This window comes from Lynx rufus, unplaced genomic scaffold, assembly GCF_022079265.1.
Source record: "Lynx rufus isolate CCGP_SWC_20201006 ecotype Redwood Valley unplaced genomic scaffold, mLynRuf1.p SCAF_11, whole genome shotgun sequence".
NCBI classification, from domain to species: domain Eukaryota; kingdom Metazoa; phylum Chordata; class Mammalia; order Carnivora; family Felidae; genus Lynx; species Lynx rufus.
Window position 1 is genome coordinate 49289112 of NW_025814825.1, and position 232727 is coordinate 49521838.

Consider the following 232727-nt stretch of genomic DNA (forward strand, 5'->3'; position numbering starts at 1 on the left):
ATAGACTTGAAGATGTAGGTAAAATCCATAATTTTCCAGAAAACACAATTTATCAAAATTGTCCATAGTAAAAATAGAAAAGTTAAACAAAGGAAGTCTCATAAAATACTCTCTTTTAAAATACATTCTCGGGGCGCCTGGTTGGCTCAGTCGGTTGGGTGTCCGACTCTTGATTTCAGCTCAGGTCATGATCCCGGGGTCATGGGCTTGAACCTCCCCTTCCCCCCTCCCCCCATTGACCCCTTGAGCCCTGAGTCAGGCTCTGTGCTGAGCATGGAACCTGCTTGGGATTCTTTCTCTCTCTCCCCCTCTATGCCTCCCTTGTTTGTGTGTACATGCACTCTCTCTTTCTCTCCCAAATAAATAAGTAAGTAAAATAAAGCATATTCTCTTGGGGCACCTGGCTGGCTGGCTGGCTAACTCTTGATCTAGGGGTCATGAGTTAGAGCCCCATGATGGGTGTAGAGATTATTACATAATACATACATACGTACATAAACTTAAAAAAATAAAATACATTCTTTTATTTTTCTACTTGGTTTTGTTGTTAATCATAGTAAGAGATGAAAACTATTCTTTGCTTTTTTTGTTTTTTTTGTTTTTTATATTTATTTATTTATTTATTTATTTAGCATTTATTCATCTTTGAGAGAGACAGAGCATGAGCAGAGGAGGGGCAGAGAGAGAGGGAGACACAGAATCCAAAGCAGGCTCCAGGCTCTAGGCTCTGAGCTGTCAGCACAGAGCCTGACGTGGGCCTCAAACCCATAAACCGTGAGACCATGACCTGAGCTGAAGTCAGATGCTTAACTGACTGAGTCACCCAGCTGCCCCTGAAAACCATTCTTTGAATTACTTTTTTCATCTGATGTAATAAGGAAAGCCAAAGTGTTCATGTTTCTTAAAATAGCCCTAAATGTGCACTTGAACTTCTTACCGAAACAATGTTAAAGCCCCACATTGGGTATAGAGATTGCTTAAATCAACTTAAAAAATAAATAAATAATGGAAAAAACTATAAAAAATCCAAACAATTCCCCTCCCCCAAAACATACCATAATCAAGTGGGATTTATTCCAGTAATACAAGAATGGTTTGATATTGTTCATTAATATAATTTACCATAATAATAAATTTATGAGAAAATTATATACTATAGATATTACAAACCTTTTGACTAAATATTTATGATCAAAACATTAAATAAAAACAAGAATTAATGAATTAATTTTCATATAATAAATGTATATATTCAGAATGTATACTTCATTCCTAAAGATGGCATCTTATTTAATGAATAAGCACGTGAGGTCAGGAACAAGGCAAGATAGCCAATATGTCCACTGCTATTTAACATAATATCAGAGATATTAGCCAATGCTACTCGACAAGAGAAAACTCCTAGAAGCATAAGAGTCAACATTAAAAAATAAAACTATCTCTATCGGGGCGCCTGGGTGGCGCAGTCGGTTAAGCGTCCGACTTCAGCCAGGTCACGATCTCGCGGTCTGTGAGTTCGAGCCCCGCGTCAGGCTCTGGGCTGATGGCTCAGAGCCTGGAGCCTGTTTCCGATTCTGTGTCTCCTTCTCTCTCTGCCCCTCCCCCGTTCATGCTCTGTCTCTCTCTGTCCCAAAAATAAATAAACGTTGAAAAAAAAAAAAATTTAAAATAAAAAAAAAACTATCTCTATCGGTAGGTGACATGATAGTACAGTTGGAAAACTCAAAAGTTTTAATGATAAAACACAAGGCAAATAATTCTGTAGGATATATATATATACATATATGTACATATATATGTGTACATATATATATCCATGCACATTTTTATAGAGATGAATAAAATATAAGTACAATTGTACACATATGTTTATATTTATATGAACGATAGCCAGTTAGAGGAAATCATGAAAGAGAGACCTCTATTTATTACAGAAACAAAACAGTAGAAAATATTTAGGAATAAACTAATAAATATTTGAATGATGTGGACATTCTAACATAGACTGAGGGAGTTATTTACCTGGTATTGTGGTCCTAGGCATCTAGAACATGAGTTATACGGCCGCAGATGAGAAAACAGCATATAATAGGTAGGCTTGGGTCTGAAAGTAGCCACCTACGTAAGTCATTTGGAATCCCTAGGGCATTACAAGCTCAGGTACCAGGAGGGTGGTGACTAGTCCCAGGAGAGGTGTCCTGGGTGCTACCTTCTGTCCTGGCTGATTTTCCATCTGGCTCCGGGTCTCCTGTCCCTCTGGGCTGGGAAGCTGGCAGCTGGTGTCAATGTGGTGATTTGCCTGGCTCCGTTCTCTCTTCTAGTATCAGTTTTTCCGTAATAAAACTTTTGCTTTGATCTGCTGGAGTGTCAAATGTTTTATTTACTACTGCTAAAATTGTCAAAACCTCTCTGTGGAAAACTTTAAAACACTCCCAAAGGACATAACAGGAGACTTGAACAAAACAAAAGGCATCCCTTGTTCTTTGACGGGACAATTGAACATCATACAGATGTAATTCTCATTAAGTTAATCTATAATTTTAACACGATCCTAATAAAAAGACCACATTCCCTCCCTCAGGAGAGTTGACTTCAGAACTCATATAGAAAAATAAACACACAACCATAGCTATAAAAAACCCCAAAAAAGAAGAGCTGTGAGAAACCAGGCTTGTCAAGCAATAAATGATATTATAAAGAATCTATAATTAAAACTGGTAAATGAATAGACAGACTTAGGATAAAAGAGAAAGTTCAGGAATAGACCTAACTGCACATGGAAATTCAGCATACGATAAAGATAAGATCTTAAACCACACAGGAAGAGCTGGTTCTTTTAATAAGTGGTGTTGGGGGCAACTGGTTGGCCATTTGGAGAAAGATAAAATTGGATCCATGGCTCACCCTGGACACCAGAATAAACTCCAAATGGATCAGAGGTCTCAGTGTAAGAGAGAAAGGCATGCAAGTATTGGAAGAAAACAGGAGAATTTAAAAAATAATCTCAGTGTGGGGGGACTTTTTAAACCCTAACTCTGACTCAAAATCCAAATGTAACAGAAGAAAAGATTGATGAATTTCTCTGCAAAAAGATAAAGTGGAATCAGCATGGCAAAAAAAATATAATAAGCAAAATCAGAACAGAGATACTGAACTAGGTGGAAATATTCGTCACCTATATCAGAGATAAAGATCTAATTTCTCTAATACATGAAGAGGACTTCAAATTGAAGGGGAAGGAAACTCTCCAAATATAAAATATAAATGGAGGCAATATAAAAATGGACAAAACAGACAATTTTTTAAAAAAGGTATATGACAGTCCTTAAATACCTTTTGTGAAAGGGAAAGCAAGCCTATGTGGATATGACATACACGTGAAAGAGAAAGGAGGGGGGCAGGGAGGGAGACACAGAGAGACAGAGAGAAGAGAGAAGAAAGAGAAGACAGGGGAACACAGGTTATGTTCTTTCTTTACAAAAGAAATCATCTAATAAATGTAGATGGATTGATTCAATTAGAAAACCCTCATATATAGCTGGTTCTAGCAAGGATCATGAGTGGATGCTAAAACCGCAGGCGAATGACGATTGGGGAATAGGACACTTACATAGTCTCCAAGTGTCATGTCAAAGATGGTTTCTAACTACAAAGGGAAAGAGATGGGATTTTGAGATCTGCTTCAATCAAGGGAGACAACTTCACATCACCAAGTAATGGAGCAAACTGGCCTGATGGGCCACCTTGTGTGAAGAATGGAAGATAAACAATACCACCTACGTAGTCTTCTTGTTGAAGTATTTTAAGCTAAACTTAGTAATGAGAAAATGGTAAGACAAATCCAGAATATAGAATATTAATTCTGCAGGGTGCCTGGGTGGCTCAGTTGGTTGAGCAGCTGACTCTTGGTTTCAGCTCAGGCTATGATCTCACGGTTTGTGGGGTCGAGCCCCATGTCAGGCTCTGTGCTGACAGCATGAAGCCTGCTTGCGATTCTCTCTCTCCCTCTTTCTGCCCCTCCCTAGCTTGTTCGCGCTTTCTCAAAGTAAATAAATAAACTTAAAAAAAAAAAAAGAATATAAATTCTGCAAATCCTAGACTCTTTAAAATTGTCAATGCTATAAACGACAAAAAAAAAGTGTGAAAACAATTATAGGATAAAGCAGACTAAGGAGAATAAAAAATACAATACGTAAAATGTGTATCATAGATTTAAACAAAAAAAGCAAATATAAAAGATGTTATCTAGACAACTGGGAAAATTCGTAGATGTAGAGAAAATAATACTATATTATTATATCAGTGTTAAATTTCTTGCGTGTCTTGATATTGTGGTTACAGAGAAAAATATCCTCGTTCTTTGGGAATACTTGGTATTTAGGGATGAACTGTTATGGTACCTACCACTTATTTTCAACTAGCTTAGCAAAAATGAAACAAGAACAAAGTGTTTATCTGAATCCTTGAAGCTTAGTTTGAAACACACATTGGAAAAACTGGCGTTCAGGCACCTGGGTGGCTCTGTTGGTTGAGCCTCTGACTTCGGCTTAGGTCATGATCTCATGGTTCACCGGTTCAAGCCCCACGTCGGGCTCTGTGTGGACAGCTCAGAGCCTAGAGCCTGCTTCTGTCTCCCTCACTCTCTGCGCTCCCCCACTTGTGCTCTGTCTCTCTCTCTCTCTCTCTCTCTCTCTCTCCAAAATAAAAATAAACATTAAAAAAAATTTTTAATAGCAAAAAAAGAAAAAACTGGCGTTGAAATGACCTTCATGACACGCCCTTAAAAACCTAAATCTGAATTGTTGATGGTAAGGGGTTGTAGGAACACTCAATTATCATAAAAATCATCCTTGATGAAATTGTTCTTAATGAACAGCCAGCAACGGAGAGGCTGTTACTCGTCCAAGATTACGGACAGAAACAGAAGACTAGAACATGAGGAAAGAATGCCATATTATTTATTTTATGTATTTTATTATTTTTAAGAATGCTATCTTACTATCTGTGCCACAGACTATGTGACATTTCTTTTTTCTCTTTTGTTTTCTTAACCTTTTGAAGAAATTTTATTAAGGTATAACAGATGCAGAAAGAGACACAAATCATAGACGTGTAACTTGTTGAATTTCTGTGACACATCCACGAAACCACCATCCAGATAAGAAACAGAACAATCCAACAGCTCAGAAGCCTCTGTAGGGCTAAGATTGAAAACAGCTTGAGGATCACCCAGTGGATGCTTTCTTTCCCCCTGTTTAGTTAGTAATATTTATTTAATTTTTTCAGCAAACATGTTTTGAATACCTTCCTCTGTGTCAAACACCCTGAAATGCATGTTGCATTCTATATCACAGTATTCATTCTTGGTAGGCACCTACCATAACAGAAGTTGTTTATATAACATCCTTTCCAGTTAAAGAATAGATAGATGTTTGTCAGGCTTTCACTGTCCAGCATTCACTCATTCTTGGCACCCTTAGATTTTTCCACTAAGGAATCACAGACTCTCCAATTTCCTTTCTTTCTTCCGTCCTCCCTCCCTCCCTTCCTTCCTTCCTTCATTCCCTCCTTCCTTCCTCTCTCTCTTTCTTCCTTTATTTTCTTTTCTTTCTTCCTTTCTCTCTTCATCTTTCTTTCTTTCTTTCTTTCTTTCTTTCTTTCTTTCTTTCTTTCTTTCTTTCTTTCTTTCTTTCTTTCTTTCTTTCCTCTTTCATCTCTACACCCAACATGGGGCTTGAACTCATGACACCGAGATCGAGTGGCATGCTTTCTGACTGAGCCAACCAGGCATCCCCAGACTCTCCAATTTCCAACATGCAGGCTTCAGGTGGCATTCATGGACTTCTGACACCAGGGATGAGCATGTGACTCTGGCTTGGCCAATGAGAGTATCACATTTTCTGACCATAGATGGGTTCATGAATAGGAACATGTCCCAGTCAGAGCCAATGAAACGTAATAAGGATTTGGTTAGGATCACTGGGTCAGGCACATTCACTTTTCTGTTAGACATGATCAGACCGTGGGAGGGGATGTTGATGTAGAAATGCTCAGAGCCATTTTGCCACTTCTGAAGGGCCACCCCAGCTTCAGAATTTCCATGGCATTGGCTGAGGTCTTCATGGAGGTTTTATCACAGCCCACTTCTCTTTCTGCCCAACCCTGCTTCCTTCTCTTTGCTTCCCTGAGTATTGATCTCTGGAACAGAAGCACATCTCTGTTTCAGAGTCTGTTTCCCAGGGAGCCTAACTTTGGCAGACATGGTGTTAAACACTCACCTAAATTATTCATTCCACAGATGAATTCTGAAGACTTACAGTGTGTCACACATACAGCATTGTGACTCTCACAGCAACCTACGGACCTTGTGGTGAGGGAACTGAAGCACACAGTAGCTGGGTAACCCATCCAGGGTCACACTGCTAGTAAGCAATAGAGTCAGGATTGAAAGCCAATGTCCCTAACGATCCTGCTACAGACAAACCAATGGCAGAACTAAACACCACCCCAGACTTCCAGATCTTCAGAGCCAACATCCTTGTGCAGAATCTTCTCCTGCCTCCTATTATCACTTCATCCAAACATCTTGCCTGCCTTCATGGCCCTGGAATTGGAACTGAGCTCAGCCCTCCGAGGCTCCTCTGGCTGTGAATTCCTTGATCTGGTTTCCTGGGTTCTCAGATCAAGGGAACACAATCCCTCAGCTCCTCCCTCTCCCCCAGTCCCTGGCTTCCCCGTATTAGTTTCCTAGGGTTGTTATAACAAAGCGCCACCAACTAGATGGCTTAAAACAACAGAAATTTATCCCCACAGTTCTGGAGGCCAGGGGCCGGAAATCCAGGTGTGGACAGGGCCATCTGAGACATGAGGGGTGGAGGGGGAGAACCCTTGTTAGCTTGTGGGGCTGCCTGCCAGCGCTCAGTGCTCTTGGACTTGCAGCCAGGCCACGTGGTCACGCGGCCTCCTCCCTGTGCAATCTATGTCTAAGTTGGCTTCTTCTTGTAAGACACCAGTCATATTGGATGAGGGCCCACCTAATGACCTAACTGGACTGTATGTGCAAAAGCCCTATTTCCAAAGAAAGTCACATTCACAGGTGCCAGGGGTTAGGGCTTCAACAGATCTTTTTAGGGGACACGATTCAACCCATAACACTCCCTTAGATATTTTAGACATGTGTATTTGCTCTTCTCTGGGGAGAGGGGAGCAGACTGAAGCAGACATGTGATAGGGGAAACCCTATCCCTCCCCAATCCTAACAGGCCTTCTTTGGGATTCTTTAAATCATCAGAAGTCAAGTTCCTCAGTGAAACGTTCTGAGGAGCAGGCAACCCCCCCAGCAAGCCCCCATCCTCAATAAATCCTCCACCTCCAAAGACTGAACCAAACCACACCCCTCACCCCTTGCACTCTCTTGGGGGCCCTCCTCTTACGGATTCGAATTTTCTGAGCTGCCTGGTGTTTTGTGACCAAGCAGGTCATCATCACAGCCACTTGTACTGAGAGATGACTCTGGGCCAGCCTTGTGCTCAGCCTCGCAACAAAAGAAGGAACAATTTGTGATCCCCATCTTATGGCCGAGGAAAAGGGAGAGTGGAGAGTTCACAAAGCAAGGCCCAAGGTCCCTGGCTAGAAAGGAGGAGAGCCAGGACCCAAGGCCAGGGCTGCAGTTCTCCTCCCCACTGTGTTCTGACAATACTCCCTTTTCCCTGCTTCCCTTCCAGATGGTTCCTGCAAGTCTATCCTTTCACCCTGGCGCTTTTACATGCAGAAGGTGACTGCCATCCCGATTCAGATCACCCTCCCCCTTTCAAGAGAAGACTGTGTATTATGATCACTGATTCCCCGATGGAAAGTTCAGTCATCATTATGTGAAAACCAGTCAACAGCAGATTGCTAAGCCCCATTCACATGCCAGATGACACTGGCCTATGTGCTTTACATTAAAAAAAAAAATTCCAGCTTTATTGATGTATAATTGACAATAAATTGTAAGACAGGTTAAGACATGGTATGATCTGATGTATGTATACATTGTGAAAGAGCTCCACCGTCTGGTTATAATGATCATATCCATCACTTCACAGATTTATCTTTGTGTTATCAACTCTTGTCACCATGTTTTACATTAGATCCCCAGACCTGTTCATTGTTTTTTTTTTTTTTTTTTTTTTTTTTTTTTTTTTTTTTTTTTTAAGTAAACTCGACATCCATCATGGGCTGGAGCTCATGACCCCAGGATCAAGAGTTGCACACTCTACCCACTGAGCCATCCAGGTGCTCCAAGACCTATTCATCCTAGAGCTGAAAGTGTAAGTCCTTTTACCACTCTCCTAAGTGCTTTATATTTAATCCTCACAGTAATCTTACTGCGCGGGCATTATTACTCTCATTCTTCAGAGGGAAGCACTGAAGCTCAGAAAGGTAAAGTTACTTGCCTTAAGTCATGCAGCTAACAGATCCTGGGTCTGGGTTTCTAATCCAGCTATTCTGACTGGAGAGTCTATGCCAGAAGGGGCTCGGCAGGGTCTCCTGCAGGGGGTAGCCCTGGGATGACCAAAGGTGCCACATCAGGGAGTGGCACTCGTCCATCAGCTCCAGGCCAGCTGCAAGGGTGCCCGCTCAGTGAGGTCAGCACATCACAGGCTCTCACTGTTCCTGGCGTCACACTGGCATGCAAAGGCCTCTGGTATTGCCTTCCATAATGGTCACCTGATCCCCGAACTGGTGGGCAAACAGCCTGAGATGTTTATTCCCTGATGACCAACTGGTCTGACAGACAGACAGCCCCAGTGATAAGAGAAGACGGGAGGAGGTGATTGGGGGGAGGGGCTCGATAAAGGAATCCCCTGACTCTGAGAAGTGCTGTTTTGCTTGGCTGGGGCCCTAGTCACACTACCAGCCTCTGAATGACAGTGACATTCCCCAGGGATTAAGCTTGCAGTGTAGAAGCTGGGTCTCCACAGGGGGTGCGGAGCCCCATGGAACTTAAATCACGCAATTAGCCACCAGCTAACATTTCTCCCACATTCATTTCATAGCACCATCGTCTCCCATCCCCCCCCCCCCACCAAATTCAGCTGCGACTTCTTTTATAACACCCCTTCTTATATCCTGCTGCTTTCTCTTGGAAATAGCAAAGGAGATAAAGCCATTTTCTGGATCCTTCAAAACACAGCTCAAAATTCTTTTCCAGGAAGCCATGCCCACATAACCCTGCCCTCGCCTGCTTTGAGTCCCCCCGGGACTCTGAATTCAAACCACAGTTACTGGTTTGTCGCCAGGTACTGAACAAGTGGTAGGACAGAGCTCAAGCCACCTGGGTTTGGGGCAGTGATGCGTTCAGGGAAGACAAAGGTGCTGATGTCACTCTTGGTTTGGGATGACTGCTTTTCTGTTTAGGAATAATCAATACACCTCATGGTCCAGAACCTGGATTTTCTGACGCCAAGCCACCTGCTATACTGATTATAACACAACACCTGTGTAGCTCATTAGAGGACAAGGGGGCCTAGATGACAAATCCACCATCAGAGAGATGGAGGCTGAGCCCTTCCTCACAGCCAATGAGGGACCTTCTCTGTGAGTTGTTAGGCAGAAAAGAACCTCATGGGTCATGTCCTCACTTTTCCTCAGCTAAAGTTCCCTGACTGTCTCCTTCAAATTCAATGTGCATCCAGTTCCATGAGTAACCATATTATTTTTAAACAGCATCCTTCAGCCACTGCCTCTCCTGGGTTTTCAGAGAGGTAATCCTTAGTGAAGCCAGCACAGGAATTTATTTTATGATTGTTTGGAAACATATCCAGGGATTCCAAGGAGTTCAAGTAAAAGATCATGCTATAGCTCTGAGAAAAGGGTCAGCATATGGAGAAAGCTCACCTCAGGGGGATGGAAAAGAGAATCCAGGTCATGTGGAGAGATGGGAGATGAAAGAGAGAGAGATTGGAGACAGATATCAGAGATATCCAGCCAGGATTTAGCAGAGAAACTTCTGGTCTCAAAAGCCCATAATACCAAGATGCACCATGCCACCACACAGAGTGGTTAAAAGTCCGATCCCAGGGGTGATGAAGACTGGGGTTCGATCTACAGCACCACCACTTAATAGCTGGTCAGGTGGCTGAACTTCTTTGAGCCTCAGTTTTTTAATCTGTAAAATGGGCACAAAAACAACCACCTGGTGATTGTAAGGAATTAAATGAGAAACAGTATGTACTTAAGACAGCTTGGCATAGAGTAATATTCAAAAAAAGCGGTAACTGTTATCATTAAGCCCCAGATAACAGTTACTATGTTGTGACTCACGTTGATAGGTTGATTAATGTTTATCCATCATTGTCAAACTAGTAAACTGTCTAACTGTAGCAACATGACTGCTGACAACTTAATAAGTTAATTATTCAACTATCTCTACTGGGTTGTTAGGATGTCAAAAGGCTACTCTGGACAATACTTTGTCCAATGTGTTTCTTCATTCTTCCAGATGGATTTTTGCTTTAAAAATAAATATTCTATTAATGTGCTAAGTATTAAGAATTACTAGTTGAAGAAATAATTAAGTTTTGTAGTTAGCTAATTAAAAAAGCACATGTTCATAGTAAAAAAGTTTCAAACAATACATATACTTCAATAAAATCGTATTTCAAATATTCAAACAATATAAAAAATCACAAAAGGATAAAGTTCTGGCCCCATCCCAATTTCTAGAGGTTGTTACTATTTTTTTTTAATTTTAGAATGTTTATTCATTTTTGAGAGACAGAGCATGAGAGGGGGAGGAGCAGAGAGAGAGGGAGACACAGAATCTGAAGCAGGCTTCAGGCTCTGAGCTGTCAGCACAGAGGCCGATTTGGGGCTCAAACCTACAAACAATGAGATCATGACCTGAGCCAAAGTCGGATGCCTAACCGACTGAGCCACCCAGGTGCCCCAAGAGGTTATTACTGTTAATAATAAATTTCTTGTAGAATTTTCTAGAAATGTTTTATGATCTTTGACTTTACATATATTGAATCATACTGTTGAGGAACTTATAGTTTCTACTCAGTAACACATCTTGGAAATTTCTCCCTAGCAGTCTGTATAGATTTGCCCCCTGCTTTTTAAGGTCTACGTTGTATTCCCTTGTATGTAGGGACCACTCTTGATGTACCCAGTCCCTCACTGCTTGGCACTATGGTTGTTTCTAGCTTTTGCTATTATGAACAATGCCACGATGAACTCCCTTGTACATGGGGCTTTGGTTGTTGCTACATGTAAACGCACAGTATAAATTCCTGGAAAAGCAACTACTAAGTCAGTTTGCTTTGTGCAGTTTTAATAGACACTGTCAACTCACTTCCAAAGAGGTTGTAGCAACTGACATTTTAACCCACTAGTGTGTGAGAATGTCTGCGTTCTGCATTCACCAGCATTGGGTGAAAATTATCAAACATTACAATCTAGTAAATCTATTAAAAATAACAGTAATAATATACATATGTGGAATAGCAGTACCTAATAAGAGATGAATGTTTACAATCATCGCTGAGAATGGGCTGGTTCCCCTTTGGGAAGTTGCAGGGAGCTAGACCAGGGTCTGAAGCTTAGCTCCACTGGTTATCATCCTAGTGACCTTGGACACAGGTTCATCATGCTTCTCTGTCTACAAAATGGTGATACTAAATGAAATGAAACATGAAAAAGCTCCTAGAACTAGCGTCTGGAACCCATCAAATATTTATTAATAGTAGGAAGCACGGCAGAGTCTGTGGCAAGTTTGAGAACGACCCTAGTAAGTAACAGAGACCTGGGTTCTAGTTCCCCCGCCGCCTTCCCACTACTTTGCCCAGTTGCTTAATTTCTCTGAATTTTCTTGCTTGTAAGATGTCAATTTGGATCCCTCCTATTATTTTACTGATTTGGATAAATATGAGGGGCAGAGTTGAGCCACAGTGCAGGTGACATTTTACATTCATTGGAAGACACAGGCAACATCACAGCAAAAGAAGACAGGTGGAATCTCATCTCCACGTCTGTCACTGAGGCAGTGGAGAGAGGTTAGGGACCAGGTCACCTAACTGCAGTCCTGTTTTGGCCTCTTAAAAGCCAGGTGACCTGGCGCAAGTTCTTGCAGCCATCTGAGCCTCAGTTTTCTCAATTCGAAAACACAGATGACAGTAACTAGCTCATGGGCCATTGTGAGTATGAAGTAAGAATCTATGAAAGCACTCAGCAGCTGACTCCTGTTAAATGTTCAGTATATTCATAGACAGCAGAAGTCTCACTGTCTGATCCTAGTTTACTGGTAGATCAGGACAGACGGGATGCTTCCGGGAGTGGAACAAAGAGAAATGTTAGCAGCCCTCACCTCCCAGTCATGCTCCCCATTTGTCAAGGTGACTCACGCAGCCTTTTTTCTCACTTTGGTAACGGTGAAGCGCTCCCTGGCGGGGTGGGGCTGGGGAGGGCACAAAAGCAAGAGTGCTACAGTTTCTTAAATGGCTGCAACCCCAGCTGGGGATCTCTGTCATTCTTCCTGGAAAGAAGTGGGAAAACACAAGTTAAAAAACATTCTTCACTGGTACTGCTTAGTCTGCTTGTTTGCTATTATCCTGTACAACATTTTGCGGGGATTTGAGGCAGAACACGAACAAGCTTTGGGTTTCTGCTGCCGTGTTTCCCTCTCAATTTGTATCCGCTTCCATCTAAATTTCAGTTATTACATAAACATAAATTGCAAATATTAAGCTATAAATGGGATTTCTGAAAAGCAACCTGTGAATTATTAATAATTTTTCTATTTTGAAAATTTCAAATTTACGGGAAAAAATGCAAAGAAAAGCCCAATGAATACTTAGATTTTACCCACTGTTATTATTTCGTTGCATATGCTAATGCATTAGTTTTGAGGTGTAGAGAACTGCATTCATATAATACGGTCTCTCTCTCTCTTTTCTGCCAGTAGAAGTGTTATAGGGATGGATGTAGGTGTATCAATACTGTGACTCCTAGACACTCAGCTTCCTGAAGTTTGAGATCTGTTGTTCTATTTGGCTATAAGGTTGGGATATAAGGAATCATGTTTGTAATAACTGCTGGATTGATACCTCCTGCACCAAATTTGCACGATACATGATCCCTAAGCCTAACAGGACCGTGTAAGCCAGGTGTTTCATTCCCAATCCACATATTTGGTAACTGACACTCAGATGTTGAATCACTCCATTGGTAAACACAGGTTTGTCTTTTTGACTATAAAGCCCTTTTCACAAAGGTTTTTGGGGATTCTCAGACGGAAATTTTAATGCAAGCATATGGGAAGTTTCAACTTTAGTTTCTGGAAGAGTTGCAATGTTAATTTCAGGTAATTCCTCAACCAGGGCTCCCCTGGGTGGGGGCAGGGGGAGGCAGTGGAAGGTGGAGGAGTTTTATGGAAACCATAGTCAAGAACTCTATTGATAGAAACCAGAGATGATGAGCTAACCACTCAGCCTCAGAAGACTCATTTTGGGATGGCCACTTACTAGTCATGTATGGTTGGACAAATCTCCCTGACGCCCTTTCATTTGTGAAATGGGGGCAACAACCAATACCTGGGTTTTTAGTGAGACTCATTTTCTGAGTTGTGACGATCTTTATTAACACAAGGAATTGACATATCATTTTATTTGTAGGAGGAAGGAGGGAGGGAGAGGGAGGGAGGGAGGAAGGAAGGAAGGAAGGAAGGAAGGAAGGAAGGAAGGAAGGAAGGGAGGGAGGGAGTGGATGGTCCATTTTTATCTGTAGGAGAGAGGGAGGGGTAAAGATCTAGGTTGGATGACAAAAATCAAGGGAGGCTTAGTTTCCTGAGCCTGCGGGGGGTGGGGGTGGGGGTGGGGAACTGACAGAAACTCACAGTCTGGGGAGAGAAGAAACCATTTTTCAGGGAATTCCGTTAGTTGCCACGTTGCAGAGAACGCATCCCCAGAATGTTCCTTCACGTGGCTGTGGGAGGAGGACGCGTGGGCTTTGAGACCCCCAGCAAACTTCTTTCCAGGCCACGGGACACTCTGGCCTCCGCTCTGGCTTCCAAGGCACCCAAGGGATGCTTTTTCTTTGCTTCCTCCGGGCGGCCAATGTCAGGATTTGGAAAGCTAGTGCGCCCAACGCACGGTAAGGATCTTCTGGATAACCACTCTCCACGAGCTCTGCCCAGCTCCTAGATGTTTCTGTGGCACCGGGTGCCTCCCCAGACCTCCAACTCGCGGGCCAGGACATTAAGCTGCACCTTGAGCGTGGCTCCTCAGCGCAGATGCCCGCGGCCTCAGCTGTGAGCTGGCGTGTGCAGGTGAACTGGCGCACACGGGCGCCGGGACAGCGAACGGAACTACACAGGCAGTGATGGTGGCGGCGCGATGTCAGCGAACTCTCTCCTTTTCATCCTTTACATTTCTACTGAGATCTCGCCAATACATAACAAGAATACAACATATACATGGTTTTGTCTTTGCGCTCCCGGGATCGTAGCGGGAAAAATGAAGAGAAACCACGGCGGTCCCACTGGCTGCTTCCGGAGTCCCCTGAAATCAGCAGCCGGAACTGCCAGTGTGGAGAGCCCTCGGGCCTGGTCATGTAAGACCGGAGGTTAGACGTCCCACCGAAGTGGGGGAGGTTCCGGACTTTTCCCCCGCCGGGTCGGGCCCTTCGGACGAGAGTGGCGCTGGCCGGGCTCCAGACGCCGGAAGGTGCCAAGCCCCACTCACTTCGCCCTGGCGATGCGCGCGGACGCCCCGGGGCGCGCTCCGTCCGGCCCGCTTGGCAGGAGCGCGCGAGGTCGCGCGCGCGGTCCCCGGGGACAACCCCGAGGCGGCAGAGCTCCAGGCAGAGGCGCGAGCGCGGCGGCCGGCGGCGGGCTGGAGTGCGTCTCGCCGTCTCACGCGGTTGCGCTGCGCTGCGGAGAGCCGGGCCGGGGACCGTGAGGGCGCAAGGTGGCGGTTGGCGCGCGCCGCGCTCCCTCTCCCCTGGCCGCGCTCAGGGTCCAAGGGCAGAGCTCCGCGGCACACACCGGCGCTGAGCAGCCCCCCGCGGGCCGAGCGGCTCCCGCCGGCCGGGGAGACGCCCCCTGGTCCCCGCCCCCGCGTGGCCCGGCTGGGCTAGCGGGAGCGGCGGGAGGAGGAGGAGGCGGAGGAGGCGGCGCCGCCGGGACTGCCTCCTCCCCGCCCCTCGCGTCTCCTCCCCGCGCCACCGGGAAGGACAAGGGGACTGGGCACGGGGACCCCGGCCAGTGAGCGCCCGTGCCCCGGGGCCGCCCTTTGCGCGCGCTCTCTCGCCTCGAGCCCGGGGCCGGCCTCGCCTCACATGGTGCTGGCCGCAGCCATGAGCCAGGACGCGGATCCCAGCGGCCCGGAGCAACCCGACAGAGATGCCCGCAACGTGCCGGGTGCACCGGCGCCCCCCGCGGCCCCCGCGCCCCCAGGCCCGCGAGGGATGCCGCCGCCGCCGCCGCCGCCGCCGCCGCCGCCGCCCCCAGCCGGCCTACCGCAGATCATCCAAAAGTAAGAGGAGGGAAAGGGGAGCGGGGACTCGGGGTGCGCTGTGGCTACACCTCTCCCGTCGCGGCTGAACTCTGCGCGGCCGCCTTGCGTGTGAAGTTTTCGCGTCCTCTCTCTGCGCAGGGTCGGTGTCATTCTGGCTGTGCGTGAGGTTGGGGATAGGAAAGCCGAGTTATTTGGGGGAAATAGGTTTGTTTTTCCTTATCCCCTTTATCTTCAGGAAGGTTACTGGATATTTTGAACGAGAATAGCTCACATTGGGGGAAAATGGCCCAGAGACTCTGTTTCATCCCTCTGGTCCCAAGAGGCCGCTGGAATGTGCGGGGAGCCGTGCGTGAGTGTGTGTGCGCCCGTGAGGGTGTGTAAGGAAAATGCCGCCACCAAGCAGCCGCCCTTCATGGTGTCCCTGGCGTAGTCCGCGGGTGGCACTGGGGGGAAAGGATGGTGAGGGTTTGTAAACAACACGTTTGCTTTGCCCTGAAAGAAGTGTTCACGCTTTTCAAGAAGGCCCTCGCCAAGAGCTCTTAGCCACGCCACGGCCACCGTTTTGCATGAATGTTACCATCTTGCGAATCTTAGGAGCCGGCCCTCCCAACCGGGGAGTAGGTTGGGGTGGCCCCCGAGCTCAGAGAAGGTCTTTTTCCGCCCAGTTTTTGGGGGCGTAACAGTAAAACGCGGATCTTTTATTAGTTCTTTCGAGATCTTTTTGATAGTTTAAGGCCTAGAATATTGGTTTGTTTGAAGGATCTTTATTCTCCTGAAGGCTTCCCTCAGCTTGTCCTGAAGTCAAAACCAGTTTCAAGACTGTAGAGGAGTCTGAATGATGAGCGGGTGGGTGAAACTGACGATTCGGGAGAAAGGCTCCCAGTACAGCAAAGTGCACCGTGGGGAACAGAGCAGGGTGTTTGCAGGGCTGCTGTATTGATGCTTTGAGTTACACAAACATACGAAAATGCAGTAAGAGAAATAGCCAGCGATGGGGCGTAAATGGAAGTAAATGGCGTTTTAAACGTTGTTCGAAAGATTGACTTTAGAAAGAATAGTGAAAATTCAAGTTTGACATCAAAAAACACTGGTATCATATTTCAGAACAAAATGGTTCCCCTCTTCTGACTGGTGGAATACTAAAGTTCCATTCGTGACAACTTTTTGCTTTAATTCGATTTTACCTGACTTTCAACGACTAACAAGATGCTAACAATTTGAACATGAAAATGATTTACACTGTTTTTGTTCCTATTCTGCAAAATTATTTCAGCTAAGATTTAACTAAATATGATGGACAGTTTAAGTACGCCATTATTTAAAATTTATCTTTAGTTCTTAATATAAATATAAACCAACAGAGAAAAAGATGTTTAAAACTAAAGCTTCTTTACTAAAAACAAACAAACAAACAAACTAATTGGCCAGTTATTAATTGGAAAACATCTGATGTGCGTCTTACCAGAAATGTCTTGTGGCTTGAGATTAGGCTACACATTAAATTTATTGAGTTTGCTGTGGTATTGTAAATTGGTAAATGCGTTTTCCTATCATTTAAATAGGAAAAAACGAGGAATTTTATGTTCACAGAAATATCTTTGTAGATCGGTGTCTCATTTACCCTGTTCTCCCCATTTTGAAAGTTCTGCCTCTGAAATATGTTACTTTAGGAGATAAGAACTTTTCAAAGGTGACCCCTTCTGCTAACAGTCCAGGATGGGAACTTCAAGAAGAGCCTAATGGCCCTGCCTTGTTTTGCATCGGTGACAGATCAGTGTTCAGGGGGCCACGTTCAAGGTGGTGATTATGCCCCTGGGAATGGATGTTTGTGCGCTTATGTTTCCAAAACTTTCTCAATAAGGATGATCTGAGGTTTGCTCCCCTCAGAACCCACTGAAATTGCGCTGGAACCAGGCATAACATGGCAAATGCTTTACGGGTCCATCTTTAATGCGCTGAAACTTGAGCAGGTTATTTTGAAACTACGTTTGCATAATTTAATCTGAGCATCCATTTTTATGTAGTTATGAGGTGCCGGTTGCCTCAGCCATCTTTGAGAAAACGCAGTGGGGAGATTGCCCTCGGCCGCAGAATCGATTGCCCACATCTTGACTGAAAATTTTGTGAGCTAGAGCTCACAGGATAAGATTCTTCTCTGGTGGATGGCCTATTAAATACATCTTATTTGAGAACCTTTGTTTATTCTAGGTATTTTAGTGGGGTCATTATGTAATTCGAAAGAGGAGAAGCTTTGAACTCTTTCATAATGATGCAGATGATCAATGTTATTCATGTGCATAGCGTGTGAGGATTACAAGAATTTTTTTCACTTCTTAACGTCTGTGTTTAGTGATTTTCATTTATATCAGCTCGCATTTTGGATAAAGTCAAGGACTTTGATGAAATAATAGCCATGATCATAATAAAAGCCTGTCCCTCTTCATGTGTGTCATATTTGGTCTTAAGAGAACTGCTTTATTCTGTAAGTAGCTAAACGCATGAGGTGTGATGTTGAATAATGAGGCTGATTTTGATACTTGTTTTATGATAGCCGGTCTCGGTACTCAGGAAGATTGCAACGAAAGTTCATTTCTGTAGAGTGCTTTTGTTCCAGTCAGGTGTATTTAGTTTTCTTATTACTGCATTCTTAGCTTCGGTCAAGAATCGCCCCCGACCTTTCTGCTCAGATTGACCCCTGACTCCTGGCCCATATTAGCATCACCTGTAAAGATCATCAGCCATGTTTAGACATACAACTAGTATCTTGTAAAATCTTTGTTTTAAACTTGCCTTCTCTAAGCTGGCCAATGTGGAGATATTGTTGTGTAAAATGTAAAGAAGCATTAGGTAAACCATTTGGGCAATAAAAAATATAAATTACAACTTAAGATTTGGAATGAGTTCAGAAAGTCAGAATAATTTGATGACCTAAAATATGTGTATTCTTCATATTAGGAGAAGACAACATTGCTGTGCGCTGGTGAGTGTTTTACAAGGACTTATCTCCTTAAGCATTCACAGCATTTTATTTCCAAAAGTATTTTATGTTTTAATTTTGTGCTTTCAAATCAAACCTAATTCTTGATTTACAACTAGTTATTTACTAACCTGGATGAACAACAGAAGCTAAATTTCCGGTTGTAAGTTTTAAAACTTTCTTCCCAATGGAAACAGAGTCAGTAAATTCTGTGTGAAATATTGAAGTCCGTTGTCAGATGCAACTATACAGTGTCACTAATCATGGCGAAAATTAACCAAATTAACCAAAGAAGCACACGCTCTTCTGTGAGGCGAACACGTACGTGATTTTCCTAAATAATCTGACTGGCGGCAAAATATTACTTACTGTTTAATGCATGACATTAGTTTGTACATCTGAGTACAGATGAGTTATTTTATTTCCTTTCCAGATTATTTTGATAAGCAGTGACTAAAAGTCAATTATAAAAATAGAAAAGGTTTTGATTTAGCATTTGATAGCTAGTGTTCCCTACATGTATAAATCCAGCTTCGATTTCTAAAGTTTGTGTCATCTTCTGCATAGCATTAGGACACTGGCCGACTGGTTTCAGAGGAAAGGCTCCCCAGATTCAGTACAGAAAATGTTATAAGTAGTTATTCTGTTTGCAGGTCATTTTACAGACATTCTGCATTTGGAAGGATCTCCAGGTTACTCTTAGGGAGCAGTGTGCAGGAAAGTTGTGTGTGATGTCCAGTCACTTGGATGGGCATGTTGACAGTTCCATCCAGGATCGGGGAGGAAATAAGAATTTGCCAAAAACGGACATTACCTCACACTCACACTTGGTCCTTTTCTGGAAGGAGGATGGAATTTCTAACATCTGCGCCAGTTTCTAACATCAGTTTGAGTCCATTTTTAGGGAAAACAAGGATACACTTGTACAAAGAATTTTGAAAATTTTGAACACAGTCTTATGCTGCACGTCGTTCAGCAGAAAATATCCGAGAGGATTAAGTGTTTACCCAAAACAGGGAAGGAGAGAGGGTGGGTTCTTAGCATTCTGAAAAGTTTCTTCGCGTCTCTAGAAAGGTTTTTTTTTCCCTAAATTTTTTTTTTCTTTAGGGTTTATTGTGATCTGTAGTTTTAGATAGTAAGTGTAGCCATCCAGTTATGAGTTGTTGTTTTTTTCAAATTGCCAAAGAGATCAGTATTATGAAATGTAGTACATTATTCCCATTAGTCATGGTAAGTGACTATGCATATGGTGTACATAGAGCTGTTCTAATGTCAGTGCTGTAAGGGGGGGGCGGGAGAAAAAAATGATCCCCCATTTTATTCTTCTATCCACTTGTTCTCTTGCTACCTTCTTAGCAGTTGATCAAATTAATAATTTAAAAAACCCAAATCTGTTGGTTGGAATGTGTTAAGATCTGATCGGTTAAGATCTCTTTGCCTGTCCTTATAGTCACCGGGGGGAAAAAACCCCACCAGGACTGACTCACAGTGAAATGATCCCCCATTTTCCAGTTTCTCTGTCTTTCTCTGATTTATTTGTCTTGTGGCTGCAGGTTCCTTGACTCCAGTTAAACTAATATTTCTTCCCTGCCCCTAACAGCTAATCCTTAAGTAAACAAACTGATACGGCTCAATTCACAGTACTGATAAACAAGAATCTAAAAAATGCTAGGAACTGGGGTCTAACCAAGGGATAGGAATAAAATGGACTGAACCAAACACGGGAAGCGAGAATGGAAGAAGGTTGAGATAGTGGAGTTAAAACTCCAGAGAGAAATTGGGACGCAGGGCACCCCCCTCCCTTCCTCCACTGTGGTCCCCCTGCCAGACAAAAGCTTGAAAGGGTCTCCTATGTCAGAAAATCCCACTTAATCTGATTTTTATTTTCTGCCACAGTAATTATCTTGTTTAGGATGGTCTGACTGATATGATCTTGTATATTTGAACAGGGAAAGTTGCTGTGGGTCCACAGCTGGTGCGAGTGACTGGTAGCTGTGTTTAGAATAGTGCACTGAAAAGTTTTGCAGGAAGTAAAGTGATCCGTAATCCAGAATCAGGGCGAAGATGGTAATTAGTGGTTTGTAGAAAGGAGCACATGGCAGTTCCCTTTCTGGTTAATGGACCTGGCCGAATCTTGCTGATATGTGTGATATACTGGAGGCCTAATATTGCTTGTTCCCACCAGTGAGAAGACTGGGAAATCCTGACTTTAATTAAAAAGGCACATTTTTGAATTAGGAATGTGAATTTGGTTCCCAACACCACCAACAGGGTGTTGGTGGTAGGCTGATAATTTGCCTGGCTCAGTGGCTGTTCACTTTAAATTGCACCCAACTAAGGTTTCAGTCTTCCAACATTTATAGACAGCAAGTTTCGTTAGGTACAAGTCCTCACTGGCAGCTGTTTGAGGAGGAGGTGGAAGGGAAGTCATCCCCCCACCCCCAGTATTTTGTTTATGTATTTGCATATGACACATATATCCACCTAACAGGATAAAGTCTTTGCAGTAGCAGAAGTTACAGTGAAATTAAATGATCTTCCTCTTTCCTACAGTTCCTGCTGGATTTTATAAATAAGTCCCCTGATGGTTTACAAGGCAACTTTTCCAACTCGACGACAGCACATTTGTCAGGGAGATGGTACATATTGATGTGAATGTACTTTATGAGCAAAAGGCGCGGTTAAACAGCTTGCATGAGGATGTGCTAATAACTTGCAGTTTAGTTTGAATAAATCTTTCCATGTGTTCAGAGACAAAAGGCTGGGGGTCATGCATGTGTTCAGGGGTGGTTGTCATCCCATGAAGATAGTTTTCACGCCACTTTTCCCTTCTTTAATGTGGGTATTTGCTTTAAGGATGCACCAGGGCCATTTGCTGCTGCCCTTTCTATGCACCTGCTTTCTCTCGATCACAGTAATGACCCATCAGTTTTCAGTGGCCACTTCCCGCTCTGGCCCAAGCCTGGAAACCGCCACTCACGGCTGTCTGGACATCTTAAATACGTCTCAGATTTTGCAACTTGTCTATAGATTGTCTCCCAAATATGTTTTTGGCTCTTATTACACCCACCTTTAAACCTGACCTCTTGCATCATGATGCTAAAGGAGTAGACAAGGTCATCTATACAGTATTTTAAATATGTTTTAATTTCATTAAGTTACTTCTTGTAGATTACTTTGAATTCATTGATGTAATCATTTAGATTACTTTGAATTCATTGATGACTAAAATGATCTAGGATCTGCCTGGTGTTGGAGAATGTAAAATGCACATCTTTGATCTAAATTAATTATTGGGTTTCTGACCAAGAGGGTCCAAGAGGAAAAGAAAACCCTGGACTGGGAATGAGTGACCTGGACAAGCCAATTAACCTTCTTAATCCAGCCTCTCCGGAGGCTGGAAAAAAATTTTTCCTTTCAAGAAAAAGTTATGTGAATCTCCAGGAATATGGTTGAGTAATCATCAGTATAGAATGCCTCCCCTCTCCTATACATCTGATACAGAATATATCCCATATCAGTTACATTTTAGCCATGGGCATAGGTACATGTTTGTGAGATTGCTCACACATGGAAACAGCAATAATTACAAAAAGAAATCAAATGTTTCCTCCAACATTTGCAAAGCGTATTTAGATCGGTGTTATAATTTTAAGTCAGAAAAGTAGATAGAAATGTCAGTGACAAGGCATACGTTTTATACTGTTTTCTGATCACCAGAAATTTTTCAAAATAAAAATTATTTTGGAATGTTAATTACTTGGGAGTGTTGAAGTGAATACTTGAATGTGCAAAAAGAGTGCTGTTTTCAATGCAGGAGGCAATACTTTTCATTTGTCTAAGCTGGATTGTATTCAGCCCGGGCAGGTGGGAGTGTGTTTGGTGACCGTGTTGTTTTCAGAGGCACAAAACGTCAACAGGACCTGCGCCCGCGTCTCTCGGAGCGGGGCTGGGCTGGGCTGGACGTGGAGTCCGGAACCGTGCGGCGCAGTCAGTCGGCCCCGTGGGCCCCAGGAGCCGCCCAGACCTCAGCCTGAAAAACACTTCGCGAAGAGATCCTGAGTGTTCAAAAGCAGAGCCTCAGGCTTCCGGGTGGCCTCCATGAAGAGACGAAATGTTTCCAGAGCCTCCCAAGGACTGGGTCTCCTTGGGGCCCTGCGACCTCAGGACTAGCAGCGTCATCGTAGACTCCAGTTACGGAGAGGATTTGTTTGACACTTGAAAAGATACTTTTTAACCTTCTGCATAAAAGGGCAATGAGTTGTGTGGTTAAATCTTGCTTTATATATAGACTTTACATTATATGCATAATGAGGATGAGCACGGGAGAGTTACTACAGCATTGTCTAGAAGAACAAAAAATTGGAAACCTGCTAAATGTTTCCCAGTTGAGAAAATAAACCACTGCTTGCTCCTCATGTACCATTCGGCAATTACAATAATAATGTTCTCTTATGTTTATTACTATGGAATATAAAATCATATGGAATGTAATAGGGAATATAGTATTGTTAACTACAACAAAAAGTACAAACAGCATGTTACAAGGGATGTCACGTTTTAAAAAAAGGTATGTGAGTGTGTGTGCAGGTACCTCAAAGTCTGGAGAAACATTAAACAAATACAAAGATGCTAACAATAGTTCTAACTCTAGGTGATTCAATATTAGTGTGTGTGGTTTTTTTTTTTTTAACACTTTCTACTTTTTTTTTCAGTGAGTATGTATCAATTTTATAATCAGAAAAAATAAAACTCTGTTTTCTTTTTTTTTAATGTTTTTGTTTATTTTTGAGACAGAGAGAGACAGAGCATGAGCAGGGGAGGGGCAGAGAGAGAGGGAGACATAGAATCTGATGCGGACTCCCGGCTCTGAGCTGTCAGCAGAGAGCCTGATAATGGGGCTCGAACTCACAGACTGTGAGATCATGACCTGAGCCGAAGTCAGACGCCCAACTGACTGAGCCACCCAGGCGCCCCAAAACTTTCTGTTTTTTAAAAACAAAACTAGGAATAGACATTTCATATTGGTATTGCACTATCTTTAAGACTGAACTGCCCGTTTGTGTCTTAGACTTCAGACCTGGAAGGCCTCTGAGAGCTGCTTTAGCCCAGCCGTCCTGTTTTTCTAGGTAAGGCAAGTGAGCATCAGAGAAGGCAAGTGAATTATTCAAGGTCACGCTGCAAGGGCAGTGGTCGGGTTGGCGCAGGAACCCTCATCGCCCTGTGTATTGTATTTTCTGCTAGGCTACCCTGTTGTGTGCCTGGAGATGGAGAAGAGAGAAATGGAGAACATTCATAAAACAGCCATTTATCTACTGGCACTAGTCTGCTCAATCCCCCAAGGGGACTTGAAAAGCATCCTTAGGTATGTTACCTTCTCTCTGCTCCCTATCCACCCCCCCCCCACACCCCACCCCCGTGGGTTTTCTGCAAATGGCGGTAGACTGGCCTCTCCAGAGCATCTCATGCTCTATTTCATTCTGCCAGACAAGCCAGGCATCACATTTTGGGGTTTTTTGTCCTTGAAGTATGTAAGTTGCATAACTGTAGTTCTGTTACCATAACAAAGGAAATTAGTCTTAAATAATTTTCCCTAATGAACACTAGGTTTTTAGCTTTTCCCATTTTCAGAAAAATGTCTCCTATAGCTCTTTTTAAAATCCCCTGGCTGAGATTCACAAGTGCATTTGTTTATGATGTCTCTTTTATTTCTTTTATTTTATTATTATTATTTTTTAACGTTTATTTTTGAGAGAGAGAGAGAGAGAGCGAGCACAATGGGGGAAGGGCAGAGAGAGAGGGAGACACAGAATCTGAAGCAGGCTCCAGGCTCTGAGCTGTCAGCACAGAGCCCAACACAGGGCTTGAACTCGAGAACCGTGAGATCACTACCTGAGCTGAAGTCGAAGTTGGATGCTTTACCTACTGAGCCACCCAGGCGCCCCTGTGAGGTCTCTTTTAACTTAACAACTGTACCCACCTTTTTCTGTTCTTCATGACCGAAGATACCAGGCTATGTTGTCTTGTAGAATGAGCCATAATCTGGATATGTTATTATTTCCTCATGGCCAAATTCAGGTTAAGCATTTTGGCAAGGATCTGCAGTGGATGCTGTGTATTCCACTAAGTTTGATCTGTTGGTTAACGTCATCACTGACAGATCTCTCCATCGTAACAGGACATTTTTTCTCTTTGTGATCTCACGGCTTGTGAGTTCGAGCCCCGTGTCGGGCTCTGTGTTGACAGCTCAGAGCCTGGGGTCTGCTTCCTATTCTGGGTCTCCCTCTTCTCTCTGCCCTTTCCCGCTCATGCTGTCTCTCTCTGTCTCTCAAAAATAAATGAATATTAAAAAAAAATTTTTAGGGGCGCCTGGGTGGCGCAGTCGGTTAAGTGTCCGACTTCAGCCAGGTCACGATCTCGCGGTCCATGAGTTCGAGCCCCGCGTCAGGCTCTGGGCTGATGGCTCAGAGCCTGGAGCCTGTTTCCGATTCTGTGTCTCCCTCTCTCTCTGCCCCTCCCCCGTTCATGCTCTGTCTCTCTCTGTCCCAAAAATAAATAAACGTTGAAAAAAAAATTTAAAAAAAATTTTTTTAAGTATATTTTATTTTTTTAAGTAAGCTCTGTGTCCAACGTGGGGCTTGAACTCATGACCCCAAGATCAAGAGTCGCGTGCTCTCCTGACTGAGCCAGCCAGGTGCTCCTGTGGTTTTATCTTTTAATTTCACCATGTTTTAAAAGCCCCTTCAATGAAATGTGGGACTGAAATGATAAATAAATTCACGTTAGAATGGATTAGTTTGGGTAAATGGTTTAAATCAGTAGGCCTTGCGAATATGTGTGTGTTGTACAGGCCCTTAGATACTATCGGGAGACTGGATTTTTCTCATCCTGACTTGACCGATGGGGCCATTCACTTCCCACTTAACCTCCACGGCAGGCATTTTGTCACGGGCTGCAGTATTTTCTAATGTTCTTACAGAGAGAATATAAATCCCCCTTCATGCTCATGGCATGAATCGAGAATATAATCTAATGTTCTTACAGAGAGAATATAAATCCCCCTTCATGCTCATGGCATGAATCTAATGTAAGTTTTGCTAGCTCACACGACGTTTTTAGGCATCCTCTTGAAGCTAAGTCAGCCCTTTACAGAAACCTTTTATTTTCCTTTTCAAAACCACTATATGAAGCTGACTTTAAAAGTGACTCATGACTTGCCCTGGAGCCTAAACTGGGTGAGTCCCGGAGCTGGTCTGTGCCTACCAGTTTGTTCATGCTTTTTAGATTTAAATTACATAGCTATTTTTGCCTCTTCCAGATTGGTGCTCTTATTTTCATGCACAAAATATGTATGGGTGGGGAACATGGTGTGGAGTGGCGAAAAGAATCAAGAGCAAGCCTGCTCTGTGTTCTAGATTCAGCTTTGCCACCACTCTCCCTGAGCCTCAGTGGTCTCATCTATAAAAGGGAACGATAATAAGTGAGTAACAACTAACATTCATTGGATGCTTCCTGTGTGCCACCAACTACTCTAAGCACCTTGTGTATGCTACATGCATTTAATCATTAAATCCAACAATAATCCTGTGAGGTAAGTGCTGTTATTCTCCTCATTTTACAAATGAGGAAATCAGGGGCGCCTGGGTGGCTCAGTTGGTTGAGCGTCCGACTTCAGCTTAGGTCATGATCTTGCGATTCATGAGTTCGAGCCCCACATCGGGCTCTGTGCTGACAGCTCGGAGCCTGGAGCCTGCTTCAGATCCTGTGTCTCCCTCTCTCTCTCTCTGTCCCTCCCCCACTCATGCTCTATCTCTCTCTCTTAAAAATAAATAAACATTTTAAAAAATGAAGAAATCATGTCACAAACTTACAAGGACTCAGCAAAGCTAAAAAATAATAATATTTATGAAAAAACGAGTAATGTGAGGCTGGGATGAGAGAATGTTTTATAAATTAATGTGATCATATCATCTCTATGTAAATATCTTTGTCCTCAAAATAATTGATAAAAAACTCATCACTTGGCAAGGAAAATATTCTAGAAAACATTGCTGAAATACATCTGAAAGTAGGTTGATTGAATTTGAGGATAACTAAACATTCCAATTAAAAACATTATTTCCTGTTTCTTTTTTAGCTTTGAGTGTGCCTTTTGGTTTAAAGTGAAATCCATATCCCAATTTAAATTCCATGAGCCAATCTGACTCTGGCATTTGATTTGCTGCCTTACTCTGCTTGTTACGCATGTTAGGCAAGACCTGAATTTGATGCTCACAGAGAGTATATAAACACTTATAATCCTCTCAGCATGTGCTAAAATCATAACAGATACGATCGTTTGATTTGCAAAGAGAGCGTCTGCCAAGTTCGACCACAGCATTTTTAAACCAATTCAGAAAACCAGGATTCCGCAATGATTAAAGTATCCTAGGCTCCTATTAATAGCAAGAATTCCTGACTTGAAACGTGGCAACACCAAGCTCCCTTAGTCTGCTCCAGACACACTTCATGAATGGTCTTAGCAGACTTTGTTACAGGTGTCCTTTCGCTTTAAGACACTGTTGTATGTAAAAACCAGACTTTAATGGAGTCAGTAAATCAGGACAGGATTGTTTGCTTTTGACCTGTGAAAGGGTTTACAGTAAAGATCCTTTAAACAATGAGTTCCTCAGGGTGTTTCAAATAAAAATTTAGTAAGTCTGTTTTGTAAGTGATGATTTTTAAAACCTTTTGGGTTGTTTTTCAGTTTTACAGAGGTATAATTGAAGTACGCTAAGCTGTACATGTTTAAAGCATCCATCACATAATCAAGGCAGTAAACATTTTTATTACCCCTGTGAGTTTCTTCATGCCTTAAAAAAAATTTTTTTTTTACATTTATTTATTTTGGAGAGACAGAGCACAAGTGGGGGAGGGGCAGAGAGAGGGAGACACAGAATCTGAAGCAGGCTCCAGGCTTTGAGCTGTCAGGACAGAGCCTGACGTGGGGCTCGAACCCACACATCGTGAGATCATGACCTGAGCTGAAGTCGGACACTTAACTGACTGAACCACCCAGGCGCCCCCGTGCCTTTTATAATTTATCTTCTGCTCTTTCTCTTAACCCTCTCCCCTCTCAGGCACCTACCCATCTGATTTTCCATCATGGTACCTGAGTTTTTGCTTTTTCTAGAATTTTATACAAATGGGATCATAGTTTTTGTTGTTGTTGGCCTGGTTTCTTTCACTCAACATAATGATTTTTGGGGAAAATTTTTTTAAAATTGTGACACAATACACATAGCATTTACTGTTTTAGCTATTTTATTTTTAAAATTTATTTATATGTTTTTAGTTTATTTATTTATTTTGGTAGACAGCAAATGGGGTAGGGGTGGAGAGAGAGAATCCCAGGCAGACTCCGCACTGTCAGCGCAGAGCCTGATGTGGGGCTTGAACTCGCGAACTGTGAGATCATGACCTGAGCCAAAATGGAGAGTCAGACGCTTAACCGACTGAGCCACGCAGGCACCCTCATTTTTATTATTTATTTATTTATTTTTGAAAGTTTATTTATTTATTGAGAGAGGGAGGGAGGGAGAGAGGGGGGAGGGGCAGAGACAGAGACAGAGGCAGAGACAGAGAATCCCAAGCAGGCTCCACACTGCCGATATAGAGCCTGACACGGGGTTTGAACCCACGAACCTGTGAGATCGTGACCTGAGCCGAAACCAAGAGCCTGCTGCCTAACTGACTGATCCACCCAGGCACCCCAATTTATTTATTTATTTTTTATTTTTTTAATTTTTTAAATTTAAAAATTTTTTTAATTTTTAAAATTTAAAAAAAATGTTTAATTTTCTAAAATTAATCTCTGTGCTCAGCGTGGGGCTAAGACTCACAACCCTGAGATCAAGAGGCATATGCTCTACCAACTGATCCAGCCGGGCATCCCCATTTTCGCTATTTTAAAGTGTAATTAACTAGTGTTTGGTACGTTCACGAGGTTGTGCAACCATTACCACTGTCTAGCTCCAGACCATTTGCATCATCCCAAAAGGAAACCCTGTGTGCAGTGAGCAGTTATTCGCCATTCCTTCCTCCCCCAGGCCTGACAACCACTAATCTGTTTTCTGTCTCTATGGATTTGCCTTTTCTGGATGTTTTATATAAATGGAAACATGCTATATATGGCCTTTTGAATCAGGCTTTCTTTCACTTAACATAATGTTTTTTAAGGTTAACCCATGTTGTAGCCTGTGTTAGTACTTTATTCCTTTTTATTGTTGAATAATATTCCATTATATGGAGAGACAACTTTTTATCCATACATCGGTTGGTGGCTTCTGGTTTTTTCTACCTTTTGACTATTGTGAATAGTGCTGCTGTGAACATTTATGTACCGGTTTTTGCTTGGACATCGTTTTTTAATTCTTTTGGGTATATATCTGGGATTAGAATTGCTGAGTCATACGGTGATTCTGTGTTTAATTTGTTGAGGAACCTCTAAACTGTTTCCCTAAGTGGCTGCACCGTTTTATAGTCTCACCAGCAATGAATGAGTATTCTTATTTCTCCACAACCTTGCCAACACTTGTTATTTTCCTTTTTTTTTTTTTTTAATTAATTTATTTATTTATTTTTTCAATGTTTATTTATTTTTGGGACAGAGAGAGACAGAGCATGAACGGGGGAGGGGCAGAGAGAGAGGGAGACACAGAATCGGAAACAGGCTCCAGGCTCTGAGCCATCAGCCCAGAGCCCGACGCGGGGCTTGAACTCACAGACTGCAAGATCGTGACCTGGCTGAAGTCGGACGCTTAACCGACTGCGCCACCCAGGCGCCCCTGTTTTTTTGTTTTTAAATTATGGCCATTCTAGTGGGTATAAAGTGGTATCTCATTGTGATTTGGGTTTGTATTTCCCTAATGAGTAATGATGTTGAGTATCTTCTCTTGTGCAACAAAACCATTTGTATATCTCCTTTAGAGAAATGTCTATTAAGTCCTTTGTCCATTTAAAAATTTCATTGTTTATCTTTTTTGTGTGAAATTGTGAGGGCCCTTCATAAATTCTGGTTACTAGACCTTTGTCAGATACGTGATTTGCAAATATTTTTTTCCATTCTGTGGGTTTGTTTTTCAGCATACGATTTTAAAGTTCATTCCCCCCCCCCTTTTTTTTTCACATACCAAAAGTTTGGAACTTTTTATTGGCAAGTGGTATTCCAGTTTATGGATATATCATAAATTGTTTATCCGTTCACCTGTTGATGTATATTTAGGTTGTTTCCAGGTTTTGGCTTTTACAAATAAAGCTGGTATGAATATCCCTTTACAAGTATTTATGTGGACACATCTTTTAGTTTTCTTGGGTAAATATTTGGTCAATGATAATTTAGCCTATTAGGAGATGACAAGATAAAATCAAATAAGATAAGATAAAAATGATAAGAATCACTTTTGGTTGAAAACACCTTTGAATTTTTATTATTGGGTCTTTGAACAGAGCGTGTTAAATATGACCCTTCAAGATGTTTATGTATTTATTTATTTAAATTTCTTTATTTATTTTGAGAGAGAGGGAGAGCATGAGCAAAGGAGGGGCAGAGAGAGAAAGGAAGAATCCCAAGCAGGCTCAGCACAGGGCCTGATGCGGGGCTTGAACTCACGAACCTGAGCCACCCAGGTGCTCCAACCCTTCAAGGCATTTAAAGAACACACATGTTTGGGGCGCCTGGGTGGTGCAGTCGGTTAAACGTCCGACTTCAGCCAGGTCACGATCTCGCGGTCCGTGAGTTTGAGCCCCGCGTCGGGCTCTGGGCTGATGGCTCAGAGCCTGGAGCCTGTTTCCGATTCTGTGTCTCCCTCTTTCTCTGCCCCTCCCCCGTTCATGCTCTGTCTCTCTCTGTCCCAAAAATAAATAAAAAAAAAAACGTTGAAAAAAAAAATTAAAAAAAAAAAAAAAAGAACACACATGTTAGGGGCACCTGGGTGGCTTAGTCAGTTAAGTGTCCGACTTCAGCTCAGGTTATGATCTCACACTTTGTGAGTTTGAGCCCTGCATTGGGCTCTCTGCTGTCAGTGTGGAGCCTGCTTTGGATTCTTGGATCCTCTGTCACCTCTTTCTGCCTCTCCCCGACGTGTACTCTCTCAAAAATAAGTAAATATTAGGGGCACCTAAGTGGCTCAGTCAGTTAAGTGTCCATCATCAGCGTAGGTCATGATCTCACGGTTCGTGGGTTTGGGTCCCGCGTCAGGCTCTGTGCTGACAGCTCGGAGCCTGGAGCCTGCTTCGGAATCTGTGTCTCCCTCCCTCTCTGTTCCTCCCCAGCTTGCACTCTGTCTCTCTGTCTGTCTCTCTCTCTCAAAAATAAATAAAGATTAAGAAAAATAAGAAAAAAAAGCAAACAAACCAAAAAAAGGACGCACACTTTTTCATCTTAGTTTTCAGGGTCAGTCACTCATCAGCTTAGTTTCTCTTTTTCTTCTACTGATGAATCTTCGTCCAGTAATTTTTCATTGGAGAAATAATTATTACCGTGGAAACCGGGACACAAGATGGATAAGATGACAAAACTGCAGAACTTCAAGCTGGAAGGGACCCAGAGATCATCTACTTCAATTCTCTAGTGAGCAGAGGAAACTTACGTGCCTGTGAGTAATTTTAAGTCTCCTAGTGATGAGGTGTCTACAGATGTAACAGTGCGGGGGTTGAGTGAATGGCACCGTATTCCTGCTGTGCTATAGGGCTCACAGGACACCTTTTCCCCCCTCGCTTGTCCCATTTAATCCCAGCAAGCTCATGAAACAGGTAGGCAGTTACCAGTAGTTGAGGGGTCCCTAACCAACGATCGGAGGCCGCCGGCTCAGAGCCAGGCCTTCTGTCCTGTTCCAACTTGTACGTCCTTCTCCCTTTCTGGTGAATCTTTCCCCGCCTCTAAGCTGACTGCCACTGCCTTCATTCAGGCCTCCCAGCTTCTGCCCCTGCCTCCAGCTGGGCCTGTCCTCAGATCTTTCTCTTCTCCACACCAGTTCAGCCTTAATCTTGTCTGTTTGCTCAAAGCCCTGCTGTAGCATCTTGTTGCCTGTAGGTTGAGATTCAGACTGCTTAGAAGCTCTTTCTGGAACAGCCCCCACTTAACTGTCCACGCCTGGCCCTAACTGCCTCCTGCTCTCTCTCCCTGCACTACCTTTTCTCCTCAACTCAAACATTCCCTTCCTGTTTATGGATTCTGCTTAGACCTCATGTCTTATAGGGAACTGTCCCCGACACCACACAAGAACATGGGCTGGGTGCTCCTATCCTGTGAGGCCTTGTGGCCCCCCAAAGTAGTGTTCACTCCATGCTTGCCTCTTGTTGGTCCACCCCTGAAGACTCCACGAAGTCCTTCAGGTTGGGGCCAGTGTCTTTCATCTTGGTGTCCCTAGCATCTGACAGGGTCCCTGGCACATAGTTTGTTGAATATGACAGAAGGAGCAAGTTGACAGCCACCTAAGTATAGATCTAATGGACTTTGTGGGGCGCCTGGGTGGCGCAGTCGGTTAAGCGTCCGACTTCAGCCAGGTCACGATCTCACGGTCCGTGAGTTCGAGCCCCGCGTCGGGCTCTGGGCTGATGGCTCAGAGCCTGGAGCCTGTTCCGATTCTGTGTCTCCCTCTCTCTCTGCCCCTCCCCCGTTCATGCTCTGTCTCTCTCTGTCCCAAAAATAAATAAACATTGAAAAAAAAAATTAAAAAAAAAAAAAAGAAAATGTGCTTGTTATGGAAATAAATTCAAAGAACAGAATTGGAAGAAAGAAAGGAATACCCCTTTAAGTTGTTTTTGAAAGGATGCAAGACAGTGAATTGTTCACAACATGAATCCCATTTGGTCCAAACAGCATAGCTCTTACAAGGCCAGAGATGCCCACATTCCTGGTCTCTTGTTAGGTAGGCAGAGATCTAAATTCTGAGGCCCACTGGACTCCAGAGAAAAGTGGTTGAGATGTGTTGAGGAATGGAATAAGTCAGAGCTTGGTTGGGGAGAAAAAAAATGGAGCATAACCGCTCTCTTGGAGAGATGCTCCCTCATAAGCAAAGGTGTGACCCTATCCCCTCATGCAGAGACATTAAGTCATAAACACCTGGATGGTGCACTGAACAGGGGCAGAGCATTTAGTCAGTCTTTTGTATCAGGCACTGTAAACACATCATTTAGTTTTCATAAGAGTCCTACTTTATGTTGTAATCTCCATTCTATAGAGGAGGAAACAGGTTCGGAAGCTCAGGTAGTCCACTGCAGATGATGCAACTAGCAAGTGAAACAGACAGGGTTCAAATTTGGGGTCTGCTAGGGGCTCCTGGTGGCTTAGTCAGTTAAGCCTCCAACTTCAGCTCAGGTCAGGATGGCGCAGTCTTTGGATTCGAGCCCCGCGTTGGGCTCTGTGCTGACAGCTCAGAGCCTGGAGCTTGCTTCAGATTCTGTCTCCCTCTCTCTCTGCCCCTCCCCCGTTCATGCTCTGTCTCCCTCTGTCCCAAAAATAAAAATAAACGTTGAAAAAAAAAATTTAAATTTAATGGACTTTGTGATGAAAAAACCCACTCAGAAGGGTCTCATGGGTGCGAATTGATGTGGGAGCGAAGTTTGGTTTTCTCCAACGTATGCGTTATTCTGCCTGCCTGTCTGAAAAGGCTGGAGGAACACAAACAGCCTGCCTTTATGTTTGGAGAGGTGGTGTAAGGGGTGGGGGGGTGGGGAACAGACCCAGGAGGTATAAGAAACCCAAGCTGTGGTCTGGCTGTACCTTCACGTCACTGTGTTAGCAGAGATAGGGCGCTGAGTCTCTTAGGTCCCACCTTTGTTAAAGGGGGTCAGGGTGTGGGCTTGTTACAGGATGTGGGGTTTGTTATAACCATCAGTGAGATGACACGGGAACACACTTTGAGGAGAATAAAGTGCTGAATACACGTGCATCATAATGGAACCAGGCTTCCTCTCCAGCCAGGGACCCGATTGTGCCTTTCAAGGTACAGGCAGTTTCCAGGCTGGATTTCTTCATCTTCGATCCAAATAGAGAGGGTGGAAATGACCACTCAGAATACCCCTTGAATCCTGTTGCATCAAAGCTTTCAACAACAGAAAATTTCTGGACAACAAAAATGTTTTGTTTTTTTTTTTTTTAGTCTTTTTTAAGTCCTAAGCAAACGCTATGTTTATTTCAAGCAATTGCTAAAACAACATAACTGAAGACAGCTGTGACACCAAGATACTTTATTATTACCTTGACATTTGTGATAATGACAGTTTAATGGTGGCAATGATAATTGGGCAGTTGACCAGTGGCAGCTGCAAAAAGGAGTTGCCCATTTGGCCTTTGAACTCACAAACGCTTTCTTTTTCCTCTTCCTGGGATGGTGTCAAGAGGCTTCCAGAAGGGTCCTGTGTTTGACGCACTGTCGTAAGCTGTCCTACAATACAGCCTCAGACAAAACGAGGCCGCCCTGAGCCCCTGGTAATGGTATTGTTTACCTTTCCAAGGAGGTTGGGACAGCATCAATCCGCATGTGGTGCGTGCCCAGGCCAAGGAGTTCGTGCCGTGAGGCCTAAGGTTCTTATGAAATGAAAAAAACACGTCAGTAGGGCCGTGGTGGTTCCATGTGCGCTAAGTGTGTCCGTGACAGGATCAAGCGTGCTTTCCTTATTGAGGAGCAGAAAATCATTGTGAAAGTGTTGAAGGCACAATCACAGAGTCCGAAAGCTAAATAAACAAATGAAGTTTTTTTTTGACTAATTAAAAAAAAAAAAAAGGAAAAGGAAAAAGAAAGGAATTGCCCAGAACATAACTTAACGCCCATGATTTCTGCTCCGCCGCCCTATTAAAATTGCATTTTGCATCTCCCCGTCCAATCTCCCTTACTTTGCTTTGTTTTCAACCGTAGCACGTTTTCTCTTAATAGCTGATATAACTTACTTCACTTACTGTGTTTTTACTGTCTGTGTGTCTCCTCCCACCCAGCCCTGTGTCACGTGTCACATAAGCTCTCCAGGAGCAGAAGCGTTTCATTCAGTGATTTACAGCCCCCCCCCCCCCCGCAACATAAGGGCAAGGCCTGGCACCCAGAAGCAGCTCCCTGAATATTTGTTTGAAGGACTGCATGAACTGTTAGTAAAAGTGTCAAACTTAGACACTTACACAGTGGCATTTGTTTCTTCTCTGAGCCCATCTAAGCTGTGAGCTGTATGTGTTTGGTGGTGCAGGAGGCTGTAATGAAAGTGCAAGATATGGGAATATCATAGCCTCTGGTCCTGTGTCATTCTTGGAAGTAAAAGAAGGTGCGGAACTGGGCCGCTCCTCTTGGCCCCAGGCATCAGTGACTCAGTACTTGTATGACAGGCTGGCTCTGACAGTGGCTGGTCTCATTGGACTCTCTTTGGCAGAGACCCAAGCTGTGCATTTGGTGGGATCTTGATGCTGGACGAAGAACAGGAAGGGCTAGGTCTCCCTCAGTCCCTTGCAGTAGGGGCCCAAAAGACTAGGACGAACACATATCCAGCAATAGGGAATTAGTGAGTACATTTGGCTGTGTCCTCCCATACAATGAGGACTATCTCTGTGTGCCGTTAGAAGAAATCTCAGAGGGATGCCTGGGTGGCTGAGTCGGTTGAGCATCCGACCCTTGATTTCGGCTCAGGTCATGATCACGTGGTTTGTGAATTCGAGCCCCATGTCGAGCTCTGTGCTGACCACGCAGAGCCTGCTTTGGATTCTCTGTCTCCCTCTCTCTCTGCCCCCCACTTACTCTCTCGCAAAAATAAATAAATATTAAAAAAAATAAAGAAATCTCAGGGATATGTCAAGGGGAAAAAAAACAGGGTATAGAAAATGTAAATAGTTGCTCCCATTTGTGTAAGAAAAGGGAGAATAGGAAAAAGATATATTAAAAAAATACGCACACACCTACACAGAAAATTAATTTCACATAACTTTAAAACACAGTAATTTGATTATACATCTGTAGTGGAATGTACCTTTTTTTTAATGTTTGTTTTTGAGAGAGAGACACACACAGCATGAGCAGAGGAGGGGCCGAGAGAGAGGGAGACACAGAATCTAAAGCAGGCTCCAGGCTCTGAGCTGTCAGCACAGAGCCTGAGGTGGGGCTCAAACCCACAAACCATGAGATCATGACCTGAACTGAAGTTGGACACTTAACTGACTGAGCCACCCAGGCGCCCCTCTGGTGGAATGTATCTTAAGTTCAAAATAAACTCCAAGTAAATCTTAAACCATTTTCAGTAATATTGTTAGTAATGATATTGGTATTACTATTATGAAACAATTATATATAAAATATTTTATACGTATATAGTAAGTAATTGTGTTAAAACCAACAGAAACCAGTGTTTCCAGTATATAAAAAAAGAACAGTTTCATATTTAAAGATGTTAAGTAAAAATCCTGTAATCCTAAATTTGAATTGGAAATGTCAGTGTGAATTCCTGATATATTTTCTCTTTAACAAATAAAAAAGTATTTCCTAACTTTGTCCACTGAAATGCCTAGAAATAATGGCCAATTTAGTAGCAATAAGCACCCATGACATCCAGATTGTGGCCTCTAAGTACAACTTCCCACTAAAGAGAACTTTGATCCTCAGAAAAAATGGCTGATTCCAGGTCTGGGACAGTAAATGTACAAGTTGTGTTGGAATATCTTGTATCAGCAAGCAAAGAAACTTCAAAGACCACTTGTGTCCTGTCTGAAGGACTCAAGAGCCAAGTTAGATGGCTTCCCAGTGCCCAAATATGGAACAGTTTGAGCATTAAGGAGTGTAAGTATAGTGGATGGATATACATTACATATATTACAATGTGTCACATTCCTAGTTAAAAATTCAATGGTCCTCACTAGGTTGGGGAACCAACTCATTCTGAAAACTGGTCAAGAAAGGGAAAGAATCAGACCTTTCTTATTGATTACCTTAGGGTATCCAAACTGTTGATGAGGAAAATTTCTTTTTTATAGGAGAATACTATCTAATAAACACAGAAGGAATTATAGAATTGGACCATCATCATTTTGCATCCTCTAGTGAATTATGCGTTTAGACAACATGGTTAGTAAGTTCCTGCTAAAACATCAGGCGAAGCTGGTGGGAAACTTTATATGGGATGGATTGGGTTGATGCATTCAAACCCACTGATCATTTTTAATGTGACAAAAGAGAAAGACTTCAGGTATCATGTACCCACCGAGGTAATGCAGCAGGAGGTAAACAGCACTGTCAAAGGTAAAACCTGAATTCATCTGTGCCAGGCTCAAGGTCTAACTACTAGTTTTCTGTAGTATTCTGTAGAATACAGAATACTACTTTTCTGTAGAAAATACAGGGGACAGAGGAACATGTCAAAACAGTACTGTGGAGATAAAAATCAACCAGTTGTGAGTGTGGGACATCCTTCAGGCCTGAAGACCTTTTTTTTTTTTTTTTCCAACAAGTAAATTGCAAGGATATATCAGCAGGAGGGGTTCTCTATAGATTAAAACAGATTAAAAATACTTATCCAGTCTATAATCCAGTCTGTAATTTTTAATCTATAATCTTTATTTGGATCCTAGCTCAAAAAAACAAGAAAATGATTAGATTACTTAGGACACTTGAACATACGAAATATTGAGACTAAAGAATGATTTATTTATTTATTTATTTATTTATCTGTTTATTTATTTATTTGTTTATTTGTTTATTTATTTATGGCTCTGGTAATGATACTGTGATTATGTTAAGAATAAAAAGTTATTGTAGTTCAGAGCTATATACTCAAGTATTTATAGATGAAATAATGACTCTGGGATTGGCTTTGAAACAATAGTGTAGAGGGTGAGAATGGGTAGGGTAGAGAGTAAACAAGATTGACCAACAGTTAAAATTGTTGAAGCTGGGTGATAGGTAAAGGAGGTTTCATTATCCTGTTCCTCTACCTTTGTATAGTTAGAACATGTCCATAATAAAAGGAAAAAAAAAAAAAGCCCACCAGCTCAGTCAGTTGGCCAGTCCTGATTCCAGCTGTTCCTGAGTTTAACTTTGGACTGTGGAGTATGCTCTTGAAATCACACAGCTAGCGATTGGAAGGGCTAGGATGGTAATTCACATATGTCTGGCCCCAAAGCTGAAGGTCTTAACATCTGACTCTGTAGAATTTCTGTCCCTCTGTGGCTTAGACTATTGTGGGATTGTTGAGATTGAGAGTGTATAGGGTTTTACAAGCAGCCATAATAGAAACATGGGGAAATGGGGGCAACAACAAAATAAGAACCAAGTCAAAACCAAAACATCAGAGTTAGTCTTCCTTGGAAGGAGGGAACTTCCCTGGGTGAAAGAAGAGAGGGTAGAAAGATTGCACACGTCCCACCTAAACCTTGTTGGGCTTTTCCTGTCCATCCCCCCCACCCCGGGTTTTGTATTTAGAGAGACCTGGGTTTAAGTAGCTTGGCCTGTCACTAACTGTGAGTTTACTGTTCTGTGCCTCGGTTTCTTTACCTCATCTAGTCTGGGGGAGGATCACATAAGCTCTTAAATGTTAATTTAGAAGCATAGAAATTAGAAAGCAGAAGCATAATTAGTTCGCCAGGATCCTGAGAATCCCGAAGCTGCGTTGGGGGTTGTGTATTTGGAATGTCTTATGGTCTGGATACCCCTGTCTTGCTTTTCCAGCCCTAGCACATTCTCCAGCATTTTCTCCAGGACCTAGGGCAGCCTTACTTACATTTGGGATTACCATTTAGTCAGTGAGGACGATCAGGGCTCTAAGGGTGGTAATTTTCCCAGCTGGCCATGTTTGAGTTTGTTATGTGGCTTGATAGCCAAAGGTAGCTGGAGAAGATCCTTCTTAGGTCAGTCCATAGAAAAGTCCAGCCAGACAGCTGGAGGCCAACTTCAACTTTGCCGTCTTTGAGATTGGAAGGAAAAGGTGACATTGCTTGTCCTTTCTGAAGGAAGCACCACATTTTCTTTCCCTTCTACCCCATTTACCCCTTAACCCTAACCTGCTCCCCTTTCCTCACTAAATCTAAGTCTTGTGACACACAGGGCTCAGTCCTGGCAAATGTGGTTCTTTTCGCAAACCTTTGAAGAGTTCCTGGCAAATGCACTTGGTTGAACTGCTTGGTCACCTGGGAAGTATTTAGGAGTCACACCTTGTGGTCTTTGATCCCTGGTGTCCAGCTCACTTTCCCCCACTGCGTGTGACCTGTCCACTTGCTGGGGGCTTGGGTGTGAGTGAGCTGCTGGCCCAGGGAAGCTCAGCCAGAGGGAGCCCTGATTTACGAACTGTCTGGATTTAACTGAGGCTACAGCACTTTTATTAATAGAACATGCTGCATTTCCTTTTTATAAAAATATGAAGATCATTGCACTCAGGAAAATGCCTGGTGACTTTCTGTCTTTAGGGCATGTTCATCACCGGGCTAAAATTAAAAGTGAAGTCAGGCCCTTCTTGAGTCTATTTTTAACTGAGTTTAGCATATGAATGTGAACGTGAAGTCTTTCTTTAGATCTCCCTTAACTCAATTACTTACTTATGCTAAGCATCCCGCCTGGAATTTGGGTCTACCTACAGTGGGAGGCCCAGAGGGGGATAACTCTGCTATCTTAGTTTGTGTGTCTTCACCCATCCCAGCTTCACTTATATCTGGACGGTTAAGGAGGCGTTAGTCATTATACTGAAATAATCATCATCATCATAATACGAGAAAAAAAGAAAACCAACCAACCCACCAACCTAATGGCCATTCTGTGATGTGTAGATATCAAGTAACCCCTAATTGGTACGTATTTTTCCAGGGGCTCCAATTTAGGAGCAGCCACTTGGGTGGAAGAGGAGACACGGGATTGCAGAGAAGACTGTGTCATTCAGGCAGAAAGTGCGAATGGCCCTGGCTTACCAGGGAGACTTGGGACAACAGGTGGAGGGAGGGAGAGGGGAAAAAACTTAGCAAGTGTCATTCCTGTCCAGAGAGTTCCCGATGAGTGATGGGAGTGCTAGGGAAAACTTTCAGAAACCCTCTTAAATTCCCGCTTTGAAATCGTTTTAATGTCTGCTCTTTGAGGACTGTGAAGGGAGGGGGGCAGAGGGGCAGAGTTGATCCTAACTCTTAAGATTCTTTGGCCTAAAGTTTCACTTGAAGGCAGGGACTGACAAAGGCTCTTTTTTGAACTTCTTCCTAGGGCCTTTCCCTGTGGACGCTTTTTGAGTAAAACACTTTTTTAAAAAAGCCTGTTTATCATGATCACTCTTGGCCCTTGTTTTGTTTTGTTTGTTTGTTTGTTTTTAGGACGGTCATTTTGGGTGAAAAAATATTGACAGTTTGTTTCTGCTGATGTCATTTTTCTTTGCACTTTTACATGAATGTATATTCAGCTCGTGGTGTCCTGAACCCTTTTAAGGTGTCATTTTTAAGCAGAGGAAGAACTTCCTTCTGTTTTTTTGGTATGACAGCAAAGCCATTGTTGAGGATAAGCAGAAGATTAATTTAAAATGCCAATTACTTTTGCTAATCCGCTGATGGTGAGGTTGTTTATGGCTGGAGAACTATGAAAATGTTTCCAGATAAAGTGTGAGAGGGGAGAACAGGAAAGGGGTGTGTGCGTGAAGGGGCAGAGGGGTAGTTAGGGGGGCTGGGAATGGTAATTAAGCAATAGGCACCTTCCATATATCGCATTTTCTGTTAAGAGCAGTCGAAATGAAGTATGATGTGTTTATAGGCCACCACCATCTGTCTGAAAAGTCTCCTATGGGTTTTTGTCTGCAGTTCAACAAACCATTTACTTGCTATAATGATCTTTTCAATAAAACTTTGGGTTAAATGACAATACTTTTGGGCTTAGGAGGTTTTCAATTCTGAAGACTTTGTACTTTCACTTAGTTACAGTAAATTTTAAGGGATTGGCTCTCCTAGCCAGATTGATAGTTTTGGGTTATGTCCAGTTAGTAAAACCTGGTAAGGGTAGGGGTGGGGAAAGCTATGCATTGCCACGGTCCTTAAGCATAGTGACTGAAGGACGTTCTCCTGGCTTCTGGAGGAGGCACCTGTGTGGGACCTGGAGAATGGACAGACCCCTGATAGAGTTGTTGAATTCAAAATAATAGGCCATCCCTCTGAAACCATTCAATTTCACCCTTATTAGTTATTCAGGTACTTTTGTCTTGGTTTTTATCTCCATTCAACTCTGTTCCTTAGTGAATCTAACGATTCATCTCTTTGAAACCTTTTCATTTCACCTTGGTTGGTTGTTTCCGTTAAAGAGAACATTTTTGTCTTGTTTTTTCCTTGCTTCAACTTGACCCCTTAGGGGGTCCAAAGGTGTTTCACGCCTTGGAGTTTCGGGGTGGATCCAAGAAATGGTCAGGATCACGCTTGTCTCTTTCTCAGGCACTGCTGGGTGGTACCGGCACAGGTAGATGAGGGAGTGAAGAATGTGTGGCACACTCTTAAGTTGTCCTCTGAGAGGAGATCTGAACCTCAATTTCTCACGACCAGACTCTGTTTCTTCAGATCGGTGCTTGTGTGTGAAAAGCCTCTGGCTTTGCTTCTTTCACTGTTACCATGATTTGTGGGATTGAGGTTAGGCCTGGAATCCTCACAGAGTTCCTCTCAGCTGGAGTTCGCTAACACAGCGGCTGAGAGCGGTGCTAATTCCAGCTGCCAGCAGGAGCCCGCTCCTTCCCTGGCAGGTGGGAGCCCCCTCCGTGAGTATTTAGATAGAATCGAACCATCCCTGTTGCACATTTTCTTCTGAATGCTCATGGTTTGTGAAAACGTAGCTTACTCTCATAAATACTTTGACATGCTTCCCTTTCTCCAGGTCTGATTTATAACAGCACTACCGTAACAAGCTAATGGGTAACTTTATTTTATTTTTTATTTTAAATTGAAGTGTAGTTGACTAAAGGGAAATTTTGAAAGAAAGAATAATCATCAGTAATCTCTTCGTTAGACTCCATAATTTGCCTAGTTTGTCTTCGTTCTTTTTTTTTGTTGGGTCATGTGCACATAATTTGAAACATGCAACTTTATATTCTTTTTTTTTTTAACATTACCTTGTAAATACATATATATATATATATTTGCAGCTGCATCATTTCATAATTTAATTGTCCATGACTGCTTGATATTCCACTGAGCTGATCTACCAGAATATATCTAATTATTCACCAACCGATGGACAATCATGATTTCCAATACTACAGTAATGGATATATCTGCATGCACGCAGCTTTGGAATATTTCCCAGGAATGGGATTAGTAGGTCAAAGGGCATGAATATTTTTATTACTCTTGATATATTTACCATATTGCTTTACAATAAAGTTGTACCCATTTACAAAGTTAGCAGTAAATTACGAGGGTATGAGTTTCACTGTGAAACTTAACAATAGTTTCACGAGAGGATATGAGAAACCCTTTGCCACGGTTTGAATCCCAGCTTTGTCACTCGCCGCTTACCAGCTGTGTAAACCTTGGGCAAGTTCTAAAGAACTTCCTGTGCCTCAGTTACCTTCTCTGTGAAATGGGGATAACCATAGTACCTACTTCATAGAAATGATTTAGTTAATATTTGTATAGTGCCTACAACAGTGTGTGTGTAGTATCATGCTGTGTATTTTTAATTTTTATTGATGTTTTATTGTGAGAGAGAGAGAAAGAGAGTTTTAGCAGAGCACAGGGGAGGGGCAGAGGGAGAAAAAGAATCTTAAGCAGGTGCCACTCTCATCAGGGAGCCGACCTGGGGCTCCATCTCACAGCCCTGGGATCATGACCTGAGCTGAAACTAAGAGTCCAACATTCAACCAGCTGAGCCACCCAGGCACTCCTGCTGTGTGTGTGTTTAACAAACACATCCCTCTAGGATTTGAAACAATTAATTTAGGGGAGCATGGGCGGCTCAGTCCGTGAAGCATTGGACCCCTGATTTTGGCTCAGGTCAGGATCTCAGGGTTGGGTGGGTTCTAGCCCCGTGTGGGGGATCTGCGCTGACAGCGCTAAACCTGCTTGGAATTCTCTCTCTCCTCTCTCTCTGACCCTTCCCACGGGTATGCTCTCTCTCTCTCTCAAATAAATATTAAAAAAATAAAATTTAATAGCAGCAGTGACTTCATTTGTTAAAAATATTTAAACACGTTTCATTAACAGTACTTCTAAGTAACACTCCTTTTTAAGTCTCTGTTTTGGAAAAGGTAAATCTTACAATGTTAATTTACAGCACAGATCCAATCTGGTGGGTTTATTCATATTACAAACGAAGTTCTTCCTTAAGTTTTTAAAACGGAGAGCCCTGTATCCCTTTAGGGTGGGGTCTGAAGGTCGGGAAGGGTTAGCTGGCCCCGAGGCGCTGAGGCTGGCAGCCCCAGGAATTCCGCAGGCTTAAAATCAGGTCTCCCCGCCACAAGTTCTGGGGGGCAAACGTGGGTATTTGAGGGCCTGAATAAGAGGCTCTTCTTCCTCCAGCGTTAGAGGACTGATATTGTAGAATCCCGATTTTAAGGCGGACATGGTTTCTACCTGGGGGACTTTGGGGACCCCTCCTCCCTGCGCCCCATAGCGATGCCCGGGACCCTGCGGTAGGGGCAGCACTGAGGCTGAATTCATCCCGACACCCCGCGGCCAGGGGCGGAGGGCGGCAGAGGTAACAGAACTTGGATCCTTATGGATCGATCAGCTTTCCTCTCCTTAATCCTGGTTGTTTCTGCTGAACCCTCCGAATAATTTAATCCTTGTGTGTGTTTACAAACAAGAAGCCTGAGAGGGGCGCCTGGTTGGCTCAGTCCGTAGAGCAAGCGGCTCTTGATCTCAGGATCCTGAGTTCAAACCTCACCTCGGGTGTGGAGCCTACTTTGAAAACCACCACCACCAAGAAAACCAAACTAGAAGCCTGAAAAATCTCAGCGAGCCGGTCCAAGGGGAGTCTCCCCGTGCTTCGCGTGTCACCTGCGACCGGACCCTGCGTCCCCTCCACGGAGACCACCGCGGCCGGCTGCCTGCCGCCTTCTCTCAGACCCGCCGAGCTTTCGGGGTCGTGGGCAGAAAGCGCCCCCGGCCAGGGCGCAGCGCGCGTGCGATCTTCCTGCGAACGCGCCCGGGGAGGTGTGCGCGCCGCCAGCTGGCTCGCGCCGAGTCCTCGGAGCCGCGCCATCCGCAGCTTCTGTCCCCTGCGTGGAGACTGCTCCCGATCCGGGGGGGGGGGGGAGGGTTGCCCGGGGTGGGGGGTGCCCCAGCGACCCCAGGAGAGATGGTCGTCTCTCCTGGAGTGGGAAAGCGGCTTCTTTTGGAGCGCTAGTGCTCCCAGCGTACCGGGATGTACCATGAACCTGGACCGGTTCGTTTGTCAAACGCGTAAGACGTGCGTCTTCTAGGACTGTGGAGCAAAGTAGCAGAAACCCCGTGTGGTTCCACTCTGCGAAGTCGACTGCTTTTTTCTACACATACACTAGTTTTCTCTTTCTTCCTAGTTTTAGTTGTACTAAAATGTTCAATTTTGAAGTCTGTCTTTTTTACTTAACATTATTTTACAAACATATATACTGGCTGCATAATATTTTCTTAAGTGTATATAGACATTCCCCTGTTGGATATTTGGGTGGTTGGGTTTTTCTGTGGTAAACATCTTTTCGCCTATAACGTTTTCCATGTTATGTTACAGGCTCATGTTGTAATTATTTGGGGCAAAGTGTAGGGATATTTTTAAGTCTATGTATCTATCTATCTATCTATCTATCTTTCAAACAGCTTTCCAAAAAAATTTCACTCCTGCTAGCTGTGGTTCAATATATATTCTATGCCAGCCTCACCAGCACTGCTGAGAATGAGAATCCTGGTGGGATAGTGAGGCCAAGGCCACAGATGAGGGGAGATGGGCACTGACTGTGAAAACCTGCTTTCTGTAACCCACTATTCCCACTTCCTGCATTTGGAGGACAGTGGTTTATATTGAAATTGGGGGAATGAGATTTAGTTCTGATTTGGGGCCTGAGGTGGTTCTTGAGGTTACCTTGGATTGGGGTGTTTAAAGGAGAGCACTGTCTGAAATTATCATGGCTTTGTAACCCATGAATTTGGGTTACATGTAGAGGGAATACCATTTTCTATGTATGGGATACGTTTTTGGGGTTGGCTTCCATTCTGAGGAGAATGAGTCCATAATGGAGAGGTTTTCCCTGGGCAGTTTGAGGATGTATCTTCCTGGCATGGACCTGAGGTGGTTTTTAGCATCCCCCTACTTTTGTTTTTTATTTATTAAAAAAAAATTTTTTTTAAAGAGAGAGAGAGTGCACACTCAAGTGGGGGACAGGGGCAGTGGAAGAGAGAGAATTTCAAGCATGCCCTACACTCGGCATGGAACCCAACCCATAAAATCAAGAGTTTGATACTCAACCCACTGAGCCACCCAGGCGCCCCTCCCCGTACTTTTATACTGCGATTGTTAAGGTTGCTGCCTAGAGAGAAAAGGTCTCCCTCTTCAAGAGTGCATTTCATGTGTCAGGTGGATGGGAAGGAATGCAGAAGTCACAGCTTTAGTCTGCAAATGTATTGGAAGGGCTGGGTTTTAATAATAAGTGAGCTGTGTAGGATGGTGTTCATGTTTGGGTCGTTCATGGTCAGTTCTTATGTCCTGTACAATCCATGAGAAAACCTGTAACTGTATCACCAGTTCATTCTGTGCCTGAGCCTCATGTTCCTGGGGCTTCGCCTACAACAGTGAGCTCTTAAATCCTAGGCTGCTGTATTTGCCATGCCGCTAATCTCGAGTTAGAGCGAGATTCCAATGTCCTTCAGCTTAAACAAGTTCTGAGTGTCTCCTTAAAATTATTCTCAATTTCCAGCCCATTTCCAGATGGCGGGCAGACTTGAATTATACAACCTGTAGCTGGACATTTGTGTCGTGACTACATAAGCTGAATGATGTCTCCTAAGTCTTTGTGGATCCCTTAGAAGCTCACTGGATTAATAGTGTTGAAGGTTTTTAATCTGAATAATTTTAATTGCATTTGGAAGCCTGCATATTAACAAGCTGGTAGTAAGGCAGCTTGGCATTAAGAGTGATAGTGCTCTAATCTTTGAGATAACATACATGGTCTGGTGTTTTTGAGGATGTCGATGGACTGTATTTTTTAGACTTTTTTTTTAGTTCATTTTCGCTGTTGGAGATAACTTAATTATCTCAAATAATTATTTTTTAACGTTTATTTATTTTTGGGACAGAGAGAGACAGAGCATGAACGGGGGAGGGGCAGAGAGAGAGGGAGACACAGAATCGGAAACAGGCTCCAGGCTCTGAGCCATCAGCCCAGAGCCTGACGCGGGGCTCGAACTCACGGACCGCAAGATCGTGACCTGGCTGAAGTCGGACGCTTAACCGACTGCGCCACCCAGGCGCCCCAAATAATTATTTTTTAAATGCCTTAAAATAATATAAGCCAATAACCTAAAGTTGTGTCTGTGTGTATGCGTGTGTATACTAACTCTGTGTCCTGGGCTGCAGAGAATATAGAAGTATCTCCCATATAATCTTTTTTTTTTAATTTTTCAATGTTTATTTATTTTGAGAGAGAGAAAGAGAGAGAGAGAGAGCGTGCATGAGTGGGGTAGAGGCAGAGAGAGAGAGGTAGACACAGAATCCAAAGCAGGCTCCAGGCTGTCAGCACAGAGCCCGATGCGGGGCTCGAACCCACAGACCATGAGATCATGACCTGAGCCAAAGTCAGCCGCTTATCTGACTGAGCCACCCGGACTCCCCTCTCCTGTATAATCTTTAAGGAGCTTGCAACCAAGTTGCGGGGATAAGGAGAACAAAGCTGAAATATTTAATGAATGTTTCAAGATGGGATATAATTCAATATTCACAGTGTGTTGCTGACTGATGGTGATGTTCTAAGTGCCAGCATTATGTCGTGCAAACGATCTGGAAGGAGACCAGCAGGACCTCGGTGTTTGGCGAAGACATCCTGGAGGGGTGGGATCTGGAAGGGCCTTGAAGGAATGGACAGGTTTTGGGTGGGTGGAAGTGAAATTACGGAAGTTATACCCCGAGAAGACTCTGGTGGAATAAAGGAGAAGAGAGCCTGGTTAGGAGAATAAGATTTTTATTGACCTGTGAAGGGTGAAAGGTTAGCTAGGACGGTGGGTCTAGGTTTGGGAGGAACCCACAGTCAAGAAGAGAGGCTGATTCTTAAAACCACCACCACTGCTGTCATCATCATCGACAGCACGTTATTAGCAGCTAACCTTTGTTGTGTGCTCACTACATGATTCTAAGGGCTTTCCATATATCTTATTTAATCCTCAGACAACCTTATGAAACAGATAACAATTATTATTCACTCTTTATGGCAGAGGGACCGAAACATAAAGAAGTTAAGTAACTTCCAGCTAGTAGGAGGCACAGTTGGGGTTCAGACAGACTGAACCAGGCAGCCTGTTTTCTGTCGGAGCCCGTGTTCCTCACCACGATGTAGTACTACCTCTTAGTCATAGTTGAGAACTCCTAATGAGATTAATGTGGCTTCATCATGTGCAGGAGCCTTTCGAGTCAGAGAGACCTGGACTCACATTCCCGCTCTACCACTTATTAGCTATGATCTTGGAAGTTATTTCTGTGAACCTTGATTTCATCACTTATTTATTTTTTATATTTATTTATTTATTTATTTATTAAAAAATTTTTAAGGCTTTTTATTTATTTTTGAGAGAGAGAGAGAGAGGGAAACACAGAATCCGAAGCAGGTTCCAGGCTCTGAGCCGTCAGCACAGAGCCCAACGTGGGGCTCAAACTCACGAACTACAAGACCATGACCTGAGCTAAAGTCTGACACTCAACTGACTGAGCCACCCAGGCTCGATTTCATCATTTATGAAGGAGGGATAATAATACTTCAGGATTGTTGGGAGGATTAAATGAGATAGCATACATAAATCACCTAGTGGAACGCCTAGCAGGGAGTTAGCTGGCAGGAAAGGATAGTTGCCATGGACTCCTATTTCTCAAATAAAAATTGGGCTGAAATTGGTCGCTGAGTAGAAAAAGGAATGAGGGTAAGAGATGATTCAGGTAGAATTTATTTGGTGTCACTTGCAATAATAATTAGCCAACACAGATACCAGATGTGGAATTCCTTCTGGATCATTCCAGGAATGGACTATAAATTCCAGATGTGGTTCTACACGGCTCCAAGAACTGACTGCATTTTTCTTTGTCCTCCGAAACTTGGAGGGTAAAACCAGGACATTGCCATTGTACTGAAATTAAGCATAGGATCAGGTGCCAATTGCGCATTCCAGGGGCTAGAATCAGGATCTGCTGAAATCAGTGTCCTCCCTCTTCCTAATGGTGCCGACCACAGATAATTGCCGTGCCTCTCAGAGAGAAAAATAGATATTTGAAAGTAGAGTACTTAATAATCGTGTATAAAGTAAGACAAGGCATGGAATAATTATAACTGAGACAGAGACATTTAAACAACACATTTTAGAGGAAAAAGAGAAGAACAAAACAGCGGAATAAAAACTGTTCCCTAAGATGAAATGCTAATTAGAAATATCACTGTCAGAGTTTATGGAGAAAAAGCACTTAGTGCTTCTCACGTTGGAGTCCTTGCACATTCCAGACGGTCCACCTGGTAGTTTTTCCTCTGTGTGGCATTCTGTGGTTGTAGTTTCTCTTAACATTGCTTCCTCCCAGAATTTCAAAAGTCATGGTACAAATGTCTACAAAGAAGAGCAATTTCCTTTTCCGATGTTCAGTTTCCTTGTTTGTGATAAACCTATTTGTTCTTGTGTCTGTGTCCTCAGTGTAATTCGGGTTGTCTTCCTTGGAACCACTGAATGTTCTTTGTTGCTCTCAATCCAATATTGGTTTTGACATTTGGAAATGCAAGAAGCTATAAGGAAAAATAGAAGTTGAAAAAGTATGTAGTGTGTCTGAAAATGTGAAAAATTTTATCAAAATCCCAGAGTTGCTGTAGAATTTTTAAGTTTTCAAATAAGGCTGGAATCAGATTGCTGCTTGCAGACCTATTTGGTGCTAAGTGGTATTTTGGAAAAGCTGGAGTGTTGCCTATTATTTAATTTTATAAATTTTCATTCTCCTTTCTCCCTCCTTCCCTTCCTTCCCTTCTTTCTTGTTTGTTTGTTTGTTTGTCTGTTTGTTTGTTTTTTTTTTTTTTAAGTAATTTCTAGTCCCAGCGTGGGCTGGAACTCACAATCCTGAGGTCAAGCGTCACATGCTCTTCCTACTGAGCCAACCAGGTGCCCCTTATAAATTTTCTAATAGGTGATTTTTACAACAGAGGATTGGTGATTTTAATGGACCTGTGTTTTATGTTTCTGATCTTCATGTAATGGATGTCTATCCAAAGGTAATGAGGTCGACCTGGCTGGTAAAATAATGGCTTCCCAAATTGTTTTTATTGAAGTTAAGGGTTTTCACATCCTCCAGAGCTCACTGCCTCCCAGTCTAACCCATGGGACACTTCATTCCTAGTTCATTCAGCTAGGAGAAGTATTTATTGAACACCTACCATATTCTAGGAGCTGTCATAGGTGCTGAGAGATGAACAGAAATGGATGCGGTCATCATGGGTAGAGCTTATAGGCTAGTGAAGAAATCACACATAAATCAAAAACATACAGAGAGCTATGAAAGCATAAATTGACGTAAATAATATGAAGGAATGAAAGGATTTCTCTAAACCAAGGTGGGGGAATAGAACTCTGGGAATCATGAAAAGTTTATTCATACAAAACATTCCTGGGGTGCCTGGATGGCTCAGTCGGTTAATTGCCCGACTCTAGATTTCAGCTCAGGTAATGATCTCACAGTTCTTGAGTTCAAGCCCCACGTGGAGCTCTGTGCTGACAGCTCAGGGCCTGGAGCCTGCTTCAGATTCTGTCTTCAGATTCTCTCTCTCTGCCCTTCCCCTGCTCGTGCTTTGTCTCTCTCTCAAAAATAAATAAACATCAAAAAACATTTTTTTAAATGATCATGCAAAAAATGTGCAGGTGTCAATGCATTTAAATACATCATGTTGCCATTAATTGGCCATGAGGGTGTCCCTAAATGGGATTCTGTTTCAAGACACATTTGAGCCCATGGCCACGCAGAGACCATGAACAGCGAATCTTCTCGTAATTTGCTCTGTTTTAGTTGAAGCAGCCTCATCCCCACCGCAGTGTCACTGAGGAATGGACCCCCTGGGTCAGGGCCGTCATGGAAAACATCTGATTGAGTGACTTGTCCCTTGTTGTTCATTTCTGACCAGATGCAGTTTGGTTCTGGGAAGTATCCTTGGGTGTGCAAGGCCAGAGTGATCTGAGTTCTGCTGCCAGCTCCTCTGGTCATTGAGCTTGGCTTCCCTGAGGCCAGGAGAGGTGGCATATGAAGATGTTGAGCTTGATGACCTCAAGGAGTCTTTCTAGGATCAAGTTTTATTTTGGAAGAAGCGGGCAGTAGAAGAATGTCCGGGTAGAATCACTTTATACTCAATCAAGACATGACATCTACATGACATTTTTATGGTTCGATGCAGTGGGGGCACTAGGTTTAGAGTCTGAAAGTTCCAGGCTCCGCAAGAACATAGTGGACTCCTGGAATGATGTGCTTTATACTCATTCAGGCCCAGAGTGTGGGTGAGTTCATGCTCCATTGCAACCCTTGTTCAGAGACAGGGAGGCTCCAGAGTAGGTAAGCATGCAGATTCTGGGTTTAAGTCAAGAACATTCCACTAAGCAGCCATGTACACTTGGGCAGGAAACTTGGCCTTCTTGAGCCTCAGTTTTTGCATCTATAAAATGGAGCCTCACTTTTTCTCATCTATACTCTTCTCTTTCTCCTAGAGTTGGAGCAAGGATGAATGAAGAAGGGTGTATAAAGTGGTTAGCATGGTGCCTGGTACATAGTAAGTGCCCAATAAATGTTCATGGTCACTTCATTTTTCTTTTTTTTTTCTTTTAAAGTTTTTTTTTTTTTTTTTTTAGTTTGAGAGAGATAGAGAGCATGGAAGGGGTGGAGAGAGAGAGAGAATCCCAAACAGGCTCAGCATTGTCAGCACAGAGCCCATTGTGGGACTTGAATCCATGAACCCATGAGATCATGACCTGAGCCAAAATCAAGAGTCAGCCACTTAACTGACTGAGCCACCCATGCGCCCTGATCTTACGGTATTTCCCTTGAGATATTCTTTTTTTAAATGTTTGCTTATTTTTGAAAGATAGCAAGCACGAGTGGGGCAGGGCGGGGCGGGGGGCAGAGGATCTCAAGCAGGCTCCACGCTGACAGCAGAGAGCCCTATGCGGGGCTTGAACTCACGAACCATGAGATCATGACCTGAGGCAAAGTCAGACGCTCAACTGACTGAGTCACCCAGGCACCCTGTCACTTCATTTTTCTTATTCATCATTATTATGGCTTCTGCTGTCGTGGTCCTTCAGTTGGGCATGGCATGTAAGCCCTGTGTCTTGGGATCCTACCTGTGGTGTCTGCTTCACAGGGTCATTTTGAAAGTGAAATGTAACTAGGGTGAGGGTGAGGCGGTGGAAGGCTGGAGGTCTGTCCGTCTGCAGCTTGGCTCTTCTCTGAGGGGGGGGTTTGGCTGAGCCTGGAAGGCAGGCCTGTCTTCCTCCAGCCCTGACAGACCGAGGCCCATGCAGACGCACTTCCCATCCAGGCGGACAGGCCCGGCCCGCAGTTGGTTCATTTGGTGACTGTCATTCACAGCTCATGGCATCTCATGCCAGAGGCAGTCGGAGGGCACCTCCATCTCAATTTCGTCTCCAGACTGACCCTGCCCCTCTTCAGCTTCCTTGTTTGAAATTGCCAGAGAAGGGCACAGTAGGACAGCACTGGTCCTAAAAACAATTATATAAGCTGATTAAAAACAATAAAATCCAGAAACTGTGAGTGGTGGTGCTCGAGCTGGGCACCTGTTGTCACGCAGGCTGCCCTGGGGGAGAGCGATTAGTTTGTTTGGCAAAACCGCTGGAATGTTCTTGGTGGGGGCGGAAGCTGGGGAGTGGGTGGTAGGTTTGCTCCTTGGGTGTGTTGCCTCCTTCCGAGCAGATGCGCCTGAAAGAATTTCTAGGAGGGGGGGGGATGGCACAGCCCCGGGGAAGGCCCGAAGGGCTGCTTTGCTGTCCAAATGGCCCATTCATAAAATGCCTCCTCTTCCTTCTCCACAGGGCACCAGCCACTGTCCAGTTTTTCCCACCTCAGGGGTTCATTTCCCTCAAAGGGGGGAGGAGGAGCCCTGTCAGCTGAAAGGGTGGTAGGAGCCTCCGTTCTCCAAGCTTCATCCGTTTTACTACTCACCCAGCCGGGTATGATAGATGGCCTTGGCCTCATCGGGTCGTGTGTTCAGCTGTGAGCCAGCATCTGCCAAGGGTGTTTGGCCAGCGGCAGGACTGACACACACGGTTAACCAGCCTGGGCTCCGGTGCTGTGTCGCACGGTGGCTGTCACAGTGACAGCTCACCTGGGGGCCGGAGCTGTGGGCGCTTGGGGGAGGCCCATCTGACCTTCTTCCATGGCTCGACTTGGTGGTGGTGGGGGGATCCTTCCTGTTCGCCCCAGCCTGGTCCACTTAGACTGGGGCCCATCAGTAAGGCCGGGGGGAGACAGGTGGCTCTTGAGGGTCACTTTGCCCAGCTGCCGCACCCACACCATTTCCCCCCCGCTCCTCCTATGTACTCCCCACTTGCTTCTGTTCCCCTTTGCTTCTCTTTTCTTTCGACTTCTCTCTTGCAGCCTGTGTCTCTGGTTCTCTCTCTGAATTCTGGCATAATTGTAGATGTGATTTGTTAAAATTCGCGATCAATCCTGACCGTGTGTCTCATGTTTCTGTCTGAGGGCAGTTACTTGATGGGAGAGAAGTAGGGTGCCCCCTGTCACATTCCTCACTGACCATGTATGGGGAGCCCTGGAGTGGATGAAGAAAGGATGCCTCTGCTGAAGGCATTCCACTCCCTCATCAGGACCGCTCGAGGAGCTGGTGATAGAACTGACCCTGCACCCCAGGGACACACGACCTCCCTTTGCTGTCAGCCCAGCCTCCTCTGCGAGGGTCTGCGCCAACCCACCCCCGGCTGAGACGGGCAAGAAAATCTTCCGTCCGCCTATTTCTTAGGGTCGGGTTAGGCTTCGGAGGCCACATGGAGAGATTTCGATGTCTGCGTTCATCCTTTTATTTAGTGCTTTATATTGAAGGACCGGGATCCCCAGGCTATACTATATTTTTAAAGACAGCGCTGGTTAAAACAAGGAATGCTCTCAGTTAATCCTGTCTGCCTTCAGATCACCTGCACGAAGTGTCAGTGACACTGAAATTATTTTCACAGTTGCCTTTAAGCCGGATAAAGACAAACCTCCTGGAGAGGGCCGCTGCTGCTCTCTCAGCCTCAGAGCAGGCTCAGGAGTTCATCACGATGCTTTTTTTTAACTTTTTATTATGAAATAAATTGATTTACAAAAAATCTGCAAAAACAGTAGAGTTCCTGTATGCTTTTCGCCCAGCTTGCTCTTGTGTTCACATCTTACATAACCACGGTACATTAATCAAAACCAAGAAAGGAATATTGGTATAATACTAGTAACCAAATTATAGACTCCGCCCCGCTCCCTGAATTTAGCAATTTTTCCACTAGTATTCTTTTTTTTTTTTTTAAAGTTTATTTATTTTGAGAGAGAGAGCACAAGTGGGGAAGGGGCAGAGAGGGAGAGGGAGAAAGAGAATTCCAAGTAGGCTTTGCACTGTCAGCACAGAGCCTGAGGTGGGGCTTGATCTCCCAAACTGTGAGATCACGGCCTGGGCCGAAATCAAGACTCGGACACTTAACCGACTGAGCCACTCAGGTGTCCCTCCACTAGTGGTTTTTTCTCTTCCATGATGCAATCCAGGATCCCACCTGGCATTTGGTTTTCATGTCTCCATCCTCTCCTCCAATATGTGATAATTTCTCAGTCTCTCTTGTCTTTCATGACCTCAACACTTTGAAGAGTCCTGGCCGGTTATTTTTGAAAACAAGGATCAGCCAACATTTTCTGTCCAGGGCCAGATAGTAAGTGTTTTCAGCTTTGCAGGCCACATGGTCTCTGTTGGAGCCCCTCAGCTTTGCTACTGTAGCACAAAAGCAGCCTTAGACAGTACGTCAGTGAACGAGCATGGCTGTGTTCCAGTATAATTTCATTTATGAAAATAAGCAGAGGTCCAGATTTGGCTGTCAGACTGCAGTTGGCCATCCCTCCTGTGAAAAAGACCCTCGATTTTGAGTTTGTCTGATGTGTTCTCTCGATCAGGTTGAGGTTTTGCATTTTTAACTAAGAATCCCACAGAGGGGGGATGGGCATCACTTAATCACTTGGTTGAAGTGGTGTTAACTGTAAAGTTAGAAGGTGCTTTTTTCCTTCCTGTGTAATTAAGAATATCTCAAGGGAGATACTGTAAGATTATGCAAATACCCTATTTCTCCTCAAACTCTCACTTGCTAGTTTTAGCATCCATCCGCAGAGCTTGCTTCAACAGTTATTACTGTAATCTTCTTTAAAAAATTTTTTTTACTGGTTATTTATTTTTGGGAGACAGAGTGGGGGAGGGACAGAGAGAGAGAGAGAGGGACACACAGAATCTGAAGCAGGCTCCAGGCTCTGATCCGTCAGCACAGAGCCCGACGTGGGGCTCGAACCCACGAACTGTGGGATCGTGACCTGGGCCGAAGTCGGACGCTCAACTGACTGAGCCACCCAGGCGCCCCTATTACTGTAATCTTCTAAGGGTGAATTTCTGTTTCATTCATTCCTTCTGCATTTATTAATTGGAATTCTTCTATAAGGAAGACCTGTTTCTTCTCCCCCATGAATTTCTTCATCAGTTATTTATTTCAGGACGGACTCATGGATATTTCTTTTCTTGTCTTTTTTTTTTATTATTATGCCGAGCACAGTTTTTGAAGTGGCTGCCAAAAATCACCTCTTTTGGATTTCTTTGGTCTCATCCAATTCTTGACCACCCTCTTGATTTCATAGTTGGCTTTATTCTGATTACAACTCTGCAGGCATCCAGTGGCCTCAGACCCAATAGGTCTGCATTTCATTAACTTGTTAATGGCACAAGGCAGTTTTATTTTTCAGCCAAAGCACTGGCCAAGTTTACACTCTCAGTCTACCACACAGCTGGTGAGTTGAGTGGGAGGTCAGCCTTAGGGCGACAGGAGCCAGTTGGGAGCTGGTAATTGGTTTCCATTAATCTTTCTGGGTGGAGGAGGAGTTTGTAGTATTTTCTGGTACATTCTAGGTTAGCTTTGAATTAGGAGTGTGGTCCAAGTTGTGAGTTCTCCCGTCCTTCTTATTCTTTAAAAGCTTTCTTTTTCTTCTGTTTGTTGGGAAACTTTATTAGAAGTGAAAACCTTGTTTAGGCACAGAGTTTGAAGTACGTAGAATTTCATTGCTTTTGTACTCATTTGTCTAGATTAAAGTAAACTGTTAGTTTAAGTGGCTCAATTAGAAAACCAAACAGGGGGTGCCTGGGTGGCTCAGGCAGTTAAGCATCCAGCTCTCCATTTCAGCTCAGGCTGTGATTTCATGATTCTTGAGTTTGAGCCCTGCATTGGGCTCTGCGCTGACAGTGCTGAGCCTGCTTGGGATTCTTTCTCTCTCCCTCTCTCTGTCCTTCCCCTGCTTCCGTGCTCTCTCTCTCTCTCTCTCTCTCTCTCAAAATAAAGAAGTAAACATAAAAAAAAAAAGAAAATTGGGGCGCCTGGGTGGCTCAGTCGGTTGGGCGTCCGACTTCAGTTCAGGTCATGCTCTCACACTCCATGAGTTCGAGCCCCACGTCAGGCTCTGTGCTGACAGCTTGGAGCCTGGAGCCTGCTTCGGATTCTGTGTCTCCCTCTCTGTCTCTGTCTCTGTCTCTGTCTCTGTGCCTGCCCTGCTTGCTCTCTCTCTCTCTCTCTCTCTCTCTCTCTCTCAAAATTGAATAAGCATTAAAAAATTTAAAAAATAATAAAAAATAAAAAGAAAACCAAACAAATTTCCAAAATATAAGCCATCTGATCTGCTCTGAAACACACAATGAATATGTTGAGTTAGCTTTCTAAAATAGAAGAAACTTCTATTATTCCCCATAATTAAAATTTTTTGTTTAGTAACCACACGGGAGATGAGGTGAACAGCCGGTGAGTATGGCCCTTCCGTTTTTGTTAGCCCTTTTGAAGCTTTTAGAAAATGTCCTTTTCTTAGGGCTCTTTGGTCAATGATGATAGAAGAAAGAGAGGAAGATCAAGGCACATTCTGTGACCAACAACAGGGTTGTATTCCATACTCTGAAAGATTTTTTAATAATTAATTTTTGGAGAAAGTGAGTAGACTCAGTCAGCTTTTAAAGAAATTCATAGAAAGATTTCTCTTACAGTGTCAATAAAGGGAAAAACAGAAAGAAAAGAATTGTCATTTGCCTAAGACATTATTAGAATCCAAAAGGGAAAAAAAAAAAGAAATTGGGAACTTCTGATCTTGTCCTGGTACAGAATTCACTGAAACAGAACCTCATAAACTGCAGCTTAATTTCTGCCTTCTTTAGGGTAGAAATGTGAGTGTTAGAGTCCTGTGGAAGTTCGTGCAGGTTCCTACCAGCAGCTGAGAAGATGCATCCAAACTTTAGCATTCTATTTCTGCATAGTTTGTTCATCTTGCCCAGCTGTAGAATTGCATGGAAAGCCGAAATACTAATACTTTTTGTGTAATTTACAAAAGGGGATCACAGCCTTTGTCACTAAGTGTTTATTTCACTGGCTGTGAAGCAGCTTAATAAAGTCACATGTTTGAGTCAGATGGGGATCTCTTGGAGCTTAGGGCCTTCAAAACAATCACTCCCAGCAAGTAATGTGAAGGAGACAAGTAAAGAGAGCTGCTGGTGGTAGATGGATGATTGTGGTGGATCCCGGCATCTCAAGAAGGGACTGGATTGACAGAAGCTCTGGTACAGGTTCCTGGATCTGCGTCTCAGAGCCTGAAAGGAAGTGGTGACTTCTTTTGTAAAATGTATGGCCATTTATGAAAGGAGGTGACTGGGTCAGCTGTTGGCTTGGGAAAAGACGTCGTGTGGGCCCTTGCTGGCCTTTCTGGGGCTGGTGATCACAGGGGGAGCTCAGCACTTTTCACACAGGACCTTACGGATCCATTGTCATCTCATCCTTGGTGGGCCTGTCAAAAAGAAGTTATTTCGAAAGCCTATTGCTGATTGCACATTTCATTCCATCAAGTGTTCCGTGCATTTCATACAACTGCTGGAAGCTTCTGAGATAAGAGTGGAAAAGTGCCCTGTGCCCTTCGGAGAGGTGGGTGATCTATTTTCGACTTGGAGACTGGTGACAAACCTGTCTTCTGTCAGGTCAGACTTGCAGGGACTTTCTTGTTTTCTGTTCTTCTGTTGACAGCTGCCTCTGTGTTCAGAACGGTCACAGGGTAGCTGGAAGATAGCTCTGGCATTTAAACACCTAGATAGGAAGAGGTGATGGAATGTATTTTTTTCTTGGCTATTTTAGTTAGCAAGTCCCTAGTAGTCCCTAGTGAGAGGTGAAAAGGAGACAGTCTGGGAGGGTGGGTGGGAAGAGACACCAATTTCAGGTTTGGCAGGCAGAGAGGGCGAGCCATCTCTACCATTGGTGAGTTTAGTGCCTGGAAAGGAATGGCCGGAAGGAAAATGGAAAATAAAAGTAGCATTTGAGGTAGCCTTGGGTGGGGGGAGGTATGGAGGTGGGATGGACTTAACGAGAAGGGCAGGACTGCTTATTTTTTTTGCACACGGCGTAAAACATAGATTAAAACTCTGGCGCCCAAAATTGCATTTCTGTGTATAATACATAATGTGAGAGGTTGTTTTAAAAACACAGGGGTGCCGGCTGATGTGATGGCAGAGGTCTCCAGTGCTCAGCTGTACGTAACGTGTAAACGTGCACGCGTTGTCCAACTTCTTTACTTTCTTCATCTGCAGAATGGAGTCAGGTCTACCTGCCTGCCTCACAGGACTGTTCTGAGGGTCCACGCTACAGTGCTATACTATGTTGTTGGGGCTCTTTAGATGTTTTGTAAAACCTGTACTAGAAACTGGGGGTCTCACATACAGACCTCACATCCTCATATTCCTCTATTTATAATAGCTAGTAATTCTTTCCCTCACCCCTCCTTTATTGAAGGTCATGGCTTCCTTTGAGATTCCAATGAAAGTATGGGTCTCCTGCACACACACACACACACACACACACACACACACACACACACACTCTTAGCATAGAGTGTTGGGAGTTCATAATCTGAAGCCCAGCTGAGAGTCTGTGATTTGACTGTGGTTTTCTTTTATGAAAATTACAATTTGGTCCGAGAGAACTAGGTTTTTACAGATGCCTGACATTTGGAATTTTCTGCTTGTGTGCATTTTTCTAGATCATTTATTTTTCCAGTGGAAGAAAGCATTACATTGTATCCTGAGTATAAACTCCTTGCTTTTTCTAGTACTGACCCAGTTCAGCTGCCTACAGCAAGATTGTAAACTATCAAAAGAAAGACTGTGAATTTAACAAAAGGTAAAGCTGAGTGAGTCATATGGACCGAAACTAGTAAGATACTAAAAATACATAAATTAAAGGCATCCAAATAATATTTCCTTTTCCACACTTAAAATGTCATAAGTAACCAGAAGGTTAACACTTTTTTTTTTTTTTTTTTTTTTTTATTTTTTTTTTTCAACGTTTATTTATTTTTGGGACAGAGAGAGACAGAGCATGAACGGGGGAGGGGCAGAGAGAGAGGGAGACACAGAATCGGAAACAGGCTCCAGGCTCCGAGCCATCAGCCCAGAGCCCGACGCGGGGCTCGAACTCACGGACCGCGAGATCGTGACCTGGCTGAAGTCGGACGCTTAACCGACTGCGCCACCCAGGCGCCCCGGTTAACACTTTTTTAATGATGAGCCCAATCAATGTGATTTAAATCATCCATGATATATTTATAGTTGAATGATTAAGTTGGATGATATGACAAAACACTTAAATAGTATTTATGGTCATTGATGGTTTTACGCATTATTAGAGAGGAGCATAGTTACACCAAATTAAAGGGAGACATCTGATCCAGACATCAGTTCAGTAATTTCATGGGAAAAAATAAATCTAAATGAGCAAAAAAATGTTGTGGTATTAACTCCGATGTGATGGCATTACAAGTTTTCCCAGTTAATTAGTAACACATATTGCAGAACAAATGTTTGAAACAGAAATCTGATGTTTTTGCATAACAGAAAGATCCCTGCACTAGGAGTTGAGCTGAGAGTCATCTCTGCCCCCACATTGCTGTGTGACCTTGGGCAGATCACTTCACCACTCTGGAGATGTACAGGGCAAGGAATGAGACTGTATCTCTCCAGGGAGGAGAGAGATTTTTTTGCAGTGCTAACATTGCATGACTTAAATCTAATTGTGTGATGGCTGCTTTTGAAAAAAAAAATGTTCCATCAACAATTAACATACATACAGAAAAGTGGCCAAATTGTATGTGCAGGGCTCATTGAATTTTTACCCTTCTGACCAGCCCTGAATTAGGAAATAAAATGTTTTCAATATTCTAGAAGGACCCCTCCGTGTTGTCTCTGGTTCTTGAGTGCTACTCCTAAATAGAGACAGAGAGAGAGGGAGACAGGGGGAGAGAGAGAGAGAGAGAAGTGGTGAGGAATGGAGGTGCTAGTTTTTAGAAATCTGGAAGTCTAACAGTAAAAATCAAAAGCTTTATTCATTGGGGATCCTTTTAATCCAGTGCACAGTCAGCAAGCCGCTATGTTAAAATCCAAATATCTCAGAAAATTGAAAGTTTTTTGCAAAGCTTTGGTAACAAAATTTTACCTAGAAGGGTGGGTGGCTGTTTGTAGTGTTTACTTATCCTACATCGTGTGACAGTCAGGCATCTTGTTGAGACGTGTTCATGTGTGTGATAATAAGGCACAGCCTGGACCCCACAGGGGTTTTAAAGTATAACACATGTATCGTGTTTCTTCTTTGAAATAGAATAGATTCTAAAGTCCAAAGCAAATCTGGCCCCAAGGATTTTGGATGAAGGACTGTGGATTCAAGCCACAGCATAATCGTTTATGAGTGGATACTCTTTTTTGTTGCTTAGATTTACATGATTTTTATCTGAGAAGTGAAGCAAATGGAGTTCTAGTTAACTACCTAATACATTATTAGACATTTCTCTTCCAACCCTACATTTCTTAAAAATAAACTCTTACCTTCGGATAATTTTAGGTTTAATAAAAAGTCACAAAGAAACTATAGAGAGTTCTCATTAAGTCTATATCTAGCTTCCCCTAATGTTAACAGGTTATGTCCAAACATTTGTCAAAACTAAGACATTAACATTGGTATAATACTACTGGCTAAATTGTAGACATTTTTCAGATTTCCCCAGTTTTCCCACTAATGTCCTTTCTCTGTTCTGGGATCCCATGTGGCACTTAATTGTCCTGTTTCCTTAGTCTCATCCATTCTGTGACAGTTTCTCAGTCTTTTCTTATTTTTCATAACCATGTCAGCTTTGAAGAATACGGGACAGGTATTTTGTAGAATATCTTTTAGGCATTTGTTTGCTTGCTTGCTTAAATTTTGTAAGTTTTTTAAAATTAAACTTTTTACTGAAATCATTGTCGATTCACATGTAGTAAGTAGAAGGAAGTAATAGAGGTCCTATGTACCTTCACCCATTTCCTCCCTATAGTGACATCTTGAAAACTGTAGTCCAGTGTCACATCCAGGACATTGACCTTGATAACAGTCAAGGGACAGAACATCCCCATCACCAGGAGGATCTGTCATCCAGCCCAACTCTTGCACTCTCTTGGTTCAGTGCATGTGGACTGAGGTCTCCCATGCGACAGGCTCCGCTCCGGGCCGGGAGGGGCAGGGGTGAGCAAGAGAAGCAAAGCTGTCCTCAGGGAGCTTAGCTTCCCCGAGACAGATGGGGCAAAAAACCGTGTGCACAGATAAAACAATGTCAGCTAAGAAGTGGTTGAAGAAAAATAAAGCAGACGAAGGACTCAGGAAGAGGAAGAAATCCAGAAGATTAGCTTCTTTTGGAAATCTTGAGCCCTGGTCTTATTGGACGAGCCTTCCCTCTCAGCACGGTAGGCGGGGGCTTCAGAGCAACTACTTGGTTTGGGTGGGCTAATTGCTTAATCTGTGTTTTGCATTGAAGTCATGTGCAACTGTTTTACATCCTGTTTGTTGGAGATCCATGGTGTGCTGTGTTGTGAGTGGGTCTTCAAAAATCTGAGGAGTTTGCAGTAAAATTCCACTGAGAGCCTGGCTTCTGTTACTTCCAGGTCTTCACTGTGGGGTCTGGCCGGATAGTAATGGCATTTTGTGAATTTGTTGTTGTTCTTTAAGTAAAGTCTACACCCAGTGTGGGGCTCAAACTCACGACCCTGAGATCAAGAGTCGCGCGCTCTACTGACTGAGCCAACCATGAGCCTTAGGATGTGAATTTGTGACAACAGACATAGTGTATAAACCCATTACAAGTATAAAGTGGCAGCGTTTTTATTTCTTGGTATTCTTGGTATCAAGAAGCTGTGACATAATCAAAGGGAGGGGGGTGTTTGAGATTGCAAATATTTAAAATTTTTTAATGTTTATTTTGAGAGAGTGTGTGCATGCACGAGCAGGGGAGAGGCAGAGAGAGAAGGGGAGAGAAGATCCCAAGCAGGCTCCATGCTGCCAGGGCAGAGCCAGACGTGGGACTCAGACTCACGAACCGTGAGATCATGACCCGAGCTGAAATCAAGAGTCAGAAGCTTAACTGACTGAGCCACCCAGGTGCCCCAAGGTTGCAAATATTTAATTTATTTATTTTAATTTTTATTTATTTTAATGATTTTAATTAATTATTTATTTTTAAATTTACATCCAAGTTAGTTAGCATGTGGTGCAACAATGATTTCAGTAGATTCCTTAATGCCCCTTGCCCGTTTAGCTCATCCCCCCCTCCCACAACCCCTGGAGTAACCCTCTGTTTTCTATACTTAAGAGTCTCTTACATTTTGTCCCCCTCTCTGTTTTTGTATTATTTTTGTTTCCCTCAAGTTCATCTATTTTGTATCTTAAAGTCCTCATATGAGTGAAGTCATATGATATTGGTCTTTCTCTGACTAATTTTGCTTAGCATAATACCCTCTAGTTCCAACCACACGGTTGCAAATGGCAAGATTTCATTCTTTTTGATTGCCGAGTAATATTCCATTGTATATATATATATACCACATCTTCTTTATCCATTCATCCATCGATGGACAATTGGGCTCTTTCCGTACTTTGGCTATTGTCGATAGTGCTGCTATAAACATTGGGGTGCATGTGCCCCTTCAAAACAGCACCCCTGTATCTTTTGGATCAATACCTAGTAGCGCAATTGCTGGGTCGTAGGGTAGTTCGATTTTTAATTGTTTGAGGACCCTCCATACTGTTTTCCTCAGTGGCTGCACCAGTTTGCATTCCCACCAGCAGTAGGTTGCAAATATTTAGAATGGATTTTTCATCTGACTATCAAATCATTGTTACTCATAAAAGAGATTTTGTCATTTTAAGTGCTTCCAAATGATGGGTATTAAAAAATACTTAAGTAGGACCTTCAGATGAGTAAATTGAATGGCATCAGTTACTTTAAATCCCTGAAAATGAGTGATTTCAAATGAACAGCTATGGCCGTTTTTTTTGTGGCAAAATCCATATAATATAACCATTTTTAAGCATATGTTTCAGTAGCGTGAAACACATTGACAGTGTTGTGTAGGTATCCACACTGTTTCCTGAACTTTTTCATCCTCACCAGTAGAAACTCTTACCCACTGAATAGTAACTTCCAATTCCTCCTTTCCCCAGGAGACCCTGGTAGCCTCTAGTCTACTTGCTGTCTGTATGAATTTACTTATTTTAGGTATCTCATATAAGTGTAATCATAAAATATTTGAACTTTTGTTGTCTGGCTTATTTCACTTAGCATAATGTGTTCAAGAGTCATGCATATGGTAGTATGTTTCAGAGTTTATTCCATTTTATGGGTGAGTAATATTGCATTGCACAGATTTTGTTTATCCAGTCATCCATTGGTGGATACATGGATTGTTTCTTCCTATTGGCTATTGTGAATATGCTGCCATGACCATTGGTACAAAAGTATCTGTTTGGGTTCCTGCTTTCAGTTCTTTTAAAGTTTGGGTTTTTTTTTAAGTTATTTATTTATTTATTTTGAGAGAGGGACAGGGAGCATGAGTGGGGGAGGGGCAGAGGGAGAGAGAGAGAGAGAGAGAGAGAGAGAGAGAGAGAGAGAGAGAGAATCCCAAGCAGGCTCTGCACTGTCAGCGCAGAGCCCAATATAGGGCTTAACGCACGAGCTGTGAGATCATGACCTGAGCCGAAACCAAGAGTTGGACACTTAACCGACTGGGCCACCCAGGAGCCCCTTAAAGATTTTATTTTTAATTAATCTCTACACCCAACATGGGGCTTGAACTTATAGCTCTGAGATCAAGAGTCATATGCTGTACCGACTGAGTCAGCCAGGCACCCCAGAAATACTTGTTATTTTGTTTGTTTTATTTATGGCCATCCTAGTGAGTGGTGTTACATCATTATGGTTTTGATTCACATTACTTCTAATAACTAATGATGTTGAACATCTTTTAATATGCTTATTGGCCACTTGTATATCTTCTCTGGAGCAGTGTCTGTTCAAGTCTTTTGTCTCTTGCCCATTTTTTAATTGGGTTGTTTGTTTTTTTGTTATTGAATTATAGGGGTTCTTTATATATTCTGTATATTAATCCCTTGTCAGATATATGATTTGTATATATTTTCGCCCATTCTATGGACTGTCTCCTCACTCTCTTGATCAGGTCCTTCAGTGTACAAAAGTTTTTAACTTTAATGAAGTCCAATTTATCTGTTTGTCTTTCATTGCTTGTGCTTTTGGTGGCATATCCAAGAAGTCCATGCCAAATCCAAAGTCATGAAGTTTTCCTCTATGTTTTCTCCTAAGAGGTTTGTAGTTTAGCTCTTTGATCCATTTTGAGTTAACTTTTATATATTGTCTAAGGTAAGGGTCCAACTTCATTCTTCTGCAATGGCAATACAGTTTTCCCAGCACTGTTAGTTGAAAAGATGGCCTTTTCCCCATGTGAGTTTTTTTTCCTGGGCTATGTATTTCAATTCATTGATCTATATGTCTGTCCTTATACTAGTAACCACACTGGTATTTTTGTATTTTTAAGTTTATTTTTAAGCACTTAAAATATTTTTAAGTTTATTTATTTATTTTCAGAGAGAGTGAGAGTGAGAGAGAGAAAACACAGGTAGGGGAGGGGCAGAGAGAGGAGAGAGAGAGAGAGAGAGAGAGAGAGAGAGGAGAAAGAGAGAAAGAATCCCAAGCAGGCTCCACACCATCAGAACAGATCCCCATACAGGGCTCAAACTCTCAAACCATGAGATCATGACCTGAGCTAAAGTCAGACACTCAATCTACTGAGCTACCCAGGCACCCCAGTACCATATTGTTTTGATTACTATAACTTTGTGGTGAGTTTTAAGTCAGAAAGTGTAAGTCTTCCAACTTTATTCTTCTTTTTAAAGATGACTCAGGGTCTGTTAGGATTCCATATAAATTTTAGAATAGATTTTTCTATTTCTGCCAAAAATTTCATTGAGATTTTGATAGAGATGGCATTGAATCTGTAGATTACTTTGGGTAGTGTTGACATCTTAACAATATTATCAGGTCTCCCAATCCATGTACATGGAATGTTTTTCCATTTATTCATGTGTTCTTTATTTATTTATTTTTTTGGGACAGTGTTTTGTAGTTTTCAGTGTACAAGTCTTTCACCTGCTCTTTTTGATGCTATTGTAAATGGAATTATTTTCTTGGTTTCCTTTATGGTTTTCTTATTGCATAGTATATAGAAATGCAACTGATTTTGTATGTTAACTTTGTACCTTGCAACTTTATTGATTTGTTGATTGCCTCTAATAGGTTTTTATGGGATGTGGAATTTTTAGGGGTTTCAACATATTAGACCATTTCATCTGCACACAGAAATAACTCACTTCTTCCTTTCCAATTCAAGTACCATTTGTTTCTTTTTCTTGCCTAATTGTTCAGACTAGAATTTCCAGTAGAGATGATAAAAACACGCATCTGTCTTGATGCTCGTCTTAGGGGAAAAGCTTTCAGTCTTTCATGATTGAATATGATGTTAGCTATGAGTTTTTTACAAATGCCTTTACCTTAATAGAAGTTCCCTTCTATTCCTAGTTTATTGAGTGTTTTTATCATGTTGAATTTTTTTTATGATTTTTCTGCGTCAATTGAGAAGATCATGTGTTTTTTCCCCTTTAATATGTTAATATATTACATTGATGTTTGTATGGTGAGCCATCTTTACGTTCTGGGAATAAATCCCATTTGGTCATGGTGTATAATTCTTTTAATATGCAGCTGAATTCACTGTGCTAGTATTTTATTGAGAGTTTTATATCAATATTAATAAGGAATATTTGTTTTTAGTTTTCTTTACTTGTAGTGTCTTTAACTGTCTTTGGTATCAGGGTTATGCTAGCCTCATAGAATGAGTTAGGAAGTATTCCCCCTCATCAATTTTTTGGGAGAAGTTTGAGAAAGGTTGATGTTACTTTTTCAAATGTTTGGTAGAATTTATCAGTGAAGCCATTTGATCCTGGGATTTTCCTTGTTGGGAGGTATTTTGTTTGTTTCATTTTGTTTTGAGAGGGCATGAGAGTGAGCAGGGAAAGGGCAGAGGGAGAGAGAGAGAGAGAGAGAGAGAGAGAGAGAAAGAATCTTAAGCAGGCTCCATGCCCAGTGTCCTGAGCCTGACCTGGGGCTTGATCTCACGATTGTGAGATTGTGACCTGAGCTGACATTGAGTTGACAAGAGTTGGACATTCAATCAACTGAAACACCCAGGTGCCCCGGGAGGTTTTTGATTAATGATTCAACCTCCTTAGGTCTTCTCAGATTTTCAGTTTCTTCATGGGTCAGTTTTGGCAAATTGTTTGTTTCTAGGCACTTGTCCATTATGACTGTTTTTAAACTGAAATATTGGTAAATTAGTTACTTCTTTCTGTATTATTGAATTTTCTTGCCTTAGAGTGAAACTCTCATTGTAAATGGTGTGTTACTTCTTTACAAAATAAAGTACCAAAGAATATGAAGGTTTTGCTTGTTTATATTAATGTTGATGTGTGTCCTATTTTTGTCAAATACATAATAAGATATTTTATTGTGTGTCTTGTAACCCATTAAAAGTGGGAAATTATACATAAGGCTATCAAGACTATATAAAAACCTACTAGTGACTTACAGTTTAATTACATGGTTTCTGTGGCATTTTGGGGAAAGCATCGGTATCAACTGACAATTATCCCTACTCTTGGTAAACTGCCCTTGGTTTATTTTTGTGTGTTATTTTTTAAAGTTTACTTATTTTTATTTTGAGAGAGAGACAGAGGTAAAGAGAGAACGTGAGCAGGTCAGGGGCAGAGAGAGAGAGAGAGAGCAAGAATTCCAAGTAGGAATTCTGTGCTGTCAGCAGGCAGAGCCCAACACGGGGCTCGAACTCACAAACAGTGAGATCATGATCTCAGCCGAAATCAAAGGTCAAATGCTTAAGTAGCTGAGCCACCCAGGTGCCCCTGTTTGTGTTTTGTTTTTTGTTTCTTGATTTCTAAAAGTTATTTATTTTTAATTAATTAATTTGAGAGAGAGAGAGAGAGAGCGAGCACCAGGTAGTGGCAGAGAGATTGGAGAAGGAGAGAGAATCCCAAGCAGTCTCCATGCTGTCAGAACAGAGCCTGACATGGGGCTTGATCTCACAAACCATGAGATCATGACTTGAGCCAAAATCAAGAGTCGGATACTTAACCAACTGAGCGACCCAGGCACCCCTTGTTTTTGTTTTTTAACGATTTTATTTTTTAAAATAATCTCCACACCCAATGAGAGGCTTGAACTCATAACAAGATCAAGAGTCACACTCAACCACTGGCTGAGCCAGCTAGGTGCTCCCAAGTGACCTGGTTTTTACATAGTTTTTAGCCCATTTAATTGGTACAAAGGGATGGACCAATGATGTATTTGGGCTCAGTTTGAATGTCTCAAGTTTCTTTCCAGCAACTGAGTCAGATAGAACTAAGAAGAGCAGTGCCCATCTGTGTGGCATGAGAGCTTGGTGACTTTCCTCTATGCTTCCACCTGGTCCTCCTGGTGGGTGTTTACTGGTAGAGAGTCATTCGTTCAGTGATTATTTACTGAGCACCTGCCATGTGCCAGACACTGTTGTAGACAGAGATATCCCAGTGATACCTAACACAGAAGCACACAAAACAGGCAGCTTCCTATATGGTGGAAGAACCAAGGGATGAAACCAAAACCGAATGGCAACATTGGTCCTCAAAACGAAAATGAGCCTGCCGTTCACACTGTTCTGTTCCTGTGAATGGAGTGACTGTATTTGCAGGCACGGTCATCTTGGCTGGGACTGGGTTCGCCCCCATTTTGGAAGCTTGAGTGGCTACGTTGAAGGGGAAGAGGACCCTGACGAAGCAGTAGGTAAATTTGTTCAGGGCCTTGGAAGCCCTCCAGAATTATGTGTGAGCCACCTCACCATGGAGGAAAATATATGGTGGAATGGGATGTAACCATTTCACTGCATTCAGTCTACTAAGGCAGAGAGGGACAGATGGAGAGAAGAGTTGAGGTTTGGATTGTGAGGAGCTCTGCTTGAAGTGAGGGGCTAATGATGCTTTGGGCTAAAATAGTCATTTCCAAACCATAGGCCTTTCAACAACAGCACACTGGATCTTACCATAAAAAGGAACGAGTTCTGTTAGACTGTACCTTAGTATTGCATTTTAATTGGATACCACGAGAAGCTGACTGGTGCCTAACTTGAGAGTTTCTACAATTTTGAAATATGTTCTACTCAAGGAATAGGAATAAATCTCACCAATAGTCTCCTACAGTGAGTCAGACATGTGTCAGGAAAGATATACTAGCAGAGTATCATGTACATGGTTCAAAGATTGTGCCTTTACCTCTTGAATTACATTTTCATTGAGAGGACAGAATTGAATTTTTCAGGTGTTGTTGCTTCAAAGGGTTTTTAAGACTTTTATACGTGATTGAATTTCTTTAGGACACATTCTTAGAGTGAGATGATCTCCCAGGGCGGAGAAATCACTAAGTTTTCCGGCTCCTGCTGAGTGTTGACCCAGAGTCCCCTGCAGTTTAACTGAGGTGCTTTATTCATCTGCCGACTGGAAGCCCAGGATTGGAAATTTAACACGGACTAAATAATTAAATCTCGGCTTCCACAGGTACAGAGGGTGCAAATAATCCAACTGCATGCTGCCCGGACATTCCGTGTCTTGGGCCATTTAGATCTAATGCCCAGGCACTCACTTGTAACCGAATATGTCAGAACGCGGCTCCTGCTGGGGACAAGGCAGGGATGCTGTTTCAGAGCACTGTGCTTGCCTGTCTGCTGGAAGGCTGCCTCCCCCTTCTGACTCCTCTGGAGACCCTTTGCTGCCATGGTCTCCAGGGAAATTCATCTGCTTCCTGCCCAGGCCTGAATACTAAAAACTGTAACCAGGGGCACCTGGATGGCTCAGTTGGTTAAGCGTCCGACTCTTGATTTTGGCTCAGGTCATAATCTCGCGATCCATGAGATCGAGCCCTGAGTCAGGCTGTGCAGTGACAGCTCAGAGCCTGCTTGGGATTCTCTCCCCCCTCTCTGCCCCTCCCATGCTAGTGCACTTGCTCTCTCTCCAAATAAATAAAATAAACAAACAAAAATAAAAACTATAATCAACTCCTCTTCTGGTTAAATGAGGGAGGTGATATGTTGGAGGAAGGCCCAGGAAAATCACTCACTTAATTGGAGACGTTGGGGGAAACAGATGGGTTTCCTGTTGGGGGGGGGGGAACCTTGAAAACTTTATTCTCAGAGTTAAGAGTTTGAACTTGTGACCATCTGAGCACTGGGGAGTGGCTGAAAGTTGGTGTCATTTTCTGCTTCAATAGCATATCTGACAAAGGGCACTGAGGAGGAGCAGTCCATTTTCTGGTGACCAAGGTGAGAACACACAGTTGGTTCTAATTATGTCTGTATCATTTATATGGTTTCGCACATGGCAGAAAATTCAACAGAAGTGTGTTAAATGAGCAAGAGAAATAACACTGATGTGGTGATGATTTGCACTTACCAGCTGTGGTCTTGTCTGGTCCAGTGCCACTCACGGGGACGTCCCCAGACCAGCAGCATCAGCATCAACTGGAGACTAGTTAGGAATGAAAATCCTCAGGCCCTGTTCCAGAACCGCAGACACACATCTCTGAGGAGGACCCAGGACTCTGTTTTAAGAAATCCTCCGGTGATTCTGACGCCCTTTAGAATCTGAACGTCACTGGTCTAGAGTTGCATCAGTAGGGCAAGGGACTTAAGAATCTGACATAGACTCCCTTCCTCTCTCAGTAGGAAGTCACCACAGCTGGTTGCAAGGGAACAGTATTTTAAATCTCACATGTACATATTTCTTCACCCCCTGCCCCCGCAGCTTTTCATTCAGGACACAGTTAGTCTCCTGGCTCTTTTCTTCAGATCTCATGTTTCCAGATTCTGTACTCCGCCTTTTCCAGGGCAGTAGGGATGGGGTGGGTGGGAGGCATCCTTCCATTTTGCCCATTGCCAGAAGGAGGGTGAGTTATCGTGTCAGACACTCATCGGATGCCCACCTTGTGCTAGGCTTGGGCCACAGTGAATAGTACGCAGTTCCTGTCTCCAGGACCTCTGGAGCCCCAAAGGAGGTGATGGGTGCTGGGCCACTCACTGGGCTGTGTCTGGGAGCACCCTGTTCAGCCATGCTCACACGTGGGCCAGGGTGGGGTAGGAGAGGCTTCCTGGAGGAAGTGCTGCTTGGGCCACCTCTTTTAGGACAAGTAGGGTGGCAGCAGGGTGCAAGGAGGTAGGGACAGAAGGGAATTTTGGTGGAAGGGGCAGCACTGCAAGCAAACTCCAGAGAGGGCTTTATTCAGCTTTTGGGGACTCTATATTTATCAGTTTCACGTTTTATTTTATTTTGAAGTTAAGTTAATTATTTCCTTAAAGTTTTTATTTATTTATTTATTTATTTATTTATTTATTTTTAACATTTATTTATTTTTGAGACAGAGACAAAGCATGAACGGGGGAGGGGCAGAGAGAGAGGGAGACACAGAATCGGAAGCAGGCTCCAGGCTCTGAGCCATCAGCCCAGAGCCCGATGCGGGGCTCGAACTCACGGACCGCGAGATCGTGACCTGAGCTGAAGTCAGACGCTCAACCAACTGAGCCACCCAGGTGCCCCAAGTTTTTATTTATTTATTTTGAGAAAGAAGGAAAGAGAGAGAGAGAGAGAGAGAGAGAGAGACTGTGGTGTGTGTATGTGTGTGAGCAAGTGGGGGAGGCACAGAGAGAGACAGAGAGAGGGAATCCCAAGCAGGCTCCGTGGTGTCAGCATGGAGCTGATTTGGGGTTCGATCCCACAAACAGGTCAGGATCTGAGCTGAAATCAAGAGTCAGATGCTTCACCAACTGAGTCACCCAGGTGCCTCCAGTTTTACTTTTTAAATTGAGTTATAACCTACATGGAGTAGAATGTTTAACTCTTAAGTTTGCAGCTCGATGGATTTAAAAAAATTTTTTCTTAATCTTTATTTATTTTTGAGAGAGAGAGAGAGAGAGAGAGAGAGAGAGAGAGAGAATCCAAAGCAGGTTCCGGGCTCTGAGCTGTCTGCACAGAGCCTGACATGGGACTTGAACCCATGAACCATGAGATCATGACCTGAGCTGATGTCAGACACTTAACCTACTGAACCACTCAGGCACCCCACAGCTGGATGGATTTTTAAACGTGTCCTCACTCTTGTTAACACCAGCCGGGTCAAAATATGGAACGTTTCCAGCCTCCCAAAAGGCCCCCTATCGGCCATAGCCCCTCCCCTAAAGGGAACCTCATAGTCACTTCTGTCACCATAGATTCGTTTGCATTGGGGACTTTTTTAGACTCTAAATAAACTTCAACAAAAAAAATTTGTCCCAGATAGCCAAAGATTCCTAACACCAAATATGGCTCTAAATGAAGTGTTTTTGCTTGGCACATACTTTTTTTTTTTAATTCATCGCTAATGCTTAAAAATTGGGGGATTTCACATAACAATGAAACGATCTGGCAGTACAGGGCTCATGCACCTTGGTGGCAGTAGGGACAGTCGCCCCTGAAGATCGGATATCCACTCTTTGGTAGTACCCTATTGCTTACTTCTAGCTATACTAGTCACCTGCTGGCCCTGTGGGCATTTGAGTTTGCAATCCCTGCCTTTAAGTATTATTTTGTTTCTTGATTTTGTTTCTTGATTTGCCTCAGCATGGCTGAGGGTGATTAACAGTTTTTATTCATTCACACAACTGCGTTTTTCAAGCACAGACTGACTGTGAACCAGGCACATGGCAGGTATTGGGAATACAGAGGTGTTCACTGCAGAAAGATGACGCATTATTTGTTGGCTTGCAATGCAGGCGAGAGATGTATGGCACAGTCCTGTCTTTGTGAGTTTACTACTCGTTACACCCCTTGGATGTCACCCATGCTGGCTGTGTCCCGGTCCCTGAGCCCACCTCATTCTTTATAACCACCCTGACACTTTTTTTTAAGTTTATGTATTTATTTTGAGAGAGACAGAGAGAGAGCGCAAATGGGGGAAGGCCAGAGAGAGGCAGGGACAGAGGATCTGAAGCCTCCTCCACACGGATGGCACAGAGCCCGACGTGGGGCCTGAACTCACGAACTGTGGGATCATGACCTGAGCCGAAGTCAGATGCCCAATGGACTGAGCCACCCAGGCACCCCTGCCACCATCACACTTTTGCCATCCCCATTGCCCTCTCTCCTTCCTCTCTGGCCCCTACCCCTCCTTCAAGCACTTCCTCAAGTCCTACATCTTCTAAGAAACTTCTCTGACTGTTCCTTTGTCCTGTGACACCGGACTCCTCTGAACTCCCCTCAGTGCATCTCCCATATCACCGCACAATTGATTCTCTTGTTGATTCCCTCACGTTGAGAAAAGGGGGGCTTGTTTCATTTTTTAAAAAATGTTTATTTATTTTGAGAGAGTGAGAGAGCACGTGTGCGAGGGAGAGGCAGAGAGAGAGAGAGAGAGAGAGAGAGAATCCCAGCACAGAGCTCGATCTCATGAACCATGAGATCATGACCTGAGCCGAAATCAGACCTTGTTTCTTTTTTTTTTTTTTTTTAATTTTTTTTTTCAACGTTTATTTATTTTTGGGACACAGAGAGACAGAGCATGAACGGGGGAGGGGCAGAGAGAGAGGGAGACACAGAATCGGAAGCAGGCTCCAGGCTCCGAGCCATCAGCCCAGAGCCCGACGCGGGGCTCGAACTCACGGACTGCGAGATCGTGACCTGGCTGAAGTCGGACGCTTAACCGACTGTGCCACCCAGGCGCCCCCAGACCTTGTTTCTTAAACTAGATATCGCATGCCCTTTGGGCAGAGTCTTTGTCTTCTGTTTCCTGGCATTGTCCCATAATGCCCCGTAGGGTCCTGGGCACCGGGCAGGCACCTCGTCAATGCAGGAGATGGGCTGGGGAGCAAAGCCGAGCCCCAGAAGAGGCCGCAGACGGCAGTGCCTGGGGGGACGCTGGAGAGGGAAGCCCTTTCAAGACGCCCCAGCCTCGTCACCAGGAGCTGCCCTTGCTGGCAGCTGTTAGGAGTCCTGCCCGTCTGTGAGGACCGAGCGTCCTTGTGAGAGCGTTGACACCCCACAAGGAGGGTACAGACACTCCGGTCGCTGGGCCGCAGGCATTCCGGGCAGTGTCATGTGAGGTGGCATTTGAGGTTATCCCCTTACAGCCTGACACAGTGTCCCTGGGGGTGGCAGGACAAGGTTCGCTGAAGACAGCTTGTGGCTGGAAAAGGAAGGTGTCATTTTGATGGCCATTCCCTCAGCCTCCGGCCCAAGGGCCTGGGGCGCCACTTTCGGTCCCTGGCTCGTTGTGGAGATCGCCAAAAGCAACCCATTGCAGTGGCCCCCCACCTTGGAGCATTCCCTCCGGAAAACGTACCTTAGTTGCTGGCAAAGAATGGTGACCTTTCTTTAGTAGACGTCTGCTCGCGGCCCAGCAGGCCAGACCACTGCTGTGGAGGTGGGAGGGGTAAGAAGAGCCTTTAATTTAAGGGCCAAGAGCCATCTCGTTTGCTCGGGTTCTGTTATATGTCACTGGGTGTGCAGGGTTCCAAGAACTACTTGGCCTCCTGACAGGGAACATGATAGAATGTCAGGACCTAAGCTAATGTAAAATATGTTTTGCCCCTCCAAGTCACGCACGGGCAAAGCAAGAAGCCCATCGGTCATTCACACGTCTACACCATGTGGCCGAGGGGCTCCGCGGATGGGATTTTAGCCTTTCCAGAGCGATGGGATGATGGAGGTCAGGCACACAGTGGCTTCTTACTCAGAGCAGGCTGATTTTGACAAGCACGAGGCATCCCTTTAAAAAAATGTACATTCTTAAAAGGCATTTGTTTCCTGTCTCTCTTTTTTCCCTTATACTTTCCCCTTCGTGTGTGTGTGTGTGTGTGTGTGTGTGTGTGTGTGTTAACCTCTCTCCACCTTCCTTTCCCTCCCCTCTTTCCGAATCTTTGTATTTATCTGTTGTGCCTGTGGCATCAACCCCAGATTTCCCAGATGACAAGGCTGGCCAGGTTCATAGGGGCTACGTTCTCGTACTTGGGGACTTCAGATTTAGATACCAGGTCAATGAGACCTATAGGTTTGTTTTCAGGGTTCAGCCATCAGCCAGTTAGGGAAGGTGACACTGGCCATCATAATACGCTTGTTGAGCAAAATCATTATGGGGAAGTTGTACCAAGAAAGAAATGTTTGACTGCCAACAGAAAACCCAGCAGATAGTGCCTTAAATCAGAGGGACCTTTATCCTCTACTTAATAAGAAAAGTCTAGAGGCCAGTGGCCCAGGATTGGTTTAGTGGCTAAACGGGGACTTCAGAGACCCAAGGTCTTTCCATACCTCCACCTCACCGTGTCCTTATTTATTTATATTTAAACATTTTTAAATGTTTATTTATTTTGAGAAAGAGAGAGAGAGATTATAAGTGGGGAAGGGGCAGAGAGAGAGGAAGACACAGAATCTGAAGCAGGCTCCAGGCTCTGAGCCATCAGCACAGAGCCCACTGCAGGGCTCGAACTCACACTCTGTGAGATCATGACCTGAGCTGAAGTCGACCGCTCAACTGACTGAGCCACCCAGTCACCCCTCGCCATGTCCTTATTGTGCACACATGCGCTTATTCTCGTGTGTGGTGTCCTCTTGACAGGCTCCGGGAGACCTATATTTTCATGCAAGCAACCAGAAGCATGTGGGGAATGGGCAGCAGGCAACAGGGGTCTCTGTTTACCCCTCTCTTATCTGGGAGTGGATATTTTGGATCCTTGTTGCAAAGGAAATGCTGTTTAAATATAAAAGCTGACACATGGAGCTGAGTCATTTCGGGCTGGCGGTGGCAGTGTGAGTGGAGACGCCATTTTCCTGGAGACCGTTCCCAACTCCGTGTTAACAGTTGTTGTTTCTCAACATCACAGATTGTGAAGAACTTCATTTCTGTGCGGTTTCTTCACAGTTGGGCTTAATTCTCATTGACGGCCCAAGGCTAAACTGAGAATTTTTATGAGCTTCAGGCTTGGAGACCAATAAAGTCTGGCCTCTACCCCCATTAGTGATTCCCTTTTTTATCTGGGTGGTTCATCATATCAGCCTGGACCACGGGTAACATACTGTTCACATCATTAACCTCGTGGATTAGTGTTAAGTTACAGTGCCCTCTGGTTGGAAGTTTATCTTTTGGAAAATTTGGGTCTAGTGTTCATTTTGCCCTTTCTAGCATTGAATCCTGGGAAATTATTTCTCTGCTAAAATAATTTTGGTTTTTGACATGCGTGTCCACACCCATGCATCTGCACATACCCCAGCTCTCCACCAATCCAGTGGGAAAGGGCGACTGTGGTTTCATGGTAGCTGTCTTTTTGATGAATGTCCCCGTGTCCACCCAGAGGCCGTGACATTCCTGTCTTCCCCACTTGATAATCTGAAAATCTTCCGAACCAGATTGCCCTGCTACAGGCCTGCAACTCTGGAATGCCACCTGGGTTCTGGGTTTCAGTCCCCAGGGCCCACCCAAGAGCCTGTGGGCTTGAAGCTGCTAAGACAGAGAACTAATGGAGGCCATTCCGAGGGGGCCGGAAAAGACACCGTGCTCTGGGGACGGGACAGCAGGACTGCGGGCTGGAGCGAGGGCCTGGGAGGCATGATGCAGTCACATGGTCTTGTTTTAGCCCCCGCTTTTCATCTCCTCCCAGATGCGTCTTGCTTTTTCTGTCCCCTCATTCTTTCCCACCAAAATGTGCTCCCAAGCATTCCCAAGTGTCCTCTTGGTTTTCCAGCCCACAGACGAGGAGTGGATGTCACCCTGTGACACGCTGCTCCTGCCACAGGTACTCATCCTCCCCTGTCGGAAGATTGTACATTAAAAACCGGTAATTCTGGCTTTCTTCCTTTATAAAGTTGCCAGCCTGTGAAGTTTATAATTGGCTTTGTGATCAGAAGGATTTGTCATACTTTCGGCTGGATTTTGGGCATCTTCCAGAAGAGGCACTGTCGGGATTCCGAGTCTAGTCCGCCTGGCGCCCCCCCCCCCCCCAGCCTTTAAGAGTGAAATGAAGAGATCTCTGAGGGGAGAGTTCTGGTTCTAGATAGCCTGCCTAGGAATCAGATCCCAACAGTTAACCTACTTGCTGTGTGTCCTTCGGGTATGTTATTTAAGCTCCCTGTACAGCAGTCTTTTCATCTGCAGAATGGGAACAATCCTTGTAGTACGTGCCACACATGGTTGGTAGGAGTCCATGAGTCAATTTGTAGGTACTTAAAATACAACCTGGCAATTAGTAAGCGGCATGTAAGTGTTGTTAAATAAATCTTACTAGCTTGAGATATTTTTGTTGGCTTACTACTTTTCTAACTGAAGTTTTTGTTGAGATGATTGTAGACTCAGATACAGTTGCAATCCAGAGTTCCCAGGTACATGTTCCATTTATCTAGTTTCCCCCTGCTGGTAACATTTTGCAAAACTACGGCACAATACGGCAGCCGGGATAGCAACACTGATACAATCCTCCTATCTTCCTTTTTTTTTTTTTTTTTTTTTTTAAGTAGGCGTCACAGCCAGTGCAGAGCCCAGGGTGGGGCTTTGAACTCATGACCCTGAGATCAGGAGTCAGACCTTTAACCAACTGAGCTACCAACTGCCCCTACAATGCACCTATCTTATTCACATCTCCCCAGTGTTATGTGTACTCATTTGTATGTGTATGTGCATTTAGCTGCATATAGTTTTATCCCTCCTGTTGCCCTTTTGTAACCACACTTCCCTCCCTCCCTTCCCCAGCGAGCCCTGGCAATGACTAATCTGATCACCATTCCTAAAAGTTTGTCCTTTCTTTTCTTTTTTTTAAAAAATACATTCTCTTTGCTATTTATTTTTTAATTTTGTTAATGTTTATGTATTTTTGAGAGAGAGAGAGAGAGAGAGAGACAAAGTGCGAGTGGGGGAGGTGCAGAGAGAGAGGGAGACACAGAATCCAAAGCAGGCTCCAGGCTCCCGAGCTGTCAGCACAGAGCCTGACACGGGGCTGGAACTCACGGACTGTGAGATCATGACCTAAGCCAAAATCAGACGATCAACTGACTAAGCCACCCAGATGCCCGTAAAGTTAGTCCTTTCAAAAAAATGTTACATGAGTGGAATCGTATCATTTGCTACCTTTGGGGATTAGCTTTATTCTCTCAGCATTATTTCCTGGAGACTTACCCACCTTGTTGTGTCTATCAGTTCTTTCCTTTTTCTTGCTGGCTGGTATTCCCTGGTGTAAACAAAACACAGGGTGTTCAACCACTCACCTACTGAAGGATATCTGGGTTTTCCCCAGCCCTTGGCTGTGACAAATAAAGCTGCTCTGAACACTTGTGTATAGGTTTTTGTGTGAGCATATGTTCTCATCGCTCTGAGATAAATGCCCAGGAGTGCCATTGTTGGGTCTTACGGTAATTGCATGTTTAGGTTTACTAGTGGAATACGTAGAACACTTTGTTATTTAAATTTGTGCCTCCCAGCAATAAATTTATGCTCAATTCTTTGACTTACAGTAAACGTTGTGTAAGTACTTGTTAAATAAATTAAAATGAGCCACTGACTTTTACAACATGTCCAAGACTGTGGAAGGGAAAGATGAGGGAAGGAGATTCGAATGGTATGGTGATCATTCTGGCCTTCAACAGATGTTTCACCTTGGGTCTGGGAATTGAGTAGTCACAAACAATAGCCAACGTAGCTTGTGTGCTGCCAGATTATCGAAGGCTTGAAAAAACCCAATGGACAGCTTGGTGGGGAGAGAGTGAAGGTCTGGGAAAGGCTTGTCAGTATTGGTTCCACCATGCCTGCGATTGGGAATACGATGGTCTTTTTGTATTTGAGAAAAATTTGGCAACATTTGGATTTGAACAAAAGCATCAATTTTGCATGGAGAGTGTGTTTGGGTCAAAGGTAAGGACGTTGTAGAATCATAAATTTGTAAGAGCACTCTTACAAGGAGAGAACGGAAGTTGCTGGGACATCAACTGGATCTAAAGGTTCACCGCTGTGGACTAAGAGCTGGCCCCTTGGCCAAATCACACCGGCTTCTCCAGGTTCCAGCAGGATGCGGTGTGGAGTGGGGTCAGTCTGATGGCTCGCAGTGAAAGTTCGGCCAGCATGCTTGACACCTGGAGCAGATAACTTTTCACGTTCCTATTCTCTGTGTGATGAAACGATTTTCCATAAAAACCGCGCAATCAGCAGTCATTGTTTTCTTGATTTTCTCCCTTTAGTTTGTAAACAATGAGGAATTAAAAAAATATGTTTAAGTTTTAAAGATACTGAGCGAATTTAATCCAATATTTCACGGCTGAATTAAAATGTGCGCTTGCCAAGCAAAATGATTACATCTTGCAGTTTGCTGTTTTAAATTTTAAATAACACAGTCGAAAGCTCCAAGTGGCCGCAGAGTAATGGAATTGTTAGTTTGCTTTCTTTGCTCTTTTAAACTGAGTTGTCACTGTTTATTGTAAGTCTGTTTAAACATAGGAATATATAGCACTGCCGGGATTGCAGACAAGAACTGTGTCTAAGTGGAATCAGAAGATTCTGACCTATTAATACATTTATTTTTGAAATCAGTTGGCGTCTGGGTTTGCGTGTGTTGGGACCAACTGCAAAGCTAGGAGTTCTCCAAATTACCTTTCCTATAAATACAATGTTTATCAAAGGATAAATATTACAAATGTGCTAATTTGAAGTTTACATATATGATATTCGAAACGAACAGTAACTGTAGGAGTTGCTTAGAACTTCAGCTAACAAAGATTTGTTTTTCAGGAGGAATAGCTTCTCACTGCCATCGTTTAGAATTGGTGATGCTTGGTGGTAAGAAAAAAGCAAATTACTCCCAGCAGTTTTACAATTGTTTTAAATTCTCTCGAGACAAAGCCCTACCTTAATTGCCTGCACCGGGGAAGCCCCACACTGGGTCTCAACACTGATGACAAAAGCAGGAGATTTGGGAAATCAGTTGACCAGCATTTGAAGCCCAGCCTTGCCTGTTTGTAGCCCTGTGGCCTTGAGCAAGTTACCTCACTAGCTGTAGTCACCTTCCTTATCTGCAAAATGGTAAGATTTTGTGGGGGTTAATAATATAATGTGCACAGAGACCCTGGGCTAAGCTCCACAGTAGGATCTCAAGAAATGGGAGCTGTCTTCCCTTCTCCTTCTAAAATGGGCAACATCTGTGTGTCTCTGAGACTAGCCCTGGACCCTGAGAAGAGAGTGCAGACTGACCCATCTTCTTCTGACACCCCCACCCCCCACTGAGTCCCCCAGGCAGCATTCATTGGGTGACAGTGTTGAACCCCAGGGAAAGCTTGAAAAACTCTCTTGGCTTCTGAGATGCGTCCATCAGAATGGGTATGGAGAGCTGTTCTGGTCCCTCCTGAGCTGAAGGGAGGGGAATTTCAGGACAATATCTTCAGTTGGTCTGTCAGAGGGTAAACCTCAGGGTCCAAAGTGATTCTCTTTTGCTTGAGAGAGGAGAGGTTCCACACCTGTTCCTCCTAATGGAAGAGGCTTGGTTGTGGTGCTGAGTGCCTCTTACAGATGACTTTTCTCCTCTTTGTCTGCCTCCTCCTCCCACTGATAATTGCCAAGGAATGTGGTTCAGGCCTTTTGTTGGCTTTTGTGAGCCTTTTATAGCAGTTTAGAAAGAATTCTTGGTATTCCTATCGTGTATTAAAGATCAAGCTATTCTTATGCATGACCCAGCTCAAGTTAAACATGGAAATACGTTCAAATGATCCAAGGAGGCGCTAGGATGACTACTTTGTGTAGCAAATTTTTGTCATAAAACGAACCTTTTCCACTTTAAAGGAGCCAAAGAGAATTCTTAATTTTATACAGTTTAATCCGCCAAGTGATAAGGTTTTATTTTCCTTTACTTTTGCGGGAAGTCCATTTAGAGACGGCTTATTAGAGTATAGGGAAGGAAGCACGTATTTTGTTATTGAAAAAATTGAAAGCGTATTCCAGAATTTCTCTGAGAAAAACTGTCTCATGTTGTAAATAATCTCAGATGTAGATTTTTGGATGTGAAATGGAGCTTAAGATTTTATTTTGGCTAACCTGATATTCCAGAATGTTTTATATTTCTATGATATTAGCTGCATAGCCAATTCATTTCAACTGGAAAATGCATCAGAAAACATATAATTTAATCAAGGTCAAGCTAAAAATAAACTGTTGTGTTTTGGGGTTTTTTTTTGACGTTTTTCCTGGCCTTAGTCTCATCTTGCCGATTTATTCCTTAGAGAAAGCCGAACATTTTTAGAAAATGTAATGAATGATCTGAAAGCCAAACAGAGATCTGAAGCCTTAAAAATGCAGAGTAAAGTACACACGTGGTCATGTGGTTAAATTAATGTGCACTGACAGGCCTGGCTTTGCTGGCATGTGCTTGTTTTAATGCTCTGTTTTGCATTAAACTTTGAAATTCTTAATATTTTTTGGAAAAAGGGCTCCAAGTTTTCATTTTATAGTGGCCTCCACAAATTATGTAGCAGGTTCTATGTATTAGCTACCTGGTAATTGAGTTCAAACTAATTTGAGGGGGCTTTTAAATGTCCAGCTTAATCCTAAGTAGACATTCACCAGCTTTTTACAAATATTCTTTTCTATGACATGAATTTGTGAGAACCAGCCTCATGACCTTTTGTTTAGATATGTGTTTTGCCGACAATTTTCACAGTTGTAATTGCTGGATAAAGGGGTGTTTTTGAACATTTTAATTTTGTTGCATATGATATAAAGCTAAAATCTCATTTCTTTACTAGTATCTATTCAAATATGTAGGTTCTATGATATTTTCTGGATCATAAGTGAAATAAAACTCCTATTTCTCAAATTATTATTATTATTATTTTTAATGTTTATTTAGTTTTTTTGAGAGAGAAAGACAGGCATGAGTGGGGGAGGGGCAGAGAGAGGGAGACACAAAATCGGAAGCAGGCTCCAGGCTCTGAGCTGTCAGCACAGAGCCTGATGGGGGCTCGAACCCACGAACCACAGGATCACGACCTGAGCCGAAGGCGGACACTTAACCAACTGAACCATCTGGGCGCCCCTATTTCTCAAATTATTAATGGGGCAGGCACTATGCTGGCTTAGTCCATGGAACATGCAACTCTTGATCTTGGGGTTGTGAGTTTGAGCCCCATGTCTGGCACAGAGATTACTTAAGTAAATAACTGTTGAAGAAAGAAATAAAATACCTGTTCAAATGATTTAATAGTAACTGTCATGAGGGGCTGGGATTTCAGAAGATTTTCATTTTTTCAAGTGCATAGCTCTGAATTCAAGTGTCTGTAACAAGCAGAAATTATTTTTGTAATTCGAGGGTGGGGGGGGAGGAACAACAAAGATGAAAAGAGCGAGCCCCTTAACTTGTAGCTTTAAGAAGAGGCGTTGCTTGTTTTGCTCAGGCAGGCGGCCCGTGGAGTTGGGGCTCTGGGGTTCCCATTCCTGTAGGGCAGTCACAGAAATGTGAAGTACAGTTCAAGATAATAGCTTGGGAGCGAGCGTGGCCCAGAGTGGGTGGCACTATTTGTGACAGAAATGCTCAGTGGGTGTTTGTAAACTTGAGGATAAGCTGGGCTTGGCATCCAGTTTTACACGAGGCACCAATGGAATCTTATTTCATTTTAGTCCTCGGCTATCAATTGTTGTGTTTCTTTGTTTTTCTTGTCTTAAAGGCTCATCTCAACTCTTCCATAGCGGGTCAGAAACGCGGCCCTTTCGGCCAAAGCTGCAGCTCGCCTTTGAACTAGGACGGGGCCGTCCTTCTTGTGATGAGGGGTCAGGTTCAGTGTGAGATAAACAGCTTCAGCCTGTAAACCCTTGTTGACATCTCTCTCCCCTCCCGTCCACTGTGGCTCCACTGAAGCCCTCGGGCTGCTTGCGAGGCAGCCAGGATTTAAATGCTGGGGTCAAGAGTAAAAGAACCAACGGGTGACCCTGGCATTTTCTTGCTGGACGACTGCCTCCGAGAGCAGCCCTGCGGGTGTGCTGGGAGCACTGGAACAGACACCCGGCCAGCGGGGGACAAGCCCCGCTCCAGCCAGCTCTGCCCTGATGGCTGGGGCTCATCTCTTATGTTTCTGTCTGTGCTGTTGATGGGCAGAAACACTTTGAGTAAGGGCCCTGACAAGTCTTAAACATAATTCTATTATTGTTACTATTTTATTTTAAACATGTTTTAATTAATTAATTAATTTTCGAGAGAGAGGGAGAGAGCAGAAGCCAGGAAGAGGAGCGGAGCGAGAGAGGGAGGGAGAGAATCTCAAGCAGGCTCCATACTCAATGCACGCAGCCAGACTTGGGGCTCCATCCCATGACCCTGGGATTGTGACCTGCGCCGAAATTAAGAGTTGGATGCTCAACCAACTGAGCCACCCAGGTGCCCTGTTGTTATTATTTTATTGTTATTTTTATTTTTAATATGTATTTATTTTTGAGACAGAGACAGAGTGCAAGTGGGGGAGGGGCAGAGAGAGAGGGAGACACAGAATCCGAAGCAGGTTCTAGGCTCCACGCTGTCAGCACAGAGCCCGACGCGGGGCTCGAACTCACAAACTGCGAGATCATGACCTGAGCCGAAGTTAGACACCTAACCAGCTGAGCCACACAGGCGCCCCTATTGTTATTATTATTTTAAAGAAGATTTTTTTTAAGTTTATTTATTTATTTTGAGAGACAGAGAGAGAGAGAGAGAGAGAGAGAGAGATCATGAGCTGAGCCAAAACTAAGAGTGGGACATTTAACTGACTGAGCCAGCCAGGCACCCCTTATTATTATTATTTTAAAATTTTATTTATTTTTATTTTAAAGAGATGTGGAGGGGCAGGGAGAGGGGCTGAGGGAGAGAGAGAGAGAGAGAGAGAGAGAGAGAGAGAGAGAGAGAGAAAGAGCAAGTGGGGGAGGGACAGAGAGAGAAAATCCCAAGCAAGTTCTGTGCTGACAGCACAGAGCCTGATGTGGGGCTTGAACTCACGAACAGTGAGATCATGACCTGAGCTGAAGTTGGATACTTAACTGACTGACCCACCCAGGTGCCCCTATTTTTTGTTTTTAGAGGAGAGAGAGAGAGAGGGAAGGAGAGAGAGCACGTGAGCAGGAGAGGGGGGGAGAGAGAGAGAGAAAGAGAGAGGGAGGGAGAGAGAATCTCAAGCAGGCTCTGTGCTCAGTGTAGAGCCCAACACGGGGCTCCATCCCACGACCCTGGGACCATGACCTGAGCCAAAATCAAGAGCAGGACGCTCAACCAACTGAGCCACCCAGCCGCACCTATTTATTTATTTCTAAAGTTCTATTTATTTAATCTCTACACCCAACATGGAGCTCAAACTCACAACCCTGAGATCAAAAGTCACATGCTCCACTGACTTAGCCAGCCAGGCGTCCCTCAGAATTTTTTAATTCGTGTCCCTCAGAGGCCCAGGGGCTGCCGCAAAGAGGGCAGGATAGGGTGAGGGTCCCCACCCCACATCTTCTGGATCTGCTTCAGTCAGCATTATATTTTAGTCTTCCGCCTAGTGTTTCATACGAAGAGAGAGTTCACTGCTAAGAAGCAGGAAATGTGAAAACCACACAGTTTGATCAGTCTCTTGCCCTGCTGCTACATCCTCTGCATCGAAGGTCTCTTAGCTGTAACATTTGTGCTGATGAGTGAAAACAGTTACCAGTAGTTGGGCTACGACCATAGTGAACATTTTGCTTTGTATGTGAGGTAATTTTTAGCAGAGGAGGTCGGTGGTTGGCTGAGCAGGGTATGCCCAGATAATCTGGAAATGCGGCCAGGAGGACTCTAACTGGTGATGACAATGCACACACTTCTGTGGCATATACTGGGTGCTCAGGATATACCGGGTGCAGGCCCTTCCTGCATGTTCGCTCAGTTAATCTTCACAATAACCCCACGGATCAGCATCACTTATCCCCATCGGACCTCCAGTTCTGAGTTTAGAGAGCATCTGAATTTGGGGTCTGCTGCATGGGGTCTCCTGAAAGAGCCGCTTTCCACCTTCAGTTCGCAGCTTCCCAGCCAAAGCCCGGACCCCACCCCAGGTCTGCCCAATGGGGGAGAGGCTGAGGAGGGAGAGAGAAGCTCACCTTTTCTTGAAGAGAGGCTGGTCCCTCTCTCACTCTCCTGTTTTGGGGGAGAAGGGGTGGGGCTTCCTTTCCCAAAGTCTCTTGGGAATACTGGGCACCCCGGTGACTAGTTTCCCAGTTGGACCTCTGCTTGGTTAGGACCTGCTCTGGGCTCCCCACACAGGAGGAGAACTGGAGGGAGGGCCATCCCCTGGAGGACAGGTCCCGCATGAGCCCCAGGCCCTAGAATGTGGGGGAGAGCTGGCGACATGTGGGCCACAGTCTTCTGGGACTACTCTCGCTTGGGGGACAAGGAGGCTCCCGCACAGAGAGGGCTTACATGAGATGCCATTCCCGGAAGGTGGCATCCAGAGCTCCCCAGGTTCCTCAAGAGGAGGGTCTTGGGACGGATGCTCTTCTCAGTCTCCCTGAGCCCAAAGACCACAGGTGACGATGTGTGTGTGGCGGCAGCAGCAGGAGTAGTTGCCACTCTGGTCGCCATTGTAGTAGATTATCATGAACAGAGATAAGTAGTCTTAAACTAAAGGCTACTGCAATAGTCTAAGCATGGCATGAAAAGACTCTTTAGGATTTTTCAGTCTCTATTGATTAAGCCTAATGAAAACTGTCCTAGAGACTCCAGTAATTACGCTTCTGTTTTGTCATAGGTGTATACTTTATCACCTGGACCGACTATACGTTTCTGTTTGGCTGAAACCGTATTTTTTTTTTTTCTGTTAATTCCCCAGCACATCTATTATGCTCTCTGTAGAGTAGCTTAAAATGATCATCAGTCATTTTAGGTCATCCTCACGTTGGCTTCTGGTTTTTGAGTGTCTCTTACTTCCTCCCTGGTGGGGAAGTTCCCCTCAGTTCCCCCAGGCTACCTCCTGGAATGTTCTTTTGCTTTGCCCGCTGTTTCAGTTCTTGCTCGTCTTATAAGGGGACTCAGTGTGAGGATCTCAAAAGAGAAGTAGTTGACCTAAAAGCCTGATGACCAGGGCGGGTGCAGAGAAGTAGATTTAAGAGGTTGTTTTTTTTTTTTTTTTTTTAAGTGTATTTATTTTTGAGAGAGAGTGCAAGTGGGGGAGAGGTAAAGAGAGAGGGGGATAGAGGATCCGAAGCAGGCTCTGTGCTGACAGCAGAGAGCCTGACATGGGGCTCGAACTCACAAACTGCGAGATCATGACCTGAGCCGAAGTCAGACACTTAACCAACTGAGCCAGCCAGGTGCACCAAGAAGTAGATTTTTATATACTCATGGAAATAGTCCTGGCTACGGAGTTTGGACACTCGGGTCCCAGGCCTGGGCTACAGTCCCTCTGAGGGTCATAAGGAGGAACCATGCAGTAAGTGCTAGCTAATGTTATAGCTGTGGTTGGGTATTAGTTATTAGTTATTTGTTAGCCTCAGTTTCCCTCCGTGTCAAGTGAGGGACATGGCTTGGATGATATTCTGAGTCGTCTCTACTCTCTTTAAATGTAGCAAGATTAAATTGGATTATAACCCTTACTGGGTTTAAATCACTAGGGAGAAAAGACCAGGCCTTAAACCTTCCTGTGTCCCTCATGAGACTTTGCACACTCAAGGGACAGGGTAGTTATTTAGTAATTTGGTACTGCAATCTGAGCATTTATGGCATTGATAAGGAACTTCTTATTAATTAAATATATGCAGTTCTTGCAAATTAAGGAATAAATGCACTAATGCTACTCAGCATTAGTATAGTGCTTTAAACTGTTTTTTTTTAAGTGTTTATTTTGAGAGAGAGAGAAAGCAGGGAGAAGCAGAGAGGTGGGGGGGACGAGGATCTGAAGCAGGCTCCACACTGTCAGCACAGAGCGCAACGTGGGGCTCGAACTCAGGAACCGTGAGATCACGACCTGAGTCGAAATCAAGAGTCAGATGCTTAACCGACTGAGCCACCCAGGCACCCTAGTGTCGTGTTTTAAAAGAGCTTTCACCTCCATTACGTTAATGTCGGTCCCACAACCATTCCCTGAGGTAGGTAGAACAGATCTGACTCCAGTTTACAGGTGAAGAAACTGAGGCTTAGGGAGGTGGTCATTTTTCCAGTGTCTCTGCTACTGAGGGGCAAGTCTGGAAGCAGAATCTGGGGCTCCTTATTCCTGTGCCAGCGTATTTTCTAGTCCACTAAGGACTGCCTTGTGGGGCTGTTAGGGAGCAGCATGAAATATGTCTTTGCGAAGACTGACGATGTTTACATATATTAATCCTTAGAAGATGCATGTGCTACAGGATCATAACCCAGGAATATTATTAGGATGAAGCCTACCCATCTCCTGGGGGCAGGTCAGAGCCTGGGGTCAGGGTCACAGATGTGGTCCTGCAGATGGGATGCAAAACGGGAGCTGGGACTGCTGGCTGATGCACTGGGTAGACACTTGAGCCTCGGCACACTTAAGGATTGAGGCAGAGTAGGAGAACCTCTTAAGGGAGATAGGGTGTTCCTTGGTTCAAGAGGCTCATGAGGTCTTGGCCATGCTGGGCAGCTCTAAGTGTAACCATATCTGCAGTCCTTGGAGGGCAGTTGAAAGGTTTTATAAAGGAGGAGCTCTTTGGCATATGTCCCCAGTACCACTGCTGCCACAGAGAAGCTTGGCCTAGCGCTGTCCCCTCTGAATGGTGCTTTGCAGTGGCTGTACACATGCTGGGCTAGCCATCTGGCCATCCAGGCTGGAGGGACAGGGTACTGAGGACCCCAAGAGCTGCCAACCTGTGGCATTGGAAGATCACATCCCTTGAGAGCAGCAACTTTTGCTACTGGGATTGTTCAGTGAACTACTAATGAGAGAGCATCTGCTGGCTGCTGTCACAGGAAGCTGCTGCCCCCAGAGAGCAGCTATTCGGAGCTGTGGGTTGCCAGTGGCCCATGGAAGCCACCAGTGGGAGCAGCAGAGAGAGTGCCAGGCTGGGGAAGCCCTTCCAGGAGTCCCAGCTCTGTGGAATTCTTGAGGAGGGGCGACATGGTCCCTCTTCCAACATACTTGTCAGTGAGGAGGGAGAAGAAATGTTTTCCATTATGTGACCTGGTTGGAGACCCACCAGCTCAGGGAGGGGGCTCCAGCTGGCTTGAAGCCTCACTTGGTCTTCAGCTTCCTGGGAGGAAAGGCTCTTAGAAAAAGGATTCCCCTTGTAGGGACCTTCTCAAATGAACTTGAAAAATGTCAGTAATCCAACAGATTTTTTTTTCAATATTTATGTTGTTAATATTTACGTTTCCTCTGCTCCATCACCCTTTCCTGATTAACTCCCAAATGGAAGTGAATGTTTCCTACTCTGAGACTCTCATCTGTCTACACCATGCTTAGGTCATCCATTTATTCACTCCTTCACCATATATTGGGTGAGTACCTTTGGCAGGCTAGGCCAGTGTCAGCCTTCCTTTGTTGTATTTTACTTATTTGTACACATATCTTAACCTTCTGCTAGATGAAAAACTTTTTTTACAAGTCACGATAGACTTATGCTATAACCAAATCCCAGAGGCTTAGTACAATAAAATGTATTTCTCACTCATTCCTATGTGCAAACATTGTGGGGGCTGCTCTATACAGTCCCTCAAGATGTCAGAGGCTCCACCATCTCACAGCCTCACTACCTGGAACATGTGACCCTCTTGGTCACTGAGATAGGACAAGAGATGCTCACCCAGCAATCAAGAGCTTCAGCCTGGAGGTGGCATCACGGTTCTCACAGCCTGTTGGCAAGAGTGACCTCCATGGGCCCACCTGACCAAGAGGGCTGGGAAGTGCAGTCCTCCCATGTGCTAGAAGAAAAGAACCGGGCAAGGGCAAGCACTAGAAGCGTCTACACAAGCTCCTAATTATGTTCCTGGTTCTCTCATTGGCTTGAAACAAAGTTGTCTTGGGAAGTCTCACATTCATTTGTAAAAAGGGACGTAAGTTGTGAAGGGTGAAGTGCATATAGCTAATTGTCCAGCTTGGAAAAGACTAGTAATACGTGGTTTCGGCATCTTCCGTGTGAAGGTGCCTGTCTTCTCCCTTTCCTGGTAATGGAGAGGTGAGCAGTTAGGGATGGAGACAGCTCTCTGAGCAGGCCCAGACCCCTCAATCCAAGGCAGGGTTGGACCTCATTTCCTACCGTGGGACCAGAGCTAGGACCTGCTGCTGCCACCCCACGCCTGAACACCCGAGTGCCTGGCTTCTCTTTGTCTGTGGGCTTGGGTGAAGACAGTCTTAATTATGCCGCAGCCAACGTTAACTAAGAAATGCATTGTCTGCTTTGATACATTTCACCATCATTGAAAGAATGTGGTTTGGGATTGCGGTAATCTGGTTGATTGAAATAGTAGAAAATGTAGATTATGTCCTAATTTAGAACGAGAGCACAGGAGTGGGCAGGATTTCAGAAGGCAGTGGGTATTTGAGTAAACATTGGTTGAATACATAGGTGGAGTATGGGGTAAAGGGATTAAACAATAGAGAAAATTTGAATTTATAACCGTGCCTATTATCCTTCCTGCAATTGTATTTTTATCACCTGTTGACTGAGCTTTCTTCCTTATGTGTTTGGATTCTGCATAAAGAAAAAGTAATTGGCCGTATCAGTGTCACATTTATCTTGTCTGTGTATCCCGTGACAGTCACCTGTACCAGCGTGTCCATCTTTAACTGCAGTCCTCTGAGGACACAGCTGCGGGATGTATGTCTGCTGCTCTCTTTTTACACAGCCCCTTCCACAATGCAAAACAAGGTGCCCATAAGGGATGACGTTGGTGGAGGTTAGTCTGCGGGAAGAATCCCTATCCTCATTCTCTGCATCTTTGTCCTTTCCTGTCCTTTCCAAGTCCTGTTGGAACCTATTTCCTCTTGTCCTTCATATCTCAAATACCCATCTGTCTTCTCTTGCCCTTCATCTCCCTCCATCCAGCAAATTCTGTCTGTCCAAATTTCATTTTGTTCTAAGGATGATAATCTGGAGGGAACTTGAAGGACTATGATGGGCTTACTGGAGTTCTTGGATGACAGGCCCGCAGCACGCCCTTCTCAGGCACAGGGCTTACTGAGATTGGTGTCCCCTGGCTGCCAAGAGTGGCACTGAGGTGACGCGGAGGGAACAATGACTTTGCAGTTTCTCACACCTGATTTGAATTCCACCTCTGCCATTGACCAGCTGTTTGACACTGGGCGGCGACTTCAGACCTTGTTCATTTCTAGTCTGTTGTGGATTGTGTGGTCCATTTGCTTGCCCTGCCGGTCACGCTTTCCCACTCCCCTTCCTCCAGTTCGGGTTTGGTTCCTTCCTCGGGGGCACTCCTCTCCCAATCCATGTGGCCCTATTGGGACTGTCAGTCGTAGACTCGGGAAGGGGGTTTCACTCACTGGAGTGGGCAGGTGGCCCGCCAGACTCCACTGTGCTGGTCCCACTCACTGTGGGAGGGAGACATACCCCTGGCCGTGTAACCCGGGGATGAACAAATGGAGGGAAATGGTTCCTTTTGCAGTAGGGCTGCTCCACAGAGAAGATGTGTGTCTTGTCATCTTTATATGATGGTTTCTTCGTCAGTTTGGGTGTCTCCCATGTGCAATGAAAAGCTTGAATACGGGGGCACCTGGGTGGCTCAGTCGGTTGAGCATCCGACTCTTAATTTCAGCTCAGGTCATGATCTCATGGCTTGTGAGATGCACTGACAGCACAGAGCCTGCTTGGGATTCCCTGCCTCTCCCTCTCTCTGCCTCTCCCCTTCTCACACTTGCTCTCAAAAATAAGCAAACGCTTAAAAAAAAAAAAAGTTGGAATACAAGTATCATTATCATCCTTTAGTTTTTAAAACACTGTCACTTCATAAGCGATATATGAGTTGATGATTATAAACATTTTAACACGTTAGTGTTTCCTTAGGAGTTCTGAGTGCTAAGTGGAGGCCTCCATTCTTTCCCATTCTGCTCATTTGAATCCTCTTTTCGAAGTCCAATGGCTGAGGGCAGTTTGGGGTATATACTTCTAGCCCTTTCTCTATGCATTTACATCCATATATATGTAGACACATGCATATAATTTGTGCTTTATTTTTTAACAGATAGAGTAACATGTTACATGTATTCTATAACTTTTCACTGTTGGGTTTTTTTTTTTGTTTGTTTGTTTTTTTGAGATCTTTGATGCTGGTACATATACTTCTACTCCATTCTTATTAAAGATGCCATAGCATTTGATCGCATGGAAAATGTGCTTAAGTAATCTGTCGGCGGACAGTTAGTTGTTATTGTCATGAGTATTTTTTTCTCTGTTACAACCATGCTGCAGTGAATAAGCTTGAGTACGTTTTCTTGCGTACATATGGAAGTATATCTGTAGGTGGAGTCTTCTAGTAGAATGTCTGAGTCATAGGACATACACATGAAACATTTTGATAGATTCTGCCAAATCTTGTTCCAAAAAGACCTACTGGCTTACACTCCCACCTGCTAAGTAGAATGTTTGTTTCTCACACCCTCCCCAACACCGAATGTAAATGCTTTTCTTGAAAATGTGAGGTCCTCATTTGTGAGCCTTCCTGGGAGCTGGCGAGATAAGCGAGATAAGCAACCTTTCACAGGGGTCTTGAATTTCTCCTTTGTGTTAGTTGGTATGCATAGTTTTTGCCTTTTTAAAAATGTGGTTGTTTGTATTTTTATTGATTTGGGTAAATTCTTTGTGCATTGTAGATCTCAACTCATGTTATTTATGTTGTAAATATTTTCTCTTAGGTATTGCTTTTTGTTTTGTTTATGAATGGGTTGGATTTTGTTTCTGTTTTTGTCTGTTTCTGGGGTGTATGTGTGTGCCATTTCAGCTTTCGTCTTTGTTCGTCTTTGATTAGGCAGACATTTTACATTTTTATGAATTCAAAATTTTTTTAATTTTATCTATTTTGTATTTTTTAATGGAAAAAATTTTTTTAATGTTTATTTTTGAGAGACAGAGGGACAGAGTGCAAGCCCGGGAGGGGCAGAGAGAGAGAGAGAGACACAGAATCCGAAGCAGTCTCCAGGTCTGAGCTGTCCGCATGGAGTCCAATGCGGGACTTGAACCCACAAACTGTGAGATCATGACCTGAGCCAAAATTAAGTGTCAGATGCATAACCGACTGAGTCACCCAGGTGCCCCAGATTTCAAATTTTTCATGCTTTTTCTTTATGGTTTCTGAGTGTTGCATCTTGCTTGGGAAGACCTTTCCCATCCCAGATTAGAGTTTCTGCATGTACATTTTTTAAAAAGGCCGATATTTCATCCAGCATAGTCATCTTTATATGACGGTTTCTTCATCAGTAAATGAAGATGATCTGTATCTCCTGAGGATTTAATGAGATCCTGTGTAGAAAGGGTTCTGGCTCCCTCTCTGCCTCTCCCACCTTGCCAGTCGTGGCATTGACAAGCCTTCAGGGCTGTTGCTTTGATGCTGAGGAATTCGGGCACAATGTTTGGGAACCCTGTGTTCACCTACCCCTGGGGGGTGCTCAGGATCTCACCGAAGCACTGCTTTCCTGGAAAAGCAGAATGCTCCTCAGATCCGTGATCTTGGTCTACAGTTGGGGGCACAGCCCTGGGTCTCCAAGGTGTTCTCAGACCTGAAGCCTTAGAGGCATCCTGGCCTCTCCTCTCCCTCTCTCTCCACCTCCACCCATCAGCAGAGCCTGTTGGCTTTACCGTAAAACATACGCGAAATCCACATACCACACTCACGCCCTCCTCTGCTGCCACCTGTGTTAGGTGGGCTCTCACCCAGACATTGCGGTGTCTTGGGCCCCTCCAGTCTGCTCTCCCCCAGCAGCCGAGTGATCTTTGAAAATGCAAGTCTACTTGTTTCCCTCCTGTGCTCAGAGCCTTCCAGACCCTCCCCACCTTACTGAGAATAGAATCCAGAGGTGTCACCTGTGTGGCCTCCCTGGCCCTGACCATCGTGTCCTCTTCCTTCCTGTCCTCTCTGTGACACTCTCCCCTCTGGCTATCTTGCTCCCCCTCAGCTGTCCCCAGGGCCCTTGCTCCTGCTGCCTGGGGGCCTGTCCTTCCAGAGGCCAGCAGCATCCACGGCCTTGCTTCCCTACCCTGCCTGCAGGCCAAGCGGCAGTCCCATCTCTCTCTGCCCCCTGTTCCTTTTTCGCTTGCTCTCTTGTCCTCATCATTGCCTGGCACATGATAACATTTGTCTGGTTTTCAGTCTTCCTGTACCGGAATGCAATTTCTGCCAGAAGAGAGACCTTGTTTTGTTTCCTGCTGACTGAATCTCTGGCATCTAGATCGATGGCCGGTGTAGCCAAGTCCCTCACCTCTTCATGGGAATGTCTCACCTGGACTGTTTTCTGCAGAGGGCCTAGTCTGCTGGGAGAACCCCGGCCACTCTCTCCTCGCCAGCTCAGGGTGGACAGCGTGGCCGCCATTTCCCCAGGTCTCCTGCAGTCTCTGCCAGGCAGGAGAGGTCGCTTTGCCCATGGCTGCCCTGCCGTGTTTGGGGCCCTCCAGGCGATGTCGACCCAGCAGTGAGTCCCTGGGCACAGACCCCACCTTTCAGGTGGTCAGAGGGCAAATGAACGGGCACTTCAGCAGCTCCCCTAATTGGCGTCCTCTTCAAAAACAACCTGTGGCTTCCGACTCTGGTTTTGCTTGTGAAAGCGTCTCCCTGCTTCTCAGGAAACATCTTAATGTGGCCATGTATTTGGATCTCCTGCACCTTCTCACTTCGCCAGGCTGTAAAATGAAGGCCTAAAAATAGGTGTGATAAGCAGATTAAGGCAATTTATTGCAGAGCCGTCCTCCCACTTCGCTTACAGCTAGAGCGTGAACACGGCGCACAGAGCAGGTGGGGGGTGCATCCCTGAGACCGCAGATGTCAGAATGAGGCCAATGGGGGCCCTCTCCCCACTGGGCACCTGCCCAGCCCCCAGCTCTTACTGCTGCATTTTCTCTACCATTGGTTAATTTTTGGTGGGGGGATGGGGGGTGGTGCGGAAGTGGCTGTACTTCGTAATTTGGAGCAGTGAAGTTAATTGTATTAGAAATTACCGTTTCTCTTGATAACAGAATTTCCTCTGTAGGACTTCCTGGCTTTTAGTTGCTGTCAGTGTTTAAATATGGTTATTAGGCCAGATGATTTGAAATGATTAATAGAGAGATGTATTTCAAGCATAATAGCAGGCATTTTATTTTTTATTTCTTTTTTTTTAAGTTTATTTATTTTGAGAGAGAGAGGGAGAATAAGTGCAGGTGAGCAGGAGCAGAGACAGAGGGAGAGAGGAAATCCCAAACAGGGCTCTGTGGTGTTAGCACAGAGCCCGATACAGGGCTTGAACTCAAGAACATGAGATTGTCACCTGAGCTGAAATCAAGACTCAGACGCTTCACTGACAGAGCAACCCAGGCACCCCAATAGCAGACTTTTAAAAAATTAAATATATTTTTTGATGTAAGCTCTGTGCCCGGTGTGGGGCTTGAACTCGTAACCCTGAGATTAAGAATCACACCTTCCACCAACTGAGTCAGTCAGCCAGGTGCCCTTAAAAGTTCAATTTTAACTACACAAGTATCATATGAATACATTCTCCTTTAAAATATTAAAACATTGGCGCCCCTGGGTGGCTCAGTCAGTTAAGTGTCCGACTCTGGATTTCAGCTCAGGTCACGATCTCACAGGTCCTGAGTTCCAGCCCCGAGTCGGGCTCTGCGCTGACGGCATGAAGCCTGCTTGGGATTCTCTGTCTCCCTCTCTCTCTGCCCCTCCCCCTCCCCAATGAATAAGTAAACTTGAAAACAAATATTAAAACATTACCTATAAAACGAAAGGGTCTTTTCCCCACCACCTGAAATCTCAGATCCTGCCCCAGAATCAGTCACTGTTGTCCATTTGTATCCTGCCCTTTGCTTCCTGAGGAACCATGGAGCACAGAGCAGTGATGCTAATCCCACCTCGAGTACTGTTGACAGAGGAGCCCTCGGGGTGGGGTGAGGGGGCTGCACACTGCAGGCTGGCACAATCCCCCCAGCAAGCTTTCAAGCTAGGAGGAGGGTACCCTGTGGTTGAGAGCAGCTCTGTTGAGATATTTAAGTCACACACCATAAAACTCACCCTTTTAATGCATGCCATTCAGCAATTTGGGGGTATATTCACGGAATGGAACACCCATCCACTGTCTCCTTCCACAACATTTTCATACCCCAGAGGGTAGCGACACATCCACCAGCAGTCCCTCCCCATTCCTGCAGGGGAGCTGTACAAGCCCTGAAGTGGCCTTACAGCTGATCTCCACTTTTTTGTGGAAGGGAGGGGTCTCGAAGGTGCCTCCCGAGGCCTCGGACTTTTTACTGGCAGCTCTCCAGGAGAGCGTCATCAGGATTTCCTCAGTTCGGTTTCAGGGGCAGAGGAAAGGTCACTGCGTGATTGGATCGTTGGCTCGTGTAGAGCTGCGGAGAGAAAGGTCGGTTTTTCAGACTGCCCAGCGTTCTTCCCAATACCTGGTCCCTGCAGCCACCGGTATTCTGGGTCGTATTGTTGCCCTGCTGGTGGTCTGGCACTTCGAGACCGAGAGAGGGAACATTCTTTCTTTGTGGCCAAAGCAGATATTTTTGCTGCGTGTGAATCATCTGAGGAGTGACAATAATCCTCCCAGCAGGCAAGGAAGACAGGATCATCATTATCACCAAAAAGCATTTACCAAGCACCTATCGTGGGTGTGCCTGGTTTACTGTGGCCGTGTCCAGCATTCCTTCCAGGAACTTGACCTCTCGGACCCTGATCCCGCACCTAGCAGGTGCTGGGTGCTCGGGGAAGGAAGTCTAGTCTGTGTTCTCAAGAAGTTTTCAGTCTTGGGGGTGGAGGAACTACCATATTACTGCAGGGTGGACCGTGATATACATTCACTACCGCGCTGCTAATGAAGTGACAGGCACACCCTGTGAACTTGGGCCGTCAGTGCCCTTTCCCTTGTGTGGGGAACGGTGATCCTTCTTCCCCTGTTTAATTCACAGGGATGCCTTGGGAGCACGGGAAATCGAGAATGTGCTAGGAGCTCTAACATTTTGGGGTCAGAGATTCCTTTAAGGAGCTGATGAGAGCTTTGGACTTTCACCTTGGAAAAATTACTCTTGAGCACCTGATTTTGCGAACCGTTTCAATGTCATGGTTTCTCATGGGCCTTCTGAAACCCATCCATGGACCCCTGCAGGGCTGTAGGATAATAGCACTGTTTCGGAGCTTATTCCTGGAAGGCTGTTTTAAAAATCCCAGATGGTAATTCACATTACTATTATTAAGAATACTAAGTTTCTCAGTTATTTCTGTGTCAAAAAACGTTCTCCTTTCTCTTTTGCTAAATGTCCCTTATGAGGTATTATTTAGATTCTTGAACCCCAAGGGTAAAGCAAAAACAAGATAATCTGACCAGATTTCTCTTCTGTCCTTGTATACATGTATAAAATAAAATAGAAAACCATAGCATTGGGGCAGGCTTTTTTTTTTGTTTTTAATATACAAACAAAGCACAGAAATCTCGATTTTATGTACGACCCTTCGCTTGGCTATGTATTTTGGGGGCTGCAGAGCTGACAGAACTGTGTGTAGGGGGCAGTGTTAAATCCACCACTCTTGTAAAACTAATTTTATGGCACATAGCTGGGATGGCGTGGGTGTAGGAGGCTGAGGGCATTGGCCACGCCAGGTTTCCTGAGACGCGGAGGCAGGATTGACAGGCACAGCTTGGTCCCCGGGATGGGGGGGAGGGGGAATCTGCTGTGTGTGCAGCCTCCTTCCTGCCCCTCCCCACGCTGGCAGACAGAGGTGTCGTGGCAGACAGACACATGCCATCCCGCCTGGGTGCAGATGTGCCATTGGCTGCCCCTCTGCCCCTCCTGCCTGAGTCCTCTCTCTGCACACCCCTAATGTGGCCCCTCGACTGGCCGGCCTCTCGGTGGAATGTCCTGTCCTGGGAGGCATTGCATCACTGCCGTCCGGGCTCCTGCTCCTGAGGGCTGGTATGTCTCTGACCATGAAAGGGCTGAGGTTTGGGTTTCACGGCTGCTGTGGTATCTCTGGCCTAGGTGGCCTGGCTCTGAGTTGCAACGGTAAGGTCACAGTACCACTTAGCATCTATACAGCGTGGTACTTTTCTTTTTTCGTACTCTGGCACTTTCTAAGATCTCCCTTTATCCTCTGACACCGTGAGCTGCTGTTCAGCGTCTGTCTGCAACTCCCCGGGGTAGCCTGAGATGTGGCCTGGCAGCTGGTGGCAGAACCGCTGTGTGCTCAGGTGACAGTCTAGCCAACACGGCAGCTTGCTGATTAATGCCAGGTTCCCCACCCGCTGCGATGGGATCACGGCCAAGTGATGGCCTCTTTAAGTGCTCAGTGTCCTTGTCTGTGAGATGGGAATGGACCAGCTCCTTCCCTGGGTTTATGTGGGGATTCAGTGACAGTGGAGAGGGACAGTGAAGTCCCCATGACCGTCCTCACTTCTGACACCGGCTGTGAGTTCGGGTGTTTCCAAGACCACACTCAGGTGTGATAATTCACTAGAAAGACTTGGAGAATGTGCTGGAAGCTTTCATAATCACGGTTGTGGTGAAAGGATTCCAAGTCAAATAAACCGAGGGAAGAAAGTACGCAGCGCAGAGAGAGTCCAGAAGGTTCCACATGTGGAGTTTCTGATGGTCTTCTCCCAGTGGAATTAGGCAAAGCATGCCCCTTTTCCTCCAACAGTGTGTGACAGCACACGTGGGGTGTCACCCACAGGGGAAGCTCCCGTAAGCCTTGCGTCCGGACTTTTTACTGGGGCTCGGTCACGTAGACACACTTGACTGCCTGTGTGGCTGACCTGTGTCTCTAGCCTTCTGGAGGAAAGGCTGCTGCCGTGTGGCCTGAGCCCCCACCATAAACCACATCAATAGGCCACCTGGTATGACCTAAGGCCTCCAGGTAAACAGACACCCACCAGCAGGACAATCTGAGGGTTTAAACATCACCTCCGCGCATCGAGGGAAAGGAAAAAGCCAGACCTTTCCTGGGGGAAGTCGATTCTTTCCTACATTGGGCAGTGCCTGGTAATGTGGTAGACTTCAGGAAATTGCTCTTAGCTCTCATTTTTATGTCCCAGGGTCAAGGTGAGGCGAAGTGTTTTCTTCTGTGCATTTTCTTTCTTTCTCCCTGGTCTTTAATGATGTCTGTGGTCTTGAAAGGGTGTCACTCACCTTGCTTATTTGAAGTCAGTATTGGGGTGTACTTTTGCCAAATGATCATGCTTCTTATTCATGGAGGGCCTATCAGTCTCACATGTGCTTGCTTGAACCTCACAACCCCGGATGGGGTGGGTAGACAGGTGTCACCATCCCAATTTTCCAGGGGAGGCGGTGACCTCATAGGAGGCTCGCTCAGTCACCAGGACTCAGGACCGACCACAGCGATAAAGACGGCAGTCCTGAGTATCTTTTCACCTCCTGCTCACCCCAAGCCGTGCCGTTCTGGTTTACGTACCCAGCCTTAAACCAGGTGGACCTGGTGTTGGTTGCAGGGACCCAGGCTGCGTGATCTTGGGAAGATTCTGCCATCGCTCTCCTATCCAATAGGATTGTTGTCAGAATTCCATGAGATCAAGCATGTGAAGGGGAAGCTCATAATACTGGTCGCCAATGTGGGGCATTAGTACAGATCCCAGTTCACTGTTACACTTACTGCTGCAACAAGAGCAAAGACTCATCAAGCATTTTGCCAGGTGCAGAAGAAACTCGGAATAAATTTCTTGAATACAGAGAGGACAGCTTGGGGCGGTCGTGAATGCTTCTTAGATAATTGCCGGATAGTTGCCTACCTTCCATTCCTGGCCCCTGGGCCTCTCCTCTGTGCGCATCCTGCCCCCCTCTCCCCAAGGACACTGCACATCTCCTTCAAGGCCCAGCTCTTCCCTGACCCCAGCGGAGGCTCACACCGCCCATCTTACTCTTTCCTTGGAAGCATTTATCAAGTCGCACTTTCACATTTCTCTGACCGTTTGATTAATATCTCTCTTCTGCTAGGCCTTGAGCCCCACGGAAGCAGAAGCTGGGATCTTATCTCCTGGACCCAGCATGACGCTGCCAGTCTATACGGTCATAAAAGCCACGTGGGATCTCTCCGAGGCTCCAAGCGTTGATTCCCAGACGGCTCCCTTACTTTGGAGAGCACTGGCCTTGTGCTCTGGCAGCCTATAGCCACTGGTGCCCACAGCCCAGACTGTGTGCACCTGCACCCCGTACAGGGTATTGGAGTCCCGGAGAGGCACCCTGCTGACCTCCTGTCTCTCGGCAGCATTAATGTCCTATCTTTCCTTTTCAAGACTAGTCCCAAGTGCCAGATGTTTGTCTGTGCCGGCTCTTAGCTCTGCACGCTGCCTGGGAGGAACAGCTCCCTGGATGGAAGACAGCGGCAAGGTGGTTGCTTATAACACATTTAACATGGTTTCCTAGGACCTGCCTTCTCCTCATTGTGCATTAATGTAGCAGTGCTCGGGCAGAGCTTCTGTGGCATAGATTTCAGAGCAACCACATCGAGGTCCCTAATTTTTTTTTTAATTTTTTTTTAACATTTTTATTTATTTTTGAGACAGAGAGAGACAAAGCATGAATGGGGGAGGGGCAGAGAGAGAAGGAGACACAGAATCGGAAGCAGGTTCCAGGCTCTGAGCCATCAGCCCAGAGCCCGACGCGGGGCTCGAACTCACGGACCGCGAGATCGTGACCTGAGCTGAAGTCGGACGCTCAACCGACTGAGCCACCCAGGCGCCCCTCGAGGTCCCTGATTTTAACCTCATCAATCCTGGCTGGGAGTCCTCCCCACCTCCACCCCTTCACTGGGTATCTAACTCCAGACCCCTGCACCCCCTGCCCCGTCCTCCCCAGCCCTTCTGCAGGTCCTCTGGCAGCAGTGAACACAGCTCCGGTCCTGAGCACTCCTTCTCAAGCCTGGAAGAGGGAGACAGCATCGCACAGACTTTGGATTCAGACAGGTTTCGGTCTCCTTCTGGCTATGCTGTTATCTCCGTGGCCTTGAATAATAACTTAAGATGCTAGGAGCTTCATCTGTAAAATGGGCAGAGTGCCTGTCAGCATCACCTCTTCTCGGAAGCTCTTCAGGGTAGGAGGAGTGCTCCCCCTCCAGTCCTTCTCAGAATCCTGAGCGGGAACCACGTACTCAGTCTCTGCTTCCTCTTCCCAGTGAAACAACAATGCCAGGGCAAAGTTGTGTGTGAGATGCCAGCATGCAGGGAAACAGGAGGAAAGAAGGGAGGCATCCTTTTGGATTTCTTCCTCCCTCTCCACACCCTGCTTGAGGGGCCAAACTCCCTCCCCTATTTTGCTTAGAACATGCATGTGGGGCCAGTCCCCCCAGATGTCCCAGTTAGAAACCAGTTTGCTAGACCTCTTCTCTAGTGGTGTAACTTACATGCTTTGTGTTGAGCTGTTTCTGGTAAGCCTTCCAGTGTTTCATTCAATGACTACGGTACATTGTATGTGTGAAACTGTTCTGTTTTACTCTTCCTTGGTGTGAAAGGTCATCTGGCCTTAGTTACTCTGAGGCCAGTTCTGCAATTCAGGAGCTGGTTGTTATCCTTGGGAAACAAATCAGGTCCCTTCCTCCTCCTCCCTTCCCTCTTGCCTTCCAACTCAAACAGAAAACAAGCAGGCAAGCAAAGAAGTTGCTCCTTTCTCTGCTCTTGTCCTTTCCTTGAGACGATGAAAGAGGTAACTTATTTGATTCCTTGGTTATCAATAAAAGCATGCAGTGGGTGAGGGAGAGGGAGAAATGTTTGGAATTTCACTTAGAGCAGTGATAGTCCCTCCGTATTGTCTTACGCTTGTGCCATAGGTCAAGATTTCCTCTTCCATGTCCCACGTCTTTCTGAAAAATCCAGGAATCCATGTTGTTCACTGAATCCATGAATCTGCTTCAGTTACAGCTCTATAGCTTTCTACATGGGCCTCCACCTTTCTCAATTCTTCAATTTTCAGCAGCTCTTTATCTCATACCTTTGGAAAACAATTTCCTCCTTGTTTTGTTACTGAGGGTACTTCACCTGAGACTTTCCTGTGAAGGTGCTAATGAAAGTAGAAGTCCTGATGACAGAGTGGCTTCCAAAGGCAAAGGTGACCTTTCTTGGTCCTACTCAAATTGCCGTCCAATAGAGTTTGGACTTCTGCAGGGATTGATTCTCCTTAGTTTTACGCTCAGTGGAATGCTCTCTTTGGCGGAATTTGCAAAACGGGGGTCTGTGGTTTTTTCCTTAGTTTACAGTTGTGGTAAGATTCAAGGTGTAAATCTTGTCTTCCAGAATTCTCTCCCCTTACACTTGGCATTAGATGCCTCTTAATCACATGAAGATGGTTCCAACCTCAACCCTACGTGTGCATCATCTAGAGTCTTATCTTGTCTCCTTAATCTTCTCACCTGCTTTTTTCTTAGAAGGATCATGTATCTCAAATGGCTGCCATTTTTTATCTGAGTTAACAATCATGCTTCACTTCTGATTCTCACATTCTTTTCCCCCACTTTTTCTCCTTTTTCTTCAGGGTATTTCCTTTACTTCAGCAGCCTTCTGGGGCACCCAGCTGGCTCAGTTGGTGGAGTGACTCTTGATCTTGGGGTCGTGAGTTTGAGCCCTACGTTGGGAGTAGAGATTACTTAAAGAAATATTTCTGTATTGCAGTTTTGTTTGCTTGTCTACTTAATGGATGTTGCCTTCACATTTCCCCATTCTTCCCTCTGCTCTCTCCTGACCTTTTGTTTCCGAACTTATGTTGAACTTTCTTTCCCCGACCTTTCTTTTCCTGCTAGCTACCTTTCTCTCCAGATCCCTCTGTGTCTCTTCTACGAGAATTCTTTTTTATTTTTAAAAGATTTTATTTATTTATTTATTTATAAATGTTTATTTATTTTGAGAGAGAGAGAGAGAGAGAGAGAGAGAGAGAGAGAGAGAGAGAGAGAATGCAGAGTTGGATGAACTGTGAGATCCTGACCTGAGCCGAAATTAAGAGTTGGAGGTTTGACTGGTTGAGCCACCCAGGTGTCCCCCCTACCCCCCACCTTATGGAATCAATTCTTACAGGTGCCTAGATCCCTGCTGGACATCCTGCTTCCACCACGATTCTTTGCTCCTTCCCTTCTTGTCTGTGTCATCACCACTTAAAAATACAGTAAGAGGGAGGTTGGTGAGGCTCTGAAATGATGTCTACACCATTGACAATACTTTTGGGGAAATGGAGTTCTGTACTACCAGCTTGAAGTCTTTCTTTCTTTCTTTCTTTCTTTCTTTCTTTCTTTCTTTAATTTTATTTAAGGAATCTCTGCAGTCAACATGGGGCTTGAACTCATGATCCTGAGATCAAGGGTTGCATGCTTCTCTGACTGAGCCAGCCAGGCACCCTAGCTTGACGTCATTCTTGAGACCCTTCCATGCTTCTAGCTTCAGAGCTGGTTGGTACATGGCATCTCAGTTCTGTCCATCCCTGTTCCACCCTGACATTTGTTTCAGGCAGATCAGTGACCCTTCCCCTACCCTTTGTCCTTTGCTGGGGATGCTTCTTGTGTAGGGATAAGCAGAACTATGAGGCACAACCACAAGGCTCAGAGCCAGGTGTATGGCTAAGAGGGTTGTTGATGTGGGTTCCAAATACCTACCGTGGTGGGGGTCTTTTAGAGAAGGCTGCCTCTGGATAAATAATCTCCTGATACATAGAGGAGGCCAACACCATGATTTGTGATTATTATGGATAGAGTTGCCCATGCAGGGCTAGCTCCTTGGTGTGTGTGCTTTGGTTATGGTTATGGCAAATCAGGGATGCAGACCCTTCCATGATCCCTGAGGATCTTGTCTGTGGTTTCTGTTTAACCTGAGAAATACTGGCTTCACTCTAGCCACACATTTCCCACTTTTGTGACTCAGCACCTTCTGGCTGCCTTTGACATCCTGATGCCCGTGACTTCACAGAGTGCCCAAGAACTGCTTGCTCAGCTACTTTCACTCACACTTTAAAGATGATCACCTCTTAAGTGAGGTGCTGGACATATTTTATCCCCAGCAATTTGGTTTGGTCTTCTGAAGTGCTCTCTCAAGAGAAGCATCTCTCATATGACTTCAACTAACCAGCTTGTGCAGGTGTGATGTGTAACCTGCCTGTCTTTTCCTTGTCTTTTCAGTGTACCGGGGAACATCTGTTAAACTATATTCACTAGATTCATTCCATCCCATTTTTCATAAAAATGAAATCAACCCTTTCCTTTCATTGGATGAGGAGGTAATTGTCATCATGCACTGAGGGTCTGCATTGTCTTGAATTACTGATCTTTGGGCAAAAAAACTTGAAATAAGCATATGAATTCAAAAATATCTTCTTGATTGATTTGTTTTTTGTAGTGTCATAGAGTATGAGAAGGGGGCCTCATGTGTGTCCTTGGAGAGATTGATTTGTGCTTCCTTTGATGCTGATACACTTGAGATGTCGCGCAAAAGGATGGTGAGGTTGTGGGAGAAGAAGGAGGAATGGAGAAGAGATAAGAGCAAGGAAAAATCAGGTTGAGAAATACTGCCTTCTCGGTGTGGAAGTGAAGTCAAGTTGGCTCCAGGAGCAAAATATCCATTTGTAACTTGTAACTTACTTTCAGGTATAGTTTCGAGGCTTCTTTGAACTATAAATGTCATTGGACATGATTCCCTCTGTTCAGTCTCTTCCTCCTTTAAAACTGTATTTACCTCTACATCAAATTTCATGTGCCAGCCTACCTTGTTAAATCCTGTGGAGGAACTCATATTATCCTGTAAAAGCCAAGGTGTTACTACCATTTTGGCATGGATCTATTATGAAGATTCCCTCATATTCCCATTTTGAGAGGATCCTGAGACCTAGACCCCAATCAACCAAGATGAGTGATCTGAATCTTTTTTTTTTTTAATATGTATTTATTTCTGAGAGAGAGAGAGAGACAGAGTGTGAGCAGGGGCAGAGGAGGAGCAGAGAGAGGGAGACACAGAACCCGAAGCAGGCTCCAGGCTCCGCGCTGTCAGCACAGAGCCCGACACGGGGCTCGAACTCACGGACTATGAGATCATGACCTGAGCTGAAGTCGGACGCTTAACCTACTGAGCCACCCAGGTGCCCCATGATCTGAATCTTAATGGTGGATATTTTCTCATCTGTGAAATAGGGTTGCTGCAAGCATGAGATGAGGTTGTGTGTGGTCCCGGCACACCACTCAGGTAGCTGAATCGATAGCATCCTCGCCATAGTGGCCCCCACTCAGCCCAGCTTAGCCATGACAGTGAGGGAAGCCCAGGCCTGCTGTCTGCCGTCTGGGCTCAGGTGGCTCTTGAGGCGCATCTGTGGCTGCGCATCGTCCGGCCTGTCTCTCAAGCTGAGTGTCAGGACTGGCTCCTTGGTGAGACATGGAGGCCAGTGGTACCGTCCACTCTTCTCCAGCCCCCACAATAACACTTGGACCCTACTTGCCTACCCTACTGGAAAACTGAATGGAAAAGTGTTGGAGGCCGGTCACACCTCCACGTTCCCCATCGCTGTCCTCAGGAGCAGCTGGTTCAGGGAAGCAAAGGGGACAAACGTGATGACAACCACTCCCTACCATTCACCGAACTCTAACTTTATCCCAGTTTTCAGGGCACTGGGCTAGGCATGTTTACTTACAGGAGCTCATTTGACCTTCACAGTGGGCCCTGTGAGGAAATGTTATCGACAGAGGGCCATCTACCTAATGATACACAGTGAGCAAATGGCAGAGCCTGGATTTTTTTACCAGAGCACATCTGGCTTTAAAGGTGTGTCCTTAACTAGTCCCTGGAGAAATGTAAATTTAATGAATATAATAACGACATCAAGGGGCGCCTGGGTGGCGCAGTCGGTTAAGCGTCCGACTTCAGCCAGGTCACGATCTCGCGGTCCGGGAGTTCGAGCCCCGCGTCAGGCTCTGGGCTGATGGCTCAGAGCCTGGAGCCTGTTTCCGATTCTGTGTCTCCTTCTCTCTCTGCCCCTCCCCCGTTCATGCTCTGTCTCTCTCTGTCCCAAAAATAAATAAACATTGAAAAAAAAATATTTAAAAAAAATAAAAAAAAAATAACGACATCAAGATACCTGAGGCCAGGAGGAAAAGTGGGTTGGGCTCTTTCACAGGTGACCAAAGATACAAAACATTTCATGGATTTATTATTGTTTTTTTTTTGTGTGTGTGAGGGGAGGAGAGGATGGTCTAATTGTGTCATAGCCTGCAGCCCTGCTCAGAGCCGACCAGCTCTTGGAGGCATCCCAGATGATCCAAATAATTGGATTGGATCAAGCTTTTGTTTTTATATTTCCTCACAATCTATGCTGTTATTTGGCACATAGCTATCTGGGGACAACTTAAGTTTCTGTGTTCTAGATGTGTATTTTTCCAGTGAATAGAACAAAGTGAAATTTATTATTTGAAGAAAATGCATGCGTGTGATTGAAGCACAAATGTTGCAGAGGTGTCTATGATAACCCAGAAGCCTCCCTCCCTCCTCAGACTCACCGTACTTCTCTTATTTCCCCCTCTTCAGTCTCTTGGGTCACTTTCTAGAGACATTCTCCGCTTGCGTAAACATGTATCTGCATGTATGTCTTTCTCATGCAAGAAGGAACGTATGTACAGTTGTTAGCCACCACATTTAACTTTCTTGTAACACTGTTGTCTCTGAAGACATTGTTGCCTATGAGCACGTACAACCCCCACTCCTGCCTTTGTCTTGATCCAATAGTATTTGATTATGGTATAAATTATCGTAAGTTATGTGTGCTGTCCCATGTAATCTGGGTTGTTTCTTCCTTGTCACTATTAACTGACAGTCCTGCAGCGGCACCCTTACACATGCATCTTTGCGTGTGTTAGAAAGAAAACCACAGGCCCAGATGATATCCGTATGTATGAGGCCATTGGAAGGATCCAGTTTCTCTAAGTAGGACTGCTGGGTTGAAGGTGTCTGAATCTTTATTTTGGTAAAAATAACCACCCAGGGTAAGAGAGTGCGTGTCTGCCCGTCAGTCGGCCCTCGTCTCTAGAGTCTATGCCTTCTAGTTAAACTGCTGTCACCCGTAGAACCCAGGACCCTGCCCCACGTACAAAAGGTATGTGAGCAGAGTTGCCAGTTAATATGCATCTTGGCTGGAGTTTGGGAACTTTGCCCAGGATTGCCAGTTTCATGGCGTGAACATTCAGTCCAAGGAGTGAAAGGCTTAGGAATTTAATAACAAGCTTAGACTATTCAAGGTTCTGCACAATGTGTGTGTGGTTTTCTAGCACCCGATGAATGTCCTGTAATTCAACTCAATCCTGACACATCTACCTGGAGACAGTGTCAGATCCCACAGACAGGGGATCCCAGTGTCAGATAGTGTCAGATCCCACAGACTGAACCACAAGACTGCTCCCCCTTGTCCCCACTTCAAATGCCAGTTGCAAACCCAGGTTGTTACCTGTACTTCTGACCAATCCACTATAGATCGGAGGTTCTAGTGGCCTGCTCCCTGGGTTCAGTTAATTTGCTAGAGTGGCTCACAGAACTCTGGAAAACACTTTACTCTTATTACTGGTTTATTTGTTTGTTTGTTTGTTGTTTGTTTTGAGAGAGAGTGCATGTGTGCACGCACACATAAGCGGAAAGGGGCAGAAGGAGAGGGAGAGACAGTCTTAAGCAGCCTCCACACACAGTAGAGAGCCGGATAGGGGACTTGATCCCAAGACCATGAGATCATGACCTGGGCTGAAATCAAGAGTCAGATGCTTAACTGACTGAGCCATCCAGGCACCCCAGATTACTGATTTATTACAAAAGGATATAACTCAGGAACAACCAGATGGAAGAGACACTAGAACAAGGTATAGGGAAGGGGTGAGGACCTCCCATACCCTCTTCGAGTGCACCACTGTACCTGAATCTCCACGTGTTCACCAACCTAGAAGCCTCTAAACCGCCTTGTTGGATTTTTCTGAAGGCTTCATTACATAGGCACAATTGATTACATCGTTGGCCATTGGGTCCCGAGCCTCTAATCACATCATCGGACCTCCTAGCTACCAGCCACCACCCTTAGGTGTCCACCAAAAGCCAACTTATTAATATAGCAAAAGACACTTTAATTACTCTCATTACAGGAAATTCCAAGGGTTTTAGGAAAGCTCTGCACTAGAAACTTCATTAAGACCAAGCATACATATGTATTATAAATCATAATATCACAGCCATATAGAAACACTACTCCCCACCCTTTGTCCTGACAGCTGATTAGCTGGGCAGTGGGCAAACGGTTGAACCTTCTCTGTGCCAGCTGGTCTGTCTCGGAGAGCAGAAATGCATTTGCACAAAATGTTCACACTTTCAGCCCCAGAGAGGGTGAAACTCAATCTTCAGATACTAAATAACATGCATTTAGAATTACAAAGTCACAACTTCTTTGCAGACCGGAGGGCTTGGGAAGAAGTTGCTTAAACCAAGAAACTCATAAGGCAGTTTTTACAACAATTGAAGAGAGCGAGTCCACCTTCCCAAATTACATTCTCAGTCATGTGCTTACTTCTCTGCAATGCCGTTTGCCTGAAATATACTCGGTTTGCACTGAATTCCATTACTCGTTCTCTTCCCGGACACACGCACTATGTGTTTGTCAACACTTTTACAGCTGTATGGAACAAAGGGTTTTGTTCTACTTTTTGCATTACATTTCATACATTTTTGGATTAGCTCATTCAGCAATAATCCTGTTTCTATTTTGTGTTTCTTGGGAGAGGAAGAAACAGAGAGGGACATAGTGGTTGCAAGTGCTTGTGTGTTCTGGGCAGACAAAAATGCACCAGCCTCATTGGGGGCTGTGCTCCTAAACCCCTAAAACACCCTTTTGGCCTGTTGAGATCCAGCGCGTTCTTTTTTTCTTTTTTCTTTTTTTTTTTAATGTTTAAGTATTTATTTTGAGAGAGAAAACACACACACACACACACACACACACACACACACACACACACACACAAATGGGGGATGGGCTGAGAGAGAGAGAGAGAGAAAGAATCCCAAGCAGATTTCATGCTGCCAGCCCAACACGGGGCTCAATCCCATAAGCCATGAGATCATGACCTGAGCTGAAATCGAGAGTCGGACACTCAACTGACTGAGCCACCCAGGCGCCCTGAGATCCTGCACCTTCTAATGGAGGAATTATCTTTCCTTTTTGCAGTAAGCTTTTTGCTGCAGTATAACTTACCTACAGAACTAGTAAGTGAACATTTGATGAATTTTCATACAGTGAACATATCCCTAAAACTCTGCACCAAGGTCAAGAAACAGAACATTACCAACACCCTAGGGGCCTCTTTGTCCCTTTCCAGTCATTACTCCCCCTCCAAAAGTCATGATAGCTTTGACCATTCTGACCGTGGTTTACTTTGCCTGGTTTTGAATGTGGCATAACTGGAATCACATTTTATATTCTCTCTTGTGTCTAACTTTCCTTTGCTCCAGTTCATCCACATTGTTGCAAGTAATGGCCCTTTGTCAGTTTTCACTGCTGTAAAGTATTCCACGAAATGGACCTACCAGCATCTACTTCTCCGTTTTGCTGTTCATGGATATTTAGGTTGTTCTTGTTTTTGATTATTACAAGTAAGGCTGTCGTGAACATTTTTGTACATGTCTCTTGGAGAACATGTGTGCACATTTCTGCCAGGGAATACACACCTGGGAATAGAATTGCTGGGTCTTTGGGTTGTCTTACCAGGGGCTCTAGGACCACATCTTGCTAATCACTCTCTGTGGTCATTCATTAGTTCATTCACTCATCCATGTGCCAGGCACTGTGCAAAACACTGGGACATGGTAATGAGCAGAGGCAGATGTGGCTTTTTCTCCAGTGCAGACACAGCAAACACCAAGACGAGGTGCTGTAATTGCAAAAGAGATAAGTGTTAAAGAGGAAAAAAGCAGGGTTCCAAGAGAGCATGTGATACAGGAAATGGATCTGAACTCAGAAAAGGAGTGGTATGTAAGGGAAGACTTCCCTGAAAAAGTGATTCAAGCTGGGATTTGAAAGGGATGGGAGAAGCTTTCCAGGCAGTTGGAAGAGCATGCAGGGAAAATTCCTGGAGTGGAAGGAATGCTAGGGTGGCCAGAGTACAGAGCCGGGATGGGGGGATGGAGAGGGTGGTGAGGCTGACACAGGGGTGGGGCTTGCAGGCCTTCGTGGTTTTCCTGGAGCAAGGGGAGGCCATTGAGGTGTTCTAGAATGGTGTCATGTGATCTGTAAGGACCATGAGGACCTCCCTCTTTATTCTTCTGTCTGGTCCATCCTCCTTTGAAACAAGTAGAGGCTGGCCTGGCAGGACTGAATTGAAGAATGAAAGCTTCCAGAAGTGACCATCAGCCAACTGGACGATCCATCTTGGGTCAGTCTCCTTATCTGGCCTGGGCATTGGCTGATGGTCCCTTTAGGTCTGTGTGGGTTTTGTGTGTGACCCTGTGGACAAAATCGTTAACACCTGCCTCTCACCTGTCCCCTTGGTGTTTGTTTGTTTGGTTTATCACCTTTCCCAGAAAAAAGGCCCTCAATTCCCATCCCCAAACCTTCACTGCATCTGTGACATGCAAAGCTCTTTATAGATCTTGGGGCGCCTGGGTGGCTCAGTCGGTTAAGCGTCCGACTTCAGCTCAGGTCACGGTCTCGCAGTTTGTGAGTTTGAGCCCCACGTCAGGCTCTCTGCTGTCAGCACAGAGCTTGCTTCGGATCCTCTGTCCCCCCTTCTCTCTCTGCCCCTCCCCAACTCGTGTGTGTGTGTGTGTGTGTGTGTGTGTGTGTGTGTGTGTGTGCTGTCTCTCTCTCTCTCTCAAAAATAAACATTAAAAAAAAAAAAAGAAAGAAAAGCTCTTCATAGATCTCACGTTGATAAATCCCTTCCACTTCATCTGGCCCTACAAACAACACTGCAGTATTCCTGCCAAAGCAAGGCTCCTTCCTGGCCCCAGCATTCCAGAGTCTTTCTGTTTTCCTTCGCAAAGTTCCCCTTGTATCAGTGATATTCCCGTTGTTTATCCGCTTAACCTGTTCTTCCTGTCCTCGGTGAGCTCATCTCCACAGGAAGCCTTCCTTGATTACTCCCACTCACACTTACTTGCCCCTTTCCAGTTTCTAACAACTACTATTGTTCTTGGGGAAGGAAGCAGTGTTGGAACATTTCTCTGGATGGGTGGGTAACTGAATTTCCTAAGGGAGGTTTTGAAAGAACCTAGTTAATATTTTAACATAATTTGATTATTGATTAATGAAGTCAACTTTTATAATAGAGCCTATAGGAATTAAAACCAAGCAGATGTTCCTGTCTAGTGATTCTCAGTGTCGACATCTATGTGTGGGGGATACAAGGATATGGAGGTGGAGAGTGTAGGATAGGAAAGGTGCATAATATTATTACTCGTTAGGAAATGCAAATTACAACTATATATGAGATACTACCACACACCCACCAGAATGAGTAAAGGTTTTTTTTTTTAATGTTTATTTTATTTTTGAGACAGAGACAGAGTGCGAGCAGGGGAGGGGCAGAGAGAGAGGGAGACCCAGAATCTGAAACAGGCTCCAGGCTCTGAGCTGTCAGCACAGAGCCCGATGCGGGGCTCGAACCCACAAACTGTGAGATCGTGACGTGAGCCGAAGTTGGACGCTTAATCAACCGAGCCACCCCGGTGCCCCAAATGAGTAAAATTTAAAAAGACTGGCAATACCGAGTGTTGGCAAGGATGTGGAGCCATCCTTCACTGCCGTCATTGACTGCAGGCAAGATTGTAAAATGGCACAGCCACTTTGGAAAACAGTCTGGCAATGCCTCAAAAGGTTACTCATAGAATTGCCATATGGCCTAGCGGTTCCACTCCTAGGTATATCCCAAGATGAATGAAAACGTACGTCCTCACAGATACTTGTACGTGAATGTTCATAGCAGCATTATTCATAGTAACCAAATACGGAAACAACTCAAATGCACGTCAGCTGATGAACTGATAAACACTGTTGTCTGTCGGTACCCTGGAGTATTATTTGGCTATAAAAAGGAATGAAATGCTTACCCATGCAACTGGACTCTGGTAGAAAGGTAAAATGGTCCAACCACTTTGGGACACAAGCCATTCCTATTAAAGTTAAATATATGTCTACCCTGTGACCATGCCAGTCTACTGCTAGTTTTGTGTCACAAGCACTGAGTATATGTAGCCACAAAAAGCCTGGTAAGAATGTTCATAGCAGCCTTATTCACGATAGTTCCAAACTGATATTGTGAGTTGGTTGTTTCCATCAGTTGGCAAATGGATAAAGAAACTGTAGCACATTTATACAATAGAATACCACTCAGAAATATAAAAGAACAAGCACACACTCAATATGAATGAGTCTCAGAGATCTGTTGAGCGAAAGAAGCCAGACACAAAATAGAACGGTACAATACCGTTCCAATGATAGGTTCAAAATCAGGCAGAACTAATACTTGATATTAGAAGTTAGGAAAGTGGTGGGGGTGCCTGGGAGTGTCCAACTCTTGATTTTGGCTCAGCTCATGATCCCAGTGTCTTGAGATCAAGCCCTGTGTCAGGCTCTGTGCTGAGTATGGAGCCTGCTTAAGATTCTTTCTCTCTCCCACTGCCCCTCTCTCCTGCTCGAGCTCTCTCTTTAAAATAATAATAATAATGATAATAATAATAATAATAACAACAACAATAATAAAAGTTAGGAAAGTAGCTACCTTGTTGGGAGGTACATATAGATCAGGGCGGGAGGTACATGAAAGAGCCTTCTAAGGTACTGGAAATATTCTGTGTATCTTGATCTGTGTATCTATGGTTAGATGGGTATATATGTATGTTAGTAAGATTAGTGCCCCTTACAGACTTTATTGTACTTTTTAAAAAAATTTTTTTGCACTTATTTATTTTTGATAGAGAGAGTCAGAACACAAGTGGGAGAGGGGCAGAGAGAGAAGAAGACACAAAATCCAAAGCAGGCTCCAGGCTCAGAGCTGTAAGCACAGAGCCCGACATGGGGCTCGAACTCACAAACCGTGAGATCATGACCTGAGCTGAAGTTGGACACTTAACTGACTGAGCCACCCAGGCACTCCTGTTGTACATTTTTAATTTCACAATAAAAATAATTTAAATTATTGTATTAAAATTCTTAATTATTTAAAATTATTTTAAAATGTATTTTTTAAGTAATTACATTTAAAACACTTTAAAGCCAATTTTAAAATTGTGTTGGTTTTCAGGGGCGCCTGGGTGGCTCAGTTGATTAAGCATCTGACTTCGGCTCAGGTCATGATCTCTCGGTTCATGGGTTTGAGCCCCTCATCAGGCTCTGTGCTGACAGCTTGGAGTCTGGAGCCTGGTTCGGATTCTGTGTCTCCTTCTCTCTCTGCCTCTCTCCTGCTCATGCTCTGTCTCTCTCTCAAAAATAAATAAATATGTAAAAAAAATTTTAATAAAATAAAAATAAAACTGTGTTGGTTTTCAAACTAGTTGTAAGCTCCTTGAGCCCAGGACCGTGTCTCATTCCTGTCTGGGGGCTACCCCCCACCCCCCACCCCCATGCTGATGGAAGGCCTGGCTTCTTAGCTGTGCTTTTCCTTCAGGTCAGCAGAAATAATGTGGGGCCCGGGGAGCTTGCTCCGTTTCAACAGGTCCACTGCAATTAGTCTGTTCTCCTTCTAAAGAAAATACATGGTATTGCAGGATCTTCCGGCACAGTGTCTCATAAAGGGAGTCTGGCTGAGGAGCTTTGCGGGAGCCTGTCATTCCTCAGTGGGACACAGGAGACTGTGATGGGGACAGCAGCACTGACATGGAAGGGCCCATTCTGCTGCAGAGCTTGCGGGAAGTGTTTGAGATGCTCCATAATTGCTCACAGCCCGGGGAGCTGATACCTGACTGAAAGAGGGTGTGGGGAGTTGTCAGTGTCCTTCCAGGAGGTAACTGCTGGACAGGGTAAGTCAGACAGACGTCCTTCCACTCACCGAGGGGAGCCTGGTCTCCTGAGGACTGAGGTTGCACCTGCACCTGTCTGAGTTATGCCGTGTCTTTAGTCCAGCTCAGGGCTCTTGGAACCTTGCCCTTGTTCTCTAGGAAGGGGTTTGAGTAGGAAACCATGACAACTTTGGGGAGAATCTGCGGTCTGGAAGGGCGTTTGTTCCACAGACATTTACTGGATGCCTGACCTGTGTCAGCACGTGCCAGGCGCCGTCCCAGACACTGGGCATCCAGCAGTGAGCAGAACAGACAGAATCTCGGTCTTCGTGATGTTACCCTCATCCATCGTCTTCTCTCAGAATAATACGAGTGTTTGGTTGAGCTGCCTGATCTCTTGACACCTCAGAAAATTTAACGTGACAAACAAGTGCTGGTGTGTAGGCGTAAGGAAGAAAGAAAGTAGGAAGAAATGTCAAGAACTTTCCAGATAGAACTTTATTTAAGGACTGACCGGGAGAGGAGCAGAGTAGATAGAGCCTGAAAGAGCATCAGCATCAGTTGGAATCCAAGCTGGGTGACTTCCTGGGCATGTGGCTTTGGGCCCCTTTGATCTGCAAAACTTTGATCTGTAAGACGTAAAATAATCCCCACCAGCGGGATTGTTGTGACGGCGAATGAAGAATCACTGAACTGACATCATGTAGGTCAAGCCTCTTGGCTACTGGGGCGTGAGGATTCCCAGATACTCCCCACACAGCGGTGAAAAAAACCTCACCCAGTGCCCTCTGGTTCTGGGTGTTCTCAGCCCCAGCCGTGCGGCCTCCCTCTCGTTCCTGCCCCAGTGCCCAGACCTGTTCTGGCCTCCTCTGATCCTCAGCAATGCAGACTTGTCTGGGAACTTGGGTGCTAAGGCAGCTTGGCATTTCCGGCCAACTGCTGAGTTGAGACAGGTTCATGGTCAAAGCTGGGCCAAGGAAGGAAGTCTGGTCGGAGGCCCCAGGGCCACAAACCCCAGAGTTTTGGAAAGAAGGCAGTTTAGAATTTTGTAAGTCTGTTGTTTTGGTATGTGTTTCATGGCCTTGGCTGTGGTTTGGGGTGGAGGAATGTTGACCTTGGAAAGTTAGGATGCTTTTGTTTCTGATGGGATCACACAAGGTAGGTTGCCAGGCTGGGGTGTTAGAAAACTAAATTTTTTTTTTTTTTTCTGAGGTTGGGTGTTTTCAAGTGAGCCAAACCTGAATGGGCTGGGGAGACCTGGGCCCCTGAGTTAGTACCAGGTGAATGTGAGTGTTTCATGGGATCTGGGAAGAGAAAGTTGGCCAAGATCCAGCTGGAGAGGGAGGCCGCGGGAGAGGTTGTGGGAGCCCAGTGTGGGGAGCTGCCTTTCTGCAGAGAAGGATCTGCCAGAGATGTGGAGCCCACATTCCCTCCTGTGTACTCCTACAGGTTCCTCACCCGTGACGGTTGGTGGGAGGTGCGTGTGTGTGTGTGTGTGTGTGTGTGAGGGGGCAATCTGTGGCCACCTTGATCTCCATTGGTAATAGACTGGCGACCCTTTCCTGGGCTAAGGTGACCTGGCTTTTTCTTACCTTCATTTATCTCCTTACTCAGGAGGACATCAGCAAATATTACATCATTATTTGTGTGAAAACATGGAAACGTATTTGCTCCAAGGGCAGGGCTCAACAGATGCATAGCCCATCCATGTTAGCTCCTGTGAATTCAGAGATCCAGCGTGGGAGAAATATCCTTAGCAATTCCCGGTGCTATGGATACTTCTGTCCAGGGTGACATGGCTCTCATTATCCGGGGTTCAGATCCTTCTCTACATTACAGACTGCATTTGCCTTTTCCTTTGATTCTGTGGCATTCAGCTGGGCCCTCCTTAACTTCCTGACCTTCCAAGATGGCAGCCCTCATCTCTGGTTCAGCTATGCATCCTTCAGCGTTTCCCCAGCACTTCTTTCAGTTTATCTTGCTTCTCCAGTGTCTCCTGTCCCCACCAGCACATTCTTTATCCTTGTCTTCTGCACCACCGTGTCCCTGGTGGGGGTCCAGGGAGAGGAAAAGCCTTTACCTTTCATTAGCTTCCTGAGCCATTCCGTCCTTAGCTTTCAGCCTGGATGTCCTTCCTCAAGTCCCTCCTGTGCAAATCTCCTCATGTCCAAAGACAAGAAGACAGAGGACTTGGGCAGTGTTACTGTTTGAGCCTCTGAAATCTCTGGAACCTTAGGTACATGGACTCCTGCACCTTGGTCTGGAGGCTGGGGCTTGGGCAAGTTCCTTTGCAGTGTGTTCATCGGGACTCTTTCTGGGGCTGTTTTTAAAGGAAAGAAGATCAGCTAAACATTTTTTTTTTTTTAATTCACCCACAACATTTTTTTCCATTTTTTTTTCTTTACCCACAAACTTGCTTGTACAGAAGTTCTATTTTCTCATAAGATGATTTCTTTCTTTTATGATAGACATATTAAAAGAAAAAAGAACCCAAACTTTACATACCAGTTCAAGTAATCCTGCTTAACTCTTCATGTACAGCTGGCCCGGTACCTGTATTTTAATAACTCTTAGCATTTTCTATCTTAAAAACATCTGGATAGCAGCTGAGAGTATCTGTTAATGTTTTTAAACCTCCAAAGCAGAAAGCAGAGACGCTTCTGGTTCCTTAGTACAGGGCTGATGCCAGAAACACGAAAAGTTCATTTCCATCTTCTTCGGCCACGTTCCTTACTTCAGCTCCCCCTGTGGTGGAAGGTCTGCTTTTCGGTGAGCTTGGATCCTGGAAAGACGAGTTAGCTGGGCACAGGCCTTGGGCTGTCACACCGGTGCTGGACGTTTCCTTGCTATGATGCAAGCCATCACTCTCCGAGCAGCTCAGGCCTGAGAGGGTTCCGAGAACCTCCCGGTTTAATCGCTACCTTGTTTGTGGAGCTAGACAAACTGTTTTCAAAAAGTATTTCTGAATGGTTTGTGCTAAAATGGTGAATTTTATGTTGCATGAATTTTAGCAGAAACTTTTTTTTAGAAGCCTTATGAGATAAATAGAAACTTTCCTATACATGATCTCAATTCTCTCAACTCCAGTGGGGAAAAAGAAGATGGATTTTACAGATTATTAAACCAAGGCTCGGAGAAGTTAAATGGCTTGTGTTCATGAACTGACTGGGTCAGCTTTACTCCAGAACGCATCTTCCCACCTTTCCACAGCCTGCTGAGCTGTAGTTTACACACAGACTCACTCACTCACTCACTCACATTCAACGCCTGCATTGCCCCTTTGTTTTACCTTTATTAGGTTTTCCTTCTTGGAAGGAATCAGTTTCTCTTCACCAGAGAGATTTGTCAGTGTGATCCCTGGCAGGAGCTCCAGAGCCCTTTTCATTAGGAGGAAATAGAGCAGAATGATTAAGGACACAGAAGTAGGATTTCCTGGGTTTGAAATCCAGCTACTCCACTTGCTAGCTGTGTGACTTTGGGCAAGTTACTTCACCTCTCGGAGCCTCAGAAACCTCACCCATGAAGAGGAAATGCAAGTCGAAGTCGACGGGCGATAAATGAAGTGGTACCTGTCAGTCCTTTAGGACAGTGCCTGGCACACAGTAGGCTTGCAGGTTGCCCATGGTCCTAATGCGCCTCACTTGGGGCCTCAGGATGGCATCTGAGACCCTCAGAATTTGGAGGGGGATGTGCTGGGAGGCTGTAGTTTCACCAGCACTTAGCTGATGCTTATTATTGGGTTGGTGGGGATGGCTACCAGGGTGGCGAGAAGATAAGGGTGACTGGATCTATAAAGTAAAAGGACTTGGAGGAAAGTTATTACCTTAGGACGAGTGTGGTCCTAGACCAGCAGCAGCGTCACCTGGGAACTCGAGAGAATGCAAATTCTTGACCTTACTCCTCCAGACTTATTGAATCGGAAACCTTGGGGGGGGGGGGCTAGATGCTAGGCGTTTTGTGTTTAACTCACCCTCCTGGTGATCTGCATACTGAAGTTTGAGAATCAAGCCTTAGAATTAAAGAGCCAGTGCCTAGGGGCGCCTGGGTGGCTCAGTCGGTTAAGTGTCTGACTTCAGCTCAGGTCATGATCTCCTGGTTTTGGAGTTCGAGCCCTGCATCAGGCTCTGTGCTGACAGCTCAGAGCTTGGAGCCTGCTTCGGATTCTGTGTCACCATCTCCCTCCGCCCCTGCCTTGCTTGTGCTCTCTCTCTCTCTCAAAAATAAATAAACTTAAAAACAAATGTTGGGGCGCCTGGGTGGTGCAGTCGGTTAAGCGTCCGACTTCAGCCAGGTCACGATCTCGCGGTCCGGGAGTTCGAGCCCCGCGTCGGGCTCTGGGCTGATGGCTCAGAGCCTGGAGCCTGTTTCCGATTCTGTGTCTCCCTCTCTCTCTGCCCCTCCCCTGTTCATGCTCTGTCTCTCTCTGTCCCAAAAAAAATAAAATAAAAACGTTGAAAAAAAAATTTTAAAAACAAATGTTAAAAAAAAAAAAGAGCCAGTGCTTTATTTCCTATCAGATAAGTTTAGAGGTACATGTAGCAATTGGAGAAGAAATCTAAAGACCCATTCCCTGTGCCAAGAAGGGAAAAGAAAGGAATCCGTGGATATGGGGGCTCAGTTATATTTCTAGCAAAGGCAATGAGTCCATCCTGGTCCTTTGCTTGTCCTGTGGTGAGCCAGCATGTGGACCAGAGGAGCGGATGGCCAGGGCGCTCTGCACGGTGGTCTCCACCCCACCTTTCCCTAGCGCCAGCAGGAGCCCAGGGTGAGATGTTCTTTCTGCTCCTTGAGAGCTCCCATGCCCCCTCCCGACTGGACCAGCATCCTTCTCCCTCACCCTCTCTCTCATCCTTGTTTTTTGGGTCAGTGTTGTGAGCACACACTTGAAAGCCTCCTTGTCCTTGCTTCTCTGGACAAGCCCAACTAGTGACTGCAGAACATCTCAAAATAGAGTCACATTTTTCTGACAGGGTCCCGCACCCAGTTTGGCATCCAGTGGCAATAACCCCATCTAGTGGCAGTGGAGCCACCAGACTGCCCACGAGTGTAGCTTCTAGTGGGTGGGATCAGCTGCTGTTTCTGTTACGGAACAAACATCACAGTGCTTCCTATGGAAGATTAAGACCCTTCTAACACAGGACCAGCAGGAAAGGGGCAATAAAGGAAAGGAACGTTATTTACTTTAGCTCCGTATAAATTATTTCAGCTTCTTCCTGCTTCCCTGAAGCTATCACATCACCTTTTTTTTTTTTTTTTTACTTTTGTGGGGTATCATGGTATCTTACCTATTGTTTTCTTCTTCTTCCAATGTTCGTACCCACCCCCGCCCCCAAATTTCTGGACAGAGATTTTTTTTCCTGTGATTTTCACTTCTACTTTTTTTAAGGCTGAATATTTATTTCTTCCTTTTTTTTTGTACCTTCTCCCTCTCTCAGAAAGCCTCTCTGTCCTTTGCCCCCTTACCCCATTTGAGATATTCTCAGACTCCTTTGGAATGTGAGAGAACATCTTATCTTGAGCAGGTAGGGGTTTACCTGCAGCCTGGGAAGGGGTTAGCTCTGAGGTTATCTGGGCGGCAGGGCCAGTATCAGCCGTCTGTGGGCTGGCTGGGTGAACCCCAAACCACTGACACTTGGTGTTGGAACTCAAAGCCTTGGGTGTCCTCAGATTCTGGTTCATCCCAAATGAGCAGTTGGTGATAGGTGAAAACGTTCCTTTTTCAAACTCATTCCTTAAGGCTGTAAAAATAGCAATAGAGTTCCTGTTTATGGAGGGTCCGTTAGGTTCTAGCTAGATGATTGGTTCTCAGACTTTTATCAGGCATCAGAGCCCCTAGAGGGGCTTGTTCAGACACAGATTTCTGGGTTTGCCTTAGAGTTTCTGACTCACTAAGTATGGGGTGAAGCCCCAGAAGTTTCTATCCTACCAGGTTTTCAGGGGCTGCTGATGCTCCTGGTCCGGGAACCCCACTCTGAGAGGCCCTGTCATAGATCATCCAGCAGGTGCTCAAGGGGTTAACTTCATTCTCACAACAACCCTGCAAATTAGGGATGATTACCCCGTTTTACTGACAAGGAGACAAAGGCTATGAGAGAGAACAACTTCGTGCAAGTCTTGCATAGCAAGAACAGAACTGGGATTTGACTCTAAGCCCTGTAGCCACTGCCCATCATCAGCCGCGGTGTCCTCCAGATCTCCTATGTTACATGGGCTGAAGAGGTGCTCCAGGCACTTTTCCAGGCTTGTCTAAATGTGAGACTGGAGGAGCCATTGCTCCCTTAGCCCAGCCCCCTACTGTTTAGGGTGGGGGGCCGGGCGGTGGTTCCTCTGGCTGAGATCTAGACTCACAAGCAAGTGCTGTGTCTACTGCCCCACATAACCTAATCCTCCTATTCAAATGTTTGAGATTCTCCTTTGAGAAGGACCTTGATACTGCTCTGGGGTGGGGGAGGGGGAAGGAGGCCGTGGCAGAGAACTGTATGGATGGCATAAAACAGCCCACAACACCCCATGGCAGTCCTAACTAATCCTGTTTGCTGTCGTCCTTCCCTCACTGTGTTCCCAGAGTGCTATGCTAATGCTTGCAGGCTGCATCACCTAGGCTCCTTCTGGGTTTGACCAATGCAAAGCACTGTGGGAGATTGGAGGGGGAGAAAAGGAAACGCCAGGGTATTTCTGCCCCTCATTCTCCTTGGCTGGTGGTGTCTTTGGCGGTAGCTGACCTTCTTCCAGGGTTCTGCCCACCCCCTCTTCCCCCCCACCATGTTTTGTTTGCCTTCTCACCTATATAGCAAACTCCCTGGATTAAATTCTTTTTGTTCTGAATACTTGGATTGTTTTCTCTTTTCTTAATTGGGTCTTGACTAATAGTGCCCCCCTTCCCCCCACACGCGGGTAGTCACTACTCTGTTCTAACGTAACATACGCCACTCTTTGTTATGATCTATTTGCACATGTGTCTTCAGTAGCTGGGACCTCTCAAGAGTAGGTGTCATAATCCCATTCAGTCCCAAGTCCCGAGAGCCTCCCCAGTAGCTATCACTTGTGACATGCTTAGTTAGTGTTTGATGAATGAATGAAGGAGGAGATGTGGCAGGGTCTGAACACGCATGAGAAAATCAGAGTGTGCCACATTCAAAATTTGTGCAACAGTCAAGATTCACCACGTGGAAATGGTGATGTATGCTGTCCCTCCCTCCAATTTAAAAGAGTAATAATAAGCCTCGTGTTTATAGGCCAGAAGACAGATTTTTTTTAAAATTTTTTAAAGATTGTATTTTTAAATAATCTCTACACCCAGTGTGGGGCTCAAACTTAACAAGCCCGAGATCAAGAGTCACATGCTCTACCGACTGAGCCAACCGGGCGCCCCTGGAGTACAGATTTTTAAAACTTAAATTTGAGGCTGTGCATCGGTTATTTACTGCTGTGTTTGCCGCTGTGTCACAGGCCTCCCAGAATTTAGTGGCTTACAAGAACTCATGGTTCTATGGGCTAGTATTCGGGTTGGCTTTAGCAGGTCTAACCGGGCTCACTCATTGCTGCATTTGACAGTGGTTCCACTGTGACTGCCTGGTCCTGGATGGCCTCACTCACTTGTCTAGGGCCTCAGAAGAAGTGGCTGACACAGCAGGTCCTTTTTTCCGCTCTTCACGTGGAGTCCCATCCTCAAGGAGGCCTGCCTGGGCTTGTTTGAAAGGCAGCAGTGTTCTGAGAGGGAGAGGAGAGAAACTCAGGCCTCTTGACGTGAAGGCTTGGAAATTATGCAGCATCACTTCCTGTGCCTTCTGTTCCAAAGCGAGTCACTGACTCAGCCCAGATTCAAGAGATAGGGAAATAACTCCACCTCTTAATGGGAGGGGCTTGAGAGAATTTGTGGCCATGTTTAATCTACCACACAGTAGTCTTAGTAGAAAACATCCTTTATGAGAATATTCAGTACAAATGTACCTTAAGTAGCCTCCTGGAGTAGATTTAAAAGGTGACCCAACAACTCAAGCCCACTAACAGAACTACGCATGATCACTGATTTTCTTAGTTCTTTGTGTGACCACCAGATGGCGGCATTGCTCAGTGGACCTGGAGCATTTCGAGGCCGGCACCAAATTCTGCCTGGAGATGCTCTTAAGGCGGAGCAAATTCAGTGATTTTTGCCTCCGTGGATTTTTGCCTCCGTGGATCAGGGCTGGGCAGCGCTGACTGTAGGGGAGGACTGAGATGAGGCCTGCGATGGGTGTTGGCTGCCCCTCTGGAAAAGAGAACAACAGTCCTTTCTCTGTTATTCTTATAAAAGGAGGATCAGTGAAGCCCCTTCACCTCCTGGAATAGGAATTGGAGTCAGATGCTATAAATGTCATCCCATCACAATGGACACAATCACAAAGAGACATTGTAATAAAGCAACCTTTGCAGGCTCATGAACTGCCTGTCAAAATCAGGGTGTATTGATTTTATTACATTGTTGCAAATAATTTTTTAATGTTTATTTTTATTTATTTTGAGAGAGAGTGGGAGAGAGCAGGGGAACGGGCAGAGAGAGAACCCCAAGGTTCGACACCGCCAGCACAGAGCCCAATGCAGGGCTTGAACTCACAAACTGTGAGATTATGACCTGCACCAAATCAAGAGTCAGATGCTTAATCAACTGGCCCACCCACACTCCCCTGCAAATAATTCTCTACCTTCTGCTCCATTGGAGTTGTTTGTAAATTTACTTATTCATTCTTTTAAAATGTTTATTCATTTTTGAGAGACAGAAGGTGAGTGGGGGAGGGGCAGAGAGAGAGGGAGACAGAGAGTCAGAAGCAGAGTCAGAAGTCGAATGAGCCACCCAGGCTCCCTGAGTTGTTTGTAAACTTAAAAATGAGAGCATATGCAAACACTGATGACGTCTGATTGAGCTCTGTAGTCTAGCTCATCATGTTGTGCTGTCAGGTCCCAGTTTTGACAAGGTAATACAGTTACATAAGTTGGCTGAGTCTGCACATATACAATATGTAGATGCAGATCACCTGCTAGACCAGCTGATTAGCTGTGCAGAGGACAGTGCATTCACGTCCCTCCTTCTCCTCTGGACTCAGAGACCTATTGCCCCAGATGCCTGACATTCCAGACTCTGTCTTCACCGAGCTCTTCCCATTTGGTATCTCAGTGGTGTCTCCCATCCCTTCTCTCTAGCTCATGGGAAGGCACTTTTTATTCCCATTTTGTGGATAAGAGAACTGCCTCTGAGGAGTCAAGGGATTTGGCCAAGGTCATAAGTAAGTGGTGGACCCAATGCTAGCCTTGACTTTCAGCCTTGGTCTCCCTTGCTGGTTCCTAAATATACCAAAAATTAAAAAAAAAAATTTTTTTTTTTCAAGTGAAGTAATAAAACGTGTTTTTTAGTTGCCACGTGTGAACTCTAAGCCATTATGTCACATGTTTTCGTTTATTGGCTTGCTCTATTAAATTGCAGCCTATAATATTCATGCAGCATTCGAGGGAAAGAAATGAAACTTTCTCTCATGAGTGAGTGGATAAAGTGGTGTTAACTTTCTCCCCATCAATGAGAAAACAGTAGGTACCGGTTGGCTTTGTAGTTCTGTGACAGAAAGGCATTTCCTGAGATTGAATCCATGCCAAAAGGAGACGTTTTGCTGAGCCAAACAATGTGGGAACTTTTCAGCCAAGATGCAAGTTAAAACTGTGAAAAATATAACCAGGATTCAGCACGCCTTTCAGTTTCCACCACACCAGTGGAGGCAGTAAGCCCCAGGGGAAGGAGCCCCAGGGGAAGGAGCTCCAAGGGAAGAAGGCTGGACGACAGGACCTGCCAACCTCAGAGAGCTCGCAGTCCAGCTGCCAAGGCAAAGACCAGAATGCAGGAGGCCACCAGAGAACAACACAGGACACGCATGATTTTATGCCGGGCTGTGCGCCATGGACGTTCCTGGAACCAAGGGCTACCAAGGCCTGGATCACTCAGTGGAGGCATCAGGGAGAATGCACGGGACTTGGGCTGGTTGTAGAGATGGAGAGGGATAGCTCTCCATTTTTTAAAATGTGAATTTATTTTGAGAGGGGTGTGGGGGGGAGAGAGAGAGAGAGAATGAGTGGTGGCAGGGAGAGAGAATCCCAAGCAGTCTCCACACCATCAGTGCAGAGACCGATGTGGGGCTTGATCCCACGAACCATGAGATCATGCGCTGGGCCAAAATCAAGAGTTAGACGCTCAACCGACTGAGCCACCCAAGCGCCCCAACTCTGTGTTGACTCTTAACATTGCAGTGAAACACTGGGCTCTTACAATCAACTCTTATAATCACTTACTAGCGGTGTGGTCTGGAATAATTATTTGTATCTTCTCAGCCTCAGTTTGTGTATGTGGTGTGGTAAAATACCCAGAGCATAACACTTACCATTTTATTTATTTTTATTTATTATTTGAAAAAAATTTTTTAATGTTTGTTTATTTTTGAGAGAGAGAGACACAGTGCAAGTGGGGGAGGGGCAGAGAGAGAGGGAGACACAGAATCCGAATGAAGCAGGCTCCAGGCTCTGAGCTGTCGGCACAGAGCCCTGTGTGGGGCTCACGAACCGTGAGATCATGACCTGAGCCGAAGTCAGATGCTCAACCAACAGAGCCACCCAGGCGCCCCACCACTTACCATTTTAAAGTACACAGTTCAGTGTCATCAGGTACATTACGAAGGTCATGCCCCGTCACCACTCTCTAGTTCCAGAACACTTTTGTTGCCCACACAGAAGACCCCGTGCCCACTGAGCACTTGCTCCTTCCTCCCCCAGTCCCTGATCTGCTTTCTGTCCTGATAAGTTTGTCCATTATGGATATTTCATCCGCCTGGAATCATCAGTATGTGGCTTTCTGTGTCTGGCTTCTTTTTCTCCACACAGAGTTTGTTTTCAAGGGTCATACCTGTTGCTTAGCCTCAGTGTTGCTTCCTGGAAACTTCCTATGTTAAAGGCACTGTGGGCCGTGGCTAGAAGAATAAAACATTGTTCATGCCGGATACAGAAAAGAGCACCCAAGCCCAGGGGCGAAAGGCGCGTGGTGTTCTTGGGGAAATGCAGGTGGTCCGTGGCTGACGGGTGAGGCCTGTAGGGAGACAGGCTGGGAGATGAACCCAGCTCGGGCAGATGCCTTTCTGAGAAGTCTGGATGCAGTGACAGGTCATTGAAGGTTTTGAGCAGAGGACGGAAGTGCCCCACCTGCTGTTCAGGAAGCCGCTCTGTGGAATTCTGGAGCTTTATTTGGGGTGGGGAGTGATGCAAGGGGTAGAAGAATAATTGAGGCAAAAGTGCTGACTGGGGCATTGGCAGTGGGAATAGCAGAGTGGATGAATTTGCCCTTGCCCTTCAAAGTGGAGACAGACTCAAAAGACTGAGGTCCTGTATGGATGGGGGCTGTGGTGGTGGGGGGGGGGGTTGCTGCAGGAGAGGCGGAGGGGAAGATGGGCCCAGAGGGATCCAGTCCAGCCGTCCTGTTCAGCCTGTCTCCTCTCTGCTTTGTTCTGCATTGGGCTGGTTGTATCTTGAGCGGCTGCTAAGCAGTAAAGCCAATCTAATGACACTGTAAGGGACAGCTTTGTGGGTCTCCCTGTCAGAGCCCAGCTAACAGCTTATTCCCAGTCTTCTCAGCTTGCCCTGATCCTTCACGCCATCCATTCAGGGATGTTTCTGTCTCCAGCCTTTGTGCAGACTTCCTTCAGGAGCTTTGGACATTTCAGAGACTAAGCAGACTGTCCCTTATCCCTGGTCCACGCTGCAACAGGACTTGAGACCATCGTGCCTGTTTACATTTTGCAAATGAGCTACTTAGAGCCCGAAAGGTTGCCTGTGATGATATTGCAAGTAAATGGTGGGGCTGAGACTTGAACGCAGGTCCTCTGCTTCAAGAGAAGCAGCATCTTCTCTCACTGACTGTGCGTGTTCCCGCCTTTGCGCTTCCTGCTGCTGAGGAGTGGGTCACTGCCTGCAGTCATCCCCGATGCACACTACCCAGTTTTACTCCTTTCTGACAGTTTGCTCAGACAAGGCTGAGGAGGGTTGGGGGGGGGGCGACCATCATCCTCAGAGGGTCGCATTCCTCGGTGTACCTCAGGCAAGTGAGCTAAGAGGTGGGGAAAGGACTCAGGAGTGCGGCTAATGGCCCCTCCAGTGGCCAAGGGAGAAGTAGCTTGAGCCTAAGAAGGAATCGTGGGCCGCAGTTCTGTTTGTCTCTTCCTCAACACCAGCGTTTTCTTGTCAGGACTGAACGGAGCTCCTGGTGGTTTTGTGTGTGCAGCTATGGGGGGCTGTGCTGGCCACATTCCCAGGAATTGCATTCTTGCTGAGAAGCCAGAATGTGTGTGGCATCACTCCAACTGAGCTGTGTGAGCAGCCCCCTCCCCCCCGGAGTTGCTGCTCTGCACAAAGGAATAGGTCCTTTTGTTTCTGGAAAAGTCAGTGGGCCATTAAGGGGCCAGTTAATCTCCAAAAAAATCCTCGTTCACACGGGGTGAACAAGGAGGGAGAAGACAAATAGTTTTCAGAGGGTAGTCAAGTCCCAAATCCCTGACAGAACTCACTTGAATAAAAAATGGGTTTTTAAATTTATTTTTGAGAGGGTGGGGAGGGGCAGAGAGAGACAATCCTAAGCGGGCTCTGCACTGTCAGCCCAGAACCTCATGCAGGGCTTGAACTCATGAACCGTGAGATCATGACCTGAGCCGAAACCAAGAGTTGAATGCTTAACCAACTGAGCCATCCAGGTGCCCCCAGAATTCACTTTTTAATCACCAGACTCCTTTGATTTCTTCATGAACTCTCAGAACATTACTACATGAGCCATCATATCTGTAAAGTCAAGTACGTACACATATGCACATGCACATGCATTGCCAATTAGATCAGAAATAAGAAAAAGGATACTAGATATCACCACTGCTGTTCAACATTGTGCTGGTGGACCAAGCCAATGCAACAAGATAAGAAAAACAAATGAAAGGTGAGGATGGAAAATAAGAGACAAAGCTCTTGTTATATGAAGATTATATTATGGTATACCTTCAAAACTCAAGAATTTTCTGAAGTATTATATATAACAAAAGAGGTAAACATAGTTGCAGGGTACAGCATCAACATACAAAAAACAATAGCATTTCTGTGTAACAACAGTAACCTATAGAAAAAAAGATATTGTTCATAATAGCAACTAAACTGTATGGTACTTAGGAATAAATGAAATAAAACATAGATAAGGCTTGGATGGAGAAATTCATAAAATGTTATTAGAGTATGTAATAAATGGGCAATGATGTGTTCACAGATGGGAGAGCTTATTAGCATAAAAGCATCTCACTGAATACAATTCTAATCAAAATTCCAATAGGATTTCTCTTGAAACTACCCCAACCATTTCTGAAATTCATTTGGAACAGTAGGGCACATAAATATATCTGATACTTTTGGCAAAATAATTTTAAGAAGAACAAGGAGATCAATAAAACAAATTAGAGAGCAGAAAAACAGACCTAAGACACCCCGTGAACTTTTGGCATGGGTAGTGGTGTTTTATACACCACTGCAAAAGGCTGAGTCCTCAGTGACTCATGCCAAGACAGTTGGCTTTCCGTAGAAAAATATTAGATCCTTATCTCGTAGCCTAAATAAAGATAAATTTCAGCTAGCCCTAAATGTGAAAATCAAAACTTTGACACTATTAGAAGATAATTCAGGAGAATATCTTTTGACCCTTGGGGTTAAAAAGAATTCTTTAGAAAAGATACTTCCCCCCCAAAACCCCAATAACTCAGAAGGTTGACAAATTTGAAAAGGCTGGCCAATCTATGTTAAAGTACTACGATTTATGGATCTGTAGTGTGAGAATATGGCTTAGAAGTACACACGTAGATGTTGCTTCTGGACGGAATGGGAGGGTGGAGGATGAGACATTGATCTTCAGTGTTAAAATGGAGGAAATGTTAACATTGGTTAATTCTAGATGGTGGGAATATGACAGATTGCTACATTTATGCATATTTTTGTATTTAAATTTTTTTTCTCCAAGAAAACACAAAGAATGCTCGCTTCAGCAGCACGTGTATACTACGAAAAGAAAGCACAGAGCAACTACCAACCCAGATCAGCATGCAGGGTGGAAGCTACAGTTGTATCCAGGAAATTGCCTGGCCTCAAAAGTCTGATTCTGGTCCTGGCAGTGGCATCACCAAGCTGTGTCCATGGGTGAGAACCTTCCCTCTTGGGGGCTTTTCACTCTGGAAAACAAGAGGATTGAACGGATTGTCAGCTGAGGTCTTCTCTCTTGGTAGCTCTCACATTTTCTTCTCTCTCCGTGGGAGAGGTTACCGTGGCTGGAGGAGCAAAGAAAGAATGCATGGGGAAGAGCCCTCACATAAGCATAAATTCCATACGAGTGCATGGAAGTGATTATTATTACATTCAGTTTGTGCTTGCCCGACCTCTTGGCTCCTAGACCCTGCCTGATGTCTGTAAAGCCCTAGACTTTTCTGTTTTCCTTGGCAGAGGATGGATCTGGGTGCCCTGATAAGTGTGCTCCCTGCCAAGTGGCAGAGATCTTAATTAGCTGGGACTGAGTAGGAGCGGCATCCTGCTGATGTTCATGTACTTGCTTAATTGGTCTCCATTATTCTCCATTATTGCTCCGAAGTCATAGCCTGAAAAGGAGCCAAGAAATATACCCTGTATGGTATGGTGGGGGGTGGGGAGGGGGGAGGAAGTGTGTCCGGGATGTTTAGGGAGATACCAGTGTCTTGGTCAAGATGGTTGTCTGTGGGCTGGTAGTTTAGAAACAGGAGCCTTGGAATCCTGCCTCACCTATGGATAATGCAGGCCTGTCCTGCCTGAGTTTCCTCATCTGTGAAATGGGTCGACCTGATGAGACCAGAGTGATGTAGAGGATCATTTCCTTTTTGTCTGCAGAGAGAGGGCTTTGAAACAAAAAGAAGGGAGGTGGTGCTGCAGTTTTTCACCATTTGTAATTACAGTTATCGCTGCTCTCAATCCAAGCAGGGAGTGCAACCAAGACCTCAGTCAGTCTTAAATAATGTGTGCGTGTGTACAGATGCTTCAGACTTTACATGATATCCCTGTAAAACAGGTCTGGGTGCTAAAGGACAAGAAAATCAGAGTTGAAAGGCAGGAAACCCTTTCATGGCCCCTCTTTGCCATAGGGATGAATTTTAAGACTCGACTGAGGGGCGCCTGGGTGGCGCAGTCGGTTAAGCGTCTGACTTCAACCAGGTCACGATCTCGCGGTCCGTGAGTTCGAGCCCCGCGTCGGGCTCTGGGCTGATGGCTCAGAGCCTGGAGCCTGTTTCCGATTCTGTGTCTCCCTCTCTCTCTGCCCCTCCCCCGTTCATGCTCTGTCTCTCTCTGTCCCAAAAATAAATAAATGTTAAAAAAAAAAAAAAAAAAAAGACTCGACTGAGTATTTAAGTTGAGAGGCAGTTGCAACACACACACTCCCTCTGTTCTTCATGGACACACACACACTCCCTCTGTTCCTCGTGGACGCACACACACTCCCTCTGTTCCTCTTGGCCTTCCCACCGCATGTACTAAAGACATTTTCTTTCTACTGCAGCCTAACTCTTATCTTTTCCTCTCTCTTCTCTGTTTCTCCCCCTCTTCCTTACATCTGAGCATGTCCTCTTTGCATCTTCTGGGTTCTTTCCCGGCAAGGTGGTTTGAGAAATAAGGGGCCTTCAGAGGCTCCATTCTGTGGTCACCATAGTGGTTTTTAGGTTATGCCCGAAGACGAATCCACGAAGGCTCTCTGTGACCTGAACCATTCCCGTGAAAGCAGCCAAGCTTTTTGAAGTGCACGGTTCCCAAAGTTACTGGCTGGGATTTGACTGTGCAACTTTTAAACGCTATCACGAGCTTGCTGGCATCCAGGAAGAGAGTGTTCTCATGTAAGAGCGTTCGCTGAAGTGACGGTGTTTGCATAGCAAAGTTGAGAGTGAGAGGGATCGGGGAAGAGCAGACAGTGCCCGGAGGCAAATGTGACGTTCCTATGTTTTCAGTGACTAGTGTTGAAAATCTTATGCTTTATGGCAGTTGTTTTTATCTGCTAGATGATTGTATAAAGGATTAGCAGTAAATGAAATTGCTCTCTCAATATTTATTTGTATTGAGATGAAATTGGTTTCTTTAAAACTGTGCAGGGGCGCAGAGTTAAGCATCTAGTTTCAGCTCAAGTCATGATCTCATGGTTTGTGGGTTCGAGCCCCATGTCAGACTCTGTGCTGACAGCGTGGAGCCTGCGTGGGATTCTCCCTCTCCCTCTCTCTCTCTCTGTCCCTTCCCTGCTTGTGCTCTCTCTCTCTCTCTCTCTCTCTCTCTCTCTTTCTCTCTCTCTCAAAATAAGTAAATAAACTTTTTTTAAAAATACCAAAAACTCTGTGCAGGTTTATTTCTTAAGCTGCTGCTGCTGTCTGTGCTTCTCCATCTTTACTGTCTCTGCCCATCCCCCCCAGGTTGGGTGATGCTTCCTCCCGATTTCCTTGGTCTGGGGCCGTGGCTGCTCCCCCCGTGTGTTGCCGTTTCCCAAAGCGTGATGCATGATTTGTGGTTTAGCGGCATTGTTTTTGGCGAGCATCTCATCGGGAAGCCACCCTCAAGTCCAGGCTTGATTATGTGTCCTGTTTTTCTAATCCCTGCTCTTGCGCCATCTGAACTGTATCATGGCATCAATATTAAGGGAGAGACTTGAAAAAGCCCTGTTAATTACAGGCACCCACACTTTTCTGGCCACCAGCGTGTCCTTCTGAAATAGGCAGAATAGTTAGGTCCAGGGCATGCAGACTGAGTTCTGGGGCTATCTCCGTGCAACAGACAACACTGGGAAATCTTCCAGATGAATTTGTGACATATGGAGGGAGTGTATGGGGAGAAGTGAGTTATAAATAGAATTTGCTAATTTTTTTTTTTGAAAAGTCAAAGTAAAAATAATTTGCTGGATGAAATCACTATGGCCTTGGATAAATCAATCAACTTCATTAGACTTTAGCTGCTTCATCCATAAACTGGGTATAGTAAGAATTTACTTGTCTGTAAACAGAAGGCTGCATGAGATGGTCTCTGGAGAACTCATTCATGGGTTTTTGATTTGCTGAACATTGAGCTGAGGTAGAAAGGTCTGGACATGAAGTGTCAGTGAACAGGAGAAGTATGTGATTGTTGTTATTTTTTCAATCATTTCCCATTGTAAAATATTGCACACACACACCCCCACACAAGTGTTAAAACATGTATACAGAGTTTAGCAAATAAGGCAAACACTTGTGTAACTATCATGGGTCAATAAATGGGATCCCCCTGGCTCCCAGAAGCCTCTGAATGTCCCTGATGCAGCCCAGCCTCCTTCCTCACACTATGATGATGACTTCCTTGCTTTTGTCTGTAGCTTTACCACCTCTGTTTCCCTCTATTAGGAAAGTCACACACTCTTCCTACTCTAAGAATTACAGTATTTGTACTTAAAGTTTGTCCAAACTTTCATTTCCCACGGGGTAATACCAGGTCTTTGGAACACTCTAAGAACACTTACCCCTCCGACCTTGTTTTCTCTCATTACTGTGTGTCTTAATTCTGTGTATCTTAAGGAACATCAAATAGTTTGTCCTACCCAGTCAACATTTGTTGATTGAGTTCATGCATTCCTCACTGTCCTTACTCTTCGTTCCTTTTCGTGTTGCGAGTTTTCCGTCTGGGATCACTTTCCGCCTGCCTGACAGACAACCTGTAGAATTTCTTTTGCTGGTCGGGAGCCCTCTCAGGTTCCGTATGCTCAGGAGGTCCTGAAAACGCCATCATTGTGGAAGGATGGTTTTGGCAGTTGTATTTGTTTCCTGTGGCTGCTGCAACGAACTTGGTGACTTAAAATAACACACATTTATTCTCACACAGTCCTGGAGGCCAGAAGCTCGAAATTCGCTTCCCTGGGCTAACATCCAAGTGTCAGCAGAGCTTTGAACCCCCACCCCCACTCGAGTCTCTAGGGGAGTGTCATTTCCTTGCCTTTCCAGCCTCCAGAGCCACATTTCTCGCCTACCTTGGTTCACGGCTCCTTCCTCCATCTTCAAAGCCAGCACTGTAATATCTTCACATTCTGTCTTCTTCTCTCACATCACCTTCTCCTCTGTGTCACGTCTTCCTCTGCCTCTCTCTTGTGATGACGCTTGTGGCTGCCCTTCAGGCCCACCCACGTAATGCAGGATAATCTGCCCAACTGAAGATCCTTAACTTAATCATGCTACAAAGGCTTTTTTGCCATATAAGGTAACATTACAGGTTCTGGGAATGATGTCCCGGCTATCTTTGGGGGCCATTATTTATCTCTGCATGAGAATACATGACATTATAGGTTGGTCATTATTTTGTTTCAGCATATTAAATATATGATCCAACTGTCTTTTGGCTTCCATTTTTGATGCTGAGACATCATTTCTCAGCCTTACCATCGTTTGTTTTAAGGTAATCTATATTATTTCTTTAAGATTATACTCTTGCCTCTCTCTCAAAATAAGTAAGTACACTTAAAAAAAAAAAGATTTTACTCTTACTTTTGATCACTGTGATGTGTCTAGGTGTGCATTCCTTTATACTTATTCTTTTTAGTCTTTTCCGGGTCTTTCGAATTCGTGGTGTTTTTCAGTAGCTCTGGAAAAATCCTCAGTTTATCTCCTCAGTATTATCTCAGTCCTGTCCTAACTCTCCTCCTCTTCAGAGACCCCCTTCAGCCCCCCACCCCGTGAAATGTGTGTTGGACCTTTTTACTGTGTCTTCCACATCGTAAATCCACTCTCCTGCGCTGTCCACATCTTTGCTTTTCTGTGCTGTATTCAGGAAAGATTCCTCTGATCTAACCTCTGGTTTCTGATTCTCTCTTCTATTGTTTTTAACCTGCTGCCAGGCACTTCTATGGAGGTTTTAATTTGTTACTGAGTTTTTCCTCTCTAGAAGTTCCATTTGATTCTCTTCCAGATCTCCTGGGTCATTTTTTACTGTTTTTTTTTTCTTTTTTCTATTTTTTTTTTCATTTTTTTAAACATTTATTCATTTATGAGAGACAGAGAGCACAAGCAGGGTAGAGGCAGAGCGAGAGGGAGACACAGAATCCGAAGCAGGCTCCAGGCTCGGTGAGCTGTGAGATCATGACCTGAGCCGAAGTCAGACGCTTAACCGACTGATCCACCCAGGCGCCCCAATTTTTTACATTTTTTTCCCCTTCCCTGCTGATATTTACAAACTTGTCATTTCCTTTTTGCATGTGGTAAGCGTATATAAACTTAATAAGTCTGTACCTGAAGCCTGTCCAGGTATGTTTCTGTGCTCAGTTATTTATACTGGTTCCTCCGCATGCTGCTTATTCCCTATGCATCTGGTTATCTTTAACTGTTTGGCTGGTTATTGCCCTTAAAAAAAGTATTTGTGGAGATTCCTTGAGGCTTGGAAGATAAATGTACTTTCCGCCTTCTGGCTGCCTTTTAGGGGCACAAGTTGGGGACCACTTTAAACCAGACTCATTTCTGCTGTATGTTCCTGGGGTGAACTGTGCGTGAGGGTGGGTCTGTGGTCACATCTTCTCAAGAGTATTTTGTCTCCCTTACTTTTCCTTCTGCTCTGCCGAGGTACAGAGCAGCCTTCTTCCTGGGCCCGTGGGGTTGGAGAGGAACAGGAGGTGTGACGGATTAGTTCTGGTCCGTCTGGTTCCCCTGAGACTGCAGCCCTTCAGAGCCCAGCTTACTGCGGGCAAAGGTTTCCTGTAAGTCTTTACATTGAATGTGCTCCGCACCTCGTCTTCGATCACCTGTACCCCTCCAGCGTCTTCAAGGCAAAAACAACCGTGGCGCCCAAATAATCGTCTGGCCTCTTTGGGTTCAAACTCCTTTCCAGAATTGACCTGGCAGGACTGCGCTGTCCTTTCAACTCCTCATCGCTCTTCAGGTGATTTATCCAGAGTTGTTTTCAGCCAGAGGATTTATCCGAATAACCCACTACCTAACCTGCCTCGTGAGAAACAGTTCTTACACTTTTACTCTATAGAACTACGCATTCGTGTTTCACGGCTACGATATTTGCCTGTAGGAACTTTACAGTGCAAAAAAAAAAAATCAAGGGAATATAGGCCCACAAGTTTTTATTTGTTCTAATAGATTAGTAGTAACCATTTGGAAGACTGATCTGGTGTAGACTTTGGGGGTAAAAAGGTGTGAGACTTTTTTTTTTTAATATTTACTTATTTTGAGAAAGCACATGTGAGCATGCCAGCGGTGGGAAGGGCAGAGAGAGGGAGAGAGAGAATCCCAAGCAGGCTCTGTACTAGCAGTGGGGAACCCTGTGCGGGGCTTGAACCCATGACCTGTGAAATCATGACCTGAACCAAACTCCGACGCTTAACGACTAAGCCACCCAGGTGCCCCCAGAGTGTGAGACTTGCGATGGATGAAACTCAAGAGCCCATCTTGCTTGATGCGCCACCGTCCCTTCCTCAAAAGGGGTAATAACTTCAGTTGGTTGGTTAATGACTTGCATCCTTGCCTTGAAAAAATAACCACCAAAGGAAAACCACTCTTAGCTGGTTTCCCAACCACCTTAGCCGGGTCCTGGGCTGCCCTGTGGTGGCCAAGGTCCAGCCGCTTCAAGTTAGGGCCAGCTGTGAGGGCAGCTGGCTTTGATTCAGACGGTAAGACAGCATTAGTCAGCAGCCTCTTCTCTCATGGCCTGAGGCTATAGCACGCCAATGTGTGTCTGTGACAATGAAGGCAGATTCCTGACTCTGGCCATGGATAAGTGGGTGCACTTGGGCCAGGTTTGTGAGTCCAGTCTTTGGCCCACCCTCACCATCACGATTTGACTAGTTGGCCTTGGATCCAGTTTTTAAAACTTTAGATCCTGAATATCAAGAATGAGGTTTTGATCCCTTGGTTCTTCTCTCCCAAATATGGATAGAAACCTCTGAAATTATAACCAGCATGAGGAAAACCGTGTAAGTCATTTGTTGATTCAGAAAACATTTAATGGACTTCTACTCTGTGGAATGCACTGTGCTGGTTATTGTAGAGTCCTTGCCATCAGAATGATTATAATCTTGTCCTGTGCAGGCAGAGCTCAAGGACCTAAGAGAGAAACTGAGACTTAGAGGGGCCCCGGGGCTGTGAACTGTGATGTTTGTCATTCCATTGATTTGGCTGATCTGCCTGGTGTTCTTTTCCCTCCATATACCTCAGTGAGTGTCCCTCCCAGATCTGGGCTTACATCAGTGAGAGCGACCTTCCCACCTCGGGGAGGACCACCTTTTGGTCAGGATACAAAGGTGGCTGTGCTTCTCTGGTTAAGACTCGGCAAAAGACAAGGAGGAGAAAGCCTGAAGTTGGGAACCAGGCCTGCTGCTTATCACGAGGCTTCATGCAGTCATGGCCAAAGAAACAAAACTTAATTCATGATTTATACATCAGAGTAGATATAATTTCCTATAAATCATTTCAGAATGGACATTGGAGTTTCGTCAATAAAACGTGGCTGTTCTCCTTGCCAGTTCTCTCAAAACTCATTGTCCTGTAATGTTCCTACATAAGCGAGGTTGGTGCATTTATTTTATTTTATTTTTTTAATGATTATGTATTTTTGAGAGAGAGACAGAGACAGAGCGCGAGTGGGGGAGGGGCAGAGAGCGAGGGAGACACAGAATCCAAAGCAGGCTTGAACCCATGAACCATGAGATCATGACCTGAGCCAAAGTCAGACGCTTAACTGACCGAGCCACCCAGGCGCCCCAAGGTTGGTACGTTTATTAACTAATGGCACTAAGAGAGCAGTTCGAGTTTTAGCAAACAATTGCCACGTGTGCCTTGAAGAGGAAACCAGCTTAAAATCGCGTTTGTTTCCTTAGCAGGAATTGGAGGCTACACTGCTGAAGTTTCTCCAAGCTGCCCTCTCTTCTTTGGCAAGCTTCCAACCGCCTTGACTCTGGGAAGTCTTTCTTAGTTTGATTCTGAGCAGATTCTACCTGCTCCTATTTTTGCTTTCTATTTGCTTATTATTTTCTTGTCATTGTGAATGCTCTTTTTCCATGCTCAGCTCCTCTGATAGGGCGACTTTTGTACTCAGCTTGTAATGACAGTTCAATAACGTGTGACAGGTGGTATGTTTTCCAATTTTTATACCTTTATGCTCTTCTGGTGTTCAGCCATGGGGATCATGTTTTGCTGAACGTAATACTCTTGTCATTCACATTGTAATTGAAGTTAATAGCAAAACAAAGTTGTGGCAGACTGGTTCCTCCCCCTCCTCCTCCCATTCCAGGGATGGCATCAGAAAGCACTCACAGAGTATGCAGAGTATTAAAATACCAACAACTGTTTAAACTTAAGATCCCATCCTATCATTTACTTTTGTATATGCATGTGGAGGAAAAATGATCATGTGTTGGAGAGGGTCTAATGTTATGTGTGAGGGTATTTTGATCTTTTGCAAAAGCAGAGGACAAGGACAGTGTAAGAGCTGGGCCCAGCCCTGTTGACAGACTGATGGAGGTGATGAAAGGCAACTGGTGTTCTGGGAAGAGAATCAGGACCAAGTTGGGTTTCCACTGCCCTGCTTCTACCTACGTGCTTCCACAACACCCAGAATCCCAAATGCCCTAAATGGGACACAGGCTTACATATCGTCTTGGTCCGTGGGAAGATACATTGCAGCTATCTTGAGTAGCTGGTGTCCTCTGATCCCAAAGTGATGGAGTAGACTCTACCATAAGTCGTTTATTGAACAATATTGACTTGAGCTTCTGTTTGTACCAGATACTGTTTTAGGTGTTGGATGTACAACAATAAAAGAGGCAGACAAGCTCTTTGCTCTCATGGAGCTTATATTCCAGGGGTGGGGCAGGCAATAAAGCATGAGACAAACAAGGTAATTTCAGGTAGTGATAAAGGTAGGATCAGGGGACAGGGAGTCACCATATGTTCTTTAGGTTCCTATGGGTCTATGGTGACCTTGTTGGGAGGGTGACAGTAGCACAGAGACCTGAGGTTGAGAAGGTGTCAGTCACTGAAAATCTGAAGCAATGCTATTTGGTAGAACTTTCTGAATGCTGGAGATACTGAGTACTGTGCTATCCAGTAGGGTAGCCGTTGGTCCCATATAATTATTAAATACTTGAAATGTGGCTAGTATGACTAAGGAATTAGTTTTTGAATTGCATTTAATATTAATAACTTAAATTGAAAAGGTACGGATGGCTAATAGCTACCCTGTTGCACAGTGCAAGTCTGGAGGAAGGACTTTCAGGCAGAGGGAACAGATTGTGCAGAGGTCCTGAGGATACAGTCACCCTGAGAACCCAGCATGGAATTTATGTCTGGAAGATATGTTCAGTCTCTAAAGAGCAAATCTGGGAAACTTAAAAATACTTCCTGCTTCTGTTTTGGTGGCCCCTGGAGGACCTACCAAGGAACAACAGTTACCCAGAAGGGAATTAAAACCCCTGCTCAACAAAGAACCAGCTTCCTTTTCTAGGAAGGGCTCATTCCCACATTGTGTGACTCACAACTCTTGACTGGTTTCCTCTGCTAACGGGTTGTGGCTGGCCTTTGTCTATGCAGGATATAGCCATTACTAGGCCAAGCTTGTTCTTTCTGGGAACGAATCCTGTCTTTGTTCTCTCCTTGCATCTTACTGTGACAAGAGACTGAAACCTCTACTGTTGCTCTATCAAGGGGTCACTCGCTGCCTTCCATCCCTCTGAGAGGCCTGAAACCCCCTTTATTTCTGGCTTAACTTTTCTTTGCACCCCCCCCCCCCCCGCCATTGCTAAAGATGGCATAGACAGCCCTGGTTATAAGGGGAAAGTGGTGGTTGAAAGATAGTTTCAGCCCATCCGGTGTGGGCAGAGATTGGCTCCCGCAAGATTCGCAGCTGAGAAACACAGACGAGGTGGCCACTGTTGGCTCAGTGTCCTGAAGGTCAGAGGAGGCCCAGCTACACAGCCTGTAATCCTGGGCCAACCCGGACTGTTCATTGGTTAGCACTCGTCTTGAATTTGCATATCCAAAAGACAACACAATTACTTAGCACTGCTCTGAAAAGTATATAAAACTGAGCCACGGAGATGGAAATGTTAGAGACCAAAGCCCACTTCTGGGGTTGTTCAGTGACCCTGCCTTTTCCCCTCTGTCCACCTGACGACAGGTAACTCAGCTCCTCCTCCCCGCCCCCAGACCGGCAGCGGTTTGGGGGGCAGGCAAGGGAAGTGTAGAGGCTGTTGACTTTGAACTGTGATGTGCACCAAAAAACTGGCTTGATGTTAATGACTTTGATCTCTCTGGTGAGAAGTCTGAGGTCATAGCTTTGTTTATCCCTGAACAACATGCTGGCGTCTTCTGCCTGCTTTGTACATGGTGCCTTCCTGGAATACAGGTGTGAAAACCCATCTGAGTCATGTGCTTTGGCTTTCACAAGAGGATGAACATGGCCCTGCCTTGCGTAGATGCCTCATTTCCCATATATCTTGCCTTTACTTTTGGCATATGGCTCTCCAGGAGAGACGTGCCCGCTGTGGCAAAGGGGCTGTGTTAACAGCAACAAAAGGGGCCTCGTTTGAAGGTCCTTATAAGCTAGATGGGGCATCATCAGCCCAACTGAATTCATTTTTCCCTAAAAAAATTACTTCTAAACAATAAACATGTTTGTTAAAGAAATACTAGAACATTTACAAAAGGAGAAACAAGTTACCCAGGTTTTGCTATCTAAACACGACTGTCCCTGTTAACATTAAAAATAAATTTTTTTTTTAATGTTTATTTAGCTTTGAGAGAGACACAGTCGAGCAAGGGGGGAGCAGAGAGAGGGAGTCACAGAATCTGAAGCAGGCTCCAGGCTCCCAGCTGTCAGCACAGAGCCTGATGCGGGGCTTGAACTCACAAACTGTGAGATCATGATCTGGGCTGAAGTCAGACGCTCAACCAACTGAGCCACCCAGGTGCCCCATTTTGATGTGCTCTGTAATCGTGGTTTGTTTTGTGTTTTTCTACCTAAGGGTTATTTTGCCTTTTACATGTTTGTAACCATAATATAGAAACAATTTTGTGTGCTGGTTTTTAATTTAACATTAGAGAGTAAGTGAATAGTAAGCATCACATTTAATGGCCACCTGGCATACCCTTAAGTTCCTGCGTACTTGGCCCTGGAGTGTTTTGAACCACCAGGACTTGGTGACTGGCTGGAGGTGACACAGGGAACTGGTGAGGAAGCCAGGCGCAGACCCCACGCTTCTAGTTCCAGCTGAGTGTTCCTTATACTCACTGGTTCTCCACCTTTCTCTGCCCTCATTCCTCACACATCAGCTGGCTATGTATCCCTGCCTCTTGGGTCTCTTGCTATGTTATTGTGTATGACTTCCTCCCCACCTTCCACTGAGGATCACTCTGCCACCTGCTTTGGGGCATCTCCCCAGGGCTGGAGGCCAAATGATCCCTTTCCATCATGTCACTTCAAGAAACAGTATCATAAGGAATAGTTTTATTTATTTGGGCCAGATTTGCCTCCTGCTTCTTCCAGCCCAAGTTCCACCCTGGCCCCTTCCCATGACCTTGCATTGATACTAGCTCTGTAGCAGGAGAAAGAATGGCCAAAGGAAACAGGGACAGGTTTGGGTGTCCAGCAGATGGTCCTGGGCTGTGGTGCTCTGCTGCTGTCACTGCGGACGGGTGACGTGGCTCCCACCCCCTGCCCCCTACTTCTCAGAGTTCTTCCTTCCCTTTCAGGACTGGCTACACAGGCACGTGTTCACATGAGGGCCCTTTTATTAGAAGGGTTCTACACTTAATTTAATGCTCTGCTGTTGCCATCTTGAAATTCTTAATAATTTTTGAACGGTGACACTGCATTTTCATTTCGCACTAGGCCCCACGTATTTGTAGCCAGTCCTGCTCTTATTAGACGTGAACACACACTTACCTGCAGCACTCATCTTATTTCACTCTGTTGTGTACACTGACTCACTTCATACCCTGGGGGATGTTTCAGTGGAAGGACCAGCCTTTGGAATCCAGTAGATTGTTTCAGATGACCACATATTGACTTTGGGACATTGGGTTAGTGACCCATTTGGAGCCTCATTGTTCTCGTCTGTAAAGTTGGCATAGCGATCTTAAGCTTTTAAGACTTCTGATGATCCAGGGGCGCCTGGGGGGCTCAGTCGGTTGGGCGTCCGACTTCAGCTCAGGTCATGATCTCACAGTCTGTGAGTTCGAGCCCCGTATCGGGCTCTGTGCTGACAGCTCGGAGCCTGGAGCCTGCTTCGGATTCTGTGTCTCCCTCTCTCTCTCTGCCCCTCCCCTGCTCATGCTCTGTCTCTGTCTCAAAAATAAATAAAAACATTGAAAAAAATTAAAAAGAAAAAGACTGCTGATGATCCAGAGAGTATGTGGGATGGGTAGCACGGTACCTTGTGCATCCACAGTCAGTATCAACTTATGTTCCTCCCTCCCTCCTCGTCTGGCAGTGTTGGTATACAGTAAGTGCTCACCATGCACCTATTACATTGCAGTTTGTGATGGTCATTTTGTGCCTCTTCATTTCCAAATGGGGCCAGGCTTTGTGTCCTAATCTCTGGGTAATCACACAATTAGAAGGGCTCATTCTAAGTACTGACTTTTCTCCTCCTTAGGTTTGGGGAGATGTGCATAGTGGAGTGCTTTTCAGTAAACTCTTTTGTTTTGTTTTTTTTAACGTTTATTTGTTTTGAGAGAGAGCATGAGCAGGGAAGGTGCAGAGAGAGAGGGAGAGAGAATCCCAAGCAGGCTCCATGCTGTCAGTGCAGAGCCTGACGTGGGGCTTGAACTCACAAACTGTGAGATCGTGACCTGAGCCTAAATCAAGAGTTGGACCCTTAACCGACTGAGTTCCTATCCTAAGAAAGTCCTGAGCATAGTGAGGTAAGACAGAGACGGAGGAAGGGGCAAAAATGTGCAGTTGCTGATTGGAGTTGAGCCTGTGCCTTGCAGAAACCTGGTGTATCATGGGAGGGACCCACAGCCGGAGCAGAAATGCAGCTGCGGCCAGGCTGGCTGGTTCCTGTAGGCCAGGATCTGGGACTGGCGCCTTTGGGTGTCTGTGACTGAGTCAGCGGCAGAGAGCCAGGCAAGCTTAGGGCAGCCTGTGGGCTTTGGCTATATTAGGAAGAAAGAACCCTTGGGCTCTCCCCGGAGCTCGCTGGGCAGGTGGGCAGTGGACAGGCCTCTGGTGGGCAGCTGGAAATGGGCTGTGTGGACAGACATGACCGGCTTTCACTTCGACTTTTGAGCGGGCTGCAGGAAGGTCACGCACTGAAGTCCTAGCAGAGAGAAGCTTTCCTGATGCCAGTGACCCCTCCCCCCCGCCCCCACCCCTATGAGTCAAAGTAAAATAGGAGACCCCAGTGAGCTTTAGTCCTTCATTCTTCTGTAAGCTCTTTGGGGGAGGTTTTACCTTGTAAAAAGCGCGCTCTCCTGAATAGTTTTAAGAGGAGATTAGGTTGGATACTGGGTGTCACAGATGAACAGCAGACCATCCAGACAGGACAAACTGGGACGATGGCTGCTTTACATACCATGGCAGCGAGGTCTTCATGGACAGCTGGTCTTGATTCAGAAACTCACCAAAGGTTTAGTTTTCCTTTGATTGTTTAGTATTACAGCATGAGATTTGGAAACAGAAGAGGAAACAATGTGGCAGGAGAATGGTGGCTTCTGAGGAGAAAAGGGAACAAGCTCCTGAGCCCCGCATCGGGCTCTGTGCTGACGGCTCGGAGCCTGGAGCCTGCTTCAGGTTCTGTGTCTCCCTCTGTCTCTGCCCCTCCCCTGCTCACACTCTGTCTACCTCTCTCAAAAATAAATAAACATTTTTTTTTAAGTCCATTTTTCTACTGAAAAGCATTATTGCAGTTACCACTGGGCGAGTGATACGATGGGTCACCTCTCTCCATCTCCTGCTCCATAAAAATAAAAGCAAGAAGGGCAAGCTGTTCAGGAGGTTGGCTGGCCAGGAGTCAGTGTGCAGTGCTGTCTGATGTGGCTGCATTGCTAAATGTCCTTTTGGGCACCTTGAGGACCAGACCATTGCCTGTGAAAACCCAGAGTAAAAAAAGAAGCAAACAAACAAACCAACCACCATCACTCCCACCACCACCAGGGAACCATAGGAAAGGAAACCGGGACAGGAGGGAGGCTTTGGAATTTTATTTAAAATGGCTGCACAATTTGCACAAGACCCCCTCCTTCCGAGGCGCTCTCAGGAGGCCTATCTGTGCAGAGCTGGCTTGGGTGTTATGTGAAGAGGCTGAGAACATGTGGCATAAACATCGACTGATATTGTTTGCCATTTAGCTCGGCATGTGTAATGCAGCAGGAATGGCTCCTGGCGGCATGTGACTCCCCTGCCAGCCGGGTGTGCACTGGGGCCACTCTCTCTCTGTCGCTTGCTCCCTCGCCTGCATTCCCCCTCCTCTGCCCCTTCCCAGACCCGTGAGAGTTTAAGTGGACGCTTGTCATGATTGGCAAGCAGAAAGCCGGTAGAATGTCACTGGAATTTTCTAGGGAGGCACATGCGCGACGCCCAAAATGACTCCCAGCTTCCGTGGCCTCAGGTGAGAGTTCGATGCCAGGCGCCTGGGTCTTTTTCAGAAAGGTAAGGTTGCATGACATCATCCTACCTTTCCCCCCAGCACAAGAAGGAAATCGAGGGTTTTCTTTTTACTCTCTAGTCCGGGCGGCACTTCTGACCATGTTCTTGGCGCTAAGCATCTGTGCATGAGTATGCGATTTGTCTGTATCCCCACCCCCTCCTGTTAAAAAAAAAAAAAAAAAAAAAAAAGAATTGTAATAAATGATTCACAACGGCAGGGTAACATGTGACCTAAAACAGCTCCCCATGACCCCAGCGAAATCAGCGATCCCAACGTCAGCAAGTCTAGATGCTCTTTTTACTCTGGTTACTAAACTCTTATAAAGAAAAGTTGAGTGGCCACCGGGGAAACAGATCGCGTTATCATCAGACCTGAGGGAGCGGGCATTTTCGGAATCCCGAAACCTTACGAATGATGGGGTGTGTGTGTGGGGGGGGGTCTCGTAAGGCGGAGGTGTTTGGTGTTGATTGCTGGAATTTGTCAGCGATGGAAAATGAACGTTCAAAATGTCTTGTGTCTGCCGAGTGCCGTCAGGCTCATGACCCGGGAGGGGAGCACGGTCTTAGGATTCAGAAGCACGGGACATTTTGCCAAGAAAGAATGCTTGAAAGTTGCTTCTAAGCACCTCTGAAGGACCCGCAATATGTGTTTCAGCAACTATTAGGTATCGTTAAGTAAAGTTAAATTTCAAAACAAAACTATTTTCATAGTCCCCAAGCAAGCAAGCAAGTGTATAAACATCTGTCGTGAGGTTCAGGGAGCACATTTGGACATGACTGTGCTGATCTGTGAGTAGGCTCATGCACAACCAAACATGACTCACCTCGTTTCTCTGTCTGATGCAATTAAAAGTCTCCTCGACACGTTTGGGACAGGAGCACTGGTTTTCTTCTGGCAAGTGTGGAAAAGCAAACCCATACTCGTAAAATGGCGTGTAAAATAGTGTGTGTGATGGATCCTACCTCATGGGAATTTTTTAACCTTCAAAAAAATGCATCATGTAGCTTTCATTGGTTTCTGCCTTATATGTGTTGGAATCTTTTTTCTTCTTCTATGTTGCACGTTCTTTGCAAAGATGTCAGAAAACTGAAGGGTAGATATTTTCACACACTTGTCCCTCCCCCACATGCATCCACTAACAGCTGCCACGTATGATTTTGTGGAATTTGATATTTTGAACGAAATGACTTCCTTCTTTTCCATAGTAATATAATAATCAATTTTACCATAGAGGACTGTGTACATGTCCAGCGTTGACTGCTCCTAATTAGCAATGCATGGGGTAGCAGAGGAAAGTGCCGGAGAGCAGTTTGGAGTGAAAGAAGAGTCAGCCATCGAATTTTAACCGTTCTTTCTTGCCTCAGCCAAGGCAGTCCTCAGTCTCCGTGGATCTTAGCCGCAGGTTTAGTTTGTGGTGAACTGAGAAAATACTAGAACGGCACGTGCAGACGTAACCAAGATGGCTGCATCTAACGGCTGCTGCTTTTTATCTTCTATCTTTTCCCTTCGGTAGCTTTCCTATGGCCACAGCTGTGTTAAATAGAGACAAAAGCCAGAAGTAACCTACAGATAATATTCTCTGCCTTGGGTGGCACCTGTGATTTGTTGTCTGTAGTCAGAAAGGTATGTGTCTTAAGGCACCAGAAACTTCATCAACATTGGGAAATGGAAGCTTTCTCAAATAAATAGTTCCATGGTGTATTTATAACGTTCCAACCTTAATATTCTCATTTGCTCTAAGGAATTTAACAGAATTAAATAGTGCATGATCCCAACACACATAGTAAATGTATGCCTCATACTTCACAATGAAACGCTGAGCATACACGTCCAAGACCTCCGTTCCCATATGCTTAGAGGCGGTCATAAATTCAAGTGAGTTGAATAAGTATTTGTTTAGTGCCTCTAATTTGCCCGGCACGGAGCCGGGCAGACACTCAGGAATTTGAAAGATTTTAGGACGTGGATGAGGTCTTCAAGGTGTTTAAAATTTAGAAAGCTAGGGTCACCCGTGGCAATCATCATCTGGCTGTCTACAGCAGAAACTATATGTGTACTGTGGAGAAAGTCTTGCCACAAAAAATATTTATCAAACCATGTGAGAGATGCTTCAGTGTATAGCTAAGAAAAATCGGTTGATTGCCCACTGTGTTTGTGGGCTTATAAAAAGTTCAGTGTTTATTCTTAAGTATAATTGAAAACAAATGGTCATGCTGCTTGTGGTGACAAAAATGGCTTGTGTGGCTCAAAGTAATGAAGAACAGATTGATTCTATTCCTTTATAGACTGGCAAGCCTCAGACTTTGCTTCACAATAGTTCTCCTGGGGAGCTATTAAAAATCCCAGTGTCAGGGCACCTGGGTGACTCAGTTGGTTCATTGTCCGACTTTGGTTCAGGTCATGATCTCGGGGTTTGTGGGTTTGAGCCCCACGTTTGGGCTCTGTGCTGTCAGCCTGTCAGTGTAGACCCTGCTTCAGATCCTCTGTCCCCCTCTCTTTGCCCCCACCTCTGCTTGTGCTCTCTCAAAAGTAAACATTAAAAAAAATCCCAATGTCTAGGGTGAATCAGAATCTATGGAGATATGATCCAAGCATTAGTGTTTTAAAAACACCCCAAGTGATTTCAGTGCCACCACATTTGAAGTTTAACAATAAAGATGATTTGTCAAACACTTTTTGTTAGCATAGGGTGAGTTTGGAAGGTGGACTTTCTCCTGATATTTCTCATAATGTTCCTTGACTGAAGAATTTTTGACATTCTGGAGTCTGATCCTTCTATTTTCTGCATTGGTGAACTCAGAGTGAATGGAGCTTGCTTTTTTCCTATTCAGCAACCGATAACGTGACGCTAAGCCAGTCAACGAACTAATTAGATTGCCGGAGGTTTTATGAACCCAGAGTGTTTTGATTCCAGGAGGCCAAATATTGTTGAACATGTCGACTGACTCTCTTAAAGGAAGGTAGGTAGAGTAGTGGCAAGTGCCCTGGATGTTACTCTTGCAGTGTCTGAAACCCCTGTGAAAAAGGGGGCCCCTTGTTGGTGTATTGGGTGCCTAGGAGATAGAAGAGGCTTGTTTTTTTTTAATTTTTTTTCTTAATGTTTGATTTATTTTTGACAGCAAGAGAGACAGAGCACGAGCGGGGGAGGGGCAGAGAGGGAGACACAGAATCCCAAACAGGCTCCAAGCTCTGAGCTGTCAGCACAGAGCCTGATGCAGGGCTCAAACCCACAGACCGCGAGATCATGACCTGAGCCAAAGTCAGACGCTTAACCGACCGAGCCACCCAGGCGCCCCAGGTGTGGCTTGTTAAAAATACAGTTGTTACCGAATGCTTTGTAACTCACCATTGATTCTTGGAGTTGTAAGGTGGATTCAAGATAGTCTAGTCCAGTGGTTCTCAAAGTACAGCATCAGTATCGCTTGAACTTGTTAGAAATGTAGGGGCGCCTGGGTGGCTCAGTCGGTTGAGCGTCCGACTTCAGCTCAGGTCACGATCTCGCGGTCTGTGAGTTCGAGCCCCGCGTCGGGCTCTGTGCTGATGGCTGAGAGCCTGGAGCCTGTTTCCGATTCTGTGTCTCCCTCTCTCTCTGTCCCTCCCCCATTCATGCTCTGTCTCTCTCTGTCCCAAAAATAAATAAACGTTGAAAAAAAAAATTCAAAAAAAAAAGAAGAAGCTCTCCCAGTGCCCACCTAACTCTTGAAAACTACTGCCCTCATTTCACCTTGTCATTTTACAGACAGGTTTGTTTAGTGCAGATTAAATGCCTCTCTCTGAAGTCACCCAGAGCTGGGGGAGGGGGAAAGGCTAGAAACTCTGATCTCCCAGGACAGAAATCTATCACTGTACCATGACCAGATGAATTTGACTTTTCCTTGTGCTATCAATGACAGCTTTAAGAAAACACCCACCATCCTAAAATCATAAGGTATAAAGGGACCTTAAAAATGTTTCATCTGACCCTCCCATTTCACAGATGAGAAAACTAAGGTCTACAGGGTGAAATGACCACAATCAGATGTACAGTTATTGGGGGCAAAGCCTGTTTAAGCAGTAGGTCTACTTACGAGCCAAACAGTGCTACCCCACCCAAACTACTCCACGTTGCCTCTTCAGCTTCGTATAGACTTCTAGTATTTGGTTTAAGTCACATTGGTTAAAATGTCCAGGCTAATAGTCAGACAACTCTGGGAAGAGAACAGCTGTATTGATTGAGAATTTTAATTTTTAAAAATTATTCTGAAATTTTACCTTGATTTAAAATTGCCTTGGGTGGGTGGCGCCTGGGCGGCTCAGTCACGTTACGCCTCTGACTCTGTCTCAGCTCAGGTCTTGATCTCAGGGTTGTGAATTCAAGTTCCGGGTTGAGCTCCATGCCGGGCATGAAACCTATTTAAAAAAATTATAACAATAAAATAAATACAATAAAATTGGCTTGCATTTTATAATCATCCTTGTACATTTACCAGAAAAATCTCAGTGATATAAATTACTGAAAATAAAGTTAGGAGAACATAGGGGCCATTCCCAGAGCATGTGTTTTATCTCAGAATCATGTAGATTAGACACTTACATCTTCTCAGATCACACACTAAAATCGCATTTTCTTCAGGTTCAGTTAAAAGGAAACACTGTCTATTTGTTGAATATTTTAGAATTTTGTACTCTGTGTGGTTGTGGCATTTACATAATTCTGATGGTGGTCAGAGACTGAATCTAATCCATATTGTCCACAGAGCTTCATCTTTAAAGCCTCGTAGCAACGCATATATGAAACATTTAGCCAGGAAGCCAAATTGAGAATATGATACACAACTACTAAGTCCACACACATACGCATGGAACAGTTGTGTACTTGTACAGAAGTGTTTAATGGTTCCACACACCAACCATGTACCAGGTACTGTGACATGAAATAGAACACATAATTCCTGCCTTCAAAATAATCACGGGGCAGTGAGGACATCAGATGAGCCATTGAATGGACGATTATGAGAGAGGGTGGTAGGAGCTAGAAGAGAGTATAGTTGAGGCTACCGGAGCAGCTAGGCATTCTGGGGAATCACAGAAGGGACATCAGCACACACTGGATGGGGGCAGGAGTCAGAGAAGGCTGCCTGGAGGAGGCGCCATCTGAGCAGCATGTTGAAGGACCCTGAGGGGGAATAGGCAGAGGTTTTCCAGGGAGAGAGAACAATATATGCAAAGGCATTCATGTTTGTTTGCATGTTGTCCTTCAGGAGGGCAATTTTGGCCTATAAACCCCTAAATACTTCATTTGCATGTATAAACGTTAACATTTGGTGCCTTGGGGAACTTGTATAGCAGTTTTTAAATATACATTTCAAACAGCTTTTTCCATCTCAAAAGACTGTTTTTCCATCTCAAAAGACTGAGGTTCTCCAGAAAAGTTTGTTGGTTGAGAGGTTACCCTATTTTATGTTACTGAGAAAACAAAGATCTCTCTTAACCCCAGAAGTCAATCCAACTCCCTTAATTTTAGCCTGCACAAAACCAGTGAAATTCTGCCCAACATGAATTTTCTGAAAAATTGTGTCTCAGGCAAACCCAACTCCAGCCCTGAAAGAGATTTGAGCTGAATTTCACTGTAAAAGGCTCCTTTGGTCTGTGGAATGCCTTTGTAGAGAACATCTTATAATGAGGCACTTTTGGTATTTGGATCACTGAATCTTCATGGACAGAGTCAAGAGAGCCTCTTCTTGTGCTAAACTGCCCAGGAGAACAGGGATGGAAGAAATTAAGTTATTTCATGCTGATTGGCCTGCAACACATATTATCTGAGCCATGTATATGACAATAGTTTCTTAAAAGGTATTTCTGGTAGCTTATAATCGCTTAATTTGTGAGACGTAACAATAATAAATTATAAATTGTAGTATTTTGCATTTATTGTATATCAATTACATACTATATGATGTTACTAACATCATATAGTATATACAAATAACGATCTATTATTAAATAGTGTTTATAATATTTATGATATTATGATTTAATATTATTTGATTCTGTCATCAGCATCAGCTTGCTTTACAGAGTGCTTGCATATCATGTTTGTTCTTTATAGCAACTTAGCAGGGCAGAATTATTATCTTGACAGATGAGGAAATTAAACCTGAGAGTTCTCAGATTTCAAAGGTGGAGGAGATCTTGGAGGTTCTTTCATCCAGCTTTTCTCATTCTACATAAAAAGGGAAACTGACTGGCCTCCAGTCCCACAGGGAGCAAGCAGCCGCTGTGGTACCTGGGTCTTCCAATTTCCAGTTCAGCAATTTCTTTTTTCTTTTTTTTTTTTTTTTACTTCACCATACACCGCCTGCAGGCCCTACTGTGTTAAAAGAAACTTGAGAGAATGTGCATTTCTTTCTTTAGGAGAAATACTGCTGAACCCCGTCCTACATGCTGGTTTATGAGCACACACAGGTATAGATAAGTCTCTTATTTTTATACTTTATTCTATGTTTAGAGAGAGACAGATCAATAAATAGACACACCACACGTGGATGTCACTAGGGAGGTAGAGGTGGAATTAGACTGGGCAGAGTCTCAAAGGGGACTTCCACTTTATCTGTATAGTTTTGGGTTTTTTTTAAATAAAAAGTATCTGAGGGGGAAAAAAAATTACCATCATCATAGCATTTGTTAATTTGAGGTGATGGGCAGGCAGTGAACTTGTAAAGATGATAAAGATTTGTTATATTCTTCATATTTTTAAGGTTTTAAAGTTGAAAACAAAGCCAAATGTGACTATTAAAAATAAGTTACGACCTACAGGACTATCATTTTATAAAGGGTATTTTAGGGGCGCCTGGGTGGCTCAGTCGGTTAAGCCTCCGAGTTCAGCTCAGGTCACGATCTCACGGTCCGTGAGTTCGAGCCCTGCGTCGGGCTCTGGGCTGATGGCTCAGAGCCTGGAGCCTGCTTCTGATTCTGTGTCTCCCTCTCTCTCTCTCTGCCCCTCCCCCGTTCATGCTCTGTCTCTGTCTCAAAAATAAATAAACGTTAAAAAAAAAAATTTTAAAAAAAGGGTATTTTATTTTACTTATTTATTTTAAGGTTTTTGTTTGTTTGTTTTTGAGAGAGAGTGAGAGCAGGGAGGGGCAGAGAGAGAGGAAGACAGGATCCAAAGCGGCCTCTGTGCTGACAGCAGTGAGCCCGATGTGGGGCTCGAACTCACGAACCGTGAGATCGTGACCTGAGCCGAAGTGGGATGCTCAACCGACTGAGCCACCCAGGTGCCCCAAGGATATTTTAAAGAAAGAAAACTGGCACAGAAGAAGGAACAGAAAAAGAAACGAATACATGGTTCTTGGTGGATAAGTTGACATTAATTCTGTCTCTGCTCTAAGTCTTTCCTGTTATGACATTAGCAGAATATTTCTTCTTTGCTCTGCATTTGCTACATCATCGGTTCCCTTGTGCACATTTTGAGCACTTCTAGTAACTCCAGCAGGAAAGTCAGGCCTCTCTTGTGAGTTATGGAACCGCTAGCGGCCCCTTGGTGACTGCACATCCCTGGTTCTGAGAATCTTCTGATGAAAGTGGAACAGAGTACAATGGTACAGAAAACTGTTCATTTAATAACACCAAATGTGTTATTTAAAATAAAATCGTAAATCATTAACCAAACTTACTGTGGCAGTCATTTTGCATATCTGCATTTGTCGTACCATTATTTGTACACCTTAAACTTACACAATGTTAATATCAATAAAGCTGGTGGGGCACCTGACTGGCTCAGTCAAAAGGGCATGGGACTCTTTATCTCAAGGTTTCGAGTTTGAGCTCCACACCGGGTGCAGAGATTACTTGACTAAAAAACTTAAAATTATATATCGATAAAGCCGGAAAAAATAAAATAAAATACTGTGACACATTGGGAGAAAAACCACAGAATAGAGGAAAATTCTTTATATTTTAGTACCTTTAAACAAACAAACCAAAACCCCTGTAAAACAAATCACATCCAAAGAAATAGAGCCAGGAATGTGGTTTTAGAAGCGCCCTTTAATGAATGTGTAGGCAGAGGGTAGAATCCTGGCCTGAAGTAATACCCTGCTCCGCATCCCTTATTTGCTGGATGCCTTCGGGCATTCCGGAAGACCTTTTTTGGTCTCAGTCTTTGTAATGTAAACCAGAAATGGTCATATCTGACTTTCCTTACCATTTGGTCATCCTGGAAATCAGATAGCTAATGAGGTGAAAGAAAACACTGATTAACAACCTAACTAAAAAAACATGGAACAGGAGAGAGATGGTAGGATTATTGTCGCAGTTACGAATGCCTCCGAGAGGCGCCACGCTGTTACAGATCGCTCTATGGTACTGTCATGGCTAAAGCCCACACGTGGGATAATGCCAGCATTGACCCAGTAATCTTGATATTACTCACAGAGGCCTCGCTAAGTGATAATCCAGTAGTTCTGTCGTTACCAGGAAGAGCACTATCAAAAAATGTATGACCTCCTTCTTCTCACAAAGGAGAAGACTAGAAGCCACATTAGCCCTGAGGAATGAGGAGACACGGGGTCCAGTCCCGCTCTTCTCTAGCCAGCTCTGGGACTTGGGGTGATCACATATCACACCAACTTCACTGGGTTTCACTTCTTTCCTCTGTAGGATGAGTGCATTAAACAGAAACGGTCTCTAAGGCCTTTCTTGCTCTTAACATTTGTGACAGTCAGCTAGAGTTTGAACCTTAGCTCCAATATTACCTGGTATCATCATTTTTGTCTTTGTAACCTGGCCTTTAGGGACTGTTCCCGGTGGTTCACATCCTGACCTAGCTTGTAAGTGTTACAATAGAGTCAAGAATTTAGGATTTGAAGTTCGGCTCCCAGGAGACAATGGAAGGGCAGGACTCAGCAGTGCCCCGGCCCTAAGCATTGCCCTTTATTTGATTTGGCCACACAGTGAAGGTGTGACCAAACCTGGAAAACATTCTCTCACCTGGTCATGAGCTCTCTTGCCTGGATTCTATTTTATATCTTAGCACATGAGAAGAAATGACACATTCATTGCTTGGCCTGGAAAGGGAACTGTGTTGAAGTGGAAATGAATTTGAATCCCTGCTGGGTTATCTTGGAAGATACTGTGCTTAACTGAAAATGTGTCCATTCAGGTTGGCTTAGGCACTGCTGTGCTCTGGGCTGTGTGGTTCCTGGCTTCTGCTTCCGGGTGGCTGAACATTACCGGGGCAAAGCTCGCTGTGAGTCCACACACATCTGTACGGCTGAACTTCAGTTGCGTCCGTCTTTGTTTTTAATCCACAGCCCTTTACGTCCGTTGCTGACTACTTACCAGTTCACCCAGCAGCTGTTGTTAGCTCTCTCTGTTCTCCCCAAGTCCCAATCCACACTCCTGCTTCTTCTCTCAGCAGGTGTCCACCCTTGTTTTTACTTCCCTCCTCTCCATATTTACATCTCTCTGTGTTTTCCTCTTCCATCTCTATCTGTCTGCCCTGGCAGAGCTCACCTGCCATGTGCACTGATGATGCCGGTGTTGGCAACGGTGATGGAGATAGTATTAGTGATGTAATGGCAATCATAATGGTGATGGTAATGGCGATACCAATAGAGACGATAATGCTGATGGAGTGACATGGGTGATGATAATAGAGTGACAATAGTAATGGTGGTGGTAAAGGTGATGGTAACGGTGATGGTAATGGTGATGGTAATATTGATAATGGTGATGGTAATGGTGACGACAGTAGGGGGTCGTAATGGTGACAGCAATGGCAGCAGTGACAGTGATGGTAATAGTGATGCTCAGGGCTATGACGATGGTAGAAGGACTAGTAGCAGTAACGGTCACTGATACGTTGTTTCGTGAATGCTTACTGTATGCTAGGAACTACGAAGAACAATTTAGGCACAACTCTCGGGACAAGCCCATTGCTCAGGCGTAGCCATCCCAGCTTTAACGATGAGGACCTTGAGGGTGAGAGAGGATTAAGTATTTGCCCCCAGCCCCCAGCTTACAAGTCGCAAACTGGAATTCAAACCCATTTTGACACAAACTCTGAAACCTGTGCCCTCAGCCTCTGGGCAGTGCTCCTTCCCATCCCTGCCTCCGTCCAGAATGCAGAGCACAATCATATGGGTATGGCTGCCACTCCATAAATATGGCTGAACTGATTTTAGCTCAGCCCACCCCGAATCCTAGCGGCAATGAGATGATCTGCAAGGACTTGAGTGACAATATTACTTCCTCTGTAGAGGAATGTTTTCAGAAAGGGAACACAGAGAATGTTCTCTTTCCAATAATGTTCTGGACATCTGTACAGCACCTAACAGTTTGCAGAGGGGTCTGGCAACTCTTTACTTAATCCCATGTCAATCCTCGTAACGTAAACAAGAAAAGATTGTGACTTCTCTTTTTAGAGTTGAGGAAACCGAGGCTGGAGTCTGTTGTCCACTGTGACCCAGCTGACAAGCCTCACGTTATGTCTAGAACTCACGATGCCTGGTTCCTACCCCCGTGTCCTACAAGGCAGTCCACAGCCCAGTTGGCACTCACTCTATACCCTCCTTTGCTCCACATGAATGAAGACTAAGAACCATTGTATTTTTAATAATGATTCTTTTCTCCTAACAGGATAATTAATGCCTTTTATAAAGCCAGCTCTTAGTGTAGCAGAAATGGCCCATTAGGTACTGGGAAACAAAATGGTGTTTCAGTCAGCTAGAAACTGTCCCCTGGTGAGGGTCACGGCATTATATCCCCTGCTCACAGGAGCACCTGTGTGGCCAGAGCTGGATCTGTGTACCTGTAAAAGGTTGTTGTGTATCCCGTGCCCTTGTGGGGACCTTACTCGTGCACCCCATTCACACCCTGGCCTACTGACCATGGTACAGACTCCTATTCCACCAAGAAGGGAGGAGCATTCTGTGTCTCAAACTTCCAAGAAGCAGGTGTCTCTGGTCGGCAGATAATCCCACCAAAGTGGCTGCCCAAGTTTCCCCTGCAGTGACCCTGGAGCTCCAGCTGCTGGGGCCTTATGGTCAGTCCACTGTGTAGAGGAACCTGGAGAGTGACAGGGAACTCTTGAGTCAACGCGGTGCCATGGAGGGGAACCATCTGGATTAAACACAGACGTTCAGGTAGGTTGGCTTTCTTATTACATTATTTTTATTGAGCAAATAAAGGAAATGCATTGATTCTTGTACAGAAATGGCCAAGCAGATGCAGGGGATACTGGCTCCAAGTATCCCTATGAGGTCATTCAGGAGCTGCCCGTGCCGCTGTTCCCGGGCCAGTGTCTTTGGGTCGCCTTTATTCTCAGGCAGGTTTTCCTTAAGTGGTGCCTTAAATTTAACCAGTATAGCAACTCAGTCATGGCAGGACCAAAGAGTGCCTGTCTTCCAGAAGTTCCAACAAAATGTCAGGGAGTGTCCATCCTTGAGCCAGTCATTATGGCCAGGGGCTCTGATTGTCCAGGTTTGTGTCACATTGGGTGGAGATTACCGTCCCGTTTTGTAGATGAGAAAATTCCGAGTGTCAGAAAAATTGAGCGGTGTTCCCCCATCATACAACCCATACAACCAGTAAGAGGCAGCTGGAAGCCTGAGTCTCCGACCACAGTTCACCCTACAGCTACCTTTCACCAACAGTCGATGCATCTTTGCATCTGTAGCTAGATCAGTTAGTCCAGAATGTTTGTCTTTGTTCAGAGTTCGGGGACAGCCCTTGAGACAGCCTTTTCTTTCACTTTACTACATTTTCCTAAGACGTCTGAGGCTTGAACCACTTCCTCTTGTGCCTTACTGTTTTTGTGCTTAGGCGGTTGCAGAATACTCAACACCCTCTGTGTTGCTCTGTCTCCCCTGCGATCTCAGGAACGTCGTCTTTGTTCATCTCTGGATCTCCACCACCTAGCTTCGTTGCCTGGCACATAACAGACACTCCATCCATGTGGGCTGTATGAACAAACACATAAATGCCCCATTGGCCCCTTTGAAGGACTCTTTCTGAGCAGAGGCCCAACAGCCCCTTGCCCGCGTCTTGGTTGCTCTCCCTTACTTTCAGAACCGGATGGATTATGTCACAAAAATCTTGCTGAATTTTCAGGACCGTCCCTGACTTGAACCGAGGAACGGCCCTGCCTCACTCCTTGTGCACAAATACTAACCCATCATTGCATCCTGCTTGGGACTCAGAATAACATATGAAAGAGCTTTGGGACAAATAATGAGCATTTTCAAACCGAGACAGCTGTTTCGCTCTCCCAGTGAACACAATATGTTGCCCATCCTTTCAACACTACGGAATTAAACCATTAGAAACAGTTTTCATCTGGTTCTCCTAAATATCCTGGCATTTAAAGGCAACTAGTTTTCCTTTATGTTGTATTTTATTTTTACAACTCTTGAGAGAAATGCTGCTTTAATTTAAAAAAGCTGTCTAAGTGAGCCTGGAGCCCAAGTTTTTGATGTAATTATGCACCGAGAATTCTCCCTAACAGTGAATGGCTCAGAAAGGCAACCTCGTCCCTGGGGGCAGTTAGCCTTGCAGAGGCCTGGGTGAGTCACAGTGGCTGTGCTGAGTGATAGGCGGTTCCAGCTCTGTGCCAGATGCCCAGGCTACATAACTCCCCGTGCGGCACTCCCTGCTCCCTGGTCCGTGGTTCAACTCCTTGGCTGCAAACTGTATCACTGTACAGGTTTAGGGGAAGAAATGTGGCAGATGCAGAGAACCTTGCCCCCACCCCCTCACCTGCTATCCCCTGTGCAGGGCTTGTGGGGGTTCTAGAAGGGGCCTGTAGCTTTATGTTTCCCTGGTGCTCAGGGAGTGCCTTGCATATCAAAGATAGTCAGTATCGGGGCGCCTGGGTGGCGCAGTCGGTTGAGCGTCCGACTTCAGCCAGGTCACGATCTCGCGGTCCGTGAGTTCGAGCCCCGCGTCGGGCTCTGGGCTGATGGCTCAGAGCCTGGAGCCTGTTTCCGATTCTGTGTCTCCCTCTCTCTCTGCCCCTCGCCCGTTCATGCTCTGTCTCTCTCTGTCCCAAAAATAAATAAACGTTGAAAAAAAAAAAATTAAAAAAGATAGTCAGTATCTCTCTGAACAGGGCAGGGAGATAAACATGGGTGGAGATGATAATTTGGTGAAATAGATAGTTCTGGGACTTATTTAGGGCTTTCAGAGGTAAGGCTTTTCTGTCAAGCACTAGAAGCTGGTTTGGATGATCTGGGTTCTCACTAAGGTCTTACTGCTACCCAGCTAGTTGGCTTTGGGCAGATCACTTTCTGTCTTTGTTCTGGGGGTGAGAGGATGATTTGATCCTTAAGAGTCTGCAATTCAAAGCTTAACGCAACTGGGTAAAGAAAGCTGACTTTGAAAAGGAAGAGATCTCTGGGCTTTTCTGGCTCCCGGCAAGAATTGCCACAGGGTCTTGGGATGGACACCTAGTCAGATGATCTGTGCTTCCTAGGACCCCGGGGGAGGTGGTCATGAGTTTGTTCATTACCAGTAAGATCCAGCCAATACCCCCCACCCCCAACACTGCCTCTCTGAGTGGAAGCTTCTCTTACATCTAATTTTCCTGCTGGATTATATTAGTTTCCTGTTGCTTCTATAACATATTACCACACATTTATAGTGGCTTACAGCAACACAACTTTCATATCTTACAGTCCTGGAGGTCAGAAATCCAAAGTCGGTCTCACTGGGCCAAAGTTAAGGTATCAGTAAGGCTGGTTCCTTCTGGAGGCTTTAGGGGAAATTCATTTCCTTGCCTTATGGCCCCTTCCTCCATCTTCAGAGCCAGCAGTGTGGCATCTTCTTTGGTCTCTCACCTCTGCTTCTGTCCTCGTATCTTCTCTCCCAGACTCTGATCCCCCTGCCTCCATTTTATAAGGACTCTTGTGATTACATTGGGCCCAGGATAATCTCTCCGTCTCATCACCCTTAACTTAATCACGTCTGCAAAGTCCACTTTACCATGTAAGGTGCTGGCCGTGGGGCTTGATCCTATGACCTTGGGATCGTGACCTGAGTGAATTCGGAAGTCTGAGGCTCAACTGACTGAGCCACGCAAACACCCCCATAAGCAATTATTTTTAACACGAAGCCGGGTGTGCTAAGTGATGTAACAGTGATAGACTCAGATAGCAGGAATATAAGAAAGTGACATTAGTTCCAGCCATCACATGGCCCAATTTTCGGCTTAGAAATATGATTGTTATATGTACCTGAATTTTAGGTTATTAACTTTTGTAGGCTAAGGATTTTAGGGCTTTATTTTCTGCTTTCTTTTAATTTTTTTTAATGTTTATTTATTTTTGACAGACAGAGACAAGAGCACAAGCAGGATGGAGGCAGAGAGAGAGGGACAGACAGACTCTGAAGCAAACTCCAGGCTCTGAGCTGTCAGCACAGAGCCAGACGTGGGTCTCGAACTCACTAACTGTGAGATCATGACCTGAGCCGAAGTCAGAAGCTTAACCGACTGAGCCACCCAGGCGCCCCTCTTTCTTTCTTTTAAATAGGATGGTGTGTCTTTTCCTTTTTAAGCCTCTTTAGTTCAAAAGAGGTATCTGGCTCTGATGATTCATGTGAAATCGCTTTTGCTTAAGGCTGGTTAAGGTTGGAGACAATCTGAATTTGCTAGACACAGCAGATGTTGGGAAGAAAATCAAGTGAGACTTCTCATTTCATGCTGCATCTGAATGGGTAACTCTGTAACCTGGGCCGTACTACAGAAGAGCACTTGTTTCTTGTGGCTGACCTACAAATACCCAGCAAGGTTGGCTTTCCTGGTTGGAAAGACCATTCTTCCTCGTGTGTTCTTTCCGAGGCAAAGGGGCATCTCCTGTGAGAACTCCCTGCGGCCCAGAACACAGTTTTAGAAAATACAGCTGACTTCTCTGGGAAAAACAAAACCAACCTTGTCTTACCCTGGTCATGGAAACTAAGTTGGCACCTCATTATCGCCTTGTTAGCAGGGACTGGCTATGTTGTGGACAAACCTGGTAGGAACGGTTGGCCCTGTGTGGGCAGGGTTTTGAGTTAAGCTTAATTGCTCTTCTAAAGCTCAGCTACTTAATACGACACAAGTAGAAATCTATCATCAGACTCTTGACCACCCTCCTTTCCCTTCAGAGTCTCACCTACGCAGACAATTAGCACCTCCCCACCTCTGCGGCTGCCATGATTTGTGCCTGGGCCACACTGGGGCCATCAAGGCTTGGCTGCACCCAGCACAACTACCCAGAGGAGGAAAGGTCTGTAATCACCTTTAACCGTGACTCCCCCAGGCCTCCAATATCTTCAAATGCAGTCAACCTGTTCTGTCCTGGGAGCACAGTAGGGCTGCCAGCTGGGTGAAGATGACGTCTCCTTAATGACTTATAGAGGTTCTCGATTTCTCACAGAATGGGAAAGAGTAATCCAGAATCATTTTTATCTGGCTCTGACATGTATTTTGCACTTGTATTTGAATGTTGGTGTGCCTGATGTTCTGAGAACTCACTTCAGACAGAACCATGGAGCAGCCCATGAGGAGAGGGTGTCCTCAGGGATAGCTGAAGAACTGCATCCCTAACCACGTCTGCCCCTTCTCTTCTTTTCAAAGCCTGGCTGGGGTTTGAATCCCACGCCTGTATTCACCAACAGTTGAGTGTTCACAGGAAGGTCACCTAATCTCTCTTGGCTTTAGATTGTTGCTTTGCAAATTTGGGGTGAACATTTTCTACCCCAGAGGACTGATGGAGATATCAAATGGGATGACAGGCTGAGCATTGATCACACAGGAGTATTGCGTGCAGTAAATGTTAGGCTCTCTCCTGCTTCCTTTCCTCCCTACCGCCTCCACACCTCCTCTCTGCGCCCCACCTTTCTCTCAGAGCAGTGCAAAGTGCTGGCCTTAGCAGAAGCTCTCTTTCCTCACAATGTCTCCAAAGTGGGAGGGTTGTGACATGACACACACTTTTCACATCTCCCCTTTTTTCCTCACCGTTCCCACTCCCAGACTCTTTTCTTTGTTCCATCAGACTTCTGTACAGAACCTATGACAGTGCGGACCTTGTCTGAAGTGTCCCTGCCTTGCAGTTTCTTCCCCATACTGAATGTATGACTGGGTTCTCCATGGTAATCCCAGTTTCAAATGCACAGTCCTGTTCTTCCCATTTTAACAAGTCCTGGGAATTCTAGTTCATCCACATCCCAAACACATTTCCCTGATTACCCACTACCCAGAAGGGGAGCTGAAGACGCAGAAAATGTGGTTTTACAAAAGGGCCCTGACAATGGTAACCACACATCCAATCTTATATTGGTCAAGAAAACACCATAACCAACCAACAGAGTTCCCATAACCAACCAATAGAGTTCCCATGAGAGGCACATGTCAGACAGAGCACCCCCACAATAAGCTTCTGTGAGAGCCTGCCACTGCTGACGACTTCAAATTCAGATTCTTCACTTGCAATTTTTGTGTTATTCCTCATGCCAGTTGGGTTTGAGAGTGGGTTGAAGGGACCTTGATTCTTGTTTTTGGATGTGAAATGAGGATCAGGATGAAAATGTGTTTGGCACAAAAATGCACATGATATACTCTGGATGCAAGTTTGTAGCCTGCTTTTTCTTTCACTTCACATATAGACTATATGGATTTACTCCTGTCGCTAATTTTTTGTTGTTGTTGTAAACAGTGACTTGACCAAGTTCACAACCGTGTCTACCGTTGGCAAGATGGTGTGGGGCTTGAACGGAGAGAACAGATACCAAGGGGGATTTAGTGGGCTGGAATGTTTTCTATTTTAACCTCGGTGTTGGGTGTACTTTTTTGAATGGTCTTAAATATTACAGAGTAAAGTAGAAATTTACGATAGTAAATGGTTCCTTAACATCTTGTTATATAGGTATATCATAATGTACTTTGTTTAAACCCTCCCATCACCCCCATTATCAGATATTTGTAATTTCCAACTTTGGACTCTTGAATAATGTAGTATTATTAAACATCTTTGGGCATCAAGTTATGTCTGCATTTTAGCTCATTTTCTTAGGATAGTTTTACAGAATTGAATTATTGGGTCAAAGAGTATGTTGTAATGAGTAGATATTACCAGACTATCTTTTAACAAAGTCACACAAATCTAGATTATCAATACCATTGTGTCCACTCCGCCTTATCTTACCAGTCCTGAATGCTGTTACTAAAAAAAAAAAATGCTATTTTTCTAGGCAAAAATTTTTTTTCTGATGGTGATAGCTTGTATCTCTGATTAACAGTGAGGTTGACCATTCTGTCATAAAATAATTTTTCCCTCCGAGTTTTTAAAACGTTGACATGTATGCATGAGTACAGGCTTTTTGCAGACTCATATATAGGTGGGCCCTGGGTTTTATATGAGATGGGGGGACCACAGATGAGCAAAGAAAGAGCCCCTTGCTCCCTGGGTGAAAACTAGTTGTGCATCTAGACTTTTTGTGTTTCTGCAGTGCCGCCAAGCTCCTGGACAAGAACCCGTTCTCGGTCAGTAACCCGAACCCTCTGCTTCCTTCGCCTGCCAGTCTCCAGCTGGCCCAGCTACAAGCCCAGCTCACCCTCCACCGGCTGAAGCTGGCACAGACAGCTGTCACCAACAATACCGCAGCCGCCACGGTCCTGAACCAAGTCCTCTCCAAAGTGGCCATGTCCCAGCCTCTCTTCAACCAGCTCAGGCATCCGTCTGTGATCAGCGCCCCCCAGAGCCATACGGGGGTGCCTCAACATGCTGCGGCCATGCCCAGCGCCCGGTTTCCCTCGAATGCCATTGCCTTCTCACCCCCCGGCCAGACGCGAGGCCCGGTACCCTCTGTGAGCCAACCCCCCAATGCCGTGGTGATGCATCCTTTCACTGGAGTCCTGCCTCAGACCCCTGCCCAGCCAGCAGTCATCCTGGGCATTGGCAAGACTGGGCCTGCCCCTGCTGCGGCGGGATTCTATGAGTATGGCAAAGCCAACTCCAGCCAGGCATATGGCTCGGAAACAGACAGTCAGCCCAGCTTCCTGCCAGCCACGGCCTCTACCACGGGCAATGTGACCTATGAAGGACACTACAGCCACTCAGGGCAAGATGGCCAAGCTGCCTTTCCCAAGGACTTCTACGGACCCAACTCCCAAGGGTCGCATGTGGCAGGTGGATTTGCGGCCGAGCAGGCCGGGGGCATGAAAGGCGAGGTAGGTCCGCTGCTGCAGGGTCCAAACAGCCAATGGGAGACCCCCCACGGATTCTCTGGCCAAAGCAAGCCCGATCTCACAGCAGGCCCTAGCCTGTGGCCTCCACCCCCCAGCCAGCCCTATGAGCTCTATGACCCCGAGGAGCCCACCCCAGACAGGACCCCTCCTTCTTTTGGGGGTCGGCTAAACAACAGCAAACAGGGTTTCAGCGGTGCCCGGAGGCGGGCCAAGGAGGAGCAGGCGATGCTGTCCGTGCGGCCCCTGCAGGCTCATGAGCTGAATGACTTTCACGGTGTGGCTCCCCTTCACCTCCCACACATCTGTAGCATCTGCGACAAGAAGGTGTTTGATTTGAAGGTGAGTCCTGCGAGATAGCCTGGGAGCCACCGCTGGAGCCTGGGGGTGCTCCCCGCCACAACCCTGCTCTTTGCTACTCAAGAGCGAGGAACTGTCACCTTCGGGGACTAGGTAGCAGCATTTTGCCATCAGTTCCCTTGATTAAAATTATAGGGGTTAGAACCAAAGTTCATTTCAGAAATGTATCAGGGCCAGTCCCTTGCTTTAAGGCAAGGAAGAGATTCTTTCCCATGTTTATGGATGAGAAAGCTGTGGCTGAGTCGGGGATCAGGTGACCCCACCTGGGTGACAGAGAAGGGACTCAAGGCCTGGTCTCCTGCCTCCTTGAGGAGGACTCTTCCTGCGAGGTATGCCCAGAGTACATTGTACTGAGTATGGAAGGGGAGGAAAACGCTAGAAGAATTTTGGATGAGGGCAAGAGAGCACCTCTCAGGTGAGATCTGGACACATTTTGTAGAGTGCCTCAGCTTCTCATTTGCAAGACGGAGGTGGGGCCTCATCATACCTTCCAGTGGTTGTAATACGCTTTGGGCCCCTTAAGCAAAGGTTCATTATAGTATAAATCCACGCTCCCACCCCCCGCCAAAACGTGTTAGTGATGCAGTGGAATACTCCAGAGCAATAATGATTCAGAGAGCTAACATGTATTAAATCCTTTCCATATGTCAACAGTAATCCTGGGAGGTAGATACTATTATTATTCTCATGTTGCAGATGAGAAAACCGAGGCCCAGAGAGAGGAAAGGACTTGCCCAGGGCCCCATAGCTAGAGAGTGGCAGAGTGGAGATTCCAACGCGGGTCTGGCTCTCCCAGAATCGGTGCCACTTGAGCACTGAGCTGTGCTGCCTCTCTTCTCTCATCCCATCTGCAGAGCATAGTGATCCCCATGTAATGGAAGTCACACCACAGTGTGTCCTTCACTTCTGCTTGGGTAACGTTGTGCAGGTGCATCCCTATCACCCACGGGGAGGGGGCTGGCTGACACTGGGAGGCGATGGCAGATTTCATCTCATAAGCCTTTCTTAAGGCTTTGCAGCCCAGATTTTCCCAACCAGACGTAGAAATGGGTGGGGTCTCTCTGGGGGAGGAGGGAGGGAGTGGGAGGTGGGAGGTGCCATGGGACTAAGGGTGCCCGGAGAGAGGAGGAGAGAACCCGACTTGGGATTCCGGGCTTCTGTCCACAATGAGCGAGGGATATGCGGGTCTGGCCGATGGAGTGAGGGCTAGATGGGAAGGCAGGTGTGGAGAGGAGCCAGGAGGGAGAGGAGGAGCGGAGGGAGACGTGTTTGCAGGGTTGGTCCAGTTTCTGGGCTCTGAGCCTCCTTCCTGATGGGGAAGCCTGCACTCATCCCTTACCTTCTCATGGACTCAGTTCTGCTTCAGTCATTTTTCCTTTCCTTCCGGTCTAGGACTGGGAGCTGCATGTGAAAGGGAAACTACACGCTCAGAAATGCCTGGTCTTCTCTGAAAAGTAAGTGCTGGCTGAGAGAACAGGTCCGTGCGTGTGTTCAGCAGGTAATCATTGAGCACCTACTGTGTGTCACATTCTGTTTTAGGTGCTGGGGAAACAGAGAACAAAACAGGAAAATGACCCTGTCCTCAAGGAGCCTATACTTAACGGTGGGGGTTGGGGGACGGGAAGCAGATGATAAAGAAAATAAGCAAGTGAATTATATAGCATCCCTGGTGGTAAATCCTAAGCAGAAAACAGCGTCAGGGCAGGGGCAGGAAGCATGTGTGTATACACGTGTGCACTTGCAGGGGCTGGTCCTTGCATTTTATTTTATTGCTTTTTTTAAAAGTTTATTTATTTTGAGAGAGAGAGGAGGGCCGGGGCAGAGAGAGAGGGAGAAAATCCCAAGCAGGCTCCCCGCTGTCAGTGCGGGGCTTGATCCCACGAACCATGAGATCATGACCTGAGCTGAGATCAAGAGTCGGACGCTTAACCAGCTGAGCCACCCAGGAGCCCCTGGTCTTTAAATAGGGTGGCCGAGGAAAGGCCTCAGTGAGGACACCTCAGGAGGTGGGGAATGACCCCCTGGCTGTCTGGTGGACATGTACCCCCAGCAGAGGGAACAGCAAGTTGGAAACTTGATGTGGCTTTGGGATGCTCAGGCAGCAGCAGTGTGACCAGAGCAGAGTACTGGAGTGAGGAGCCAGAGACGTGCCAGGGCCTGGTCCTGAGATCCTGGGCTTGTTGTCAGGACTTTTGTTTTGCTTTGAGAGTGAGGGCTGAACGAAGGAGTGGTGCCCTCTGGCTCCACTGAGCGGGGCCTTGGCTGCTGGGCTGAGAATAGACAGGAGCGGGTTGTGGGCAGACCAGTAAGCAGGGGGCTGTGGTAACGCGGGCAGAGAAGAGGTCACATGACCTAGGGTGTGACCAGCCGGCTGGAGTGAAGTGATCTGAAATGAGCACATTCCAAAGGCTCCCCTTTCTTATTCACAATAACCAGTGGGTGGAAGTAACCCAAATGTCCACCGACAGATGAATAGGTAAACAATGTGTTATATCCCTACGCGGGAATATCATTCAGCCTGAGGAAAGGGACTTCTGACACATGAAGCGACACATGGCTGAACCTTGAGGACATTGTGGTCCATGAGGTAAGCCAGTCACAAACAGACACGTACTGGATGATTCCGCTTACAGGAGGAGCTGCAAGAGTCAGAAAGTAGAATGGTGGCAGCCAGGGGCTCAGGCAGGGGAAGAGGGGTGTTTGTTTTCTAGTGGGGGCAGTTTCCGGTTTGCAAGACAAAGAATCCTGGACTTGGACGGTGGGGATGGCTGCACAACAGTATGAATGTGCTTCATGCCCCTGAACTGTACGCTTAGAAATGGTTACGATGGCAAATTTTATATATATTTGATCGCAACTCAAAAACTAATTTCATAAGGGTCTCCCTTTTCCGGCTCCCTCTTTTTTTGTTGCGGTAAAGGTCACGTAAGACTCACCATTTTAACCAACTTAGGGTACAGTTCAGTGGTATTTAGCAGAGTCATAAGGTTGTGCAGATATCACCACTGTGTGGTTCCTGAACGTTTTCATTACCCCCGAACCCCATACCCGTTAAGTGCTCATTCCCTTTCCCCCTCCCTTGTAGACTGGCAACCACTAATCTGCTTTCTATCCCTATGGATTTGCCTCTTCTGCACACTTTGTGGAGATGGAACCATTTAATAATATGGCCTTTGATTGCTGGCTTTTTTCACTTAGCAAAATATTTTCAGGGTTCATCTATGTTGTGGTATTTACCACATTTTTATGGCTGAATAATATCCCATTATATGTATATTACCACATTGGGGTTATCCATTCATCTTTTGATCTATATTTAGGTTGTTTTTTCACCTTTTGGCTATTGTGAATAGTGCTAATATGAACATTCGTGTACAAGTGTTTGAACATTTCTTTTAAGTTCATTTATTTTGAGAGAGAGAGAGAAAGAGAGAGCATGGGAAGGGCAGAGAGAGAGAGAAGAAGAGGATTCTAAGCCACTGAAGGGCTTGATCTCATGAACTGTGAGATCATGACCTGACCAGAGATCAGGAGTCAGATGCTTAACCGACTGAGCCACCCAGGTGCCCCTGAACATTTATTTTTAACTATTTTGGGCCTTTGGCTGGGAGTGGAATTTCTGGGTCCTATGGTAATTCTTCGTTTAGCTTATTGAGTTACTGGTTCCCCTTTTCCACCTCTCTCCAGTGCTGGCATCCGGTGTATACTCGGTTCAGCAGAGGGAACGCTGGGTGCCTCTCCCAACAGCACAGCCGTTTATAATCCTGCTGGGAACTCTGAAGGTGAGTAAGGCCCTTCAGGTCAGCCACTTGAAGCAGAAACCAGCTTCCCAAATGCTTACTATGTCACATCCTTAATAGCCAAACTTCCCTGATGTGCCGTGTGTGTGTGTGTGTGTGTGTGTGTGTGTGTGTGTGTATAGCAGACAGATCCCAAGACACTAAAATGTATTGGCCTACGCTCTAGGCTCTTAGAGACATAAAGCTTTGTTGGTTACCAACATGCCCAGGGGTAAAATCACACCAATCACTAATCAATGTATTGAGAGGAAATTTTAATTTTTTTCTTCCAATTTACATCCTAACCATGACTTTTTTTAAAAAAATAAAGTTTATTTATTTTGAGAGAGAGAGAGAGAGAGTACAAGTACGGGAGAGGGAGAGAGAGAGAGGATCCCAAGCAGAGTCTGCACTAACAGGGTGGGGCTTGAACTCAAGAACCACGAGATCGTGACCTGAGCCGAAACCAAGAGTCGGATGCTTAACCAACTGAGCCACCCAGGTGCCCCCATCTTAATCATGATTTTTGAAGGTAAAGCAAATGACTAGGATTTCACACACTTGGTGTAATTTATCATTTAGATTATGCCTCAAACCTTGGATCATCGTATGCGGCCATTCCAGCAAGGTCATTTGCTCAGTCAAATCCTGCATTTCCTTCGGCTTCCCCGGGGACAAACGTGAGTACAGAAGCATGTTCTCCACTGTCATAGTCATCATCAAAGCATTTGTGTCACCCGCTATTCCTGGGTGTAGAGGTGCAAAGGATGCTGGGATGAAGTTGGCACAGATGTGGCTTTGTGTAGGGCAGGAAACTGTGTCCTGTGGGCAGAGGTCAATGGGTGTTTTCTTCAGTCCAGCTAGCACTGAAACACACACACACAAAACTGACATGCGTTGTTAAAATCGGAAGCACACATAGACTTTCTAGCATTCAGCATTGGTCTAAGGGGGAAAAAAGGTTTGAGCTTTTGTATGTATGTGTGTGTGTAAGACTTTTTGCTATTTTATTCATGTGGATTATTTCCTATGATGGGTGATTCTGGAAGTTGAACCAGAAAGAGAAAATGTGTTTGAAAGTAAGGACCATGCAGTGATGGGATTTGTTGGCCCCTTGGGGAAATAGTTGCTTCTGTGAAATCCTTGTTTTTAGTGGTGTTTTCATTTCTTTCTGTCTACAACATGCTCTCCAGTCCCTCAAAACTCAAAAGCTTCATTCCCCCTTTGCCTACTTATTGTGATAATTTCCCTTTCCTCTTGGTTTTTCTGTTTGGTCACCACATGTAGCCTCTTCCCCCAGAAGCTTCTACTCCAGCACATGTGGAGGGAGGTGGGAGAGGCAGAACCAGAACCGACTGTGCAACAAAATGTGTGGCCCAGCCCTGCCAGAGGGCGCGTGTCTGTGTGTTCGTGGCCATGCCTGGATTTCTTTCAGTTTGTGGTGAGCAGTTGTAGCCTCTTTCTCCTCATGCAACGAGTGAGCACGAGCTCGAGTGCCATCCCCTCCATGTGTGGGGGTGTTCATGCAGAGCTTCGGAAGGGCAGGCTGAGAAGTGTAGGCGTTAGGCCCCCCCGGGGATGAGTGAGTGGGGAGGCCTGCCTGGGCAGAGATTTCTGTTTGCGTGTGTCTGGCTGTGTGTGATGTTTAACGGGATAAGCGCCCTGAGACAGAGCTCTGAGCTGGAAGCCCACGCACGTTTTGGTGAAAGAGAATTTTCCCTCTCTGCGCTCACCGCGCTGAGGGCCACGCCCAATCGGTGCAGCTTTGGGTCAGTCCCGGGAGGGTAGTAAGGCCTGTCATTTGTCTTTGACCTTGTGTCTGGACAGGGGTGTGGGCGGCTCCAGCACCACCCCCACCCCGGCATCTGTTTCCCACTGTGGTGTGTCTGTGCCCAAAACCCTGCTCTGAGATCTTAGCACGGAGGGGAAGGGGACTGTGACCAGATGGGCAGGCAGTGAGAGGTGGGCCAGGGATCTGGGCAGGGAAAGAGAGCCGATGTCCACTGAGCCCTTTGTAAAGGGGAAGGGACTGAGCGGCAGAGGAGAAGTGAGAGCAGGACGACTCCCCTGCGTGTGTCCCGTGCCGCAACCCCACCCTCTGGCACTGACCAGGGAACAAGAAGCCCTTTCTTGCGGATGTGGAGCCAAGAGACCTGAGTTCAAACCCTACTCTGGAGCACACAGGCTCACTGGCTGCGGGCAAGTCACTTCATTACGCTGAGGCTCCCTTTCAAATGGGGACAATAACTCCCCTAATAAAGACTTTTGAAAGTAAAGCAAACAGCTGCGTTCTTACCAGACTTGTGTAATTGACCGTTTTGATGATGCCTCAAATCTCGGAACACTCACCCCATCCGAGCAGAGCCTCCTGATGGGTGTTCAGAGCCCAAAGGTGGGAGCGAGGCTGAGGGCAGACCAAAGCGGTCACGAGGACTGAACGTGACATGGATGGACAGTGACGTGCTAGCCGCACAGTGTGTAAGAAGCACCGATGGCTGTTACTAAGCAGCAAATCCTTTTAACCGCTTGTGGGAACCTATCCTGTCCCAGGCCACGTCGTCACGTGACTGCCCCACAGCCATGGCCGGCCCAGGGGAGAACCCCCTGTGACCTCGGGCAAGTCTCAGTATGTGGTGTTTCTCCTGCACAGATCTGTCTGGTGATTCCTGTGGTCATGTCTGCTTCCTCTAGAGACATGGCCAGGCTCCCGTGGAAGCACTCTTCTTCCTCATGCCACAGGCACAAGCGATCTGATGATGTGTGTTGATAATGATTCACGATAATTCGTGTTAATACTCGGAAGCTCTGAGTGCAGCTTCCTCCAAACGCCTGGAGATGGGAGCTCATCCGGCTTGAGCCTGAGGAGGAGCAACACAAGGAACACTTTGCTTTCTGCACCGGCAGCCAGCAGGAGATGGGGACCTCAGGGCATTGTAGGCTGATGCTGATGACGATGGCTAACATTTATACAGTGCTTCCTAATTTCTTAGCATCTTCGTTTGTATTTTCTCATTTAATCCAGACAGCCCTGTGAGGTGGGGAAACCAAGGCACAGAGAGACTAAGTGCTTTGCTTAAAGTCTTATAGCTGATGGCTTTAATGGAAGTGCTGGGATTTGAACCCAGGTGACCTGACTCTAGATGCCTCCCTTGTAACCATCAAGCCCTGCTGCTGCCTTTTGAGGGTTTCTGAGTTTCCTTCCTTGCTATGAGTCTCTCTTTAGTGAGCCCACTCCTCTCCCCTCTATCCACTTCCACTCTACACGCTGCTCAGCGGGATCTGAATCTGCCTTGAGGATGGCAGTGACTTCTCGGGCCTCAGCTAGACATCAGCCATGGAGCAAGGCAAGGAGACCAGTGAGACCTGGCACCCGAATTCTGTACTGTGACAGTGTCCCCCAAGATGAGCTGTTTGGAGACATTTTCTACAGATCCAGTGAAGGGGAGAGTCGTCACCTGACTGGTCTTATAAGTTCTGTGAGGTCTTGTTCGTCACATGAGCCTTCCCCAGGACACCTAGGGGACAAGAACAATGGCTGCCCCAACCAGTCCCTGTATCATCAGTGCCTGGATGGGCACATTCTTCTACCTGATTCTGGTCCGTCGAATGCACTTGTGTCTGTCTTTAGGAGAACTGGAAATACACGAATACTGACATTTGAAGAGAAGCTGAGAAGTGAAGAGCTGATTAATTGGCTACAGAAAGATACTTTGCAAGGCTCGGTTAAGTAGCAGGGGAGTCCTTCGGAGAAATTATTGATTCTTTTTTCTGCCTACAAGTCCCGACCTCCAAAGATAAACGAATACATCAAAGGGTAATTACTCTGTTACCAAAAGACACTTTGTGAGGCTGGAGGAGTGGCCAGTGGGCTCCTTTTGCATATACATCTCTACTCTTTTTTCTGCTTGCATAATTCATACTCTTTGTGAAAATTCAAATGGATAAGAAATATTTCATGAGGACAGGGAAAATTCCTCCATTATCCGCCTCCCAGCCCTCATACAAAACCCATAAAAGCTTTGATGCATTTTTCCTCCAGAAATGTGTTCTGGTTCTGTGCCGGGCTTTTTCGGTCCCATTCTACTTACAGACATCTTTTCAGAAACGCATTTGGTTGAGTAAAGCCAGAAAGAGCCAGGACTCCACCATTATAATATTTGTAGAGCAAAGAGCAGTTGCTGTCTCTAAAGCTCCCTGTTTTCAAGCAGGAAAACAAATCGACCCAGGGCTTTGGGAATGAGCTTTTAGAAGGTCTCTGCACTGCTACAAAATCTAAAAGCACCCAAAAACCCATCGACCACCTCCATCAACCCTAGTCTTGGCTGAATGTACGCTTCCGTCAGCTCCGTGGGGAGTGTGAGCCTTTCATTTCCGTGTTTATTGTTGACAGAGATGGGGCACTAAACTGACAGTTGTATGCTGGGGGGAGGGGGGGACTTGTGTCTGTCCCTGCCACCCCAGGGTCCCCAGAGAGTGGTTTTCACTTTCACTTACGCTTTGCCATTTGACAGAGCAGAGGCACTTTATCCTTGGCTGCCTGAGTCGTCATAAACAGAGTAATCAGGTTTCTGGAAGGGGCCACTGGGGCCTTCTCAGGCTGTAAATAGTTTTCTCGTGCTTGCCCAAGATGCACTTTGCTTGCTGACTGTCCACATAAAATGGCATTGCCATTTTCACAGCCACCTTGGAGTTTATTTAGTGCTGGTGCTACAGATGGGCTTCCCTAGCCTAGGAGGACAGACATCATTTTCATGTTTTCTTTCTCACTGGGACCCTGAACACTAGAAAACTTGTATAAATCAGGAAACTGAGGCACAGGGAAACATAAATGTTTGTGGAAGGCCAGAGGTTTAAGTCATAGGTTGCCCCTCAGATGGCTGGATGTTTCTAGAACTTCTCTCTGTCTATCCATTCTGGCCTTCCTGGTCCATGGCTCAGATCACTGTTGTCTCCTGACTTCCATCCAGAGAAACATGAAGAGCAGTAATTGATGTGGCAAATGATACCGGCCCTTCCCCCACGATTCCGGCTCTGTCATTGCTCTCCTCCCCTTGTGCATTTTCAAAGAGCAAAGAGCGAGAGGGAAACAGGACACCTGAATGGGTTTTGTTTTCTGGGTTTGTTTCCTTTTCTTTTTACAAATCTTAAGTATTTTTCTTGTTGCAAAAGTAGTACAAACATGGTATAAGAAATCCAAACAATAACAGAAATATTTAAAAAATGGAAAATCTTAGGGGCGCCTGGGTGGCTCAGTCGGTTAAGCGTCCGACTTCGGCTCAGGTCATGATATCGCAGTGTGAGTTCGAGCCCCGCGTCAGGCTCTGTGCTGACAGCTCAGAGCCTGGAGCCTGCTTCAGATGATATGTCTCCCTCTCTCTCTGCCCCTCCCCTGCTCATGCTCTGTCTCTCTCTCTGTCAAAAATAAATAAACGTTAAAAAAATTTTTCTTAAAAAAATGGAAAATCTAGCCGTATAGAGAGAATTGACTGTCTTATACTATTTATCTCTAGCTGGTGTACATGTCCATGTTTAACTTTTAAAAGTATAGGGGCACCTGGGTGACTCAGTCAGTTAAGTGTTCCAATTCTTTTTTTTTTTTAAGTTTATTTATTTTGAGAGAAGAGAGAACACAAGCAGGGGAGGGGCAGAGAGAGGGAGCGAGAGAATCCCAAGTAGGCTCTGTGCTATCAGCTTGGAGCCCGATGTGGGGCTTGATCCCATGAACCATGAGATCATCACCTGAGCCGAAATCAAGAGTCAGATGCTCCAGGTGCCCCGGGGTCTCACTCTTGATTTTGACTCAGGTCATGATCTCACGGTTGGTGAGGCCTGAGTTAGACTCTGCACTGGCAGCAAGGAGCCTGCTTAGAATTCTCTCTCTTTCCCTCTCTGTCTGCTCCTCATCTGCTCACGCTGTCTCTGTCTCTCTCAAAATAAATAAACTTAAAAACGTGTTTTAAGAAGTATTTTTGTAAAAATCATTTAATGCCACATAATGTTGTGCAACTTGGTTCTTTTTATTTAAACAAGCTCTCAATACATATTTTAATTGATATTTCTATCTCTTTCCATTTCTAAACGTAAAACTCTCTCTTATGCTGTAACATTACTACTGTGTACACTTACCTTGATTTATCAAGTCTACGATTGATCGATTTTTCTGCGGGACCAGAGTTGTAATCACAAATCTGCCACTATTTAGTTGCCTACAGTTTGAGCGCCTTAGCTTCTCCTAAGCATCATAGGGTAGGATTCTGTGACTTTAAAGTTTACAGGGACATGGGGCGCCTGGGTGGCGCAGTCGGTTAAGCGTCCGACTTCAGCCAGGTCACGATCTCGCGGTCCGTGAGTTCGAGCCCCGCGTCGGGCTCTGGGCTGACGGCTCAGAGCCTGGAGCCTGTTTCCGATTCTGTGTCTGCCTCTCTCTCTGCCCCTCCCCTGTTCATGCTCTGTCTCTCTCTGTCCCAAAAATAAATAAACGTTGAAAAAAAAAATTTTTTAAAAAAAAGTTTACAGGGACATTGAAGTTACCTGGCAGGTGCACCACCCAAAGCCTGTAGGCAAGTCTGGCACCAGTAAAAGTAGCTAGATGTACTTCAAGTCAAAGCTGGTATGCTTTATGAAATATATGAAAGTGTCAATAAAGACATCAGTGTCTACCCTCCCAAGTTAAGCCAAGATCCATAGCTATTCAGCCCATGTCCATTTACTATCTGCATAACATGTTCAAAATCAGTACCGTGAGGAATAAATATTTGCCCTGTGACTGTCTTTAGGTGTGTTTAGCACAAAACCAGAGACTGTGTGCCAGGTGAAATTAGGTCACACCTGAAAGGGATCACGCTGGACCACAGAAATTGTTTATTGAAGATCCAATCTACACTTCGTTGTCCTAGGAGGAACTTTGAGAGACTACTCTCACCCCAAAGGCCAGTTTCCCTAAGCCACATTTTCATTGCAACTTTGTGAGTTATTTGAACTGAGTCTCCTCTTTGAACTCATCTACAAAGCCTGTTCCCACCTGCACCAGAGGGTATTGAAAGGTCTCAGAATGTTCCTATACAAACTGTTTGCTGCTTTCACCTTCCCATCTGTTTATAAAAGATTGAGTGAGTTGGGAGGTCTGGGACCCAGCCGCATGAACCATTAGAAGCAGCATCTGGTTTTAAATAAGTGGCCCCAGCAAGTGAAAATGTACAGCCCAGTCCCCTGATTGCACATGGGGGCATTCCAGGTCTGTGCCAGCCTGCATGCTAACTGAAATGTCCCCCCAGCCTGGGAAAGGATTACTGTCCCTTTGGGTTAGTTGTTAGGACTTTGGTTACAACCCCCGACACCTTAGCTCTCTTGGAGATTCTACTCTAGGCTGGAAAGTTTCAAATGCACCTGTCACATACGTGCCTCCCAGGCAGAACAGTGAGTGGGATGTCAACAGAGCCCATCAACACCTCACATCAAAAATTCAAGTTGGCCAGGTCTTAAACGATATTCTCTAAACCCATCTACTCTTCTGTCCCATAGCACAGCTTTTAAAATACATTTTTTGTAACTTTTAATAGAGTTCAGATTTACAGAAAAGTTGCAAGAGAGGTATACCTTTTGCCCAGATCCACTATTCCTTTACTTTTGGAATATGTAAAGTATGCCCTTTACATTTATTCTGTTTCTGTCTCTCTCTGTTGTCCTTATGTTCACCCATCTTTTTCTGTCCGTCCATCCATCCGTCCATCCATCCATCTAATCAACGATGTGTTTTTCCTGAACCATTGGAGACAGTGTACCTCTTCATGCCTAACTATGTCAGCATGAATTTCAACACAGACTTTCTCTTACATAATGACAGTATAGTTGCATTTTTTTTTTTCTCAGTCTAGGAGCATTGTAGCACATCCTTTCACTGTTGAGGGAAACAAAGAGACATATGTTTTAAGGAACCTGCTGGAGGCCAGGCATTGCACCAAGGCAGTTTGCTTACATTGTGTGCCATTTTTGTCTTCTAAAGGGTCCTGTGGAATCAATTTTTATTTTCCCTGCTTGATAGATAAGCAAACTCAGGCTTGGAAAAATTCACTTACTTGCTCAGGGTTAGTCACTGGGCAACAGACGCAGATCCAGGTCTGTCTGAGGCTCTCACTGCCATGGTACTGGTGCCAAGAGCCTTAAGGCTCAGACTCGCTGTGTGTCTGTCCTCATAGAGGCACCAGGCCTGCATCTTTAGTTCATCTCAATATATCATCTCAGCTCTTCTAGGAGCTGCAAACACAGAGACATTCAGGGAGCGGGAGGGCTTATCAGCAAGGTACTCACTGCTTGGAGCTGATCTTGAGCTCTATAAAGTTGAGACCACCCCCCAACACAGGCATGTTTTTAAGATGAACATGGTTGTGAACGTATGCATGCTGAACAGCCGATCACATAGAGAAGGAAGACAAAAACATTATATTCACTGGGACAGGGAGTGGGGAAGACACAGGTTTTCTGCTTATGCCCATCACAGTTGGGGAAGGTTATCATTGTCCTAGGTCCTAGGCAAGCCTTTGGCAAGGCTTCTGGGAGGAGTGAAATTGTAGAACTTAGAGCCACACAAACGTGGATATTTCACATCCGGAAAGGACTCTAGACATATAGGCTACCTCCCTCATTCCAGACCCTGAGAAATAAGTTTGTCCCTGTCATGCACCCAACCAGTGGCCAAGCTGGGACTCGAATCCAGGTCTTCCGTCTCCCACTACATCAGGAAGCCGCAAGCTTTTTACAGCCCATCCCCTTCATCATTGACTCCTACCTACCTCAAGCAGCCACTGCCCTGCGTTCCATGTCTGGAAAAGTACTGTATCTGCCAAAGAAAGTACTTATATTAATGAGTAATTAACTCATTAACTCATTTTTATTAATCAAAACCACAGACATACCAATCAGACTTTCTCATCAGCTTAAGATCTAACCAGGATTACCATATTGATAGGAGAAAGAGACTCAACTCAGGTTTTTTAAATGTCAAAAATCATAACCCTCCCCCCCCACCGCCCCCACTGAAATATTGTTACCCTCAAAGACCCTTAAGGAAGTATTAGAGAGGGGGCGCCTGGGTGGCTCAATCGGTTAAGCGTCCAACTTCGGCTCAGGTCATGATCTCGCGGTCCGTGAGTTCGAGCCCCGCATCGGGTTCTGTGCTGACAGCTCAGAGCCTGGAGCCTGTTTCAGATTCTGTGTCTCCCTCTCTCTGACCCTCCCCTGTTCATGCTCTGTCTCTCTCTGTCTCAAAAATAAATAAACGTTAAAAAAAAAATTAAAAAAAAAAAAAAGGAAGTGTTAGAGAACCCAGGCTGGAAATCAATGTACAGCATCGTGCTGCATGCTCAAAGGCACTCAGGGTCATCCGTGCCCCCAGTGGACAAATTTTGCTCTAACTGTCCACCTGAAGACCTCATTCTCCTTTATACTCCTCTCCCCACTCCTCTCCCTCCCTCCTTTTCTGCCTCATCATTCAGATCTGCCATAGGGCATAAGGCAAATAATAGCCACGTTTATGTAAACAATCCCAAGAATAGATTAGAATGATTATACAAGTAACTGGACACCTTTTGTGAATCAAACATGATTTTGAACCTAATTGAGTTTAACAAAAAAGTATTTTAGATCAATGACAGAGAAGAACGTAGACCAAACTATCCTAAATCAAATATTTGTGAAAGAATATAACACATAAATGTTTCTTTTTCTGGCTGGATAGGGTCTTTCACCCGCCCTGAAGCCAGACACCACGGAAACAATTAACATAGTTTCAAGATTTTCATTTCATGGGTCGCTTAGAAAGTGATAAACATCTGGTTGAAATGAAGAAGCTGCTGGTGGTCTTTGGAGGCACTTGGCCTCTACCCTGAGCCAGCATTTTGCGAACCTATGACCCATGTACACATCGCCAGTTGAGAAGCTCCTAATTAGTATAATTAACTGTGAGGATACAAAAAGTCTCATGGTTCTTTGATATTAAGTGACAGCCAGGGAATTAATAAAATCCAGCTTCTATGTCTGATTAAAAATCTTGGGAGAAGAAAGTGCTCATGAAACGTACTTTTAAGATTTAAATGTAGGGGCACCTGGGGGGCTCAGTCAGTTAAGCATCAGGCTCTTGGTTTCGGCTCAGGTCATGATCTCATGGTTCGTGATATTGAGCCCTGCGTCAGGCTCTGTGCTATCAGGGCAGAGCCTGCTTGGGATTCTCTCTTTCCTCTCTCTGCCCCTCCCCTGCTCACATGGTCTCTCTCTCAAAACAAATAAACATTAAACATTTTTAAATAAATAAAGCTAAAATAAAATTGAAGTGTAAACCTTTTTTTTTAAAATAAAGATCTTGTCTTTACATGATCATCTCTACACCCAACATGGAGCCCGAACTCACAACCCAGAGATCAAGAGTCACTTGCTCCACCACCTGAGCCTGCCAGGCACCCCGTGTGTAAACCTTCATTTGAGACCCATTCATTTAGGACCTAACAACGTCTGCAGCATGAATTCCTCTTGAGCTTTATCATTGCCCTGGATCTTGGGGGTTAGCTTTGGCAAGGCTTCTGGGAGGAGTGAAGAGGGTGAGAGGGTGCTTACTTTGCAGGAGGCATGTTCCACCACCCAGCAGCTCGGATACAAGCCTCTTGAATTGCTCCTTCAGGCTGCAGGAGATAGTGAGAGAGGTGCTGGCCTCTGTGATGGTCACTAAGCAACTGGACAGGCAAGGAGAGGGCACAGCCCAGAATGGCCCTGTGGTTCTGTGTGTCTCCCCTGTCGGTCAAGCACGACTTGGCCCAGGCCGATCACAGCAAAGTCACATGAGGCAGAAACGTGCTCAGCCGGCCTGTTGATAAATTCAGATGACCAGCCCCTTGGCCCTGCTTCAGAGCTCGGCTGGGTCTGTGTCTTTGTGTAGACCACTCACCCTAATGAGAGGCAAACATCCTCCTGTCATCCCTGGAGAAGGGGTCAGTCCCCGGGAGCCAGGCTCAGGCTCAAAGTCTGACATCTTACGGGGAGTTCTGTCTGCACTCCGTGGAGGCCCAGGGCTGATCTGGGAACTGCCTGGGCCACACACCAAATCCCGTTCCTCTTTGGGAAAGCGCCTGACCTCTGTACACCACAGAGGGGCAGGTCTGCAAGGGGCACTTGGGTTTCTCCAATGCAACGTTGAGCCATGAAAGGAAATTCTTATTGACTCTAATTGTCCTCAGCCCAGATGAGACAAATGACAGCTTCTTGCGAGGGAATTACCCAAGTATTAGCCTTGCTAGGGATGAGACCCACATCAAATGTAATTACATGTTGAAGTTCACTTTATGTTAGAAAATGGTGATCATGCAGTTGTAGGCTATGCTATTAGAATATGTTTCAGGTTTGGAAAATTGCATCCTTCTCTTCCACACTGGATTGGCTTATGGTTACTAATTCTTGAACCTCCTGGAGACTTCCAGTCTGATTAAGGTTTGCACAGACCAAACAGACATACTTCCTCCCTCCCAGAGCTTTGATTTGGCCCAGGTCATGGCTTCCAAACTGTGTTCTTTAGGACTGCTGGCTGGTGGTAGTGGCAGGGTGCCGGACCCCAGAGTTTGTCTACAGCAGCTGCTCTTATTTGTGAAATATATTGGGCTGCTGGAGGAAAGGATTCCATGGCTAACAAAGTTGTGAGAGCCACTGCCCTGAATCACAGGTTGTTGTCATGAATGTCTATAGATAAGGTCCCCAAAATGCTTGCTGTGCTCCTTTTTCTCTAGTCAAACAACATGAGGTATATAAAAAAGTGTTAAAAACATCTTTCCCCATATTCCCTTCCAGTTCTGTTCTTTGAAGACAACTAGTGTTGACAGGTTGATATGTATCCTGCCCGGCCTGCCTTTCTCTGTCTGTGCTGATATCCTTAACAAATTTTTCATTGTGAAAAATTTCAAACATACAGAACAATAGACACTAGAATAATTTATCCCTTGTATATTCCTTCCCCGACTCCAATAATTATTAAAACTTTATAACACTTGTCTTATCTATCTCTTTCTCATATATTCTGATTTTTTGTTTTGTTTTAAAAAAAAATGGCATTGTACTGCGCGTGCTGCCTGGCAGCTTGTTTTTTACTTAATCATTTTTTTTAACGTTTATTTGTTTTTGAGAGAGAGAGAGAAAGCGTAAGTGGGAGAGAGCCAGAAAGAGGGAGACAGAGGATCTGCAGCAGGATGTGGGGCTCAAACTCACGACCCGTGAGATCATGACCTGAGCTAAAATCAAGAGTTGGTGCTTAACCGATTGAGCCCTCCAGGCACCCCACTTACTTAACCATTTTTAAAATTATTCCTTATCGGTTCATTTACCTCTGCCTTTCAGTGGCTCTGTAGTTTTCCGGTACTTGAACCATCATTTACTCAAACACTCCCCTAGTCTTGGACATCCAGGCTGTCTCCAGAATGGTTTTGCCACCTTATAAGTAACAGCAATATCCTTGTGCATAGGTTTTTATATATTGGTGCATTTATTTCTGTAGGATAGATTTCCCAAAAGTGGGATGGCAAGATCATGGGCTATCTATACTTTAAGTTCCATTAAATATTGCTAAAGTATATTCTCAAGAGATCATAGCTGAACAGCTTCCCCACAGTGACACATGGATAAGCCCATGTCTTCATATCTTTGACGGCCCTGGAAGTGATTGCTCATTAAACTGTTGCAAATCTTGGGGCACCTAAGGTGGCTCAGTTGGTTGAGCATCTGACTTCAGCTCAGGTCACGATCTCACGGTTTGTGGGTCCGAGCCCTGCGTTGGGGCCTGTGCTGACCACTTGCTTGGAGCCTGGAGCCTGCTTCAAATTCTGTGTCTCCTTCTCTCTCTGCCCATCCCCCGCTGGTGCTCTGTCTCACTCGGTCTCTCAAAAATAAACAAATGTAAAAAAAAAAAAAAATTAAACTGTTGCAAATCTTTTCTATAAAGGGGTGGCATAAAATTGATATTTTGTATGTGTCTGTCAGTGGGTTCTTTTTCTGCATTAATTTCGGAAATTATATCCCTGCAATCATTATTTGGGGGAAGATGGCCATTAGAAACATCCGGAATAGAGGGCCAGAGAGAAGTGTCTTTTGAAGACCAGCCTCTGCTCTTTGTTCCCATCAGTTTGCACAGCGGAAAACGGGTGCTGGCCGCGTGGTGCACATCTGCAATCTCCCTGAAGGAAGCTGCACGGAAAATGATGTCATTAACCTGGGGCTGCCTTTTGGAAAGGTCACTAATTACATCCTCATGAAATCTACTAATCAGGTAGGTCTGGGCAATTTCACATTGGTATGTACCAGACAGACCCCCACATGGGTGGAGGGGAACTGTATAATTTTTTTTAAAGAAGCTGTTCTTAAAGAGGTAATACACAGCTGGCCTCTTGCTGGGACAGCACAGAGGTTTTTGGTGGTGGTGGTGTTTTGTCTACACTTGTCTCATTTTACTCTTCTTGTGATGGGTACGGGCCTTTGTGAGTTGCTTAGAGGTAAGGCGGTACTTCAGAGTGAGGTACTCCTTAACACAGAAAAGCTAACTGGCCCCCAAAATAGAAATCCATGGACATGAGTCTTTTCACTGTTATGAACCCCCTGAGCTAATGCTAGAAGCTTCTGATATCTGAGGGCCTGTATTTGGAGTGAGCCAACAGCTAACTGGGAACAGGTTTTTTTCACAGATCTTTGGTGTTAACACCAGAGGCCCTTGGGTCTCATAGCAGGAGAGTGGGTGGGAATTGATGGGTGCCTGGTAAGTCTCAAGGACAAAGAACCCTTAACCTGTGGGGATTGACTGAGAACTTGAGGGTTAATATGGTTGTCTTCACTTCTAAAGTTAAAGGAGGAGTTTATACCGAGAAATGGTCAGAAATAAGAATTTTTAAAAAATATTTTATCTTTTGTTAATAAATATTTTTATTTTATGAACGAGAGGAACAGACATAGAAGTCCTTTTCTTGATTAAGGCATGAACTTTAGAGACTCAGAGCCACATCAGATCATCAGTGGTCTTTCTCCATCAACGTGGGCTTAGACTACTCACTTAGTCTCTTTGTTCTGACTATTTTGGGTAAATGTACAAAATTCAGCTTGCAACACTAATGCAGTGGGAGTCACCGAATTAGTATTATTCCCATTTGACAGTTGAGAGCTGGAGGTGCTAAAATGTTTGCATCAAGAAAGAGGCACTTAGAAAACTGGGTGGAAGAATCTGAAATAAAACGCTAAAGAATCTTGACTTGTTCATCTCCCACACATCTGCCATAGACTGTGACAGCAGGGAAAAGCATCTCTGAAATTCAAAAACAAATGTGGGTGAAGGATGGAGAACCAGCTTGGTTAACCCACTCAGATCAAGGAATCAGGAGTATAGGGGCTCACAGAGAGGGCTCTCTTGTCACAGACCACTTTTCCTTTCCAACATCAAGGGACCAGATCAGTGCACCAATCAGTTTAGTACAAATGAAACGAATCTAAGAAACGATGACAGTGAACCGCTGCAGCAGCTATTGGGGTAAACCAGCAGGTCAGTCAAAACAGTCTATTTAGAAGCTCTCTGGAGACACTGATTGAATGCCAAAGCCTGGTTCTTTGTGTTTTATCAGAACAGTTAAATAAAGAGGAAAAATGCTGTGGAGATATAACTGAGGGTTTTCTTCTCTCTGTAATTCAAAAAGGCATGGCCTTCTTTCAAGCCTCGGGAGCCCCTGAGTTGTTTACTATTTTTCTTTCTTTGCAAAGAAAGTGAGAGTTCAAATACCCATGGCTGTGTCTCTGTCTTCTGCCATCATCATGACAAAATAGCACATTTTGCAGGGGTCAGCCCAAGGTCACTTGTACAACAGACCCACTGTCCCCCCTATTACTCCTAAGGGTACTGTGGGTTAATGGACCCTCCCATCCCAGGGGGACTCCTGTGGCATGATATAGCACAGGATGGACATACATAATTTAAGAATCATTGGTAACCATGGGGATCCGGGGAGGCGCCATCCTATAATGAACCTTTGGGTGAGGTTAATAAATAGGTCTCTTTGAACAGATGGGATCAAAGAGAGCTCTTTTTTCTTTTTATTGAGGTATAAAGTATATATTCTAAAGTGTATTCACTTTTCTACATGTGTACCCCTACGTAATTACCACACAGGTCAAGAGAGAGAACATTTCCAGAACCTCAGAAGGTTTCCTCATGCTCCTCCCAGTCAGCACCTCACCCCCGCCCCAGAGGGGAGCTCAGCCCCAGCTTCTATCAGCATTGATTCGTTTTGCCTATTCTTGAACTTCGTAGACACAGAATTATACCTGGTACTGAATTTTGTTGAAGACCATACAAGTCAACTTGAGTATATGTCCTTCCATTTTTCCCTAGGCCTTTTTAGAGATGGCTTACACAGAAGCTGCCCAGGCCATGGTCCAGTATTACCAAGAAAAATCTGCCATGATCAATGGTGAGAAGTTGCTCATTCGGATGTCCAAGAGATACAAGGAATTGCAGCTGAAGGTAAAGCATTTTCTGACTGTTCAGTCATTCAGCAAGCATCAGCCGAGCATCTCCTTGTCGGGCACTGGCCTAAGTGCTGGCGGGAAGGAGAGGACAAGGAAAGGTCCTCAAATTGCCCATTGCCTTTGGGGATATCACGTGGGAAGTCCAGCCATTATAATGTGGAATGCTTATTGAGGTGAGTACAAAATGCAAAGGGATTTTAGGGACAGGATGACTAGCTACCTGGGACCCAAGGAGGATTCTGCAGGGGAAGTCTTGAAGGATGAAACAAGAAAGGGAAGGTGGTTGCATTTCAGAGGTGGGAGCTCTGAGTATAACCTCCTGAATAGGACTCCCTTTTCTGTACTGAACTACGGGTCTTCAGTAATTTTCACTTCCTCTCTCACTACTGCCCTGCCTTGATCTCTTATTCTCTCCTCCATCCTCTATAATTATATCTTAAGCCCCATAGAAATCCTCCTAAGCAACACATGACTGAATTGGCCACTGTCAGAATGACTATCAGGGATGAATTCAGATAATTCCAAACAGGGCTTTTGCTTGTTTGTTTTAGCTTATTCTACATTTCTCTTTTCTTTTCTCTTTCCTTTCCTTTCCTTTCCTTTCCTTTCCTTTCCTTTCCTTTCCTTTCCCTTTCCTTTTCTTTTCCCTTTTCCTTTCTTCTTGCTCTATTGTGAAGTATAACATATATTCAGAAAAATGACTAATTATGTATTGTATAGTTTTAAAAGTAGTAATGATTGAAATCCCATAAATCCCATAAAACCACCCCCAAAGTCAAGAAATAAGACACCGGCGGCACCCAGAAGCCCCTCTGAGTCCCTCCTCAAGCTTTACCCCTCCCTCTCCACTCTCCTGACTTGGAGGATGATCATTTCTTTGCTTTTCCTTACAGCTCTACAACCCACTTATGCCTCCCTTAAGGTGATTGTTTAGTTTTGCCTATTTTTGAACTTTACATGAATGGAATTATACTCTTTGTGTTCTTTCATTCAACATCTGCCATCCATGCTGGGTGTGTCTATTTATTTTCATCGTTATGTAAATTTCCATTGTCCGACTATAAATTTATCTATATGTTCCACTGTCTGTGGACATTTGGGCTGTTTCCAGTGTTAGGGTATTAGGGACAAGGTTACCGTGAACACTCTTGAACACGGTATCCTGGTACACGGGTACACGAGCATATAACTAGGGGCACGTACATAACTGGGAGTGGAATTGCTGGATCTCAAGGCATGCCTACCCTGAACTTTGCTAGGTAATAGTAGCAAGCTCTTTTCAAAATTAGTTGTCCTAGATTTACATTCCTCCTAGTGTCAGGGTGTTCAGTGGCCTGCATTCTTGCTAACATTTCGTTATCTGGCATTTTAAGTTTTGCCTGTCTTGGGAGAGTATAATGGTTTATCATGGTTTTATTTTTTATTTTCCGGATTACTAATTGAGGTTGAGCCCCTTTTCCTATGTTCGTTGGCTATTCCATTTGGGTCTTCTGTGGTGGAAAGTTTCTTCTAGGGTCATTTGCCCATGCTTGTCTTTAGATTGTGTCTTCTTAATGGTTTCCAGGAAGGAGTTCACTTAACTGGAGCACTTAGTCCCTTTGGATTTATTGTAACTATTGCTATGTATGTATTTTTTTTTTTTTAATTTTAGAGAGAAAGAGAGAATGTGAGTGGAGGAGAGGGACAGAGGGAGAGAGACAGAGAATCTTAAGCAGGCTCTGTGCTCAGCACAGAGCCTGATGTGGGGCTCAGTCCCACAGCCCTGGGGTCATGACGTGAGCGAAATCAAGAATCCAATGCCAACCAACTGAGCCACCCATGTGCCTCATATTTATATTTCAATCTACTTGTCATTTTGTGCTTTCTACTGTCCCATTTTAATAGGGGTCTTCCAGTTTGCTTCAGCTTATTCCATATTTACATAGGGTCCAGTTGGTTAAGACCCACAGCCCATAATCAGCCTTCAAGGTTGAAGGCAGAAGACAGAGGCTCAGTGGTTGTTGCTAGGATCTGACAAGTCCACGTACGTACATGGTAATGTGTCAGCCTGTTGTCAGTTGCCAGTCTTGATTCAGCTTTGCTTGCAATTATTGCTTCTGAAGATCCTTCACCAACAATTCTAGCAGAACCTGGTTTTTGTTTGTTTGGTTGGTTGGGTTTTGTTTTGTTTTTTTTTTTTTTTCTGGCGAATGCAAGCATGTTGCTTTTCTCAACAAATCAAAGGTCCTATCCCATTATGTATCCAGCCAAAGTTTCTGTTCTCCTGGATTCTCCTCTGGAGGCTAAAATTGAATTTCTGCACTGAATTCCCAGTGGATCTTTGGTGTCTAAATGAGATGTGGTTGTAAGAATCTAATTCGGATGAACAGCACTACTCAGCTTTTTAAATTAAGGTACTGAGGCACTGCAGTACTTACTGAGGGAAATAGTTCAGGATGGTGCAAACACCATGTGTTAAAGAGATCACGTGGTCAAGGTCTGCATTCAGCAGATGTTCACTGCGTGCCCACTGGACCAGGCACCATGGTTATAGACATAGCAAGCTTGTGGAGGAGCTCACAGAGTGGTGTGAGGAAGAAAGGGAAAACCATTGACAACCATGTGACCTATTTCAGACTGGAGGGTGGTGGTGCAGCCTAGATTTTACCCCTTCCTGCTTTGAGGAGCTTGAACAAGGTGCTTTACATCTGTGAACCTTAGGTGCCGGATCAGTAAAGGACTCCACCTTGAGTTCTTCGGTTTTAAGCACTTTTTTTTTCCATGTATTATCTCTTTGAGTCTTGCAATCACCTTCCCCTATGAGGTGTGTAGGGTGGATAATAGCAGTAACTATAACAGTACAACAATAATAACAAGAATAACATACCTTTATTCGAGTCCTGGTACTCTGGGTCAAGTCACGTGCCCAACACCTTATATATGTTATCTTCTGTAATCCTGACATCAGTCCTGTCAGACAGGTATTATCTCGGTTTTATAGGTAAGGAAACCGAGGCTCATAGAAGTTCAGTAACTTGCACAAGCTCATAGCTGCTGGAAGATCCATGATTAAAACCTAGGACTGTTTTGGTTTTGCACAATATCTACACTTCTATATTGTGTTAGTAGGGTCTCCATTGTCCATGTGAGAAATCAGGTAATTTGCTTATGGTCACCCAGCTAGTAAGCAGCAGGTAGTATTCTAACAGGGCTTCTCAAACTTTAATGTGCATACAAGTCACTTACAGGTCTTGTTAAGATTTCTGATTCAGTAGATCTGGGGCAGGGCTGTGATTCTGCCTTTCCAACAAGCTCCCAGGAGATGTTGCAATGTGTCTAGAACACATTAACTACCCTTTAGGAAGGATTTTCTGCTCCCAAACTGTCACAATGCCTCTAATAGAAAGCATATCAAAACCTACTTTAACTACATAGCAATGCATGCATCATGGCCCTTAGGTTGACATAAGCCAGCTAGGACTTTCTCTGTAGGTGACAGAAATTTGTCTCATGTAAGCTCATCAACTAAAGTAAGGAAAGAAATTTATTGGCTCATGTAAATGAAAAGTCCAGGAGTAACCCTGGCTGCGGCTGCGGGCACAGCTGCATTTAGGGCCTAAGTGATATCATTAGGACTTGGCTTTTCTGCACTCTGCCTTCTGTTCACTTTGCGTTATTTTGGGGTCCCCCTGGATGGCCCCCGGCTCCAGCCTCTAGGTGGCGTGGTGGCTTCATTGACTTCAGCAGCTCTGGCCTCCCGTTTCCTTCAACAACAGAGCCAGAGTTTTTCCTAGTAGCTTCCTCGTAAGTGCTGAGAGGCCTTGTCTGTGCTCGAGCTAGTTTGGGACACATGTCCTTACCTGAACCAATCTCTGTGGCCAGGGAAGGCCTTGCTGTGACTGGCCAGGCCTGTGTCACCCCAGAGCAGAGGTGGAAAAGGGGAAATGGCCTTCTAGGGAGGTAGACAGCAAAACACTGTATCCATATGTGTCTCTGGGCCCAAGGGGCCACCGCTTGAGGTCCCACCAGGGTTTGCAGAGGTGGGGGGAAATTTTGATTGGTCTTTTTCCTCTAACTTTACCTTTTGCTCACCAGGCAAAGTGCAGGGAGAGAAAAGAGAGATTTAAGGTATCTCTCATCTCCTGTCTTGAATATTTCCTCATGCTGATAATCGTGTCTCTCTATACACTCTTTGCGGCAAAGGCTCTATTCCTCAGGGCATTTGGGTAAGAACCTTTCACATAACATGTATCCAGCAAATGCATGGAATGAATGAGGAAGAGTAAATCTGAAGGAACAATAAAAAGTGAGTTTTCCTTCCTGCAGACCCAGACAAGAAGGATGAGCTATTTTCTGGGTTGTTCCATAGAGACTTCTCCAGAATCATAGTGTCTCACATGCAGAAGGGAACTTAGGATAGTTTAAACCAGTGTCTCCCAGTCGTCAGGGGAGTTTTCAGGTTGTTTGGAGCAGAGGTTTCCCTCTACTGAGGTTTCGTGTCAGTAGATTCAGGGTGGGATTGAGGGTCCCAGGCAGTTTGGCGGCAGAGGGCTTGGTTTCAGGGCCACTGGTCTTGCCAGCTTCCCTGCCACAGAGGGGGTCTCTGGCCCTGAGAAGCAGTTGTGTGTGTTCCTGTGGTGCTCACAGGAAGATTAAATCAGCAGACGGTGACTGATTTCATGTAAGATATGGTGCTGAGAGCTACAGCTGATAGGAGGCTTGGTCCTCACTTGGGGAGAGTTTGCTGTGTAACCGAAGAGGCAAATTATTCTTGTGGAAATTATACAAGACTTAAGCGAGTGCATCAGTTTGGGAGCTCCTAGAAGTTCAGTGGCAAAAGCCAGTATGACTTGGTTGTATAAAGAAGGGAAAGATTACTGAGCAGGTCCTTCAAGGATGAGGAGAGTCAGATAAACTGAGAGGGTGTCCAGGCAAAAGGAGTCAGGTGAGGACGGAAGCAGACCCTGGAAAGCACAGTAATGTTGAAAACTGTCAGGGCTGCTGGGACAGGGTCTGGCAATGACAAGTTAAGGGCTCATCTGGAAAGTTTCAGCATCTTCACAGGACTCTTGAGGCATGGCCTAGAAAACAGCCACAGAGGGTTCAGAGGGTGTGAAACCCTCCAACACCTCCTTTTATGTCGGCCCAGTACCTGTGGCCTTTATCAGCCTAGTCTGCTGTGCCCTGAGGCTATTGGTGGATGCCAGATGGGCCTCATTATCTGAACTTTATAGGTGGAGAAAGGGAGCCTCCCACAGACAACGAGACTTGACCCCAGATCACTCAGGCAGCTAGAGGCCAAGCAGAGCTGTTCTTCCTGGGTTGAGATTCTCAAGGTGAGGTACATCCCCTTGAGTATGCCAGCACTTCCCTGGAACAGCATGGGGCTTGGCCTCTCACCCTTGTCTTAAACAGAGCAAGATGTGTTGACCAGAAGCACCATGGATGGTTCCCTATGGTGTTATTGAGCCATATCAGTGTCCTCATAGAATGGATGAGAAGATATTATGTCTGAGATCTGCTTCAGAATATTCTATGGGGTGGGGAAAGGGTTCGGGTACAGATGAACTAGGTTGGTCAGAATTGTTGACAATGGAAATGGAGTCATGGGGGTTCAACATACCATTCTGTGTGCTTTTGCATATATTTAAAATGTTCTACAATAAAGAGGTACCCAAAATGTCGGGGCCCCTCCATTCAGCATTATGCTCACACTCCTCATTCCCTGGATTAAACTTCTTCTTCCTCTAAAAAGGTATTTTTTTCCCCTTGGGTGGACCGGGCAATGGACCCAAGTCCTCTCTGTTTCCCTTTGGTATTTGCATGGCTGTCTCTGGTCTGATGATGACCTCTCTGACTTTGCCTAGAAACCCGGGAAAACGGTGGCTGCCATCATCCAGGACATGCATTCCCAGAGGGAGAGGGACATGTTCCGGGAAGCAGACAGGTGAGGCCCCAGCTCTGGGCATCATGGAGGATTCTGGGCAGCTGGGACACTCTCTTGTCTCTCATTCTTACGGGTATTGAGTCACACTGTGCCCTGCCCTTGCCCCGTCCATCAGCCTTTCTGGGCCCTACTTTTCCACATGCCGGATGCCGTCCAGAACTGCTGCGCAGGTTAAGCCTCAGGAAAATGCAAGATGGTAGGCTTCCTCTCATCTGCACCTCCTTGTTAGAAAGGAATATAGAAGGGATTCTGTTGATATTTGGCCCTTTGGGGCAAGGCTACACTCTGCTAAAAAACCTTAAAGTCAGTGTGTGTGTGTGTGTGTGTGTGTGTGTGTGTGTGTGTGTGTGTTCTATTTAGACCCAGCTGTTGGCTTTTCATGAGCTGAATGTAGATATAGGAACAGAAATGTAGGTGAACCCCCCAAAAGTAGTGACTTGCCCAGTCACCTACTCTGAACATTGAATGCATTCAGTTTTCCAACTCCTTTCTTCCGACTGAAATTGGGACCGTGTCAAGTTGGGGGTACAAGTTTCCCCCTGTCGCTGCCCTACGAAAACAGCCCTTGTGGAGAGCCAAGGTGGAGACCACAGGAGCCAGCACTTGGCCTGCACTTTCCATGGTTCTACCTGGGGCTGCCACAGATAGTGCTCTCACCAGGCTGGGTCCAGGCTGTTTCCCCATTGATGGTCAAGGCAGCCTGGTCCTAGGGAGCCACCTCTGGGTGTCCCCTGGTAAGTGAGGGCTGTCTGGTTTTTCTGTATTTGGAAACCAAACGAAAATTGCCCATTCTTTTAGAATAATGGGTACATGATTAACTAGATCTGCTTAATCACCAAACAATCCCCAGAGAGAGAGGCTGGGGAGTGTGTGTGTGTGTGTGTGTGTGTGTCTTTGTATGTACCTAGCTGCTTAGGTTTGGGATCCCCATTTATTTGTTTGGGTTTTTTTTAAATGGTTGGTTGGCGTTTTTTTAAAGATGCATTTAAAGGCGGATCATGCTTCCCACAGTTCTTCAGCAGAGCGTCTGAAAGAACTAGGTCTTGCTCTGAATCTTAGGCAGATTGAGAATCCCTTTTCTGGGATTCAGTCCCCTCATCTGAAACACAAGCAGGTCAGAGCTCTAAGGTTCCCTCCAGCCCTAAAGTTCCCTCCTAGTTCTTTAGTTTTGGAATCTCTGAGCCTGCCCTCCTCACTCTTGTCCCCCCCAGTAATTAGCATCCTTCTACTATGCCCAAGACCTGAACAAACTGAGATGAGAAACAAACAAGAAAAATGGAGGCCAAGAGGTTGCCTTCATTACGGTAAAAGTCAGGTGGAGTTGTGGCTTTGGTCTTGTAGTCGAGACGCTGGCTAATTGAACCCCAGGGTCAGGCAGCCTTGCCTACCAGGCTAGACCAGGGCAACCACTGCCTTCCCCCCCACCACACACACACACACATCCAGAGGGAGAGTTGCCTGTCCCCTGAGCTTAGCTTCCTTCCAAGAGGAAGAAAGATGGAGTTGAGCCTAACCAGTCCAGTTATTTATCCCAGTTCCCAGAAGCAGAATGAGTAAAAGGGCAGAGACAGCCAGGACTGTACTCTGGGAAAATCCTCCTCCTTAGAAGCCAGAGGGGAGGAAAAGCTTTCTCCTGCACCACTCTCTGTGCTGGCTGTGCGGTTGTGGTGAAGAGTGTATGGCCACATGGGGTTAGTGCACAGTATGTCCACTGGGCATATCTGTGCATGGGGGCAGGGGACGTGCAGATCATAAAACACACTCCTTGGCTCCTTCACAGATACGGCCCAGAAAGGCCACGGTCTCGCAGTCCGGTGAGCCGGTCACTGTCCCCGAGGTCCCACACGCCGAGCTTCACCTCCTGCAGCTCTTCCCACAGCCCTCTGGGCCCCACCCGCACCGACTGGGGCAACAGCCGGGACTTGTGGGAGCACTCGCCCTATGCCAGAAGGGAGGAAGAGCGAGACTCGAGCCCCTGGAGGGAGAATGGAGAGGACAAGAGGGACAGGGCAGACGCGTGGCCACATGATCGCAAACACTACCCCTGGCAACTGGACAAAGCGGAGTTAGATGAGCGGCTGGAAGGAGGGAGGGGCCACCGAGAAAAGCACCCAAGGCCCGGGTCCCCCAGCCCGCTGCACTCCGCCTCGGGCTACAAAAGCCGAGAAGACAGCTACTACCGGAAGGAGCCCAAAGGCAAATCGGACAAGTATGTAAAGCAGCAGCAGGAAGCTCCCGGGAGGTCCAGGAGGAAAGAGGAGGCCAGGCTGCGGGAGAGCAGACACCCCCACCCCGAGGACTCAGGCAAGGAAGACGGGCTGGAGCCGAAGGTCACTAGGGCCCCTGAGAGCGTCAAGTCTAAGCAGAGTGAGAAAAACAGAACCAAGAGACCTGATAGAGACCAAGAAGGAGCTGATGATAGAAAAGAAAGCAGAATGGCGGGGAATGAGGTAACGATGCAATCTCTTCCCCAGGTAAGGAGAGGCAGGTTCCCGAGGACAGTAATATTAATATGATGATGATGAACATTTATTTATTGAATGAATGGAACACTCATTGGATGTTTACTCTGTGCCAGGCACTGTACTAAACACTTTGTCTCAGTCAAGTTATTTAATCTTGCCAGCAACTGTATGAGGTAATAATGGTAATAATACTATTATTGCTATAGATAAGGAAACTGAGGCACAGAGAGCTTAAGGGAGTTGTCCAAGGACACACGGTCAGGAAATGACAGAGCGATCGGGCTCCAAATCCCTTGGTGCGTGGCTACCTTTACTAGAAGTTAGGCAGCGACATGACATGATGCAAAGGCCGTCTGTGGACCCGTGTGCCCGGAGCGGAGGCGCCCTGCGGTGTCGCGGACTCTGCTCAGGGAGATTAGGTCTTTGGTCTGCTCCATTCTTTCTCCTGCCAAAAGCATCTGCCGACCCTGGGGCTTCAATGAGAGGTGGTAAAGGAGAAGCAGCCACCACCCACTACGTGACACTGGGTGCCCAGGGCTTGGAGTGCCTCCCTAGACACTGTCCAGTGTTTTACTTCCACTGTAATAAAAAGGCTCGGCAGTTGGCTGGCACCTTTCATCCAAGCGTCTGGAAGGGCTTATAACCTGCTATATAACTTCGGTTCACACAGTGAGCCGCGAGGACTCTGGGTACAAAATTTACATCCTGACTTGGTTTATACTTCCTCCTTTCCCAAAACCACCTACATTTAAGTAGGAGTGGGATCGTGGAGGTCGGGGAGGGGGTGCTTCATAAGGAACTCAATTTAAAAAACCCTACGTGCCTGTCTGCTAGTTTGATTCAGGAGTTAGTGACAGTGACTAAGTTGAAATAAGGAGCCCAGTTCTCAAGGCCATGGTCGCTGAAGAGTCACGCTTTTGTTCACTACTGCATTCACTCCTATATGCATTGGTGGGAGGCCACTTTGACAGGTAGCGTGCCAGGCACAGGGGGTCCAAAGGTGAAGGGGACATGGTCCAGGCTGTAGTGGAGACCAAGGTCTAATGGTAGAAGGAGAGCTACCAAAAGTGATTTACGGTCAGTGGGACCCATACTGGAGTGGAGTAGCGGATGGGCTGTTCTGTGGGCGTTACTTCTGCACCAGGAGAGGAGGAAAACAGCACAGAGGAGGTGACATTTGGCCAGGCATGGAAAGTGGGGACAAAAGCAATTTGGGAAGCAGCAAAGGCAAAAGTGAGAAAAGAAGACTGTTTTCAAGAACCTAGAGATACTCAGCATGGCGGTGTCTTTAGGGCATATTAAAGAATAATGTTTTTAAACAGTAAAACCCTGGCTCTTGTGCAAACATAAAATGAATACATGTCAAAGATGTTATTTAACCCACTAATTAACGAGGGATCCGTAAGATGTAAAAGCTGGGTCAAAGGAGAAGCCAAAGAACAGGCAACACGGAAAGGCAATTGAGAACGCTGAAATGAATTTGCTAAGAGACGTAAAGCCTTTTCCACGGGAAGCCAGCTGCATCTCCAGCAGCTAAAATTGCATCTCTAGGAACAAGAATCATTTGCACTACGACCCGTCTTCTGTAGTTTGCAGGGTTATAAAATAGTTCCAGATAACAAAAGGCCCCAACTCCTAAGGATGGGACACCCCGGAAAGGGTGTGCTGGACAGCTAACTGCCCAGCGGTCCGTGGAAAGAACACCCTGTTGTCTTTTCGCCCATCTCAAAGTCAGCCACGGTTTTTCCTGACTGGCACAGCAGGGGTTGCTCAGGAGGTGAGATTAGGGACCTGGGTGTGGTGGGTCCACAGAGGCCTTTCTGTGCCTTGCTGAGGACTTGAACTGGATCCCGAGGACCTGTGAACCAGAGGGTGTTTTTAAGAAGTGTGTCTACACCTGGAGGTACCTAAGGGGCTGGTGATGGGTCAGTGCCTCCAAAGAGTCACAGAGGGACAGAGAGCAGCAGCCCCTTGAGCCAAGGGCTCAAGCCTGGGCCTCATACACACGCCAGCAGCCCAGCCCCCTGTGTCCCCATGGCAAAGTGATGGAGCTGCCCCTTCACAAGCCTACCCACATTTCTGAGACTCTTCTTCAGTCTCGGTATTGTTCCTACTATTTCACCCACCTGCTTTCATCGGTTTGCCCATTTAAGCTGACACATGCTATGGGTCATCCCCAGAGCCCTGTTGCAAAAAAAAAGATGCCCAGAAAGCCCCATGGGTTTCCACAAATTCTGTCTCTTTAATTGGTTCTGCCTCTAATAGCCCTAGAGTGGAGTTGGTGGGGACTTGGGGTCCCCAATGGATTGTTTCTGTGGGTTTGGGAGCCAGGAAGCCCCAAACCCTTTTTTTGATGGAATATCAGTAGCATAGACTTTCCCTCACTGATCTCCAAGTGTATATAACAATCTTGAAAACGACCCAAATCCTCCAGGGCTGCCCCAGGAGTCAGATAACAGGCAGTGACTGAACTTGGAGACGGAAGACAGCTTGGCTGAGGACGGTGTCCTTGCCTTCTTCTAACATACCAGACACCTCCCACCACAGGGTCTTTACACATGTTCACCTGCCTGAGACCCCTCCCCTGCCAAAGTCACGTGGCTCCTTCCTCCCCACCTTTCACTTGTTGTTCTGCTCCCCCCCCCCCCAAGTTTATTCCTGGAGACAAATCCCACAACATAAAACCACAGTGTCCCAACTCACTTGTCTTCCTTCCTTGCCAAACTCTCCTAGGTCCAACCTGTCCCCTGGTCTGTCTTTATTTTATTTAGTGTCTGTCTCCTACAGCCTCCAAACATAACCTCCACAAGGGCAGGAATTTTTGTCTGCTGTGCTCACTGCTATGTCCCCAGTCCCGAAATCAGGGCTTGACACAGAGTGGGTGCCCAGTAAGTATTTGCTGAAGGAAAAAAGGAATGACTGACCCAGACTCTGGAGACAAAGGCCTGGCTTCTGAGAACCAGGTCACTCCCTGTTCTTCTGGGCCTCAATTTTCTCATTGGTGAGATGGGTGTGATCACAGGGCTGTCATAGGGCTTTAATGAGCTTGTGCTCATTCAAAACCTCTAAGATGTCTGGAGAAAGTGCCCATGCTGGAGAGGCCAGTGTGTGTGCTGTTCAGTGTTTGTAAGTGGCCAAGTCCACACCTGAGACTCAACCTTGACCACAAGGCCATAGAAAGAAGGAAAGAGATCAAGTCACTGAGTAGGGTGAACATGGGTAGGAAACATTCCTCCACTTGACTGGAAGGGCAATCAAGGGTTATAGACCCAGATGCCTGGAGAAAGGAAGCCAGGAAGGGGACACAGACCTGGTAATAGGGGTGAAGCCAACGTGGAAAGAAGTAATCATGGCAGACCAAGGAGGGGGTACCTGTCTACTGGGGGCAGTTAGCCACCCCGCAGCTCTGTTCTATGGCTGCCATTCAGGAATGCAAGCCGGGTGCTATTAGATCCCCCATTTTTTAAAGAGCAGCACCAAAATCCACATATCTCTGAAATTTTTCCACGTTTTAGAAACTGTATAGACTAGAACATGTCTGTAGGCCAGATGGAGCCCAAGGTTCCCTAGAATGCAGCCCCCAGTATAGGCAGTCCATAGAAGGGAGAAACAGAAAAACTACTTATGCTCAGTTCAGAGCCTAGACAGAGAGACCTAAGCATGCCAGAGGCAGGTGTGAGCTAGTTAACCACTCCACCCCCTCCTTCCAGTCTCCATCCTTGTATTGACTAATATCCACAGAGCACCTAGCACTGGGACTACAGTTCTGAGTGAAAACTGAAATGACCCTTGATCTCAGGAGCTCATGGTCTAATGGAAAGACACACTAATCAAATAATTCCTCAGATGAGTAGAAGAGCATGAGTTAAGTGCTAAGAAGGAGATGGAGGTATATACTACTGTTAAGGTGGCAACGAATTAGAGGCTTCCCTGGGTTAAGATGCGACTGTTGAGATTTGAAGGAATGATGGGTTTCACTGAATGAAAGGAAGGAGAACAGACAGAACAGCATGTGCAAAGGCCTTGTGGCTGAGGGTCAGTGTTGCAGGAACAGAGACAGCCAGGGTTAGAATGCTGAGACGTAGGTCTGGTTTGTCAACGGTCCTTATCATGCAAGGTTGTAGGCAGGTTACGGATTTGTGTCTTTATCCCGAGTGCAAAGGGAAACAAATGAAATATTTAAGCAAGAAGGTGTGGTGAGGTTAGGACAGTTTTTGCCTTGTGGAGTCACCATTCTTGATCGCCTTGGGGAGAATAGACTTGGGAGGAGGCTACAGGGCAGAAGGGGGAGACCAGTTAGGAGGTGGTTTAACCGTAGGCCTAGCTCTGTGGAGGCAGAGCTCTGCTTGCAACAGTTGGGGCCCAATATCTTAGTCTGTGAGCTGGCGCGGGCAGCTGGGTGCATTGATTGCATTTCTTGGCTTCCCTTAAACTGCTGCTCTCACTTGAAGTGATCCCAGGGCGAGGGGCACACTGAAGGCACTGCTCTTCCTTTGCCTGAGGGAAGAAACGCCTAGATGCAAATGGTGAGCTTACGTCAGGCCAGGCTGCCCCTGCCTCTCCCAACTGGAATTGGAGGGGGCTCTATTGTGTCCACCTAGGAGTGTGGCTGGAGGAATTTGCTTGGGGAGGGTAAGCGTTACTTACTCGGACAAGGGAGAGCCATAGGTAGTTTATTCAGGGAGATAACAATAAAAGACCTCTCCTTTTGGTGGAAGCTATGGATTCTGATGGCTAAAAAGGCATTTGGAGCTGCTTTGCACTTAGGCTAGCTTGGAAGACCAGAGCAGAGCTTGGAATCTTCCGCTCCAAATACCAGAAAGAGCGAGGACCTGAGGATGTTAGCTCTCTTCCCCTGTCTGGTAATAACTGGTTAAACCAGTCAGCTCTGAGCTCCTGCCCCAGCTGGTTCTGTGTCAGCGCCAGAGGGGTGTGTCCGGTTGTAAGGAATCAGAAGCAGAGTCACTTACTCAGAGCCAACCTCAGCCAGAATCGTCGGGAAGATGCAGCTGGCCCCTGAGAAAGTCCAGGAAGAGTCACTGATCTGGTGGCCAAAGTTTAAGTCAGGGGAGAGTATCCTCCAAAAACTTCTAAAATGAGGTTTGGCAAACTTGTTCTACAAAGCACCAGACAGCAAACGTTTTAGGCTACGTGGGCCAAGGGGCCAACGTGAAGATATTATGTAGGCACTTATGTAATCGTTTAAAAAGCAACTATTTAAAAATGTGAAAAGCCTTGTTAATTCACAGATTGTGTAAAAGGAGCTCAGATTTGACCTGAGGACGAGTGTTCGCTGACCCTGTTTTCAAGGCTGCTCAGAGGCTAATTCTCCAACCGAACACCTGCTTCTAGCTGTTCGCTCTCTCAGACATGAGCACTGTCTGTCATGAGGGACTGAATTTGAGGGAAGGAATAGAAGGAAGGAAGAAGGGAGGGGATTGCTAGTTTGGACTGTAGCTCTAGGAAAGAGAGAGGACAAACGAGGGGTGAGAGGACGCTGGTCGGCTGACCGCCCCCTTCCTACTCATAAGTGCCCTGGATGGGACTTCTATGGCCGCAGCAGATCTTTGGGGGAGATGTCACCATGATGTTTGTTAACCCCAGGGCCAGTTCACCCTTGGTCCCTTTACTTCTCCTGTCTGTAGGTTTCATAACAGCGAAAAGCACCCAGTTTGCCAGGGATTTCTGCCCCACTAAAGACATCAGTTCAGCCATTAAGACATTTCTGTGCCTCCTTTGTCTGTGTGACTTTGAGCAAGTTACTTAACCTCTCTGAGCCTTAATTTCCTCATCTGTAAAATGAAGATCATAGCACCTGCCTCCGAGGGGTTTTTGTGAGGATAAAGGAAATGGTGTCTGTGAAAACACACTTAGTGACTGTTAGCTGTGCTCAGCATCATTTTCTCCCTCTTTTCTCTGCCACTGCTCACTGTTGATTTGGTTTGTTCTGTTCTTCCTTTGGTAAGGCTGGAAAAGAGGAGCAGGAGGGCATGGAAGAAAGCACCGCATCAGTGGGCAGGCAGGAGAAAGAAACAGAATCCTCTGATGCAGAGGACACAAGGACAAAGGTAAAGTTTGCGTAGAGCCACATGTGCATGATGGCAATTGGGCACCACGTCTCTGGAGTCCCCATCCTGCCCTGTGATGCCCCGCTCGCTGCACGGATGTGTCCAACACCCCACCTGTGATTCCACGAATGAAGCCAGAATGGTTTTGGGAGAATGGTTTTCCCTGGGATCTTTGCACAGTCTTTACTAAGGAGCTCTTTACCATACGCCTGGGCTCTGCCTCAGTCTCCAACGACTTGGCTGTGCTCGTAAGAGAAAACATGTGCCCAAAAAAGACTCAGGCTTCAGAGCCAGGCTCCCAAAATAGGTCCCTTGGGAGGGGCTGGGGGAAGAGGGGAGCTTTGGATGCACAGGCTGGGGCCCTGACTTCAGCATGCCCAGACCCTGGGACTAACAAAACATCTACTGTGCTCGCAAAGATTATTTGACTTAATTAAAGTAAAACATCCACTTACAGTGTTGGGGCTGCCTCAGCAAAAAGAAATGTGTTTGGAACGTGGCCAGCTTTGTGTCTTTCTGGTCAGGAGAGGTAGAGAGATGGGTATCACTGGCAAGGAAGTTGATCTCCGAAATCTGGCTGCTGGGGACGTGAAGAGAAGTTTCAGGAGGGGCTGACTGAGTATGAGCCATGGCTATGTAGGTTGCACCCTTGCTGGAAAGGGACCTTGGGGGAATTTAGCGTGGGGGTGGGGTGGGGGGACTTTGCTACTGTTACATTCAGTGATGGCCTACATGCAAGGAAATAGCTCCAGCAAGTTGATTTATTTAGAGATTGTAAGTTTGTCATTCACTCATTTAAAAACTGTTTATTGAGCACCTATTACATACCAGGGCTTGAAATTCTGTGTGCCGTTTTAAACATGGTAGATGAAGCATTGAGGGCTTATTCCAAATGCTGTTTTGAGCCCCAACCTAGAGATGAATCAGTGATGTGGGACTTGAGTGGGTTACAGCTCCTCATTAGCCAGCAAATGTTCCCAGGCAGAAGTAAGAGTGCTCAGGATCTTCCTGGTTTTTAGGGGTCCTGTGGTCAAGGTTTGTGCTCTCTGGTTGAATACTATGACCTGCTTCTCAGTCACTCTCTGACCCTTATTCTGCATTTTTGTTCAGGAGCAAGACTGGGAGAGTGGAAGTGAGGCAGAAGGGGAGAGCTGGTATCCCACTAACATGGAGGAGCTGGTTACAGTGGACGAGGTTGGGGAGGAGGAAGATTTTATTATGGAACCAGACATCCCAGAACTGGAAGAAATTGTGCCCATTGAGCAGAAGGACAAAATCTGCCCAGAAACATGTCCCTGTGTGACGTCCACCTTAGACCTGGACGTAACCAAGGATTTCACCAACGAGTGTGTGAAGCCCGTAGGTAACGGGGCTACGGAACTCAGCCTCAAGTCACCCAAAGATCTGCCTTCTGCTTCCACGAGCTGTCCCAGTGACATGGACGTGGAAATGCCTGGCCTAAATCTGGACGCTGAGCGGAAGCCAGCTGAACGTAAGACAGACCTCTCACTGGAGGGTTCAGATTGCTACGAGAAGCAGGCAAAGGGAGGGGAGAGCTCCGATGTTCATCCGGCCCCTCCACTCCAGCAAATGTCTTCCCCCAAGCCAGCAGAGGAGGGGGCCCGGCAGCCTAGCCCACCTCTCGATGACTGCAAGGCCGGGGGGCCCCCCGAAGATGGGGCATGTGAAGGCGGTCCCCTGGAGGGGAAAGCCAGCCCCCGCACCGAAACTGACCTCCAAAGCCAGGCTTGCCAAGGAGTGTCCACCCAGGGTAACTACCTCCCTTTTCTCCTGTGCGCTTGGGTTGATGGGACCACTGCTCACCTAGGGAGGTGTGTGGGCATGTGCAGGCTGGAATGAACATGACTAAGGTTTCAGCCAGCATTAAAGTCGGTGCAGAGAGCCAGCTTCTAAAGGCCTGGTTAAACGGTTAGCGCTTTTAGGCAAACGGTGTAAAGGAAATCAGATAGGAGGCCACATGTTTTCTGAGAAGCAAACTCAGATAGGGCAGACTTCTCTGAATTTACGGGAGCCCAGGTGGACTCTGGCAACTAAAACCTAGCAAAAGCTTTGAGTTATCAGGCCAAGGGGCTTCGGGTCCTCCGGTCAGCAAGCAGCCTGTCATGGCTGCACAACGGTGGACCACCCAGGCTGTTATTTCTGTGAGGCCCGAGTGAGGGGGCGGGAAAAGCAGCCAGGGAGGCAAGAAAGCAGCCAGGAGCGGGCGGAGGTTAGGATCAAGGTGCTGCCGAGGGGTATGGCCGCTTCCCCTTGCTACCACCGCAGACCCCCTTTTCTCCACTGCCTGGTGGTGAAACAAGGCTTGTCCCAGACTGTCCTCCGCCTCCATTGCAGGTGATGTTGTATCTGTGCCCGGCGCTATGACATCATGAGAGACGGAGTTTAAAATAGGCTAAGCCCTGTCTTCTCTGCCAAGTGGAAACAAAGATCCATCAAGGGCCACGGCGGGAGGGAGGGGGGGCAGAGGAGGAGGAGCCCTCAGTGTTCTCCACATGGAAATAACTAGAGCTCCATTTCGCAGAAAGCCTGCGGCACTTGGAAGGTTGAAGTAGGGGGGCCGAGAGTCGGGGACAGAAGCCGTTGAGTAAAGGCTTGAAAAGAGACATTTCCATCCAGCGCCCTGCGGCCGGCATGAGCCTGTCAGGGAGCTGGAGGCTCCGGCTTTCCTCCCTGTCAGGCTGACCTGAGCTGTTTTCCACCTGCGAGTCTCCATGGAAACTGCCACGCGCTGCCTTCTTGTTGCCAGAGAAACACTGAGGCCCGGGCTGTGTCTACAGAAGGCAGGAGTAAAGAAAGAGCAAACTGTTCACCTTGCCCTGATCGAACCCCTTTAGTTTGCCGGATGGGCCTCAACATGCACTGGTGTTAATGGCTTATTAGCTTACCCAGTGTTTGGAGTTCATATTTAATAACACTGCTCTAGCAGCTTGGGGTGGAAACGGCACTGCCTCTTCTGTCAGCCTCTGCCCCTACAGACGTCAGCACAATTTTTGCCCTTCTGCCTGCAGGGATGGAGTGATTTGTGAGTTGGGGGGCAAGGTAGGGATCCTCCCAGCCCAAAGGGGCAACAGCCCATCCCCCACAGACCCAATGCAAAGGTTTGCCAAGGGTCCGTGGGTGTGGCATTCTTTTTGGCAGTGGAGCAAACTCTTAATTACAGCATTTTGGACCTAATTAGCAGTCCTTGCCCTAGCTTCGTGTTATTAAGCCGTGCAAGGGACCATTCCTGATCACACAGTGCAAGAATAGAATTGCAGGGAATCTTTGAGGTCTGTTGTGCTTCATTAGTTCTCTGCCTTGGCTCATGTTTTGCAGAAAACTCCAGGTACATGGAAGTAAAATCTTTGGATGTGAGGTCACCGGAATACACGGAAGTGGAGCTGAAACAGCCCCTCTCTTTGCCTTCCTGGGAGCCCGAGGATGTGTTCAGTGAACTTAGCATTCCCCTAGGTAGGTGAAATACAGTCCTTCCTGAGAATTCAGCTCCAGGAAATGATCGTTCCATGGACACACCTAGGAGCTCCAGAGGGCCTTTTGTCATTTTGTTGTTGTGTTTAATGTCTGATGTAATGACCGAGGCACGCAAGGTGCGTATCTTTAAAGTTTCTTGCAATTTCATTCTCCCATGATAGACCAGATACCTCATGGTATCAGGCCTTGAGCAGCATTGCCCTGGGAGCCAGAGCAAAGACTTGATTTCCCTATTTGGGAATGCTTTGTTTCTGACCATACGGCTTTATTCAGGCAGGGATCAGAGGCCCCAGTGGCTGCCCAAAGTCAGCAGAAATGAACTTCTTCAGCTACTGGCTTCCCTATCCCAACCCTTCCCAAAACATTTGTTTGTTCTTTGAAGGACGAGCTTCTGTGAGGCAGTGATGCTGAAGAGACTGCATTTGGGGCAGATACAATATAGTTGACGGAAGGAGCATTGAACAGAGAGAGACGTGGTCCCCTTTCCTTCCTATTCTACTTATTGGATGACTGCGTAATCTCAGACAACCCATCCCCAGGATGTATTTTGATTTTTTTTTTCCCAGTCACTACAAGTCCTTTATTAACAAGTCAATAAAAGAAAGAGAGAAAGATTGGGAGGTAAAACTACTTTTCTTGGAGGCCCTTGGAGTGGAAGGTACTGTCAGAACCCACCTGGCAGTCAACCCAGCCACAGGCAGAATGGAGATTGGGGATCCAGGGGACCAGATGGTAGGGGGCATTGAGAAGGGGGTGGCTCGGGCCTCGGGCAGGGAATGTGCAAATGCAGAGGCCTGACCGGGAATGATAGGTTGGGGTTCCTGAGCCTTAGTGTTTTCACCTATAATATGGGATTGACTTGGATCACTGGTGTTTTAATGGTGGAAGTGTTGGAGGGGGATGGGAAGGGAGGTTAATAATAAATCAGGGGCGCCTGGGGTGGCTCAGTCGGGTAAGCGTCCGACTTCAGCTCAGGTCATGATCTCACGGACCATGAATTCGAGCCCCGCGTCGGGCTCTGTGCTGACAGCTCAGAGCCTGGAGCTTGCCTCGGATTCTGTGTCTCCCTCTCTCTCTGCCCCTCCCCTGCTCATGCTCTGTCTCTCTCTGTCTCAAAAAAAAAAAATTTAAAAAAATAATAATAAATCAACTAGGACACATTTTCAAAGGGGACAGTTAACTAAAGTCTCAGGGCAGAGTGAGGGCACCTGGGAGCTTCTGACACTATTGCTAACCCAGTGACTCCCACTCCACATCATCTTTGAGTCTTTGCTTTCACTTTGAGAGGTTGGAAAGCAACGAGACAAAGGAGAAGTAGCAGCTGCTTGAGAGAGCGCTTAGGCGGGTGTCATTTGGGAAAGCGTCACAAGGAAGCACGAGAAGAATGGGTTATGTGATGACCAATGACCACATGTCTGCTTATTCAAGGAGGGGCTGGTCAGTACAGATGCTCACCCTTTCCATCAGGTTTCTCTTTTTGTTTTCATCTCCTTTTAAACATTTCTTACTGCTTTTGTCCTCCAAATGCTCCATTTTCATAGAGTACTCCTTGGTACTGAGCAGCGCTTACTAGATAACATGGCACCATGCAGAGCGCTCTGGGCCAGTTGAGAAATGGAACACAAGTCTCCAAGAACTTGGAATTGTATGACCCACACAAGCAAAAATTAAGAATAAATTCTGCTACCTTGTAATTCATGTCTCTTTTATTATTTTTCATTCCCAAAAGTGTGAAAGATTATTATGACAAATTTAAAAAATAAGAGCCATATAGGGGCACCTGGGTGGCTCGGTCGGTTAAGCATCCGACTTAGCTCAGGTCATGATCTCACAGTCCGTGAGCTCGAGCCCCGTGTCAGGCTGTGTGCTGTCAGCTCAGAGCCTGGAGCCTGTTTGGATTCTGTGTCTCCTTCTCTCTCTGCCCTTCCCCCACTCGTGCTCTGTCTCTCTATCAAAAAGTGAATAAACGTTAAAAAAACTTTTTTTAAATAAGAGCCATATAAAGTATATGTTAAATGTTGTGTTTCTTCCCTCCAGTTTTCTCCCCAGCTCCAGAGGTAGCCATGGTCATACCCACGGGCTAGATCACACTATACACAGAATGTTCTACAGTTTGCTTTTTTTTTTTTTTTAATTGTTAATGTTTATTTATTTTTGAGAGATGGAGTGTGAGCAGGGAAGGGGCAGAGAGGGAGACACGGAATCTGAAGCAGGCTCCAGGCTCCGAGCTGTCAGCACAGAGCCTGACATGGGGCTTGAACTCAAGAACTGGGAGATCATGACCTGAGCCAAAGCCAGACGTTTAACCAACTGAGCCATCCAGGCACCCCCACCCCCTTTATTTTAATTAAAAAAAAAATTTTTTTATGAGAGAGAGTGAGAGAGTGCAAGCGGGGGAAAGGGGCAAAGGGAGAAAGAATCTTATTAAGCAGGCTCCACATTCAACACAGAGCCCAACACGGGGCTCGATCCCACGACCCCGGGGCCATGACTTGAGCAGAAATCAAGAGTCGGACACTCAACCGACTGAGCCACCCAAGCGCCCTTCCAATTTGCTTTTTTAACTTAACAGTGGATCTTAGAGATCTCTTCACATCAGTACACAGAGAATGCATTCTTCTGAACCAGCACACATATTCCATCCTAAAAGATGTACACCATAAATTACTTATCCATTTCTCTCCTGGTGAACACTTAGGATGTTGTCAGTTTCTTTTCCCATTATTAAAGGGCTATAATAGTTAAGCTTTTATTTTTATGATTTACCATGCAGGCACCATTGCTAGTGCTTACCTCATGTAACTCTCTCAAAACACCTATGAGGTACGTAATATTTTTATCCTTATTTTATAGGCTAGGAATCTCAGATGCAGAATTACAAAGGTGATGATTAGCAAAGATTGGAGCCAGTTCAAATCCCAGTAGTTTGACTCATGGGGCCCTGCCGCCTCTATGCTCTGCTGCCTTCCAGACATGCTCTTACATTTGTGTGCATGCCTGGGTTTCTGTAGGACAGCGTCCTAGACCATGGGATTGCAGGGCGGGGGGGGGGGGTTGGGGGGGTGGCATCAGATATATTTGCATTTCACATTTTCATAATTGCTGCTAAATTGCACTCCATAAAGATTATACCAGTTTTCACTGCCAGAGTGAGGATTCTCATTCTCCGCTTCCTTACCAACATTGGATGTCATCAGTTTTTAATCTTTACCAACCTGTTAGGAAAATGGGATCTCATTCTGTTTTTAAAAACAGCTCTAATGAAGTATAATTGACGTTAATGAAGTGCACATATGTAAGGCGTACAGTTGATCAGTTTTGACATATACGTACATCTGTGAGACCATTACCACAATTAGAGAGCGAACGTATTCATCACTTCTTAAATTTGCTGGTGCTCCTTTGTAATTCCTCCCTCCCCACACCTCAGTCCCCAGGTAACTACTGATCTGCTTTCTGTCACTAAATATTAGTTTGCATTTTAGAATTTCATAGAAAGGGAATCACATGGGATACATTGTTTTTGCCTGACTTCTTTCACCCAGCATAATTATTTTGAGATTCATTGATAATTGTGGGGTGGATCAATGGTTGGCTTCTTTGTATTGTTGAGGAGTATTGCATTGTGGATACAGGTAAACCACATTTTGTTGATTCATTTGTCTCTTGACGGGCATTTGGGTTGCTTCCAGTTTGGGCCTTTTACAGATTGTACTTTCGTCTTGAATGTAGTCTCCGGTTAGCTTTGAGACCCATTATCTTATCTCAGGGGGTCGGGGTATGGTACTATTTTCCGCATTTGACAGGAGAGGAAATGGAAGCCCAGATGCTTACCCAAGAACACACATCAAGTTCAGGTCAGAACTCGGGGCTTCTAATCTGAGACCACTCTGCCATTCTGGTTCCTCTGGCACAGGAAGCGCAATGTAGGAAAGGCAATTTTTGTGCAGTGGTTAAGAGCACAAACTGTGGAAAATGACTCCCCAGGTTCAAATCCCAGCTGGCTAGGAGACAATGAGCAACCGCTTTGACTCTTTTCATTGATTTATTGACTTTCTTCATCAATAAATAAGGGTAGTAACATAGAAGCCTACTGTGTTCAGTTACTTTGAGGATGAAACGCATGAGTACTTGTAAGGTCTTAGTATCTTCCAGTAGGAGGTACTGAAGGGTTGTCTGTTGTTATTACTCGTTCATGAGGTAGTAATGGAGACCTACTGTTTCCTCTCACTCAGGTTGCATAACCCTCACCCTCCAGAATCAGTCACTACTGCAGAGACTTCTAGGGAGGCAGGGAACGACTTTCAGGCTTTGTCCCTACGGAGAGCAGGGAGGCAAAGGGGAAATGCCAGGATCCAGAGTAAAAGGGAGGTGAAGTGCCATTGCTCAGGGACTGGGGTGAGCATGGCTGGCAGGGAGAGGGCACTGCCCATGTGTTTCAGGCCAGCTTTGGGTGACCCTAGCCAGCCTGCGCCTGCCAGGGCCTGTGCTTACCAGTACCAAAGGGCATTGTCTGCAAAAACGCAAGGTCCCCCTGCACCCATCGCAGGCTTTGCTAGGATGACCGAGTTAGAATTGCCCGGGCCAGGAGCTATTATTAGAAAGCAAATGCAGCTTTAATCGTCGTTCCCTTAGTAGAGGCTGAAAAATGGGAGGACCACGTGGCTCCAGACTGGTTGGGGAGCTCACAGTTTTCTCGACGCGGTAGCGTCACTTGTGGCCCTCACATTCCAGAGGCATCCAAGACGGTGTTGGCATGTAGTGCCCGGGGCAACTCCCAGTTACTCAGGGGGGAGTCGCCAGGCATTCGGGGATCCTCCTCAGGCTTCTCCTCCCTCAGCGCGGTCTTTTCACCACCTGGTACCGCCTGTCCAGCCGCTGGGCCCCAGGCAGGGGCAGGGAAGTGTTGCTGCCAACCTTTGGAGTCTGGGTTCTCCAGGCGGCCCTGGTGAAAGGTTAGAGGGCAAGAAGGCCTCTGTGGAGAAATGTGTCTGGAAACTCTCCGTTTCTGAGCACCAGGCAAAATGAGAGGTGCTACCCATAACACCCTTCGTGGGGGTATCATTTCTGTTTTACAGAGGAGGAAGCTAATCTCAGAGAGTTTAAATAATGTACCTGAGGTTACACAGTGTAAGTCAAGGAGCTAGATCTGTCTGACTCTAAATTCTATTTTCCCTCCATTATTCCGTGGCTTCCAAGCTTGTTTTTGGTTTTTGGTTTTGCGTTTTGTGTTTCTGTGTTTTTTTGGCAGTGGGAGCCTTTGTTCAAGTGCAGTCTCACCCAGAACCAGCCCCCCACACGGTAGCTGTGCTTCTTGTGTTGAAAGGGGCCACAGCTGCCAGCTTGGGCCCAGCTTTACACTCTGGTGGCTTCTGAGGCAGCGAAGCTCCTTCTGGGGGACCCAGGGCAGCGGTTAGAAGGTCTCTGGGGAAACTTGAAGGATGCTGAAGGCCTTAACCCCGGGGCCTGCAGTGAGACCCCAGGTTTCTGTGCTGGGACTACCCAGCTGGCCCAACCAGCATCTGGGACAGGACAGAGGAAGGAGCGGCTCTGATCCCAGGCCTGTGTCTGCTCCGCATGGTCTCCGGATAGTGCTTCTTCCTTCCCAATTGCCTTTATCTCCCTGTTCTGCAGCAGCAAGGGGGGAGCCGTTCTGTGGGAACAGGGGATGAAGGCGGGCCTTGCTTCATTTATGCTCCTTTGCCACCAGCCTGTTTGTGGGGTGGAGGGGGGAAGCTGGCCACCCACAGGCAGGGCAGGGGCCGCTTTTCTGTCCCTTGCAGTGAGGGCGGGAGGAAGGTGAGGAAGGGAAGGACACAGCCTCCCTCTGGGCAGAGGGCCGAGGGAGGCCCCCTCCCTGCTGGCGACTGCTGGAGGCAGGGCAGCGCTCTGCGTGGCAGTTAGAGAAAACTGGCTGAGGAGGCTGCCAAAACCAGGCCCCAAACCACAGAGGAGCAATCAGTCAAGGCAGGCCTGGGGCAGGCCTCCCGGGCTCCCCACTCCCTCCAGGCCCCCTGCTGCACACTGATAAGTGGCTCTTTTGACACCGAAAAAAAAATTGTAATTACATGTCTAAGCTGCTGCTCTATGACAGGGTCTCCTGTGCGCGTAGGTCTGTCTCCGCTCTGGGAGGCCGAGGCAGGAAAGCGAAGGAAGCCCGGACTCGTGGTCACACGCAGCGCCTCAGTGGGGACCTGGCCTGTCTCCCTCTGTGCAAGAAGAAGCGGCCGTTCCCCTGGTGGGCTGCTCCCAGCCCCTCTCTCCCTTCCCCGCCCCCCCCCAGCCTCCCATGCCGCCCCCCCCCCCGACTCCCGTGCGGGCAGCTCTCCGACCACTGCCGCCCCCAGCAGGGCAGCGGGCGCTAACCAGATGGGCGGCAGCAAAGCCCAGCCGAGTGCCAGGCGCACACACCAGCGGCCCCGGTCTGGAAGCAGGATCCGGGCATTCGGAGCCGCCAGCCCCGTTCCTTTAGTTCCATCACGGGTCCTGCTTTTTCACAGCCCTTATACCTGCTCTTCTGCTGGCATGTCACAATCAGGCACCTGAAGAAACTGAGGCCCCGGCCAACGGTGGCGTTCAGCTGACTCTCCCCGGGTTCCACAGGTTCTTGGAGTCTGGTCTGCGCCCTCTCAGACCTGGGCTCTTTCCACTCTGCTGACCGTGGCTTCAAGAGGAGAACCATGGGGTGCCTGGGCGGCTCAGTCAGTTGAGTGTCCGACTTCGGCTCAGGTCATGATCCCACGGTTCGCGGGGTCCATCCCTCCATCAGGCTCTCTGCTGCCTGCTTTGGATCCTCTGTCTCCCTCTCCCTCTGCCCTTCCCCTGCTCACGCTCTCTCTCTCCCTCTCTCAAAAATAAATAAACACTTTTTAAAAAGTAAAAAAATAAACTCAGCAATGGGGCTAGTAATTTACAAAAAGAAAGAGAGAGAGAGAGAGAGAGAGGGAGGAGAACCGTGGCCCTCAGAACACCGTGGTGAAGGCTGGAGCTTCTGCCCTCTCTTTCAGGTGAATCCTCTGGGCTGGGACACTGCCACTTAACTTCCCTGGCTATTGGGCCGCTCTTTTCTTTCCTTTAAATCAAAAGGCCTCCCAGAATCCCGTGACCTCTGTTTAGCAAATCCCAAATAAAATGCTGTTGGTTAATGGCTCAGAGGTAAAGACTGGAGAAGGGTGGGAGAATGTTTATGATTTTACGTAACTGTTACGTGGAAAAGGGAGGAGACAGAATTGCATTTAGGGCACAGTTAAAACGGCCCCCCTGCACCCCCCACCAAAAGAAAATATTTTGATCGAAGGACTGAGTGATTTTTCCTCACTTCTGTGTATTTTTACAATTTTCTTTAATGAATATAATTCTAAAACAAACAAAAATGAGAGCATTCTTTCAGAGTCCTGGCCACAGCAGCTACAGAGAGGGGTACAGCATGGAGAAATGAAAGCCAAGCAGTGAAATGCGAGAAACCTCCTTCCTCCTCCTCTCCCTGCAAGCAGGCTGATGGTCGGAGGGCTTCGGTCTGCAGAGGCAGCCGCAGAGCATAGAGTTGCTGAGCGTTCCAGCACGCTTGAGGGAGTTCATCCCTTCCTTCAACCTCCTGTGAACGGAGTCGGCACTGTTTTCCTCATGCCTGCTCTGCAGATGGGGAAACTAGGCTTGGAGAAGCTGGCCAGCCAGCCAGAGTCCACGGCAAGCGAGGGACGGAGCTCGCTGCTCCCGTTTCCACTGACGGCTGGCAAGGCCACAGGGGTCTCACGTCGCCTTCCTAACCCCTGCCTGTCCATCATCCCCTGTTCTTCTGCAGGGGTGGAGTTCGTGGTGCCCAGGACTGGGTTTTACTGCAAGCTGTGTGGGCTGTTCTACACCAGCGAGGAGATGGCGAAGATAAGCCACTGTCGCAGTGCTGTTCACTACAGGAACTTACAGGTAACCAGCGCCTTCCTTGCCGAGCAACCGGGGACTCCCTGGTCTCTGTGTCTGGGAGTTTCCATTTCCTTCCACCACATGGAGAACTGCTCTTTCCTCAGGCTTGACTCCGCCAGGCTGCCGCACATGGTGGCTGCCTTCCCTGAGCTCTCGGGGCATCTGTCTCTCCTGGAGTACTCACAAGACATTCTGTTCGGGCCTGGATTTGGGGTATCTGCCTCTCTCTCTCTCTGGCCTGAGTAATTCAAGCTAGCCATCACCTGGCCCATGGGTGAGGCTGAGTCCTGTTCACAAGACTTGGATGTTCCAGAGGCAGAGATTTCTCTAGGTTTCTGTTCCCCCATGCAGTATCCCTGTTTGCTAGAATAAAATTATCACTGTTTTGTCCTATTTAAATCTATCCTGCAGCTCTTAATTGCAGGCATACTAGGTACAGACGCTGCTCTAGGCACTGGAGATAAAACAGCGACGACGACAACAAATCAGACAAAAATCCCTGCCCTCCTGGAGCTTCCATTCTAGTGTAGGAGATAAGCGCTAACTAAAATAAGAGTTAAAGTATAGTAACAGGGAACATATTAAAAATACTCTACATACCAGATTTCATCCAACGTAAGGTGCTGTCGGTTGTAAGACACGCTCCCATTTCTCGGAGACCAACAAGAAAAAAAAAATGTTGCAATGGTGAGACTCCATCAATTGTAAAATACATCTCAATTTCAGAGATGTGAATATGTGGGGAAAAAACCCTCATCTTAAAATCAGAGAATTACAGGAATATGTTCTATAACTAATACCCCTAATATGTAGCGTGTTGGAACAGCTGGGGTTTAGTAACTTAATAGAAAGCATGGTATATCAGATGCCCGGGAGAAATAGTTCATGGCACCTCATGTTTTTACTACAAGGAGTCAGACTGGTGTTTTGACACAGGAGGCCTCAACTAGGACAGACCCTCATGGTGGCAGCATGCCCTAATTCCTGAGCAGGCATTACTGTCACAATTAAATTGTTGGAGGAGCTGATCTAGCATTTCTTAGCCAGAGATGTGAAATAGAATCACCTGGACAGTGTTTTGAAAGTATATATATACTAGGTTAGATACTTGGTAGAATTTGGGGGCAGGGGTCCAGGAATACATAATTTCAGAAAGTTCTCCATATGAGTCTAATGTGCATTCCTAGTTAAGAAATGCAGATATGGGTCAACTCTTTTGTTTTATGGCTAAGGGAAACTGAGACCCGGAGAAGCTATGTGATTTATCCAAAGCCGTGCAGATGGTGAGTTACTAGGCTTGGGAACAGATTGCCTGATTCTTTTTTTTTTTTTTTTTAAGTTTTTTAATGTTTATTCATTTTTGGGAGACAGAGACAGAGCATGAGTGGGGAAGGAGCAGAGAGAGGGAGACACAGAATCTGAAGCAGGCTCCAGGCTCCAAGCTGTCAGCATAGAACCCGATGTGGGGCTCGAACTCACGAACTGTGAGATCATGACCTGAGCCGAAGTCGGACTCTCAACCGACTGAGCCACCCAGGCGCCCCCTTTTTTTTCTTTTTTAAGTTTATTTATTTATATTGAGAGAGAGCAGGTAAGAGGCAGAGAGAGAGGGAGGGAGAGAATCCCAAGCAGGCTCCATGTAATCAGCACAGGGCTCAATGTGGGGCTCAAACTCACAAACCTCAAGATCATGACCTGAGCCCAAGTCAAACATTTAACCGACTGAGCCACCAAGGTGCCCCCAGGTTGCCTGATTGTTAATCACTTTCCTTTTTTTTACTCTATTAAGCTGATCTTGCACACCGAGGCCCATAATAGCATAGCCTGTGTCACCATCTGTCATTGGCCGTGCCCAAACTCATGTCATTTAAACCTCTTGATTTCCCTCTGGGAGCAGCTGCTCTGTGGACAAGGAAGCTATGGAGCCTGGGGCCCAAATCCTGCCCTCTCCTGGGGGAGCTCGGTGAAGGCCTGACCTGGCCAGACCAAGGATTCAGACTGGGCTCCACAGGGCCAGTTGAGGGCAGCCATCTACTCTGAAGACATCCTCCTCTTCCACTCCAACAAGATAAAATCTATAGAATGGCAGGGCTGAATGGGGTCTTGGAAATCATCTGGTCCTGATTTTCCCAAACTATGGTCCCCATACCAGCTAGCATCTTTTAAAAATGCAGCTTCCTGGACCCACCCTACTCCTGCTTATTCATTCTTTCCAGGGCTGGCCCTGAGAATACTCATTTAAAAAATCTTTCCAGCAAGTTCTGATACCTCGACTTGAGAACTTTTGACCTCATGTGGCATTCTCAGCTGGATTATGTAGCTCTCAAGGAGGCCACACAGCTCAAGGTCATTCAGGAAGTTAGGATAAGTATAGGCTTGCCAGGGCCTCTGATTCTAAATCCTGGATTCTTTTCCAGGGCAGTGGACTATACTATGTTCCGGGCCTATGGGCCAATCCCCCAGGCCACCTTACCTCCCCACAGCAGGCCAGAGCCATTCCTGCGGTCCCCAGGCACGTCAGGACCAGACATGGGCTAAGCCTTTTAGGCCTGCCAACTGCGGATCAGGTTTCCCTGGTACACCTGTTGGGGAGCTGGGAGCCTCCACCTCGGGCTTCCCAGATAAAGTTTCTGTCAATGGCCTTGACAGAATGTCTCTTGTCCACACAGCTTTGCCCACCCCACACTACCCCAAGTTACACGTGGGAAAAGTGAAGAATTGAGACCCGAGCAGCAGTGCTGCTCACACCTGAGTCAGGCAACTTGTAAACTTAGCAGCACCAGGAGGCCTTGAGGTGGGGGTGAAGGATTACTCTTTGAGGTAGGAGGCAGCCTCCATTCTCTCTGTGCATTCTCTCACAGCTACTGCTGTGCCCCCACCGCTGGTCACAGCCCTGAGATAACCCACCCCGAGTGGCCTGGAACAACAGGTGCGGTCAAGTGCTTGAGAGGAAAACTAGGGGCACCTAGGTGGCTCGGTCGGTTGAGCATCCAAGTCTTGATTTTGGCTTGGGTCATGATCCCAGGGTCATGGGATTGAGCCCCAAGTAGGGCTCCGTGCCGAATGTGGAGCCTACTTGGGATATTCTCTCTCTCTCTCTCTCTCTCTCTCTCTCAAAAAAAAAAAAAAAAAGAGAGAGAAAGATAAGCTAGGTGCCTGCCTGGTTGCAGGTCCAGAGCTCACAAGCAGTGCATCACCCACTTGCCTTCCTGAGATGAGGTGGAGGGCAAACCAGGCCTCCATCAGCAGCCTGGCCCACAGGGACCCTTGGTCTGTCTGCCGCCCTTGCCATCGGGCTCACCCACCTCTCAGAGCCAACCAGTCTGTTCTAGAGAGAGCAGGTGGTCTTACGCACATCCCCTCATCTGACCCTCAGAATCACCCTGAGAGGAGGGAAGGCACTGTTTCTCCCACTGACCAGGTTAGCAGAGCCGAGAGCAGATGAGGGAATCAGATGCCTGATGCAACTCATGATAAAGGGCAACATTACAGAGCGTTTATTCTGTGCCAGGCACTATGCTAAGTGCTTTACGGTACTTTCCCTGGACCTCGTAGCAACCTTACGTGGTAGATACTGTTACTACCCACACTTTACAGATGTCAGAGACCTTGGGTCACTTGCCTGCTGAGAGCTAGGATTTGAACCCAGGTCATCTGATGGCAGAGCCCACACACTTGACCACTGCGCTGGACCAAACCCTGCTGACTCCTCACCCAGTGCTCTTTGCACTGCCCCCTGCTGCCCTGGCAATCAGAGGACCCAGCTGGGTCCTCCCTAGGCCTTTCTACTTATGTCTCACTGCGTGGAATCTAGAATCCCAAGCGTGGCCTGACGTTTGGCTGGGGGCCAGTGATAGTGGTGAGTGTTTGGGGGGCCGTGTGAGCAGCTCCGACTATAGAACAGGAATCCAGCAAAGGACCTCCAGGGCACTCAGTCTGCCCACCCGCCCACCAGGAGACAGGTTGTTAGGAGAGGCTGCAGTGTGTCCTTCACAATCCTTGGACAATCCAAGGACATTGCTTCTCTCCTCCCGGAGGCCCGTTGGTCTAGCGGGCTTCTTCTCCCTCCACCTGTCATACACACAGCCCCTGGGTGCTGAAGCTCTCCTGGAAAACAAGTAGTCTTTGTAATTCAATGAGGTGTAGGTTCTTTTATGTTTATTTATTTATTTTGAGAGAGAGAGAGAGAGCATGTGAGTGTGAGCAGGGGTGACACAGAGAGCAAGAGAGAGAAAGAAAAAAATCCCAAGCAGGCCCCATGCTGTCAGTGCAGAGCCTGACATGGAGCTCGATCTCACGAACCGTGAGATCATGACCTGAGCTGAAATCAAGAGTCGGACACTTAACCGACGGAGAGACCCAGGCGCCCCTAAATGAGTTTCTATAAGAAAAACAGAGCAGTGCTTGCACTGGATAGGGCTTTGGAATTGTTTGCTGTTGTTAGGATCTGTGTTTTAGATGTCTTCTGCAAGAATCATGCATTACTTGTAAACTAACACAAAGAGTCGGGGTGGGGGAGCTTAGCGTGGGTCCGGTAACCTCAGAAGGATCTGGGGAGGGTAGGGAGGGGGTCCCACCCGCTGGGAGACAAGATAGGAGAAGAGGCTAAGATACCTCCCTTTTCTCTCATTTCCTTTCGGCCAGGTCACCGCTAACCCTCTCCCTTCCCTTCCCTGTCTTCCTGCTGCAGAAGTACTTGTCCCAGCTGGCCGAGGAGGGCCTCAAGGAGACCGAGGGGGCAGGCAGCCCAAGGCCCGAGGACAGCGGAATCGTGCCACACTTTGAGAGGAAGAAGCTCTAGGTCCCTGCAGCGGCTTCAGCCGGGAGAGGACGGCCTTCTGAGGCAGGGCCTTCCTGACATCCTGGACAGGAGCTAACGCCTGGGAGGAAGGCAAACCAGGCCGCCTGAGCTTTTTCTCGGAGACTCATGAAATCGCCCCTCAAGTGTCTCCCTGGTGAGAGCTGTCACCTCGTGTGTCCAGCGGCCGAGCGCTACCCTCTCTCTCCCCGTTGATTCTTGTTTCCTTCAATTTGCTTCTCTTCTTTCCCCTCCTCCTCTCACCTTCTGTGCCAAGGGTCATTTATTTTTCATAAAACCCAACTTCTCAGGGATTTTCACAGTGTCCAAATTCTTGGTGGCCAGCCGGATCAACCAAGGAAGAGATCTCACAGAAACCCCTGGGTCAAGAACCACTTCAGGGAGCCTGGAGCATTTTCCCTGCCTGGCGTTCTGAGCAGGGGAGCCGAGTCAGGCCCTGCAGTCCCGGAGAGGGGGGCACCCTAGACCATCCGTTGGCAGAAGCTGGGAGTTTCTCCAGCGGGACCACTTTTGCGAAAAGCCCCCATTTTTAATAACTCTTTCATCCTCTCAACTATTCTAGAAGCCTATCAGATTCATGCCTTAAAATAAAGTTAATGAATTTCACAGAGGAGGAAAACCACTCTTCATTTTGGAACCTCTGTTAAGTCCCCCCCCCCCCCCACCGCCCACCGCCCCACAAAGTTAGTTCTGTCCTCAGGATTTCAGGAGGTACCAGGGTTGGTTCTGTTCCAGACAATGAATTTGGTGTAGATTCACTTCAATAAAAAATTAAAACAGTAGTGTCTTTTCCCTTCAGCTGAGACCGTAGTTGGTGTGGGCTTGGGTCAGATGCTGGCCTCCCAGCCATGGGTCATATTGCTTGAGAGACACGTAATAAGGAAATGGTATCTGTCTTTGACTCGCTCTTGGTGCCTGCACTCTGGGCCCCAGCAGCCTCTCAGTGGGATGGTTTCTAAAATGGTCTTTGCGGGTGGGGGGCGGTGGAGAAGCTAAGGAAAGAGCAAGGCTGCAGGACTGAAGAGCAGCATTTCGGGATTGCCAAGTATTTATAGGTGGGCAGGAGGTCAAGGGCATTTCAGAGGACCCCATGTGCAGACTTTGATGTGGAGTGTTATGAAGAACAGAACTTTTCTTCCTGCATGGTTTTCTGATTCTAGAGGTCAGTGCCTTCAGGCCCGAGACTAGAGGGTCTGATATTCCATCGGGAGCGTTTGGGACAGAGGTGTTAAGCTTGGCCACAGCTGTAGGGAAGACCTCAAGAAGGTAAGAGGGGAGCCTTGTGCTGTTTCCACAAGCTAATAAGCTACTTCCCTGGCTCAGCCCCTAGAAGATGGTTCCTATGTTTCTATTCCTGACCACAGAGAGAGAGAGAGACCAGGAAGGGATTGTTTGTTTTCTATTATTTTTTGCAATTTTTATAGTAGGTGAGATTTTTTGATGGTAGATACCTATACTGCACATTCTGTCCTCTGCACTAATGGTGAAAGAATAGAAAAATTATCTGAGTTTGACACTGATATTTTGTCAGTAAGTCAGAGGCATGGAGAAGAAAGAAATGTAGAATATAAAATGTATAAAATGATCCTGCGTAAACCTTGGGGCACATGGTCACTGGTGAGAAGAGTTGCGGGGAACCTGTCAAAGAGAACAGTGAAGGCAAGTACCCGAGGCAGACCAGCCAGCCCCTGGGCATGAGCAGTGAGAGGCTGGAGGAAGCAGGAAGCCTGACCTTGGCATTAGGCCATCTGGGGGCCTCGGAAAGGTTGGTGTCTCCAAGAGAGTGGGCTCTCAAAATGGTGGCTCAGCTCTAGCTGCCTCCACAGGTTTTTACCTGGTGTTCTGGAGACCAGCCTCCTCCATTTCTGGGAAAATCTCTGGCCCTATTTGTCTTTCCTCCCACCTGGGGGATGTCTAGGATCAGCTCCCTGGCCTCCTCGGGAACCTTGCTGGGAAAAGCCTACCACCTCCATCAGAGGCTGGAACTGAGCATTTTCAGAGAAGCTGGCAGTCTTTTCTCCCAGCAAAGTGGAAGCTGACCTCACCGGCTCATCCCCGCAGCACTGTTTCCATGGAAACCAGGATAGCTGTTCAAACAGCCTCATTCCCAAGTAGCGCAATGGCTCCCTTGCTGATAGACCGACCTTCTCCATATTGCAAATCTGGCAAGAGCCCCTGGGAGGGAGAGAGGAGAGGCTCTCTGCGTTCAGTCAGAACCTTCAGTTTAAAAATCATCTAAGATTCTGTACTGGTGTATATATATATATATATACATATATTTATTTCTATTTATTTTTATACAATTCCATTGGCATGGTCCTTTACCCACTCTATAATTTGCACTCCTTGTTCCTACATGTGTCATACACAAGGCAGTATTAAAGAAAACCAGGAAAATACTGATCTATTTTTTAAAGCTTTTCTTCAGTGTTTGTCAAACATTTCAAAGTGTCTCCCCAAAAAGCTTGTTTGAGAGCAGCTGCTACCTTGAGCAACAGATTCATTTGTACCCTGGGTTAAGATACCAAAAGGCCCATGTACTTTTCATTGTAAACACCCAAAATAAAGTATATCCAGATGTTATTCCCAAAGAATTTGGTAGATTTGATGTTGGTGTGAGAACAGCCATTACTATCCGGGTTTCCCTTTCTTGGACAAGTGTAAGGCTGTGATCTGTTAGAATGTACTTGAACTGGACCAGAGTTTGTTTTTTGAGCTTATGAGAAAAAGAAAAAGAAAAACACTAGTTAAGCTTGAACTTGTAAAGTATTGGAATTTGTTGAGTGTCTTATAAATTGTCATCGCTTTTCCTGATCTGTATAATTGACCGCCATGTTTGTTTTTACAAAAAGAAAAAAAAAGATTTTTAATAAAGAGAATTTGAAAGCTTGTGGGGTAGCTGTCGGTCATGCAGGGATCCTTTGACATGTGGCTGGGGGAAGCTCATTGAGCACAGAGATTGGTATCTGGTCCCTCTCCGAATCTAGAATGTCTCTAAAGCGTTGAGCAGAAAAGATACAACAGCTTCTACTTGGAGCTCGGGAATCAGAGATTCTTAGGGGTAGACCTCCAGAAGAGTTAAGCCTGGGAGAGTGGGGAGCTGCTGTCCCTTTTGAAGTATCAGGTAGGAAAATCTCCTGGCCTCTCATAAGCCCCTCATTCCTACTGCCCGGTGCCCCGACTCTTCTAATGGGCTGAACAACATTGTCCTGCACCAGGACAAGTCGGTTCGTTTCTGGCCATTCCTTCAGCTGATGATTGATGCCCAGCCCGGGCACCTGTTAGCCCTGTGACTTCCTAAGTCCTGAGTTCTCAGGCATAAAGGGGGATTATAGTATAAATCGCCTCTGGGTTGTTTCAGGTGTAAGGTAATTGCTGGTGAAAACACGTGGTTCGCTGCGTAGCCCTGAACCTTGTTTCCTTTTGGAATGTTAAGCTCTTCCTCAGCCATGTCTTCTAGCAAAACAAGGCCAGTCTCCTGGGCCCAGTTGGCCAGTTCTTTGAATGGCCTGGAACCTTGTGTCGGGCCCTTCCCTCCTGTTGGCAGTGTTCCCAAGTCAGCCGGGAGGGGCTGGACAGTCTGGCCCTAGAGGGCAAAGTGAGTGGGGCCGCCTGTAATTAGCTAGAGCACATTGTAGATCTGAGGAAAGTTCCTGTCAAGCCTGTTGCTGCTCCCAAGCCCCACCCTCAGCCTATTGTGGCCATCTGGGAGCTGAGCTCAGGCCTCCACTTCCCAACCAGGAGGGGTGGAGAAGCATCCTTCCCTGCAACTGCTGGCTGTGCCCCAGCTGGCCAAAGCAGTGAATGGGCCTGGAGCTTGTCCTCTGCCCCAAGTTCGGGATCCAGGATGTCTGGTTATGTCCCTGGTGCCAGGCCCAGCATGTCGCTCCACGAGGCATAGCTCTTGGGGAGGGGGGGGTGGGGGGGGAACTTGCACACTGTATTCTGTAAGATGGCCCTCCCTGGAGCTGTGCAGCGGAGATGTCCTGCCGGGAACTCTGTGAATTGCAGTCTTCCTGCCCTTGCCTGAGTGTTCCCATTTTCTCTCTGATATTCTTAAAGGCCCTAGAACCTGGTTCTGAGCCAGTCTACCAAGCTGGAGCCCTGATATTCAGACCCACTCTCTGTGCTTACTTCTCTTCCAAGGATCAATGCCAGACTGCCCCTGGTTCAACTCTGCCATGGCCTAGACGTTGAGGTTGCTTCTCATAGTCCCTGACTAGGCCAGGCCACTTGGGATACTGGTCTTGCCCACCCCCCCACCCCCCACCTTGGAACATCATTAGCAAGCAACTGTTGACTGTCCTCAGAGGCAGTAGGACATCTGGACTCACCCCCAACAGCCCTTCATTCTCCTTTCCCACTACAAAGGAGCCTGTCCCAACCGGATTTCCAAGCAGGTCAGAACAGGAGGGACACAGGGACTGTCAAGTCCTGGTCCTTCTTTTCGCAGGTAAGAAAACTCAGGCCCAGAGAGGAGAAGTGATTTGCCTAAGGGGACACAGCTTAGATCAAGGTGAGCATCCAGATGACCCGGGTGGTCCTGCTGAGGACACCCAGGGATCCAGGTTGTTTCAGTTAGATTCTTCGGGAATTTTCCAGGCCCAGCCCTAGCTTGGACTTGGGCTCTCAAGGAGAACTCAAGACAAATCACTGTGTTTTATGCTTTGGGTGTATCCAAATCACCTGGGGAACTTGTTGGAAATACAGATTCCTGGCCCACCTATGGAGACTCTGTCTCCTTAGGTCGTAGGAGCACGTGGATGCTTGCATTTAAGCAAGGCTATGGGTGGTTCAATGCAGGCGGAGTCCTCTGCTCACACTTTGAAAACACTTCCCTCGAAGTCAACCAGGGACTTCCCCAGCAGCGCCTGGAATAGAAGGGGCATTTATTTTGCTGGGGGAAGGGCAGGCAAGATGTGAATGGAGATCATTCAAGGTAGAAGAGACACCAGCGCGAAAGAGGCTTGAAGGAGGATTCTCATGGCCACGGCAGACGGAGATGGTAGCAGCTGGTGGTGGAAGGGGTGGTCACCAGACTGGGTTTGGGGCACGTGTCAGGATTTTTTCAGTTGGATTTATACCGCCTGTGCTCAGGCAAAAGTCCGTTTTCCAATGGTCTCTTTGTCCTTATTAATGGCTGAGGATACTGGTTAGTAAGAAGACTCCCTGAGGGGCGCCTGGGTGGCTCAGTCGGGTGAGCGTCGGACTTCGGCCCAGGTCATGATCTCGCCGCTTGTGAGTTCGAGCCCCGCGTCGGGCTCCGTGCTGACAGCTGGGAGCCCGGAACCTGCTTCGGATTCCGTGTCTCCCTCTCTCTCTCTGCCCCTCTCCTGCTCACACTCTGTCTCTCTCTGTCTCAAAAGTACATAAACATTGAAAAAAAATTAAAAGGAAAAAAAGAAGAAGACTCCCTGAGATCTGCTGATAGCTCTGCCCCTCTGGGCAGAGAGCTGTGCACAGTCAGCAGGCCTTTTGGGGGACTGGAGTCCCACAGGACAGGGGCATCCCCCAGGGCCATGTCACTACCAGCGAGGTACCGTGAGGCTCGCACACTCTTTGTCCCACCATGAGAGCCACCACTAACACCAACATTAGCCCCGGAGACTAGCGAGCAGGTCTACGTGCCACACTCAGTTGTGCCCTCTTGGCCCGGTCATTGTCATTCTCCCATTTCACGGATGGGGCAAATGAAGCTCAGGGACCCAAAGTGGTTTGTCCTGGGGGTCAGAGAGCCAGTAAACGACGAGTTGGGGCTCAAACCCAGGTCCGTGTGACTCTCAAACCATGCTTTTAATGACTCTTCTCCACTGGCTGTCTCAGGGCTGGAGTCTTCTGTTCCCACATCTCCGTAAAGCCTCTAGAGCAGGCCCACCAGGAACAGCGGGCACGGGATGATGGGAGAGCCCGATTTAGCTGTCCTCAGGTCTTATGACTGACACCTGGGTTGCTAAATTCCTGAAACTGATCTCAACACCTGCCCTCCTTAGAAAGTAACTAAAGGCAGGCCCCACTGGCCCCCCCTGCAGAAAACAGACCGGAAGGCCCCACGCACCGAAGGAGCAGTTTCTTCCTGTCCCCAGGCAGCGGAGCTTGCCAGGGGAGCTGGATCTAGGGGTGAGAGGGGGAGCAGGGCCCAGGGGTGGGGGGCTGCTCCAGTTCCTCCTGCTTCAGGGAGGGGAGGAGAGCACCGTGGTCTCCGTTTTCGGGTAATTTGGGGGTACAAGGGTGTGATCAAAAGGGGATTTCCCATGACCCCAGCATGCCGGCCTGCCTTTGCCCTTTCAACCTCTCTTTCCTGAGTGAAACTTCATTGTTTATTTACCCACCACCTCTTGCCAACAAGGAGCTGAGATGATATACAACCCAGGCCACGTGTGACTGGATTGAACCAACAGAAAAAAACATTTTTTTTTTTTTAATATTTGTTTTTGAGAGAGAGAGACAGACAGAGCATGAGCAGGGGAGGGGCAGAGAGAGGGAGACACAGAACCCGAAGCGGGCTCCAAGCTCTGCGCTGTTCGCACAAAATCTGATGCGGGGCTCGAACTCAGGAACTGTGAGATCGTGACCTGAGCCGAAGTCTGACTGAGCCACCCAGGCGCCCCTACCAACAGAAAAATTTTAGGTGAGGGCTGAGAAAAGTTGAAGGCGGTAAGTACGTGAGTTGTAAGGGCTGATGGAGCCATGGTGAACGCACATGAGATTTGACTGGGAGCCTCCTGGGAGCCAAGGCAAAAGGAGGAAGCAGTGTCCAGTACTTGGCTTTCCCTATTAGAAGGAGTGTTCCAGTTGATTTGGGGAAATTGTTCTACTCGACTCTGTATTCTAGAATTCTCTTACGGGACTGTATACGATGTGGGCAGAGACACTGAGAGCCTTGGAGAAGATCCTTAGGTAGCTGGCAGCCGTACACAGGAGAACAGACCAGTGGATGATTTCTAGTCTGTGTGAACGGGTTCCTCATGTCAGGGTGACACTTCCCAGTGTCAAAAGACCTGATCTTTCCACATGCCTGCCTAGCCCACCTGAGCCACTTGTGCTGGCTCAAATTTGTGGGGTTTTTTTTTTCCAAACCGTTTTTTCAAATTTCTCCTGGTACCTAGCTGATCTTCCAGGAGCCAAGTCCGTAGGACAAGGAGGAGGCTGCTGCTGTCATCCCTGTCACCTGCCACCCCAGGGTTCTGGGTGGGGATCCTGCTGGTCTGGGTTCTGGGAACACCTCGCAGACATTTACTCTTTGGGGTTCTCCGCTGGGTCTGACACCACCAGGAGGAAGCCCAGCCTGACTGGGAAGTGCCGACTCCTTCAGGCTGATCCTTGGGCCGCCGCAGACCTGTCTGATGAGGACTGACCCTGGGAGGAGGGGCTCACAGGGCACCTCTGGTTTGCAAGACAAGAAGGGAGAGAACTTTCCAGTTCAGAGGCAGGTCCCTGGGCTGAGAATCGGGACCCTTGGGTCCCTGTGTCAGAGCCGCAGTGAATTCACTCAGGCTTGGGCAAATGTCTACCTCCTGCCACCTCCATCTGCCCCTCTGCCCATTTGACCTGTGTCTTGTGCTTGCCTGAGGTTGTTGGAGCCAAAGCGAGACACGGAGGGCTGGGGGAAACGGCTCCCCGTGGGTCACAAGGGGCGGTGGTCTGTCTGTCCCCGTACTTCCCACAGCGCCAGTGCGACAGGCCCCGGGCCTGTCTGGAGATAGGGTGCTGTTCCCGTGCGCCCCCCCCCATGCCCCCCGCCCGGCTGGGGCTGCATCTGTGGGTGCTTCCTCACTCGCCACCCCGGTCTCTGCGTTCTGCCCCTTGGGTGCCTCCGCCGGGCACCTCACCTCCTAATGCCTGCATCATCTCCGCCCACTTCCCGCCCCCACAGCCACCGTTCTGGTTCGGCCCTGCTCCATGCCTCATCCTCCCCAAACAGGCCCTTCTCAGCTCCTTGTTTTTACACGTGGTCTTCCCCCTGGCTGGAACACCCTTCCCCCCCGCTTGGAAACTATGACTTTCTTTAACATGCTAGGTGAGTGTTACCTTCTTTACGAAGCCTTCCTTGACTCTCTTTGACCTCCTTACAGGTGTTACGGCTCCCCTGCTGTGTCCCAGGACACGGTCCCTCTTTCACAGGTTGTCCTTGGGATCAGTTTATGGGTGGGGTCTACATTAGCCGGTGAGTCTCCAAGGGCAGGGAGTGTGTCCCACCCACTCTGCGCCTGCCACAGAATAGGTATCGGTGACTGTTAGTTGAAGGACTAAGCAGCCCCCTTGTCCATCCTCGTCTCTGAGCCCTTGGTCTCTGTTCAGTTACCAGCTGGCTGTTGGAGCAAGATGCGTCCTTGGAGTGGTACCAGGGGGCACCTGCCCCCTGCCCTTGGCTTTGTCCATCCTGCCCTCCAGGGTTCCCACCCACCCGGGACTGGGAGGCAGCTCTGGCTGTTGGAGACACAAGCCTGGCTTAGATTGCCCGAAGTTTGGCCTTTCAACAGTTGGATTCTTCTATAGCCACAGAGCTGGGCTTCCTACTCCAGCTTCATCCCTCCGTGTCCCCAGGGGTGTCCCCTCTCCAAACCTATCTGTCCTCACTGTGCGTCCCCACCTAGCCAGGCCCACCCAGTTCTCAGGGACCTTCCGCAGGCAGGGCCGGGAACAAAGCACGGTTTATGACAGTTGTGTCAACACTGGGGGGATGGCCTGGGTTCACCCTGCTCCTTGGAAACCACGCCTGCCTGCCTAGTGCCCGCACGTAATCAGTGCCTCCTGAAGACGCAGGGGCTGCAAGGAACCTCCCCACCCCCTTCTCTCCTAGCATCTAGAAAACCCTACAGGCTTAGCCCAGTGAGTGGGGATTTCACAGCCCTGGAAGAGAGAGACCTTGGTCTAGATTGGTCAGGCTAGCCAGATGATTAATAATTAAACCTGATCTGTTCCCAGCCACACACACACACACACACACCCTGCAGCCAGGAGTCACCCGAGAACAGGGGCTGAGAAGGAAGCCGGGAAGCTCAGTATGGGCGTTTGGGCGGCTCCCAACACCCTGAGGGTGAACATAGCCTTTTAAGAGTCTCAAGGCTCCTCCTTCCCACCTGCCAGAGGTCCTACGAGTCCACTGCCCAACTAAAGCCTTCCTGACTTTTCCCACAGGCTCTGAGCAGGCCTTGGGCAATTCCTAGGGTGCAGCCGGCTTTGATGGCTCTGCCCTGGGGTGGGATTTGCAGATCAGATTGGACTTGGGCTCCACCTGTGTTGACGCTAGATTTCCTCAGCTCCATTGTGAGTTCCTCCTGAGTGGCCTCTCCCCTTTCTTATTTATGTTCCCACTGCCCAGTGCTCTGCAAAGGGCCAGGCACACCCAGCAGGCCCAGCACCAGCTTTTCGTCTGACCTGGGCACGGGGGCAGCGTTCAGCTCAGAGAGGGGGGATCTAGTCAGCCAGATGCATTCCACCCTCACATCAGGGACCCCCTAAGTTCTCTGAATGTCCTTCCCCAGCCACGAGAACCCTGAGACTCCGGGTAGCTGCTGGACAACTTGGAAGCGGAGAACCCCAACACCAGAACTCAGCCAGGCAGCCAGATTCTCCACTCTGCAGATTCATCGTTTTGGCTTCTCCCTTACTTGTCCCAAGGCCCTAGGGAAGCATGATCTCCTCCCTAAAGGCCACCTTCCCAAGCCACATCTCCCCAGAGCTAAGAGGCAGCCCCATCCAGTGGCAGTCATTCTTTTAGCATATTGACCAGCCTGCTGTGGTTAGTTCTGTTTGGGTAGGTGGGGAGGAGAGGGGTCTCCAGTCTCTGTGGTGTCCTAGCCTCAGGCCAGCCAGCCTGGCCCCCCTCCCTGGGCCTCTCCCATCCCAGAAAAGCAGGCCATCACCCTGGCCCTGCCTTCTCCCCTCCTGGTGATATGGGAGAGAGGACAGAAAGGCCTTGACTAATTGTTTAAACACAGGTACATATGTGCGCATGTGTTTGCACCTGCGTGCATGGGTGCATGCGTGTGTACATGCATGTGAAGCTTCTGGAAAGCAATGGTCACAGATGGAGGTTCAAAATCTGAGCCTTCCCAGGACGCTCTATCATATTTACACTCCAATCCTGCCCCTTGCCGCTTGGTACACCCATCTCTGTCTAGACCCACACTGTGATCTGCCTGTTCTCTCACTCCTGGCCCAAGAGTTATTCCTCTGGGACTATTCAGAGCCTCTCTCCTTCCTTGCTGCAGAAAACTCTACCTGCCAGACATTTGCCCCTTCTTTTCTTATTCGAGCAGGGCTGGGGGAGAATCAGAGGAGTGTGGCTAGTGTGTGTGTTCTTTATAGATGGCCGAGATTGATTCCCAGAGAGAAGAAGGAAGGAGGGAGAGGGAAAGGGAATGCATTCTCTGTGGGGAAGACGTCAGGGAGGCTCTGTCTTACCCTGGTGGAGAGTAGAGATTCCAAGATGGAGAGACAAAGAGGCTTCTAGCCGGCTGTACAGTATTAGAAAGTTAGAAACCAAAAGAAATGGAAGCAGGGATTTAAGGGCACGTTACTACAGATTACATATTTGATCTCATTGTCCTTTGAGTGACCCAAATAACATATTTCGTTTAATCTAAGACAGGATCCGTTGTAAATTTCATCTTTATTTCTTGTTCAAAAAGAAGGAAAAAACACCTGCCAATTCAGTTCTAACAAAGTATTCTTAGCTAATTATTTGTTAGATGCAGCCTGACTTCAGGAATGTCAAAACGTGAAAAATTGCAAGTGTTTAAATATATGAATATGGTACTTTTACTTTAGAGTCCTCAAAATTCCACGACCTGCTGGGATTTATTCTGACTGCAGTCGCGTATGTGCTTGTCCCCAGCTCCACCCCCACCTGTTCCAGGGAAGGACATTGACTCTCATCCTGGTAAGTAAGCTTCACTACATGCGCCTGGCACATCGTAGGGACACATTTACTCAATTAAATTTTATGGAGCAACCACATATTCTCAGGGGCGCTGCAGTCAGAGCCTCTCCAAATGTCTTCGTAAATATTTTCACTTAAATGGCAATCTGAAAGATGGCTAGACAGAGGTGCACACACACAGGCAAGCACCGCAGTCTGGAAATCTGGATTGCCAGATGACCTGATTTCAGTCCTCCTGTGTGTGTGTGTGTGTGTGTGTGTGTGTTTATGGGCCTTGGTGTCAGTGTACCAATTATTCCCATTATCTCAGGCTCTTGGGGAAAGCCTAGATGGGGACTCCACACACAACACGTGTTTGTGCATGCTGCAAGGAGAAGGGGGAGGTTTTGCAGTGTTTTAAGAAAGAAACGCTCTCAAGGCACCCGGGTGGCTCAGTCAGTTAAGGGTCCAACTCTTGATTTCAGCTCATGTCATGATCTCACGGTTCATGAGTTCAAGTCCTGCATCAGGCTTCATGCTGACAGTGTGGAGCCTGCTTGGGATTTTCTCTCTCTCTGTCTCTCAAAATAAATAAACAACAACAAAAAAATGCTCTCAAGTAATTGAGAGCATGGGGACAGATCAGATTGCCTACTGAGAAGAAGGGAGGTTTTATGACAGCATCCCCGAAGACTGCCATCATTTAAGGATGCGCAAAGGAGTCTAAGAAAAAGCAGGCAGAGGGGCACCTGGGTGGCTCAGTCGGTTGAGCGTCGGACTTCGGCTCAGGTCATGATCTCACAGTCTGTGAGTTTGAGCCCCACATCCAGCTCTGTGCTGACAGCTCAGAGCCTGGAGTCTGCTTCACATTCTGTGTCTCCCTCTCTCTCTGACCTTCCCCCGTTCATGCTCTCTGTCTCAAAAATAAATAAACATTGAAGAAAATTTTTAAAAATAAAAAGCAGCCCGAGAATCTCCCAGGAGGAAACCTGGGAGAATATGCCATTGAGCAGACCCACGAAAGAGGGAAGAGGTGGCCATCGAAGGTGAATAGTTGAGCTGATTATCTATAATCCTGTTAGATAGATGATTGATAGATAGATGATAGATAGATTCAGTCATTCTGAGAATAAACATGTAGAAGATGCAGGGTATTCAGTGGTAAATGTAGAGAAGGTTGGACAGGTAGAATTGCCTTTGAACCAATGCCATTTTAAAACTGCAATGACTTGTGTGCCATAATCTCCGTCGATTTGTGGATAGTGTAGACAGTTGTCCTCCATCCCCAGCTTCTGACGCGTGGATCCCCTCTGCCTTGCTCCACCCCTTACCCCTGGGGGCCCACTAGGTTCCATTTCCTGAGTCAAGCCTGACCAAGATAGGAAGCATAAACAGTCACACTCCACTGTTGTTGAAGGGGGCCACAGTAGAATACTGCCCCTGTAAACACACACACACACACACACACACACACACACACACACACACACACACAGAGTTTGATCCAACCCAAGCTTACATGGTCCTGCCTGCTGGGCTGAATTAATGTGCTTCCAAACTGTCTGCAGGTCCTGGTGTCCTCAGGGGCTGGGCTCTTGCATGGGTGCCTTCTCCTCAGCTGTGATCCATTTTCCTGCCTGACCCTGGCCTCAGGCTCCCTCAGGAATAGGACTGTCCCTTAGCCCAGACATTTATTGTCAAACTTCTTTTACCCTATTGAACTGTACAAGGTTGTTTTGCCTGTGTAGTATCCCTTCCCTCCTCTGCAGGTGAGGGAACCGCTCCTTGTGAGACCCCATTGGCTGTGATTTGGGTGGGCTGATCTGTCCCATCCTTCTCAGGGCAAAGGGATTTTTTTTTTCCAATTTAATACATTATTTACTTTGAGGGTAAAGGGATTTTTTGGGGTATAATCTCCCTGCATGATCTATGAATCGGAATCCAGCAGCTCCTTTTCCTGCCATCTTTCCTACAAACCTTTACATATGGGAATTAATATCTTCTCTGTGACTTTTGCCAGAACCGTCCAAAACAAACAAACAACAACAGCAACCGCAAAATAGGAAAACAAAATGAAACCCAAACCCACCATACTCCGATTCTGGGATTGCTATCTGTAAGTCTGTGGTTCTGTAGATCCCTGAGGGTCCAGAGATCATTTCAATGGATTCATAAGGTCAAAACTGTTTTTATAATAATATTGAGCTTTCATGTGCCTTTTTCTCCAAGTTGACATTTTCACCAAGAGTGCAAACACAGTGTTAGACAAAATTACTGGTATGTTGGCCTGAATCAATGTAGCGGCACCAAAGTGAACTTGTAGCCATTGTATCCTTCATTGCCACACATGTGCAGGGAAAACAAAGCCAGTTTCACTTAAGAAATCTCTTGATGAAGCAGTAAAAATGATTAACTTTATTAAGCCTTAACCCTTGCGTACACACGTTTCTAATATTGTGATGTGATGAAATGGAAAGTACCCATAAAGCTTGGGGGAGCCGTGAAGATAACACCACTCAGACCTCCCGCTAGGGGAGCATCTGCTGTTCTCTGAATCCACCGCCGTGTTCTTGCCACGGCCACGCTTCTCTCCGTCTGCTCCCAGCCAATGATCATGCATCAACACAAGTTCATTCTTGACATGGGATTCCAACACCGGGTGACTTTGGCTTGAAGACCCTTCATTGGCCCGACTGAATCTTTGTTGAACTCTACACTGCAATCTGAGACGTTTCTTCTCTCCTTTCCCCGGGTTAGACCAGTATGGTGGCCAAAGAGTCTCCTTGCTTCTCTAGCTCTTGCTCTTTTTCCTTCACAGGTGATCTCCCCATCATGCCCATCCAAGCTCTCCTTGGGATCTGTTCCTGAGAAGTCCTACATGTACATAAAGCTCTTCTACTGCATAACAAAATACTACGATTGTCTCATGAAAACCACCCATGTGATTGTTTGCACCGTGAGTTGAGCCAGTGACTTTTTTCATAGAATACCATTTTGACTGAAAGGAATGACTGACTGGCAGACTGTGGTTATTCAGACTTGGTATGGGGCAGACGTTTCCTCAGAAATGAACGAAGTGAGCTTGCCATTTCAAGGAAAACAAATGGCAGTTTTGTTGTCAACAATCAAATTTGAGCTCTGAAGCACAAATTGGAATTTTGAAAAGTCCTGTATCTTCACCATGAGCTCAACGGTTTCCCAATGCTCACAGGCTTTTCTGGTGAGGTAGGGGGTGATCCTAAATGATGGGATATTGTGTAATGAGATGGGTCAACATTGGAAGATTTGCAAAACTCTGTGAACCAATACTTTTCAAATAACCCATCTGTGATGTTTTAAAAATCATTCACGGGTAGAAGTCTTATTAAAGTGAAGGACAGATCAATGGATTTTATTTTATTTTACTTTTTTTTTTAGATATTTTTATTTTTAAGTAATCTCTTCACCCTACATGGGGCTTGAACTCACAACCCCAGGATCAAGGGTCGTGTGCTCCACTGACCCAGCCAGCCAGGCACCCCAGATCAATGAATTTTAATGTAACAGAATATGAAAAGCTTATTGATATGGCTTCAGATTCCCCATTGCTATGACTACCCTTTAGTAACTACTTCAAGGTCCTTCTAGACAGACTAAGAATCTAGACCTTCTCTTCAAGGTCCTTCTAGACAGACTAAGAATCAAATTGACATGAGACAAATTAACAGAAGAAAATCAAATGTAGTAGTATACGTACAAGGAATCCATACAAACATGGGAATTCCAAAGACAGGCAAATGAGGTATATATGTCATTCTGAACAAAAAAGAAGGAGGTAGGGGTCTGGATATCCAAAGGGAAAGAATACAATCCTTAGGAAGAATGAAAAAGAGTAAATGTTTGGTGAACAAATGTTTGCTGGGCCACTCAGAAACAATGGAAAAAACAGAGGACTTTGACCAAACAGGGCTTGCCAGGTTCCTCTCTGGCCTATACCTAGTTCTGATCATAAAGCAGTGATCTACGGTGATAGCTCTCTTCTTGGAAAGGGTCCTCTTTCTAAATTCTTTTTAGGCCATTGTTGGAGGTAAAGAACTTTTCCTGAATCTCCTGGGTTTTGATTGCTTTTTAACTCAAAATAATCTTTTTTTTTTTTTAATTTTTTTTTTCAACGTTTATTTATTTTTGGGACAGAGAGAGACAGAGCATGAACGGGGGAGGGGCAAAGAGAGAGGGAGACACAGAATCGGAAGCAGGCTCCAGGCTCTGGGCCATCATCAGCCCAGAGCCCGACGCGGGGCTCGAACTCACGGACCGCGAGATCGTGACCTGGCTGAAGTCGGACGCTTAACCGACTGCGCCACCCAGGCGCCCCTAACTCAAAATAATCTTTATGCTAAAGTGGCCCATCCTGGGGCAGCCTGCCCTTGGCCCCCGGTACTACCATTGAATTTTGGTGTGGTATCCAAAAAGCATTACCACAATTATCTGAAAAAGTTATTAAAATATTCTTCCCTTCTCTACCCGCATATCTTTGTGAAGCCAGATTTTATTCACATACTTCAACCAAAACAACATATTGCAACAAAATGAATTCAGAAGTATATAGGAAAATCCAGCTATCTTCTCTTAATCCTAAAATTAAAGAGATTTGCAAAAATGTAAAAACAATGACACTCTTCTTAGTAAATACTGTTTGTTCTGGAAAATATTATTTCCTCATAAGAATGTGTTCTTTAAATTCACATGTAATACATTTCTTACTGTTTTTTTAAATGAATTATGCATGTTTTAAATTTTTTCTCAGTTTTATTTTCTACTGTAGTTAAATATTTATAGCTAGAGTGCACATAATCAGGGACACTGAGACGGTTAAGTATCTGATTTTAGCTCAGGTCAAAACCCTGTTTTTCTCTCTCAAAAATAAATAAATGTTAAAAAAAATTTTGTTTAATGTTTATTTACTTTTTGAGGGGAGAGAGAGAGAGTGAATGTGAGCAGGGGAGGGGCAGAGAGAGACGGAGAGACAGAATCTGAAGCAGGCTCCAGGTTCTGAGCTGTCAGCACAGAGCCTGACCCAGGGCTCGAGTTCACGAGCCATGAAATCATGACCTGAGCCAAAGTCGGACACTCAACCGACTGAGCCACCCAAGCTCCCCCAAAATAAATAAATATTAAAAAAAATTCTTTTAGAGTGCACATAATCAAAAAGTTCTTTGGGGTCCTACATTGTTTGAAAGAGCTACTAGAGAATGACTGTTTATAAGGTGAGACAGACAGCTGTCCTTTTGTCATCATGTGGCAAGAAGCTGCCTGAAAAGGAAGGCAAGCAGAACTGAGAAACAGAGTCAGAGTCCAGACATATAAATATTTGGACCAAATTCCTGGGTGGCATGCCTGCAACACTGAAGAAGACGTTCCAGTTATGAAAGGCAATGACTTGTTTGCTTTGCGTTAGCTGGAATGAGTTGGAATTATGTCACATGCAACCAAGGATACTGACCAATAGCCCCATTTGTCCGATGGGCTGGCCCAAGGCTCCCTGTCCTTGACTCCTGCCTACACTGGACGCCCCTGGACTCTGTACTTTTTGTTGTTTTTAATTGATAAATGTTTAATTTTTGAAAACCTGTCAACTAGTCTCCTGTAATTCAACTAATCTCATATGTAGGTATATACATTTTATTGTAATGTGGGATTCTTATAATGTGGATTGGGACCTCTAAAGCCCCAGAGACCCTTAAAATGTCCCTCCTCCCCATTACTTTCTTGATCTGTCACCACCGACTTTATAATGGGCCTATATACAATATCATCTGTAATGGGACCCTCCACTCTATATACCTTGCCACCTGCCATCATCCCAGTACAAACATTCACATGCACATGAATCACCTTAGGGATCTTACAAAATGCAATAGGCCTGAGATTGTTTATTTTTAACAGGTTCCCGGGTGCTCCCCTATGCTTCTGGTCCATGCCTAGAGTGCTGTGTGTCAGTAAACTCATTATTCTCAGGTTTGATGCTTTCAGTTTGTACTCTTCCTTGAGTCCCAAAGGCCCAGAACATGCAGTGAGTTGTGCTTTTATTAATCCAGGAGCTTTAATTGGGCAAGCTTTGAAACTGACAAGTGGCATGAGCCACTTGGCCAATGACAACCCGGTTAACAGCCTACCATCCCTATTTTTAAAGTCAAAGTAATTGTATGCACCCAACATAAAAAGTCAAATAGTGCTAAAAGGTTTATTTTAAAAAATGGCACTTCCGGGATGCCTGGGTGGCTCAGTCAGTTAAGCGTCTAACTTTGGCTCAGGTCATGATCTCACAGTTTGTGTGTTCGAGCCCCGCATCGGGCTCTGCACTGATAGCTCAGACCTTGGACCCTGCTTCGGGTCCTGAGTCTTCCTCTCTCTGTCCCTTCCCCTCTCTCACTCTGTCTCTCTCTCACAAATAAATAAACATCAAAAAAATAAATAAATAAAAATAAATAAATAAATAATAAAAAACGGCACTTTCTTGTGCCTCCCCACCTCCCACCGGCTCCCAACCACTCTCCGTTGTTTCAGCTGTTCCTTCAGATATTTAACTCCATGTTTCTAAATAATATGCATACACGCATTCATTCTTGATAAGTGAATTTTATTTTTTTTTTTCAACGTTTTTATTTATTTTTGGGACAGAGAGAGACAGAGCATGAACGGGGGAGGGGCAGAGAGAGAGGGAGACACAGAATCGGAAACAGGCTCCAGGCTCTGAGCCATCAGCCCAGAGCCTGACGCGGGGCTCGAACTCACGGACCGTGAGATCGTGACCTGGCTGAAGTCGGACGCTTAACCGACTGCGCCACCCAGGCGCCCCGATAAGTGAATTTTAAACACTATCTATTGACTTCCTTGGATGATTCGATAATTTTAGCTTGCTTACACTCTTCTGAACCTCCCTTCCTCCCATTCCAAATGGATATTTGTGTTTTTATTGTAGTTAAGTAGATATGAATCACTCGTGAGCCAAGTAGCAAACTGTGATCACATTCCCTTTCTTATATATATATTTTGTTAATCATTACCTTTTTCCGTTGTTGTTAGTTTCCTTCAAACTCATGGATAGGTCTTCTCATTCTATAACTAAGATTTTCCACAGGGTCAGATAATCTCTTGATTCCTTGGGTTTTTTTGTTTTTTGCTTTTTGTGTTTTGCTTTTTTGCCTGGAGCTACCCCCCAAGACTCTTTATCCACTTCTGTCCCTTCATCCAGTTCAATTGGAACCACTTGCCCTCTGGACTTCCCTTACCTGTTGTCCCTGCCATCATCCTAGATGCCCTTTGGATCTCTCCTATCTTGTATCTCCTGTTTTCTGGAGCTCATACCTTTCTCTTTGTTTATTTGCTTTTGTTTTCAGTAGAACATACATTCAAATAGCTCCTAGAAAGCCTGAGAGGTAATAATTCTGGAGTTTTGTGATTCTTGAAATACTTCTATTCTAACATTGGTTGGGAGTCTGGCCTAGTAGAAATTTCTGGGTTGAAAATCATTTTCTTTTTTTTTTTTCTTTTTTTTTTAACATGTATTCATTTTTGAGAGTGAGAGAGACAGAGCACGAGTAGGGGAGGGGCAGAGAGAGAGGGAGACACAGAATCAGAAGCAGGCTCCAGGCTCCGAGCTGTCAGCTCAGAGCTCAACGCGGGGCTCGAACTCATGGACTGCAAGATCATGACCTGAGCCGAAGTCAGACGCTCAACCAACTGAGCCAGCCAGGCACCCCGAAAATCATTTTCATATGGAATATCGAAAGCATGACTGCATTGTCTTCTCACTTCCAATGCTGCTTTTGCAAACTCCACGCTATTCTTATAACAGATCCTTTGTGTGTGATCTGATTTTTTTTTTTTTTTTTTTACCCTCCCTGGAAGCTTTTAGTGTCTTCTTTCTTTCTATCCTCAGAGTTTTACATGTAACTGTGCTGTACCTTGGTGTGGGCCTTTAAAAAACTTTTTTTTTTTTTTTTTTTTAGATTTATTCTACTGGTTTCTTTCTGCCTGGAGACCTATGAATGTTGTACTTTGACCTCTCCGCCACCTACCCTAAGGCTATCTCTGCAACTGGGTCAGTTTTCCCAGCTGCTGAGCCCTAGCCTCTCTGGCCTGTTCTGAGGGAGGGAGCTGAGCAGCAGGGAGTTGAATGACAGCCCTGTGAACCCTGTGCTGTCCATGCTGTGCCCTGTAGTTACAGAGATCAGGTCCATCAGTCAGAAAACTCCAGGGCACCTTGGATAAATAATCTGTGTGAGTGGTCCTGCTAAAGCCGTTCAGCGCACAACCTACACGCCTCTACCCAGTGGTCCTGAGAGCCTTGCTCCCCAAACTGTGTTCCATGGGATTCTGGTGCCGTGGGATGCTCCTCACAAAAAGGACGTCATAGTTAAACCAGCCTGTGAAGGCTGCCTTCTCTACATGCCTCGCTTGGAGATTCTCAGTGGAAATCTGCATGCTAACGGTTCTAAAGTCTTAGAATAAAGTAACATGATTGACTTCATTTAATCTCTTCTTTCCCCAACTACTTTACCATTTGAATCATGTTAATTCAAGAAATAGTTAGCAATATGTCACAGAATACTGAACTTTAGCAAATGTCATTGAATAGTACTATAAACTCCATGAGAGCAGAAACTGTCAGTTTTATTTTCTGCCGTGGGCCCGGGGCCTAATACAGTGCCCGGGACATAACAGGCCCCTGAAAATGATCTGTTGAATAAACTAACGAGTCAGTGAATGATCGATGCTTTCACAAGTCTCTGATCTCCTTCGTTCTCTCTATATTTACAAAAAGTGAGGTCCCCTTAGTGCATTACTTACGCCATTTTGCCAGCATTGAATTCTGTGCTGTGGTCAGTTGTCTTTTCCAAATGATAGGTTTTTCAGGATGCAGTGAGATTTTAGATATTGAAATTTGTTCCCTCTGTGCACAGGGCTGGACTAGCACAACTGTTTCCCATTAACACAGGCGCTCTGAGGCCTCCCTCCGCTCCGTGGTTTGGGCTGGGGAAGAAACACAGGCAAGCCCTTCCCAGCGGTTTTCATGTGGTTGGCAAAGAGCTAACGCCACAGCCTTGGGAAAGGAAGGGCTTACAGCTCTTCTGACTCTGCTCTCTGATCCTGGGCGTTTGGGCAATAACGAAGCTCCTGATCCCCTTCTCGGGAGCTGTCAGGCTCAGCCTACATGTCCTCCTTTGGAAAAGAAAGGGCACCAAGAAAGGGAGTGAAAATGTCTGGGAAATGTCAAGATTTTGAAAGTGTAGGATTTAGGGAGCTGAGGTGAGAGAGTGAGGATATCCTAATTTCTTAAAAAAAATTTTTTTTTAATGTCTATTTATTGTTGAGAGAGAGAGAGAGAGACAGAATGTGAGTGGGGAGGGGCAGAGAGAGAGAGAGACAGAGACAGAGACAGAATCCGAAGCAGGCTCCGAGTTGTCAGCACAGAGCCCAATGTGGGGTTCGAACTCACAAACCACGAGATCATGACCCAGGTGCCCCAAGAGTATCCTACTTTCTATTATCTTCAAGTGCAGGAATTAGCAAACTACATCCTGAAGCCAAACCCAGCCCACTCCCTGTTTTTATACTGTCCATGGGCTGAGCTTCACTGAAAAAAAAAAAATTAAAAGAATAATATTTTATGAAAATTATATGAAATTCAACTTTCTTTTTCAAAGAATATATACATATCTCATTACCTATCAGCATTAACAGATGAATGTTTGCAATAGATTTTGATGATAGAAGACATTGACTTTAGAAAAATAATTTTTTTACGCTTTTTTATTTAAACAATCTCTGTACCAAACGTGGGGCTCAAACTCACAACCCCAAAATCAAGAGCCACACGCTCTACCAACTGAGCCATCCAGGTGCCCCAGAAGACACTGACTTTGAAACCCAATTAAGTGAAATGTTATTCCTCAAAAACAAAATTTATTCTTCTCATTAGGAGACCTGTATTATAAAAAATATATATACTCTATTATGATTATTGTGTTTAAATGTTATGACTAAAAATCTCATTAGAAATGTGTTATCTTTGCCTTTTTAAGTACCTATACAATAGCCTCAATTTTGCCTCTTGTCTGCAAAGCCTAAACTATTTACTGTCTGACCCTTTACAGAAAAAGTTTGCTGATCTTGCTCAAGTGGATTATCTACTGCATTGGAATGACTTAAGCTGCCGTAAGTGGCTGGGGAGAAGGGAGTTTAAATAGATTCATCTAGTAGTCATTCAGTCCACAAGTTCTAATGTGAGCCTTCTATGTGCTGGGCCCTGAATGTACGATTGGTGGACAAAGCTGCCATGGTCCCTGCCCTCAGGGAGCTTACAGTCCAGACTCAGAGCACTGGAAATTCACCAGCCTGCCTGTGCCTGTCTGTAAGGATGCTAAGTCAGTGACCCCTGACAGCTTTAACGTCTCAACTTGTCAGTAGGTCACCTTGGCCAGGGCACAGCTGCCCGGAAGTGCTCTGTTGAGAAGTTCTGGAAGGGTGTATAAGGAAGGCAGGATCAGGTGAACACCATGAGACTAGTGAGGGAGAAGCCAAGTCCGGGAAAGTCAACCAGGATAGGGTTGCCCTGTCATATTGGTTCAGGCAAGAGGCCAGAGAGCCAAAAGCAGAGATGGCTTCAGAGCTACTCATAGACTTAATCCTGCCTGCCTAGGTCCCAAAGAGCCTGAAGAACCCTGCAAGCTGTTCTTGCAGAGAAGCCTGGCAAAGAACATGGAAAGAACATGGGCTTTGGGGCCACGTGAACCTCATCTGGAGTCCTGGTTCTGCCACTCAGTAGCAACTCTGTCATCTGAACTTGGCAAGTCACAACTTCTATGTACCAAAGTAACCTTACATGTAAAGTGAACATAGTAATTGATCTACTTAAAAATATGTAAAGAGGAAAGTAAAAGTCCTCATCTTCACCAGTCAAATCCCCCTCCTCAGATGTGCATTATTAATATTTTGGTTCAAATACTTCCAGACTTTTCCCTAGGTTTATACTGCACAGATATATATGTATACACATGCATCTATTTACAAACCAAATATTACTGTACATACTGGTCTGTAACTTGATCTATTTCTGTTCAACAATCAATCACAGGGGTGCCTGGGTGGCTCAGTCGGTTAAGCAGTTGATTCTTGATCCCAGCTCAGGTCATGATCTCATGGTTTGTGGGATTGAGCCCTGTGTGGGGCCCTGAGCTGACAGAGCAGAGCCTGCTTGGGATTCTCCCTCTCCCTCTCTCTACCCCTCCCCAGCTTGCACATGCACAACGTGTGGGCTCTCTCTCAAAATAAATAAACCTAAAAAATCTATTATATACATCACTTTAGGTCCATACATATAAAATATGACTCTTTATACCAACTCCACAGTGCTCCTTCATATAGCTAGGTGGCAATTAACACAACCTACTGATGGAAATTTGGTCAGTTCTGATGTTTTTCTGTTATCAAACGTGCTGCAACTGACAGGCATACTTATGAATCTATGTTATTGCTTCTGTAGGAGAGAGTCCTGAAAGTCGAATTACTGGGTCAAAAAGTACACATGTGGAAAGTACACACATTAGGTTCTAACAAATCACCTACATCCCAGAGGTGTGCCATTTGCACTTGAACTTGCAGTCGATAATATCATGTGCTTACACATATCCTTATAAGCACCGGGTTCCATTAATTTTTCAGTCTTTGTATTTCCTTGACAACAGTAAAGTTGAACATCTTCTTATGTTTATTGGCCATCTGCCTTTCTTCTGTGAATTCTTTGTTTATTTTCCTTGCCTATTTTTCTATTTGGATGTTTGAGCTGTTCTTCCCGGTAGGCATTTTTTTGTACATTAAGTGTCTGTTGGCAGAAAGAAAGGACATTGTGTTTTGCAGCTCAGTTAAATGTCTTGAATATCTTACCCAGGTCTACTATTTGGCTTTAAACTTTATGCTGTTTTTCATCATGTAGGAGTTTTAAATGTTTCAGTATTCAAATGTGTATTTTTTTTTTTTTCTGGTTTCTGGGTTTCCTGTCTTGCTTAAGAAGTCATCCTACCCTGATGTTACATAATTGGTCTCCTTTGTTATCTTATCATCTTTTTAAGGCTTCATTTATTTATATTCATATTGTTAATATTTTAGGAATTTCTATTTGGAGTAGATGAGGAATGTATGTTGATGATGTGTCTCTGAGGTTTTTCTTCTCTCATCACTTTGAATGCATTCAGGGACCCATAATTTTTTTGAGCCAAAAAGGCCTGTGTGCTGTGTGTTCCTATAAATGTACTCATTTCGAAGAACAGCTCCACAACTTGTTAATACAAATGTTAATATTGGTTATTTCTGTGTGATGGGATTAAAGATGCTTTTAATTGTTCTGTCTTGTCATATGTATTTTCTTTTTCTTTTTTTTAATTTTTTTTTTCAACGTTTATTTATTTTTGGGACAGAGAGAGACAGAGCATGAACGGGGGAGGGGCAGAGAGAGAGGGAGACACAGAATCAGAAACAGGCTCCAGGCTCTGAGCCATCAGCCCAGAGCCCGACGCGGGGCTCGAACTCCCGGACCGCGAGATCGTGACCTGGCTGAAGTCGGACGCTTAACCGACTGCGCCACCCAGGCGCCCCTGTCATATGTATTTTCTTGTTTTGTTTTTTTTTTTTATAATTTTTTTTTTTGTAAGTAGGCTCCACACCCAATGTGGGGCTTGAACTTAAGACCCTGAGATCGAGAGTCACATGCTTTACCAACTGAGCCAGCCAGGCGCCCCTCATTTCCTCTACACCTAGCATAGAACCCGATCAGCGGTAAAAGTGTGGGGCTTAATTGGTTAAATTTCTCCACCGGCCCCCAGTATTCATGTGGACCTAAAGACAACAGCTTGGCTCATTGAAAAGGACATTTTCCCTAGTCAGAAATTTTATTTCCTGGCCCCCCCCCTCCTTTCTCCCACAGCGGGTATGCCACACGTGTTGAGAACGTGAATAAAGGCCAAACAAATTTGCATTCCAGGCTAACTCACCAATAAACATGTTTGTTAGTACCGTTCCTAAATAGTGTTCGAGAATGATTTGAGACCAAGGGGTTTACTCCCCACTATCCCAATTGTTAATTTGGATAGGGTTTCATACCTTTTCGGGAGCTTCTCTGT

At 45.9% G+C, this 232727-nt stretch overlaps 1 protein-coding gene and 1 pseudogene across 1 annotated transcript; both read left to right on the top strand.

The window, feature by feature from the left end:
• The first annotated feature begins 15321 nt into the window (after positions 1-15321).
• RBM20 (RNA binding motif protein 20) lies at positions 15322-208685 on the top strand. Its single transcript, XM_047072711.1, has 14 exons — positions 15322-15518; positions 157608-158685; positions 160096-160157; positions 162391-162485; positions 163065-163162; positions 175633-175776; positions 177877-178008; positions 183860-183939; positions 185720-186389; positions 192371-192472; positions 193583-194243; positions 195809-195943; positions 203766-203887; positions 208575-208685. The coding sequence occupies exons 1-14, from the start codon at positions 15322-15324 to the stop codon at positions 208683-208685; spliced, it is 3687 nt and encodes a 1228-aa protein (XP_046928667.1).
• Positions 33416-34203, top strand: LOC124507278 (60S ribosomal protein L34-like; annotated as a pseudogene).
• Positions 208686-232727: the final 24042 nt, after the last annotated feature.

Bases quoted from the DNA above. Each gene is read 5' to 3' on its own strand.
- RBM20 (XM_047072711.1), top strand. From the start codon at position 15,322: ATGGTGCTGGCCGCAGCCATGAGCCAGGACGCGGATCCCAGCGGCCCG. The intron at 162,486-163,064 runs GTGAGTAAGGCC...TTTATCATTTAG, and splicing joins TCCTGCTGGGAACTCTGAAG to ATTATGCCTCAAACCTTGGA. The intron at 195,944-203,765 runs GTAGGTGAAATA...GTTCTTCTGCAG, and splicing joins TGAACTTAGCATTCCCCTAG to GGGTGGAGTTCGTGGTGCCC.